The 249,307-nt window shown below is 46.5% G+C and overlaps 4 protein-coding genes and 1 non-coding gene across 5 annotated transcripts; 3 read left to right on the top strand and 2 right to left on the bottom strand.

Annotated features, from left to right (window-relative positions):
• Positions 1–24,237: 24,237 nt before the first annotated feature.
• Positions 24,238–158,354, top strand: Dock5 (dedicator of cytokinesis 5). Its single transcript, XM_090353619.1, has 52 exons — positions 24,238–24,462; positions 61,277–61,360; positions 74,423–74,463; positions 80,809–80,864; positions 82,414–82,510; positions 89,994–90,142; positions 91,588–91,723; positions 92,449–92,606; positions 93,349–93,430; positions 95,649–95,778; positions 98,893–98,965; positions 100,816–100,958; positions 102,919–103,044; positions 104,974–105,098; positions 106,174–106,272; positions 107,543–107,615; positions 107,958–108,061; positions 108,793–108,952; positions 109,892–109,989; positions 110,469–110,558; positions 110,985–111,085; positions 112,857–112,991; positions 114,035–114,146; positions 114,856–114,926; positions 115,387–115,493; positions 118,338–118,474; positions 119,176–119,271; positions 120,414–120,512; positions 123,522–123,616; positions 125,214–125,292; positions 126,467–126,567; positions 129,246–129,304; positions 129,630–129,784; positions 131,011–131,096; positions 132,368–132,527; positions 133,262–133,302; positions 133,837–133,927; positions 135,011–135,130; positions 136,944–137,033; positions 137,965–138,069; positions 138,614–138,755; positions 139,986–140,067; positions 140,704–140,788; positions 141,157–141,243; positions 144,299–144,475; positions 145,359–145,442; positions 146,034–146,171; positions 147,363–147,517; positions 153,753–153,921; positions 154,564–154,705; positions 155,857–155,957; positions 156,671–158,354. Exons 1-52 carry the CDS (start codon positions 24,420–24,422, stop codon positions 156,773–156,775), a joined length of 5,574 nt encoding a protein of 1,857 aa, XP_090209745.1. The 5' UTR covers positions 24,238–24,419; the 3' UTR covers positions 156,776–158,354.
• A 5,171-nt stretch (positions 158,355–163,525) lies between these two features.
• Positions 163,526–166,598, bottom strand: Gnrh1 (gonadotropin releasing hormone 1). Its single transcript, XM_090353806.1, has 3 exons — positions 166,446–166,598; positions 165,471–165,566; positions 163,526–163,703 (listed from the first exon to the last, which is right to left on the bottom strand). The coding sequence occupies exons 1-3, from the start codon at positions 166,596–166,598 to the stop codon at positions 163,662–163,664; spliced, it is 291 nt and encodes a 96-aa protein (XP_090209932.1). The 3' UTR covers positions 163,526–163,661.
• A 4,687-nt stretch (positions 166,599–171,285) lies between these two features.
• Kctd9 (potassium channel tetramerization domain containing 9) lies at positions 171,286–189,771 on the bottom strand. The gene is made up of 12 exons (XM_090353620.1): positions 189,658–189,771; positions 183,879–184,000; positions 181,584–181,627; positions 179,990–180,086; positions 179,206–179,264; positions 178,912–179,040; positions 176,499–176,566; positions 176,308–176,403; positions 175,401–175,550; positions 174,954–175,059; positions 174,083–174,216; positions 171,286–173,105 (listed from the first exon to the last, which is right to left on the bottom strand). Exons 1-12 carry the CDS (start codon positions 189,703–189,705, stop codon positions 172,989–172,991), a joined length of 1,170 nt encoding a protein of 389 aa, XP_090209746.1. The 5' UTR covers positions 189,706–189,771; the 3' UTR covers positions 171,286–172,988.
• Positions 178,050–178,156, top strand: LOC150049437 (U6 spliceosomal RNA). The gene has a single exon (XR_016539056.1). It is a non-coding gene; the product is annotated as a U6 spliceosomal RNA (small nuclear RNA).
• A 900-nt stretch (positions 189,772–190,671) lies between the features above and the next one.
• Cdca2 (cell division cycle associated 2) lies at positions 190,672–229,124 on the top strand. The gene is made up of 15 exons (XM_090353730.1): positions 190,672–190,819; positions 191,046–191,109; positions 191,197–191,370; positions 193,830–193,990; positions 200,013–200,139; positions 201,508–201,701; positions 203,609–203,693; positions 204,521–204,708; positions 206,952–207,036; positions 207,960–208,201; positions 210,946–211,021; positions 218,432–218,520; positions 219,226–219,345; positions 227,020–227,191; positions 228,418–229,124. The coding sequence occupies exons 2-15, from the start codon at positions 191,046–191,048 to the stop codon at positions 229,122–229,124; spliced, it is 2,484 nt and encodes an 827-aa protein (XP_090209856.1). The 5' UTR covers positions 190,672–190,819.
• Positions 229,125–249,307: the final 20,183 nt, after the last annotated feature.

Here is a 249,307-nt window from a genome sequence, read left to right on the forward strand (position 1 = left end):
TCATGCCTTGAACTACAACTAAGCTGTGGAGGGCTACAGCTAGCAAGCCGATACCACTGCATACTGCCTTGCACGCTTGGCTAATTGTTACATGTGATCATTTTTTTCACTTAATCTTCAAGGACCCTATTTTCTGGATCTATAAAAGCCACGATAGCCAGATATGCACTAGGTCACAGGAGGTGTGGAGTCCTTGGTGAGGGGACAGGTCTGCCGATGACGTGGTGCATAGATGCAGAGTCAGAGTCGTGTATCTGGGCACATGGAGTGCGGCGGGGAATCCAGCCTGTCATCTACTTGCTAACCAACCCTTTGTGTTAGGTCTGCAGTAGAATTTCAGTGAACGGCTAGTAAATGGAGCTTCCATCCGCCATTGGTGATATGGAGACAGAATGATCATTTCACTTTGTTACATTTCTCAGATTTTCTTTATTTTGTCCTGAAAGTTGACTTCAGAAAGCAGACAATTCGTATGCTGTAACAGATGGTAGTTATGTTAGATTTCCTACCTCAAACTCAGAAGCTAATAATAGTAATAGTCATAATAATAATATTTTTTTATTTTTTTTCCAGTTAGCTTCCAGAGGAAAGTCAATCCGCACAGGCATGTAATTCCAGCTACTCAGGATTCAGAGACCCAGGGCACCATGGTTTGAGGGCAGCGGAAGCAGAAAACAAGTTTGCAAGACTCCATCCCAATCACTGGCTTGGTACATTGGCCCAGGGCACCTGTCATAAGATGAGGAAACAAGAAGGAGAACCACCCAGGTGGGCATAAAGCAAGATACTACTTCAAAAATAAGAAACACGAAAATAAGCTAGAGGTGTGATTCAAGTGGAAGAACACCTACTTAGAAGGGGAAAAAAAGCACAAGATCCGGAGTCAATCCACCATACCAGCAAAGGGGTGGGGGGAGGCGTACAGCTTTCATTCGTCTGTTATACCTCAGTAAAGCAAGAGGATGGAGGAGGAGAAAATGAAAAGTCATTTCTTCCTTATAACCAGAAACCCCATTGCTCTGTTTCTGACTGAGACAGAATTGCATCTCTGTGACCCTTTCCAAGCTGGCTGGAAGGAAACCCTGAAACAAGAGGGGCTGCCTCTGTATTTTTTACATGGTAGAAAGAAAACAGACCTGAAGCAGAGGGTTTGGTCCAGCAAGGAAGTACTATTGTGCTTCCTGCCACAGTAAGGTTGACTGAGCACACAACGGGTTTGCTTTGACCACATCCTCGCCACCCAGAGGTATGACCAGACAATTCCATCAGCAGTCCAGAGGTATGACCAGACAATTCCATCAGCAGTCATGTCTCCTGCCCACCTGACCTTTGTGTGTGATTCTCGCAGTGCTGGGAATCGAGCCTAGGTGTGCTGTGTGCATGTGCTCTAGCGCTGAGCTATATCCCCAGCCCTGGTCTACTTTCTGCCTGGTTGTTGTTCTTGTTGTAGGTTAGTTTCAATATTTCCCATTTGATTCCCTTTACTTACCTTTTTTGGGGGTAAACCTTTTAAACCTTGTTGATTATTTTGGAGGGCAGTGCTGAGTATGCAAAGAGAACAAGTACAATCAGCGGAGAAAATGCTGAGATAGTACGATAGCTGGGACAAGGTCAGAGAGCTACAGGACAGCGCATCATGTTTCCAGAGGGCAGTCAGCGGCCAGCAGCGCACGGGCCTTAGGAAAAGGAAGGGTGGGAGACACAAAGCTCAACGCAGTGCCCAGTGACAGCACAAAAGCTGAAGGAGCTGTGCAGAGGCCCAGAGGCACAGCTTCTTCTTCATCTACCCAGGAAGAGAGGCCCACAGGGAGCATCAGACTACATGGCCCAAAGGTAGGTGTCCAGCCTTGCCCTCGCCAGGGCTGGGTGACTTCCCTAAGATGGTTTAGTCTTCTATCGTGCAAACCACACTTGCTGCTACATTGGCTGCTTACGGACAGTAAGGCTGTGGCCAGGTTCCCATGGCTCACACCTGTAATCCTAGGTACTTAGGACACTGAGATCTGAGGGTGGCCATTCAAAGCCACCCCAGTCAGGAAAGTTCATGAGACTCCTATCCCCAATAAAGTACTCAGAAAAAGCCAGACGTGGCCCTGTGGCTCAACTGGTAGAGAGCAGCAGTGCTGGCAGAGAGAGAGAAAGAAGGGGGTGGCGCACGTCAGGTTGATATCTCATTGCTCTTGATAGGATTTTCTTCATTTTTCTGAATACTGAGAATAGCTCATAATAAGTGAAGCTTCCTATAGGGAAGTGAAGGTGAGCTAAGTCTCAAATCCTTTCACAAACTCTGCAGAAACCCTGAAGAAAGACAGAGCATTAAGAATCAATGCCAACAGCAGAAGTAAAACATGGAAAATAAGTTAACTATCTATGTAGAGGGGTAACAGTAACCGGACAGCTGCAGAGCCTGGGTGGGGAATGAAGAATCAGGTGAGGAGTTGGCAGAACAGGATGGACAGTCCTGGAGAGACAAAAAAAAAAAATCAGTGAGAGAGCCGCTGACGTCTTTTCTAGACAAGTTTATTCTGAAGCGCATATGAAAAAAAACGAACAAAGAGTCAAGAGAGCCAACCCTATGGACTAAATTGAGATTCCTGAACAGATGTGGAGCTTGTCAAACAGATGTGGAGATTTCTCAGGAGGTCAGTCATTCCTCGGAAAACCTGAAGGTGATGGGTATTTCTTGAGGAAACATCTGGATCATCAGACAAGTGCACCACAACCACAAGGAGAAAATCTAGAACTAGTGCTGTCCTTCCCTGTAGCCTCATCTTTGTGTTCTCCCTGGAAATCATCCTGCAGTCTCCGGCCTTCTTCAGCAAACCTTCCCTTTATGTGGCAAAGTCAAGTCTCCACTTTCCCCATTCTGTCCTTGCACTTAGAATGATGAGGAATTATTTTTCCTCTTTTCTCTTTCTTATATTCACTAAATGTCATTTAATGAAATGGACAAAATAAGCTCTAGAAAATAAAGTATTAATAAGAACATCATCTTCTGGAAAAGAAATTAAATGAATAGCAAGTAGTCCTATTACTAGGTTTTAAATGACCTTAATTTCTTAACACCAACAAGAAAGAAAATCATCTGCCTTATATTGTGTCATTCCTGATTATAGTAATCATTTTTTATTTGCAATCTTATTATTCAGTGAGAAAGTCACCAAGCAATTTTATAGGAGTGTGGGCTGAGGATTATGAAATTCCATTTGCACACAAATGATAAAATACATTGCCTTGGAGAAACAATGGTCAAAAGAGGACAATGTTCTGTCTCATTTGAATTGCATCAAAGCAATGACTTCTCCACATGAAGGAAGCAACTACATTCTCATAGTCCATGAACCTTCTGGAAAAAAAGTGCATAAAATAGTTGTAACCAAAGATTCAAAATCACTGTCTCTCAAACTTCTAGGCTGATACCACCTGGGAAGCTTACAAATATACTGAATTCTTGTTCTAGACATTTTAGTTTAATCTGTGTGAGGTACAGCTTAGGGATTGGGGTTCTTAAAGTTGCCCCAAAGTCATTCTTACAAGCAGCAGTGACTCATGATTAGAGACACCAGTAAAGGGAGCTTTTTAATTAGAGACTTCTGACTCACTTGTCGAGGGAGCTTTGTTTTAGAGGCCTAAAGGCAAAAGAAATAGAAATAAAAAGGAAGGAAGGAAGGAAGGAAGGAAGGAAGGAAGGAAGGAAGGAAGGAAGGAAGGAAGGAGGGAGGGAGGGAGGGAGGGAAGGAAGGAGGGAGGGGGGGAGGGAGAAAGGGAGGAACTAGAAATAGAGCATTCACTGGAATAACCAGTCAGGTGACAAATTATCTATTAATACAATAGCATCATGTTTGATATGTTCTCTAACATCTGCTAGGATAGTTCACTAATTAATAATAGAAATATAAGATAAATATAGAAAACGATTGCAAGAGTTTCACAATTCATCAAGAATCAAAAGCAAAGGCGGCAAGCTGTTCTGCTCTTTGGCTGCACACACAGGAAGGCCCTGTAAAGTGCTCAAAGCACAGAACGTGTCTGACCCAGTGTCAAGGAGCCGCTAGCCCTACCTGAGTGTCCTCAGCGCCAGATCAGCTACCATCAGAGCTCCCTGTACGTCCCACCCTCCAGGGACCAGCGCACAGCCTCTGATATGAAATGGCTGGTCCTACAGGACCCTGCGCCAGCAGTGCAGTTCTGTGGATTTCTATTTACAGGGACTCAGCGTTGGCAGGTGCTAGGATTTGGAGAGGTGAGCTGGAGCTGGTTCATAGGTATCCTCGAATGGCACACCATGAAGGTTGGATTTTATTCATTAAGAAGGAGGAGAATGTTCAACACAGATATTTTTTTTGAGTGGGCAAATGCTGCATAACCAGAACTCGGTTTAGAAAGATGATTCTGACAGTAGCTAATTTAGGATGATATGAAGAGAGAGAAGGAGCAAGGAGGTTAAATGAGTTTTGGAAGTGAATGACACCCCAGTGTTAAAACAGCAGGAGGCTACCTCTAATGAGTTGTTAGAGTTATTAAGATAACAATTTCTAACAAATGAAACCAGACCCAACCATGTTATTTGGTTCTAATTGTCAATGTTTATAACTGAAATGTGCTATTGCCATAGCTCTATGAGTAAAGGGATTAATTATTCCGACATTATGTCTAAGGGTTCTAGCACCAGAATTTGAAGAACAAATTGGATGACATTTCTGGACTCTCTCAGTGATCACTGTAAAGACAAACATTTATTTCTTCTGCCTGTTATATGAAGGAAGTATCTAGAACTTCCCACTCTATTTTCCAATGCTCTATATCTTCTATGTACACATACATGTGCAGGTACACAGATATCCACACACAGACATGTGTACACTCATGAAAAAGTACTCACACATATAAACAGGTGCCCAGCTACTCACTTAAACAAGGATACACGTGTGACTGGGCATGTACAAACACACACACACACATACACACACACACACACACACACACACACACACACACACACGCCAGGACAGCAGCATTTACCAGGGAACCCCAGCCAGGTGTCCAGGTATACTGCCAGGACGCTAAGATCTGAGGTTCATGTCTGGAAGCCTGCCTGAGCAAGAAATTCATGAGACTCTTTTTTTTTTTGCCAGTCCTGGGCTTGAGCTCAGGGCCTGAGCACTGGCCTTGGACTTTCTCAAGGCTAGAGCTCTACCACTTGAGCCTCAGCACCACTTCCAGCTTTTTTCTATGCATGTGGTACCGAGGAATCGAACCCAGGTCTTCATGCATGCGAGGCAAGCACTTTAACCACTAGGCCAAACTCCCGGCCCAAGAAATTCATGAGACTCTTATCTCCAATTAACTACTCCAAAACAGCTGGACTGGTGCTGTAGAGGACTAGCCTTGAGCACAAAGAGGCTCAGGGACAGAGGACAGGCCCTGAGTTCAAGCCCCAGGACCAGCAAAAAAAAAATACATATATACTTACCTAGGGGAATTTAAATCTTCCTTAGGGAATTACTGAGAATGACCAGCAAGCCGCCTGTGCCAGGTGACATCCCAGATGGCCTGGCTTCCTTTCTTTTCCTTTCTTTCTAGCTTTTAGATTGCCCTCGTCTTTGATTTAAAGATCAACACCAAATTTTTCTTGCTAGGTGAATACCCCGTACCTCCCAGTGAGGTTTCAGTCCTCTCTGCTTATCCCGGGCCGGACCTTCCTCCTCCACCCACTTCCAGGCTCTTAAATGCCCCTGCTTGGCCTTCTTCTCTTTCCATCCGTGCGGAATGTCAGGAGCTTCAGTCCCCATGGAGTGGAGGGGACGCCACCCACTCCACACACAGATGGGTTCCTCAACGTGGAACTTTCCACTTCCCGTAATGGAGGTGCTTCTCGGGGATCTGTGACACTGGTGCGGCTGATGGCTAGTGGTGATTCGTTCAATCTCCAGCTCTCTCTGCTCCCTGGAGGTCTGGGAATGGGACTGAAAGTTCCAACCCTCCAACCATGGATCCACCAAGGGCTTCATTAGACAAACAGATGATTCCGTCACCCCGGTTATTCCAGGGGACTTAGGAATAAATGTGCCAGGAGCTGGGGATGGAGGTAAAACACATATTTTTCTCACTTAGCTAACATCAATTAATGCAGGAAAAATTGCTCTCCTTCACTGTTTACCCATATGTACTACATTCATAACTGGGCTCAGTGTAACAAAACATACTCCTGGGTGGAGTAGTGCTGTACTGCAGTACTGTAGTCAGGGTCCAGCAAAAGAACTCAGAAGTCACATTGGGGTTTTCAGTTGCAGGGGATTTAATGCAGGGGGACTGGTTGAAGACTTACTGGGAGGTTGAAGCAAGTTGGATTAATAAAGGCAAACGCAGCTCCATTCCTAGGTTGAAGGAAACAAAATGAAGAAGAATATCAAGCTTGAGAGCATGGAAAGAGGTTAGTTAAACTTCTGTTTAGACAAGCTGGTGCGTGGATCTCCAAGGGGGAATGCCACACGGACACGGAGAGACCTCAGAACAGTGGATTCCATGTAACAGATTCCAGAAGTCAGAGCTGGGGAGCTGGCAAGTGAAATGGGAAGTCTCCCATGGAAATAGGAAGTCTGCTTTCAGAGCTCCAATTAGAAGCCTGAAGCAGGACACCAGGACATAAGAGTGTTCAAGACATTTGGTTCTCAAAGCCCAAGCCCAAACTGTTCATCACATGAATACTCAATGCAGTAGTCCGTATATTGAGGTTCAATTGCTGGTGATTGGATTGGGTGGTCTTCTAACTACAGCAGGGAGGGAGAAACCTACAGAAGGAACTAATGGCCATGCTATCTTTTAACATTCACCCTGAGCCATCTGAGACCCTTCCCATAAATTCTTTCTTTGCTTAACTCCATGTCCTTCTCGCTGTGGCTCGGGGAATTAGAACAGAAGTGAAATTCTAAACCCAAGAATAACTGAGGACCAAGCATCCTGGAAGCCACTGAGTAAGAATGCTGAATGTAAATTGGATTTAAAACAGCAGCCCAGTGGCTCACACCTGTAATCCTAGCTACTCAGGAGGCTGAGATATGAGGATTTCAGTTCAAAGCCAGCCCAGGCACTAAAGTCCAAGAGACTCTGACCTCCAATTAACCACCAGAAAACCAGAAGTGGTGCTGTGGCTCCAGGGGCAGGGCGCTAGCCTTGAGCTGAAGAGCTCAGGGACAGTGCCCAGGCTCAGAGTTCAAGCCCCACAACCAAGCAACAAAAAAAAAAAAAAGAAAAAAAAACCATCCAGTCTATAAAGATGAAACAATCCACAGTTATCCTTTGTCTTCTGTCCTTGAGGCCTCCTTAAAGGTCATGAGGATTCTTCAATAGTTTTTCACAGACATGTGTTCCCTAAATCTCAGTCTTTGTGGTTTAGAATGTATCTAGGCAGGCACAGTGGCTCACGTTTGTAAACCTAGCAATTCAGGAGGCTAAGATCTGAGGATCGTGGTTCAAAGCCAGGCACTAAAAAGTTGGTGAGGGGGCCGGGAGTTTGGCCTAGTGGTTAAAGTGCTTGCCTAGCATGCATGAAGACCCGGGTTCGATTCCTCGGTGCCACATACATAGAAAAAAGCTGGAAGTGGTGCTGAGGCTCAAGTGGTAGAGCTCTAGCCTTGAGAAAGTCCAAGGCCAGTGCTCAGGCCCTGAGCTCAAGCCCAGGACTGGCAAAAAAAAAAAAAGTTGGTGAGACCCTTATCTCCAATTCATCATCAGAAAACCAGAAGTGGCACTGTGACTCAAGGGTAGTCTTGAGCTGAAGAGCTCAGGGACAATGCCCAGGCCCCATGACCAACAAAAAAAAAAAAAAAAAGGAAAGAAAAGAACATATCTCCAATTTGCCTGGATAATTCTTTTTAAAATTTTTAAAAATTATTATAAAGGTGACATACAGAAGGGTGACAGTTTCATAACTCGGGTAGAAAAATATAATTATTTTTGGACACTATCACCCCTTCCCTTGCTTTCTCCCAGTTTTTCCTGACAACCTCACCCCCACATTGTACCATTCATTTCCAACACGGTGCCCAGTGAGTACTACTGCTGTATCTGTTCACCCTTTATCTCTGGCTTGGCTAATTCTTTAACTCTGCTCTCTGTAGCATCTCACAAAGGTACAAAGGTCAAGCAACTTTTTTTTTTTTTTTTTTTTTTGGTCATGGGGCTTGGACTCTGGGCCTGGGCACTGTCCCTGAACTCTTCATCTCAAGGCTAGCGCCCTACCCCTTTGAGCCTCAGCACCACTGCTGGTTTCCTGGTGCTTAACTGGAGACAACAGTCTCACAGTCGTTAGTGCCCATGCTGCCTTAGAACTATGATCCTCAGATCTCAGCCTCCTGAGTAGCAAGGATTACAGGCAAGAGCTACCGTACTTGGCTCCAAACGACTTTTAAGAATCATTACAGATTGCCTCTACAATAAGAAACATAGCCAAATTCAAAGAAGTAATTTGTTCACCTCTCAATGTGTTTCATCAAGCAGAAGCCCATGGGTCTCGTTCATATTCAGTGTGTTGAGCACAAATGGGCTTCAGTGGATGTCAGAAAACCAAGGCACCATAAGGAGAGCATGTGCTGTGAACATTCTACCACTACAGAGTCTTCTTTACTACTATATGGAGTGGGAGCGGTCCTCATTTTGAGAATTTTACAACACCTGCTGGTGGAGGCATCCGACTTCCTCTTACTGAACTGGTAAGTGAGAAAAGAGCTGAGAACTGACAATTGGGAAACTCAGGCGAGAAGAAAAAGTGCATTATTCTTTCCTTCAGCGATGAGCCCACACAAAACAGCATGAAACATCTACATTTTCACACAAACGAATTAGAACTGCTTAGGTCTTAACTCCTTAGACTGATTTCATACGAGCTAAACATATGCAGGCTCCTCCAGACAACACGATAAAAATAATACGGGATATAAAGGAAGGACAACTGCCAACTTAACAGAGTACCCTCTCTTGTTCTAGGAAAGCCTCACACACGTTGAGGTGAATATATCCATGTATTTCCTGCCCAACTTACCATTGCTTTAGATGGCACAGTCTGCTCAGTACAAAAGAGTTACATGGCAGGCAAGAGATGACCACATTGACTTCATGGATGCTGGCTCATTTGACTACACCCAGAATTCTCTTTCCCATGACCTAGACTTCCACCATTTCCCTTTAGTCAGTCTTCCTTTTCATCTGTGTTTGCAAAGCAACCATGAAAAACATGGAAGCTCTTTGGAGGAGGCAGATATCTGTATACCCAAAGGAGTTGCTTCATACTCAGTTTCTGATCTAGCTGATCGTGCCTTGGCATTCTGTAATCTCTCTATTTCTTCCTCCCTGCTGCCCGAGCAGTGCATTCCTATTGGGTCGCCTGAGGAAAATCACAGCACACAGACACAGCTCTCCATTTCCTCTTGGTTCCAGTTCCTGCCGTCAGGGTAGGCAGTTGTCACCACAACTGTGTAGAGATTATGACAAGATGCACTTCAGAACCTTGGTCACCTTGGTGCCAGATGGGATTCTCCCCTGCTCGTGGGCAAGGGGATGCTGCCGGGAGCAGCACTGCTGGGCCTATAGTAAGGGAAAGGTTATCTCCAGCAAGGGTGTTGAGCCAATGACAATCCAGGCACATCTGCCGCAGGGTCATCCCTGGTTTCCAGTCAGAGCCTAAGGAGAGCTGACCAGTCACGGGCTGCAGAACAAAGGACAAGCCACTAAGAGAATTCTGTCTCCTAGTCAAGAGGGCAAAGAACCAAGTGATGCTGGGAGACCCTGAGAAGAACCCCATGTCTCTGCTCATGGGTATGACACAAGTCTGGACTCCATACTCACGGTAACCCAGCCCTGTCACCCCAGACCTATCCACGTCCAACCTCACTAGGGATTATGCCGGGAGGAAAAGGAGGTTCTGAAGCATCACCTTTTTCTAGAGGCTGAGCCTCGTAGCTCAGCACGGCAGAAGGTAAAAGAGCTACTGTGATGTGCTGACCTTCCCAGCACTGATGCTTTCTGATGGATTCGGGAGGGAGCCCCATGCCACTGACCCTATGGAAGTGCAAGACACATGTACCATACCTCCCCTGACAAACTCACCACAGACACCACAGCCTAGCCAGGTGCAATCCCAGCTTCTCAGGAGGCTGAGATCTGAGGACTGAGGATCAAAGCCAGCCCGGGCACTAACGTCCGTGAGGCTCTTACCTCCAATTAACCACTAGACCAGAAAAAACAAAAACAAAACACAACAACAACAACCGCAACAAAAACACCATAGCTTAGCGGCAAAGCAAACTCTGACGTTGCTAGTTTGCTCTGGTGATTTTGTAGTTGACTGCAACTGACTGCCTTTACTGGCCAGAAATGTAAATGAGGATTGTGTTTCACATCACCTGTCCCAGTAAACTATGCGAATTCAAACTCTGAAATGAGCATCTTTCCTATGGTCCTAGATATGAAAATGTCAAGTCATCCAGCATCAGATAAGGACCATCTGTAAGGAGCTTTTGCCTTTGCTTGTTTATTTTATCTTCTAGAACATAATACATTCAGTAGTAATCTAGATACTAAGTGACAAATGAAATTCAGCAGGCTTAAGCATAGTGATTGGTTTAAAAGGTAGGCAATATGTAGCCATACTCTGGTGGCTCATGTGAGGCTGAGATTTGAGGATTGTGGTTCAAAGCCAGAGCAGGCAGAAAGGTTGTGAGACTCTTATCCCTAATTAACCACCAACACAAAACAAAACAACAACAACAAAAACAAAATCCTGGATCTGGCTCAAGTGGTAGAGTGCCAACTTTGAGCTGTCCAGAACAGTGCTCAAGCCCTGAGTTCAAGCCCATATCCAGCACAAACAAAAATGATATGGAGTGTCTCATCAAATCACAAATATTAAGTATATAGACACTACAACCACTGGTTTTTCTAGATTTTTAGCTTGCTAAGTATAAATATTAGGACTTATTAGCTTGCCTAATTCTGTAATCAAATTCCATATAATAAATTATACAGGGGCCAGGATTGTGGCCTCCTGGTACAGTGCTTGCCTAGCATACACAAAACCCTGTGTTTGATTCCTCCGTGCCACATACACACAAAAAAGCCAGAAGTGGTGCTGTGGCTCAAATGGTGGAGTGCTAGCCTCAAGAAAGCTCAAGGACAGTGCCCAGGCCCTGAGTTCAAGCCCCAGGACTGGCGAAAAATACCATACAAAAATGTATGTAAATAAATATGTATGTATGTGCATATATCTATCTCCGATTGATTCTGGGAATGCTGATTAGTACATATGTGTACATGTGTGTACACATGTATTCCTACCACCACACACACAAATAAAAATCATTTCAAGTTAGTACAATGACTTTAAATCCTATGCCTCTGGATCCACCCAATTTAAACGTTGCTTTTCTAACAATTTATTGACTTGGTAGGCTTTAATCATAGCACTATTAAAATGACTCTTCATTTGTTGTATAGATGTATTAATCAACCTCATAAAACACAGTTATAACATTAGACCTAGCACAAGCTTGTTTTCTCAAGAAAATAAATGTAAAAAACAAAACAAGGCTTGGAAGAATGTATGGTTGTCTTTATTAACCTCCCTTTGCTGAACATGTTTCCTCCGGGCTCTGCATGCTGGAAGGTCCTGACGCCCGGCCCTTGGACAAGAGGCTGTCATGGCTACTTCTGCTCTCTGTGACGTTGCACAGTCTCCCAGGTGTAGTTACCACCTTTCTGCTATTCAAATTTACTTCCCCTGGGCAGAGATTCACATAGATTTTACACACACACACACACACACACACACACACACACACACTTGCTCCCCCTTCTCAGTGACTAAATAGTCCAATCTCTAGGTACCACAGGGACTTTCCTGGCTACTTTCAAACTACAATCCTCAGATCTCACCCTCCTGAGTAGCTAAGATTACACAGCCACTGACACCTGCCCCAAAGCAGAGAGAAAGAGAGGAAGGGGGGGGAGGGAGAGAGAGAGGGAGAGAGGGGAGAGAGAGGGGGGGGAGAGAGAGAGAGAGAGAGAGAGAGAGAGAGAGAGAGAGAGAGAGAGAGAGAGAGAGAGAGAGAGAGAGAGAGAGAGAGAGAGAGAGAGAGAGAGAGAGAGAGAGAGAAAGCACATGTGCACATATTCCAGGGGTTGAACTCAGAGTTTTGCTCTCTCATCTGGCCTTGCTCATGTCTGACAATTCTACTTGAGCCAAAAAGCCTTCTGGCTTTTTGCTGGTCAACCAGAGATAAGAGTCCCTCAGATTTGTCTGTCTGAACTGACTGCAAACGGCAATTTTCAGATCACATCTCAGCCTCTTGAATAGCTGGGATTACAGAAATGAGTAACTGGTGCCTGGATTTTAGGATTTTAGCACACTTGGTAACAGGCAACAAAGAGAGACCCACAAAGATGGAAAACAGACAAGATGGGCCAGGGCCTGACTGGTTCATGGCCTAAAAGGAACTTCCAGGCTGTAACACAGGGTTTGACAATCCCTGTACATTTTAGAGAGTCACAGAATTTGAAGGCAGGGCTGAGTCCAGAGAGACAACGGTGGCCGGAGTTTATGGGCAGGGCACCAAGAGGAAGGTCCAGGGATGTAGAGCCTAGACTATGTGGAAAGCTACCTCAGACTCAGGAGAAAAAAATGGCCAGAGAGAAATCAAGAAAACAAAGCATGCAGAGCTCATCCAGGGCTGGGAAAAGTACCAATCCGTCAGGAAGACTCATAACTCATGGAGTCATAGGCAGAACGCTCAGACAGCCTTGCTTCCATGGGGAAAATAATTTGCTCCACTTTAGACCTGGCTCTGGTCCCACCTAATAAATCTTAAAAGCCTAAAGAACTAAACTGTTTCCATGGAGCCTAATTGCATACTAGAATAAAGCTTAGGATTCCTTACTGGAAGGCAGGGGTATCCAGGCAGGAAAAGGCCACAATTCACAATGCTTGGTATAGAGTCAATCAAAAGCAACCAAAAAGTCCCCTATCTACTGTTTTGGTTTTGTTTTGTTTTTCTCGCTCGATTGTAGACTTTCTTTATATACTCTGTGTACTAATCCCTTATCAATAGATCATGAGTGCAAGTTTCTGCTCACTCCATGGCATCTTCTGACATAGCAGAAATCCAAGCACTCTATCACCACGCCACATACCCAGCCCAAGTTTTTAATTTTAATGAAGTCCCATGGCAGACTGCCACCGTTTTTGGTGTCATATCTAAAAAACCACTGCCTAACCCCATAAGTATTTGTACTTGCTCTTGGCATTTTCTTCTGACAGTTTTATGTTAGAGTTTACAATTAAGTTTATGATCCATCTTGAGTTAGTCTTTTTATGTAGGGAGAGACCCAATTTCTTTTCTCTTACGTGTGGGTATTCAGTTGTCTTAGCAACCCTGGTTATAATCTCCACTGCAGTATTTTGACACTCCTGAGAAAAATCACTTGGCCATGAACATAAGGACTTGTTTCCAGAACTCTCACCCATTGGTGTGTTTAGCTACCTGTGTTCTAGAATCACACTGTCTTATTTACTCTGCTATGGAGCTGTTTTTTTTTCTTTTTTTTTCTTTTTTTTGCCAGTCCTGGGCTTGAGCTCAGGGCCTGAGCACTGTCCTTGGACTTTCTCAAGGCTAGAGCTCTACCACTTGAGCCTCAACACCACTTCCAGCTTTTTTGGTATGTATGTGGTACCAAGGAATCAAACCGGGTCTTTGCGCATGCTAGGCAAGCACTTTAACCACTAGGCCAAACTCCCGGCCCTTCTTTTTCTTTTCTTTCTTTCTTTTTTCTTTTCTTTTTTCTGAGACAGAGTCTCACTAGGTAGTCTAGGCTAACTTTGACACCGTCACCCTCCTGCCTCACCTAGGAAGTGCCGGGGTTATAGGCCACCACCCTTGGCTGCAATGAATCAGAAAGTTCAAGTCTTTCCAACTCTGTTCCCTTTTCAAGATAGGTTTGGGCTACTCCTGGCTTTCTTTTAGGATGGGCCCATCAGCTTCTACAAAACGAGGGCTTCAACCTACTAAGGTAAATATTTAACCTTACTAAGTACTGGAACTTAATAAAGTCTTCCTGTCTTGAGCGTAATTTATAAGTTGACATTCGGGTCTATTGACTTGGTCAGATTCAGGTTTGAATTTATTTTTTTAACACATTACTTCCTGGTAGGAAATACTCCCCAGAGAAATATCCAGATCATCAACCAATACAAACAAAATGTAACAGTAGATGGGGTATTTTTCAATCGAGATATATTTTAAGCAAAACAGAAAAAAAATCTCTGAAGTTTAGTGTTTAGAAGTTACAAAACTAGGTGGGAAAAAAATCAATAAAGCAATGAGGAAAGGGATTTTTCTCTAAGCTTGATACTATTTACCACTAGAAGAATGGAGGAGGCTGGTGTTTAGATGGACAGGTGGAGTTCTAGAAAGCTCCATTAGTCTTCTGGATCTGTTAGGGCAAAATGTCACAGACTGGGTGGTTCTGAGTCATTTACCTTCCCACAGTTCTGATCTACTCGCTTGTAAATGTTTTAATTCAGTAAGTTTTTTTTTTAAGCTATCCTAAGAATAGAAGAAAGTACAGAAGAGACTTTCCTAGCCTGCTTTCATTCACCCGGCATCTTTTATTTTAGGACATGTTGCTTTCTGGCATTCTCTGTGTCAGGGGAGAAATACATAATTCCATCCTCAATTTAGAAAGAGTCCAGATGCTGTTCCATTATTTTGTTGGCTCGGGGTGGAAGCATTGCTTAGAGAGAGACTTCGGTGCCAGAATTTTCTTTGCAATATATCATGTTAGACACCGGTGATTTGTGTTTCTACTGTGACCCTAATGCTTTCTTCAAACTCTTTTAGTAAACTGCAGACGCATTCTGCAGGGGATCGAGACTCTGCCATTTCCCACGGCCTTCATTTTGGAGATAACATGGCAGTTGAGAAAATGAACCTGGTGATTTCCACCTCTGCAGATTCCTTGGTACTAGGCAATATCAAATCAGCACCTGGATAAATAAAACACGAGCCCATTCATGCCGACTGTGTCTGCCTCCTCAGGCCCCCTGTGCGCTGGGGGCCAGCTGCAATCCCCATTTATAATTCTGGTGTCTCTCCGGAGAGCCCAGCAAACCCAGGCTCTGCTTTCTGAGTAAGCATTCTGGTGTTGACTCTCTAGGCAAGGGTCTCACTTCATGTTCCCGTTACTATAATCCAAACCCTGCAGGCCCAGCATCCATCCCTCCCTCCCTCCTTCCTTCCCTCTCTCCCTCCTGTGGGTTCCATGAGACACTCAGTGGGAACACAGCTCCCAGCCTACTTCACAACAGAAGCCACCAGGCCACCCATCCCTGTGCCAGGATGCTCACCTGACAGGACAAATGGATCAACCTTATAATTCAGGCTCCTGCCATGCACCTTCACTGCCTCAACACACTCAAGGCAAGTGCTCCTCCACTCAGCTGCCTGCCCGGCAAAGACCACAGGACTCTATCCAAAACAGTAAACTTAAAAAAAAAAAAAAGAAAAGAAAAGTAAAGTAAAAGAAAAAGAAAAACTAAAGTAAAAAGGGCTGGGTGAGTGACTCTATTCATGTATGGCCTGCCTAGCAAGCTCGACTCTGAATTCATGATAGGGCCAGGGTTTGGCCTAGTGGTAGAGTGCTTGCCTAGCATGCATGAAGACCCGGGTTCGACTCCTCGGTACCATATTCATAGAAAAAGCTAGAAGTGGTGCTGTGGCTCAAGTGGTAGAGCTCTCGCCTTGAGGAAAGCTCAAGGACAGTGCTCAGGCCCTGAGTTCAAGCCCCAGGACTGGCAAAAAATAAATAAAATAAAAACTATGACACAGGTGTTGGTGCCTCACATGTGTAATCCTAGCTAGCCAAGATGCAGAGATCTGAGGATCACAGTTCAAAGCCAATCTCATCTCCAATTAGCCACAAAAAAAAAGCTAGAGGAGGTTCAAGTGGTAAAGCACAAAAGCTCAGCACCCGGGCCTGAGTTCATGTCCCAGGACACACACACACACACACACACACACACACACACACACACAATTAATTTGTTAGATTATTTTTTTCTAAATCAAAAGAAAATACCACTGGCCTGGTAGAGTGCTCTTTAGCACTGTAATTCTTTGCACAAAGTAAGACCTGGATAACAAATAGTAATATTCAAAACTAATCAACTATTGGATAGCTGTAATTCACATTTTGAACAGCAGGTGGCAGTAGCATGCTATCTGGTTCAATATTGTACCAGTTTTGTGCATGTTTTCACTTAAGATTTTTTTCAATTTTCTTTTCCAAAGCTATACGCCTTTCTTGATCTGTTAAATTATTATTCCTTTATAGTTTCATAAGATACTTTTAGTATTGTTTCGTAAATTATTGCTATCAGAAAAAAGCAGACACAAACCATCATGGACTGAATTCACAAAGTTTATAACTCTGTTCTGAGGTTTGGCCTTCTCTCTAACTTATACTTGATAACAGCGATGCGGTACTACAAGTCCATGGAACGAGAATATTCTTCCTGTCTGGTTGTTTTTCATCCTAAGACCTAGCTATGGAGCCATGTTCTCTAGATTAATACAAGGAAAGTAAATAGGGCGGGAGGGAAGGAGGGAGGGAGGGAGGGAGGGAAGAAGAGGGAGAGGGAGAGGGAAGGAGAGGGAGAAGGAGAGGAGAAAGGGAGAAATAGCAGGAAGGAAGAAGGCAGATAGAAGAAAGACCCCTCAAGGGAAAGGAAAAGGTCTGCCAGAGGCATAGACCAATAGAGCGGATGTCATTCCTAAACTGTCTGATGAGTCCACTCCTGGTTAACAGCGATGAGGTTTCTATTTTCCTCATTTGCACAAGTATCTTTGCATATTTAATTTCCCATTTGGCTGCCTCCACAGCTGCCCAGAATCCTTCCATGATCCCTCATGTGTTTCATCAGGCGTGGGGCTTGCTCTTACTTCAGCGTGGGGGCTATGAAACAGGGAATGCCACCACTGAGGGCCAGGTGTCCGCGGAGCACCCACACAGGAGAATGGGGGCCTCTACACCAGATCTTGTCACCATCCCACGTGCTCGCTGGCAGCCAGACCTGTGTGGTTTGTGCAGAACGGAGGAGAAGGCTGGGGTCCTGCCTGATGGCCTTATATAGGGCTGGCCTTGCTGGGAGGATTCAAAATGACAGCTTCTAGTCCACTGCAAATCTCCCTCCACCCAGCACCCGCTGGCAGGCAAACATCAAAGAAGCAGCTCCACGGATTTTGGTTTTGTTTTGGTTTTGGTCATTTGTGGGGCTTGATCTCGACCTGGATGCTGGCTCTGAGCTCTTCAGCTCAAGGCTACCGCTCTACCACTTGAGCTACAATACCACTGCTGGAACTCTTTCATAACAAATTTGGTAAGATATTTATGGATGGATTATTTGACAGAAGAGGGCAGAAGGAAGAATTTAAAAGATTGCCTTCAGTCTATACTCCACGGCTATCACACAATACCTAGGCTGAGTTCTTTATAAAGGAAAGAAATGTATCCTTCATCATTCAGGAGGCAGGACATCCAAGCAGATGATGCCCAGCCTCTGGCAAGGGAATTCAGGGCAGAAGGAAAAGAGCCCAGAATGAGTGGAGCAGAACCTGCCTCTCCCATCAGAAGCCCCTCCCTTCCCCAGGTCATCAAGGCACACTAGAGGGCAGAGACCTGAGACTGAATCACCCCTTACTACAGCTACAGTGCACACAAAACGTCTAGCTGAGTCACAGGGGGCCATGCAAGCTGCCACGTGGAGGAAGCAATACAATCCCGATTTATTCAAAAATATTTGAGTTATGTTATCAGCAAGTAAGGGCAATCTGGTCTTAGATCACAAAAGAACAGAACAGAATGAATGTTCATTTTCCTCAGACTTGTGCTTGTCAGTGCTCCTTTACTGTCACGAATATACCAGATCACCAGCTTATAAAGAAGAAAGGTTTGCTTCAGCCCATGTGTGGTCTGTTGGTGTTTTGAGGCCCTCGGAGAGGTGGAACTTCATGGAGGAGCGTGTGTACATTGTGAAGCAGTCGCTCTCCACATGGCAGTCAGGAAGCAAGACCTGTGACCGTCACACACAGAAGGCACAACCTCCAAGCCACTCCGTCCCTGGGCTTCAGGCAAATGCCTTTTGCAAACAAATCAGACCAGCCTTTGGTTCTTTTCTAATAACCTGCTGATACCATAATTTGTTTGTTTTTGAGAGGGGGGAGGAGGCATAATACTAGAGCTTGAACTCAAGGCCTTCAACTTGCTAGGCAAGCACTTGACCTCTGAGATAGGCCTCCAGCCCTTTCTTGCTCTGTTTATTTTGAAATAAGGCCTCACTTCCTGCCCCGGCCCAGTTCCTCCTAATCTCAGCCTGTCATGGAGCTCCTTCCATTGAGATGGTGTCTCATCCACTTTTCTGCTGCGGCTGGCCTTGGAACTACCATCCTCCTTATCTCACAGCCTCCTACATATTCAGAAGATATATTCTGGCCATGAATTAGCTATTATTCAACTATTACAGAATTTCCTGTTACTGTCCTTAGGGTAAGATTCCAGTAGTCATCCTGTTTTGCTCATTCCTCACATGCTTGCCAGTATTGGGGCTTGAACTCAGGGCCTGAGCACTGTCCCTGGACTTTTCTCAAGGCTAGAGCTCTACCACTTGAGCCACAGCACCACTTCCAGCTTTTTCTCTATGTATGTGGTACCGAGGAATTGAACCTGGGTCTTCATGCATGCTAGACAAGCACTCTACACTAGGCCAAACTCCTGGCCCCATGGTGTTTCATTTTATACTATATATTTATTTTAGACTCACTGTATTTTACTTTGCATCTCTGCTCATAGTTGCATTGATATAAATGTTTTTATTTAATTTCTAGATCTTCACAAGTTTCATTGCTAATTTCATAAATGTGAAAGCATTTCTTCTTTTTCTGTATGATTGTTTTTATTTGACTAGCCTATTCCTTGAATAGACAAAAGTATTTGTTTTATAAATAAGCCTGACACATTCTTCAGTTGTAATTGTTTTGTTTAGGGGATGGGGTGGGGGTAGAGGCCAAAACGTCATGAAATTGGGATTTTCCTGCCTCTGTCTCCCAAGTACTGGAATTACAAGTGTGTGTCACCACATCTAGCATATAAAATATAAAAAATTTTAACTTTCATGTCTTCTGTGCTTTGATTTCTGGGGCTTGACTCAATCTCACTCATTTACATTTTCCTAGTGAGAATATTCTTCACTGTGATCTTAATTTATTTTGGAGAACTGTTATGTCAGGTCTTATATAAATATGCCTCTTGCTCTGTCTCCTTTCCAACTGTGTGCATTTACCATGTTCTTTTATTTATTCTTGAGTAGATGCAGGCAACGTCTATTTTGCTCATGCGTGTGTCTCTGGAAGGGAGGGTTTATGGGAGGGTAAGTCAACTATGTGACCATCTGAACTTCTCTTGTACAGACTTCAGAGAGGTCGGTAGTTTCCTGTGTTCAGTTCATTCACTGAAGCACTCTAATACTGGTACCCAAACAGTGAGTCATAATGACTTTACAAGGGTGAAGAATGAGATCCAGGGATGTATTTCTGCAGGGCACAGGAGAAATCCGAGCACAACGACCAAGGCCAGTGCTGGCTGCGCTCTGGTGTGAGCCAGACCTAGAGGTAATAGGAACAGACAGTAATAACTAGTCAGATGGCTCCTAACTGAAGTTTGAATCCGAGAACTGAAGAAGAGACTTTTGGCATCAGAGGCATGCCTGGTTCTGGGAACAAGCTGGGAGGCATGCATTATGGGAGGCAGGCATTGTAAGAGGGCAGGGCTTGTCCAAAGAACATTCTGCCACAGCCACATGACTAAGACACAGAGTGACTAATAAATCCCAGGACTGCCAGTAATGACTCAGCTGAGCCAGGTAACTGCTGCCTGGTATTTACAGCTAACTGGTTATACTGAAGGAAACGGGCTCAGGAATATTATCCACCTGGGCTGCCAGACAGCCCTGGGAGACATTATACATGAAAAAGCTAGTGCGGGGCACTGGAGGAGGCTCTAGCTCCTTGGGAGCTGAGATCTGAAGACCAATGTTCAAAGCCAGACTTGACAGAAAAGTCTGTGGAACTCCCATCTCCAGTTAACCAGCTGAAGCTCAAGTGGTAGTAGCCTTGAGTAAAAAAGCTAAACAAGAGCCCAAAGGTCTGAGTTCGAGTCCTAGTACCTACTAAAAAAAAGACACACAGAGAAAATAAAGAATGACTGTAAAAGGGCATATTTGGGGAGAGCATATAGGTGGAAAAAGGGAGAGAAACAAGAGGATTAGGTAAAATGTTCAAATAAACTCATCCAAATAGTATAATAAAACCCACCCAAAAATCAACCACAAGGAATTGTGCAGAAGGAAAGGGGAAGCATAGAGCTGTGGTGAATGGCATCACAGAAAGGGAGTATCACAGTGAACTCCAACAACTGTTAAGGTGTGCTAATAATCCAACTTTAAGAAAAGAGTCCCCCCTTCCCCCTACCTCCAAGCCCTGCCAGATGTTTCTGGATGAGGACAAGAAAGGCCAGCATTTCTCAAGGGCTGATCACCTGACCCTGCACAAAGAACTGGGTTAGAACCAATTTCAGCATGTGTGTTTTTATTTTTCCTTCATAGTTCACTCATCTACAGATTCAAGGCAAGATGCTTTTCATTGGAAAACAAAACAAATCAATGAAAACAAACAACCCCCCCCCCAAACCTCCATTTTCTCATGCTAGAGCAGAACCCAGGACCCCACAAACAGTAGGCCTGTGACTTAGGACTAAGCCACACCCCAAACCTTGGTTTTAGAGACAGGGTCTCAGGCTGACCTTGAACTCCAAACCATTTTAACCTCCAGCGTTGCTGGAATTACAGGTCAATGCTGCCACCCCTGGCTCACCAAACCCTCTTAACAGAATCCACAGATTCTTACAGACAGGTTTCCAAGCCAGCCAGATTTGGCAAAGTAAACCTGATGATCACTGAGCAAGCAAACTGTCAGCAGGTTGTCTTCTCAGCCAGCCATGTTTTGTTCTTTTAGGCATCAACAGGGAGTGATGGAGTGACTGCATCCTTATCAATCCAGCCTGCAAGCTCATTTACCTTTGCATCTTTCTCCAAGGCTTCTTGGATCAGAAAGAGAGGGAGGGGGGGAGGTGCACATATAGTGTGGGTTTGTAGCTGTGGGGTCTTCCGATTCTGATTTTAAGTTAGGCTCCATGTTGCATCTGCAAAATATCTGAGGAAAAAAGACTGCATTCCTAGAAGTGCCCTGTCACTCCAGCTACCCATCTAGGCCACATGCTAATTTTAAGCTTCATTTTCATAATAATTTAAAAACACTTTGAATAGCGTTGCTTCTAAGATTTAAATAGACCCTCAACCTGGGATTTAACCATCTGATATAACAAAGTGGGTGGACTCCAGTCCTCTGAGGGAAAAAAAATAAACAGACTGAACGCTGTAATTAAAATTTTCCGTTTTCCTCCCAGTCTCTTAAGGCACTTATTGTGAGACTCGGTATCTCCAGAGCCCAAATCTGAACCTTTCGTTTGGGGGAGAAAAAAGCCTACAATGAAGGGTGGGGCAAGGCAGCTGAAGTTGCTTGGATAATAACCCTAGGAGCCCAGGATAAAGACTCTCCACTGAGAATCCCATTTACAATTCTGTGGGTGGAGCCAGGCCACCAATGGCAGATCCATTCTAGCTGCCCCAGCCACAGGCCTGGGTGTAGCCCAACCATTCATTGTTCTTTATAGGGCTAACAGCCCAGGCTTGAGGGTCCTGGGGTATAAACAAAACAAAAGACAACAAATCCAGAACCAAGGCTGGGAAGGTGGCTTAGTGGTAGTGCTCTTGCCTCGCATGCATGCAGCCCTGAGTTTGATTCCTCTGTACTACATAAACAGAAATTGCTGTCGGTGACAGTGTGGCTCAGGTGACAAGCAGTAGAGTGCTGTCCTTGAGCACAGAGAGCTCAGGGACAGAGCCTGGGACCTGGAGAGAAGCTGGAGCCTCACAGGGGAAAAGCGCTCCAGGCACACACGTCTCTTGCCTGGCCCCTTCCTCCTACCTGGAGAACCCAGCCTCTTTCCCCGCCCTGCCAGGCCCTACTGCCTTCAGGTCTGGCCGGAACTGTGCACCCTCACTCCTGCCTCTGCAGACAGCAGGCAAGCTGGGTCGTGTTCAGAACCCTGAGCTCGTCAGTCCTCTGCCTCGCCCCCCCCCCGACAGCCCCTCACCTGCAGCCCCCGGGACCAAGGGTCCCCTGGAGCCCCACTGGGCTCCCTCCCGGCCGCAGAGCCCGTCCGACCCGCTCGGCGGCCTGCACGTTTCCTGCGCCCCCCCCCCCGAGGACTCCGCCCCCGGCTCCCTTCCCCGGCGCCGTCCGGATCGTCCGGGTTAGCCCGGGGCGGGCCGAAGCCAGCTCACCGGCCCCGCAGGCCGCCCCGGCCCCGGGGCAGCTCCGGGAGGGCAGGCCCCGCCCCGCCTCCATTCCTGGAAGAAGCGCCCAGCCTGGGGGTGCGTCCTACCCAGGGCAGCCGGAAGACCTCGCCGGCCGGCCGGGCCGGGGATGGAGGATGACTGCGCGGGTCGCCCGGGGGGCTGAGGACCCGCAGAGGGCGGGGCGATGCTGGGGACTCCACAGGGGGCGGGGCCGAGCACCCCGCAGAGGGCGGGGCGATACTGGGGACTCCACAGGGGGCGGGGCGGGCGATACTGGGTACTCCACAGGGGGCGGGGCGGGGGGGCGGGGCGATGCTGGGTACTCCACAGGGGGCGGGGCGATGCTGGGTACTCCACAGGGGGTGGGGCGGGGGGGCGGGACGATGCTGGGTACTCCACAGGGGGCGGGGCGATGCTGGGTACTCCACAGGGGGCGGGGCGGGGGGCGGGGAGATGCTGGATACTCCACAGGGGGCGGGGCGAGGACGGGGCTGAGGAACCCACAGGGGGGCGGGGCGATGCTGGGGACTCCACAGGGGGCGGGGCGATGCTGGGTACTCCACCGGGGGCGGGGCCGAGCACCCCGCAGAGGGCGGGGTGATGCTGAGTACTCCACAGGGGGCGGGGCGATGCTGGGTACTCCGCCGGGGGGCGGGGCGGGGGCGGGGCTGAGGACCCCACAGAGGGCGGGGCGATGCTGGGGACTCCACCGGGGGCGGGGCTGAGCACCCCGCAGAGGGCGGGGTGATGCTGGGTACTCCACAGGGGGCGGGGCGATGCTGGGTACTCCACCGGGGGGCGGGGGGCGGGGCCGAGCACCAAGCAGAGGGCGGGGCGATGCTGGGGACTCCACAGGGGGCGGGGCGGGGCTGAGTACCCCTTGGGAGGGGCGATGGGCGGGGCGGGGCGATGCTAAGTACCCCAAAGAGGGCGCCACCAGCCGGCCATGGCCGTTGCGACGGGCAGTCTCCCTTTGGTCCCTCCTGGGGGAGGGCGGGGACCCGGGCGCGTGCGGGTCCGCCTCACGGCAGGGACGACTTCTGGACTACTGGCCAGTTGGCAAAGAGCGGTTCTAGACGGACTTTCTTCCCCACGCGTGCACGTCTGCTCGCTTCATTTGGGGAGGGGGTCTCAGGACTTGGGGGTACAGCCCTGCACATCAGGGCTAAGTACGTTGCATGCGGAGGGATCCCCGAAAACACGGTCGCACACTTCCAGCCCGTCCGCCTGGAGCGAGCCCCCCCTCGTGCGGGAAGAAAACGGGTCAGCTTCCCAGGATGCAGGCGGGGGGCCTGCAGTGGCCACCCCCACCCCGGTGGGCTTCCGATCGCCGGGCGTCTAGCAAAGTTCTCCGCTCATTCATTCCGCAAACATTGCTTAGGCGCGCTGAGAGCCTAGCCCTGGCGGGGCCGCAGAGGCGGGAAGCGAACTCCCACCGGGTCCCTCGCCTTCCCCGTGGTCCCGGCACGCGGCGGGAGCGCTGCTCGTACTCCGGACGCCCACCCCGCGGGCCCCGGCGATCGCGGGACGGAAGCGGCTCTGCCCAGCGCGGAGGCGAGCGGGAGAGGCCGGGCGTCCGCGGATCGGGGGCGGCCGGGGCGCGCAGAGGGCGCGGCCAGCGGGAGGGGCCGGGGCGGCGCCGAGCCCGGCGCGCACGGCCCAGCAGGTGACCGCGGGCTGCGCGGCGCGGCGAGGGGCGGGGCGGGGCGGGCCCGGGCCGGGGCGGGAGCGAGTCCCGGCGGGGCGGCGCGGCCGGGCGCGGAGTCGGCCCGCGCGGTCTCGGCGAACTTTGGCGAAACATGGCGGCAGAGGCCGGGGCGCGCCGGAGCGCGCGGGGGTGGCCGGAGCCTGGGGAGCTGTAGCATCGCCGCAGTCGTCGCCGCGGGGCGAGGTGGCCGCCATGGCCCGCTGGATCCCGACCAAGAGGCAGAAGTACGGGGTTGGTGAGTGCTCGCCCCGCCCCACCGACCCGAGAGCACCCGAACGCCGCCAAGTTCGGGCAGCGGCCGGGACGAGCTCGCGCAAAGTCGGCCGCCTGGGGTCCGCGCTGCCGGGACTCTGGCTTCGCTCGGGTTGCAGCCGCCCTGGGGAACCCCGGGGGCGGAGCTCCTCCCTGGGGCGCCGCGGGGGACGTGCTCCGCGCTGGGGATCGCGGCTGGCTGAAAGTGCCGCGGACTTCGGAGCGGCAGCCGGGGCGGGAACCCCAGGCTCCTGCGCCGCTCCGACGGGACGCGGAGGCGAGGGGCGTACGCCGAGGCGAGGGGCGCGCCCGCAGCCCCACCGCCCGCCCGCGCGCGCCCGCCGGGGTCCACTGTGCCCGCGGTGGGCGGCCGGCGGCGGCACGGCGACCCCGCGGACCCCGCGTCTTGAAGCCGGGTCTTCTGCCATTCTTAGGTTCTTCTGTGACGCCCTCAAAGGAGAAGGTGGGGGGGTGGAGAGCGGCCCCCCCTCTTCTCCAGGGGCCGGAGCCGCCGCAGGGAAAGGGTGCTGGACGGAAGGCGGGGTCCCCCGGCGGTGCGTGCGGACCCCCGGGGCCAGGCCGCCTCCGAGCCCCGAGTTTCCGCGTGGGGCGCCACGGGGCAGTTCACCGAAGACGGCGACAGAGCCGGTGCTAGCGCGGGGACGTTTGCGACCGCGGTGGCCAGGGGCAGCTTGTGCTGGGGTTGGCATCCAGAAAGGAGGTGTTGGGGGGCTTCGACCCAGGTGGGAAGCCTGCGCCTCGCGCGCTTCTCCGGGGGCCAGGTCGGCCTCGGGTGAAGGACCGTGCCACTTAGGCCTCGGAGGGTAAACTTTGCGCTGAGGATGGTGTCACTCGCTCGGGTTCGTTCTCTGGGCCTGCTTCAGCTTTTACTGCACTTTATTCCCCCCGCCCCACCTCCTGGTTATGGGGGAGCAAGCCGGCCCCCCACCCCCAGTCATCATTCTTACTCTTGACAGCCAAGCCAGTTGCAGACACAGCACCTCTGGGTGTCTCTGTAGCATTAAAATAATACGCTTACAACTTACGTGGATCTAGATCGTGAACCTGCATATTTTCCCTTTACATTTAAATTTTCTTTTCATTCACACATTGCTCTTAGGTAATGCAGGTCTTGATTTAGTCCTGAGGCTCCAGAGCTCTGGGGAGCTCACACCGGGGTACCCACACTGGGGTGCCAGCTGGGTGGGGTGCAAGGGAAATGTTCTAAGAAATGCAGTCTGTGTGTGTGTTCGATGTCAGTGACTAATTTCTAATTGCAACACAGTTATCGATTCTCTTTTAGGTTAGAAGCTGTTCCCCAAAATATTATGAGTTGGGTGTTATGAATACAAAACCAATTCCAAGAATGTTACATTTTATCTTCAGAGACATAGGAACAGTCTATTTTCTCTGTAATATCCATCCTCCCCCTCCCCAGTCAGTTTAATATTTATCTCTTATCATTAGTCAAGTGAAACTATTTAGATTGTGTCTGGAGGGCCACAGTGCTCCTGAAAGGGCCCTATGGCATAGTTTGAACTCAAAGCCTTCTGTTAGGAGAGGATCTGACCATGGATCCACTAGCAGAGAAAAATCTTCCAGTCTTTTCCCTTCCCCTTCGGGCTCAGAAACCTTTCCTGGCCTAAGCCAGAAGCCAAAAGGAAGCTCAGCTGTTTTTGGGTTCCTATCACAGGGCTTCCTTCTTCAGCAGCATTCTCTCTCAGGCCTTTGTTTTAAGTCTCCTGTGCACACAGTGCAGTATACTTACCAGGGTGGGTGTGTGCTTGTGCTTCTTCCCTGTTCAGAGGCTCCTCCAGAGTCCAGTTTATTCCCATGCTGCCTTTGACTTGCTTTTTTTTTGCCAGTCAGAGCCTCTGTGCTGTCCCGTAACGTTTTTACTCAAGGCTGGTGCTCTACCACTTGAATCACAGCTCCACTTCTGGCTTTTTTGGTGGTTAATTGGAATGTGTCATCCCCCGATTTTAATCTCCTGAGTAGCTAAAATGACCAGCATGATTTACCAATCAATGGGTGGCTCCAGTTTATTTTTTGGTGAGAGCTTCTTAAATCTTCCCGAGGCTTCCTGATTATCTACGCACTGTGCCATGCCTGGTTGTATGGCCTGGCTCAGCCTTATCAGTGACTCTGGCACGATGACTCAAGGCTGCAGATTGCAGCCCTGTCACGCAGTTGTGCTAGGTCAGCTCAGTGATCCCCTCACCTGCTCATTTTCCGTAGCCACAGTTACCTGCCCTGACACACACACTCTCCTATCTTTGTTGGGATATATTGTTACAGTTCTTCTATTTTATTGCTACCCATCGTTAATCCGTTCACGTGCCTAATGTATAAATAAAAAAGCCCACAGGACATAATATAGGAGATACAGAGTTTGCACTGAGGTGTCAAGCGTGCATGAAGAGTCTGGAATGTGGCCCTTGTGGTGAAGAGGGCATGTGCTTGCCCTTGGTCGTGGGCTGCTGTTCGAAAGTAGATAACCTGATACCTCTGGAGATCTCATGCAGTTTTTTTCCTGTTAGTATACAGTCTTTTCTTCCACGCTATGAGTCGTGTTTTGTTTGGATAGATGGAAGTGAGAGCACACACTTTATTCCTAGCTCTGCAAGTGAGCAGACATGAGACAGACATGGCATCAAGGCCTAGGTAATCTGGTGGGCAATTGGAGGGATGGCTTCGGGTGTTGCTACTGCTGGCTAGGGACAGGTCTGGCAGAGGAAGCCTCAGGGTAGCCACCTGGAGGGGTGGTGATAAGTGCCAGCTGCCCCAGCCTGGGGCAGGCGTGCCAGGGGTGGGATCAGACTGCCTCCCAAGGCCTCCTGTGGGCATGGCACTCGCTCCCCAGGCCAGCTGTGAGTCTGTGCCACCCCCTTTCCCTTTTTCTCTCAGTCATGGGGCTTGAACTCTGGATCTGGCGCTGTCCCTGAGCTCTTTGTCCTCAAGGCTAGGGCTTCACCTTGGACACTGGTGACTTGTATTTCTGTTTTCTTGGTGTCCCTCTTGGCTTTTTCTGACATAGCCTAGATTTTTCTGAGGGAAAGGAAATACAGTGTGCTTGGGAGGCCTCAGTCTTTGAGCACGGTATCATTTGCACCTACATGGATAGACTTGATTATAAGAGTCAGAGTGTTGGATGTCCCACTAGGCAATTTGCAGAACCGAGTGCTGGCAACAGGTGCTTTTCCTTGGTGCTAAGGGAACGCCTCTCCATTCTTCATCTTGTGTTTTCTTCTCTTCCCCTCCTACTTTTTCCTCTTTCCTCTCCTCTTTGAGGATATGAAGGTATAAAAACACTTGTATCTAATATTAATGATAAATGCGCAACTCACTGCAAATTTTTAATATGTTTTTTAATCTGCTTCTACAGGGCCTTGAGCTCCCACTAGGCTTTTTCTTTCTTTTTTTTCTTCCATATATTTTTTATTGTAATTAATAGAAGGGTTACATTATATTCACCAGAAAGAAGGTGCATTACTTCACAAACATTGATATTCTTTCTCATGCTCCCACTAGGCTTTTTCTACTACTTGAGCCACAGCTCCTCTTCCAGCTTTTGCTGGTTAATTGGAAACAAAGTCTCACAAACTTTTCTACCTGAGCTGGCTTCCAACCACAACCCTCAGATCTCAGCCTCCTGTGTAACTAGGATTACAGGCGTGAGCTATTTAGGTCGACAACAGCTGCAGGTTGTGCTGGCTATGGATTCTTTGCAGAGCAAGTAAGCATGGCATGGCATGTTGGGATTTCGAGGGTTGGTTTCTAGGAGGCAGATTGGGAAGTATTTGCTTTCACTGTTAGCTCTTTCTGTGGATTCGCTGTGCTTGGCCCCAGTGAGCGCAGTGTGTGGCTGTATGCAGATTTACATCCAACACGGACTCTGGGTCTTTGTGAATGCTGTCAGGTGTGACTGCAGGGGTAGGGGGTCGGGTGACAGGTCCAGTTTGCTTTTTAGAGAGAAGAACTTGGTGTCAGAGAAAGCTCATCGCTCCCAGCGGGGACTCTGGCCTTCCCGGTTGGCAGATCCCCTTTGCCAAGCAGGTCACAGACAAGGATGGCAAACGTGACTTGCTGTATTCAAAATCTCCTTGTTACTTTTGACATGCAATATGTGCACTACTTTATTAATGCATCAAACAACAAGATCTGATGACAGGTAGCAGCTACCAGAGTTCTGAATGAGTAGAAAGCACAAAGGATTTCCAATGATGGCTGGATTTCAGGAGCTACTAGTGCAACTGTGGCTTTTTGCCTGCCCTTGTAAATAGACACCCATGGCTAATTAGTTACAGACCATCTGAGCAGCAGCACAGATCTAACCCCTGTTCACCCCTTCCCACACCATTGTGTTCACCTGAAGGAACCCCCAAGGTTCTGGGAAGAAGAGGTACACGCCCCCCACCACGTTATCCTGAAATGTCACTGGCCCGAGTGCACTTTGGTTGGGTGGGGGCTGTTTCCAGGTCAGATGTGGATAGCAGCAGGTGAGGGCAGGTGGAAGGAAAGAGGCTGGTGTGGGCAGACAGCTGTGGTGCAGAGGCAGGTCTGAGAATCCAGCTGCCTTCCCTCGAGCTTGGTGTTAAAGTGATGAATGAATACGCAGCACTGGGCCATACTCTAAAGTGTTTTTGAAAAACAGCTTTGCTCCAGGACCAGGAGTTTGGCCTAGTGATAAAATGCTTGCTTAGTATGCACGAAGACCCAGGTTCAATTCCTCAGTTCCACATACATAGAAAAAGCCAGAAGTGGTGCTGTGACTCAAGTGGTAGAGCTCTAGCCTTGAGAAAGCACAAGGATGATACTCAGACCCTGAGTTCAAGGCCCAGGACTGGCAAAAAAAAAAAAAAGTTTTGCTCCTAAGATTATGTTTTGTTCACACATCCATTTTGTTTTGTTTTATAGTGATTGGTTATTTTTGGTGCTATTCCTGGGTCTTGAACTCAGGATCTTGTATTTCCTGCTTGGCTTTTCTGGTCAAGGCCAGTATTCTGTCACTTAAGCCACAGCATTCCTTGCAGCGTTTTGGTGGTTCCATGGAGATAAGAGTCCCTTGGATGTGTCTGCCCAAGCTGGCTTTAAACTGAGCTCCTTAGATCTCAGCTTGTTGCGGAGCTAGGATCAGCGAGGAGCTGTAGAGATTTAAAACAGCCTTTTTCTTTTCTTTCTTTTTTTTTTTTCTCTCTTCTTGGCGAGTTGTGATGGACGTCAAGGATTCCCTGAGGGTTCTCAGTCACTTCAGTAGCATGGTGGATAGTGAGACTCAAGTCTGAGCATTGCCTTGCAGTCACTGCATATGCCTGACTATTGCCCACTTCCAGATAAAGTGGCCAGATTCTCCTCCAGGGCAGTGCCAAGTGCCTCTCCCTGGTGTTTGTCCAGGAACCCTTCACAAGTGTGCCAGACCATGGGCTGTGGGACTTCCTCTGTGTGATGTGGCCTTCCTCTTGCCTGTCCTCTCGATTTACTCTCCCTGGAAACCCTGTCTGCCTTTCCCCACTTGCCATAGAAAGAAGCAACTGTGAAGAACAAAGGGTACTCTGGGCACTGTAGACTCACCCTGAAACCCTAGCCATTCAGGAGGCTGAGATCTGAGGATCAAGATGCAAAGCCAGTCCGGGCACAAATGTCCACGAGACATATCCGCAATTAACCACCAGAAAACCAGAAGTGGAGCTGTGGCTTAAGGTGATAGCAAAAAAACTCAGGGACAATGCCTGGGCCCTGAGCTTGGTACCCTGGTCAGTGAAAAAGAAGAAAATAAAGGTCACAGAACTAGAAGAACAGGGGGTCACTGTTGCCAGCCAATGCTACAGCCCAGGACATGCTTTTTCTGGGAAGGAGGAAAGGGAGCTGCCAGTGCCCACTGAATCTGCCTCTGGCACCCACTGCACTCCTGACACCCAAGCAGTGAATATGGCCGTCCACCCCATCCATGGCTTTCTCTCCTTGTCCAGGTTCCGAATCATCCATCCCATTGGCTAGGGCGTCTGTGGCTGTGTATGCCACCCACCTCCGTCCCCATCTCAGCTGTGGTTCAACCATGTAGTGTTCAGGTGCCCTTTACGTTCTAGTGCCCCAAAGAGCAAGAGGAACCATGCTTGCCATTTTACTTCTTCTATTGTGTTACTCTCTTTCTAAACTTTATTTATGCCAGTACTAGGGCTTGAACTTAGGGCTTGGGTATTGTCCCTTTTCCCTGCAGGCTGCCACTCTACTTCAGGCTTTTGGCGGGGGGCTGGTTAGTAGGAAATAAGAGTCTCATAGACTTTCTGGCCCCAACTGATTTCTTCACCCTCAGATCAGTCTCCTGAGAAGTGCGGATTACAGACACAAGCCACTAGACTTCCACTTATCATCATCTCTGGTGTTCTCATTTCCCCCACCAGCCTGCACCCTCTTCCCAGAGCTCCTGATGCCGTGGCCCTCTCGCTGGCCTTACTGTCTCTGATCCTTCTGGAGTCAGAGGGACATCTGAAAGGTAACCACTCTGCTGTCATCTTCTCCCGTACTGAGGATTACACCAAAGTCCTGTGGGGTGATTGGCAGCTCTCCCCTTCGCCTCCCTCGCCCTCCTAGCATTCCAGACCCACTGGCTTGCTTTCTGTGATCTGAACTCCCCAGGCACAGTTTGACTCAGGGCCTTGGCACTCGCTCCTCCCTCTTGTGGAATGTTCTTCCTGGACGTTCAGACGTTCCCTCTCCATCCAGCTCTCCCTGCAGATAGCCACTCTCCTGACCCTCAGTGCTGGATGCTCTGCCCTGCACTCTGCCCCCCTGCCCCTTCCTTCTTGGTGAATGGGACAGGGACCTTTGCCATTTTCAAGTCTCTGCCCCAGCTGCGGGAACAGCACAGGGCTCTCAGTCCGCTCAGGATAGGGACCATGCTGAAGGCCAGGCCCAGTTATCTCTCCACTGGAGGGTTCTGTCCTCCCTCGGACAGTGCCTCCCTATGCATGCCTTCCAAGGCTGAAGGCAGTGATGAAAGGGATATTTGCATTATCGTGGAGGCTTCATGGAGAAGGGGGCCTTGTGAGACCAGCTGTGGAAAGAGCTGGATCATAGTAGAGAATAGGCAGGAGGCTTGGAGTCACTGGATAAGTCACACTGGTGCAGTATGAGTCAGAAGCAAAGAAGGCTCACATCTTTCACCAAAGCTGCTCAGGAAGATGGCTGAGATCTGAGAATTGTGGTTCCAGCCAGCCTGGACAGACAAATTCGAGAATTATCTCCAATGAACCAGTGAAAACCTGGAAGTAGAGTTGTGGCTTGAGTGGTAAAACACCACTAGCCTTGAGTGAAAAAGCTAAGGTAGATTGTAGATTGTGAGGCCTTGAGTTCAAGCTTTAATACTGCCATGTGCGCTCTCTCTCTCTCTCTCTCTCTCTCTCTCTCTCTCTCTCTCTCTCTCTCTCTCTCACACACACACACACACACACACACACACAATTAAAAAATAGGCTCTTAACACTGAGCAATTAAATAGAAAAATTCAGAGACCACACTTGAACTGGAGAAGAAGAACATGACGTTTAGCAGGACTTTGAAGCAGAGGCATTAGTTACTTAAAAATTATTTCATTGGGAGACTGAAGCTTGAGGTTAGCAAGTTCAAGGCCAACATGATACATAGCAAGACCCTGTCTCAAAATTTAAAAAGACTTGTCATAATTTTTGTGTTGTTCATAGGTACCTCATTATGACCCATGTTAACTGAAATGTAAGCAAATGTTTTTGGTTTCCTGGCTTTCAATTTTTTGAGGGGTTTGAAAAGATGAAAAAGAGGTGCCAGGAGTTTCATCTAGTGGTAGAGTGCTTGCCTAGCTAGCATGCACTAAGACTTGGGGTCCATTCCTCGGTACCACATACATAGAAAAAGCCGGAAGTGATACTGTGGTTCAGGTGATAGAGTTCTAACCTTGAGAAAGCCCAAGGCCCTGAGTTCAAGGCTCAGGAATGGAAAAAAAAAAAAAAAGAAAAAAGAAAAAAAGAAAAGAGAAAAAATCCAATCTTACTGCAGCAAATTTTCCCAGAAAGCAAACAAATTTTCCAATTGTTTCTTTCACAAAGTATTCAATAACATAAATCATCCCAGCAAGATATTCAGTACTTTCAAAAGAATAAAACAACCTGGTACTTTGAGTTGGAATGGAATTGTTATTTTCATGGAGATCAGTTAGAGGGTCAGCTAAGATGTCCCACTGTCTGTGAACAGTGAAGGATGTGGGTACTTCAGGAATCCTTTGAGCTTCCTTCATCCTCTGCATGAATGGGGTTTCATAGTGAGCTTTAAGGAGTCCTCTTGAGAAGTAAGTTTCAAGCCTGGGGTGTGTCAGAGGCAGGCCATGGCCCAGGACATTGTTTTTCTAAGGATGTTTGGACCGGGGCCTCTCTGTGCCTGGGTTCTCTCTGTGCCTGGGTTGGCGGTCAGGGCTCGCTCAAATCATTGTCTGAATTGCTGGCAGTCACTTCCCAAGCCAGGAAGAAACACAACGGGGTGTTGTCTCCCTGGAGTCTCTGGCCATGACAGAGCCCCTGTTGTTCACTGGCCCTGGAGTTGTTACCCACTTGTTCCGGGATTGGGCCATCTTCTCTCACATTTCCAGTCCAGCCTGATGAAGCCCTGATGGCCCACATCAGATGACAGCTGGATCCCCAAGTCACCTCCCTAAGGGTGCTGTTCTTAAAGACAGCCAAGGCAAGAAGAAAGCGATAGATTCCTTGATCCAGCCCAGGTGAGCCAGAGAGCATCCACATGGCCCTCTGGGTGGCTGCAGTGGCCAGGTTTCATGTCACCTGTGCTTTCTTTGAGGCCAGACCCAGGTGGCATACCGTGCCCAACATCTACCAGAGACCAGTAATGAGGCAACGTTGTAAGCCTGAGAAAAACCTGAGTTCTACCCTCTTGTGTAGCAAATCCTAGTCTGAAAAAAACTGAAGTGTAGAAATCCCCCCTCCCGGCCAACACCATCAAGCTGGAGATGAAAGAGGCCCAGAGGAGTAAATGGCATCTAGTGTCACACTACTTGGGGCAGATTTGTCTTCTTTATGATTATTTTTTGTTCTACTACTGGAGTTTGCACTCAGGACCTTGTGCTCTCACTTGGCGCTTTTGCTCAAGGCTAGTTCTCTACCACCCAAGCTACGCCTGGACTTTGGCTTTCTGCTGGCGTATTAGAGATTAAGAGTCTATCAGATTTGTCTGTGTAGGCTGGCTTCTAACCTTGATTTTCAGACTGCAGCCTCCTGAACAGTGAGGATTAGAGGCATGACCACTGGGGTCCAGCTCCTAGCAGATTTTTGTTTCTACTCAGCTGTTTTTCTCTCTGTGCCTTAGGAAGGGCAGTTGATTTGATCGGATCTTCCTTCCTAGAAGAGAATGCTTGCGTTTCTCTTCCAAGAGGAGAATGCTGCTTGACTTTTCAGGGAGAAGGTGTTTGTTTGTTTTATAGTAAATAGGGTTCTAGTGGGTGAACAGTGCCTTGTACAAGTTTCCAGCCCTGCAAGTAGTAAGTCCCAGTCCATTCATCCATCCATTCATCAATAACCTCCAGCTACTGAACACCTTCCTCTCTTGAAGAGTGTGGGGAGGAAGTGTGTTTCCGGAGCTTGGAGCCTACAAAGCTGGATGACACCCTGTGGCTTGCACAGTTTGGCCACTGACTTCTCACATGGTGTCATCTTGCCTGGGGTGGGGGTAACGTCTTTGGTTATACCCTTTGGTTATAGCACTTGCAGTATTAGTCAGCCAGGTGTGTTCGAGAACCAGTATCGCTGAGTTGGGCCTAGTGTTGAGGATGTCTGACTGTGTCCTATGAAGAAGAGCAGATTATCACACTGACCCGGATGTCAAACCTAACGGCCATGTCCTAAAGCAGGAAATGATGGCGCCACATTCTGTAGCATTCAAGGCTGAGCCAGGCACCTTGCTCTCCTGTGACTTCACTCCAGGGTTTCTGATGGGAGCAGATGGTTTTACCCTGGATGAGGCAATAGGACTGCATCTCATGCAGAAAATCCACTGCTGTTGTCCTGAAACAGAGGCTCTGTCTGTCTTGTCTGTCTCACCTGTCTCACTAGTACCAAGGTGTTCCTGCTTAGCTTTAGGTTTCCTTCACATCAGGAGTCAATAGCAACTTGTCCCTGCTCTTTATTGTGGCAATGCAAGAAGGCTTATCCAGTGACTCCTGACGGCCTGATTGTGTGTTCCTTGATTTCCTTCTTGAAAGAGACTTGAGCAACGCTGTGTGAACGTTAATCCTTAAATATATTTTCTGAGTCAGTGGGTACTCAAAGCACAGTTGCACACTGTCTTTAAAGAAAGGGTCCTGAGGATTAAAAATACTGGGAAGTCTGATATAATTGGAGTGATAAAGTACTGTATTTGGTGTGAGGACTTCAGTGATATCTTGTATAACCTATCAAGAAATGATTCATGCCTACAGCCAGCTGTGTGTGGTAGAACATGCTTATAATCCCAGTTCTTAGCAGGTAAGGCAGAAACTCACAGGCTGGAGGCCAGCAAGTATTATATAGCAAGTTCTAGGAGAGCCCTGAGGTATAGAGCTGGCTTGTTTAGACCATTTCTCAAGTCAAAGCCTCCCATCCATCACATTTGACTTAGCAAATCCATTTGGATGAGCTTATCCTCCCAACCAGCTTACCTACATGAGGAATAATGCGTGTGCTCTACATTATTCATAACAGCATGATTTGTAGCACCGTCATGTTAAAAAACATAACTGGTGCTCAGTTGATAATGCGCTTGGTGATTTATTCATAGGATGCATTCCATACAGCTTGCTAATGGACAGCGTCTGATCAGGATGACACAGCCTGCAGATTAAAAAGTGGAATGGAGTCAAGTGCACATCTCTATTGAAAGACCTTAGCAATGCCCAAATTGCCAGAATGGGTTTGCAATGTATGGGGGAGGGGTGGGCCAGTGGATGAGATTGCTGAAAGGGACACACACACACACACACACCACTTGCTCACACCTGTAATCCTAGTTATTTAGGAGGCTGAGATCTGAAAATTGCACTTTGAAGCCAGCCTACGCTCTTGCTAGTGAGACTCTTATCTCCGATTAACTATCAAAAGAAGCCAGAAGTGGAGCTGTGGTTCAGAGTAGTAGAGCACTAGCCTAAAGCAAAAAAAGCTCAGGGACAGTGTCCTGGCTTTTAGTTCAAACCCTACAATCAGCACGAGAAAGAGGAAAGAAATTATAACTATACTAAAACTAAGAACTGCTGACCAAAAGACTCCTTGGTGTGATCAGAAAAGCAACTGGAGTCAAAGATGTTTCCCTCGCGCACACAGTGGACGGCATCTTATGTTGAGACTATAAAGAACTTCATGGAAGGAAAAAGCTATCCACTAGGAAAATAAGTGCTAGAAGTAAACAATGCTTCATAGTGAGGACTTGGTAATGTCTAACAATCCTGTCAGCAGCTGCTACTTCCTCCTTACCATCACGGACATTCAAGCAATGTCAGACCAGCACAGCCCCATTGGGTGGACAGAAGCCTAAGCAAGCAAAGGCAGTTGTGACAGTACAACTAATCCATGTTTTTAGACGTCAGGGAAGTCTTGATGTCTTCTAGGCAGGAAGTTGAGAATGTGCTGGAAAAAGATGGGACCTTGAATTATTGGTTTTCTTCCTTCCATTGTTTTATCAGTCATGGGGCTTGAACTCAGGACCTGGGTGCTGTCCTTGAGCTTTTCTGCTCCACTCGTCCCCTACCACTAAATTGGAGATAAGAGTCTCATGGACTTTCATACCTGGGCCAGGTTTGAACCTTTGATCATCAGATCTCAGCTTCCTGAGTAACTAGGTTTGCAGGTGTGAGCCACCAATGCCCAGCTAATTTTTAAAATTATCCTTAATCCATTCTGTTTCTGGACCTGGTTACTGGATAGGTGAGTATATTCACTTTGTGAAAATTTAGTGCAATAAGCACATAGGGTATCTATCCTGTGTGAAAATTTTCAGCAAGATAGGGTTGGAGGTGTAGCCAGCACCAGCTAATGAAAGCATCAGATAATGAGTGTGAGTCCTGGTTTTGGAGAAAAGAAAAGAAGGAGCAGGCAGGACATCACTCTGGGTTATTTCAAGCATCCATTTGAGAATAAGATGCAAAAAAAAAATAAGTGGATGGTATTTTATTCATTAAGTATTTTTCTTATATACAATGCACCATAGTGTGTTGTCTGTAGACTCTAACTGCTAGACCGTTTCTGAAATTGCACACAAGAGTTACCCCTTGATTGTTTCTTGGAAGTAAATGGGTAGGGGTCAGAAAAAGAAAATGTGTATAATGTGAGTAGATGGTCAGTTTAAACAAATAGCCTAAACTTGACAATCCTGTTTCCCCTAATGTGATTTGTGACCAAAGGGAGCCCCTGTCTTCATCTCTGTCTTTGAGTTCTCTCAGGTGACAGACTCTGTTTTGGTGGCTTCCCTGGGTCACACAGGACATATCCAGTGGGTTTGACACATAGGTTTCTCATCACTGGCTCTCACACCTTCTAGAAAAACTTTAAACTCTCTGTTCCTGTAATTCTTGGTGGCTGCCTATAATTTAATGAGCTTTGCTTTCTACCAGTTCATTATGTAAGGCACACTCCATCTGTTTATAATAAAAAATCCAATCCAAGACTTCAGTCAAGGAAAAAATGGGAATTTTCCTGATTATGTGAAATGCATCTCTTTACAATCCTAAATTTGGAAACTTGTAGAGTCACCTCTCATGAATTTTAATTTTAATTTGTTGGTTGTCTTAAGGCTATTTCATGGTGGATAAAACCATTGGTCTCAGAGTTTGACTCCTCTAGTTAATGGCCATTCTGACTGGAGTGATGTGGAATCCCAGTGTAGTTTTGATCCACATTTCCTTTATGGCTAAGGATATTGAACATTACTTTCTAAGTATGATGCCATCATCTTATTCTGATAGGGTGACAAATGCAATGGCATTTGCTCCAACATGACTTAGAATGAATATGTATGTATGTCAATAATGTGACAGAATACTTATCTCCAATTCTATAGTCTAGCATCTACTCATATGTATATATCCATATCCATATACACATATATGTGCATGTCTGAGTTACTAGGGAAGATTTAGACACAGATGGTTTTCTCAGGTCTCATGTTATACCAACATTAGAATTGTGGTCTCTTCCACAGATTGTAGGGCCTTGTGGGCAGCTGTGCTCAGAATCACAAGTAGCAAGAGCCATTTGCTGTAAGAGAAGCTTAGGAGAAGAGTTGCTTGTGGCTGGTATTCCCAAAGCCCAAGTCTGCCCAGTTTTATTACTCTTTGCCTTTGTGAAGTCATAAAAGATTCTGGGGCCAAGTGGGAAGGTAGGGATAGGAGGAGTAATACACTTCCAGGGTGGGTGGGCTACGTGTGTTGTTGTCTGCAGTTCATTGGGCACAGCTGCCAGGGCCCCTGTGGGTGAAGCAGGGTAGATGACTGTGGAAGTACTTGATCCTGCATGGCTCTAAACCATCTCAGAAATCCAAGCCAAACACTAATCTAGTTCTAGTGTTAAAGCCATATGGTCAGAAATGGCCTGATCTTGCAAGAATCTGGGGAATATTTGAGCTGCACATCCAGTTTTTTTGCTGGTTAATTGGAGATGAGTCTCATAGGCTTTTCTCCCTGCGCTGGTTTTGAACCATAATCTCCAGATCTCAGCTAGGATTACAGGTGTGAGCCACGGGTGCCCATCTTCCACCATTTATATTTTAAGTCATGCCAACTTGAGCATGAATCCCCATTCCCTTGCTGTAACTCCACTCACTGCTCTGGGGTGGCCCACATTCTGGGTCAACATTCTGTGTTACAGTGGCTGATTGGGTAGGTGTGAGGATTATATGAAAGAGAACAGATAGCCCATCACTGGTGGCTAACACCTGTAAATCATAGCGGAGGACTGCAGTTTGAAGCCAGAGGGACAGGAAAATCTGTGGAATTCATCTCCAGTTCACCACCTAGAAGCCTGAAGTGGCTTTGTGGCTCAAATGGTAGAGCACTAGCCTTGAGCCAAAAAAGCTCAGGGGCAACACCCAGGCCCTGAGTTCAAACCCCAAGACAGCACAAGAGAGAGAAACAGACACACGGAGGCACGCACACACACACACACACGCCGAAGACAGACAGATAGGCAGAGAGACAGAAAGAACAAGTAAGCAAGCAAGCATATAGAAAGCCTGGAGAAGAGGCCGGACTACCTAAAGGCTAACTTCCTTCTCTTTGGCTTTGTAGAATGCCACAAAATACATTCCAACAGCATGACCTCATAAACCAGTAGCCTAAGACCTGCCATTCTGTTTTCCTAACACGTAGATTACCAGAGATACTGAAGATAGGAATCTGTGGAGGAGTGGCATCTGAATGTTCCTTTTGTGCATCTATAAACCTGTCTCCAGGAAGACCTATGCCTGCATGCAGAGCAGTCTGGAGCCACTTTCCAGAAAACTGTGACCTGCCTTGGCAGAGACTGGCAGCCAGTGCCAGTATGCCTTTGGCTGCAATTATAGTTGCTATTCAAAATATGGTTGCTTTTCAAATTGGTTGTTAGCTCCAGGGAGGTCTGCTCATTGGTTCAGCAATTCCAAAATGGTTGGAAGGATTCCAACCACTTGAGTTCTGATCTACACCAAAAGCCTTAGAAATTTTGAGTCTATGTATTTCTTTCTCAATTAGGTATGAATCTGCTAGCTCAGTTCAGATTATTACCAACATGACTTGCTCCAAAGGCAAATAGCTAGCAAACAAACAAAAAGAAAAATATAAACAACAAAAAAAGAGGGGTCTGGGAGTTTGGCCTAGTGGTAGAGTGCATGCCTGGTATGCACAAAGACCTGGGTTAGATTCCTCCGTACCACATACACAGAAAAAGCTGGAGATGGTGGTGTGGCTCAAGTGATAGAGCTCTAGCCTTGAAGAAGTCTAAGGACAGTATCCAGACCCTGAGTTCAAGCCCCAGGACTGATAGTTTATTCCGTGAAGCAACTCACAGCCCCATCCCTTTTCCCTTGGTAGGTTTTTGTGGGGTTTTTTTGTCAGTAGAGGGGCTTGAACTCGGCCTGGGTGCTGTCCCTGAGCTTTTCAGCTCAAAGTTAATGCTTTACTATTTGAGCCATAGCACCACTTCTGGTTTTCTGGTTGTTAATTGGAGATGAGTCTTTTGGACATTTGTACTGGGCTGGCTTTGAACCTCGATTCTCAGATGTCAGCCTCCTGGGTAGCTAGGATTACAGGCATGAGCCACCAGTACTTGGCCCTTGTTAGTATTTTGATTCTGACTTAAAATAATGGCATGAGGGGAGATTTTTAGAGGAAGAAAGAGAGGCTCTCATTTGCTGCATTTGTTGTTTTTCCTCTTGGTAATGGCCCTTCTCACTGGCATGAGATGGAACATGAGTGCGTTTCCATCTGTGTTTCCTTTATGGCTAAGAAAGTTGAACACGGGCTGGGATATAGCTCATTGGCAAGGCACTTGCCTAGAAAGTACAAAAACAAAAGAAAATTTTTAACCAAGCACTGGTGGCTCACACTTATAATCCTAGCTAATCAAGAGGCTTAGATCTGAGGATGATGGTTCAGAGCTACCCTAGGCAGGAAAATCCATGAGGCCCTTATCTCTAATTAACTACCAGAAAACTGGAAGTGGCCACACAGTAGCTTAAAATGGTGGTGCTAGCCTTAAGCAAAAGAGGTTAGGAACAGTACCCAGGCCCTGTGTTCAAGCCCTGCCACCAAAAAAAAAAAAAAAAAAGTGTTGAACATTTCTTCATGTTATTGATTGGCCATTTATAGATTAGAGAAGACATAGACCCATATATTTTGTGCTTTCCTTTGTTCTCTTTTCTTCCTTTACTTTGGTTTGGTTCCTTTTAGGACTCAGGGGCAAAGTTCCATGTTGGTGAAGCATTAACTAATAGTTATAAAACTTCAGGAAAAGTATAGTATTTCTATGTCTTCTCTTTCTCTTTTTCTCTCTTGGGGCTTGAACTTTAGGCCTAGGCCTGGGCCCTGTCCCTGAGAATTTTTGCTTAAGGCTATCACTCTACCCATTTGAGCCACAACTCCACTTCTAGCCTTTTAGTGGTTAATTGGAAATAAGAACCTCATTCCTGCTCCATTTGTTTTTGAGCTGCACCCCTCAGATCTCAGTCGCCTGGGTAGTTAGAATTATGGGTGTGAGCCACAGCGTCTGGGCTCTGTTGTATGTATGTGCATACAACATGCATATTCCTCTTTTAATGTCTTCACATAGTTGTAGCACTTAACATATCTGTTTATGTGTGCACTGAGCTGTCACCCCACCACCACCATTCTCTCCTTCCGCCTTCTCTACACCCAGCAGCCTCCTCCTTCACCAGCTCCATTTTCATTCGTGTCTGTTGAGCACGATACCCATATTGGCCCTCCTTCCCCTCTCCACTCATCTGTCCCCCACTCGAGACCATGTTCAGCTTCCTCATAGTCAGTTTAACTACAGCTTTGACTACACAGCTCCTGTGGTCTTAACACTGCTGCTCCCAAGAAATGACAGAAGGAGGAAATAGAAATATCTGATATGTGACATATGTTCTGCAGTTCATGGACGTATTTGTCTTCCAGCAGTTATCAGCAGGCTGGAGTGACAGGGCCTCATTCTTTTGGAAGATGGGAAGGCTTTTCTAATTTTTCCCTCCCTCTCTCCCTTCATCCAGTCTTGTTGTTGTTGTGGTTTGTTTTGTTTTTTTCTTTGCCAGTCCTGGTGCTTGAACTCAGGGGCTAGGTGCCACCCCGAGCCTCTTTGTGCCCAAGGCTAGCACTCTACCACTTGAGCCACAGCACCACTTTGGCTTTTTCTGTGTATGTGGTGCTTCATGTATGCTAGGCAAGCACTCTACCACTGAGCCACCTTCCAAGCCACATTCCCAGTTGTAAGAATTCCCTGCTAGTTATTTAACAACAATTTAGATTAAGTAAGCTTTTTGAATTATCCATCTCCCGACTATGACTTGGTGGGGTTTTTTGGTTTGTTTTTGTGCTGGTAATAGAACTTAAACTCAGGAGTCTCGTGCTCTTGCTTAACTTTTTTGCTCAAGGCTGGCACTCTACCACTTGAGCCACAGCACCATCTTGGGCTTGTCTCACTGACTGATTGGAAATAAGTCTCAGGAACTGGTGGAAGATAAGAATCTCAGGAACTTTCCTGTCTGGGGTGGCTTTGAACCTTACTTCTCAGAGTTCAACCTCTTGGCTAGTTGAGTTTACATATGTGAGCTGCCAGTGCCCCATGTTGCTTGGTTTGATTTGTTGGTTATATGTGGGGGCCTTCTGGCTCAGTTTCCATCACTATTACACACGCCATTACATCCGGTGCTCTGACTCTTGAGCTTCAATTTTGCATTTGTCAAACAGATATTTTTCTTGTTTTTTTTTTTTTTTTTTTTTTTTTTTGCCAGTCCTGGGCTTGAGCTCAGGGCCTGAGCCCTGTCCTTGGACTTTCTCAAGGCTAGAGCTCTACCACTTGAGCCTCAGCACCACTTCTGACTTTTTTCTACGTATGTGGTACCAAGGAATCAAACCCGGGTCTTCATGCATGCTAGGCAAGCACTTTAACCACTAGGCCAAACTCCCGGCCCCTCAAACAGATATTTTTCTAGGCCCCCCTAAGTATCTACTCAATGTGGGCAGAGTTTTCAATTCTTGACAACTGCTGATTAACCTGTGCCGTAAGTCCACATTCATTGCCAAAAAAATCAAGATGTGAAGTTGACACACCATGGAAGGTTCTGGTTTCTTTGGGAGGCTCAGTGCATTGATCTTCCTTCATGCCAAGCTTTCTTGGCATGCCACCTGGCCTGCAAGAGTTTTCCTTCTCTCTTCAGGTGGCTTTTGTGTCCTTGCTTCAGCCCAGCGAGGTAATAGACCTCTCTGATGTCACACACCTGAGGTGTGTTTATTCTTCCTAGTTGAGAGATCTCCCCAACCCAGAGCCACATCTAAGTTAGAGGGAAATGATGTGAACTGGGTGCTGCGAGTTCAGTCGCCCAGCTCCTACCCCAGTCACAGGTTGAAACCTTGGCCCCCAATACAGTGGAACAGGAAATGGGCACTTGAGAGATAGCAAGGTTCAAGTAAGGTCAGGAGGGGCTCTCATGAGTGCCCCTGTAAATGCCAGTGGCTCATGCCTGCAATCCCAACTGCTCAGGAGGCTGGGATCTGAGGATCACAGTTCAAAGCCAGCCAAACCAGGAAAGCCTTATCTCCCATCACGCACCAAAAAAAGCTAGAAGTGAAGCTGTGGCTCAAGTGGTAGAGAGCTAGCCTGGAGTAAAAAAGCTCAGGGAAAGTTCTGAGTTCAAGACCCACAACAGGCACCAAATAGGAAACAAAAGAAATGGCACCAGAGAGCTCACTGTCTCTGTCATGAGTGGATGCAGAGAGGGTAGCCAGCCACAATGCTGGAGAAGAGCCCACCCCAGAAACTGGCTACGCAGGACCTTGACTTCCTCTGGGGAGAGGATGAAGGGGGGTTGTGCTGTCAGGCTGCAGTGTGTCATTCTGGCAGGCCAAGCTGGCCCTAGCCATGGAGAGAGGCGGGTATGATAGAATTACAGACCTGCAACTACCAGATCAAAGTGCAGCCTCCATGGTTTAACCCCTGACTTTCCCCCTCTGGTAGGAATTTGGATGTGGTGAATGTAGTTCACACACTCACCTTCCTTGCTCAGACTCTGGCCTGGGGTCTTTTGGATTCAGTGCTCAGGGCCCAGGCCAGTTGGGGCCCTGTGGGTTAGCAGGTGTGGGGCTGGAGGCACAGGAAGGGCAGGGAGAGAAATAATTACAGAAGACGTGGGGAGATAAAATGTTTTCTCACTCTGTGGTTCCCATTTGCCCACCGTGAAGGCTCAGTTGCATTTCATGGGAAGTTTCTGAAGTCTGAAGCCATAACTCAGCAGTAGAGGAAGGAAAGAAGGTAGATGTGGAAAGGGTGGTGGAGAAACAGGTTTATTTCTGGGACTTGCAGGCACAGAGCTTTTTTTCTGATGGAGAGAACTGAGAGCCTTCAGGGAATGCTTGACTGGAGGAACTGTGGCTTGTGTGCCTGGAGGCTCATGAGTGAGGTCTAACTCCTGGCTGTAGCCAGACTAGGTGGGGGAGATTTGTTGGTTTAGCTTGATTGTTTTCATGGGGTATTCTTGTTTGTTTTGGTTTGGGGATTTCCTTCTTTATAAACCACTAGTACCATTTGCTGTGTTTGGTGAGTATGCTCTCCAGGGGATTAAAAAAAAAAAGCCTAAATTTGTATCCTTGCCAACATCTGTGGTGTGCATCCACTCTCCGTGGCCAGTGTCAACAGGCTGGGTTCTCACACAGCAGGGCGGGCCCAAGCCAGCAAATGGTGTATACTCATGGACAAGTAGTGCCTGGACCTGTCTGCCCAGGGCCTGTGAGGAGGTCCTGGCATTCTCCTCTTACACCCATCGCCACCACTTTCTGGTCTGTGATGGATGGGCACACTGCCCCAGGGAGGCCAAGTTGCATCTCCTGGGGTTCTAACACTGCTTGCACTACAGAGACAAAGTGTAAAAGGAGGCTGTGTGTGTGTGTGTGCACAAGTGGAAGACTGAAGTCACATGCAGCCCAAATTCCAAAAGAAAAACCGTACACAGGCATAATAGTGCACACCTGCAATCCCAGCACCCCTGAGGTCCAGGCAGGAGGATTCAGAGCTGGGGGTCTTCCTGGATATACAACCAAGTTCACGGCCATCCGCAGCTCTAAATAGAGACTGTCTCAGTCACAAATGAGTGGAAAGAAGGAAGGTGTGGGAGCCCGTCACAGAGCCCCTGTGCTTTGAATTCCGATTCCAGCGGGCCCTGAGGACACCCTTTCCTCACGCCGCGTGAATGGTGTCTTCTCTTGTGCTGTAATGGCCTAACTGGGCAGGTCAGTGCAGAGCTTGAACGCGGGGCCTCCTGCTCTTCCCTCAGGGCCTCCTGCTCTTCCCTCGCCTTTAATTTTGTTGTTGTTCAGACCAGTGTTCTACCACTTGAGGCGCATCTCCACTTCTGTTTTGTTTTAATGGTTAATTGGAGCTAAGTCCTGTGGATTTGTCTCTTCCGGGCTGGCTTTGAACTCCATTCCTCAGATCTCAGCCAGGATTAGCTTCTGGTGCTTATAATTCTTTTCTTAATAGTTTCAGAGCCTGGGTGACAGCAGGTGACTGGGATGTCGAGTAAGAGGGACCTCGCGCAGCAAATTCCTAGCCCTGGGCAAGCATGACCTCCTGTCTAATTGCCTTCCCTCCCTCCTCTCCCTCCTCTCCCTCCTCGTCCTCCCCGTCCTCCCCCTCTCCCCCCATGGCTGTGACTATTAATTCTTCATGCTTTTTCACCCCAGCTTAGTGGCACTTCACATCGTCAGAAATCATGAGAAAATTGGAGCTCTTGGCATCAGGGAAGGAAAATGAGTTCTTTCTTTGCTGAGGGGATCTGGGGACGTGCCCTGCCCATTCTGTATTGGGATGGAATGCCCTTTGAAAGCTTGGGGCAAACATGGGCTTCCCTTGCCCTGGCCTGCTCTCCTCACCACATGCCAATTCGTGACTAATTAGATTGCTGGGTTGTTTGGTCTCTTTACCCAGAATGCAGTGGTCTGGAATGGGAGCAGGTGGGTGGAGGGAAGGGCTTCTTTGGTGAGGACCATGGTGAGGGGCAAGATTAAGACTGATGACCCCCAGTGCAGGGGCCAGGAGTGTGGGTCCTCCTGGAACTGACCACACCTGCTGCTGGGCCCTCCCCCCCCCCACATGCACACACACACATACACACACACACATGCACACACATACACACACACACATGCACACACATACACACACATGCACACACATACACACACATGCACACACATACACACACATACACACACATGCACACACACATATACACACACATATACACACACATACACACACCCATTCCTCTTTGCTTTAATTCCTTTTCCCAATAGGGTAGGACTTTTTTTTCCCCCAGGCTGACCTTGAGCCAAGATTGGCCTACCTCTGCTCCTGTTTAGCTGGGATTATAGGTCTGCACTGCCAATCCCAGCATAGAGAATTTCTGAAATATAAAATGCTATTTTTATTTTTACTATATCCATGTCTACATAGATGAAGAAGAGCTTTTGTATAGAGACATTCAAATAGAAATACCCAGATATTAAAAAAAAATCCAACTGCTAAGTTTCATGAATAGTCTTAATTAACAAGATTTTCCAAATCTAAATCCGTCCTTGTAACCTTTTCCAGGAAATGTTTTGTTCTAGGTTCTAAGTGTGCTGGTGTTTAATCTGGTACATTCAAGCTCTTTCCTTTACTACCCAGTGTGAAGCCCTCAGTGTGGGCAGAGCCACCGGGCTTGATTTTTGCACTGAGGCCTGGGGAGAAACTTTGTTGCTGGCAGGGTGGGACGTCTGAGAATGAAGATGAAAACGTCAGGTTGGCTCGAGACTTCATAATGTAGGTACCACCTAGGACAGGGGCGGGCTGAACCCCTGCTTTCAACATCTGGATCCCATTGCAGTTTGAAAGTGTGTTGAAAGGAACTATCCAGACGCGTGAGGTGGCTGATGGGTATAGGAAGGTCCGAATCATTTCAAGTACACACTTGCTTGTAAGCGAATGCTGAAATCCCTTGTATTCAAAACTGTAAGGACATCCTGCAAGGCCAGCACCGTCCTCTTTCTAGAAACTGTCTGGAATGCTCTAGAGATCGAATCACCCAGTGGGGCTTGGCTTTGTGAAACGGACCAGATGTTGACTGCCAGAAGTCAAGTATGACTGCTGTTGGAGAGAATGTTCCCTGGTGAGCTCAAGGATCATTTGTTCAGGCCCAGAAAAAAAGGCAGGTTGATTGCAAGCCTGCTTTGGAACCCAGCCCTCTGGCTGTGGGTGGGCCAGCTTTTGCTAGGCCCCTTGCCTGGGCTCTCTGGAGACCAGGCTGAGTGTGGGTGGGAATAAGAGATGGAAACCGACACCCTGGGCTCTGTGGGAGCCCAGGCATGGGAGGAGATTGCTGCCCAGGAGGGGGCGGGGGGAGGCTTTTGTGTTTCCGGCCTGAAATGAACTAGCTGTGTAGACAGGAAAGCTGGCCAGGCCAGGCCTGGGTCCAGTCCCCTCCCTGGGGTCTCTCTGGTGTCTAAATTCCTCTTTACCTTTGTTTCACACAAAAGCTGGGGACTGCTGGGAGAAAAAGAGGGGAGTGTGAAGTAAGCAAAACAAAAGTCATCAGTGGGTTTCAAGCCCTGCTGGCTGATCAGGTGATACAAAACCTTTCCATGGTGCGTGTATTTGTTAGTGCCTCTGTCTGATCTGATTTTCTTCTTTCTTTCCCCTCCCTCCAATCTTGGGGGTTTTGCATCAGTGTCTTTCCTCCAGCTACATCAGGGTCCAATTAGCAGTATCCTTCAAGTGTAGCTCCTGAAAGGATAAACTTTCCCTGAATTCCCCCCCTCCCCTAAGGAGAAGCAGTGACACAGTTAAAGGCACAGCGGGCCTGACTGCATCAACATTGGTCTGCTGTGGAGCCTGCCAAGTTTTGTGCTTCCTATGGAGCAATCCCTGCTCTGTGAGGTTCTGTTATTGTTGTGTGGAGGGGGGAGCGGGTGGGGCCATGACATGACCAGCATGCACTGTTGCACTGAGCTGCCTGGGCTCTAGACCCTCTGAGAAGGGGTAAAGGAGGGGGACCCTTTGACTAGCAGGCCAGTCAGATTCCTGAAACTCCTTTCTCTATGTCTTGGCCTTGAATTCCTTCTTTACCATGCCGGGTGCCATTCTGGGTGTTCTGTGCCTTTGCTCCGTGTGTTGGGAATACCCAGGGTGGAGAAAGATGGACCAGGACACCATAGCTGATGTGGGAGTGAGCAGGGGCTGCAAGTCATGCAGTCCAGGGCCTGTGAGTGAGGGGCTCTACTTCGAATGAACTCGGCTAAGAGGGCAATGACATTGTCTCACCCTGGTGTGTCCAATCCAGTCAGTGGTCCTCTCCACCCTGACCATTCCCCGGGACCATTCCTGTACTTCAGTGACCCACCGTCAACTGAGACTTTGAATATTGCCTAGAACATTCCAGAAGTAGACAACTCGAAGCTTTCCCATCCTACTTTGTCCTGTCTGGGACCTCAGTATTCTCCATCTGGTGTGTCTACACGGTGGACAGTGCCCTCTCCTTAGTTACCCCCACACCTCAAGGGGTTCCTCAAGATGCCTTTATTTGTCTCATTAATGGAGCGAAAGTCCAGGAATAGTGACACTAGGCTAAAAGAAGCTGTGACGTGCTTTCTTTGGGGGAAGAGGTGTGTACCCTTTGCTTGTCTCTAGGCTTCCATGCTGTCTGCAGCTTAGGGAATCCTTTGGGGGTACTAGACATATGCAAACCCTGGGATTAGGGGAGCTATATCTTACAGCGATGATGCAGCTTTACTCTCTCTAGTTGTGCAGACAGGAGTACGAACCTTCCTCCAGAGCTCCCACCCCTGAGGATCCCCTCCCTCCCTTCAGGGCCCCTACACCTTTGGGGCTGGGACTCATGACACAAGCCATGCCTGTCACCGGCCTGTGGTAAGGTCCAGGCACAGCAGAGCCCCGGGATGCCTGGGACCCCTGTCCTGTCCCGTCCCTCTTCGTGCTTCCCTCTTACAGGACAGCTGCACATGTCCTTCTGCCCAGATCAGGCTGAGGATGGGAACAGACAACTTCTTGAAGCCTGGATGGACCGCTGGCTCCCCTATCTTGTGTTGTCCATGTCTGTGGATTGGGCCAAGCATGGATAGCTGGTGGAGTCAGGCCTGGGACCAGCTGGGTGTGCCCTTAGCATGTGCACACTTAGGCTTTTTGGGGATCTTGATTCCCCAAATAATGTAGTAGGGAATTAACTGTTCACACAGTATGTGGAGGACTGGGGGGAGAAGGGGCTCTGTGCAAGCACTCTTGTTTTTATGACATTTAAGCATCCATGTACCTTGGGGCCGGCAGGGATCCTGCACCCCATCTTTAGCAGATGCAGACCTCCTGGCACTGGGGCGTGGGGCGTGGGATGGGGCCCTGGACTTGGGTTTCCTGGAGGGTGTAGTTCAGGCTCCCTCTGGTCCATGTGCACAGAACAGAAACGGGAGCCTCCTGTCTCTGTGTTCATGTGAGAAGTCTCTGATTCCAGCTTTCCAGCATGGATGATACGGGTGCCCAGGGCACCGAGGGACAAGACAGTGACACTGAGTGGGCACAGGGCTGCAGAGTGTCTCTTGTCCCGTGTTGTCAGGGTCCAGGAGAGAGGCTCAGAACTGTTTGGGCTTCCAGCCGGTGTGGCATGCAGAGCCTTCTCCATGGAGACCGTGTGGAGTGACACTGTCACTCACTGTGCCGGAGGAGCGGGGTGGATTTCCTGAGAACTGAGCACCCCACTCCCGCCTGATCCTTCCTAATGCTATTTCTGGCCCCAACAGTTGTGACCACAATATGTGTTACCAAAGCACAGCAGTTTTCCCTTGCATCCTGAAAAAACCCAAGTGGTCAGAGCCATGTCGTTCTGTTCTAACAGAATAAGTAGTCGTTGAAAAGGGACGCCTCGTGTCTTTAATAGGACTCTTCTCTGTTTATATAGAAAGAAGGTGATTAAGACTGCTCAGTCAGGTGGATAGAAATAACCCAGGACACATGGATGGTTTTCTCAGTCTTCTCAGACCCTGGATGTAGAGATGGGTTCAGATAATGCGGAGACATGGTTTGGTACTGCTGATTTCTGCAGACCCCTCGTGGGCATCTGAAAGAGGAGGACGGCGTGTCAGGGTCTCAGTCCCTTCCATCCACTCCCTGTGCTACTCCCCAGGCTGGCCTTCATCTGAGGGATTATTAGCTTGTTGGAGAGTTGAGTGCCTACCCGCTCCTCATCCTCCCCCTTTCCCTCTTCTTCCTCCTCCTCTTCCCCTCCTTCCCATCTCTTACCTCCTCTTCCCCCTTCTTCCTCATCTTCCCCTCCTCCTCATCTACTCCCCTCTCATCTTCCTATCCCTACTCACCTCCTCTTTTTCCTTCTCCCTTTCCTTCTTCCTCCTTTCTCTGCTCCTACTCTTTTTCTTCTTCCTCCTCTTAGGGGAATGATGGCGCTCTAGAGTCTCTCTGACACTTGAATCACACCCCTAACCCTTTTGTTTCACTTATTTTTCAGACAGGGTCTCTGGCATTTTGCCCCGAACTGACCTGGGACCTTGATCTTCGTGTCCCTATGCCTCCTGTACAACTGGATTACAGGCCTGCCCCGCCACACCCGGTGGTTTATACTGCCAGTTAATAACAGCACAGTCCGCCCCACATCAAGCCAGCGGTACCCTCCCGGTGCCCTTGGCTCCTTGACTCAGAGCACAGCCATGGAGGTCAGGTTTCCCGAGTGGGATGTGTTCCTGCAGAACAAGGCTGGTGGTGCATGGACGCTGTGGTCCAGGGTAGAAAGGGAAGAAGGCGGCCGTGCCTGACGTTCAGAAAGCCACAGGTGATTTTAGAAGGTGTAGAATCCAGCCTTGAGCTCAGTATTTGAACCAGGTAATAAGACCATGCTTGCACCATCCTCGGAATACTTCCGGCTGGCCTGTTTCCCTGGAGCTCTGCTAGCAAGTGGCTAGTGCCAGAAGGCACCAACTGCAGGTTGATGGTCCTTGTATCAGCAGTGCTCAGGACCGAGCATTTCTGATTTTTGTTATTATTTGTTTTGAAATATTTGCCTAGACCTGGCTCATTTGAAACCCCAAATGCTGTGAAATCCCAAACTCGTAAGCTCCCAAAGATTCAGATTTTGAAGTTTGGCCTTTGGGGTTGGTGGCCAACCCTGTGTTGTTCTGTGAATGCAGGGTGGGGTGCAGAACTGGAATCTGGGGTCCGGGGACCCCAGCTTTGAATGGCATGTGACCTTTTTTGAGACAATGTTCTGCTGTGCAGCCAGCCAAGCTGCCCTTGAGACTCCAAACCTCCTCTCCCACCTCCCCTGCCCCACGTGCAGGGATGGCAGCGCTGGGCCTGCATGGCTCTTGTTTTACAATGGGCGTGGTGCAGCTCCCTCCGTTGGTGAAAGTGACACTCGTGTAGATGTTTCTGGCATGTCCGGGACCTGATTGGACAACTTTTCATGCTTTGGCTGGCAGGAATGAAGAGAAGCCGCCTTCGAGTGTTTGGAGGCCACTACTGGGTCTGCTACGGCGTGGTGTGAATGAATGAAACACAGGCCCATGTTGCCCAGGGTCTCTTGTCTTTCGTTCGTTCTTTTTTTTTTGGCAGTTCCGGGGCTTGAATTCAGAGTCTGGACTCTGTCCCTCAGCCAATCTGTGTTCAAGGCTACTTAGTGCTTTACCACTTGAGTCACAGATCCACGGCTGGCTTTTTCTGACTAGTCTCTTGGAGGTAAGTGTCTCGTGGACTTTCCTCTGGTGAGTGCCAGGAAAAAAGGAAGACTAGTGAGGAAGCCGGTGATTCCTCCTGGGTTCTCCCAGTGAGTCCACGTGACAGTCATCATCATCATGCCTGCCCCCATCCAATCTGATGAGAAAGTGAATTTACAGATTGTCGTCTTCTTGTGGAATGCTGGTGAAATTGGAAAGATAGGGTATCATGTTTTTATTTAGATCCAAGAAAATCAAGTAGTGTCTGAGTCAGGAGAAGATTGTCTCTGAGGAAAACTATGGACGTGACATGACTGTTGATTCTGTCTCCATTTACTGCGTAGCCAGGTATTGGTGGCGGCTCACACCTGTAATCCTAGCTACTCAAGAGGCTGAGATCTGAGGATCATAATTCAAAGACAGCCTGGGAAGGAAAGTCCATAAGACTCTTATCTCTAATCACCAAAAAGCCAGAAGTGGAGCTGCGACTCAAGTAATAGAATGCTACCTAAGGGACATCAATCAGGTTCTGAGTTCAAGCCTTAATGCCACCACCAGAAAAAAAAAAAAAAAAAAAGGAGGGGGACATAGCTTTGGGAGCTATTCCTAAGTAATGGGGTCTGTTGTCTGCCTGTCTTCTTCCACTTACTTCAGTTTATATTAGCTGTTCATTCATGTTGTATCCATTTTGGCATCCTTTTCGTTCCAAGTAGGAATCCAGTGTATGGAATCTGGACTTCTTCCCAACTTTTGCTGGATATAAGAAAGGCTCTCTGAACAGAAAGTGACCTTCTTTTATTACCAGAGGAGGAAAAAGAAAAATAAAGATAAAAGATAAGAAGGCCTAAAGTGGGATAACAAAAATGACAGTCAGGCTTTTGTAGGACTGTCTCAACTGATAGAATTTCCACCCTCCTCTCCTTTCATCAAGAGCACGGGGAATCAGCCGTCCCCTTCATTTCTCCTGCGGATGTATAGGCGGACAGGATGCTCCTGGAAGTCTTCTGAGCCCCCTCTCAGGAAGTTTCCTTAAAGGGGAGAAGAGACTAATAGTTGAGGCGAGGAGAGGCTGATGGACAGAGGTCAGCTCGTGATTCCTGAGCATTCTGCTCCAGGAGGCTTTGGGCCAGGAAGCCCAGGTGCAGATGAGCCTGTCCAGATGTGAGCGTTCGGGTGGGGGCCCCAGGCGGGTCGCGACACACAGCCGGATGGGATGTGTGGATAAAGCTGGGAGAGGCAGTGTCATCACCCATGGAAGGCTGAGACAGCAGGGCCAGCTTGTGTTCCGGATTTAGCCTTTTGTACATTTGACTCATGGATAGGATTTGGTTGGAAGCGAGTACCAGGACCATTCGCACCCCCGGGATTTGCCGAGCAGACTCAGGAATGCGCTGTGGAAGTTCCTCTGTCATACACAAAGATGGCACTATTGGGGGATTTTAGAGCTGGGGATTAAGACTTCATAGGATGTGCAGAGTCTGCAGGCTCGTGTTTCATCACTCCCTATGATAAGCGCTCCAGAAATACAACGCAGTCTCCTCCATAGCCCTGTGAGAGGTTGCTTATGTGTGAGTAGAAACGGAAGGCAGGATGGCTGATCAAAAGCTAAGGGCAGTTATCATGAAGAAGGGCTGTCAAGCTTGCTATGATGAAGAAAGGAAGTCCGAGGTGGGAGCAACGGAGATGGACAGCAGCCAGTGTCAAATAACTGAATTTGGAGCTGTTGTGTTTGACATAGCCTACCACCCACTCGTTACAGCAAGTTACAGTGAGCAGCAGTCTTAAATGCTGTGAAAGACCAGTAACTATATCCTTCCTGTGCTACTTTTAGAGTGGTTTTTATTTTTAAGTTTAAAATTTTTTTTTGTCAGTCCTAGAGCTTGAACTCGGGGCCTGGGCACTGTCCTTTGGCTTTTTCAAGGCTAGAGCTCTATCACTTGGGCCACAGCAGCACCACTTCAGACTTTTTCTATGTATGTGGCACCGAGGAATTGAACCTGGGTCTTCGTGTATGCTAGGCCAAACTCCCAGCCCTAATTTTTAAAATGTCAACAAACGAGTCAGCCAGCCTTGCTTTCTGGAAATAATGTAGTTTTCCTTATTAACATTTAGATTGTGTTGTAAACTAGCTAGTCTCTTTTATGGACTCTTAGTTGCTTTTTTGTGAGCCCTCATGCCTAAAATACTATATTGCGAATTTGAGAGGCATAGCAAAACAGTTAAACTTTTTGATTTCTACTTGTGATTATTTGTAAATGTATTTGAAGATGGCTTTCAGGTGAATGTCCTAAAAATGTAAAGTGAAGAATGTACAGTGAAATGCCATCAGTGAAATGTTAGAGTTTCATTTCCTCTGAATCAATAGAAATAAATGTGAGGGAGTGCTGGTGGCTCACATCTGTAAATCTTAGCTACTGAGGAGGCTGAGATCTGAGGGTCTCAGTTCAAAGCCAGCCCTAGCAAGAAAGTTTATGAGATCTTATCTCCAAGAGCTTTGTCTCAAGTGGTAAAGTGCTAACCTTGAGCAAAAAAGCTCAGGGCCAGTGCCCAGGCCCTGAGTTCAAGGCCCATCATGGACGCATACACTTACCGTTGACTAATGAGAATGAAGAGGACTGTGGAAAGAATGGAGGCTGACAGATTGAATGAAATGCAGTGTATCCACAGATTGGGGGTGCTACCCATAAGGGGGCGCTGTCCGTACCCCAAGCCACGCCCTGCTTCCTCGGTGGAACCCCTGCAGCAGGGCTCAGAAGTGGCAGCTGGAAGTGGGTGCTTTGCAGGTGCAGGGAGATGGTGCCGCTGTCCCCGGGGACCCCCAGATGCCACTGCCAGCAGCCCTTCCCTCAGAGGCCATGAGCCTCCCTTGTCTTCTGGCCTCCGCCGTCCTTCCACCCAGCCTTCCCCTGGGGTTGCCACTGGCGGCGGTGCCTCTTTGAGGATGTGGCTTGCATCACCGGCAGAGCAGGAAGCTGGGCAGTAGAGAAAGGGGGAAGGCTGAGACAGGTCTGCAGCTGCTCACCACTCAGTGGTCACCAGGTGTGACCCAGAGGCCCCAGGCCCAGTCCAGATTCTTGTTTTTGGCCTCCACACACCATAAGGATCATGGGATGTGCCCTCAGGCTTTTGCATGAGGAAGCACTGGGGAGAAAAGAGTGTGTAGACCATAGATTTTTTTGGTGCTGTGATATTTTTTTTTCCTGTTGCTTTGTTGCCACTTTTCCTCCTTTAAATGCTTCATACAAATCTAATCACATGTTAATTTGAGTGTCACGGTGTAGGTAGTCTTGTGGGACCAGTGATCCAATCAGTAGAACATGTTCGAGTTTATATCTGAGAATAACATATTCAGATCATGGGCTGGGAGTTTGGCCTAGTGGTTAAAGTGCTTGCCTAGCATGCACAAAGACCCGGGTTCAATTCCTTGGTACCACATACATAGAAAAAAGCCGGAAGTGGTGCTGAGGCTCAAGTGGTAGAGCTCTAGCCTTGAGAAAGTCCAAGGACAGTGCTCAGGCCCTGAGCCAAAGCCCAGGACTGGCAAAAACAAACAAACATATTCAGATCATGATGTTCAATTTACAAATGCATACATATCTACATGTACATTGTATATAACTATATATATGAGATAATCCTGTATTCTACATGATTATATTGTATGCATGCATACAATATAATATGATATAGTATGATATATTCCTTATGGTGCATATACCTACATATATGTATATATCCCTTGTATGCATACACACATATATTCATATGTGCATACATGTATACATGCATATAAGGAATATGTATGTTGTGTGTACATATATATGGAATGTGTATGAATGGGTAGCCCTTAGGGTTCAAATCTCTAAGTTAAAAGTAACAAACTGATCATAAGATTCACTCCTGTGTAAGTGAGTAGAGAGGAAATGGTCTCGTGAGCAAGCAGCCTGGGGCAGAGCCACTGGTGGGAGTGGACTGGTATCCTGGTTGAAGCCCTGGCCTCCACAGGTCTTGGCAGTGAGTACCACGCGCTTCTCGTTGCAGAACACTGTTTCAGAACCTAATTGTCATGCTCCGTCTGCAGCTACAGATTTTGTGCTTTTCGTGGTTGTCAGAGTTCATCATTATCCTTGAAGTATTTATTTATAATGGAAGACCAAAGAACTAGAAATCTATTTAGCCTTCTACAGTGTCACTAAATAAAAGCCTGAGTGGCTGGGCCGGGAGTTCAGTCCCCAGGACTGGCAAAAAAAAAAAGCCTGAGTGGCTCACACTCAGTGATCCTAGCTACTCAGGAGGCTGAGGTTCAAAGCCAGCCATACAAATCCTTGATACTCTTATCTTCCTTTAGCCAGCAAGAAGCAGGAAGTGATGTGGCTCAAGTGCTAGAGTACCAAGTTAAAAGCACACGACCTTGAGTTTAAGCACCAGTACCAGTACACAGAAAAATAAAATGAAACGAACAGTCAATTATGCCTCCTCGTTAGTTCTGTAGAACTTTGTGATCAAAACTGGTCAGATCAACCTGGTCATGAAAAAGTCCAAGTCATCTTAATATTCTGAATTGTACAAGACTGAAATTAGAAACTTCTGCATTTGCTGGATCTTTTTCATTTGTAGATTCCATCTGATGACTAATAAAAGATGAAGTGTTTTGGTACTTCTTCAGAGAGTCATAATCTGGGGCTTTGTGAAAGAACCTAATTCATTAGCAAGATTTATTACTAGCAATCCAGACGTTCCAACATCCAAACCATCCTATTTCTAGCTGGGAAGTCTGTCTGTTGTGTTGGCTTCTTATTGCGTAATCCCAAGACTTCAACTTGCTTTTCTTTCTCCTTCCCTCCCCCACTCTCATATAATAATAAATATATAGTAAGAAAGTGAAAGCCAAGTAATGGGTTTGGTAAAATATAGACTGTGTTGCATTTTAGACACACTGGTTTGTCTGTTTAGCTCTATAAAATTACACTGCCCTGACACAAACACAAAGCCACTTAGGGAAGAATTTCAACCTTGTACCAAGAAGCTGGGGAGGAGATTTATATACAGCAACCCCCCTTTTCTTGTTTAATTTCCACAGACAAAACAAGAGATTGTGATGGTGCCTGCCAATTCTAAGCAGCACAGCTCCCCCCCCCCATGTCTGTGTGTGTGTGTCTCTTTCTCTCTCCTCTCTCTCTCGCTCTCGCTCTCGCTCTCTCTCTCTGGGCTGGATTGTCACCTCATGAATCACAGCATTAAGGTCAGAGGTTCTTCAGAGTCATCTAGTCCAGGTCTGGACCAAGTCACTGAAAATTATCCAGTGTGAAAATGGCCTGTGGAGTCTTGAATTCAGTTTTATGTAAAACCTCAAGTTTTTCCTCCGTTTTCCCTTTCTCTGGCTTTCTCTCTAGTTGTGCATGTCCTAGGGTGAAAACAACCCAAAAGAAGTTCTGTTAGTAGACAGCAAGAATGTGGTGGTCAGGGGCAGAGGTGGGGGTATGGCTGGATGGGAGAGGGATGGATGAATGTTTCCAGTTTATTTACATCAAGTTCATGCACTGTATTCCCGTCCTCAAAATAGCACCAGTCTCGCAGGCTGCTGTGTGCTCCAGCCTGAGCTGGGGTCTGCAGCTCACATTCTCAGTTAATGAGGGCAGTCTGGGCTTCTCGACTATTGGAAGGCTTGGGCATCCTAGCTCATCCCAGTCCAGTGCAAAGAATGGAACAACCTAACGGCTTGGCTGCCTGCAGGCTGCGTCTCAGCTTTCTTTCTTGATGGTGAACCTCCACCTGTAGATGGTGGAAGCAGGCTCTCCACGCAGAGAAAACCCACGGGGCAGCCAGGACAGAGATGGGGAGGGGGCAGCTCTAAGACAAGGGCTGGCTCCGGTGGATGCTGACTTGGGGATTGCCAGAGTCTGTCTGAAATGTCTGTGCAGTGACACGAGGCAGATTGCAGACTTGTTGAGCATTGAACTGCTCTCTCGGGAAAGCCACTGTTGAAGCAATGGGCTCGCTGGGTGCTTCTCCTGGACATATTCTGTTGGTTGGCATATCAGATATTCTTTCTTGAAAACCGAGCAGTAGAGCAGCAGGAGAGGTAACATTTCCTTGTTTGGTTGGGTGCCAGTCCTGGAGCTTGAATTCGTGGCACTGTCTCTGAGCTTTTATGCTTAAGACTAGCATGCCGCCTACCACTTGAGCCACATAAGTGATTAGGCTTCTTGGTTGTTCATTGGAGATAAGCATTTCACAGACTCTCCTTCCCAGGCTGTGAGACACAGGAGAGGTGATTCTGGTGTCCCTTTTCTGAGCGCTGAGACCATGCCTGCCTCATAGTAGGAAAGCAGAAGTGTGTTTGAGGAAGATGTGGTAAATAACACGACTATTCAGTGGATTTGAGACAAGAAACCAGAATGGCCATGCTTATAGTCCTAGCTACTCAGGAGGCTGAGATCTGAGCCCAGGCAGAAAAGTCTATGAGAGGCGTGTCTCCAATTAACCAAGAAAAAAAAAAAGCCAGAAATGAAGCTGTGGTTCAAGTAGTATGGTGTTAGCCTTGAGTGAAAAAGCTGAGAGAGCATCCAAGCCCTGAGTTCAAGCCCTGTCTCTGGCCCCCAAAATAAAGAAAACAAAATGAATGAAATATTCGTTGAACATTTTGCATCTTTGGGTCGAGCTGGCATGGTTGTCATGCGCAGACAAGTGACATGTAGCCAGGTCCCATCCACGAGGGCTTCCTCCCGTTCTCATTGGTGACAGCCAAATCCAGCAGATTGTTGGCTAGTTCAGAGACAAACTACCCCTGGAGGATCCTTGCTGTGGAGTTCAGAGAGGAAAGAGCCCTGCAGGTCCCAGGAAGCCCTCTGTTGAGATGAATTGTGAATGGGAGATTTGGATTGTTATTAAAAAAAAAAGAAAGAACAGTTGCACATTGCTGTAGTTAACCACAAATGCACAAATGCAGTAGAGAAAGTAGGGATGGTCACTGGAGCCCTGACTAGAGTACAGGGTGAATTTGGCTAACGACAGAGGCAAAGGTGGATAACAAAAGGCAGGAGGGTGCATGGTCTTTGGAACACTAATGAACAGGCTTAGAAATGAAGGATCTCAGGAAAATCCTCAGTGTGGCACACCGGTGTGCTTGTGTGCATATGCACACGCTCCTATGTGTTTTCCTACAGTGTTGGGAGGTGTTTGTGCCTGTGGCAGGTTTTGCCTTTAAGAGTCTCTGATTATTTCCCAGTGACTAAGAGGCAGGAAGAGATGAGGCTGGCACCCACAGACCTTGTGACGGTGACCTCCCTGCTTCTGGTTTCCATCTGCAAGTGGGTGTGGAAGGAGCCGTGTGTGGGGAAGGCAGTGGATGGATGGATGGAGGATGGGGGATGACACAAATGACATGGGAAACACACCCCAGTGAATCAGTAGTCAGATGAAGAAGGGGTTGAACTTATTCCTCCTTCTGCATTCCAGACAATCCCTGCCATGCCCCCCCCCATCCTTATTCTGAATTCATTGTCTACAGATGAAGCTCGAAGGTGGCTTTCCATCTGAGAAGAATATAGATCGTTCAGCAGTAGAGAGAAGAAATATCTCCTTTTAAAAAAAAATCGCCTTTTCATAGATGCACAGACCATACCATCCATGTACATTTCACTGTTCAGAGGTTTTCAGGAAACTGGGTCACCACAATCTATTCAGGGACATTTCTGCCTCCTGTAAAAGCTCCGGAGAAGCTACGTTGCTCACTATCCAATTCCAACTGCAAGCAGTTGATCGTCTTCTGTGCTCCTGACAGAGTCACCTGTAAAGGAATCAGAAGACATGTGATCTCTAGTGACCTCCATTTAGCATCCATGCTGTAGCGAGGGTCTGTTTACCCTCCTTTTTACTGCTCAGTCATACTCCATTAACAACACATAGAATGAGAAGAAAAGTTTCAAAGCTGGGTGTGTTGGTACATTCCTGTCATCCTGCCACTCAGGTATCTAAGGCAAACAGCCTGTGTGATTGTGATTGACGCTGGCCTGGGCTCTGTAGCAAAACACAACAAAATAATAGAAAACCAATTGTTCCTGTCTTGAATGTGTGTAGATATTTTTTCCCTGACCATTATTTCCTAAACAATGACAATATACGTAGTATTTGCATTGCACTAGATGCTGTACGTAATCTAGAGAGGATTTAGGAGACATGAGAGACCCAGAGGCATGTGACTCCCACTTGTAATCCTAGCCACTCAAGAGGGCAGAAAAAGACTGAGACTCTTATCTCCAATTAACTAGCAAAATGCTCGACTGGAGCCATGGTTCAAGTGATAGGGCTTCCACCATGATTTCAAGCCCTCATACCAGCATAAACAAGTGAATACACGCACAAATCATATGAGGGAATGCTTTGGGGTTCTGTGCAAGGGATCTGAGCAGCTCCTGGCTATGCTATATGGCTGTGGGGTTACATAACAAAGATAGCAAGTGGTGACTGAACCCTATTTTTCCCCTTCTCTCAGGGCTCATGTGCTGTTCTTGCTCAGGGCTGGTGTGTTGGTTTCCTGTGAGTGTTGTTACAAATGACCACGAACTCATTGGCTTGAAGCAGCAGGAATTTATTATCACCCAATCTGGAGTTGGGAGGTTTGAAAAGAGGGTGTGGGCAGACCTGTGCTCCTCTGTTCCAGGATCTCCCAGCTTCTGGTAGCTTCTGGCAGTCCTTGACCCCAGGTCACCTTTCCAGTGTCTGCTTCCATCTTCCAGTGACTGCTTCTCTGTGTCTCCAGACTCCGCCCTTTTCTCTCTTCCCAGTGTTGCATTTAGGCCTCGCCCTAAAGGAGAACTGTTCCTTTTTGGCCATTTAAGGTAACACATACACATCAAATCTGGGGATGAGGTATGGATGTCTTTTGATGTGGGGAGCCATTCTGTACCCCTCCTCCCCAGAACTGTTAGGAACTTCTAGATAAAGTTTTTGGGTAAATATGGTTTCATTGAGCCTCCTCAATCAACTGGCAAAGAGCTGGAAGTGGAGCTGTGGCTTCAGTGGTAAAGCTCTGTCCACCCTTGAGTGGAAGAACCTAAGGGATAGAACCCTGACCCTGAGTTCAAGTTATGGTATGGGCACCGGAAGGGCTAGTGGGCAGGCTGGCAAGTGAAGAAGCTGCCAGTTGGTTTCCAGAGGGGGGGTCTTAATAACTTTTTGGATGTGGCATTTAGTACATTCACTTTAATTCCCCCCCCCCCACCACACACACACTTTTTTAATCCCTCCTGGCCATGTACAAGTATTCGGGTTACCCCACATTCTTACTCTGTGCCTCTAAGTGTTCTTTTTATTATAGTCATTCTGGTTGGTGTGGAGTGGTATCTGATTGTGGTTTTAATTTGCATTTCCCTATGACTAACAATGTTGAATATATATTTGTGTGCTTATTAGTCATCTACAATTTGAGGTTAAATAATAGATGCAAAGCTCTCGTCTTCTTTTCCCATTGTGAGCTAGTCTGCTGTTCTCCACAACTGCCCATCATTTCTAATCTCATTGCGGTGCCTGAAGTTGTCTTGATCTGAAAGTGGGGGACCAGCCCTGCTCCTCGGGGTGTCTAGTACCAGACCAGGTGCCCGCTTTGCATTGGGCTTTCTGTCCTTTCTGCTACAACAGGGAATAGGGCACCCGTTTGTGGCCTTCAGCCCTTAAATACTTGGTCAGGAAAGCTAAGGGACTGTGCCCCTTCTCCTTCCCCAGAATCTAGGCTTACTGACATTTCAGAGCCCCACAATGGAGTCTCCTTTTAGTGTGGTTTATTCTTTCATAACACTTACCTTATTTTAACAGGTATTTCTGTGATTCCATTTTTTCTTTCTTTCTTCCTCCCCCCCCCCCCCCAGTCCTGGGCTTGAGCTCAGGGCCTGGCACTGTCCTTGGACTTTCTCAAGGCTAGAGCTCTACCACTTGAGCCTCAGCACCACTTCTGGCTTTTTTCTATGTATGTGGTACCGAGGAATGGAACCTGGGTCATCGTGCATGCTAGGCAAGCACTCTACCACTAGGCCAAACTCCCAGCCCCTGTGATCCCATTGCAATGTTTCTTCTTCCCACAAGATTGTGAGAGTCCCTGGGAATAAGGACTCTATACATTTTCTCACTCTGTCACCAGCTCTTAAGACAGAATGTATGTAGTAAGCAACCGATCAATGTGTACTGGGTGGTGGAAATGGGGGTCTAGAGTCCATTTGGAAAGGGGTTCACTCAAAGGTATCTAACAGAGGGTTGTGCATTGAATACAAGGGTTCCTACTTTGGCTGTGCTGTTGGCTGGCATGCATTTTCATTTCTCCCTTTTTTCTTTCTCTCATGTCTAGCGATCTACAACTACAACGCTTCTCAAGATGTGGAGCTGTCCTTGCAGATCGGTGACACGGTCCACATTCTGGAGATGTATGAAGGTGAGTGTGGCAGGCATCCTGCTAGACAAGGCAAAGTGAAAATAGCAGAATTTCTTGCTACTAATGATGAGAAGACACCCCATAGCCTCCCTTAAGCAATCTGGGAAGTTCTCCAGGGACACACCTTGTGTTATAGGTGTTTTCAGCACAGCCAGCTGATCCAGGAGTGAACACTTGCAGTCAGGGTCTCTGCCACTGTGTGTGGAGCTGGCCAGGGGCGTTGCACAGGGCCTTTGGCTTGTAGTAGCCACAAGGATATGTGGCTGATGAAGAGTGTCTTTGTAGACCAGATACCAGTGGCTTCCCCCTGCAATCCTAGCTTCTCAGGAGTCTGAAGGAAAGTCCATGAGATTCTTATTTCCAGTCAACTGGCCAAAAGCTGGAGGTGGAGCTTACGTGGTAGAGCCCCAGCCTTGAGTGGGAAAAAGCTAAGGAATAGCAGAGCCCTGAGTTCAAATTCAAAACAAAGAAGAAGATTCTTTCTTCAGAGAATTAGGTCAGGACTGTGACATAGTTCCTCCAAGTAGGTCAGGCTGTTAGCACAGTGCTTCTGGTTAACGTAAAGGGAACCTGCGTGGCCAGGCCCGGGGACCCACCCAGCCCACCCCAGGCTGTAGTCAACCCCAAGAGTGCATCCGGGCCACTGGAGCTGAGGATGGAAGCAGAGAGCCTTCAGTAGGGTCAAGGTCTCCTGTGAGAGCTGGGGCAGGAGTGAGATGGGCTCCCTTCCTCCATACACAGGTCAGGGACAGAAAGTCTGGAGGAAAGGAAGCCAGCTTTGGCCATAAAAATTTGAGCTAAATCATCCACCTACTTGCACAAGAGTCTCTGGCCACAGACTCTCCGGTACCTTTGGCAGAGAGCCTGGTTCTGTATTATCTCTCCCTGCACACACAGTTCAGTGCAATCCAGTAACTCCCTCGGGTGGAGAGAAGACAGAGAGGGCTGTGTGGATTCTGCCTATCCCATTCTCCCACTTTCCTTTCATCCTGACCACCACAGTGTCAATTCCAAACAATTCCAATTCCAAATCGCTGAGATATTTGGGACAATGGGTAGATCATTCTAGGACTTTGGCTTGTGAAATCACTGTCCCTCAAATTCCACCAGGCCCTCATTCACTGTCAGGGGAGCAGGGAGCTTCACAGGGCCCCTGTGGGAGCATGTTTCACTGCACAGGTACAATGTGTGTGATGAGTTGTATAACTCACCCACACAGGCTTGCAAAGAATGTATATTTAGGGATTATTGGGATATAAATTTCTTACTTGCTACTTCTGTCTTCCTCCTCCTCCTCCTTCTCTTCCTCCTCCTACTCTTCCTCTTCTTCTTCCTTCTTTCTTCTTCCTTCCTCTTCTCCTTCTCCTCCTCCTCCTCCTCCTTCTCCTCTTCCTCCTCTTCCTCCTCCTCTTCTTTCTCCTCCTTCTCCTCTTCCTCCTCTTCGTCCTCCTCTTCTTTCTCCTCCTTCTCCTCTTCATCGTCTTCCTCCTCCTCCTCCTCTTCCTCTTCCTCCTCTTCCTCTTTCTCCTTCTTGTCACATTGAATGGTGTTAAATCTGCCATGACTGTGTCTCTACAGTAAGACTGGTTGTTCGCTTCATATATTCTGAGACTTCTTGTAATATGCTTACTGTTTTTGAATTGGGTTGAACAATTCCAACTCCTATTTTGTGTTTTTTGAGTCTTTGTTGTTGTGGTCGTCGTCGTCCTCTTCTGTAGGGATGTTTTATGGCATACTATTTTGTCTGAAGTTATCCACAACTCATTGATAATAGTCCAAGTTCTTAATTCCAGCCCTCCTCCCATTCCTGATCTCTCTTTCCCTTCTCCCTCTCCTTCCCTCTTCTCCATCGACCTTCTCCCAGGCCTTCTTCTTTGATAGTCTAGGTCTCACCATGTAGCACAGGCTAGCCAGGAACTCACTGTATATTCCCGAGTGGAATACACAGTCCTCCCACCTCCACCCCCCACATGCTGGGATTTCAGATGTGAGCTGCCATACTCAGGTAGAAATCTTCTCTCAAATCCACAGACACTTCACAGGAAAGCAGCCATGATATTGCGCTGGCCTTTGGTGGGTCTGGCCTTGTGTAGATCTCATCTAACTTGTAGTCAGTTCTTCACTGACATGTTATTGTGTGTATGTCATGTGTGTATGCATGCATTTGTCATGTGTGTGCATACATATGTCATATGTGTGTGTTATCTTTCTATCTGTCCTGTGTTGATCATAAATCAGGAAGGATAGAATATTAATGTTGATCCAAAATAAAGTTGATAATACCTTCATATATATGTATGTTTTTGTTTTTGTTTTGTCGTGGGGCTTTGACCTCTGGGCCTGGGCATTGAGCTCTTCAGCTCAAGGCTAGTGCTCTACCACTTGAACTGCAGTGCCATTTTTGGTTTTCTGGTGGTTTAGAGATAAGAGCCTCATGGACATTCATGCCCAGGCTGGCTTTGAACCTTGATCATCAGATCTCAGCCTCCTGAGCTGCTAGGTTTACAGGCGTGAGCCACTGGCACCCAGCTAATACCTTTATATTCTGAGGATTCTTTTCTCATTTTCTGTGTCCCTAGCATACAGAATGTAAAGAATGAGATATATGGGTGACAGGCCGTAGGTGTCCACACAGCTTCATTATTGTTTAAAGGTATCTCAGGTACATAGCCTGAGGTAATGTGTGTGTGTGTGTGTGTGTGTGTGTGTGTGTGTGTGTGTGTGTGTGTGTGTGTGTATTTGTGCTGGTACTTGAATTCAGGGTGCTGTCTCTTCACTTTTACTGGCACTTTACCACTTGAGCCACACTTCTACTTCTGGGATTTTTGGCTGGTTAACTGGAGAGAAGAGTCTCATGGACTTTCCTGCTGGGATTGGCTTACCACCCACCGCCTTCAGATCTCAGCCTTCTGAGCAGCTAGAATTATAGGCATGAGTCAATGGTAACATGAGGATTTGTACACTATTTTTTAATGATTTTGTGATGGTATATAACTTTCCACTTGGGCCACATGTCTGTACTCATCATGTTTCAGATTTGGGAACATTTCATATAAACACAGCTCTACTTGAGTCTGATTCTGTACCCACAATGCAGGGCTCCTAGTATATTGTGCTTATGGGAAGTGTTGGCCTCATCAGACAAACACGGTCAGCAGCACCAAATTTTATCTTGAGTGTGGTGGACAGGGGATTGGATTCTGCCAACAAGAAGCCAGTCTACATGCTGACTGGCACCACAGAACGTCTGCTGTGCCCCCTCGCCTGCCCCAATACTTCCTTTAGTGTGGCCCCACACCAGGGTTGGGGGGAAGGCTGGAACTGAGGCCACATGGCGAGCTTCTTTTGTTCAGTGACCACCAAGTGGCATGTCAGCTTCATAGACAGAGAATGAAATTGGATTCCATTTTACAGGATTAATTTTTCAAAAGTGTCCACCTTGCCAGATGCTCAGAGGCAGGTTTTTGTATCTGCTAAGTACTTAGAGTTCTTGGCTGGAATCTCGAAATTCCTTTCTTTCTTTCTTTCTTTCTTTCTTTCTTTCTCTTTTTTTCTCTTCAAGCACTTCGGGACTGAGGGCAGGACTTCTCTGCCAATGGTAGAGTCAAAGGAAATGCTGAGTAATAATAGCTCATGTTCAGTTCCGCCTCCCCCATCCTGTCTTCCTTTAAAACAAATAAACAAAATGGGAACACCCATGATACTGCCAGACTGGTGGTACTGCCAGTCCCACTGTCAAAGTAATCTGGCATGGGGGTTTTTTGTAGGGTTTTTTTGGCCCTGGGGTTTGATTCTCACAACTTCCTGTCCTGGTGTCCTGCCTCTCCCCGTGCACAATCTGCCCTGGACCCGCCCTGCCTCTGAGATATGCACACCAGAGCTGTCTAAGCTGTTCTAGGAAGGTGAGGAAGCCAGGCCAGCCCTATGTAAAGAAATAGTTATCTGCCACAATCCACAACATCACAGCCCCGGGGGACTCTCCTTGGCTGTTTCCTGCCCTGTGGTTGAATGAGTGACTCCTCAAGAAGGTAGCTGCCTAAAGGCCCAGCCAGTGCCTGCCTCGGCCAACCTGACACAGTGGAGGAAGAGCTTGGCAAAAGTCTGCTATGAATGAAGTGGAAGGCCTTGGCAACTCAGAACCCCAGGTGATAAGGGTCACAAGGCAGAGCCAATGTTTCTTTCCCCAGAAGTGTAGGAGGGGCCTCAGTTTCTCTCTTCCCTGGACCCTGGACTCTGGACCTTGCCAGCCACATACAACACAATAAGGCCCTATGGAAACAAGAAAATGAGATACCGTGTAAAGGGTGACTTAGTTCTCATAGAGGACACAGTTGAAGACACAGAGGACAGCACAAACGTCAGAACTAGAGAAACCGGGCGAGCAGGGAAAGCTGGAAGAAATGCAAAAAAATATAACGGACAGAAGGCCCTCAGTTTACCAGGGTGGTTGTGTATAGAGCAAGGCTAGCAAAAAAGTTTCTGAGGCAAGAAATACACTCTTATAAAACAAAAGTGGAGGATCGTATTATCTGAAATACCGGAAGTATTTTGGGTTCCACAAGAAGTACATGCCGGGGCTGAGGCTAAGCTTGAAATTCATTGATGTTTTCTGTGCACCTCCACCACAGAGCCGCCAAGTCATTTTAGAGTTCAACATCTTTTCCGTGCATCTGAATGGTACTGCTGTCATCTGTTCAGTGAAGCCAGTGTGGAATTTTCTACTGTGTGAACTTCATTTCAGAGCTACACAAGTTTTAGGTTTTGTCCGAGTGTAGGCTTTTGGATCAGGCGCTCACCCTGTCATGTGAAAAGTTAGGAGTCAGATAGGAGCTCAGTTGAGTCCTGTACATGTTGAATCTCCTTATGGAGGCCTTGGTGTGCAGGGGAATGTAAGTGAGGGGGTCACGAACTTTGTCCCAGGAAGTTGGATTTTTTTAGGTGAGGTGTAACCATTATCTTTCTGAGGCACTGTGATAGCATCCTGTGTTGACTCACATGATGTGCCAAAGGTAGCTAACTTTCTGAAGAATGTCTGATTGAAAAAGATAAGTTTTAGAATACATCGGGAGCTCATGCTTGTAATTCTGGCTCTACTCAGGAGGCTGAGATCTGAAGGATCTCAGTTTGAAGCCAGCCTGGACAGAAAAGTATGTAGAATTTCCACCTTCGATTAAACAACAAAATGTTAGACTGGAAGCATGGCAGCCGTGAGTGAAAAAGCCAAAAAAGAGCACAAGGCCCTGATGTCAAACCCTAGTACCTATACAAAACCAAAACCAGAAAATCAAAATACCCAAAACATGAATTTTCACATCCTGTTGTTTTGGGAATCTTAAAGTTGGTTTTGTTCCTTTTTCTCCTTAGTTTTGATTTTGTAATTTTAAAACTGTTCATCAACCATGACCAAGAGTCCTCCGTACAAGAGACCAACAATTCAAGGAACAAAACTGATTTGAAGAATTTGTTCTTAAAAGTCCATCCAGTCCCAAGTGCTGGTGACTCACACTTGTAATTCCAGCTACTTAGGAAGTTGAGATCATGGTTCAAAGCCAGGCAGGGCATGAAAGTCCATGAGATTCTTATCTCCAGTTAACCACCAGAAAACCAGAAGTGGTGCTGTGGCTCAAAGTGGTAAAGCCCTATCCTTGAGCAAAAAAGTTCAGGGACAACACCCAGGCCTGAGTTCAAGCCCCACAATCACACACAAAAGATTTGTTTTCAATCTAAAAGTTTACTTGGGGCCTGGAATTTGGCTTAGCAATAGCGTGCTTGCCTAGCATGCATGAAGCCCCAGGCTGGTGAAAAAAATAAATAAAAGTTTGCTAGAAATTAGCTGCCACTGGGGTCTAGATTTATCTATTTGGCCGGCTACTAGTGAGAATAATGGGAAGTTTATTGTGACTCTCAGTCCACCCCTGCTATGACCTGCTCTCTCAATATGAATGGCCATGGGCCCTACAGCTTGGGTTTTTGTTTTTGTTTTTCAGTCCTGGGCCTTGAGCTGGCTTTGCCTTGGGGTAGCCTCGCTCGGGTTACCAGCATACTACCACACCAGCTTCATAGACTTATAAGAAAGAGAATGTCTTCTCCTATTTCTGCTTTCTGAGATAAAGTGGAGTCTGTCTCCCGAATCGTCTTAAAATGTGCATTAATGGGTCCAGGCATCTACAGAACATTCTATGGAGAAGCTGGAACTCCCCTCTAGGTGGTAAGCCGCCTGTTAGGTCATCAAGAACTGGCACTGGAGTTGACCCATTTCGCCCACTGCCCACACAGCTGAGAAGGCCAGCTCGGCCCCAGAACAAAGGTGCCTGGGGAATGCCTTGCTGTTGGCTGATGGAGGATTTTGAGTTGGAATCAGCAGGTCAGGAAGGGCGAGGAGTGGGAAAGCAGCTCCTTCTACCCTGAGCTCCCCTCTGCCCCCCATGGCTGTCTTCAGACCTCTTGCTTGCTCAGCCAGCCACATGGATACACAATTTTTATGTACTGCCTAGGTATCCTGTCCCATTGCAAGGCCTCACAACACTCACAACAGGTGTGAGGTCAAAGTCTCCAAGGAAGGTTTGGAATGGAGGACAAATGGGTATGTATTTCTCTTCCTGCTTCTGCTTCTGTCTCTGCTCAAGGCTAGTGCTCTAGCACTCTGATCCACTGTGCCACGTACAGTTTTCTCGTGGTTAATTGAAGATAAGAGTCTCCAGGACTTTCCTTCCCAGGCTGGCTTTGATCCTCAGATCTCAGCCTCCTGAGTAGCTAGGATTTCAGGCGTGAGCCACCAGTGCTAGGTCTTCTTTTTCTTTTCTTTCAATGTATTGTCTACGCTGGATTCAAGCAGTCCTCCTATGGTGGGACCCTGAGTAACCGGGATTCTAGACATTCTCCCTATTACTTTTTAAATAGTTTTGGACAAGTTTGCCAGCGTCTGGAATGTGTCTACTTTGGGGTGGGTTCTCTGGACCCACCTCCCTTGCAGATCTTGCCCACAATGCACCCATCCCTCATAAGAGATTAGTCAGGGCCCTGGATTTGGTTGCCAGCCCCGAGATTGAGTCTTTACTCATCCCTCTCTAACTCTCTGCTTTGTCTTTGCAAACTACACTGACGGGAGGCCATAGAGAAGTGAGATGCTGCTGATTCATTGGTGAGGCTCATTTAAAAAAAAAAAAAAACAGGAAAAAAAACCTACCGTGTCCTGTCATTCTGGCTTTGCTGAATGAGAGAAATGCATCCTGGAAGAAGAAGGTTAAACTCAGCAAGCAGAGCTCACGGCTGCCAGTCAAGAGAGTCACCCAGAGAAAAAACATGAAGGGAATTGGTAAACCAGAGGCAGTGTTGACAGACCATAGAACACGTGACTGAGAGTGCAGGGGGTTCCTTTCCCAGGGGACCCTGGCTCTGTCTCCCTCCCCACCCCAACATAGGGGCCAGATGGTCCCCCACCTCCACCCCAGGCTGGTTCTGAGGAGGCTGTGCCAACTTCTCCCGTCTACCGTGGGCCACCAGAAGAAACTTTGCTGGCACTTGGCTGCTGTATTCAATTTTGGGCGGGAAGTTAACAAGATAAAATGAAAAGGGAGAGCACAGACCTGGAATCCTGGTTACTCAGAGGTTGAAATCTGAGGATCATGGTTCAAAGCCAGACCAGAGAGTCAAATCTGAGAGGCTTTTTATCTCCTAACTAATCAGCAAAAAGCCAGAAGTAAGCTGTGGCTGGTTCCAGGGCAAGAACATCAGTGTCAAGACTTAGGAACTGGACCTAAAACAAGGGGAGAGTTGGGAGACAGGGGGATTTGGTATGGCTTCGTTGGTAGAGAGCTAGGCAGTGAGCAAAAGCAACAGATACCAAAGTTGAAACCTGGTCCTGGGACCTTAAAAAAAAAAAAAAAATAGGAAGAGAGGCAGAGGTAGGAGTGTGGGGAGAAACAAGAAGTTTGGTATAATGAGGCATTAGAGACCAGCGCCTTCATTCTTTTAAACTAACAGTGTTCATAACCAGAGAGAAAAACCAGAGCTGCAGCTTCCAGCCTCCTGAGGAGCCAGTGTGACTCCTGTTTCTGTGGCCCTCTTGCCCTGTCAACTACAGCCTTGTAACCTGGTCCTCTCCTGAGGGTCACAAAGTTCACTGTGTACTTCCTAAAGCAGGCTGATGAGTGCATCACAGGGCCTCTGTAAAGAGACCTTCACTTCCACGTAAGTAAGCCATCAAATGTACGTGGAGCCCGGCACTGGTGACTCACGCCTGCAATCCCAGCTACTCTGGATCTGGAGCTGAGGGTCCTGGGTTGAAGCCAGCTTGGGCAGGAAAGTTTACCTCTAGCAAAAAGTCAGAAGTGGAGGTGTGGCTTACATGGTAGAGCTCCACTCTTGAATGAAAAAGCTAAGGGACACCACCTAGTCCTCGGACTGAAACCCCAAGACAGACCTTTTTTATTTTTTTCTGTAGTGTTTTGAGGGCTACACTTGGGTGTCTGCAAAAACTGAAAGTTGAAAACCACCTTCCTTTTTTATTTTTATTGTTTTATTGTTACTATAAAGATGATGTACAAAGGGCTTACTGTTACGTAAGTCATGTAAAGAGTACATTTCTTTTTAGACAATGTCACTCCTTCTTTTGCACTCTCAGTTTTTTCCTAGAATTTTGTGGTCATGCAGTGGCTGTGTGCTGAGGGAGTCCAGTGGCTACGGGGACCCTTCTCCCCCCCCAAGGCTCCCTTACAACCAAGGCTGCATCTCCAGCCTTGTCAGCCAATCTTTTTTCTTTTCTTCTTCTTCTTCTTCTTCTCCTTCTCCTTCTCCTTCTCCTCCTTCTCCTTCTTCTTCCTCTTCCTCCTCTTCTTCCTCCTCCTCCTCCTCCTCTTCCTCCTCTTTCTCCTCCTTCTTCTTTGTCGTCTTCTTCTTCTTTTTTTTTTTTTTTTTTTTTTTTTTTTTTTTTTGCCAGTCCTGGGCTTGAGCTCAGGGCCTGAGCACTGTCCTGGACTTTCTCAAGGCTAGAGCTCTACCACTTGAGCCTCAGCACCACTTCCGGCTTTTTTCTATGTATGTGGTACCGAGGAATTGAACCTGGGTCTTCATGCATGCTAGGCAAGCACTCTACCACTAGGCCAAACTCCCGGCCCCCCTTCTTCTTCTTCTTTGTCGTTGTCGTCGTCGTCATCGTCGTCGTCGTCGTCGTCGTCGTCTTCTTCTTCTTCTTCTTCTTCTTCTTCTTCTTCTTCTTCTTCTTCCTCCTCCTCCTCCTCCTCCTCCTCCTCCTCCTCCTCCTCCTCCTCCTCCTCCTCCTCTTCTTCTTCTTCTTCTTCTTCTTCTTCTTCTTCTTCTTCTTCTTCTTCTTCTTCTTTTCCAGTTCCTTTCCTGTTTCCTTCGGCAATACTGGGGATTGATGCCAGGCATCTGCTTGCTTAGGCCGGCGCTCCAGTCCTTGCCATGCCTTTGCCTTTTTGCTCTGTTTACTTTTCTGGTAGGGTCTTTTGAGTTTTCCCAGATCTGGCCTCTGACCAATATCCTTCTATCTGTAGCCTCCTAGAGGGCTGAGAATGGACAGGTAGGATCCGCCATGCCTGGCTTATTGGTCGAGATGAAGGCTTGTTAAATTTTTGTGTGGGTTAGCCTCAAACCAAAATCCTTCCAAGTGACTGGAATGATGGGGGAGTGGCCACATTTGGGTATGGTTTTATTTTCATTTTTCTTTTCTGGTAATGGTGTTAGATTTCAGTGAGTTCCAAGGTCAAAAAAATTTTCCAGGAGGCCCACCTGCTTGCTGCTAAAGAGTACTATTTAAGGTCCTTAGCCTGCAGGACTGATTCATCTCACACAAGAGGGTGCAAAAAAAAATGCAATTATCTTTCATCACCATCTTTGCATCTTTGCACTTCCTGTCTATTTTCCTGTTTATTTTCGACATCCCAGGGTGGGAGCTGCTGACTCCAAGCTACCTGGGGAGGGGAGGAGGGACCAACGGGGCCAACAGAGGAGGAGCAGGTGTGAAATCCTTTTTTTTTTTTCCCTTTAAGTGTCTGGGTCTGGTAGCTTAATTAGGCCAAGGTTAAAGGTTATATCCCCTGGGGCTGGGTAAAGCCCTCAGGTTCCCTTGGGCAGAGACGGTGGGCCAGCTGAACCTCAGGATCTCTCCTAGGACAGACTAGATCTGTAATCCTCCAAAGGAAAAAAAAGTAACACCCTCAGCCTCTCCTAAACACAGCAGCTATCATTAAAGACTCTTGTTTATGGACTTGTTTATGGACTGTTTCCTTCCTCCGTGAAGACAATGTCTGGCGTTGGAGTTCAATAGTGTTTTTATATTTCATGAATGAACTGCCACGTTAGTCATGTAAATCTCCCCCTCCCCATGGGTCCCCCCTCCCCAGGATCTTCTAGCCTTCTCTGGCCCAGCTCTGTCCCCACAGGCCAGGCCTTCTCTTGTACTCTTTCATTCCTGCTAACTTTGAGCCCTGTGTGAAATTTCATTTGTTTATGTGTTCTGTGCCTGGGTTGTTTTCCTTCCCAGGATTGAGTCAGGTTTAAGACTTGAACCATTGTGTGTGGCTTGCTTTCCTGGCTTCTGTTCGAATGTATTCACCAAGCTTGGTGTGTGGAACCTTTAGACATGGCAGCAACTCATTTAGAGTGAGTGGGTAACTGAGGTGAATAATGTGTCTGGGGAGATGGCAGGGAGAGGAGAGTGATGAGAAAGGCTGTGATGTTTCACACGTGGCTCTAGCTTGTCTCAGAGGCATCTTCAATGAGGCAGATTAGAAGGATGTTGCTGTGTAGCTCTGAGGCTGTTCCTTTATAGGATTAATGTTCATTCCATAGGAATTCTCCTTTCTCTTCCTGTTCTTTTTTTATTATCTTTCTTACTTTCAATTTCTTTTCTTTTATTTTCTTTTCCTGTGGGTCATGGGGCTTGAACTCTAGGCCTGGGGGTTGTCCCTGAGCTCTTATCTCCAAGCTACTGCCCTACCCCTGGAGGCACAGCCCTGATTCCGATTCCCATTTTCTAGTGATTAATTGGAGATAAGTCTCACCATCTGTATATCTTTATTGCCCAGGCTGACTTTGAACCATCATCCTCAGATCTCAGTCTCCTGAGTAGCTAGAATTACAGCTATGAGCCACCACATCCAGCTTCTTTTTTTTCTCTTTTGCCAGTCCTGGGGCTTGAACTCAGGGCCTGGACACTGTCCTTGAGCTTTCTCAAAGCTACTGCTCTACCACTTAAGCCACAGCACCATTTCCAGCTTTTTCTTTGTATGTGGTACCAAGGAATCGAACCCAGGGCTTTGTGCATGAAGTAAGCACTCTACCAAGGATACATTCCCAGCCCCTCTTTCCCTTTCTTATAAAGTTGAAATACACAAATCCTGACCTAGCAGTATTCCCACTCCTCCATATTTATCCAGGATAAATGAAAACCTGCATCCAAAGTGCTTTACTAGAATGTTTCTTTGCTCTGTTCCTCTTGGGGGTATATAGTATAGTACTGGGGTTTGAGCTCAAGACCTCGTACTTTCTAGGCAATGCACTACTACTAAAGGCACACTCCCAGCTCTTTTCTGCCTTATTTTTTTGGGGTAGAATCTCATGCTTTTACCCTGGGCTTTCTTCCCATTCTATCCCCTGATCTGTTACCCTTCCCCAGCAGCCAAGCTGGTGTCATTGGCCCAGGCCAACCTTTCCAGTTATTGGTTGAGATGATATCTTCACTCACTTGTTTCCTTGGGCTGGCTTCCAACCACAATCCTTATCATCTCTGCCCCTTGAGAAGCTAGAATTCTAGGCATGAGCCACCATGCCCATCCTTCTGTCTTCTTAACAGTCCAAAGTGGAACCTCCAGAAACGTATGTCAGTGGAAGGGCGAGTGAGCCAGTTGTGGCATAGTCGCATAATGAAACCCTCCTCAGCAATTACTCATGTACAGCGTCGTGGATGAATCTAAAAGCCATTTGAGTGAAAAAAACAAAAACAAAAAAACAGATCCCTGTGGACGTATTTAATTGTGCTGTCTCCATAAAGGACAATTTGGGCGCATCCAGATGGGCACAGGTCCCTGAACTGGGGAGACATGTCCAGCCTTTAGTCCTCCTTTCTGGATCTCCTGGACAATAGCATCCTAAATCAGGGGAGTATTTCCAGCCCAGCCATCTTTTCCTCTGCCTTGAAGAAGGTCACAATCTTACAAACAAGTTCTCCCACTCCTCCCTGAGTCACCCAGCAACACTTTTTACATTTTGGATGCCACTGATGGCTTATGATACTTACAGATTTATGACATGTACAGCATAGGTCAAGTGACTATTTTCTGATTGTTGTTGCCAGTCCTGGGGCTTGAATTCAGGCCCTTGGCACTATCCCTAAGGGGTAGAGTGTGTGTGTGTGTGTGTGTGTGTGTGTGTGTGTGTGTGTGTGCGTGTGCTCACTGGTGCTCAGCTTTGGTGGTTGATTCTTTTTTATATACAACAAATCACAATAGAGTTGTTAAACTATATTGGAAGACGAATTAAGGTTCAAGCTGTACTACTAATAAGAAAGAAGAAAGAAAGGAAGAAAAAGAAAGAAAGAAAGAGAAGAAAGAAAGAAAGAAAGAAAGAAAGAAAGAAAGAAAGAAAGAAAGAAAGAAAGAAAGAAAGAGAGAAAGAGAGAAAGAGAGAAAGCAAGCTGGATGCTGGTGGCTCACACATGTAATCCTAACTAACTCAGGAGGCTGAAACCTGAGGATCCTGTTTCAAAGCTAACCCGGGGCAGAAAAGTCCATGGGACTCTTTTCTACAGTTAACCACAAAAAAAACCTAAAGTAGCTCTGTGCTCAAAGTGGTAGAATGCTAGCCTTGAGTGAGAAAAACTCAGAAACAGTACCCAGGCCCTGAGTTCAAACCCCACAGCCAACAACAGAGTAAAGCAGTTATAAAATAGATCATGGTGTACAGTGAGCCAGATTGTCCATCTTCTAGTACGTTTTATGCTAATTGTCTCACAATTGCTAGTGCAGAGAACAATATACTGGCGATGTGTTTATGTTGTACCAGAAAACATATAATGTTTTATATCCTCTTATTCTATTACAGGTTGGTACAGAGGATATACTCTCCAGAATAAATCCAAAAAGGTATGGCTTATTTCAGTTTTCAAGTCTTGTCTGAGCTCTACTAATTTTATGTAAAAGCGGTCAGGTCCTGTTGTCTGCACTGTCTAGATCTGGCATGTTTTCTCTTTGGCTGGCTTTTCCTTTGCTTTGAAAGTTAATTCTCCGACCTCAGTGCTTCAAGAGCAATGATGGAATAAATCTCTGCATCTTCCCAATTCGAGGAGGAAGTTCTGGGCGCGCGCGCGTGCGCGTGTGTGTGTGTGTGTGTGTGTGTGTGTGTGTGTGTGTGTGTGTGTGTGCGTGTGTGTGCGTGTGTGTGTGTGTGTGTATTGGTTCTAGGGCTTGAAGTCAGGCCTGAACACTGTCCCTGAGCTTTTTTGCTCAAGTCTGGTAAGCAAAAGCTTGAGCCAAGGCTCTGCTTCCAAAGCTTTTCTTCCCTTTTGTTCTTGTTTGCTTCCTCTCTCTCTCTCTCTCTCTCTCTCTCTCTCTCTCTCTCTCTCTCTCTCTCTCTCTCTCTCTCTCTCTTTCTCTCTGTGTGTATAATTAATTGGAGATGAGAGTTTTAGACTTTGCTGCCTGGGCTGGCTTTGAACCTGGGTCTTCAGATCTCAGCTTCTTGCATAGCTAGGATTACAGGTAAGAGCCCCCAGTGCCTGGCTTCCCGCAAGGTGGCAGTTAATATGTGGGGCCCCATTCTGGGAGAAGGATCCATGTCTCCCAGTTTCCTTCTCTTCACCTGCAGAGTCCCCTCATGAGTGCTGTTCTTGTGGCCACTGATTGGCTCCTTCTGTACCAAATGGACAAACCAGAGCAGTGGTTTTCAAATTGAGCTCCACCTCCTCCAGCCCCCTCCCCCAAAATACATTCAGAAGTCAATATGTAGCAGCTTAGAACCAATACGTACGTGACCAAAAATGAGCCTGAAAGTAGAAAATGCAGTGCAACATGTGTAAATTTACATGATGACCTCATTTTTATTATGTTTGTTGCATTTGATTCTAGTACGTTTCACAGGTTTGATGTGTTTGGACTGTCTAGAACAATAAACTTCTTTTTGTTCACCCTGGGCAGAGTTTAAAAACTATTGAGGCAGACAATTCGTCTTTCCTGTGTCAAAGCCGCTCACCATCAAGCCAGAGCAAATCTCGGCTGCAGTGATAGTGATGCTCTGCTTTTTCCCCCCCGTCAGCGCTTTTCCTTTGATGGCACTCGGCTCTCCAGAGCAGCTTCTTCTGTCAGCACTTTCTTCTGAAAGAACCAAATTGATTAGGACTTATTATTTCACAATTAGCTCAAAACACCAACTAGAGAGGAGAGAAACGTGTTTTTAAAAGTTTATCAGGAAGGGAGAAAGGATAAAAGACTCTGAGTTAGAGTACCACAGAAATAGGCTGAGGTTGGATACTTGACCCTCAAACGAGCACAAGGCCCCTGAGCCACCTTCCTATCTGAGAGGCTCCAGAAAATCAGGCCTTCTACTCAGGAGGCTGAGAACTGAGGATTGCAGTTTACAGCCAGCACGAGCAAGAAAATCCATGAGACTCTTAGCTCCAGTTAATCACCAAAAAGCTGGAAGTGGGGCTGTGGCTCAAGTGGTAGGGTGATAACTTAGAGGAGGGGGAAAAACGACTAAGACTGGGGGCAGGGGTCCAGAGCATGCATAGTTAAGCAGTTCCAGTCCTAAGCCTGCCTGGCGGTGGTATCGGAGGTGGTGCGGATCCTTGATCTCAAGTTTGCTCAGGTGGGGCCTTGGTACAGTGAGACACGACTGCCGGCAGGTAACTCCCACCTCTCAGGTCCTTTCCTGGATTCCCTTTTTGGTCATGGGGCTTGAACTCTGGGCCTGGGCACTATCCCTGAGCTTTATCAAACTCAAGGCTAGTGCTCTAACACTTTGAGCCACAGTGTCACTTCTGGTTTTCTGGTGGTTAATTGGAGATAAGAGTCTCACGGAGGCAGGGAGTTTGGCCTAGTGGTTAAAGTGCTTGCCTAGCATGCACGAAGACCCGGGTTCGATTCCTCGGTACCACATACATAGAAAAAAGCCGGAAGTGGTGCTGAGGCTCAAGTGGTAGAGCTCTAGCCTTGAGAAAGTCCAAGGACAGTGCTCAGGCCCTGAGTTCAAGCCCAGGACTGGCAAAAAAAAAAAAAAAAAAGAGTCTCACGGACTTTCATGCCTGGGCTGGCTTTGAACCGCGACCCCAGATCTGAGCGTGAGTAGCTAAGAGGCCAGATGCTAGCCACGGGTGCCTGGCTTCCTTCCTGTATTCCCAGATGCTGCAAAGTGACTGCCATAGAGAATGGCTCTGCACAAGGGACACAGGTACGCAGTGACCGAGGCCAGGGCGCCTGGCTGTTACCCTGCTCATAGTTAATTTATGGGTTCAAGCAAGGACTTGGGTTCCCGGCCTTTTTGTGGTGGTGGTGGTGGTTGTGATTGATAATGATCCTGGGACTTGAATTCAGGGTCTGAGCACTGCCCCTGAGTGTTTTTGCTCAAGATTTGCAATCTACCGCTTGAGGAAAAGCGCCACTTCCCATTTTTTGGTGATTAATTGGAGATAAGAGTCTCATAGACTTTTCCTGCCCAGGCTGGCTTTGAACCATGATCCTCAGATCTCAACCGCTTGAGTAGCTAGGGTGACAGACGTGAGCCTGATGCAAATGACGCTTCCGGGTACCTGTTAGGTATAGGATTTAGCCTAGTGAGCATTTCTTGTACTCTGAATTACAGGAGTGACAATTATTTCTGAGTACAATAAGAGTTGGCCATTTTGATGTTTAGTATTTGTTGGAGAGGAAGAATATTCAGGCCACTTAGATTCCAATCTACTTTTAAAGTTAAAGAAAAACATTCTTAAAACAAAACCAAATGATTCATAATGAAGAAATCTCCTATGTGTTGAAACCAGGTCTCTGACCTTACGTCTTCTTCTCTGTGAGTCTGTACTTGGTCTGTTAAAATTTTTCCAGTATGGATGGTTTTGGGTTCCAAAGCATTATGTCACTTCCTCCTGCATCCCCAAATCCCAGCTCCAATAGACGCACAGGTAGATGCCCCCAAGATGCCGATGAGCTCTGTGTGTGACCGAAATGTTTTTCTATGCAAGTAAGTCTTCTTAAAAATGTTTTCAATAGGAGCCCGGAGTTTGGCCTAGTGGTAAAGTGCTTGCCTAGCATGCACGAAGACCCGGGTTCGATTCCTCGGTACCACATACATAGAAAAAAAAAGCCAGAAGTGGTGCTGAGGCTTAAGTGGTAGAGCTCTAGCCTTGAGAAAGTCCAAGAACGGTGCTCAGGCCCTGAGCTCAAGCCCAGGACTGGCAAAAAAAAAAAAAATGCTTTCAATAATTAAAGAAAATCCCATAATACAACGAGAGGATAACACAAAGATCTGGACACTGATGCATTGTTTTTGCTGTTGTTATTGTTTTTAAGTCGAAATGTCTTCCTTGCAGCCATAAGAAAAGTGGATAGAATTCAAGGTCAGTTGTGGTGAATGACGCTCAGCTCTTGAAACCCTTGGTTAAGAAACCCCGGGTCAGCACTGCCTCAGCCTCTGTCCCTTCCTTTCTGGTCCTAGGGGAAGAGCAACTTGAAAGGCCTGTTGTCTTAATGGAAGTTCTTGGTGTCATTTATAAGCCAACCTAGCTATTTAGATGATGATAAAAGGGCCTCGTGGCTTTCCAGATTCAATAAGCCAAGAGCTTTGAAGAAACTAGTTATTGATCCTGGCAGAATGATGAAAGTGTGGATAAGGTCAGCGGCTAGAAATTCATTGTTAGTTTGGTTTTTATTTTTTAATTCATGTGAGTAGATTCCACTGAGGAAGGAAAAGCAGAATTGAGATGTCCTATCAATCACAACACTGAACCCAGGCTTGCTGGGAAGCATTCTACCAGCACCATATTTATCTAAGTGATTAAATGCCTTACAAATGACCAAGTGCGCAGGCCTGGTGACACTTGCAAATGACACGATGATCATACTAAAAATGAATATTCTCAATATGAATTTCCTCAGTGTCCATTATATGCCTATGATTAGCTTAGCCATCGTACAAATCATCACTGGCAGTTTGTAATTTGAATACTCCTGTCTTCTAGTGGGGTATCTCCTAACAGGAGCAACCTTTTTTCTGGGTTGGGGGTAAGGAGGAAGTACTGGGATTGAACTCAGGGCCTTGCACTTGCTAGGCAAGTGCTCTACCCCTTGGATTATACCTCCAGCCCAGTTCTTTGCCTTCTTGATTTGAAAACTTGATGCAAATGTAAGCTTTTGGAATATCAATATCAGGTCTTTTTGTTTTGGCTGTCAGTTTGCTTTTGTTTGCATGTCTTTGGGTGCTGGGGATGGAACCTAAGGCCTCATGCCTGGTAGGTATGTGCTCTACCACTGAGCTATACCTTCAGGCCTATGTTACAACTTACCTTAAGCTTATGATTACTACTTCAAGTTCATTTCTACCCAGATCCTTCCTTCCTTCCTTTTTATAAATTCTGGATTTTTTTTCAAAGTGTGATTTCAGAGCATGTGTTGTAAAATTTGCTGCCTATGTGCTAAGTTCTGTGACATTAAGCCTGTTTGCATGGTGACACCACTATCATCACCATCTTAGCCCAGAACCTGTCCATTCTCCCAGCCAAACCACACATTAAACCCTGAGTCCTCACTCCCCTCCCCCAGGCCCTGGCAACCTAGTCATTGAAGTGCTTTTGTCACTGGAGTATTGTACCCAGCCGCATGCCCCTGCAAGCACCCTGGACAGCCAAGTCCAGGTTTCCATAGAAACAACTGTCAACAAACATGGGCCTTAGCACAGCCACAGGAGGAGCTCTCACCATACCTCCAATGTCCTGTTGGCAAAGGGACTACAGAAGTCAAGCTCAAAACATGGGCTGCATCTGCTGAGTTTCCGCTGTGGTTAATGTTGATAAGTAGCCTTCCTGAATCAGTGCATGCTGGGTCTGTAAGGAAAGAGCTCAGGGTCACCTCATCTGTGCATATGCTCATGATCATATCAGCCGTGAGGCAGAGGAATTCTTCTCACTCCTGCATCCCGCCCACCCCCCAGGCTTATCTTTGTGCACAGAGGAGGTGAAGGCCTATTTAATTGAGGTCCATCTGCAGTGGCAAGACCTCCTCTGTCACCCTCATGCCATCAGCAGCTTCATCCTGTTCTTGCTGTTTCCTGTGTTGTTGGCAGTGGGTAGAAAGGAATTAAAGACAGTATTGTCCAGACAAATACAGGGCACCAAGCTAGACACGAGCAACCGCTCACCCCATTAAGGATAGTGGGGTGTGCACACATCTTGAGTGGTGGTGCACTGGGCAGGGGGCTGTCACCCTGTCTTTGTCGTGGGTCACTTGGGTCTTCACTGTGGTTGATCCAGGGACCGCTGAGCTGGTTGTCTGCTAAGCAGGGCCCTCTGTCTGCTGTGTGAGCTCGGCCCAAGTGAAGGTCAGCCCTGCCCTCTGCCAAGGTCATCTTCTGCCTTGGGCTTGTTACATAGTAAAGCAGTCCTGGGAATAAGCAAGTTGCTGGTTTAATTGATTTGGGGGCACCGGGTTAAGGGAAGGGGCTGGGGTGAATTCTTTTTATTTTATTTTTAAAATTACTTTTATGTAGTTGTACAGAAGGATTTCAATATACCAGATTTATAAATACAATGTGTCCTGATCAATATCACCTCTTTCTATTGTTCTCCCCCATCTCTCAACTGTTATCTAGTTCCATCGATGCACATAGAGATGCAGTGTTGGGACTGGAATCTGATTTTAGGGGCTACTGCGGGCTCCATGGCCGGCTGTCCTCTCATGGTGTGAGATGCTTTAATGTATACCCCCGTGACATGCATGGGTAGGGAGGGGATTTAAGAGCTCACTCTTTTTTTATGTTTTTTTTCTATCGGTCATGGGGTTTGAACTCTGGGTCTGGGCACTGTCCCTGAGCTTTTCAGCTCAAGGCTGGCGCTCTACCGCTTGAGCTACATTGCCACTTCCAGTTTTCTGGTGGTTAATTGGAGATAAGAATCTCATGGACGCTGGCTTTGAAGCTCGATCCTCAGATCCTCGATCTGCCTTTGAACCACGGCACCCAGCCTGGGAGCTTGCTCTTAAATTCCTGTTGTAGCTCTGTGATGGAGGCATCTCCACCTCATTTCCAAACATCCTACATACTCGCAACTGAAATCTTCATTTCTACCATCTCAGTGTTGCTGTTAGGCATGGTTGAGGAGCTCAGTCAATGGAACTTGACATCCTGCAAACCCAGTGGGAAAACGTTCTGTCAGTACATCCCCGGTCTTCATGCTGCATGATGTTCTTGACTTCAAGGCTGTCTAAGCAAAGTTCTTTTGTCTCCAGGGCATTTTTCCTGAAACGTACATCCATTTGAAGGAGGCCACTGTAGAAGACCGAGGGTAAGTGGTTGAAGCGAATTGGTGGCATGGCTCAGTTGGTGGAGTACAGCCACCGAGTTCAAGTCCTGAGCAGACCAAAAGAAGAAGTGATTGAAGAACCCTTTACCCCCGTGAGTGTTTCTCTCACCTGATTGGCCATTTCTCTGTGAGAAAGAAATGACTTAAAGCATTCCCTCGTGGGATGGCGTCCTCTGGCTTCTCCGTCCTCTTCCTCCCTGGCATCCTTTCTCAGAATATGAAGGTAGCCCTTTCCCCGCGTGCTGTGATTTTTCCATTCTGTCTCGAGGAACATTAACCCAGCTTACCTACACTGTTCATGAGCTTGATGGGAGGTTCCAGGAAATGGCAAATGTGCTTTGTGGAGAAAAATCTATTGAGCGTCTGTTGGTGTCATTTCTGGCCCATGTCATTTCTCTGGGGAAATACTGCCTTTGTGGCTGTTAAGAAGGGTGGACACCCCGGTAATATACAAGAGAGAAAGAGAGACAGCAGAATTCAGAAGCCTCAAGGCAAGAGAGCTAAAGAGAGTGCAAAGGAGGAGGGCTGGAACTCTGGGGCTCCAATGGACAGCTGGCTCACCCAGCTGTGCAATCACAAAAGCTAGCCAGAGCATTTTCGGTGCTAAGCGCCAAGCTGTCATGGTAAGATCGGGGATGGAGACATGTTCCAGTTCATGTAGCCCTTCCATGGCAGAATTAAGACGTAAGAGCCCATCTCCTCCCCTGAGAGATGTGAAGTCTGCCTCCCGCTGTCAGTGGTCAGGATGCTGGAAAGCAGCAGCAGGAGGCAGCTTTCAACTAGAGGAGACTGGGGCCGCCCACAAGAAGACACACACTCCTCAGCCTCTCTTGGGGTTACAGCCTTTTCGATTCCTCCATCCCCTAAGTCAAGGTCTGTCTCCTTTTTCATAGTAAAAGCCCCTAGTACATTATGGATCATATTCATTCTAACACATTCCCTCACTCTACCTGAAATTCACACTTCTCTGGGCATCCCGTCTGTCAGTCCTTCCGTCCTCCGGCTCTTCCATTTGTCTACTCGCTCTTTCTTGCTCGATCCCTCTTCTCTTGCTAATCATCGACACAGCAGAGATGATTTATGTTCAACATACCAAGTGAACGGCGTGAAGAGTCTGCTATGTCCGTCTATGTTTCCTCGGCTGGGAAGTCTCAGAGAAGAAAACCCAGACCATTCTAGAAAATAGGATGGACAGGGGTGCCAGGGCATACCTCTCCACCTCTCCCTCAGCTCAAGTACCACATGGTTCTCCTTTCGTTTCTGAGCCAGCAGAAGCTGGCTTGGTCACACCAAGGCAGAATCCAGGTTGAGCAGTCCTCGGCCTGTGTTGTCTTAAACCCCTTTTCCCGGATGCGTAGCTGTGATGGAGACCTCTCCACTAGACACGACGCACCTTACCAGGTGCACGTTTGTTTGCTTTGTCTCACACCAGAGAGTCTTCCAAGTCTTTGCGGTTAGGGGGGGGGGGGCCCAGTGGAGAAAAGCATTTGTCACTCATGGTAAAGCAAAGCATCTGATTGGTTCTCTCTAGGCAGCACGAGACCGTGATTCCAGGGGAGCTGCCACTGGTGCAGGAGCTCACGAGCACTCTGCGAGAATGGGCCGTCATCTGGCGCAAGCTGTATGTGGTGAGTTCCCTCCTGGCTGCATTCCGGGGTGTGGGGGGGAGACCCTCTGCTGGGTGTTGGCCCCTTGTTAGCTCTCTGTCCTGAGTGGGCAGCATCCTCCTGGGCCACAGAATGGCTGGTGAGCAGCTGACTGCCAGGAGATGGTGGAGGGAATGAGTGTCATCATTCTTCAGATTTCTCCATGGACAAGCGTGCCGCTTGTGAAAGTACCAGTGGGAGCCGTTAGCTCCTTCCTGGCCCTCCCTGAGCACCCTAGTGTGAATCCTCTCCATTCTTATTAAGTACCTATAATTTCGAGTATTAATGTGTCACTAAGGAACCCGGGAGACTTCTGTATATCCGTGCATAGAACTACAGAAAAGCCCCATGGCTCAGCCAGCCGAGGATGGCACTCTTTAATGTGTTTATTTATCCGGAGTCTAGGTGCTTTCCCTGAGCTTTTTCCCTCAAGGCTGGCACTCTGCCCCTTGAACCACACAGTACCAGTTCCTTCTCTCTGCTAGGTAATTGGAGATAAGTGTGTCGTAGACTTGCCTGCCCGGGCTGGCTTTGAACTGGGATCCTTAGATCTCAGCCTCCTGAGCAGCGAGTGATTTCCACTTGTTCCTCCTGCGATGAATCACAGAAGTGGAATCACCAGCCCTTTCCAATCAGAAGCCCGTGCTGCTCCTCCACCTGCCCCAGCCTTGCAGCCTCTGCGTCCTTTCTTCATACTATGTCTTCTGAACACACCAACCCATAATGTTTCCTTCCGGGCTGTCACTCATGGCTCTGCCCATGGCCTGACCATGAGCTCTTAGGTGCAGGTGATGAGAGATCTGACTCTTGACTCCCTAAATCCTAAGCTCTGGCAGGGCAGAGGCGCAGCTGTCAGAGCCCTGAGGCCTGCATTGATCCCTTGATGAATTGAAAGCACCCTTCGGTTCTGTTTAATTGATTGGGTAGTGAGAGATGTACAGGGTTGATGGATGTGGTTTTCTTCCCGACTGCGCTCTTTCTGGAGATCATTGAGTGATGAACTTTGTTCCACAGTCACAGGCTTGGCACCCCTGCAGTGTCTGTTTCCTGCCATAATGACACACCTGAAGCTGGGGAGTTATAAAGAACAATGGTCTCTTTAAGCACAGGGTTTAAAGGCCTGATTGTAGAAACCGCTGAGCTCTGGGGATCTGTGGGGGATGGCATTCCCCTGGGCAAGAACTCAGGTGAGAGAAAGAAGGACTGGGAACCAGCCAGCAGGCAGGGGTCTCGTTCTTTGTACCTCAGCTTCTCAGGGTGGATAGGCAGCATCTCCAGAGAGCTACTTCAGAGGGCATGTCCTCTATGACCCCTGCCAGCCCCCGCTCTTCAGGGCCCCATTACCTCTTCACAGCAGCTGGCTGCGGCCAGGCTTCCAGCACCACACAGCCCTGCAGGAGATAAACTTAAGCCACATCATACCCACACCATGCCATCCATCCCTCATCCAAAAGCCCCAATCCAAGGTGCTCCAACATCTGAAACTGAGACTTACGAGATGCCCTCCCCCCCAGTAAATGCCACCCCTGATCCAAGACCGTGGAGTTTATTTCACATGCATGATTATTTAAAACCTTGCCTAAACTTACCCTCAGGCAATGAAGAGGGCAGATAGGAAACATACACGAATCTCTCAATGCCCTAGAATGCCTTTTCAATGTCTTCTCTAGAAAAGGAAACAGAAGCCTTTGTTCGGTTCTTTCCTGTCTTGAGTAGCTTGGGTCATGGATCCAGAATGCAGTTTGTTGATCAGATTAAACCCAGTCCTGTAGACTCAGGGGGTTACTCTAGGTAGGAAAGTGAATTTGTCCATCTGGTTTGAGTAGTTCTTAAGGTGCAGTAGCTATAAATGTATTGTTATAGGGCTGGGAGTGTGGCCTTGTGGTAGAATGCTTGTCTAGCATGCATGAAGACCAGGTTTCGATTCCTTGGTACCACATACATAGAAAAAAGCCAGAAGTGGTGCTGAGGCTCAAGTGCTAGAGCGCTAGCCTTGAGAAAGCCCAAGGACATTGCTCACACCCTGAGTTCAAGTCCCAGGAGTGGCAAAAAAATGTATCATTATAAGAGGAAGGATATGCCCACCCCAAAGAAAGGGGGATCAGCTTCCCAAAGGAGGGAAAGGACCATGGCGCCCCCACATCCAGCTTACTGTTGTTTACAGTGGTCAACATCATGACCTTGCCCAGTGGCTGTTGGCCTTGTGGTTTGGGATGCAGGTGCAGGCTGCAGGAACAAGACCCTGGCCTAGAAATTAGGATGCTGGGTTGCTTGAGCAGACTCTGTCCTACCTTGCTCTGGAGTCTTAAGTAAGTCATTTGAAGACAGCTAGTGCTGGATTCCGGCCACTGTTTGAGATGCAGCAGTGCCCTTGTGGACTGCACAGAGCTGCGAGAACAGGAGAACGGTGACTTTGAAAGTCCTGCAGGCAGACTGTCAAGGTCTCTGCAGAAGCGAGCTGGAAATTCTGGCTGTGGTCTCTCTCCTTGGACGTCCTCCCTCTGGGCATTCTTGGCTCGTGGCTTTCCTCTCACTTCTGCCTGTTGCTGCTCTGAAGTTTCCTGCCTGTGCCACGCTTGTCCAAGGCCACTTCCTTTGTCTCCCTCATCATCTTTGCAGAGTGGCCTTGAGCGGACAGTAGCAGACTGTTCTACCATCCTCAGTGAGCCTTCTTGGCTTAGGTTCCAGTCCAAGAGGCCAGGGCTCTTTTGAAGGCAGAGGGACCATTTCACGGCTTCTGGCGAGTGCTGCCCCCATTGCCGCTTCTCAGTGGGAGCCGGTGACTCTCAGGGGTGAGTCGGGAAGGACCCGTGGGTCCCCACTGACGTGCCAGGACAGTGGGGACCGGAACAAGCCAGGGCAGCTTGTTCTCTAACTCTGGCTCCCTCCCTTACTGTGTATATATTTTTACGTTCAGACAGAATAACAAACCTAATAATAGTTATGGAAAATAAACAAACCCAAACAGAATGAGCTTGGGGATGCTAGTAGCAGAGTCTATAATCTAAGGAAAGTCCCGCAATGGACCAAGTTTTATTTATTTATTTTTTTCAGGAAAATCGATCCAGCCTGCCTCCCTGCAGGCCTGTAATTCAAGTTGCTCAGGATGATGGGTTTCATTTTTTTTCCCCCACTAAAAGTCATCTCTTTCTTGTATAAATAATGTTTAAAAATTGAGAACAAAACAGGTAACAGTGTAAAGTTCACAGGTAGACAGTTTACAGAAACAAAGGATCTTCGAAGAGCATGTGAAGAAATACTCAGTTTTAATTTCTATTAGCAAAGCAGTAGAGAACCAGAAATTTCATGTAATACAAAACAGGATAGGGCTGGTAGATGGATTAGACCAATGCAAAGACACATGTGGGAATCAAAGTTGATGACTGTTACTTTAGCAAATAAGTGGGTTATAGTACCATTTACAAAGATGCGAAAGATGACATGAATAACGTATAGGGAATTAATTGTTAAACATGGAATAAACTCTAACTCAGCCAATCTGGGCCCTATTTTAGATGGATTATGTGTGAGCTGCCTGTTACAGAGAGGTAAAGATGCTGATAGACAGCTGGCCATTGCAGGGATAGAGCGTAGGGTAGAGGAGTATTTACAGATCCGGCTTTGGTGTTAGAAATCATGACGTGAATTGGCTCCTGTGTGATTAATGTCTTCAACACCCCGTACAATGTACATGAAAGTATTATGATAGGTCTCAAACGGCTGGGTTCACACGAATCATTGGGGGAGGGTTTTGTTTTCAAATTTGATTCCTTTTTAAAATTTTTTGATTGTTACTATAAAGGTGATGTATGGGGGGGTCACAGTTACATAAGTCAGGTGAAGAGTACATTTCTTTTTAAACAGTGTCACCCCTTCCATCCCCATCCATAAATTGTGCAGTTCATTTTAACACGGTGTCCAGTGAGTTTCACTGCTTCACTTGTTCCTCCCTGCTCCCTCCGTTTCTGTGCCTCCCCTTACACTCCCAAAGACATGTAAGTGAACAAACAAGACACAAAGGAAACGAAAACAGCAACAAGACTAAAGCCATGGTTTCCATTTCTAGGTGTTCATGTCAATAAATATTACTTTGTCTTGGTCAGAAGCACATAGGCACTCTGCGTGCGTGTGTGTGTGATGGGCCTTGAACTTGGCCTGGGCACTGTCCCTGAACTCTTCAGCTCGAGGCTACCATCCTACCCTTGAGTCAAGCCCCACTTCCCATTTCCTAGAGGTAAACTGGAGATAAGAGTCTCAGGTCCTTTTGTGCCCAGGCTGGCTTTGAACCTTGATCCTCAGATCTCAGCCTCCTGAGTAGGTTACAGGCATGAGCCACTGTGCCCAGCTGGCATTGTGCCTTTGTGTTCCTTCCCTAAGAGTCTCATTCCTTCAGTCTCACTGTGTGTGAATACCTAGAGTCCTGTATAATTTATCATGTCCTAGTGTATTTTAGATCTAGTTTCCGCACATGTGCCGTTTGTCTCGCTGCACTTAGCTTACCTCACTTACCGTGATTTGTTAGGACAATAGGTTGGGAAGTATGGCCACATGTTTCATATAGTACCAGGTCCTCAGAGGTGGCAGCTTGGTGGGAATGACACACATCAGTGTAAAGCTTCCTATAGGGGAAGGGAGACACAAGTTCACCAGGAACAAGTCCCCCCACACACAGCTGACCAGGAGATTGCTGGGCAGGAATTAATTGCACGTCTCAGCCACAGGCTGAGGAATAGTAGACAGCAGAGTCACAGTGACTTTTCATAGGGGCTGTAGAGCCGCAGCGAAGGCACCCACAGTTCTGGGTGCATGTGGAAAGCTGTGTCACAGTGCTAGCTTGTGACCAGAGAGAGTGCAGGAGGAAGAAATCGCAGCGTGAGGCAGAGCCACAGGCTGCGTTATAACAGCTCTTCACAGCAGCACTCCTTTGGGGCAGGGCCCCCAATGACTTAACTTCTTCCTCAGGCTCATCTTTTAAAGCTTCCACCATGTCCCCACACCACCACCCTGGAACATGGCAGAGGGACCACACCTGACCCACAGCAGAAGGCCACCGGAGAGAAGGCTCCGAGGAACTTGGCCGTCATATGACTGGGGACTTGTAGATTTCTCACCTGACATGCTACCCTGCAAGGCCGCGGTGCAGCAGCAGTTAGCTATGAGGCAGAAAGACTTGCTCAGAACAATCTGGGGAAAGTGGAGCGCAGTCCCCTTCCTTGGAGTGAGTGGGAAAATTGCTTCCTTTGGTCTGTTCCAGCTTGCCTATTCATAATTACTTTGGCAGGGCAAGTCAAGAAAAGACTTGCTGTCTTCATTCTTCTTTGAGGGAAGCACTTGGCAAACAAGGCAGCCCACATGGGGCTGGCAATAATGAAATTGCCAGGGAGAATGTCTGATAGAGTTGACATTGAGAACTTATGAGCTTGGGCGCCAAACAAGGCAGCCCACATGGGGGCTCCAGCCCTCGAGTCCCCTCCTCTCCCAGAGTGAGAAAAGTCTTCAGAAAGACTAGAAAACATTGGGCCGGGAGTTTGGCCTAGTGGTAGAGTGCTTGCCTAGCATGCACAAAGACCCAGGTTCGATTCCTCAGTACCACATACATAGAAAAAAAGCCGGAAGTAGTGCTTAGGCTCATGTGGTAGAGCTCTAGCCTTGAGAAAGTCCAAGGACAGTGCTCAGGCCTTGAGCTCAAACCCACGACTGGCAGACAAACAAAAAAATACTAAAAAGTCCTAACTAGTAGACAAATGGAGAGTGGAAGGAGGGGAAGAGAAAGAGAAAATGGAGAAAATGGAGGGGGAGGGAAGAAAAAGAAGGGAGGAAGGGGCCTTCTTTTACTTGGCAGTGCTAGAGGACAAAATTCTGTGTGTGTGTGTGTGTGTGTGTGTGTGTGCGCGCGCGCGCGCATGTGTGCTTGTACACACACACCCACACCTATGTGCACATACTAGTACTGGGGCTTGAACTCAAGGTCCTGGGCACACTCTAGCCTGGCTGGCACTGTATCCCAACTCTACTTCCAGCCTTTATTGGAGATAAGAGTCTCAGATTTAGGGCTGGGAATGTGGCTATTGGTAGAGTGCTTTCCTAGCATGCATGAGGACCTGGGTTTGATTTCTTGATACCACATAACAAAAAGAAACATAACTAAAGACTCTTTGAGGCAGTTTTTATGTTAGTTTATTAATGATATTTCTCCCCCCCCCCCAGTCCTGAGGCTTGAACACAGGGCTTGCACGCTGTCCATGATTGGATTTTTTTTTGTTTGTTTGCTTGTTTTTTTTTTTTTTTCTCAAGACTAGCACTCTACCACTTGAGCCACAGTTCCACTTTTGACCTCTTGGAGATTCATTGAAGACAAGAGTTTCATGGACTTCTTGCCTGGGCTGGCTTCAAACCTCAATCCTTACAATTTAGCCTCCTGAGTAGCTAAGATTAAAGGTGTGAGCTTAATAATTAACTCTTTCTATGTCTCTTTACATGCTCTTCTAATGCCAAGAGCACATGTATGCAGGCAATTCTGCAATTAGAGCCAGGCTTGCTTTCCGCATTCTCAGCATCACAGTTTATTGACTACACTGCACAGAGATGGGCGATTCCGCCTGTTCCTCTGTGCGTCCAAGAACATTGAACTTCTGCTAGGATTTTTTTTTCCTCACTTTGCTGTTTCCCCCACCACTTCTCTTATAGATTGATGGCTGGATCGTTATTCACAAATACCTTGTGCTGGCTGGTTTTGGTCCTCTTTCCACTCCATTTTATCCCTGAATTCTTGTTCTTGAGATTACTGTAGAACACCACTAGGGGGCAAGCTACACGGCCATCAGTACTATTCATGTGTTTTTGCATCTGTGCCGTTTTTTTTTAACAGAAGATCTGCTGTGTCTTTCCTGTAGTTACAGTAGTGGGTTACGTTGCAGTGCCTTTCACTTCTCAATTAGGAAATGGTACTTTCGTCATATGTTGATGGAAGGAAAGTCCGTTGTTATTTAACATCTCTCGAAAGTGTTACATACAACGAGCCAGATGTCAGTGGCTCTTACCTGTAATCCAAGCTAATGAAGAGACTGAGGTCTGAAGACCTCAAGTCAAAGTACCAGCCTAGGAAGGAAAGTCCATGAGACTTTATCTCCAGTTAACCAACTAAAAGCCAGAGTGGAGGTAATCACTCAAGTGGTAGAGCACCATCTTTGAATAAAAAGGTGGAGCAACAATGCCTAGGTCCTGAGTTCAAGCCCAGGACCAGTACTTATGCGCACGCATGCATACACACACACACATAAAGTTGCAGTAGGAGTATAACAAGTGGCTTGGGACAAGGTCATTACTATGAACATGAGGACATTGAAGCGCCCAGCTTACTCATGGCGGAATGATTTGAAAGCACCCATGGGGAATGCAGTGAAAGACGCTCCCTTCGACCGTGATCTCACGCTCCTACATTCTTCCCTCTCTGTTCCCCCCATAGCACAACAAGGTGGCGCTGTTCCGCCAGCTGCAGCAGATGACATACAGCCTGATCGAGTGGCGCTCCCAGATCCTCTCCGGCACGCTGCCCAAGGACGAACTGGCCGAGCTGAAGAAGAAAGTCACGGCCAAGATCGATCATGGGAACAGGTAGACCTGGGCTGGCCCCGCCCTGGCAGTACGGAAAATGTCCCACACCTTCTTGGCTAAGAATACTGTTCACAATCAGCTTTAAAAGAAGAAAGATCTTGAAAAATTTTATGATCAGGTACCAGTGGCTCACACCTATAATCCCAGCTGCTCTGGATGCGAAGGAGCTTGGTTTCAGGCCAGCCCCAGGCAAGAAAGTCTGTGGTATCTGGTTATCTGCAATTAACCAGCAAAAAGCCCACATGTAAGCCGGGAGTGGTGGCTCACTGTAATCCTAGCTACTCAGGAGGTTGAGATCTGAGGATATCAGTTCAAAGCCAGCCTGGGCACTAAAGACCATGAGACTCTTATCTCCAATTAATCACTAGAAAAGGGGAGGTGGGGCTGTGGCTCAAGGGGTAGGGTGATAGCCTTCAGCTGAAGAGCTCAGGGACAGTGCCCCGGCCCAGAGTTCAAGCCCCATGACTCTCCCCACCCCCACCCCCCCAAACAAAGCCCACATGTAGAGCTATGGTAAAACACCAGCCTTGAGTGAAAAAACTAAGGGACAGTGCCTAGGGCTTACACAAAAAAGTTATAATAATTAAATAATTTAAAACTGTAAAAAGCCAGCCACAGTGGACCCCCTCCCCCATGTACTCTGTTTTCTGGGGTCTCACCACAGGCAGAGAGGTTCCTCTAATCCCTGTGCTCACAGCCCACACACTGCCGAGCCTGGGAAGCCATCCCAAAAGCAGCTCAGGGAATGCTGCTTGGTTAGTTCCCCCACGAAATGGCTGCGAGCAGTGGCACAGTCATCCATTGTGAGTCTGGATGGTCTGTGGGTCCGGTAGGCATGGACAAGAACTGCCAGGTCCAGTCTGTAGATGGAGGGGCTAGAAGACAGGGAGGGAGGGAAGAAAAACACGTTTGCTTTCTTCCCAAAGACCTGCCCTGTTTTTTTTTCCACCATTGCTTTGTGCTGTTGCTCTCTTCATCTCCCAGTTCCCAGTTATGGACACATAGCGGTGACTGAATCCGCTGGTATAGGGAAAACTTGTACCACTAATGATTATTGAGTGCTTGGTTTATTTGTGATATTATCTTGGGTGATTTGCATGCATTATCTCAGTGAGTTCTCACAGGTACCTTTAAAGGAAGGACATGTTTACACAGGAAGGCATCCCAAGGGCCGCAAGTATAGCCAAGGTTCAAATCCTACTCTAACCAGCTCTGGTCAGAACCAGTGGCTAGTTTTGTGTGTATGGACTCCGTTTCTTGGAATATTGTCACATAAATCTGGCTGACACTGCCACTGAGTGTGTGAAGATTTACTGTGGCTTGGGAAGGAGGGAAGAGAGAGAAGGGGAAATACCAGTGGGATCTTCTTCCTTGAATTTTCCAATGGTGACATTTCCGCTTGGAGTCACTGGGCGGGACACCCACCGGGCCCCTGCTCCCTGCAGAATGCTCGGGCTAGATCTGGTCGTACGAGACGACAATGGGAACATCTTGGATCCGGATGAAACCAGCACCATTGCTCTCTTCAAAGCCCATGAAGTGGCTTCCAAACGGATCGAGGAGAAGATCCAAGAAGAAAAGGTAGGCGTCCTTCAGTGTGCATGTTTTAGCACCCTGGGAGCCAGTGTTTGGCTGTGGCTTTTAATAAGAGAAGGGGAATTTTTGATGGCAGAAATCGAAACATTCAGAAGATCATTCATGTTCTCTTGCAAAAATGGAACGTGGCAGCCAGGCACATGGAGTGTTAGCTGTAATCCATCTTCCTGGATGGCCGGCCAGCTGGGCAAAATGGTAGCAAGACCCCAGCTTGATTAGTAAGCTGGGTGTGGTGGTTTTTGACACCTGGGATCCCAGTTACTTGGGAGGTATAGGGGGGAGATAATAGAGTTAAAGGACAAGCAGGAAAAATAGGCTAGAGGCAGACACAAGTTGTAGAGCACTTGCTTAGCAAGCACGAGGTTCAAACTTTGATGCCACTGTATTATATATATACATATATATGCATGTATAATACATATATGTGCATGTATATAGTTAGATAGATGGTATGTGCATGCCCATATCCATGCCAGTCCTAGGACTTGAACTTAGGGCCTGGGTGCTGTCCCTGAGTTAGTTGTTGTTTTTACTCAAAGCTGGTGCATTACCACTTGAGCCACAGCTCCACTTCTGGCGTTTTGGTGGGTTCATTGGAGATAAGAGTCTTTCCAGCCATAGCTGGCTTCGGTCCAGAGTCCTCAGATCCTAGGCCCCTGGGGAGCTGGGGTTACAGGAGTGGACCATCAGCGTCTGACTTCTCTCCCCAGTCCATCCTGCAGAACCTGGACTTGCGGGGCCAGGCCAACTTCAGTACGGTCCACACCTACGGACTCTACGTGAACTTCAAGAACTTCGTGTGCAACATCGGGGAGGATGCCGAGCTGCTCATGGCCCTCTATGACCCCGACCGGTCCACCTTCATCAGGTAGTGCAGAGCCCTGGAGAGGCCTGGCAGGGGAGGCAGACAAGACGGGATTTCTGGGCAGTCACAGGGCAAGTCCTCTGGGCTCTGTTGCTTTTTCTGTGACCAATGGAAACACGCAGTCAGCACTGGTATAACTCCCAGGAGTTAAGGATCATGTGAGCAGAGAGATGAGGATAAAGACTTCTAAGGGGCAGAGGCGTGGCTCACCTGGGACCCAGAATTCCTAGGCAGTGACAGCAGCTTGTGTGACACTGTACGGGTGTGTGTGAGCTCTGTGACACCTGCATCTAAACCCGAAGACCCCCCTCCCCCAGAGTGAGACTGAGAGTTGTCCCCTGTGACCTTGGATGTGTTCCAAGGATGAGTGCAGGTCACTCATCCTGGGAGCTGATGTCCCATGCCAGTAGGGAGGTGTGCAGAGTCCTCCCCCACATACCGTGTGCTCCTCCAGGGGATCTGAGTGACGCTTAGATGTTCTCTGTTCAGCAGAGCTGAGGCCCCTGTGCAGAGCTTGTGAGCCGGAAAGAAGGCACACAGTCCACTCTCATGACACTCACCATGCTGGTAGCACAACTGGGACAAAGCTGGAGACCCAGCCTCTGTGTCTGTGGCCTGGGGCCTGGCCCAGCCACTTTCACGCCTGCCCGTGGGCTCTCCCCGAGCCTCCTTTTTCTGAACGTAGCTGTGAGGAGCAGCTGCAGCCTCTTTTGTTCATGGAGGATCTTTGTCTTTTCTCCACCAGTGAGAACTATCTGATTCGCTGGGGCAGTAACGGGATGCCCAAAGAGATCGAGAAGCTCAACAACCTGCAGGCGGTGTTCACTGTAAGTCCCTCTTGTGGTCCCTCTTGCAATTTCTGTTAGTGTGGTAAGGGCGTAGAAGGCATCTTGGCGGTCATTTGTGTACCAGGCAATTGCAGAGCACTTATTAGATGCTGGGCACTAATTAATGGACAGCCCTGAACACATCAGGAAATCACAGAACCAAAATCTGCCCTTATGGACCATGAGGAGATGAGTGGAGGGTTTTTAGTGGAAGTCCTGCGGCTGGGGGATGGGAGGGCACTCTGGATTTGTGGGTTGGCTAGGGCTGAGGGTGGGCGGGTCTCAGTGTTGCTCTGCCCGAGCCCTACCTGGGGCATAAAGCCATGGGTTTCTGAGGACAAGCCTTCGGGAGGAGATTTCTGAGTAATACCTTGAGGTTGACCAAGTAAGTAATACCTTGAGGTTGACCAAGTAAGCAGTGCCGGTCCTCTAGATTGAGGACCAGGGTAGGATCCAGACCTTCTGAGTGTGATCTTGTTCCTCCTCCCTCCCCAGTGCTCCTCCCTCCAGAGAGGGGAAGTTACTATAGTTACTATAGGTTACTGTAGTTGGGGAATGGAGACCAGCTTCCTCTTAGATGGGAGCTGTCCGGGCCTCTCTGCGTGGGGAGGATTCGGGCTCAAGGCTTGATGGCTGAGCAGAACAGTTAGCAAGATGCCACCACAGCACCCAGGCTAGGTGTTGTACTGCAAGCCTGTCATCCCAGCCATATGGGGAGGAGGCAAGGAGGAGGAGCTTGGTCCAGGCCAGCAACAGGCAAAAATCACAGGACCTTTTCTCAAAAATAACAAGAGCAAGAAAGGCTGGGGATGTGGCTCAAGGGGTAGTGTGCCTACCTAAGGCCCTGAGTTCACACCCTACTGCAGTCATTGAGAAATCCCCAAAGTTTAGTTTGTAAATGCCTGCATATTGCTTAGTGAGGGTGGTATGCTACTGTTTACACCCCAGGCCGCTTGAAGTCTTATTTCTCTGTTACCAGAAACTGCAGGGTAGAGTAGAAGGGCAGCGTGGAAGGTATTATTATTATTATCATCATCATCATCATTGTCAGTATTATTTTAACCCGGAAAGACAAGTTTATTTCTTTTCTTGCTTTTGAATTTTTTTACTATGATTATAAGTCAGGTAAAGAGTAATTTCTCTCTGGACAGTGTCCCCCTTCCAATGTACTCTCCCAGTTTTTCCCCCGTCTCCACCCACAGGTTGTGTAGTTTGTTTCTTACACAGTGTCCAGCGAGGACCCCCGGCCGCCTTTGTTCACCTTCTGTCCCCAGCATGGCGGTTATTATTGGTGGCACTTTCTGTCTGAGCGACTTGACTGGATTAGAGAGAGGAGACTAGGCGTGCGGATGTGAAGAGTAACGTTTGATGCAGGAAAGGGGACATGGGCTGCTGCCTGGCGAGGGGATTGGGAGGTGTCTTGAAATGACTTCTGATGGTCAGTGGAGCAGCAGGTGCTGCCCTGGCCATCCTCGCTTGCCGTGTCACTGCCTGCCCACATGAAAGGCTCTCGGTGGACCCTGCTGGAAAAGCAGGGAATGGCCACACAGAGCCACGCCTGGACACCCCTGGCCACCCCTGGCCTCCAGGATGCTTTCAGAGAGGGCATGTAGTGTCAGAGGCCTGTGCCAATTCCCAGAGTCGGTGTCATGTAAGTCCTTACATCATGTGATGCTGAGATGCGTCTGTACCTTGAATGGACATGAAGCAGTAACAGTGAATGTCTCGACCGTGGTTGTTGTTGTTGGCATATTGGAGCTTAAACTCTGGGCCTGATACTTGCTAGGCAGGCTCGCCTGCTGCTGAGCCCGGACTCCAGCCATGATTTTTGCTGCTTGATTTTGCGAATGGGAGATTCACTCCCCTCCTTCCTGCGGTCCTCCCTTAGGCTTCCCTTATTAGCTGAGATCATGGAGAATGAGTTCTGAAAACATTTCTGGCCCAGCTGCCCTCAAATTGTGATCCTCTCAATCTAGCTTCCAAAGTGGCTGAACTTGACATTGATCTAGTGTAGAAACTTGAGGTGGGAGCAGGGGATGGCACGATCTTGGACACACCCTGTTGGCCCTTGGCCAGGACTGGGGATGGGGACCAGGAACCAGGGACCAGCAGGGTGGTGTGGGATTACAGCTGTCACAGGGTGCTCCAGGCAGGATTCCTTATAGGGGAGACAGACACAGGGGACCAGGTGACGCGGGCTCCCTCTCCTCCACCCCAGGACCTCAGCAGCACAGACCTCATCCGGCCTCGCATCAGCCTCGTCTGCCAGATCGTGCGTGTGGGCCGCATGGAGCTGAAGGAGGGCAAGAAGCACACGTGTGGCCTGCGGAGGCCTTTCGGAGTAGCAGGTACAGGAATGGCGGGGCCGCCCTGGCCCGTCCTCGGGGAACACCCCCAGAGTTTAAACACAGGGCTGCCCTGCGTTCTAGCTATCCAGATGGGGAGGTAGATCCAGGAGAGCTCGAGGCGGGTGTGAGGCCAGCTCATTCTTCATGTGGTCAGGGGGCACAAGCAGTGAATAAATGCACCGAGATCTAGCCAGAGAACGGACTCTTTACACAGCCTTAAAACAGAAGAAAGGGCTTGAGAGCCTTACATGAGGTAGAATGCTTCAGACAATACAAGAACTGTACAATCCAGCTGCGTGAAGACTGGAGGTCAGAGTCTAGCGTACCACAGAAAGAGGGTCCTTGGCTTAAAGCAGACTGTGGAACCTTCCACAAGGCCCTGTGTCTTCCTCCTTGGTTAAACCAAGAGAGTAGATGTTTGTTGTTGATCTCTTCGTCACCAATACTTCAGAAGCAATTGGTGAAATGTCAGTGGAGTTCGGGTGATGGTGAGGATTACAAGGATTCTGAGATGTCCTCTGTCTCCCATGGGGGCCCTGCACCTCCCTGCCCTGCGCCTGCTGCTCAAGGGTTATCAATTGCTAGCAGCAATTTCTTCTTTTTCGTATGTGCTGGTACCGAGGCTTGGACTCAGGATCTCACTCTTGCTCAGCTTGCTTGCTCACACTTGGTGCTTTCCCTCATGAGCCATGCCACCAACCAGATTTCTGCTGGTTATTTTGGAGATAATGTCTTCACAAGCTTTTCTGTCCAGGCTGACTTCAGACTGAAGTTGCAGTCATTTAGGTCTCAGCCTCCTGAGTAGATAGGATTAAGGTATGAGCCACTGGCCCTGGCATTGCTCCTTTTTGGAGAAATAAAATGGACTCAAAGCAGAGGCAAGTAGCCCAGAACCATTCAGCCAGTTACATGGCAGTCAGTTTGTTATTCTGGAAAGGGCCATGTTCAAGGTCATCACCTTTCCTTTCCTTTCCTTTCCTTTCCTCTCCCTCTCCCTCTCCTTCTCCCTCTCCCTCTCCCTCTTCCTCTCCCTCTCCCTCTCTCTCCTTCTCCCTCTCTCTCTTTCCTCATTTTTGCCAATACTAGAGGTTGTACTCAGAACCTGGGTGCTATCCCTGGGCTTTTTCCCTCCAGGCTGGTGTTGTACTACTTGAGCCACACCTCTTCTTCTGGCTTTTTCGCTGAATAATTGGAGATGAGAATCTGACCAGGGCGGCTTTGAACCTAGATCCTCAGATCTCATCTTCTGAATAGCTAGGAGTATAGGAGTGAGCCACCAAAATGAGCCACCGAGACTCAAGCATTAAATTTCAGGCTCTTGCCTGCTTTTCTCTTTTCTGTGTGTGTGTGTGTGTGTGTGTGTGTGTGTGTGTGTGTGTGTGTGTGTGTATGAGAGAGAGAGAGAAAGAGAGAGAGAGAATGAGAATGTGTATCGTGGTGGGTATGTGTTTTGTATGTATCGTGTGTGTCATGTGCTCATGTTGTCTGTTGTGTATCTCTGTGGGGTGTGTGTGTGTGGATGACAGAGAGGACTGGTTCACTCTGGGTCTTAATGCCAGGATTCCTGAGCTGCAGCATTGACAAAAGAGTTGTCCCCTTTCTGAGGTGCAGTTGAAATAGTCCCAGTATTTTGCTTTTTTCTCAGGGATCTCTCCTGGCTGCCTGCACATTGGCTGTGCCACAGCCCTCTGCCAGCCCTCTGCCCAAGGCCCAGCCATTCCTCTGGACTCTGTATTGTGCTGTCTGAGTTCTGTGTGGGAAGGAGCATTCTTCCTTCCCCTTCCTTTTCCTTTCCTCTCTGAGCAGGCTTCCAGGTAGTGGTCATTATTGTATGTTTTATGACTGGCATATAATTTATTAACTAATGTAGGACCTGCAGCGTCCCACTTACTAATTCTGATTTATTCTATAAAAGGAACATATTCAAGGTCATTACCATTCCAGACAGGCAAAGGAGATTCAAAGCATTGAGTTGGAGGCTTCTGATCTTCTGCTTTTGTGTGTATGCATCTGTGCACGTGTGCCTGCCTGTGCATACGTCCACAAGCGTGTGTGTGTGTAATCTGGGTCTGTGGTTACAGTTTGATTCTTTTCCCTGGCTTTACCATGTAAGATGTGTGACTCACAAGCCAAGTGCCAGTGGCTCATACCTGTAACCCTAGCCATTCAGGACTCTAAAATATGAGAATCTCAGTTCAGAGCCAGCCCAGGTAGAAAAGTCTGTGGGACTCTTATCTCCAGTTAATCACCAAACAGAAGTAGAACTGTAGCTTAAGAGAGGTATAGAGCTAGCTGTGTTCAGGCCTCAGGACCTGAACAAACAAGAAATTATGACTCAGAACGAGTAACAAGTTATTTAACTTTTGGTTCTCTAGGTTCCTCATGTCCAAGTAGGCCTTGCAGTGTTGGTATACAGATGATCCCTCCCGCGCATCACAGATGGGTTTGGGCAGCATCTAGAGGGTTGTGTGTAAAACAGTGAGAAAGTGGAGGATGAGGGAGCTGGGTGACCTGGATTCCTTTCTGGGTCTTTAGTTCTTCTGTAACTTTGTCTGGGTGCACAGGAGATGGGGCAGGGAGAGGGCATTGAGGGAGATCTTGTCTCAAACACATTCACACACAGGGAACAGAGATTGGTTTCTTATTTCTCAAGAATTTAACATTCTGTTTTTCAGACGTGTGTGTGTGTGTGTGTGTGTGTGTGTGTGTGTGTGTGTGTGTGTGTGGTACTGGGACTTGAACTCAGGACCTGTGCTTGCTAAGGAAGTGCCCTGCCACTTGAGCTGTGCAGTCTACCCTTTTGTTTCCAAGGCAGGATCTCCGTAGCTCTGCTGGGGCTGCCTGCCTGGTCATCCTGCCTCCTCCTCCTCCTCTCCTGAGTAGCTGGCATTGCAGGCCTGCACCCCCATGCCTGGCCCTTAGAGCCTGCGTAGAGAGCGGGCACTCAGCATTGGTGTGAGGCGGTCCATGCCCCCTCCCTCCCGCCAGTCACTCTGGGAAGCAGGCCTCCCCCACCCCGGTTCCTCGCTCACTCGCTGGCTCTGCCGCCCCACGGCCACCTCGCTGGTGGGGATGCAGCATGTGGTGTCGTCAGTGAACTTTTCTTCCTCGTAGTGATGGACGTGACAGATATCGTGCGTGGGAAGGTGGACGACGAGGAGAAGCAGCACTTCATCCCCTTCCAGCAGTGAGTCCTCCACATCCTTCCCCTGGGACGCTGAGACCTGATGATCTGTTGGCATGGGGGGTGGGGAGGGGTGAGCACTCAGTCAGGCACTCAGGGCCTGGAAACCTGTCAGCTGGGAGTTGCGCGGAGACTCCCTTCAAAGTGCTCAATCAGTACTAGATCCAGCTGAAGAGAGCAAGCCTGACTTCTGAGTCTCTAAGCAAGCCCTCTACCACTAAGCCACCTTCCCAGCCCTGCACTGTGTTCTCTGGTCAGGTCATGGGAGGAAAGCTGGCCTGGTTGGCAGAGAAGCCAATGTCCATCCCCCTGTATGGTGGGCACGCATACTGAGGGTGCCCACGGCCTGGGGCTGGGCTTGGTTCTTTGAGCGCTGCCCATTCTCCCAGCCTGGTGTGATCGGTGCCTGCAGTCCCCAGCCTGTACCTGTCCTCAGGCCCAGGTGTGTGCCTGGCCTGGGAATCTAAGGAAATCTTCCCATGTCAACTGGTGGTCCAAGGAGAGCCCCAGAGTCATGTGATCCCAGCCTGTCTGCACCCTAAGGGGAAACAGAGGCCCTGAGGCAGACTCCTGCAAAGCATGCTGGGAAGTCACCCAGGTCACTAGGTTTATCCTTCAGTCCCTTATTCACCTTGAGTAGGACTTTGAGCCTCACTACTGGCTTTAGTTAAACAGGAGACAGAGCCCATCAAGTTCCTTCGTTCTTTGGTTCTTAGGGTTTTTCCCTTCCTTCCTTCCTTCCTTCCTTCCTTCCTTCCTTCCTTCCTTCCTTCCTTCCTTCCTTCCTTCCTCCCTCCCTCCCTCCCTCCCTCCCTCCCTCCCTCCCTCCCTCCTCTCTCTCTCTCTCTCTCTCTCTCTCTCTCTCTCTCTCTCTCTCTCTCTCTCTCTCTCTCTCTATCTCTTTCCATCCATCCATCCATCTATCTGTGATACTCGAACTTAAAATCAGGGCCTCACCCTTGCTGGGCTCATTCTCTACCTCTTGAGCCACGCCTCCGGCTCCTGCTGCTAGATTTCCACAGTTTTTTCCTTGGGGCTAAGCACTAACCTATCTTTGCCTCCATCCTTGGTTAGAGGAAGGAGGAAGGAGAGCCAGCACTCCAGCTTGTTTGTAGCTACATGGTCTTGCCTCCCTGTTCGCTCAGGTTGACCTTCACCTACAGTGCTCCTGACCTCTACTTCCTCAGTAGCTAGGATTACAGGGGAGAGCCGTCATTCCCCATGCAGTTTATTTTAATGATGCTAATTAGCATGGTTTTCTCTTCTAATATTGGGCAATACCAAATTCTATGAAATAATGAGTGTTCCAATGAGTCAAGCAGAGAAGCCTGCTTTTATGGATAGAAAAAAGGCTGAAAAAGGTGGGGTGGACTGGGAGGGACACCAGTTCCAAGAAAGGGAGCAGGGATGTAGGGAGGAAAGAATGCAGGGAAGTAACTAAGCAGATTCATCATCTTCAAGTTGTTTTCTTTCCTCCTCAGGCCAAGACAGAACAATTGGAAAGTAACTGGATAATTTCTAGTTACTTTAGTAGGTTTGTTTGCACAAAAAGAGTTAAGGCCGAGTAAACTTCATTATCATGCCAACCAAAACTGACTGCTCTGGGAAATGCAGGTTTATCTCTGCTGACTGCTGGGAGGGTCAGATGTACGAGATAAGCTTGCTGCTGGGAACCGGAGCAGGAGTGACTCCATCTTGATGTGTAGTCTGGTGTCCCAGGGCCCAGAGATCTGTGACAGTGCTCAGACTTGGAGTCTGTCTTTGAAAGTTCTCTCTGGACCCACCAGCTGCAGGGTGGTGCTGCAGACCGGGTCCTGTGGCACCCCCTCCTTACCTTTCTCCCTCGTCCCCAGAATCGCCATGGAAACCTACATTCGGCAGAGGCAGCTCATCATGTCACCCCTGATGCCTTCCAGCGTCATCGGGGAGAACGAGCCACTCACCTCTGTCCTGAATAAAGTGATAGCAGCCAAGGAAGTGAATCATAAAGGACAAGGTACGTGAGTGACAGGAGTGGGCCTGGAGGGGACAGACACCATGGTTGAGCCAAGGGGTCTTTGGCTGGGGTAGGATGGAGCCTCTGCCCCCTCACCCCTTTCCCAAGTCCCCTCTCCCCCTATCTTCTCTCTGGATCACAGTCCACGGTGGATGGGCTGTGAAAGCATTTCTCATCCTATGAGTCATTTCTTCTTCACAACTGAGTAAATGCTCTAAGTCGAGGAGATTCAGAAACCTTTGTGTGCCTCCAGCTGAATCCGTGCAGCACCAATCTCGAAAGCTGAGCCATGAGTGGTCGCCTCACCAGGCTCTGCTCCTTGTTTTTCCGTCTCCCTGTATGATTGTGTTGACAGTTCCAGTGAAGAGAGAACTGCTCTGTAGAAATGCCTGTTAAATTCAAACAGCAAAGGAAAACAGCTGAAACTTTAGAATGCAGACATCGAGGCAATCACCAGATATTTTGAAGACTGAGTCACTTTTTCTTCCCTTGCCTGTGACTGTCTTTGGAATTAGAAACAATTGGAAAATACATTATTTTCTGCATTTTAGTTTCTTGTGTGTTCAGTTATTCTCAGAGGAAAGTTTTATAAGCAGTAAATTATCTGAAAACAAAGAACTAAACTTATTTGTTTCTTTGGCTTTTTAGCTCTTAACCTAAGAATGCAGTTTTAGCGTAGGAAACACCTATGCTAGATTGCTGTTTTATAGTTGTTATTTCTTCCCATGCTTTTGAACAAAACAAGCTCTTTTCAAATGCCTTTATGCTTTTCACATGTATATTTTTTATGACTGCATAGTAAGTATTGCCTAGACTTTTCTTAAAAATGCATTTATTTGGGAGGTCTGATTTAGCTGTACGTTCTCTGGTAGGGCTTTATTCCATTAAATAGAATAAACATTCTGGTCAGCAGAGCAGGAGAATTCAGTTTTTATAGACAGAAAAGCAAAAAAGGGGATCCATCAAACAAGGAAGGAGCTATTCTTCTTTTAAGGGTAGAGAGCAGAGGGCAGGACGATGGGAAGATAAGTGATTCCTTAATATCTCCTTACTTCTGGTTAATTTTTTGGTAAGTTTCAAACAGAGGGAACTTAATTATTTTGTGGATTAAACCACCTGTTTAGGAAATTTGTCTTTTTTTTTTTTCCTTTCTCCTGATTTCTTTGAAGTCCAGGTAAGCATTTGGTGTGGAGGAAGTTTTTCCTTCTGTGCCTATAGTTTGATCTTTAACCTGGATCGGTGGGGTATCATGCAGGCACATAGCCCAAACCAATGGCCCATGTCATTTTTCCTTAACAGGTTTAAGAAAATTAAATCCCCTGAATAAATATGTAAGTGGCTCTCTAACTTGTCATCATTGTTAGTGACAATAACTAGCTTTATGCAAAAGACTTGTTTCATTTGTACAATTCCTTCCCCAAGAAAAGACTCTGAAATTGGGTTTAGAGGTGCAGTGAAAAGAACAAGCTTAAATCAGAGACATACCTGTTGCCAGTTGTCTTGATGTGGTTTTCCCACTGCGGTCACCGTGTTGCAGGGTTTGAGGCACGTCTTTATTATCTGATTAATCTATTTGAATGAAAATAGGGCCTGAGGAATAAAAATGATTCCATTTTAAATAGCAAAGTAATTGTCCCAGCCTCTTTATGAAATGACTATGTCTTTTCCGCATGGTTTGTTAACACTTCTTTTGTCATAGAAGACAACATGTAGTCTTGCTGATTCCAATGAGATTGACTGCTATGGCTTTGAACAAAATTGTAGCTTTGCAATAGTTTGGTGTCTGCGAGAGCTCTAGCCTGTTTCTCCCCAGCTGTTAAGAATCTGGTACCTGCCTCTCAAATTCCTGGAAGAAAGCCCTGTCATGATTGATGGAGTGGCCTCGGTTTGACTGGGGGAATTTGGGGATCTCTCTGAGTCTTATGGGGAACTGAATGTTTTTTCTTTAATTTTTTTAAAGGACTTTGGGTGTCCTTGAAGCTGTTGCCTGGTGACTTGGCTCAGGTGCAGAAGAACTTTTCTCACTTGGTGGATAGATCGACAGCCATAGCACGGAAGATGGGCTTTCCAGAAATCATACTGCCAGGTAAACCCCTCGCTCCACGCATGCTTGCCGTTCCTTTCTCTGCCAAGAAGGGTCTCCTTCTCCCCCCCCCCCCAGGCACCATGGCACAACCCTGTGACCCCACCAAGAAAATGCTTTTAAATGTCACTCACCATTTCCAGCTCTACCTCCTGCTCTGCACTGTACAAACCCCCCCCACCTCCGGCTCCACACCTCTCCAGGCTGTTAGAGCAGAGCCTCGCATTCTCTGCCCGGGAGACTGCTGGTTGGCTTTGTTTTCGGGTACCCTCTCTCACCCTGCTGTCCCAGCACTGTGGTTCCTCTTCATGAATGAAGTACTTCTCCCTCTGATGGCTGCTTAGGTCCACCCTGATTCTACCTGGATGGCGACCTCTAGAACTGGTTTTATTGCCTGCCCCTTGGACAGCTCTGTGCCTTGTCCACTTGTAGTAACCGACTTGGCTCCATCTTGCCCTCGGCTCACCTGGTTTACCCCCTCTTCCCTTGTTGAATGCTTGGGACTTGCATTTACATTGAAGGCACTGGTTTTTGATTTTTTTATTGTTATTATGAGGATGACATGCAGAGAGATTACAGCGACGTAAGTCAGATGAAGAGTATATTTCTTCTTGGATAGTGTCATCCCTTCCCTTGCTGTCTCAGTTTTTTCCTCCCTTCCCTACTCGGACGTCGTAGAATTTATTTTCCGCATAATGTCCAGGAATTACACTGCTGTATATCCTCACCCATTGTCCTTCCATTTCTGTGCCTCTATTTCCCTCCCAATGACAGATAAGTGAACAAACACGACGAAAAGAAAAGAAACAAAAACAGCAACAAAGAGACTTCTTGTCTCCATTTCCTGGAGTTCATTTTGATAGATATTATTTTATATGATCAGCAATTACACCTTCATGTTTCCTCCTCTGGCAAGACCCAGATTCTTAGGTGACCTGTGGGCCTCAGGATTGGGCTTTTGTCTCTAAAGCCTCATTTCATACCAGACCCCTCTTCCCGTGAGGGCTTACGTCATACCATCTCCTACTGACGAGGTCAGAACCTGGCCTACCCCCCTCATTTGCAATGAGGAATGTCACTGTATGACTGTCTGACTGATCCCTCCCCCCCACCACACACACACTGGACCAGAAGCTGTGTGAGGGTAAGGATGGCTCTGGCCAGTCCAGGCTTACCAGGCTCACCTTCCAAACACACAGTCAGTGCTCAGTTGGCTTTCTGAGGGAGTATTTCTCCATCCTCTGGCGAGACTGTGTGTACTCAGCCCACACACAGCCCATGTTTCTAATAAACTCGGGTGTTGTTGGACCGTAGAGATGGGTGATGTATGCCTATAGCCCGGAGAATCAGATGATACGGCTGGGTGCTGGTGGCTCACATCTGCAATCCTCATCACTCAGAAAGCTGACATCTGAGGCTCATGCTTCAAAGCTAAGCCCAGGAAGGAAAAGTATGTGAGATTTCTTAATCTCTGGTGAATAGGCAAAAAGCTACAAGTGGAGCTGTGGTTCATTCAAGTGGTCAGCAAAAAGAAGGGTAGGGTCTGGAGAGCACCCAGACCCTGAGTTCAAGCCCCAGGACTCACAAACACGCATGTGTGCATATGTGTGCACACACGCACATACTCCTGAACATGCTCCATTAAGATAACATTGAAAAATGACTTGGCTTTACGTACTCTAGCACAGGTGCTTATTATTTATTCGGCAAGGAAGTGGAATTCTATCGGGAGGAGTGAAGCATCCCCAGACCCTCCCCGCACAGCTGCTTGTACCTGGGGAGCGTGGAGGAGTTACCCCAGGAGGAGCGGGAGCATGGGCTGCAGTTGATGGGCGGCCAGTGGTGCCTGACTGCCTCTCCCACCTCTGACATACTGACATGAGTCACCGAGTGTCAGCCACACCCCCGGCACGATTGTCCCGTTCATTGCAGGAGATGTCCGGAATGACATTTACATCACTCTGATCCATGGCGAGTTTGACAAAGGGAAGAAGAAGACACCCAAGAACGTGGAGGTGACCATGTCTGTGTTTGATGAAGAGGGCAACCTCCTGGAGGTACGTGGGTCCCAGGAGCCAGTGCCCCCACCATCACGGTTGCAGGGCCTGGCTGTATGTGTTCTCCACCATAGGGGGGCTCGGCCTTCTCCCAGATGCCCTGGCTTTGGGTCCAGAGTGCCTTGAATTCTGGCAGCTAGAGATGGAAGACTTGGTTCTCCCATGAATGAAAGAGGAGAGGGAGGGGTGGCCCGGGGGCCCGGGCAGACATCAGGCTTGTGGCTTCGATGGCTCGTGACTGAGCTGGCCTGCTGGTGCTGATGTGGTGATAGGAAGCACCAAGACGCATGCGCTGCCCCTCCTCCAGATCCCCAAAGGAAACAGATATTCAGAGTTCGCTAAGCCAGAGAATATTCTGCATCAGAGGGCTGTGTGGGGCAGGCTGTGTGTCCACATCAGTGGAGCACTTTCTCAGCTTTGCTCAACAGCCTGCAGCCTGGTGTACCGAACGTGGAGGGTGAGAGGAGTGTAAACGTGAGGGAAGATTTCGTATTCTCAAATAGCTGGCCATGACCGTGTGAGGCCTGGCCTTCCCTGGTCACTGGCCACTCTTCCCTGAGAGGGCAGAAAGAGAGAAGAGAGAACAAAGACCACAGGACTGGGAAAACTTCAGATGGTGTTTGAGAACGTAAAGGAAAAGGGTAGAACTGGAACTCGAGGCATGAGCCTGTAATCTCAGCTACTTGGCTTTGAAGCCAAATGGAACAAACAAAAAAAAGTTTGTGAGACTGTATCTCAACTACTGAAGCTGGATGTGAAGGTGGGTGCCTGTCACCCCAGCTACTGTGGGAGGCATCAATAGGAAGATCACGGTCTAGCCCTGTGGGATAAAGAATGAGAGCGAAAAGGACTGGGGGTGTGGTTCAAGCGGTAAAAATTCAGTTCCTCACACCTCAAACTCAATGAAACAGATGCCAGAGCCAGGCCTAGCCCAGATGTGTTGGAAGGGGGGGTGCTTGTGGGGCTGTGTGAGTGATGCGTGCGTGCTCTCCAGACAGTTCTATGTGTAGACACAACTTCTCCAGACAGTTGGGTGTATCTTCTCCTCATTGTTTTTTTTTTTCCATCCCAAAAGAAAGCGATCTACCCTGGCGCTGGGTACGAGGGCATCTCAGAGTACAAATCGGTTGTGTACTACCAGGTCAAGCAGCCCTGCTGGTATGAGACGGTCAAGGTGAGCACTCCCTGAACCCAGAGGGCCCTGGGGCCAGGTCTCCTTTCCTCCCCTGTCCTTATCACTGTCTCTTTCCTTCCTCTCTCTAACATTCTCCCCCTAAGTCCAAGCCATAGATAAGCAGCCTGTGGCTGGCCACGGGAGATGAATGGGGAGTCCTAAGCCATATCATTTTATCTTGAGTGAACTCTATACTTTGAACCTGCTTCTCATTCGTGAAAGTCTGCGGAACCGCATAGAGAAGCATATAGTGACTCAGGTGTTTACTTGTTGGTCCCTAGCTGAGTTTCCTCTTTTCACTCAGTCAGAGGTATCCTCTGCCACCCACCAGTGGCCCTGAGGTGAACACGTACCTGCTGGGATGCCCTCTTGCTAATCAGAGAATTAAGGGTCGGAACTTCCCAGTGTCTCCCCAACATGCTAGAACCTCTCAGCATCAGAGCCTCTGCCCCTGCCCTTCTTCAGCCCCAGGCTGTATGTCATGGGTTGTGCCAGGCATTGGCGCTTTCCAGAGAAAAGTCAGAAACCAAAACCTTGCAATCACATCTTCCCCAGAGACTCCATTTGTTACTGAAATCCGAAAACGAGACTCACCCTAGGAAACCAGGCTGCTAGCAAATACTCACATTGAGCCTCATTCTCTTCCGAGTAGCTGTAAGCAAGGGGCTTGAACTTAAAAAGAGGGGATAAGGAACCAGAGGTATGGCTCCAGGGATAGAACTGCAACCCTGATGGGAAAAATGGAAGAAAAACAAGAGGCCTTGAGTTCAAACCCTGGACCTGTATTAAAAAATAAAAAATAAAAGTAGATGAAAGTTCAACATGATATATTTTCTGATTTCTCTGATCTGAATGACATACTATATGAATCAAAATATCATAGTGTATCCTAAAACTATGTGCAATTATTAGATGTGAAATAAAAATAAGCCCATTAAAACTGAGCCTAGTCTAGTGCTGTTAACTCATACCCATAATCCTAGCTACTCAGGAGGCTTAGGTTTGAGGATCACAGTTTGAAGCCAGGAGACTCTCAACTCTAGTGAACCAGCAAAAAGTCAGAAGTAGAGGTATGGATCAAATGGTAGAATACCAGCCTTGAGCTTTAAAAAAGGTCAAGCAAACACAAGAGGCCCTGGGTTCCAGCCCCAGTCAGTACCTATGCAAAACTAGCAGCACTGAACATGAATCCCTGAAGTCGAGCCTTGAGTGTGAGGTGCTATGTCTTACAGAGTTCTGACACCCTCCCTCCCCCCCTCCCTCCGAGCAGGTATACATCCCCATCGACGATGTCACTCGATGCCACATCCGGTTTACCTTCCGACACCGATCATCTCAGGAATGTGAGTGTCACTGTGACAGATTTCCAGGAAAACAAATAAGCAAAAGGGCAGCTTTGCCTCGCATGCGTCGTGGATCTGGAGAGACACTTGAAAAGTGATTTCCGAATTCTGAATCGTGTGTCTCCAGGGTGGCGACCCTCTAGATGGGATGTTCCCGGTGTCCGCTGACCGTCTGGGAGAGGGCATGGAGGGAAAGATTCTGGGGAACATGAACCATCTCCAACTGGGGCCTGTGCCATGTGGCTGCACATCAGAACAAAGGGAGAATTCTCCATCCCCACCCTCGCCCCTTGGCCTCCTGGACTTCCGTGCTGCCCACACACGCGTTTCTGTCTTTTCCAGCCAGAGATAAGTCAGAGCGAGCTTTTGGGGTGTCCTTCGTGAAGCTGATGAACCCAGATGGCACCACCGTTCAGGACGGGCGGCATGACCTGGTGGTGTACAGGGTGAGATGGCAGAGTGAGCGCCCCAGCCATCGGGCTTAGGTGTAGGCATCGAAATCTGGATGGATTTGCCCCTGCAAACTCCAGAAACCCCAACGCCCAAGGAATGCCTCAGGGTAGAGTGCCTGCCCGGCAAGCAAAGGCCCTGAGCACAAATTCCAGTACTGCCACACAGGAGAGCGTGCTGTGGCCCTGGGTGGCAAGGGCCCGGTGGCCTCCTCTCCCGTTACTGTGTGGCACTGCAGTGCCCAGGGGGCATGGCTAGCGCGTGGTGGATGTGACGGGATGTTGTCTCCTATCACCATGACGTAGATGCTCTTTCTGTGCCACCGGGACCTGCGTTAGTTCTGGCAGTGACTCGAATCTATGTTTGTTGTTGTTGTTCTGATCCTGGGGTTTGAACTCGAGGCCAGGGCACTATCCCCGAGTTTGCTTTGCTTAACCCTGGAGCCAGAGTTCCACTTCTGGCTTATGGTGATGAATTGGAGATAGGAGTCTCGTGGACTTTCCTGTCCATGCTGGCTTTAAACCATGATCCTCAGATCTCGGTTTACTCCTTTTCCTACTCTGTGTTGAAATAGTGTCTGAGTGCTGAAGCACTGTGGAGTTGGAGGTTGTGACTTGATGAAGTCCCGTGTTAACCGTGGTCCTGCATGCCTGCTTGAACGTATTTCATATGCAGGTGGCACACAGGCTGCCCATTCTCTGCCATTCCTGGTGTGCTTTCGTTTCAGGGTGATAACAAGAAAATGGACGATGCTAAGTTCTATCTGACCCTGCCTGGGACCAAGGCAGAGATGGAAGAAAAGGAGCAGCAAGCGTCCAGCAAGGACAGCACGAAGGACAGCTTCCAGATTGCCACCCTCATCTGTTCCACAAAGCTCACCCAGAACGGTAGGGGGGCAGGGTGTCCTGGACACATGAGCTGACCACTGCCCCTTCCGGGCTGTCTGGTTACACTCACCGGCCTGGTCCACATGGTTCCTGAGGCAGGATGCTGGGTGCTTCCGTTCTGCCCTCTGCTCTTCCAGGATCTTCCAGGCAGGACTGTCTAATAAGTCTTAGGGTTGTTTTGTTGTTATTGTTTTTTAAATCCATCATTAAAACAGTGAAAATCATTTTCGTACTTCTTTGTGGGTATGTATGTGCCAGAATAAGGGCTTGATTGAACTCAGGGCCCTTAGCTTTTTCTCTCAGGGATTGCACTTGAGCCACACTTCCACTTTTGGCTTTTTTGCTTATTAATAGACATAAGAGTCTCATGGACTTTCCTGCCTGGGCTGGCTTTGAACCTCAGCGCTTACATCTCAAATTTCTGAGTAGCTAGGATTACAGATGTGAGCCACCAGTGCCCGGAAGTGGTCATGATTCTGAAGCAAATGAGTGCCTACGTATCAATTGCCCTTTTCCCTTCCAGTCTGCCCAGATGTAGATTGTGATAAGAGAGAGAATAAGCAAGACAGCAGACTGAAAGCTGGAAGGTTATCTACTTAAAATTATTTTTATTGTTATTATGAAGCTGATACATAGGGAGGTAACCGTTCCATAAGTCATGTAACAAGTACATTTTTCAGTTTTCATTTTTATGACTCTCAAGTCCTTGCTCAAGAACTGTAAGACCCAGGCAGGTGATGTGTTGGCTGTGCATTAGCAATTAACTTCTTTCTTCTTGAAGAATGGAAGGCATTCTCTTAGACTGCAAATTGAAATGTGAGCTATTCCTTGAATTCACAGCACAGATGCACAGTTGCCTTTTCTAGAGAATTCAGTAACTATGTCATAAAAGGGTCTGGATTGCTCCTTCCAATGCCTGTGCTTTGTCTGCCCCTGCAGTTGACCTATTAGGCCTGTTAAATTGGCGTTCCAACTCCCAGAACATCAAGCACAATCTCAAGAAGCTCATGGAGGTGGATGGAGGAGAGATTGTTAAAGTATGTGAATCTTCATAGCTACGTCTAGTGTGTGTGTGTGTGTGTGTGTGTGCTGGAACTTGAACTCAGAGCTTGATCACTATCCCTTAGCTTCTTCTACTCAAGGCTGGCACTCTGACCACATGAGCCACACCTCCACTTCTGCTTTTTCTAGTTTAATTGGAGATGAGTCTCAGAGACATTCCTTCCTGGAATGGCTTCATGCCACGGTCCTCAGATTTCATCTGGGATTACAGGCGTGAGCTTCGCAGACCCAGTAAAATGGAACCTGTGTCTTTAGTTCACCATTTTCAGCCAGTCATAGTTAATAAATGACTTCTTGTCAGCATGGCTCATGTGTTAGAAAATGGTATTGTAAAATGAGTTTTGGTGGGCGGGCATATTATTGTTCCCAAATTTCTAGCACACCAGCAGATACAATTTTATGTGAGCCAAATGAAGTCACGGAAGTAAACCAATCTGTTTTTCTCGCCCTTCAGTTCTTGCAAGATACACTGGATGCGCTTTTCAACATCATGATGGAAATGTCAGACAATGAAACGTACGACTTCCTTGTGTTTGATGCACTGGTAAGTGGCTCAGCTCTCACGCTCACACTCAGAGGAAAATGCCATGGGAGGTTCCACGCTGTGTTTGTGGTGAGAACTTACCATTATCGGCCCTCAGAAAACCCATCTGTGTCTCCCTTTCTCTTATGCTGTTTTCTTCCCCGGCCTGGGTCATCTGTTTACCAAATGCTCTGCTTTGGGCTGCCAGCTCCTTGCAGTCGGCGGGGTGGGCTTGTATCGGTCATTCACAGCAATCAGTCACAAGCCTCACCCCTAATGATCTCTCCGTGAGTGTGAAGTGAATTTCAACCTGAAGAGGTGGCCTGGGCTCTGAAAGAGTAGCATAGCAGTGATTCAGAATTGTTCCAGCAGGAGAAGGAGTCCAGCTGGTTGGCGGGATGCTTGGCCCACTGGCCGAGGCGGTTCACAGTCTTCCCCCTTTCACAGGTATTCATCATTTCACTGATAGGAGACATCAAGTTCCAGCATTTTAATCCTGTCCTGGAGACCTACATTTACAAGCACTTCAGTGCCACCTTGGCATACGTGTATGTCTCAGGGGAATGGTGTGGTGGTGGGCTATTGGGTTGGGGTTCCAGGAGCTGGGTGTTTAAGAAATGAGAGGAACCTGGACCTGGGTTGGGTAGAGGCGCTGTGAGCATGGAGCTTGGTTGTAAATGTCCAGACAGAGAGAAGGAGCCTGGGAAAGAGCTCGTGTTCCCAGCCTTTCTTCTGGACAAGGCTATATTTATATTTTACTTCATTCATTCACTTTTGTGCAAGTATTAGGGCTTGAAGTCAGGGACTCTCCTTCCTGCTTAGCTTTTTTTCTGCTCAAGGCTGGTGCTCTACCATTTGAGCCACACCTACACTTCCAGCATTTTGCTGGTTGCTTAGAGATAAGAGTCTTCCTGATGTGTCTCCCTGGACTGGTTTCGAACCAAGATCTTTAGACCTCAGCCCTCCTGGATTGCAAGTATGAGCCACCAGTGTCCAGACAGACACTGTTGTTGTTTGTTTTTTCTTTTAATAATCCAGAACATGTAGTTAAAAAAAATTGAAGTCATTTAGGAACAGAATCCAGGACAAACTTAGAATCTGGTTGTCAGCAAAATTTAACAATGAGTCTGGATGTCAGGGGATTAAGCAACGAAGCCAGGCCAGAAAATCAGGTGGAGACCTCCGCCCTGAGCCGCCCGCAGTGCTTCATGTTCCCGTTTGCTCTCAGGAAGATAGGATTTTTTTTTTCCTGACAAGGCCAACTTGCAACTCTTACACACAGCAGCCCTCTAGGGCCTCGTGTCCACTCTGATACTGGACTCTCACTGTCATTGAACATAGCCTGTCACCTCCCCCACCCCGCTTACCTGCAGTCACTGTGCCAAGCATCACCATCTGCATGCCACATCGCTGGCACTGGCAAACTCACTTTTGGGTGATGGCTTATGCCAGGTCATCTTATGTTCAGGGCTGCTGACTCCCACATCAGAAGACTACATCTTTTTCTTCTTAGTCCTGGGGCTTGAGCTCAGAACCTGGACCCTGTTCCTGAGTTTTTGTGCTCTAGACTAGCACTCTACCACTTGAGCCACAGCACCGTTTCTAGCTCTTTGGCCACTAATTGGAGATGAGGGTCTCATAGAATTTCCTGTCTGTCCTCAGACCTCAGCTCTCTGAGTAACTATGATTATAGGCATGAGCCTTACCATCTGAATGCAAGATTAACACCACCCATAATTCAAAGACACAAAAAGAAATCTAAAATCCCTGTGGAGTTTTGCCTGTTGAGGGGGTTGTAAAGTCAAAGTCCTCCCTGCACTCAGAGACGTTTCTCTCTGCAACCATGGAACTTAGATCCCAGTGGACAGGAGGGATTAGCTTTCTTAAGACTTTCTTGAGCAGGAGTCATCTGCCCTTCAACGGATATCTGAAGATACTAGCCATGAAAACATCCTAATTGAATTGATGACTTCATGGCAGGCAAGAGGCCCTGGGTTTGATTCCTGGGTACAACAACAACAACAAAAGACCAAGAAATAAAACAGAAACGGTCTTCTGATTGAATCTCTTCAGTGATTCCATTCCTTAAATCCTTCCTTTTAATCCCAGGATTTAATCGAGTATTTCTAAACAAAAGGGACAGGGGATGTTCCAAACTTAGACCACAGAGAAGCCAGCTAGAACAGCACAGAGTGAGCTTGTTCTGGCACGTTCCAAGGAGAATTGTGGTTCTACATCTTACCTTGCCATCTCCGACCCCAGTTCTCAGAGCACCCCTCCCTTGCCTGTGACTTCACCTTCCTTCCCTCCTTTCTTAAGGAAACTCTCCAAGGTACTGAACTTCTACGTGGCCAATGCCGACGACTCCAGCAAGACAGAGTTGCTCTTCGCTGCCCTGAAAGCCTTGAAATACTTGTTCAGGTTCATCATCCAGTCCCGCGTGCTGTACCTGAGGTGAGCGGGTTTGTCGCCACTTCCTTTACTCCTTGGGCCCGTGGCCGTCTACGAACCAAAGGCAGATTGTGACGGTGTTAGAGGAGATCTGGGAGCGGTTCAGGGTCAATTCCAATCAGCAGAATCCTGAAGCTGTCTTCATAGCAGGACTGAAGGGTGCAGGGTTATAGGTGGCACTTGGTGGGGGAAGGGTTTCATATGGGGTGACCATTCTAGGGAGAGAGCTTCCTGGGACTGAAAGGAGCTAGGTGGCATGAGGGGACTTCAGTGCAAGAAAGGATCCATGGTATCACATTGAAATCGTTGCATCTCCCGTATGGGAAATGGATTATGGAGGATAGAGTGAGAGCCAGGGCCTGCCTGATAGACTGAAGTAGCTCAGGTGTGAGACGCAGAGGCTGCGGCTGAGGGAGCAGAGTCCCAGGGACTTGCCGTCACGCTGTATGGACAATGAGAGAAAGGGCCATAGTAGCCCTCAGATTTGGGGTAGGGAATGCTGCTAAAGTTTTAGCTAGCTGCTAAAACTTAGACTGCTCAGAGCTGAACAGCAAAGCCCAGTACCTCTCCTTTCTTTAGATTTGTTAATTTTGAGAGACTTTGGGGACTAACTTGCAAGTAAAGTTCTTTTCTAGTTGTGCCAAGCAGGTGAGTTGAGAATAGCCCATCACTCCATTACTGTCTACTGTGTAATTTCCTCAGAGTGTTTTTGCCCTGTTAGGCCCATATAATGTACAAGTTCTGTATCTCTATCCACAGTGTTCGGGACCAGAAGCAACTTGGGTTTCGGAATTTTTTTTTTTAAATTTTGGAATATTTGCATGAGTACATAGCTCCTACCTACTCAGGAGGCTGAGATCTGAGGATTGTGGTTCAAAGCCAGCCTAGGAGGGAAAAACATGAAACTCCAGTGTCTAGTAATCACCAAAAAAGCTGGAATTAGCTTCCACACGGGCTCCAGCATTGTTTTTTGAGACCGCAAATCTTCCTTTACAATCTCTTTGAAACATGCACAATCCAACTTCTTCTCTCTCTTTCCTTTTAAGATTCTATGGTCAGAGCGAAGATGGAGATGAATTTAATGACTCAATCCGCCAGCTATTCCTTGCTTTTAATACACTGATGGACCGGCCCCTGGAGGAAGCCGTCAAGATCAAGGTCAGCCTGGGGTCCCCTGGGGGCTGTCAAGGCGCTGGGTAAAGGTGCTCTGGTCCCCAGGACCTGAGCCATGGGTTAACTGGTGGGTAGTTACAGGACTTGGAAAAGCCAAGGAGAAAGGGTCTGGGGAGGGAACGGGGTGTAAAACATTATCTCGCATATGCAGGCTCTGAGTTCCAACCTCAGGACCATAGGGGGCGAAAAATAGCAAAAACAGAATAGTAATAAAGAAAAACCCACATTCTGCCCTTAAAATACATTGGCCTGTTCACATGTCACTTAGCCATGTTAAGCTACCTGTTAGATGTCCCCAGGGGTCGCTGGCATGACCCTGTTGGCCCGCTCATTTCAGTAAACTGGTCCTCACGCTTTTGTTAAGGTGAATGTTTTCTTCTCTCCTCCCCTGGTTCCTCCAGAAGTGCCAAGCCACCCACGTCTTCTCAAACGAGAAATGACATAAAGCCTTAGGTTCTTTCTGGCAATGTTGTGCCGCAGACCCTAAGAATATAGACCGATAACTCCCAGGTAGCGGGAAATGGCTGGCGGGAACAGGCCACATGTCCTGGGGCTCCCGTGGGCTCGGAGCTGGTTTCGAAGGGTCAGTTGAGCATGTCCGGGCTGCCTCCCCTCTGCGAGGCTCCAGCCCTTTCCCCTGGAGTCTAGCAATAAGTCGTGGATTTGTGACAGGCCCCTGGTGGGTTTCTTGCAGGGGGCGGCTCTGAAGTACCTCCCTAGCATAATTAATGATGTCAAGTTGGTCTTCGATCCTGTGGAGCTCAGGTAATTACCAGATACCACTTGTACCTTGCTAGGGGTTTACGAGTGCTTTTGCTCTAGAAAGTACAGGAAACACCTTATTATGCTCAATGCAATGCTGTAGAACAAATGGAAGCACTTACAAAGCCTGCCCCGAGAGGCAGATGTGCACTTTCTCTGGGGACCTGTGGGCTGGAAAGTGTCTGCAGAAGCAAGTCACATTCCAGTGTACTTAACTGCAAAAGGCATTTGGTGGGGCTGAAGGCTAAGGCCCTACCCGGTGATGGTGGATGGGCATGGACAGCCAGTGGGTGTCCCCTGGCTCTTATTGGAATCCCAAGGGAGCCAGGTACAGGCTTCAGCAACACCCGAGGGCTCCAGTTACTGGGAGTTTTGTGGGCACAACTCTCAGGGTAGAAGGGAAAGTTGTGTGAGGACACTAGCTCAGCAGAACAAGCCCATACACCTGGGGTGTCTCTTCCAGCGTGCTCTTCTGCAAGTTCATTCAAAGCATTCCTGATAACCAGTTAGTCCGGCAGAAACTCAACTGCATGTCCAAAGTGGTGGAAAGCAGCCTCTTTCAGCAGTTAGGTAAGTCCCAGCCTAGAATGGCCACCTTCGGAGGCCCTTGGCACTGGCTTGCTTTCTTTTGTCTTGCTCATCTTGTTTTTGTGCCACTAATGTTCTGGCCACATCATTGATATTGAAAGACTTCCCGGGCAACGAGTTTTAAGAACCCAGGCCACACTGGGTGTGATGATGGATGACTATAATCCCTGCTAATCAGGAGATACAGATGGGCGAATCCTAGTCCAAAAGTGAAGGAGACCCCTCTCCACACACAGGCCACATGTTTGTTCCTGTAAGCCCTGCTGCACAGGAGAATCATGTAGGAAGATCTCACTCTACAGCTAGCCCCAAGCAGAAGTGTGAGACCCCGTCTGAAAAGTAGCCAGAATAAAAATGAGCTGAGGGTGTGTTTCAAGTAAGTGGTCGAGGACCCGCCTAGCAGGCACCAGTCCATCAGTTCAAACTCCAAGACCAGTGAAGAAAGAGAGTCACAAAAGCTGGTGTCAGTTGACTATTTCCAAGTTAGTTGAACAGCTAAAATGATGTGTGGAATGTTTCATCAGAATAATCAGCAAGATAACTTCATCCTCAAAAGAGGAACCGCAGGCAACCCAGGCAGATGGTTCTTCCCCCTTTACCAGTGTTCAGGGTATGGGGAAGGAGGGCTGTGTGCCAGGCCCCACTTGTACCATCCCAGGGGAGCTGACATGGCATATCTGTTCCCTGTACAATGACATCACCTTAGTAGCTGACCTCAGTGTTACACCTGGGATATCTGCATCTGTTGTTATTAGATTTCTTGATCCTGGCCATTCTAACTGGAGTGAGATGGAATCTTAGAGTTGTTTTGATTTGCATTTCTTTTATGGCTAGAGATGTCGAGCATTTCTTCATGTATCTATAGGCCATTCTTATTTCTTCTTCAGAGAAGACTCTCTTTAAGTCTTTGGCCCATCTTTTAATGCGATGGTTGATACTTTGGAGATTAGTTTTGGAGTGGTTCAATTTTTTGAGCTGTTGATATATTTTAGATATGAGGCCTTTGTCCGTTGTATGGTTAGTGAAGATCTTCTCCCATTCTGTAGGCTTCCTAATTAATTTACTATGTCCTTTGCCATACAGAAGCGCTGCAGTTTAATGCAGTCCCACTTACCCAGCCTTTCTCTGATTTGTTGTGTTTCTAGGTCCTTATTGAGAAAGTTTCGACCTGTGCCAAGGAGATCTAGTGTATCTCCTATTCCTTCTTGTAAAGTTTTCAGTGTGTCGGCTTTTACCTCGAGGTCTTTGATCCATTTGGAGTTAATCCTAGTGCAGGGTGACAAAGAAGGATCCAACTTTAGTTTTCTGCAGGTGCTTAACCAGTTCTGCCAGCACCACTTGTTGAAAAGGCTGTCTTTCTTCCATTGTATTTTTTTGGCTCCCTTATCAAAGATTAGGTGGCCTTGGGCCAGGAATTTGGCCTAGTGGTAGAATGCTTGCCTAGCATGTACGAAGACCCGGGTTCAATTCCTCGGTACCACATACATAGAAAAAAGCTGGAAGTGGTGCTGTGGCTCGGGTGGTACAGTGCTAGCCTTGAGAAAAGTCCAAGGACAGTGCTCAGGCCCTGAGCTTAAGACCAGGACTGGCAAAGGGGAAAAAAAAAAAAAAAAAGATTAGGTGGCCATAGGTCTGTGGTTTAATATCTGGGTCCTCAGTTCTATTCCATTGGTCTTCAGAGCTCTGGGACAGCACCCAGGCCGAGTTCAACCTCCTTGACCCACAAAAAAAAAAAAAAAAAGAACAAGAGGAAGTCCAATTTCTGGTTCTTTTTCTTTGATCCAAGACCTACTAGAGTAGGTCTTCTATTGCAATCGCCCTGGGTGAGGACATCTCTTCCAGTGACTTCCTAGCACATAGGAATATTTCCAGCAGAGGCCTCAGAAGTCAGGAAGGTTGGATAGAATGTTGGTGGGAGAACCCTCTTGGCTTTGCCCACGTCCAGTTATAGACTTAAGTTCAAATCGCAGCTCTCAGTCTCTCAGCTTCTGTTTCTGTGGAAGGAAGGACTAGAACTGGATGGTGTCCTGTGGCTTCTTTGGACTCTTGATATTTTCTGACCTCTGTTAATTAGTGATCTGAAATTCCAAATGTTTCTAACATGTGGTGGGAAGTAATATGAATGTCTTCAGGACGCTAGTGAATGCTCTTCAATAGAAACCATTTTACAAAGCATTCTGACATGTCACAATAAACTCTCTAAGATATAGAGAAGTGGGGCCAGGTATGAGTAGCTCATACCTATAATCCTAGCTGCTCAGGAGGCTGAGATCTGAGGAGTTGGAAGTTCAAAGCTAGCTCAGGTGGGAAAGACTCTTATCTCCAGTAAATGACTAGAAAACCAGAAGTGGCGTTGTGGCTCAAAGTGGCAGAGTGCTAGCCTTTAGACAAAGAGCTCAGGGACAGCGCCTAGGCCCTGAGTTCAAGCCCCATGACCACCAAAAAGAAAGGGAGAGAGGAAGGGAGGGAGGGAAGGAGGGAAAGAAAGAAAAGTGGGATTCAATGGTTCATGCCTATAATCCTGGCTACTTAAGAGGCTGAGATCTAGAGGGTCACAGTTCAAGACAGCCTAAGAAGAAAGGTCCGTGAGATTCCATCCCCATTTAACTAGCAAAAGGCTGGGCTAGAGGCATAGCTCAAGTAGTAGAGCACCAGCCATGAGTGACACGAGGCTGAAGTTCTGCACCTGAAGCCATGTGCTTCTAGTGCAAGGAGGCCTGCTCTGCGGGGCTGCCTGCTGGAGGCCTGCTCTGCGGGGCTGGCTGTGTGGAGCTGCAGGAGGGGGTGGCAGTCCCGAGGCTGTGAGCCTCCACGTGTCCTCCGTAGAGTGCCGCGAAGTGCTCCTGCCACTGCTGACGGACCAGCTCAGCGGCCAGCTGGATGACCACTCAAGCAAGCCAGACCCTGAGGCCAGCTGTCAGCTCCTCAGCAGCATCCTGGAGGTGCTGGACAGGAAGGACGTGGTGAGTGGCCGCCCATCTTGACGTCTCTGCGGGAAAGGCTGGTGAGCTGAGAACATGGGGCTCGGCGGCTGGACAGACCCGAGGCTCACGTGGAGATCTGGCCCCAGGAGCCCTGCAGACAGGTTTGCCCGGCACTGACCACGTGGCTAGCCATCGAGAGCCTACGAAGCCTCAGTGATCTTCCAAGGCCCACTGGGACTTCCTCTTCTCCATCTTCCCATCGACCCTCTCCTGTCCTCTCTGTTGATTTCTCTGGAGCCCAGGGGAAATAGTGTTATGGGTTTTGTTTTTGTGCCAGTACTAGGGCTTGAACTCAGGGTCAGAGTGCTGTCCCTTAGATCGTTTGCTCAAGGCTGATACTCTACCCCTTGAGCCTCAGCTCCACTTCTGGCTTTTCTGGTGGTTAATGGACATTTCTGTCCAGACTGGCTTTGAACCATGATCCTCAGGCTTCTGAGTAGCTAGAATGACAGGTGTGGGGTGAACAGGGCAGGTGGGGGGGGGTGTTCTGGTCACTCTCAGCTGGTTTCATTTGTAGAATCATGTCCTTCTATGCTACCATCCATCCATTGGGAGAAGGGATTGCCTCCCAGGGAAAAGCCAGGATGAGACCTAAGGAGAGAACTCTTCTGTGCGAGGTTCCCCTGGAAACAAGGGAAGCTGAGGGACTGGGGGCGTCACAGTCGGTGTCTCCCCTGCAGGGCCCCACGGCGGCACACATACAGATGATCATGGAGCGGCTGCTGCGGAGAATCAACCGGACGGTGATCGGGATGAACCGGCAGTCCCCCCACATCGTGAGTGCCTCTCTGTGGCTTCCCTGTGGTCCGCCGTGCAGGGGACCTGGCCCCTCACATGAATACATGATAATGACTCCATGGGTGAAAGGTGCAGATGCAATTATAAGTACAAGAATTATACGTACGGGGAATTATACACACGGGGGATTGTTCACACAGGGAATTATACACACGGGGAATTATGCATACAGGGAATTATACGTACAGGGAATTATAAGTACAAGGAATTATACATACGGGGAATTATACACACGGGGAATTATATGTACAGGGAATTATACACACGGGGAATTATATGTATAGGGAATTATACACACGGGGAATTATATGTACAGGGGATTATACACACGGGGAATTCTACATAGAGGAGGTAGTTAGAAAGTCTTCCCTCTCTCCTAAAGGGAAGCTGTGCCAGATTCACAGAAATCATGTTGTTCTCTGATCTGCAGGCCTGTCACAGGGTGGTACCGGGAAGGTGGGAGGCTGTTGACCTCACAAGTTGAAATGACATTAATCATGTCTTTATTCCCAGCTATCGGGGCGTTAGAGTCATGGCACCCACATGTTTGTCCACAGAGTTGCCTCTCCTGTCCTCACCCCTTGCCACGGGCAGTGTGCTCACAGTGTGATACCCCTTCCCCCCAACTCCATGTCCCTTATCAGAAATGCTCGGGACCAAACTCAGGGCTTGAGATTTGGGATTTGTTTGGATTTGAGACTATTCCAGTGTGCAGATATAAGGACAGAGTACCACCGCCCAAGCCTCTGAACTCCAGAATGCTCCATTCTCAAGCTCCTTGGAGCACTGCAGATCTCTGGTTTTTCCAGTTGGGAATATTCCACTGTCCCTTTCCTCTTCTTCCTGGCCTTCTTTCGCATTCATATTTGTTTGACCACTCGAAGTATTTCAGACATCTCTTTCCGTGGGCTTTCTCCATTGCAATCCTCTTCTCTGAGAAGCTCTGAGCCTGCAGTTGCATCTAGTTGAGATCTTCGGATTCATGTGGCTGGACCCACAGGTTTCCTTCTCAGTCGAAGACCTGGTCAGAGTTCTAGGGGCCCCTGCCAAGTTCATGGCATGTGGATTTCCCAAGGCGGGTGGTCTGGGAGTCTTGGAGCTGCATGTTCTTTCTCTCCAGGGTAGCTTCGTGGCCTGCATGATCACCATTCTGCAGCAGATGGATGACAGCCACTACAGCCACTACATCAGAACCTTCAAGACCTCCCACGACATCATTGTAAGTCGTCTGCATCTGTTTGTTCCTTCAGATAGGGTCTTGCTCAGAGCTCAGTCTGACCTCTAATCTAGGATCTTCTCACCTCAGCCTCCTGAGCATCACCAGGCTCACTCCTCAAGAGTTTGTATATTAACTGCAACTGCACAGCATGGTCACATGATCTCCCACGCGGGCCCCCTCCCCTGGGATGTGACTGTCCACAGGGACTGCAGAAGGGACAGGTCATTCCTGTCTTCCTTATTTCTCCCAGTGTCTTGCATATGTTGCCCAGGCTACCTTGGGCAGGTGATCTCCCTATTGATATCTTCCATTTAGCTGGAATTATAGGCATGTTTGAGCCCACCCAACTTTTTGTTAACATGGAGTATGGCTGACTTTGCACCTGAGCTGCCTTCAGACCACAATCCTCTCCCTCTCCTCCTGTGGCAGAGATCAGGGAGGTGGGGTCCAATCTTCTATGCCTCAGACTCCTGCCTTCTACATCTTACACTGAGAGAGTGTGTGTGCAGGGGACTGAAGGACTTGTAGCTTCCTCCTTGTCTGCCACCCACCTGCCAGGTGCTGGGGCCCATGTGGTTATACCAGAGCTGGGTCGGGGCAGTGAATACTAGACCATAGGGCCAGCCTGCAGGCCTGCAGATGGGAGAGAACTAGGGTGAGAGTCCAGGAGGAAAAGACAGATGGCTGCTTAGGTAATGACTTCCTCCACAGGTGGAGAATGCCGTGGATAAGAACAGCTTTGAATTCCGGCTCTTCCACTTCCTTGTAGGAAATGAGAGGCAGGCAGCTTCATCTCACTAAAATCATTTCCTGATCCCTAAGGAAATACTTGCCTCGAGGATTAATGTGATTATCCATCGATAGTCCCCTGGGGAATCTCGGGCTCTGTGCTTCAAAGGCATATATAGAGCTAATGCCTAGGAAAAATACCTAGCTCTAATATATAGATCATGTTATATGTAAAATATTACATATAATGTATATATATTACATATATAATGCATGCAGTGAGATTATATATTATAGCTAACTCCTATGTTTTATATATCATCTATATTACATTATTATATAGAATATTCTAGATGTTATATAGTATATATGTGCACTATACTTTATTAGTGTAGATATTACATAACAAAACATTATTGATATTGGGCTATAAGATAAAACTCACATAAAGTATTTTATCAATTTCTTAAAAGATTTTTCTTGAGAAAGCAGCTACAGTAGGGATACTTCAAGTCCACAGTGGAACAGGGGCTATTCGACTCCTTAGTTAGTTGGGAAGAAAGCAGGCTGAGCCCCTGATCTCCTGGCAGCTGGTGGCATCTAATTAGAGAGAGCCATTGCCCCCAAAGTGTGGGCTAAGGCCTGAAGAGGCCACATCCTCACCATGAGCCTCCAGTTTTCGGTGGCAAAGCTACCAGCAAGGCCTGTTTGTCTGGGATTTTCTCTGTATTCCTGTCACTGTCTTCTGAGTAAGTCCCACACGAGACTCGGCAGGGGTGAGTCACAGGACCTCTTGTGATTCTCTGCTTTGTGACAGCAACTGTTAACTCAGAAAGTCAATTGGTATAGAATGCAAAACCAAGCATCAGGTATGGTGTCGAGCACGCTGCTGTTAAACCTTGTTGTTCAAACGGTGAGCTTTGGTTGGTTTGAACAAACGCATGACCTAGGGCAGTGGATGAATGGGTGGAGATGAGTGATGACAAAGGTGGATGGCTGGAAAATGGTCTCAGAATGGAGAATGTGAAGGCTGACTTCCTGGGGAATCCCAAGAAGAAATGAAAAACAGCAAGACTTGCTAGGCAACGCCACGCCCACCCCCAGTCAGAGCCCACCCCCTCTAAGCCAGCGCCAGGCCCACTCCTGGGCCACTGGGTGTCTGAAGGACTAGTTAAATTGACCAAGGACCCAGAAACACATTTTTAGAAATAGGGTGCCAGGCTGCATGCCTGTAATCTTAGCTACTCAGGAGTCTGAGACCCAGAGAGTAGCGATGTGAAGCCAGCTGGGGCAAAAAAGTTCAAAGCACTTAGTATCCAATTCACTAATAAAAAGCCCAGCAGGACGCATGGCTGTACTGGTAGAGTGCCATCTTTGAGCTCGAGGCTGAGCAGTTAGCAGGCCTTTGAGTTGAAACCCCAGTACAGGAGAGAGCAAACGCATACCCAGGCCTCCCGCCTTAAAAGTGCCTTGCTCTTTACAACTACACCTGATGACCAGACAGAGGTGAGGATCAGAGCGACAGAAAGCAGGCTGGGTTTTCATCTCAGATCCCACAGGCGGTGGTCTAGATTTAGCCCCGCTCTCCCCGCCCGCCCCCTAAAAATGGCTCCCAAATTTCAGCTTTAAGCTTCGGCCCCGTCTAGTCTTGAATTGCTCACGCGTCTTCCGGAGGCCCAGGGCTGCTGTTGCTGCCTGTTCTCTGCGTTGCTCACATTCTAATGGCGATAGTCAGCAGAAGCCACTGCTCCAGCCTCCTTTTCGGCCCGTTACTACAGGCCATTCCTACAAATGGAAGAATGTGCATCTGCTAAGTGTGTCTGTGAAGCTGTCCTTCTAACCACGGCAAAAACCTGAGCTCAGCTCATGCAAAACGTGTCTTCTCCCCACTGCCCGAGTTTTATTTTAAAGTACAGGAGCCATGTTTAGATAGCTCAGGTAAAGGCTAAAGAGATTAGGGCTGTAAACTTGGGATACAGAACCCTTTCCCCACCCCAGTTCTCATCCTGGCTCTCCTGCTTCCTCTTTCCTATGGCCTTCGACGCTTACTCAGGACGATTTTTAGCCCGTGTTTTCATTCCTCAGATTCATACAAGTCAAGAGCAAATCATATGACAGCTAGCTGCAAAAATGTACCTCGTGGTGCCTCAAAGCTGCATGGGAAAGGCCATTTGTGGGAATGCATTGTACTGACAGTGGGATCTTTCTGTTGTGCTGGAAGGCAGGCTGGGGTGAACTCACACACACACACACACCCCTACCCCTTTGTGTCCTCCACAGGATTTCCTCATGGAGACCTTCATCATGTTTAAGGACCTGATTGGCAAAAATGTTTATGCTAAGGACTGGATGGTCATGAACATGACGCAGAGCAGGTGAGATGCCCAGGCCACCAGCCCGCTGGCAGTTCACAGGGCCACGCTGTTAAGTCTAGGTCTGTAGCCTGAGGACCCTCCCACGTCCCCATCCTCCTTGCACCCAGGGAAGCCTCCCCCTATCCATCCCTGCTCAGCATCAGTGCTTTCATCCTGGCACTCCCCTGTGCTCAGCCTTCCCACCCTCTCCAGCCCCTCTGCTGTCACCCATTCTCCCTCTGGGCCATTCCGTCTCAGGCCTCCCCTCCCCATGCCCTCCCTCCCAGCCTGTGTGACCAGCATCACGTCTGCTGGCCCTCCTAAGCGCCTGTTCATGTTCCTTGTTGGAATGTGGCTAGATTTATGAACGGTAAGTTTCCCCGTCCACGTTAAAACCAAGCACCAAGCCACACCTTACCGTGGCTGGCTGACCGCAACTGTTTGTCAAGTAGGCATGAATCAAGTATGTCTGAAGAGAGCTTTAGAATTTTCCTTTTTTCTCTCTTATTTTAAAAATTGTTATTATATGTACAGAGGGGTGACAGTCACGTAAGTCAGGTAGAGATTATATTTCTTTCTGGACAGTGTCGCCCCTTCCCTTGCTCTCTCCCAGCTTTTCTTCCCTATCCCCTCACACAAATTGTATAGTTCTTCTTCTTTCTTTTTTTGCTTTATTTTTTGTGGCGAGTAGGGGGACAGTTCTGGGGCTTGAGCTCGGGGCCTGGACACTATCCCTGAGCCTCTCTATGCTCAAGGCTAGCACTCTACCACTTGAACCACAGCACTATTTCTGGCTTTTTTGTTTATGTGATACTGAGGAATTCAACCCAGGGCTTCATGCACTCTACCCCTAAGCCACATTCCCAGCCCTATTTGTTGTTATTATAAAGGTGAGTACAGCGTCTTCCATTCCCTCCCTCTCTCTGTCCCTCCCTCCTGTCTCCACTCACATCCCCCCCACCGGAAGATATACCAGTGGGTATACCACACATAGTTCATTTTCAGCATGGTATCTAGTGAGTGACATTGCTGTGTTCGTTCACCTTTGTCCCTCCATTTGTTCCCTCACCCCACCCTTTCAAAGACAGATAAATGAACAAACTAGACAAAAAAAAACAAAAACAGCAACAAAGAGAAACACCTCCTTTCCATTTCCTAGAGTTCACTTTGATACATGTTATTTTATACGATCAGAGGCACATGGGCATTGCGCCTTTGTGTTCTTCTTCTTAGAATTTTCTTAGTGAGCTACATAAGGCGGGTAAGTCCATATGGTCCTGATACCCGATTAGAAAACCCTTCCCACCTAGGCACAGATGAAAGAAAACATTGCATCAGCAACCCTAGACTATAAGAGACCTGTGGGTGCAAATTGCTCAGTCACCCAGTCAGAGGTGTGTCCTCAGCTCCATCCCCAGCCAGAAAACTGCCGCAGCCTTGAGGCTCTTCCAGACCTTAGAGGACACTGAGTGTCCTGGTGCTGCAGACTGCCCAGCCGCTGGCCTCTAAACATTCTGGCACATCTTCCTGGCTTTTCCCGCCTGCTGCAGTTTCGATTCGTGGGAAATGCCCCCACAGGCACAGAGTTGCCTTCCCCAGCCTGTCCCTTCCTCCACAGGGTGTTTCTCCGGGCGATCAATCAGTTTGCTGACGTTCTCACGAGACGCTTCATGGATCAGGCGAGCTTTGAACTTCAGGTGAGCCAGTGACACTCCTGGCACTTCCTGGGAACGCTTGCCAGCCCTCAGAGGATGACTCTGAAAGGCAGGGCAGCAGCTCAGCTTTTACAGATGACAGGGGCTTTCACGATTGGTGTGGGGAACTCAAGCCTCAGAAAGCCACATCACTGCTCTGTTTGTAACCTTGGCTGGTATTGAGCGTGTGCGGCGCACGCACGCGCACACACACACACACACGCACACACACACACACACACACATATTGTACCAGATGGACACAGCCAACATGCCCTACCTTCACAGGGGTTCAGTAGTGAGGAACTGGGCTGTGCAGTTCTTTGACAGCTCGTCGGTCTATTTTTCCATGATGCATTATTTTTTCACTGTTTTTTTCAGTGGGTAAACAGCTTCATAACATGGCTGGTCCATGGCTGACTGACCCTTAATTCTTCTTCAGAACTTTCAGATTGTTTTTATTTTTCCCTTCTATTATATAACACTTGAAGAGCATCCCAGTTGTAAATATTTTTTAACTGTCCACAGTTATTTTATCAAAAAAAAAAAGAATCCTGAAAGTATTTTCTAGTTGAAAAGTTTGGCCAAATTTTAGGGCTTTGGATACAGAATGCCACACTACCTACTATAAATAGGTGCGGTTCTCAGAAGCTGTTGCCCTTTATCCCAGAAATAAAGAAAAATGTAAAGTTTGGATTGTCTACGTATGTGTGTGTATCTCCTAGGGCTTGAACTCAGGGCCCGGGCACTGTCCATGAGCTTCTTGCTCAAGGCCAGCGTTCTACCACTGGAGCCGTAACACTACTCCTTGACTTTTTTGAATGTTCACTGGAGATAAGAAGCTCATGGAATTTCCTACCATTCTGGCTTCAAATTGCAATCCTAAGGTCTCAGCATCCTGAGCAGCGAGGATTACAGGCATGAGCCACTGGGACCTGGCTAGATTGCCTTTTTTTTTTCTTTTAACTAAAAGAAAGAAAAACGTAAGACCTGAAACTCTCAGGATTAATAATTGAGACCCAAGAAAGAGCAAAGAGTTCTATGAAGTGTATTTATTTTTCTCCTTAAGTCCCTAATTGGTGACTTTCTGCCATGTGTGTGGCTTTTTTTTTTTTTCTTTACTCTTACTAATGGTATTTTCCACTTCTTTTCTGCCCACCCAATTAATCTTGAGCAGCTCTGGAACAATTACTTCCATTTGGCCGTAGCCTTTCTTACCCATGAGTCCTTGCAGCTTGAGACCTTCTCACAAGCCAAACGCAGCAAAATTGTAAAAAAGTAAGTGTGCCTTTAAATCTTGGTGACGATTGGCAAAGTGATTTGACTGTTGATTTTCAGCAATATTTTTGGTGTCATGGATACCAAATGGTACCAAATGGCATAGTAGATACTGCTATTCAGTGACATGGTGTTATGAGGTAAGTCTTAACATAGTCACCTGGGAGACTGCAGATTCAGTGTCCTACCCACCACCCCATCAATAATCACCTTTGTGAACTCTACCTGGAAAGGTGCTGGCTGCCACTCCTGTGCCAGGAGCTGCTGCCCTCTGCTGACCGATCCTGAAAATTGCAAACGTATCATCTCAATACCAAAGCCAAGTCCTCTGGCCCCACCCTAGTCACCCGGTCTTTCTGTTCAGCAGAAAGTAAGATTCTAACATAATCTAAAACTACGCCCAGGGCATTACATCCTGGGAACTGGCTTGGAATTCAGATGCAGTTACGCACAAAGTCGATGAGAAGTTTAAAGACCCTGTGCATTGTGTTCTTGGGTATATTTCAAAGCTAAGGGTCTGAAAACTCTTAAGACTACTTAAAAAACATTAATAACTTGGGGCCAGGTGTTAGCATGTAATCTTAGCTACTCAGAAGGCTAAGATTTGAGGATGCCAAGTCTGCCTGGCAGACAAATCTATAAGACTTATCTCTTGTTAACTAGCAAAAAGCTAGAAGTGGGGGACCAGGAGAGTAGACTAGTGGTAGAGTGCTTGCCTACCATGCACGAAGCCCTGGGTTCCATTCCTCACTACCACATACACAGAAAAGGCTGGAAGAGGCACTGTAGCTCAAATGGCAGAGCGCTTGAGCAAAATGTGTCCAAGGACTGTGCCCAGGCCCTGAGTTCAATCCCCAGCACTGGCAAAAAAAAAAAAAAAAAAAAAAAAGCTGGAAGTGGAGCTATGGATCAAGTGGTAGAGTGCCATCCGTAAGTGAAAAGGGAAAGCAAGAGTGTGAGACCTGAGTTGAGCCCCAGTGCTGGCACAAAGTAATAATAATCTCCTGAAGAGCCCTCTGTGGTAATGCATGATGACCCTGGTCCCGATCCTTCCAAAGCTGGGACGGTCAGATCATGAATTCAAGGGCAGCCTGAGCTGGCAAAGAGTTTGTTATTGGAAGTCTGCTAATTTTTAATTCATTTTCCCCTTTCTGAGATATCTGGAATTCTAGGAAACTGCATTTCTTTAACTGGCTCCTCCATAAAAAAATTTAAAAACTTAGGTTGGCAACTAAAATAGTAAGATTTCTACTTTAAAGGATAAAAATATCACCTATTTTGTAATTTCTCCAAGGGGCGGGTATTGAAAGGTACTGGTTTTCAAGATGGACCTTTTGATCTCCTGCCTTCAGATACCTTAAGTAGCAGTACAGCTTGTTTAAAGGATGGATTTGATATTGATTAACAATGTAAGTGACAGGTGACATTAGCTAATTGAAAGTCTGATGAGAAGAAAAAGGCTAGTTAGAAATGCTTCTGTCATGAGTCAAAAGAGCACAGGACTGACCAGGAGTTTGGCCTAGTGGTAGAGGGCTTGCCTAGCATGCACAAAGACTCAGGTTCGATTCCTCGATATCACATACACAGAAAAACCTGAAGTGGTGCTGTGGCTCAAGTGGTAGAGTGCTAAACCTGAAAAGGCCCAAGGACAGTGTTCAGACCCTGAGTTCAAGCCCTAGGACTAACAAAAACCAAAAACAACAACAACAACAAAAGAGCTCAGGACTCTGACCCACATAAACTGTTGTGCATATGGCACAGCTGAGCTACAATCTCAAAAACAAAAGGTAAGCTGTAGATACCATAGTGATGCGTTTTCACCCAGAAGGCCAAGTACAAGGGCTCTGAGGAAGGCAGTATGCCCTCCTCACCTGTTCACTGGCACAAATGTCATTTGGTTCTTTGCTTTGCAGCCACCCGTGTTTCTCTCTTCCCCACTTCAGCTAGCCAGGGGATGTCAGATTAGCTCCTTAGTTCTTGCTCGGCTTTGCCTTTGGTTTCTCCTGCTATTCAAGTCCCCTGACCTTCTGTGTGGCTGCATTCTCCCCTGAGGCTTAACGGTGACCCTGCCTTCCCTGGGACCCGAGAAGGGGACTGTTTGTGTGTTATTGATGTTTGTCTCAGGGCTTGGCTGCTGTCCCTTCGCTGTTGTGGCTGAAGACCGGCACTCTCCCTCTTGAGCCACAGCTCCAGGTCTAGATTTTTGTTTTCTGTCTGGTAGTTTATTGGAGATAAGAATCTCATGGACTTTCCTACCTTAGCTGGCCTTAAACTGCAATCCTCGGGTCTCAACTTTCTGAATAACAGGAATTCCAGGCATGAGCTGGTCTTACTCCCTTCATCTTGGATGCCCCTCATATCCTCCACCAATAGAAATAATTTGGGGACCAAAATGTACCCAGATTAGACATGAACAGGCTTTCTTTTGGTTTTGGCTATTATTTCTGGTCGGTTGAGGAATACGATGCCATTCACATTGTGTTAGGTGTGCGGTGTAATCAAGAGGATTTACAGGACAGGGCAGCCATGCTAGGTATGTGCAGATAGGAGTGGTTGCTCTGCCGGGAGCTCGGGCCCCGGCAAGGGTTCCTGGAGCCCGTCCTGTCCGGCCTCCAGGGATGACTGTTGAGTGGAACTGGTTCTCACTGTGGATGTTTTTCTCCATTCTGATCTTCTAGATACGGGGACATGAGAAAGGAGATTGGCTTCAGGATCCGGGACATGTGGTACAACCTGGGTGAGTGACCTTGGCCTGGCCCCATGCACCCCCGCGATTAGCATGCCACCATGCTGCAATTGCTTTCGTTCCGATGACCGTGGGATTTCCTTGCACCTGTGCCACTCTGAGAGGTGATTTCTAGTCTCGGCTGGGAGCCTCCATAATACACTATCTTTTATCCTGGCCTCACCTGACCAGAGTATAGCATTTCAGTAGCCACCTTAAATGGCGGTGGTTCATCCACAGAAACTCGCAGCGTTGGGCTCCTTATGGAGGAAGATTGGAATGTGTTCTTTATAGTGAAGGGATATTTTTTTAATAGCCTCATTTACTTTCGTTTCAGGTCCCCACAAAATCAAATTCATCCCATCTATGGTGGGTCCCATTCTGGAGGTCACTCTGACCCCCGAAGTGGAGCTCCGCAAAGCCACCATCCCCATTTTCTTTGATATGATGCAGTGTGAGTTCAATTTCAGTGGAAATGGCAATTTCCATATGGTAAGGAATGGCGGGGGCTGCGAGCCCGCCGATGTGTTAGCGCCGCCCTTGCTCCCCACTTCCCTGTCGACATGGTGGAGCAGCTGTGGACAGTACAGACCACTCCCTGGGCTAAACACTCCCTTCCACGCTTTTTGTTTTTTTTCTTTTGGTCAGTTGTGGGGCTTAAACTCTGGGCAGTTCAGCTCAACCTCTTGAACCACAGCACCACTTATGGTTTTCTAGTGGTTAACTGGAGAGAAGAGTCCCCCAGGCTGGCTTTGAACCTCAATCCTCAGATCTCAGCCCCTTGAGTAGCTAGAATTCGCCTGGCCACATTGGATTTTGTAATGTAGTTAAAGCCTCCCTCTAGAATTCTGTCCCTGAGACGATGTGGAAGGGTTCTTTCTGCTTTGTGTCTCTCATAAAGCAGCTGGTGCAAGTTAACTTCGTGTGTGTGTGTGTGTGTGTTTCTGTGTGTGTCTGTGTCTGTGTATGTCAGTTCTGGGGCTTGAACTCAGGGCCTGGATGGCTCTCTACCATATGAGCCACAGTTTCACTTCCCATTTTTTGGCAATTAATTGGAGATGAGAGTCTTATGTACTGTCCTGTCCCAGCTGGCTTTGAACTGTGATCTCTTGAGTAGCCGGGATGACAGGCATGAAGCCACCAGCGTCTTGGCTGACTTCATGCATTTAGTTGAATGCTGCACGCTACAAGACCACATTGCCTGTGTCCTTTCCCTGCCTGTTTCTTTATCACCAACGAATTAATATTGAAAAAGATTTTGGTCTGAGGTTCACCACAAACCAAGCAATCTCATTTCGAAGACTAAGATCAAAAAAAAAAAAATAAGATATAAAATGAGAATTCTGGGGTTGGGTGTGGCTCGAGTCATATAGCACCTGACTAGCAACATGAGACCCTGAGTTTGAACTCCATGCCAAGCCCTCCAAAAAGATGATTGCGCTGCTTTTACATGTATAACTACACTACAGGACAACCAAAGCGAATGTAACATTTTTGGTTAGTTAGTTGGCTGGGTTTTGTTTGATTGTTTAGTTGGTAGTCCAGGCTGACATTGAACTCACAGCCCTCCTACCTCTTCCTCTTAAATGCCGGGATTCCAGGCTGTAGTACAGGATCCATGAATGACAGAAGTGGGTTCCGCCCCCATGTAAAGGGGTTGGGTCACATCCGGGGATTGCATACTATCGGAGCGTGGGGAATGTTGCCTCTTCTTGCAGTTCGAGAACGAACTGATCACCAAGCTGGACCAAGAGGTGGAAGGGGGCCGGGGAGACGAGCAGTACAAGATTCTTCTGGAAAAGCTGTGAGTATCCCAGAAACAGACCTTGAGTGGGGCTTTGTGTCCTGGTAGAAGGAAGCGGGTTCTGTCACCCCTGTCGGCAGCCTCAGGGGTGCTGGCCCTGCCAGAGTGTCCTCAGCAAGGCTGTGGACTTTGTGGTACAGCGCTGGCGTTGTGTATCTGCCCTGGGTCTGGCCCGGTCTGACCTGGAGAATGGAGCAGGTGGCAGACAGATGCGCAGAGCTGCCCTGCCATTTTGCCCAGTGTTTGAACTTCTGACCTTGAGCCACAGTGCTAGTAACTCTCATGGTGTCCAAGGAGCCATTTAGAAGAATACAAAGCGCTCCAAGGTCCACTTCATATTTTACTTCTTTATTATCCCTAGGTAGTTGTACGAAGGAGTTGCCATTAAACAGCAGTTTATGAATGCAGTGCATGTTCATCCATGTCATCCTCTCCAGATTCCCCCCTCCCCTCCCAGCCCACCCTTTCTCTTGCATTTTTAATTCTGTAGGCTGTACTTTGAATTCTTGACCCTCCCCCTTCTCCTCTACACTGCCTGCCTTCTCCCCTTGACTCCTCTACCCTTTTTGAAGACCCACCTCCTGGTGTTTGTTTTATTGCACTTTGATTTTGCCTTTCTAAAGAATTGCAGTCAGTGTTTGCAGTCTCCCTTGAATCTATTCTTACTTCAGGATTGTTTACTTCAGGACTCCTCAGAGCTCTGCCCAAAGGGAGAGAATCAGATCAGAAGTTGGGGCTCTGCCGCCTGTTGACAAATCTGTGTCTCCATCTGAAAAGTCCCATTTTATCTGAAGGACAGCATAGCTCAGGGTCCCAGGTCTCTCTGGGTTGGACATTATTGGCCGGAAGTTTTGCAGAATGTCCATGAGATAAATGCCCGGCTTGGAGGAGAATGAAGACAGGAAGAGGATCTTTGATTAACATAGGCCTGATTCATGTAGGCAAAGATCCTCCTCTGGTAATCACAACTGGAAACCCAAAAGCCCACAAACGCAAGCTGACCTTCAGTCATGGACCTTGCGGGCCCCGTGTCTAAAGTGCATTGTGACGGGAGGGGGGTGAGGGAGGAGTGGGAGTCACGTCCCAGACCACAGGAAGGATTTGAGTACCAGGGATGCCCGTTACTGGGACAGTGTGTGGGGCTTACCTAGCGTCCTGTGTCATTGGGTGTAGCGCCACCTGCTGTTGGGACCTCGTCAGCGCACACCAGCCAAGTAGGCTTGTGATGTAGGGGTAGAACGCAGGCACCTTAGTCTCTGCCTCCCCTCCAGGCTCCTGGAGCACTGCCGGAAGCACAAGTATCTGTCCAGCTCCGGTGAAGTCTTTGCCCTCCTGGTCAGCAGCCTCTTGGAGAATCTGTTGGACTACAGAACCACCCTTACTCATGACGAGAGCAAGGAACACCGCATGAGCTGCACCGTCAACGTGCTGGTATGTGGATGGAAAGAGAGAGAAACAGACAGATGCATGCCTGTACCACCCCTCCTCCTCCAGAGCTGCCCCAAGCTCCCCTCTAGCTCCTCACAGATTCAGGGGCACCGGGGCCACTGTTATGGAGTCTGTGCTGCTGAGATGACTAGAAAGCTGACTCCGCTTTGGACTTAGATGCCAACAGCTGCGCTGTAGAGCTGGAGGATACATTTGGAAAATGGGGAAGGGAAACAGCACCCTAGGCATTCAGTCCACTTTTCCATAGACCATCCTGAGCCTGCTTTCCTGTCTTGCTTCTGTGTGGTTGCGTTAGTGTCAAAATTGGAGGACAAAGCGAGCCGCTTAAGAGATGAGTGAATGCAGTGCTCATGGCGATAGAACCCTTTGGTTTTACCTATGGGGCCATAGACCTCAGCAAAGCGGTGACCAGGGCGTCCCCTGCCACCTAGAAACCAAGACCCTCTCACCACTTGACTCCCCAGGAAAACAGGGCGAGCAGGCAATTTTAGGCCCCTTAGATGATCTCCAAGACTTATTAGAGGCACGATACCTCAGACAAAAGGTTCTTCAATTTACCTTGCTTATGACCCAGCACTTCCTTTTCTTTTGGGGGGAATTTCCTTTTGGAAAAAGTGACAGGGTTGAAAAGCAGTGATTGTGCTGTGGCCGTTTTTATGTCCGGCTTATCGACAGCCATTCATTTACATTGGAATTTTGTGGCCCTTTCTTGGCAGAATTTCTATAAAGAGAAGAAGCGAGAAGACATATATATAAGGTAAGCTGAAGGAAATGTCTCGCTTTAGGTATTTTTTATGTTGCGGTGATATATTGTTTGAACAAGCAAATCCTTACCTTCCCAGCCTCACATTTGGTTCATGGAGAAGGAGCCAAGTGGGTGGTGGACACACCATTGGTGTCATGGGATAGGAGGATTCCATCGGGGTTGAAAATTAATCCACTATGAAATCTTGACCTGGGATCCATGAGTCCCTAAACAGGAAATGAGATTGTACATCAGTGTGGGGGGAGAGAATCCCTGGCCTCCCAACAGGATTAAAATCTGAAAAGGAAAAGCACTTCTACCTTGAAGGGAGAGTAGATGGAACACTGGAGCCATGGAGTCACCGGGCAGATGATCCAGTGAGCTGAGGAACAGGAAGTAATGGAGGCCTTCGCCTCTGAGAAGTGTTCCTGTGAACTAGCACTCCCGGGGAGGGCAGGGAAGCAGGCCTGGAGCTGATTGTGGGATGGGCCCAGTGCAGGGTCTCTTCCGGCTCCCCATGGCCCCTCCATCCACCCTTCTTAACAGATACTTGTACAAGCTCCGAGACTTGCACCGAGACTGCGAGAACTACACAGAGGCCGCCTATACACTCCTCTTACATGCCGAGCTCCTGCAGGTGAGTTCTCAGCACAGCTGGCAGTCCTGGGCAGACCAGTGCCCTGTGTCACAGTTCCGTCCTGGGGGACTGAGCTCTGTGCTGATTCCCACAGCAAAGAACCTTCATCCAAGAATATTCTCCCGCCTTTGTGATAGCCACAACACTTTTGCCTTATCGCGTTATTTGAATAGCCACAGCACAACCCAGGGCCTCGTTCAATTGACATTGTAATTAAGGAATTAAAACACATATTGATTAATATGCAGACATCAATAAAACTGCCATAAAAATACTTTCCATAAGTATTTTTATATACTTATTTTTACTTACGGAAAGAGTATATACTCTCTCCGTAAGTAAAATTATGGTATGATGTAAAATTATGGTATGATGTATATATATATTCCTATGTTGCAAATAATTTATGACTTTTTTGGGGGATTACTAGTCTTGGGGCTTGACCTTAGGGCCTAGGCTCTGGCCCAGAGCTGTTTCACTCAAGACCAAGTCACCTACCACTTGTGCCATCGTTCCATTTCCAGCTTGCAATGAAAGTTCATTGGCAATATAAGTCTCACAGAGTTTCCTGCCTTGGCTGGCTTTGCACCAGGATCTTCAGATCTCAGCCTTCTGAGTAGCTAGGATTACAGGCGTGAGCCACTTGCACCCAGCTAATTATGACTTTCTATCCAGCGGTGTAGCTGTCCTGTGGTGTCAGGTAGTGTTTCAGTGGAATGCCTCGTGTCACGAGGAATATGAAGACAGTATGACAGGTGGTTTTACCTCCTGTCCATTTGGACACTCATGTCAGGATGGCACTACGGCAGTACAGGCTGGCTCAGCAGCCTAGCTTCAACCCCTGCTTTCCCGGGAGGCCTTCAAGTTGGTCTGTGTGGCGTGGACCCATACTTGCTTTAGAGGCATGTGGGTGTGTATGCGTATATAATCTTTGTGTCTTGTAAACAATATAAAACATGATACGAATGGGTCAAATTATAGGCATTTTTTTCCTGACTTTTTTTGGTCTTAATTTTGATCATGTTTGTCGTTGATAATTTAAAATGTGCTGTGACCCCTGTACTGTATTTGTGTTTTTTCCAGTGGTCGGACAAGCCCTGCATGCCTCATCTGCTCCAGAGGGACACTTACTATGTTTGTACCCAGCAAGAGCTTAAAGAGAAACTCTACCAAGAAATCATATCTTATTTTGACAAAGGCAAGGTGAGTTGTGGCTTCTTTGCTAAGGGGACCAAAATATCCCAGCCAAATGTCACCCACTTCTGCTGCCAGTTGTATTGTGATGTTTTTTGGATGATTTTCGGGTGCTTTTCTAACTTACATCTTCCAAATGACCCTAATTATAATGAGGTAGGTATTATCTCTGTCGCATAAGTAAAGACATTGAAGTGCAAGTAGAAGGTATATTTGTTGATACTTTTGGTTTTGGTTTCTTTACTTTGTATCCTTTTAAAAATAATGGAGAACTTCAAAGCACTATTCGTATTGATTTATCAGTTTGTGCTTTTACTTGCAGAAATAAAAGCAGAAAAATTGTCAGTTTTACCCATTAGTTTTTGTGTTTGAGTGCCTGGGGCCTGGTACTTGCTTGGCTTGCCTCCCCCCCACACCCTTCCAGTCCTGGGGCTTGAACTCAGGACCTGGGCACTGTGCTTGAGCTTTCTTAAGGCTAGTACTCTACCACTTGAAGCATAGCACCACTTCTGGCTTTTTCTGTGTATGTGGTACTGAGGAATCAGGCTTTGTGCATGCTAGGCAAGTAAATACCAGTAGGCCACACTCCCTGCCCTGCACTGACTTTCTCACAGCCGGCACCCTAACACTTGAGTCATGCCTCTAGCGCCACCGTTTGTCTGGTTAAGTGGAGACAAGAGTCTCAAGGACTTTGCTGTCTGGGCTGGCTTTGAGCCACGACTCTCCAGATCTCAGCCTCCTCAGTAGCTAGATCGCAAGAGGGTGCCACTGGTACCTGCTTCTGTTAGTTCTTTCTTGTAAATAACAGTGACAAACCTGTTACCTAGGAACATAAATCACACATAGATTCCAAAAACGACTGTATTTACCAAAGCACTGGTGGTACACATGGCCTTTGAAGTAGTGCTGAAGCCGAAGGCCGCCTCTGTATTCACACCACTGTAGTGCCGCAGGCCGTGTGGCCTTTGGAAAGTGCCACAGGATATTCGTGAGAGAATGGCATGGACTAAGATGAGTAAGGCGAGGAGGGTTGTAATGGCCACTGAAACTTCTTGGGCCCCTACGTGGGTCTCTGAGGCCCTCAGGGGGCCAGGAGCCACCTTGGGAGCGGCAGGGTGCCAGCCAGGCTCCTCTCTTAGGGAGGGGAAGAGGAAGGGGAAGAGGACCCCTGGCAGTTCCTGCACCAGGTCCTCGGCTGCCCACCTCACCCAGCTGGTCTGGCTGATCCCAGGTGGTACCTTGCGCGGCCTCCTCTGTGATCCTGGGTCACTGGCAAGTGGGGAATTTTAGACGATATTGGGTGAAGATGCCGTCTGATAGCTCTTGGGCTGCACCGCACTCCTGTGGCCTCCCAACCATTGCTCACGGGACTGCAGCATTGGAGAGGCCAAGGAGGCACCAGAGCGACCCAGAGGCCTGGTCACCACGAAGGTGGTGTGGGACAAGTGTGATACCACAGTGCCATTAAATAACACTTTCTCTTGGGTATCACTGGGATTTGAACTCAGCTCCTCAGGCTCACTTGCCAGGCAGGCACACCACCATGAGAGCCAAGTCTCCAGCTTCCTTTCCTTGAACTCCTGTTCAAATCGAATCTTGAGGTTTTTTCCATCATATACCTGTAGATAGCCAGGCTTATCTGTACGTGCCACCATACCCATCTATATTAGCTGAGATGATGTCTCCCCATTCTGGCTCCACACATACCAAGTAAGGGATTTGTCAGGCTCGGATCTGATCAAGGGGGGCAGCAGGTGACCCTGGGGCTCCCTGAGACCTGAGCTGCAGGTCCCTGCCTTACCCCGCTTCCCTTCTCCTGCAGATGTGGGAGAAAGCCATCAAGCTGAGCAAAGAACTGGCGGAGACGTACGAGAGCAAGGTGTTCGACTACGAGGGCCTGGGCAGCCTTCTGGTGAGTGAGGGCCAAGGGCTCCCAGCCGGTGCTCTTTCCAGCGCAGGTGCAAATGCTGCTGGAGACGAACATTCAAAACACAGAAAAGGTGCGATCCCAAAGCCCTGATTATGGATCTCCAGATTAGCTGGCCCCTGAAGGTTTGGGACTGAGCAAGGATGAGCCTTGACGGGGGAAAGCCAGAGGCAAAGCCTTGGAGAATGGAGGCCTGCCCTCTGCAGCCCACTCCTCACCAAGAGGCAGAGTCCCTGCTCACAGCACCTGCCTCCCACACTGTCTATCCATGTATGTATGTATGTATGTATGTATGTATGTATGTATGTATGTATGTATCTATCTATCTATCTATCTATCTATCTATCTATCTATCTATCTACCTAGGCCCTGATTCTCTGTTGCTGTCTTCTTCCTTGTCCTGATGACTCCAGCCCTCCTCCCCAATCCCCCCAGGGAGCAGTGCAGGGCTCTGACTGTAGGCACTGCTCCACCTGAAACTAATAATCCTCACTGCTCAGGAGGCTCAAATCCAGGGATCCCAGTTCAAAGCCAGCCCAGGCAGGAAAAAAAATCTGTGAGTCTGTCTCTAACCAGCAAAAAGCTGGAAGTAGAGCTCTGGCAAATGCTAGCCTTGAGTGAACAGAAGCTAAAAGAGAATTCCCAGGCCTTGAGAGGTCCAGTGCCCCAGGACTGGCACATACAAGAAAAAGGAAAAGAAACTTCCTTCTGGCACAATGCACTCACATCTACAGCATCTCACCCCAAATCTTTGGTCATGGGCTTTCCAAATACCTTTTCTCTTGGTTTCTGTGTTACTCGCTCAACAACAAAGCCAACAAGCTGGTGGTTTTCTCTCTACCCTCTCCTGCCTCTCCCCATGCCCCCAGCCGTGTCCTGGTAACCTCCCAGTGGAATGTCTCCTCTTCTTTGGCAGAAAAAACGAGCTTCATTTTATGAAAACATCATCAAGGCCATGAGGCCGCAGCCGGAGTACTTCGCCGTAGGCTACTACGGGCTTGGCTTCCCTGCCTTCCTGCGGGTGAGAAGCCCACGGGGCCAGGTCGGGCAGGCGTGGGGCGTCAGGGCCCCAAGGCTGTTCCAGATGGCTGGGGTGTTAGCAGTTGGTCTCCCATCCTCCACGTGGGAGGTCAGGGCAGATGGCTGCTTCCTGAATTCTGGCCTCTCACCCTATAACCCTGAACAACTCTAGGATTCTGGGAGTTTCTTTGTTACGAGACTCTCCAGGTGGCTGGAGAACAGGGATGTGGTGGTCAAGAGTTCTTCCTTCCTTCTCTAACATGACTGTGGTGTGACTTTGGCCGTGTGGATTGAAAACCAAAATTCCTTGCTCCTGTAAAAGGCCGAGTGATCAGAGAAAGTCACATCCTAAGAGGGGTTAGGCCATTATGTTGTTCCATTCGAAATTATCCCCTGAGGAATCTGATCTGTACCAGTCTCGTGGAAGGTGATGGAAATACCTTGCATAAGATGGCATCCACCAGCCAGGAGAAGGGGTAAACACCGCCTCATGCATGCACCTACTTGCTTTACTGAATGGCTTCCCTTGCTCCTTGGACCTGCAGAATAAAATCTTCATCTACCGGGGAAAGGAATATGAGAGGCGAGAAGACTTCAGCCTGAGGCTGCTCACCCAGTTCCCCAATGCTGAGAAGATGACCAGCACCACGCCCCCCGGAGAAGACATCAAGTCCTCCCCAAAGCAGTGTATCCTTGTCCCCAGAAGCTGGCTGGCTTCCCTCCTGGGCGGGCTCCCTGGGTCCTGTTCAGTGTGAAATCCTAGATCCCTCCCAGAAGTCCTGAGAGACCCATCCTAAGTGGATGTTGAAAGTAAAGGGCTGTGTTTTATAACCCGATAAGAAACTTGAGAGCAGAGGCCTCCTCTTCTTCCTTTGCCACTCTAGGATAGACTTTGAAACCCTGATGTCTTCAGGGGAATGGCTACAGGGTCTCTTCCCCCACCCATCCCACCATGCCACAGATTCCAAAATCCACAGATGCTCAAGTTCCTTACATAAAATAATATTGATTAGGGCCGGGAATTTGGCCTAGTGGTTAAAGTGCTTGCCTAGCATGCATGAAGACCCGGATTCGATTCCTTGGTACCACATACACAGAAAAAAGCCAGAAGTGGTACTGAGGCTCAAGTGGTAGAGCTCTAGCCTTGAGAAAATCCAAGGACAGTGCTCAGGCCCTGAGCTCAAGCCCAGGACTGGCAAAAAAAAAAAAAAAAATAGTATTGATTAGCTGGGCTCTGTGGCTCTCATCTGTAATCCCAGCCACTCAGGAGTCTGAGCTCTAAGGATGGCAGTTCAAAGGCAGCCTAGACAGAAAAGTTCATGAGATTCTTTTTTTTTTTAACATTGTGAAAGTTGCAGTTTATTGAAAAATACATGCATATATAAACACAGTTCATGAGACTCTTATTTCCAATTAACCACCAAAGCATTATAAGTAGAGCTGTGGCCCAAGTAGTCCAGTGCTAGCCTGAAGCAAAAAAGCTTAGGGGTAGCACCCCGGTCCTCAGTTCACACACACACACACACACACACACACACACACACACACACACACACACACACACACATTGCATAGAACCTACCATTTAGTGAATAATGCCAAGAAAAAAAAATCAATACATGTTTAATCAGATACCATTTTATATATGTATATATAATTATTGCATGATATGTATTTCATTTATATATTTCATAAAATACATTTTATTTCTTGCTATTGCATTGCACTGGTTTCCTGTGGCCAGGATTGGGTCTGACTACAGGTGTCCTGCAATAATCCCTCCTTCATCAGGCATTTGGGAAAGCATCAGGGAATGCCAGGGAGTGTGGTGTAGTCTGGGCACCCAAGGGGATGCCTGGCAGTGACATAGAAGAAGCACTGCAAGGCTAGTGTCTTCCTTCCTTAACGAGCCCTCAGACATGCAGTGTTTTACCGTGAAGCCCATCCTGAGCCTGCCGCCCAGCCTCAAGGACAAACCTGTTCCAGAGCAGATCCTGAAGTAAGTGGCTCTCACTTTATAAAGTACTACTGCTTACTCTATTTTGAGACTAATAGGAAAGCCTGGAAGTTCAAAGGGATATGACTTGACTTCTGAGTAGATGGAAATAAGAAGAGCCGTGTGCATGTGTGTGTGTGTGTGCGTGTGCGCGTGTGTGCGTGTCCGTGTGTGTGTGTGTGTGTGTGTGTGTGTGTGTGTGTGTGTGTGTGTGCATACTGAGGCTTAGTTTTGCTCAAGACCAGAGCTTTACCTCTTAAGCCACACCTTCACTTCTGGCTTGCTGGCTGATTAGAGATAAGAGGTTCACAAATGTGTCTGCCTGGGTTGGCTTTGAACTGAGATCCTCAGATGTAAGTCTCCCTGGTAGGATTACAGACGGGAGCCACCAGATCTCTCAGCTCTTCTTTCCACTTGGAGGAATAACTAGGGCTGGGAATCCCAGGTGCCGCCTCTTGAGCAGCTGGAAGGCTGTGGAGATGGGTTGATGGGACAAAGCCGTGCGAATGAGATCAGCAAGCTGAGGGCCCCCTGTGGGTATGGGTACTGGTGGCTGGGAGACGGATCTCCACGCAGAGGGTGGTGGTGTAGTGGGGTCAGGTGAGAGGATATATGCTGTGCTCGCTCCTCTCCTCGCAGCTACTACCGTGCCAACGAGGTGCAGCAGTTCAGCTACTCCCGCCCCTTCCGGAAAGGGGAAAAGGATCCTGACAATGAGTTCGCTGTGAGTGCACCCCGTCTCTCTTCTCACACGAGATGCAGTGGTGATCTCCCCCAGACCTCCACCACAGCAGAGATGAGGACCCTCCCCCGGAACAAGCTGGGTCACCTGCAGGCTATGCGACCTGCCTGGAACACCGAAGGATCCAGAAATGGCTCTGCTTCTGGCCTGCTTTTGACCTGATCTTCACCAACATTACTTCTACGCCCTATGGAGTGGGAGGGCCGGGCTGGGTGATGCTTCACTTCCTGTGTGGGACCAGGCCCTGTGGGGATGGAGCCTCGCTTTCCTCAGCCGGGGTGGGGGGGGAGTGGTTTGCCCTCTGACCTAAACAAATCCCACATCTCAATTCCTGTCTCCGGCCCACCCAGACCATGTGGATTGAGAGGACCACGTACACGACGGCCTACAGCTTTCCGGGGATTCTCAAGTGGTTCGAAGTCAAGCAGATCTCAACGGTGAGTCATCTGAATTGTTACTCAGAAAAGAAGGAACAACAACAGCAAAAAATATATATGATAAAACACTTTCTGTCTGCAGATATAATAGCAGCCTTTGTACACAGAGCTTGTCCAGATTTCTTAAGCCAACTGTGTTTTTCAAAGGACAAATAAAAGGCACGCTTGTATGCCAAGGCAGCTCTGCACCAGTGATGTTTCAACATCGACCGTGAAGGTCACTCACAGTGAATGAGTCTTTGATGGCCCCAGGGCCACAGCTCCCTCACAATCTGACAGCACCCAGCCACGTTGCTGGAACGCGTCTAGGGGTGCTGTGACCCTCACGTCTTCTCTCCCACAGCCTGCTTGTTCTCTTCTGGGATTCTCAGCTCTTCCCTTCCCAGTCGTCCTGGTTCCTCCTCGTTGGTCACTGCCTATCTTGCTTATTATCATTTGCTGAGTTTGTTACAAAGCCAGCTCATCCTGACTGCCCGTTTTCTCTCCCTCATTCACCCCTATCTGATGCTACCAAGAAAGCCTCCCCTTGCCCCATGCCTTCACCTTCTCAGCCCACATTCCTTGCTGCCTCTCCGTGTAAATCCCATCACGTAAACGTGACTATTGTGCATGCCCTGTCATGCTCACACCCCGTTGTGCCCCCTCCCGCCTGGTTCCCACAGCACAGGGCTGGGCCTGTGCACCCCCTCCCATCACCATCTCCACCTCCCTCCCTGCTCTGGCTCCCCTCCTAAGAAGAGGTGTACGGGAACCACACGAAGACCTCCATGCTATTTCAGCCCCCTGTGACTGATCGGAGTCTCATTCTCTGCTTTCTTGCTTTCCTAACTAGCTTCCATCAAGTGGCCTTCTTGGCAAAGCCATCTCTGGAACATGCAAGCTGGATTAGATGCCCTTGGTTCATGCCCTGTCACACCCTGGGCACGTTTTTGGACCTTTCCTGTTTGAATGTCTTCAGCTCCCAGTGAAGCCGTAGACACCCCACAGCCCGAGTAGCAGAGAACCATTGTGTCTGTGGCACCGCCCTGAAGGCGCAAGCAAGCACAGACTTAGTCAGTCTGACTGGCTAGTGAGGGCTAAGATGGCTGCAGATAGAGAGCATGAGCAGACTTGGTTACTGTTCCCTGAGCAATACAGTCTAACCACAGCTTCCATAGTAGTTAAATTGTACTGGATCCTATAATGATGAAAGTAATTGCAGGAGGTGGGGGGGGGGGTGGATAGATAGATAGATGTAGATATAGATTGCGTGCAAATTGTATGCTATATTGTGAGCACTCACAAATTTTGGTGTGCTCAGGGTCCTGTGGTCACCTCCCACAGATACTGAGGGATGGCGGCATATCTCCATCATTTCTATAACTGCAGTGCCTAATACAGTACTCCATAAACGAGTTATACAAAGCTGTTCACAACCAGTCACTAGCATCTCGTGCTTGTGATCCTAGCCATTCTAGAGGTAGAGACCTGAGGATCACGCTGCAAATTCAGCCCAGGCAGACAGAGCTCAGAGATGTATCTCCTATGAGCGGAAAAAGACAAGTGAAAGTACAAGGGCCTGAGTTAGAGCCCCAGTGCCAACACACACACACACACACACACACACACACACGTGTTCACAAAGATTTCTTCCTGGCCAGATGTTGGTGGCTTACACCTGTAATCCTAGCTACTCAGGAAGCTGAGATCTGAGGGTCACAGTACAAAATTAGCATGGGCAGGCAAGTTTGTGAGCCTCTTATCGCCAATTAACCACCTAAAAGTCAGAAGTAGAGCTGTGACTCAAAGTGGTAGAGTGCTAGCCCTGAGCAAAGAAACTCAGGAGCAGCTGAGTTCAAGCCCCACAACTGACCAAAAAAAAAAAATTCTTTCTGGGCTATGTGTGTAGTTAGAGGGTCACCAGAGCAGGCACAGGCCATGGGTTGGGTTCCAACCCCAGTACGCAAGGGGAGTGGGGGAGATTTCTTTAACATGAGCCAAAGTTTGATAGATTCCTTAGCACCATTGATAAATAGTTATTTTCCAGCACTATCGATAACTCATCATTTCTATGGGTATAGTTTCTGTTTTTTGTTGGGTGGTATTGGGGTTTGAACTCAGGTCCTTTTGCTTGCTAGGCAGGCACTCTTACCACTGAGCCATGCCTCCAGGCCTTAGGTAGTCTTCTGGATGGAGTCTTCAGGAATGAATTCTGGAATACCCCATGGGGCTAACAGTGGGCCAAACCAAGGAGGCGGTGTTCCTGGATGCCTGGATTTGGAGGCATTTGCATAGGAGGAAGCGACCTCTGGGTCTGTACTCCACAGGGATCAGTTTCATTTTCATCCCAACTCAGCCTGAAGATTCCAATCCATCCTGTCGTCTCTGACTCTGGTCAGCGCAGAATCTATGCTAAGGTTCCCTGTCCTTGGCTGCACACAAGCTGCGGAGATCACTCGCTTTTCCTTACCAAGGAGGCAGAGAACGTTTGTCAGCGGCCAGTGCTGGCCGTGCAAAAGTGTGTCTTCTCTTCACCTGTTACGGCATACCACAGAGATCTCGGAAGAAGGCAGCACTGATGTCTTCATTCTCACATTTTCTGTGGATACTTAGCCTGCAGGAGCCATCATTTTACCTGCTAAGTCATTTATTTTTCTGCCAGTACTTAAATTCAGGCCCTCTCACTCTTTCTTAGATTTTTTAGGGAAGGCTTGAACTTGGCCTGGGCGCTGTCCCTGAGCTCTTCAACTCAAGGCTACCACCCTACCCTTGAGCCAAGCTCCACTTCCCATTTTCTAGAGGTTAATTGGAGATAAGAGTCTCAGGTCCTTTTGTGCCTGGGCTGGCTTTGAACCTCGATCCTCAGATCTCAGCCTCCTGGGAACTAGAATTACAAGCATGCGCCTGCAAGGTTATTTTAAATAGCTTTCTCGGAATCGTTGCAACACTGTTTGTGAAAAGGTATGCTAGCAGAATGCCCCTTCAGTGGCTTGAGGGGAGTGCTTGCATTTGCCGTGGCCCTTGCTGTGGGCGGGGCTCACGTGTCCCGATTCCCGGTGCTCTGTCGGTCCTTCAGGAGGAAATGAGCCCCCTGGAGAATGCCATCGAAACCATGGAGCTGACCAACGAGCGGATCAGCAACTGTGTGCAGCAGCACGCGTGGGACCGGTCGCTCTCCGTGCACCCCCTGTCCATGCTGCTCAGCGGCATTGTGGACCCCGCCGTCATGGGGGGCTTCTCCAACTACGAGAAGGTGAGCAGCCCCGCCCCCCCGCCGCGCCACGCCCGGGCCTCCGAGGGCTCTCCTGCACAGTTCTCCATGGGTGTTTTGTGTCCGTGCTCCACCGTGGGAGTGAAATGATCGGTAATCCCTGCTTCTCTTCTCTAGCTGTCACATGGTCCCCTGCGGAAAGCTGATGTTGGGAATTAACATGGAGTTTTTATTCCCCCCGTGATAGGTCTTAGTGGCAGGACTGAGTGTGGACTGGCAGGCCTGGTATCGCCAGGAAATTGTAAATACAGCCAGCATTCACTCTCACAGAACGCCTTCATTTCTGCATGCCATTTTGTCTCCAACATAAACTTTTGGACAGATGATGAGTGACAAGATGCAGGTATCGATACAGGAAGAGACGAATGTGTGCCCATTCATGTCACGTGGAAGAGAGGAAAACCACCAGTCACGGCATCCTGTCCACGACATCTTTTGTTGCTATGCTGGGATGGCGCCCAGGGCCTTCCCCAGCAAGTGCTCAACCACTGAGCTCCACCACCTGCTCACGTGACATATCTATTGTCATTTGGTCTTCTTTCTCTGGAAAGTTTGTATCTCACCAGGCGACATGTTGCTTTGCGGATGATCTTTATTTTATTAGCACACACGTGCCCACTTGCTTACTGGCAGTGAACTCTAGCACGGAATGCTCTTGATTTCAGAAGCCCAGTGGATCGCAGTATTTTCAGTCATCCACTGCAGAGCAGAGCCCAGGGAAAGTGCATTTGCAGTGAGATGTGGCTGTTGTGGCAGAACGGAAGACCTGTTTCACCTTTCCAGACTTCTTGCTGTGAGGGTCAAGAGCAGGGAGTGGGGAAGAGGGCTGTGTTCCTAATTAATGCTCTGCCTCCTCTGCTCCTAGGCCTTTTTCACAGAAAAGTACCTGCAGGAGCACCCTGAAGACCAGGAGAAGGTGGAGCTGCTCAAGAGACTTATAGCGTTACAGGTGTGCAGAGCATTGCAGGTGTGCAGAGCATTGCAGGTGTGCACCCCGGGCCTTGCCTCTGTGGGTAGCCATGGTGCCTGGCCCCACCATACTTTCCAGGCAGGGCTGAGTCTACACAGCCAGGTGTAGTATATTTTCCTTTCACTTTTTTTAAGCCTTGAGCACCACACCCTACACACGTTCCTATTTGACAGAGACTGAGGGATGGCTGCTAATCCAGCTACCCAGTGTTAACCTGAGCCTCCCTGGAGCTGAGATGCAAGTCCATAAACTTGTTTCCAGGCCTCTGAAGCTGCCTGGGCGGTGTTGGCTGTGCTTGTCCCCTATTTTTATTTTTTTTGATAATAGTAGAAAATGCAGCCATCAAATCGAAGGCCCATCCATTTCCTATCCACAGAGACAGCCAGGGTTCAGTGGGATTAGTTCTCTCCAGTCCTTTCTGTGTTCTCATGTGGCCTCCCTTCAATCCCTGACCTCTCAGCTGAGAAGTGGTGTTGGCATCCTCTCGTCACCCCTGCCAGCTACCCTATCCTGCCCCTAACCCTGCCCCATCTCCCCCTTCATTCCTGTTCTGCCTGTCCGTCCTCACAGATGCCTCTGCTCACGGAAGGGATCCGCATCCATGGAGAGAAGCTAACAGAGCAGCTCAAGCCGCTGCACGAGCGCCTGTCCTCCTGCTTCCGGGAACTCAAGGAGAAAGTGGAGAAGCTCTATGGCGTCATCACGCTGGTAGGCTCATCCAAGTCCTGGGCTCTTCCCAGGCCCCTGTTTACCTTTCATGATGCTGATCAGCTTTCAGCCAAAGCAGAGTCGTAGCAGCATAGCAGCTTTCAGCCAAAGCAGAGTCAAGAGAATGAAACAGAGGCAGGAGAGAAGCAAGAGACAGAGAGATGGAGAGAAATGAGAATGTGACTATCCTCTGTCTTTGCTTTTTTTTGTATGTACGTATGTATGTATGTGTGTATGAGTTATTTTATCTTATTTATGCCCAACTGGGGCTTAAACTCAGGGCCTGGGCACTGCCCTTGGGCTTTTATGATCAAGGCTACTGCTCTGCCACTTGAGCTATAAACTCCATCTCTAGTAGAAAAGTTCATAAGACTCCATCTCCACTTCTCCAATCAACGGAAAGCCAGGCTAGAGTTGTAGTTCAAGTAGTCAAACACCAGCTGAGCCAGCAAGCTTACCCAACACAAAAGTGGCATTTGCCACTTCACTTGGTGGCTTTACAAGTCAGAGTCTCGTGGCCATTCCTGCCGAGGCTGGCTTTAAACTGCAATCCTCAGATCTCAGACTCCTGAGTAGCTAGGATTACAAGTGTGGGCCACCCCCACTGAGCTTGAGCTTTGTTTTTTTTTTTTATTTTATTTTTTCTGAGTTCCAGCACAGGGGCTTGAACTCAGAGCACTGTTCCTGAGTTTCTTTTGCTCCAGGCCAGTGTTCTACCATTTGCATCACAGCGTCACTTCCAGATTTTTCTATTCATGTAGTATTGAGGAATCAGACCCGGGGCTTCACACATGCTAAGCAAGCAAGCACTCTACCACTAAGACACATTCCCATCCATCCCCATCATTTATTTATTTATTTATTTATTTATTGTCAGTGACTGGGCTTGAACTCTTGGGTGCTCTCCCTGAGTTCTGCAGCTCAAGGCTAGCCCTCTACCACTTTGAGCCACAGTAGTACTTCTAGTTCTCTGGTGGCTAATTGGAGATAAGAGTCTCACAGATTTTCATGCCCAGCCTGGCTTTGAATCGAGATCCTCAGATCTCAGCCTCCTGAGTAGCTAGGATTACAGGCGTGAGCCACCAGCTCCTGACTTTTTATGTATTTCTAACAAACCAACTGGGCAGCTGCATCAACCCCTCCAGGCTGTACTCCAGGCCCCCTCACCCCGAGCGGCCCTGTGTTTTTCAGCCGTCCAACCTGAGGGAGAGGAAGCAAAGCCGCACAGGCTCCCTCCTGCTGCCCTACATCACGTCCTCCACTCTGCGGAGGCTGTCCGTCACCTCCGTGGCCTCCACATCCTCCAACTCCTCGGAAAATGTTTCCTCCAGGCCCGGATCAGATGGGTAAGGTTGCACCTGTCCTCTGGGGGTGGGAGGGGGGTGGAGCAGAGCAGAGAATAGAGACAGTTAATATCTGTTAGCCTGGGTCACCAAAATGGCACGTGGTCATTCCCAGGGGAACAAAAGACCAAAAGTTCCTTGCCTTGAGAATAGGTGTGTTATTAACCATGGCTTCTTCTCATGGCTTTCCTTGTGCGGAGTAGAATTATGGCAATCACAGTTAATACAAATGAATCGGGCTCACTGTGGTTACTGCTCTTGAGCAACCCGGGTATGAGAGGGACACCCAGGGCCAGCGAAGTCCCCAGAGCCGAGCGAGATGGCAAGTATCCAGGACCCAGCCCTCCCCCAAGTACCGGGGAGAAAACAACACTGAGCCAGGAGCTGTGTCAGCCATGAAAGCGCAGCAGATCTCTCTTTATTGTGTCCAGCACTTCGTTATATACTGTGGGGGAAAGAGGAGATGGGAAAGGGGAGAGCAGCCAATAGAGAAAAGGCCAAGGTGCTATCACTAAGGGTCAGGGCAGACTTTCAGACACTGGGCAGGACTGGTGCAGAGGACCTGCCCTACTGGGGTTCAGTTAAGTCATGTGCACAAATACCTCAAGAGAGGTACGCGAGGAATGCCTGGCCAAAGTCCTTTGATGGCCTCAGAGATGGAGACCAGGCCCCAACAACTCCCCCTTTTTGTTTGTTAAAACAGGGAGGCCAAGCATGCAAAGCCCCTGTCTTAGGTCGTCCCCTTCAGGGGACCTTACCCATCATTGAGTGCTCTGCAGCCTTCTGTCCCACGGTACAGATCACCCCCGGGTCTGTCTTAGGTTGTCCCCGCTCCAGAGATCTTTCCTGTCATTGGCACTCGGGGAGACGTCTAAGGGGAGTCGAGGGATCCCTCTTGGTCATAGGGCCCATTGGCATCGGCAGCAAGCCTCTGGTAATACACCTGTACGTTCATCAACTGAATGGATTCTATCCTGCTTTGACTTTTGGGGCTCTGTGTTATCAATAAGGCCATACAGGAGTATAGGACCCGGAAAAGGAAGGACATAGGGTAGCCATCCGTGCAGTCCGGTCCAGAGGAAGTTGGCTTGTAGCTCTTCTGCGTCTTTCAAGATCTTCTCGGACTGTTCCTGATCGATTCACATAAAAACAGCATTCCTCCTGTAAGAAAAGACATACCCCTCCCTTAGTGGTTAAGAGGTGGAGTCCTCCACGATTTTGCAGAACTACCGCAGCCAGGGAGTCCAGTTGTTCCTGGAGATGTAGAAGAGTACTAGGAGCAGCCTGCAAATCGTTCATCATCTGTTGAGATAAAGCTTTACAATAATGTAAGGAGGTCCCCAGCCCCGCCGCGCCCGTAGCGGCCCCAGCGGCCACTCCGAGGCCTGTAATCATAGGCATCATTGAATTGCTCTTTTAGCTCTCCCCCCAATATGCTCAAATGTGGGGAAAGGGAGGCTTTGATTATTTGGGACCACATCAATATCGGGGAGCACAATAGCAGGGGCACAGAGCCCAGTCCAGTTTCTGGGTAGGAAACTGAGTGCGTCCCCTCCACAAATAAAGACCATCCGTTAGGAGGACCGAGGAAGGTACCATTAATGCTAATATTGTTTTGACAAAACGAATGGTGAATATGCCCGACATCTATATTACTAGAACTGTCGGGGAATGGGTTGGATTTGAAACATGAGCTCTGGGGAGAAAAGGTGTACAAGGAAGCTCCAGACCTTGGTGGCAAAAGGGGGCATTGCGTATTACACTGAGAGGAATTAATAAGAATAGCATCGGCCTGTAACTGCCCAGGCTTCATGCAGAGCCAGCAGTACCCTGCTAGGTTTGGATTGTAATGTTAAGCAAATTAAAGGCAGCTTGCAGGAACAACTTGCCTCTTCAGGTGTAGCAAGAGGATGATAGACCTGTGGGGTCTGGTTCTCAATAATTTTATCTACTACCTTTTTAATTAAATGTTTTTGAGCTTGATCTTGTGCCCCGCCCCCATCGGATACATCAACTGGGTGGAGGGTGAATCATCGCCAAATTTATCGCAGGAGGGATTAACTCCTGGAGGCCTTTTAATGAGTGGAGCATACCAATAAGTTTTAGTACCAGACACGCATGACGTGACTTCCTCATAACAACGAGCATGTACAGTATCCCAAAAATCACGGCAAGGGCACTGGAGTGGAGATTCCCCGGGTGCCTGAGGCTTGACCTTTGAGTCTGGCCAGCAAAGATTAGTAAGGGCGGGCATAGGGCACCCAGTCTCCTTCCAGCCATAGAAGTGGCTGCCCTTTTTCCATCTGGGCAAAAGTTAAGGACGAAATAGCAATGTTGAAGGGGCGGGGGAGGGTGGTGTTATACGCACAATTGCTACCACTTGGGTTTGCAAGCTTCTCTGGACGATTGCTCTAGCTTTCCCGCGGTCGTCAAACCCCACACTGATGATGGGTATCTCGACTCCAAGAAAAAACATAATTAGCACTGTAGGGTCCATTATTTATTCTGAAAAAGAAGAGAGAGAGAGAAAGAGAGAGAGATCCTCAGGAGGCAAAGAGCCTTCTGGGTCCTCATCAATATTATTGGGGTCCCTTCCCATTTGGGGACAATATTTAAGATCCCTTGCAGGGACCCAAATTGGCTTTGTTTCATCAGTGGGGAAGACACAACCAAATCCTCTTCCAGCTGTAATGAGGGGATCTGGGCCCCTCCACTCCCCATTAAGGGGGTCCTTCCACCGGACATAGACAGTTCGATAGGGAACAGAGGTTGTCCAGTGTTTCTGGAAGGGTGAGAGATGCTCCCCTTTGGCAAAATTTAAAATATTGAGAGTAAACAAGGCCATCTTTAGCTGATCATGGGGGGGGAGTGTATTCCCCCTTTTTGTTTTATTAATTGAGATTTAAGGACATGGTTATATCTTTCTACTATTGCCTGTCCTCTGGGATTATGAGGGATGCCAGTAGTATGGGTAATTTGCCATTGTTTAAAGAAGTCATCAAGAGACTTGCTTACAAAACACAGACCGTTATCAGTTTTTACTTAGTCTGGCAATCCGAGAGTAGCAAAACATTGAAGAAAATGACTGATAGCATGTTTAGCTCTCTCCCCGGAATGGGCTGTAGCCCAACAGCCATGGGAAAAGGTGTCTATTGTTAAAAAAAATGTATTTAAGTTTTCCAAAAAAGGGAAAATGTGTAACATCCGTTTGCCACAGATTATTAGGCCTAAGGCCTTGAGGGTTAACACCGCCCATTTGGAGTGGTGGAACCTGTAAGAAAGGGTGGCATGGCTTACAGGTCCTAATAATCTTTTTTAGGTCTTTAATAGCAACTTGGGAAATCGGTGGTGTAGTCCCCTCCAGTTGGCATGCGTGAGCCGATGGAAAGAGATAGCCTCCTGTAAAGTGTAACATTCAGGAGCAGAGGCTAACCGGTCAGCAAGGGCATTGCTTTGGTCAAAATACTTGAAAGGCTTTGATGTCCCCTCAGATGTTGAAGAAACATAGGAGCAATCCTTTGAGCAAATTTCTAGCTTGAATCATCAAGGGTATGATGGGGTTACTATCAAGTTTAATATGAACTTCTATGAGGTTAGGTAACAAATTGACCACATAAAGGCTATCTGAGGTTAAGAGGACCAGTAACCTCAGGTAGAGCTAAGACCACAGCATAAAGTTCCTTAAATTGGGCTGAGCCCCGTATTTCGTGAGTCAGGGTCACTACAGGAGAATTGCCTTTATCTGGGGGGGAAATAACAATGGAAGTCCCCTTCTTGCCTCCATCTGTGAATACGGTGGGGAAGGAGGGATAGGCTTCACTTAGAAAAAGTTTTGGAGGTTGCCACTCCAGCTGACTAAAGGAGCTCATCCATTTATGGGGACCATAATGACAATCCACTTTACCTGGAAAGCCTTCCATGGCTATTGCTACTCTAACATTATTTCTTTGTAGCCAAGAGAAATCATTAATCCTAAAGGGAACAATAAGAGAGTGAGGTTCACTCCCAAAAAGACAGGTAGATAAATCTCGTCCTTTGACAATACAATCTGCCATCTGGTCAACCATGGAATAAACTCTAGGCACTTCTCCAACTGAGAGGTGAATCCAGTGAAGAGCTTCCCCTCCCTGGCCTAAAAGGGCAGTAAGAAGGGTCTCTCCTGATAGGATATAGAGCATTAGGGGCATAGCAGGATCATACCTCTTTAAGGCTGCTTCATTAATAGCCAATTGAATATTATTTAGAACCTCTTTATGATCAGCTGACAACGTTACTATGGAGGTCAGATCAAGACCTTTTAAAAGATCAAAAAGGGGTGTAAGGGTTGCAGTGGTTATGGGGATCCATGGTCTCATCCAATTAATTTCACCAAGAAGTTTCTGAAGTTGGGGCAAGGTGTAAGTGTCTTGGATAGATAATTGGGGTTTTAAAGGAGACACGACATCCAGTGTTAGGACAGCTCCCAGGATTTTAAAGGAGGGTATCTTTTGGATTTTTTTCTGGGGCAATTTGGAAGCCATTATCTTTTAATAATTGGAGGCATTTATTAAAGAGGCAATCTAAATGCTGAGTGTCTGGACTTCCTATAATGACATCATCCATATATACATAGAAAAGTGAGCCTGTCTCCTCGTTAAGAGGGGATAAGACTCTAGACATATAGTTCTGACGTATAGGAGGACTATTGGCCATACCTTGAGGTAGAACTGTCCATTCAAAACGCAAATCAGGGCCCTTATAATTTAATGAAGGAAGGGAGAAGGCAAACTTCTCAGTATCTTCCGGGTGGAGAGGAATAGAGAAAAAACAATCTTTGATGTCTGTGACTATGAGATATTGGTCGTTAGGAATGGCAGGTACCCAGGGCATCCCTCTTTGGGGGTCCCGAAAGTTTCCATCCTCTCATTTATTTTTCTCAAATCTTGTAGTCTCCACTTGCCATTAGGCTTTTTAATCACAAATACTGGGGAGTGCCAAGGGCTCAGAGAGCGTTGGAGATGTCCCAACTGGATTTGTTGGTCAACCAAATGATGAAGTTGCTCTAATTTTTGGTGAGGTAGTGGCCACTGCTCCACCTGACAGGGTGACCGGGGATCCAGCGTATTTTCGGTGTCCCCAGAGGAGCAGTGGCCCTTAGGATTGGGGGTGAGGCCGAGAGCAGGAGACCCTTTGATTATCTCAAACGTAGGATCGTCCCTATCATTTGGATGCCATCTTTGACCTTCACGAAAATGTTGCCGGTACTCCTCCTCATCCAAGGGATCACCACAAAAGGCTCTATGGTCATTGGTAATAAATGCCTCCGCCTCCCCTAATATATCTTGGCCCAGCAAATTGGCAGTTGAGCCTGAGGCCACTAGGGGGCGAACTTCTCCCCTGTTGCCATCGGGATCCCTCCCAAGTTACCCAATCAGCCTTCTGCTGTGATCCTGTCTGTCCTCCAACCCCCATTGAAGAGCTGTAGCTTGGAGGGCCAAGGAGGAAAACAGCTCTTTAGAGCTGCCAAAACACGGTAAACTCCTAGTGGAGGAATCTCGCCCCGATTAATCTGGGCTTTTCTGATCAGTTGGTCTACTCTATTCCAGGTGTTCCAATCAAACAAGTTGCTAGCTAGCAGACACGGGGCAACTAAAGTCCCCCAAGTTTTAACTGCCTGTGCTTCAGAAATCTCTAACCCTCGAATCTTTTTTTTTTTTTTTTTTTTTTGCCAGTCCTGGGCTTGAGCTCAGGGCCTGAGCACTGTCCTTGGACTTTCTCAAGGTAGAGCTCTACCACTTGAGCTTCAGCACCACTTCTGGCTTTTTTTTTTCTATGTATGTGGTACTGAGGAATCGAACCCAGGTCTTGGTGCATGCTAGGCAAGCACTCTACCACTAGGCCAAACTCCCAGCCCGCGGATGCTTTCTTTAGCTGCAGACATTAAATATCTTGTATCACGGCATTGGTACACCATGGTAGAGTCAACCATTGGACCTTGATGGGTCTTTGGTGACTTTCAGCTCCCTTTCTTCCTTCCTTCCTTCCTTCCTTCCTTCCTTCCTTCCTTCCATGGAATATATTCTCCATGTACTTGACATTCTTATTTCTGTACATTCTACCCCGAGTTTGTTCACTAGCAATTGATTCCTGGAAATTATGGTACAGCTACCTCCAGGAGATCTGGTACTGAGTCCTTTGCAATGTATTTCCCCCACCCTGGGATCACGTGGTGACTTTTCTTCTTCTTCCTGGCTGGTAGGTCAATCTTGGAGCCCCTTTTCGAGCGCAGAGCCTCATCGGGTGCCAGGGTTGAAGATGTCACCCTCAGAGAGGACAGTGAGAACCGGATCAGCAGGTTCAAGAGAAAAGACTGGAATCTGAGCAAGTCTCAGGTCATTGCAGAGAAAACTCCAGAGCCGGACCTGATGGTAAAAGAAGCTAGAGAGCAAAGTGATGAGCAACATAAGGGAAGAAGTAAAGGAAAGGGAGGGGGAGAAGAAGCAGGGCGAGCCATGGAGATACATCCCAGTCTGGCCGTGAGTGAGGCAGGCCTGGCTGTCACACCTGCATATGGTGGAGCTGAATCACAGGCAGTGGTTAGACTTTCACATCTCTAAATCACTATTGGCGATGAGACCTTGTGCCCATGGTGAAAACGCATGCCACCTCGTGAACTCCTGGTTCTCGTCACCCTGTTCATGAGTCAGCCCGACACAGGGTTGTTTTCCTTCTTTTTTAACTCACAAAAGAAAGATTCTTTTTCCTACCATGAGCCACATCAACATGGTAAGTGTGGCGAGGGCAGTGCTTTCCTAGACTATTGAGGTGGCTTATTTCCAACTTCACTGGTACCACAGCCAGCAAAAGGAGGACCTGTGAGTCAGAGTGACTTCAGTCCTGGTCTCTGCGAGGTGCCACCGTGGGGTAGCATGTTGACCTTTACCAGTGCCTCCTGGCACTCCTTTCCCTGTCCAGATTCTGCCGTAGCTGCCAGAGCTGTGCAGGTATTGTTGAGCTCACCCCTGCTCCCCGTCACAAAGGTTTACTCCAGTTTCCTCTTCTCTTACTAGAGTCCAGCCAAAAAAGTACAGAGGCCAAAGAGTCTCCAACTGGTAGACAGTCGGCTGACGCCATTTCCTAGCTGCTCTCCTGCTCCCCCCACCACGCCCTTGAGCCCGCCTCCACTCACGCCCAAAGCTACCAGAACCCTAAGTAAGTTCTCTTGTGCCTCTTAGGTTCTTTTGGCTCGAGAATGCAGTTTTTGTTGTTGTTTTATTTTGCTTTCGTGATATCCTGGCAAGTTTTTAACCAGACCAACCACGTAATATAGCAGACTGTTGTCAAGTTGATTAAATCCAGGGTATACTAGAAGTTAAATGTCTCATAGGGATGCAAACGGTACAGCTGTCCCTTCACAAAGGGACAGATGAGACACATGAAGGCTGACACAGGATGAAGTAACTTACCAACCAACTATTGTGCACTTAGACATGTAGAAGGACAGGAAAGAAAGGTTAATGCCATATATTACAAGGCAACGAGGCATAGTGAGCTAACATTACAAGTGCTTGAGCCCAGAGCCATCATGGAGGTTGACCTGCCAGTGCCAAATGGGACTGGAGTGGACTGAGAGCCAGGCATGCAAGGGTGATTTCCAGGTGGATGTGAGTGTTTCCCTGAGTGGCATGTCAGACAACAGGAAAATACCCTCAGTCCAGAAAACACTCATTCATGTTCAGCTTAATAGTTTAAAAACAAATAGAAAAAAAAAGTTTTTTTGGTCACTTCTGGGGTTTGAACTCAGGGCCTGGGTACTGTCTTTGAGCTTTCTCAAGGCTAGAGTGCTGCCATTTGAGCTACAGCACCACTTCCAGCTTTTTCTATGTGGTACCAAGAAATCGAACCCAGGGCTTTGTACATGCTAGGCAAGCATGTTACCAGTAGGCCAAACACCCTGCCCAGAAAAAAAAGGAAGTTTTAGGGGGCACAGAAATAGAGGAACAAAGGGAAAACCAGTGCACCATGGTGCTTACTAGATGCTGTGTGAAAAATGGGTTGCGCAGCTTTCTGGGTAGGGATGGGAGAGAGGGAGAAGAGATGACATTGTCTAAGAGGAAATGTGCTCATCACCTTATGTATATAATGTAACCCCTCTGTACATGACCCTTATAATAACAGTTTCATAAACGGAAGTTTCGGTTCAGAACTTCTTGGGAGGCATTTTGGTGAGTGACGCCTGGAGTCAGAGGCCCTCATTCCGTCCCGGACACCTTAGAAATGGACTCCAGCAATTTGATTGGCTAGCCTGGCTCACGTGCCATGCGGTCAGCGTGACTTCTGTCGGCTTTCTGTGTCATTTCCAGGCTCCCCATCTCTGCCATCAGAAAGGCTAGTGACTTCTGCACCCCCTCCGCCGCCCCCCAAGAGCAAGCCCTATGAGAACAGCCAGAGGAACTCTGCGGAGGTAGGAACCTGCCCTGGGGTGTGGCCGCCCTGGGTTGGGGTTCCCCTGGCTATGGAGGCTCCCTAGGTAGGCGTGCAGACAGATCCCCCCCCACCCCCAGCACAGCAGTTCCAGCACCTCCGCCCATGCATTATCATGGCTGAGCCTCAGCTCATCCTGAAAACCAGAGCTGGGTTAGGCATGCCATGTACGCTTGTTGTGCTGCCTAAGAAACAAGCATCCTCTGCCCTTCACACTGGGCTTTCCGCAGCCAGGTCCCGTGTCCAGATTCACACCCACTTCTGAGTGGAGTGCAAGGCAGTCATCTTTCTGACTCACTCCGTCCTTCCGACTCCTTCCTCCATTCCTTCCCCCTTCCTGCTTCCCTCCCTTCCTTTCTTCCTTCAACAAGGATGGACTGATGATTGCCTGGCATACGCCAGGTGTCCAGGGCTGTGTGTGTGTATGCGTGTACGTATGTATGTATACATATGTACTATGCAGGTGTATGTACATGTGTGCTGTTTCCGTGTGTGTGTTTCTGATCAGCTCAAGGGAAACATGGAGGACAAGTGCAAGTCTCCCCACCTCCCCATCCCCGCTTTTCTAACCTTACAAAGTCTAGCTACATAAGTACAGAGCAATTCAAAGCCAAAGCAGAGTTCAGAAACCAAGGGAGGGCAGAGCCTGAGGAGAAGACCCCTCCCTTCTAACCATGTGTGTCTGCTCCTCAGATCGCACCCCCACTGCCTGTCCGCAGAGAAGCCAGAGGCCCGCCCCCACCCCCTCCCAAAGCTCGGAAATCCTGCCCGGGGTCTTCAGAGCCTGGAGGGCAGTGAGGATTCGCATCTTCATGTACCTCCGCCTGCCTGGGACAGACACTGCCTGGGAGCAGGCCTCAGGAGAGGGGCTGCTTCGAGGGGGGCTCGTTGCTTCGAGGGGGCTCCTGTGGGCAGTGTCCTAGGCTAGGACACTGCTCACCAGGCCATAAGCACACTTGTTCTTTCAAAAGCTCCGCTGGAAGTTTGGGGCCACGGCTTCCAGTATACTCTGATTCCAGAGCTGCCTCGTGCATATGGGCAGGAAATTCTTCCTTCCCCTGCAGAAATGGGGGCCAGTGAGTGCAGTGCGGGGCACAGGTCAGGAGCCAGCTCCCGGTGGAGCCCGGGCTTGGCTGAGGAAGAGCTCTGTCAGATCTGCTTGCTCTTCTCCCACACACGTACCTGGACCTCGCTGCCTGTTGGAAGTGGCTGGCCCCAGGCACACGCTGGGAGCGGACAGCGGCTGTGTCTGCCACGTCCACGGCCTGCAGGTGTGATCCACACTCCTTGCGAATGCCCTCACCACGCAGTGTTGCTCTGGACGAGATTCCTTCGAAGCTCTTCTGCACACGGACTTTTGCTCCTCTTCCCTCCTGGGGGCTCACGTGTCCAGCTGGACAGGACCTTGGTGGCCGGTTCTCCAGCTTCTGTTCTATCTTCCATACAGTGACCGCAGCAGCCATGTACACTGCCTGATCTCACCCCGGAAAGTGTGTTGTTTCCTCTTGATTATTTATTCCTCTTGTTCGAGGAGTTGATCTGATGACTAATGTACAGAGTGAAAACTGGAATAATTTGGAGAACCAAACAACACGCCTACGAAAACCACACGGTGTTTCGGGGAGGTGTAAAGCCAAGTAGAAGAAGACTCCTTATAGATCAGGAGTCTTACTCATAACCCCGCTTGCTAACTGTCCCTGATGACACATCAATCTGGTAGAAAACTCTGATAAGGTCTTTAATACCTAACTCTATTGGACAGGATTTGAAATGTCCCAGCTATTTTTGTAGTGCTTCGGTGTCAGTGGCAAGCTCAGGCAGGGGGTAGAGGAGAAGATGCTAAAGGGTCTTCCCTTAAGACCAATCCCAGAGTCCTCCCCACCCCAAGTTCAAGAGAGCAGAGAGATTTCAGGTATTGAGGGCCCACCGTGACCTGCCGGCCTCTCTTCCTGTGTCATCAGCCACCATGTCCGTCGCCAGGACCAACAAAGCCAAAGCTGCTGAGACAAGCCCCGCACACCACTCCAGAATGCAACATACATGTTCTAGATGAGTGAGGGAAATGTTTATTCTCTGCCCTCAGTAGAAGCTGCAATATGATCATATAAAAAAAAATAACATGGGCTTTAACATTTCAAACTCATTTGCTCTCCAATTCCAGTGTTCTGCAGACTCCCGCAGAGGGCTTCAAGTCTTCTGAGCTTTTGCTCTGTCGCTTTGGAAACTGTGGGTGGTTGCTGTGTGGTTCACAGAACTTGGAGGGGGTACATGTGAGATGGGGCTCTCGTCTCTCTGAGAGGCCTCGGTGTGGTGTGACAACTCTAAGGACATTGTTGATGCTATTTCTTTTTATTCAACCTAATGAAGAGAGAGAGAGAGAGAGAGAGAGAGAGAGAGAGAGAGAGAGAGAGAGAGAGTGTATGTGTGTGTAGATTAGCTCTGTACATACAGCCCTTTTCCAGAAGATGGCATTTTGGGGGCACCTCTTACATGACAATTTATGAGGAGAGAAAATGTTAAGATTGGAAGCAGATCTTAAAGGGAAAGCACTGAGGCCTGCAGAGCAAAAGGCGGGCAACAGAGACATAAATGGGAGACCCCGGTGGTCTCTGAGTGCATTTGTCAGTGCCCAGATGAGTTCTTTTTTTTCTTTTATTAAATAGGGTACCTTCAGAGATGATTCCCTCTCCAAATTATTGGGAAAAAAATAGCTCTTCCAAAAACCAAGAAGGGCTTGTGGGTATAAGATCACAGAGAGACTGAATGATTCACTACTTTGGGAAGTTTGTGGAGTAAAAGAGTTACATGTCTGACAAAAAGTCATCGACGAGGCCAGTCCTGGAGTCAAAGGGGAAGACTACAAAGGTCACATTTAGAATAGATGAGGAGTGAGAAAAAGGAGGAACTGGTCTTTATTTTCCTTGCTGGGAGTGGTAGAGACTGAGCCCTTCAAAACTGTCTATAAGTATTGCTTTATAGTTGGTTTCTCTCCCTCTTCATCCTAATGACTGGTCTTGCCTTGATCACTTTTTTTTGTTTTTTGCCAGTCCTGGGCTTTTAGCTCGGGGCCTGAGCACTGTCCTTGGACTTTCTCAAGGCTAGAGCTCTACTACTTGAGCCACAGCACCACTTCTGGCTTTTCTGTGTATGTGGTACCGAGGAATCGAACCTGGGTCTTTATGCATGCTAGGCAAGCACTCTGCCACTAGGCCAAACTCCCGGCATTGCCTTGATCACTTTTTAAAAGGGTTTTTTATCCAGTACGTGCTAAGTTCTCACCGAGATCTGGGGATGGTATTAATTAAGCCTCAGTATGTAGCAAACCAGTGTGTTCAATGCAAGTAGTCTGTTCTGAGCCATGTGCTGTAGAATTGGAAATTCAAGGTATTTATCTAAAAATGTGGCCCTGACTTGGGGTGCTAGGCCACAGGTTCTCCCCACTCTTCTGGCTTTTCCCCTAGACTCCAGAGTTTCAGTCATGCTCTCTTGCCACGGAAGCCCATCACAGGCCGACTGCAGCACAGTGTGGAGCAGGATTTGTGAGAATAAGCTTCCTTTGTTAACGATTCCCAAGCTGAGAGTCTCATCTCCCCCACTGTGCCTCTGGATCAAGAAACGACTTCTTATGGTAAAACAGAGATGGCCTGTACCCACAGTTCAGGGCACAAATCTTAGAGGTACATTTGTAGATTGCTAGATATACCAGTGTCACTACTCAGACACAAACAGGACTCTTCCTGCCACCCCAAAAGGTACTCACGGTGCCTGGGACACTGTGTTGTGAAAGATATTTATTTAGAAGGATCCACAAGTTTGTGCCTTTTTCTTCACTCAGGTATCGTGCAAAGGGGAAAGAAACCCTTCACACCAATAATACAAAATAATGACTATAAAGTTACATAGCTTCCAGCAGGTCCATATTATTTCATATCCTGCCCACCCTAGCTCCTTTTCATTCTAAGTGAACCAAAATGAAGGCAACTCAGAAGGAAAATTCTATACTAAAACTTTCAGGTCTGCATACTGGAATCCCCATTTCTTGTATCCCATCTTGGTGCTTTGACCTTTGATGCTTAACCTTTGCTTTGATTTTTTTTTTTTGTAACACCAAATGATTCAGGCTAGAGATGTAGCTCAACACTACCCAAAAAACCAGATTTATGAATATTGAAATAATGGTTCTTGTGCACATTGTTGAAATGTTGACACAAACGACCATAATTCTCTGTAGAATCTTGGTAACGAAGTCATATGGCCATAACTGTCTTCAGGTTTTCTTAGCCTGGCCTACCAGGCTCAATGTAATAGTCATATTGTCTTTCCCTGTAACATTTGGGAAGTTGATAAGCATTGATTGCTGCCTTAGAAGTCTACAAAGTTAAGTTGGAAAAAGGCTTTCTGGCTGGATTCAGAGTTAAGCCACCAGTTCTACTGTGCGAATAGAAGAAGCGCTTGCCTTCTTGATGAATGATTGCAGGCTGATTTTCTAACTCAGCCAAAGCTAATGAATACGCTTCCCAAACTCATCTCTCAGTCATCTTTTGTGAGCTGTTCATCCATACTTGGTGGAAAATTCCTTTGCTATGATTTTGTAATGAGTTGGGGTTCATGCACAGACAATTAGGTGCTGGACATTGAAGTAGAAGAGTTTTGTTCAGATTTGCTCTTATTTATTTTTTAAATTAAAAATGGAAATGTATTTTGAAGTTTATATGTGTTTATTTTTGTTATTACTATTAATGAATTGAAATTGTGAATGTTGTACAATTTCCTTTATTGACACCCTCTTCAAAACCCATCACTTCCAGGCCCCCTCACTCCCCATCACACCCCTGTGCCTTGCATTTGGACTTGTGGGGTCCTGTCATCTCATTGGGGAACTAATAAAAATGCAAACTACTTGCTTCCTTTTGCCTTTCCCATCCATGCATTTGATATCTTTCTGATAAGAATTCATTTAATGCAAAGCAGGCCTGCCTTAGCCTGGTATCTGTGACTCACACCTGTAATCTTAAGCTACTCAGAAGGCTGAGATCTGAGGATTGCAACTCGAAGCCCATGAGACTCCTATTTTCAATGAACCACCAAAAAGCTGGAAATGGAGCTATGTAGCTCAAGTGTACCAGCCTTGGGCACAAAACCTCAGGGATAGCACCCAGGCCTTGAGTCCAAGCCCCAAGACTGCACAACCAGTAAATATAAATACTTAAAATCAAGTAAGCCTGCCTTATTTCTATAATTATTATATGAGGTTCTGGCCAACTGTGGTTAAGTAGATAACTTTCAAAAACAACTGCATGCGCAGCTCAGCACAAATGTGTTTTAGTCGTCCTGTGATCAGCTGCTTCTGTGTCCTTATTTCATTCTCTGAATGAACGCAGCAGCTTGTCATGTAGGATTCCCACTGAGAAATCCCACTGTCCTCCATGGTCAGGATCTCCACGTGTGGTGCTCAGGCAAGGATACTGTAAACTAGCATGAAAATGTTCTATTTTCATGCCATTCTTTTTGCTACTGGATCATGTAAAGCTGTAGACATTGGCAAACTCATCATTTCATAGGTTTTCCCACCTTTTTCTCCCTTTGAAAGGCTGTAAATGTTAAGTTACATGGATGAGGCCTTCGGATTGAGGAGTACAAAGGGGATCTCAAAATAGGGAGCGTTTTCCCTCTTTCCCTTTCCCTGGGTCCTTCGTGGATCCAGTGCTCCTGGGTGCACTCTCCTCTGTTGCACACTCCTAGATAGATGCCATCAGAAGTGTGTAACAGCAGTGCCAGGCAGCTGGGCAGATCTTCTATCCACTTGAGCTCCACAGCTACCTCCAAAGAGGAGAAACCTCATGCTCCATGTATGACATATACATTATGTGATCATCTTGTCCTTAAAAAAGTATTTGAGATTGTACATTAAATTTGTTTCATAAAAAAGAAATGGTTCCTGAATGACTGGCAAATAGAAGCTTAGATCCTTCCCCTATGCATTAATGAAATAAGGTGACTTTTCTTTTGTTCCATGAGTGGACTACACATCACTCCCTAACTTTCTGATCTCTGTTCACCTTTCTTGTTCCCTTCTTTGTGGGCGGGGGGCAGGCAGTAGGGGAGCAGAGGTTTCATTTATCTAATGAGAACAGAAAAGGGGGCCTAAATATTTCCCATGTCGGTTCATGGCGTAGACATTTACCTAAAATACATGAGTTGATTTTTGTTGTTGTTGCTTTGGCAGTAGTGGGGCTTGAACTCACAACCTCTCACTTGCGAGGCCCCACACTTGAGACATGCTACCACCTCTTTTTATTATTGGATAGGTCTTTTCAGTCTTTGCCTCAGGGCCAACCTCAAACTGGGATCCTTCTACCTCTGCCACCTGAGTAGCTGGGATTATAGGCAAGTGCCACCATACCTGGCCATTGAGGGGTTTCATAGGCCACTTGGTGATGTGAGAATAAATGGAAACACTAGGGCCACAGTGCCTGGAGCCTATATCTACCTGTGAGGCTCAGAATCCTGTTTGAGCTCCAATCCTCCAGCTTCCAGTACAGCAATACAGCAATGGTAAACGTGGGAGCAGGCAGAACCAAGTGGGTCCTCCCTGAACTTCACTTTTCTCAGGACGAGGATAATGACATTTGTTTTCCATCCATGAGTGACAATGTGTGTGTTACCTGGAGCCTGATTTTGGCCTTTGAGGAACGTGAAGGATGGCGATGCTAGTTGAAGGCTGGGGGGCTCTTGTCTTCAGTGGACTGTCTGGACAGACAGGTGGACATTTAGTTTGGGCCTGTGGTCCCCCAATAATGGTGATGTGTTTGCCCCTGAAGGTTCCTGTGCCAGAAGCTTAGTCCTCAAGGTGAAGGTAGGTGAGGGGGGCGTCTTTAACTCCTGGAGGTGGTTGGGTCATCATAGCTACACCCCCAGGGCGAAGGCCCTTCTCCATGTACTCCCACTGGGCTTTACCCACTGCATCGTTTCCAGCCAGCACACACAACCCCCTCTCCCCAGGTGTGGTCTTGAAGATGGAAGTTCTCAGCTTCTAAAACCAGGCACCAAGGTAAATAAGCCTCTTCCTTACACAGAGCCCAGATAAGCAGGCTTTGTGGTGTGTTGTTGAGATAGGACCTGGCCATGAATCTCAAGCTTGGCCTTGAAGTCTCAGTCCTGAGTGTGGGAGGCATAAGTGTGAATTACCTCATCTGGCCTCAGGCATGTTGTTAGAGCAGCACACGAGGATCACGGGACCAGCATCCCCCTGAGACCCATTCCTCCCCCATCCCTAGGCCTTATTGAGGTTTCACCTGACATTCCAAGGGGTAAGGATAGTGTAGGGAGAGAACTCCTTGTGGCGGGGTAAAGTCTGTGACAAATGGTCAGACATGAAGTTCTGGTCCCAGGGAAGCTAGCTGAATCAGTGTTTTCTGCATTGAAACTGGGTTCAGCACAGCTGGAAATGGGGAGAGGGTACAAGCCCACCATTGACACTTGGTGTGACCTCGTCTCCCTCCCTTCAGGGTAGTTAGGGAACTGCACATTTCTACCGTGGTATCCATACATTGCTTTATTGGGAAATAGGGCAGCTTGGAGTGGGGATGTCTGCAAGTCACCTGATAGAGCCATACATACACAAGGGGTCACACGTTACTTTGTCCTTGTGACACTGCAGGGCTGGAGATCCCTGCCCATGGACTTACATCTTCTTCTGCCCTGTTTCCTCTTCGATCAGACTTTGCTGAAAAACACACAAGTAAGAAATAGTAGCAGGTTTGATTTGGCCAGCTGAGTTTCCTTGCACGTGTAACGTTTCAATTTCTAAAATTGAGTCCGAGGAGGGGCAAGTCCATCTCTTGTCCTGAACTGGAAAGTGCTAGACAAGTTACTGTTTTTTCCCAGTCCTGGGGTTTGAAATCAGGGCCTAGGTGCTGTCCTTGGGCTTCTTTTGTTCAAGGCTAATTAATTCCCTATCACCTAAGCCACAGCACTTCTGGCTTTTTCTGAGTAGTTTATTGGACATAAGAGTCTCAGGGCCTTTCCTGCCCAGGCTGGGCTGGCTTTGAACCACGATCCTCAGATCTCAGCAGCCTGAGTAGCTAGGGTTACAGCTGAGGGCCACCAGCATATGGCTTTTGTTTTCTTTTGCTTGAGGTAAGTTCCCAGTAGACAGCCCAGCTGGTCTCAGGCTGGCTTTGTAAACTCTCAGTCCTCTGGCCTTAGTCTCCTGAGTGTGGGACTGCAGGTGTGTGCCAACATGACTTGTCCAGGTGTTTAGCAATAGTAATAAAAAGAAGAACATCTGCATAATAGCAGCTTCGGGATAGGATATGAGCAATTTCTGATCAATGTGAATTAAACCAGCCTTTCTTTTAATTCTTTTGTAATGCCATGTTTGGGAAAAATCCTCACTTGTTATTTGTATCATGTAATAAGACAGTTTCTGACAAGAAAGTCTGCCCTCTTTCTTCTTTGACCTGTGGGTCTGGTAGTTGAAGTTACTGAAGAAGATTTAAAATGTTATCCTCATGCATGACTTTCCCTCTTCTGAACATAATTGACAAGTGACCATAATGTTTTTTGAATGGTTGCAAATAAGTGAGCCATGGGGCTCAAAGTGACATTGAATGCTGGTAGCCTCTGTGTTATTTTTTTTTCCCCACTCAAAAACCTATGTCATAGCAGTTCCAGTGACTCACACCTATAATCACAAGGCTGAGATCTGAGGATCATGGTTGGAGACTTTTATCTCCAATTCACCAGCAAAAAGCCAGAAGTAGAACTACAGCTCAAGGGATAGCGTGCCAGCCTTGAACAAAAAGCTCAGGGATAGTGTTCAGGCTGACTTCAGGCCCCAGTACTAGTGTCTATATTTGGTTAGTAGATTCCCCTTTTTTAGTGGGAATTTAGGTCTGCCAAAAAAAAACTGGAAATCAACTCTAAGGCTTTCTAAATGTACCAGTTTGGAATTTTAAAATCTGAAGTGGGAAAAAAAACATCATCTAGAGATATTTCTGCTTTCAGCATTTCCCATAGTCCTTCAGAACAAGTGCTGAGCCAGCAGAGGGACTAGCTGAGTAGGTTTGATGGATGTACTTAGAGAATTAGAGTGTAATTAGACAACTGTACTCTAATTATACTTTAAGAATTAGCAGTGGGAAGAAATTGGTTGGCCAGAATCTGCAAAGACTGTTGTCAAGATTTCAAGACAACTTAAAAGGAGAAGACAAGAGTTTCCAGCAGGGAATGCTTATTACCCACACCATGGGGGTGCAGGGAGATAGAAGGGACCCCAGCAGTTAGGAAGGTAGCCCCCAACCCTGCAGAGCAAGGGGTATAAATAGTACCCAAGAGCCTTTCCATATCTACAGGGCTCAATCAAGATCACTTCCAAAGATCTGGGGCGTGGCTCAACCACTAGAGCCCATGCCTATACTAGTAGAAGGCTCTAAACTCAAACCCCAGCATGGCCAGAAAGAGGGGTGGGGCGGAAATCACTTCATCTCACCAGAACAGTGCGCAGGTCCCTCAGGGGAGAATGAGTCTGGTGAACATTGCAATCGAAGCGCTGGGGTTCTACCAGTTGATCAACCTCGTTGGCTATCTGAAGAAAAAGAACGTGGTTAGAGATGCAGATAATGAGATGAAATGGTAGTTCCATTGCCACCTCACATTGTCTTTGGGAGCGAGGTCCAGGAGTGGTAGAGCCCAAGAGGAGGAACAGAAAGTTGTGGAATCTGGACTGGGAAAAGACACAAAGGGCAGATCTGCCATTTTATTGTTGTTGTTGTTATTGCTAGTCCTGGGGCTTGAACTCAGGGCCCTGAGCTCTTTGTACTCAAGGCTAGCACTCTACCCCTTGAGCCACAGCGCCACTACGAGCTTTTTTTTAGTAGTGTATTGGAGATAAGAGTCTCCTGTAGACTTTTCTGCCTGGGCTGGCTTTGAACTGCAATCCTCAGATCTCAGCCTCTTGAGTAGCTAGGATTACAGGCATGAGCCACCAGTGCCTGACCCATTGGGCATTTTCACACAATGACTGGAGCCCTGGAGCTACTGTGGACAGAAAGAATGGAAAAAGGAAAGGCAAATATTTGGATCCTATGAAGAAATGCATACACAAAGAAACAAAAGCTTAAAGCTGTTAATAGAGTTGGCTTTTATTCTCTGGCTTTTACTGGGATATGCTTTCATATATTACCTCTTGAGAGGAGACTTTCAGATTCTCAGACTTTTTTATATTTACTGTTTCTCAAAAACGAACAAAAAACAGATCTGAGAGTATGACACGCCGTCTTGCCTGTGTTTTCATTGGCCCTGACCTGTTTCAGGGTTTGCCTGAATGGAAGGTAGGAAGTTGGCTTTAGTGGACTCTGTGTCCTGGATAGAGTGCATAAAGGACCATTAGAGCCTCCCACTGGATGTTTCATGGTGAACTTGTACAGACCAGTTAGGTCTTACTTTGAGGCTGAGGGCAACTCACCTCTTGGAAAGAATCCAGCAAATTTTCAGCATTCCTCTTCCCTCCGGGGCGCAGTCCATAAGACCAGTGTTGGCTGAAGCAGGGCTCCACACACAATGCCAGCACAACCAGTCCTACCAGCAGCTTTGGAATCTGCTCCATGCTGCAGGACATGCAAACACAGTCAGAATGCACCCAGATTTGTGGAGGGGGGGAGCAAGAATGAGAAACAGCTCAGGGAAAGCCTGGCATCTGCATCATGAACCCTGAGAAGATGGATGTAGGAGTCACAAAGTTTTTTACATACCAACATTGAAATGCAGTCATCTGCTTGCGTGTTTGAGTTTCCAAGCCATCAGGGATAAACAAAAACCAGTGTGTGTGTGTGTGTGTGTGTGTTTGTACACATGCACATATGTATACACACACATCACACACATAACTCCCGTACTTTAAACTCGAATCATCAGTGCTTTTTGTGCTCATTATATTTTTATTACTTGCTAATCAAAACCTATGATTCAACCATTATCAATCCCCTATTTTTGCCATTGCATTTGACTCACCAGAGGCTGGTTTTCAACTACTGCACCTGGACCACCCGCTTTGAAAAAGTTAGTCTCTTACTAGATATGTCTGGTTAAAGCCTGGATGGTGGTTGGTACTGATGACATTTTGTGGGAGTCTTTCGAGTATTACTGCTCACTTGTCTGTCTGTCTGTCACAATGAGAGGACTCCATATTCATCAAAGTGGTAAGTCCTAGCAGATTCCTCACTTGCCAAGAGAGCTTCTAATTGTCCGATGTCACCTGCCTCTAAATTAATTTTCACCTAATGGGGAAAAGGCTAAAATTAACTGGTCAATGAGCTTTTGGGTTCTTCAAAAGCTGCATCTCTGTGGCTAATGGTGATGAGGTCGCTGAAAGTCAAGATTTCCTTAGATAACCATCATACCTGGACTTGGGAGTATAAAAAGCCCTGTTGAGACACAATAGCATACAAATACACACACACACACACACACACACACACACACACACACACACACAATATTTTACCTGTTTGGAGGCTAGAACCAACAGGATCCCAAGCTTCCTCTGGGGTGTATTTTCTTTTGGGGTGTGTTGTATACTGTGACTTTTCTATTCTCCTAGCTTCCTTTTTATATGAGGCTTTTCTAGGATATTAAAACCTTTCCTGCTGGTAAATTATGTTGCATATGAACAATAGTCATTTTTTAAATCCTCACATAAAGCCCTTTAATGGGGTATGTAATTGGAACACCTGCTGATGTATCTGTTAAATTTACTTGTCAGGCTGTTTAAAACCTCAGCTAAAACTTTTATAGCTAAGACCACCATTCAGAGAGATTAAGATCTTAAACGAGGTTGAATTCCCTGAGGAAATTAGCAGCCCTACCAAGAATTCAAGGGAAAAGATGTCTGATATTAAGTGAGGTTAAATGTGTATACAAAAACTTCCTCCAGGGCTGGGAGTGCAACCTAGTAGTAGCATGCTTGCCTAACATGCACAAAGCCCTGGGTTTGATTCCCCAGAACCACATATCCAGAAAAAGCTGGAAGTGGCATGGTGGCTCAAGTGGCAGAGAGCAGTTCTTGAGCAAAAAGTGTTCAAGGACAGTGCCTAGGCTCTGAGTTCAAGCCCCCGACTAGCAAAAAACAACAACTTCCTCCAGAGGGATGGTGCAATCAATAAAGAAGTCAGGACACATGGAAGCTAGTCCTCGTTGTTAAGATTCCATTTGCATAAAGAAGGATTAAAACCAGATGATCATAGAGTTGGCTCCAGTTTTAAACTTGGTGCTTTATTAATGGGTGATTATTGTCATTTTACCAACCCATACAGGACAGTGAATGTGTGTACACCCCAGTGCCTTCCCCACAGGTCCCTCCTTCCCTCTGAAGGTGTTGGTACAGGAGAAAGCACTAAAACAGATGGAGAGGGAGAACATACCATACAGACCACACAGATGAAGACCGATGTTATCTGCTCCTGTAATAGATGCTTACAGGGTTAAAATATGCGAACCTATGTACCAAGAGCAATGAGCGCAAAGGGAGAAACAACAGGGGCTTAGAATAAGCACAACACAGTGAGTATTCATCTGAGTTTGGGTCTAATATATTGTCTAGGCTGGTCTAAGAACTCAGTTATCTTCCCACCTCAGCCACCTAAGTGCTGCGGTTACAGGAATGTGACATCAGTCTGGCTACTTTATCCAAATTTTGTAGATATATTACCCCCAGTTTCAAGGTATAACTTTGGACATGTTATTTACCCAAGCATAAAAGATAACTGGACCCTTTACTCTTGACTGATTCATTATCTTCTAATTTACTGATCTATATATCCCAAGACTGTAGAAGATTCTCTTCTATTTAATCACCTGTGGGTAAGGCCCTGGCAGTTAGTCAGCAATCATTAAGTACAGGCTTGAATAAATGAACAAGTCAATGAATGAAAGAATCAGGACTTTTAAACCAGATTAGTTTTCGTATTTCCTCTATTTTTGCTTCAAATGTTTGCTCTAATAATTAAACGTTGATAAATAATACTAGACTGTAAAGCTCGTTACCTTGGCTAAATGGTAAAATATTTAAAACAAAACAGAACAAAAACATACCCAACTTGTTCATTTTAGAGTTGTTTAGTAACTTCTCTGGTGATGCTAAACCCATCAGTCATGAAAATGGAAATAACGTCATTTTGAGGATTTTAAGCAAAGAGCAATGTAAATTTCGAGTACAGTCTAATTTTCCCTAATTTGCCCAGCCTTCTCCATGACAAGTTTTCCAGTTCTTGTGGGTGGAGATGGGGATGCAACTAGTGGGGAATTCCAAATAAAAACATCAATGATTGATTTTGAATCATTTTAAGTTTGTTTTTTTTTTTTTGGTCAGTCCTCGGACTTGAATTCAGGGATTGAGCACTGTCCTTGAGCTTTCTCAAGGTTACCACTCTACCACTTGAGCCATAGCACTACTTCTGGCTTTTTCTGTGTTATGTGGTAATCAAGAAATCGAACCAAGGGTTTTATGCATGCTAGGCAAGCACTTTACCACCCGGCCAAACTCTTGGCCCCTCGTTTTAAGTATTTCATTTAGATATCATGACTAAAGAGTGGAAACTCACTTGTTTATACACACAAGGGGTTATTTCTCAGTGGGAAGTTGTTAGGGTTGAACAGTATCAAATGGTCCAATTCCCTGTGTGTTGAAGGTTGTACCGATAAGTGTTGCTTAACAGAAGGAGTGGTTTTGTCATGACCACTGGGGATTGAGGTAAGCCTTGGGAGACCTGTTGTGTGGATCCTTTACCTCCGGACCAGAGTCACAGGGTTTCTTGTAGGCTTCAATCAGTTGGTATTCAACTTCAGAGAGAACTGCTTTGAAGTGTTTAACATGAACACAGCAAAATGTTCTGAGATCATTTAATATGCTTTATAATCTCTAGTATGCATTGGTCTGGCCTTTGGTATCTTAAAAGATAAAGGCAAAAGTTGTGTCTTACTTTCTGTACTATTAGAAAATCCAACCACCATGCAATGCGTTTTGATGTTTCTAATGATCTGCTTTTTTGAGCATTTCATGACTCCATTTACTAGAATTCAATTTGATAAATTGGATTTAAATAACTGGATTTTATTTTGTCCTATTTTTTTCTCCAAAATTACAAAGAATGGCTTTAGAGGGAAAATTGCTTCATTTCTAACACTAAAATACTTTCAAGTTGTAATGTTGATGATTTAATAAGCTTGCTGAAGGGCAGATGAAACACGTCTTTTCTGCCCTAATGCAAAATATCAGCAGGGAGATTTCAAGGTTAACCACAGCTGATATGTGTCATCAGGTGATGAAAGGATCTCAGAGAGCTAATCCTTACCTAAGGTGCTTCATGCTGAAATAATTAACCACTTTTCTTTGTAGTAGTGCACCTTTAGATTTTCAATATATTATTCCTTGGGGAGTTAATGCAATTCTAGGGTTTTTTCATATATTAAACATGAGTGAAAAGTTGATTTCAGGGTGGCATTCTAGTTAAAGATTTATAAAATGAACAATCAGTAAAAATATTACTATATCTTACTAAGAGTCCCTTGAAACTGTAGTAGTTGAAGAACTAGACTCAGTCACGTATGCATTGCTTTACCAGGGACGGAAATATCTGGCCCACATTACCCTTGCTATATGGTGCAACAGACATCGATGCTTCTTGTTGGTCACTGAGGCCATGTGGCTGTCTCGATACTTTCCTGTGTTCTGAGATAATGGCAGAACTGTGCAGTGGTTCTCCACTCTTGCTCATTTAGACATTACTCAAGTAGAGATCTGAATTTTTATCAGTGTGTAGGATCTACACAATTTAAGTTTAAAACTTCTCCCCAACCTTCCTTCCCAGCTCAACTATTTGAACCCTCAGGCAGAGACTGCACATTTAATCCCTGGGGCAAATGGAAGTTTCAGAATTTGGAAACTTTCTCTTTTCCAGTTCTTTCTCCTAATTGTCCAACAACAACAACAAAAAATGTGTTGGGAGTAGACTAGCTATTTGACTTCATAAAGCAAGTAGGTCATATTCAGCATCGGGTAGAGTAACCCAAGCAGATTAATTAAGTAAATCTGGGGGCACCGTTCTCGTTTGTTCAGAACTGAGATTGTTTGCATGGTGTGTTTTGAAATGATCATAAAATAATCATGTCCAAAGGAATGAATCTACTATATGGTACTTTCAAACAGATTAGTCCCTAACAAATGCTGCATCGTATTTCCTTTTCCCCAGACTCCTGGGATGGTTGTCAGCCCATATCAGAGGAATGTAAAGGAAATAACAGAGGAGGAGTGTCTTTTCAACATTTCATATCGTTTATTAATGCAGTTTCTAAGCACACTGTGTTTTAATCTTCCAGCTCCTTCTGCAGCTTTAGCTTTGTCTACAGAGGTACCCTTAAGTGAACAAACATACTCTATAATTATTGAAAATATAGTACAGAGTGAGATGATTTAAATATAATTTAGGCACATATTGATTATGAAAATAGATATCTTTCAATACAATACTTCTCTGTCTTGGTAAAAATAATAAAGCAAAGAAAATAATTTATTTCTACAGTTGCTTTCCTTCCCCTGTAAAGGAGCGCCTCAGGCGGAGCTGGGTAGCCCTTCTCTGCGGAGGAAAGCTTTGCATATGTCGAGAGAGAAGCTACAGAAACTGAAGCCATGCTGCTCTCCCCCAGGAGACACAGGAGGTTCTCCATGGTTCACTGCCCAAGGTGATGATGAGGCTAGAGGACTCAGAACCCATTTGGACACAGCTTACATCCCTGCTCTTGGGGTACACATAAGGACACTGGAAGGGGAAGGAGTAAAAGCCTCATCTCTGCCGGTGTAGCAGAGACAATGACTCAAGAAAACTGGGATAAATGTTGATTAAACAAAACAAAGGCAAAACACATGCAACAGAAAACAGAAGGAAAAGAATCAAAGGTGCTGACAAATTGGCATTACATCTAAGATCAGCCAAATGCATTTTTAAGTTCATGTTTTTGGCGGCTACTATCAGACATCAGCTTGAAATTCCTCGCTCCCCACTGTGGGGTTTTGCTGACCCCTCTGGGCTGCTTTCCAACAGACGACTGCCGCCATATCAACTCGTCTTAGAACTTGAATTGCAGTGGACTTAAGACTAAAGGCCAGTGTCAAAGCTGGCCCGATGAATTGGCATTTGAATGCGTACTAAGGACGCACCTTTGGTTTTTTGGTTCTGAAGTACCTTCCCATGCCCATGCTAATCGGCCAGCAGTGCCAGTACATGGACCTGGCCAAGAATGACCCTGCGCCACACTCAAGCTGGGAACATGGAAGCTACAGGCACATGTGCCTTCATCTGGATTCAGTGACTTCCTCTCCACATCAGTAAGAACGAGATGTTCTTTTCATGTAGCTACTTGTTCTAAAAAGTAAACATCATAAAAATGAACCTGAAAACGAGAGCCGTAGGGAGTCTGAGCTCACCACATTCATAGGGTGTGCAGGTATTTAAAGAAAGGGGGCATTACTAAAGCTATTTATCAACCTGAACAACCTCTTCAATGTTCTCATAAAGTTTAGCAATTTAAATACCCACACTGCATCTAGGTATTCAATAAATATAATTGCATATGTTGTGCTTTTCATAAATTAAAATTCTCAAATGCATCTTCAACCAAGATGGTATTTCCATATCATGCCTAGTTAAAAGCAAATATAAGAACTACTATTCCTGACCACAAAACCAGGTACCCCCTACTCCATTCAAAAGGCAGCAATACAGTCTAGATTCCTTCCCTACATCTATTAAATGAGTGCTTTTCTTAAAATCAGAATGTGGGGGGGGAAATTCACTTTTTTTCCCTTATGCACCACTGAAAAAAGCATAATCCTCTAAATGATTTTTTTAAAATTCCCTTACAGTGTTATTTCTTCTAGACATCTGAGTGAATGGAGAAAGAAAACAATGAAGGGAACCATCTTTCATCTCGGCCGTCTTCCTCCAGTCCCTGAAGCTCATCTGACACTTTGCGACATGTGGAGTGGCGTCAGCATCTCTTCAAAGATGGCCCCCTTCACATTGGAACCTCGTAGGTTGGCTTCCTGGAGGTCACACCCAGACAGGTCACAGTTCTGCAAGACCAAGGGAGGCTCATGTATTGTGTGGGCGGAATTAAGGTCTCAGCTGACAGCCCTTGAAGTGACTGCGGCCATATTAGGACACGGCTTCCATATAACCAGCCTCTTTCTGGAGCACTTTTTTGGGCCTGGGCGTTGTCCCTGAGCTCTTCAGCTCAAGGCTACTGCCCTACCTCTTGAGCCACAGTGCCACTTCCACTTTTTCTCATGTTCAGCAAAATGGTGAAAAGGAGGTATAGCCCACAGTTTGTAATTTTAGGAGGTACCGCGGATCCAGGATGAGTTTCAATGTAGTAACTATTATCTAAACCAATTTACCTCAATCTCAAGCAATAATAGAAGGCATGAGACTGAGAAGTCTACTTTTAAACATATTTGAGACCTCTATGTATTTATTAAGAAATGAAGTGGACTTAACTATTGTGCAGCGTGAACATCTGTACAGCCACGAACAGCCTTTCATTTAAGCCACGACTGTAAGTGCTCAGTTTGGTGACTGAAGAGGTGTGTGCACCATGGCAGGATGGAGCTGTGTATTAGCTTTTCTGAGATCAACCAAGGTAAGATGACCTGGAGATTCTGCTTAAGTCCCCGGGATGGGAGCGGCTCAATTACAAAGTTAAATTATCTTCCTTGAAATTTTAAATTTATGAAAAATGTAGTACTTTAGACGAATAAAGCCTCTCTCAGTCAAATGCACCTTCATAGAAAAGATCCAAGGACAAGGAGAGAAAGGCAGCCGGGCACGCCGGATGTCACACGAGCTGTCGCTGGGGCAGTGGTCCCTGACTTTGGTAGCGATCGGCTCTGGATCGGCCGGTGTGACCAGCGGAAGGAACTCATCCCTCCAACTGCACTGGAGATACCTGGCACTTGCACCAGCCAAGGCTTTGCCTGCAATTCCAGAGAATTTTGCAAGACACCATGAGTAATTCTGGACTCCTGGAACTCATCAGATGCTGTGAACTCACCTCTAAATCAGTTCCTGCGAGCGTTGCCCCTCTCAGGTTACAGTTCTTCAACTTCGCATTTTTCAAAGTGGCAACCCTCAGGTTAATCCCTGTCATCTGACTTCCTTCCATATCCACACCTTTCAGATTAGCACCTGCAGGATACAGAGGAGTTCAACTTGAAACTCCTATTGGAAATGAACCTGAAATCTCAGTTTATTAACCATCTCACACATACAGAATTCTACACAATTTGCTTATCTATGGCAATAGTGTAAGAATGCCTCCTTAGTACTCTGAGGAGAGAAATCAATTCGGTCTTTTGATAACTAGCCTTTTTATAAAGTGCCTCCATAAGTTTATAACAAGGGAGGGGAGAACTATGCCTCCTGAACACACAAATCAACAACGTCCAGTTCACAAACACAACAGGACACTAGTGCTTTATGAAGACATGGCCCAAACCCCTTCTGGCTTTGTACATATAGCAATTCTTCCTTTTGGTCAGTATAAGAATATTTTATCCTATTGAGCTGGGCACAGGTGGCTCATGTTTATAACCCTAGATACTCAGGAGGCTAAAATCTAAGTATCTCCAATAGAAGCTAGCCTAGGAAAAAAGTTCACAAGATTCTATCTCCAATTAATAAGCAAAAGAGTCAGAATGGTTTATTTTATTTGAAAATTAAGATATTAGTTCTTAATTTTCAACAAAAGCCTATTGAATACTCAAGGCTTTATTTTCTCAGAGTCCTCCATTTTGCCCCACACGAGACCACCCTTGCCACTCCCTGAACCTGACCCGAAACCAATCCTCTAGGTATCCCTCTGGTTCTGCCCTTCGCAACCACTTCACTGGGCTCTTTCATTACATTTACCCAGAGGCTCTCACCTTCCAAGTTGGCTTTAAGACCTGAGGGATCCTCAAAGTTACACAGCTTCAGGGACGCGCCTTCTGCATTAGAACACAGCATCTTGACCCCCTGGAGATTTGCGCACTGCCAAGAGAACAGTCCTGGCTTTAAGGGTTATAGTTTGGCGCCACATAGCGCAAATAATAAAACCACACAGAAAAAGGAGGAAAAGGCCCAATTCAACATAATCAAATTTGCAAGACTGTTTTAATAGAAGCCAGTGGGGGTTTTTGTTTGTTTGTTTTCAGGGACTGAGGACATGGCTCAATGCTTGCCTACCAAATGCAAGGCACTGAGTTCAGTCCTCAAAACAAAATAACAATGAATTGTTTCAAAAGACAGAAACACCAAATTTACAACAACATGCGCATTTCTCATGAGATGGAATGGTGTTAATTTTCCCTATAACCCAAAAGGATTCTTACATCAAGCACTGATCCTGAGAGATCAGCTCGTTCAAGATTTGCACAGCACAGATTTGCGTGAGCAAGGTTGCAGCGGCTTAAATTGGCCATTTTGAAATTAATGTATCGGAGGTCCAAACGAGAAAGATCAGCACCACTGAAATTTAACCCCTGGAATTAAAAAGCACAAAGAGTCATCGTCTTTAAATCATCTGTCTCAATTAAATTTAATCACTACAGCTAACCAAGTTTTTCAGAAGCAATCCATAATTCAGTCACTTGGGAGTTTAATCACAAAACACAAACAAATGTAATTTAGATACATAAATATATGTCTTATTTCTCACTATGTTTCTCATAAGAAACTCTGCATATATTAGAATATGCCCAGCTGTGCTTCATTTATGCATAGAATTTTCTACAGAGAAATCTCTAACAGTGACATACCTGCTAATCAGTGTGATTTTAGTTACATTTTAAGTGATACTTTAAATCTCATTAATTCAAGAACTCGGAAGTTTTATTAAGAACCAAATGGATATTTGATCTGCTACTGACTAACCACATATAAGCAATTGGGCAAATACTAACTTTTTAAAGTAGCTGTAATCCCCACTAATTATTCAAAAGCTGGGACATTAGGCACAATCAGATAATAAAAATGGCAACTGTATCTCTCTTTGGATAACCGTTATGAAAGGAAATCAATGCTGTGTCCCATAATTAAGTTTTATTTTGCAGGAAAAAGGAAGCCAAGGGCAAAAACAAAAACCTCAAGAGGAGGTTGGGCGAACCGGGCCCCAGGATGAAACTGTCCTGTGAGTTTGTGTGCATGGAGAGAAAGTGAACAATGAAACTTGTTGGCGAACAAAACAAGACCTACTCACAGATGTGCTATACATACGCCAAGGGGACATGCTTTGGTTACCTGGCAACGCAATTCTGACTTAGTGGGTGTGGCCAGTAGAAATCGAACAAATTCCTTTCGGGATATTGGCGAATGGTCCTCTGGTGGCTGAGAGTTCTTGAAAAAAGTATTTTAAGAAATGAGTGGGGCTTTGGGGGAATAACCACAATAAATGTACTGCCGACCAAATTTAAAAAATTAAGAAGCCTCACCTTTATTGCTACTTCAAGGTGCTCGATCAATGAGTCAATGCCAAAAAATCTAGCCTCTTCTAACACACCTGTGGGAACAGAAGCACGGCACTGTTGCAACAGGCCATTCGTTTCCATGTGTGCTACATTCTCACAATGGAACTGAAATTCAACAAATGAGTGAAGAGCAGACAAGCGACTAATGTTTACAATGTACAAATAAAATACTGAAAAATATCTATAAACCAGGATTTTCTGCAAGAGGAAAAACAGAAAACTAATAAACACAAGAGCCTTCCATTTGCAAAATTACTTTGGATAATTACTTTAAATTGGCCATCAGCAACTGATTTGGTGATATTACTGAGAATCCAATAAAAATGATTAGTTCATTTAATCTTACCATTTCATCTACTTTTTTAATGGAGTGAATCTGATTAGGCTTGTCATAAATATGTTTTACCTACTGAATTGGAAAATGGTAGAAGTGATTAAAAGTTTACATCAGCTTCATAACAAAACTCCAAAGAACAATTTAGAAACTTTAAAAAAAAATGTACTGGTAATGAGGCTTGAACTCAGGGCCTGAGCATTTTGTTACTTATTCTGCTTCAATCTGGTGCGCTACCTCTCAGCTACACCCCTCACAGTTATTCAGGTGGGTGGGGAGGGGGGAAGGAAAAGGATCTTTGTTTTGCGTACTGGGGCTTGAACTCAGGGCTTCTACAATTGGAGCCACCCCTCTCCCCCCACTGCCTCTTTCTTTTTTAAGTAGAGTCTTAAACTTCTGCCATAAACTGCAATCCTTCTACCTTCACTTCCTACATAGCTGGGATTACAGATATGTACCATCAGACCTGGCTTCTTTTAAAGAGAAGGTCTCACTAAGTTTTGTTGTTTGGGCAGGTCTAAACTTTGGTCCTCCTGATTCTGCTTTACGCGTAGCTAGGATTACGGGCTTGTGCCAGCACTCCCTGCCCTAAACATGATCTTCTCGTGAACACCCAATTCAATTTCCAATTATCCAGTTATAAAATAACCCTCATGGAGGGGCAACACAGTGCCCATGATTTCCTGTTAACGCTGGGGCCCATCTCAGGACTTCCCCGGAAGGACAGTCACATGAGAGTGCCTGCCCCTGCAGAAATCCACTGTAAAGAGCTTCTACAGGTACCTGTCCAGGTTTGTCAAGATCTACTGAGATCTGAGGATCTCAATTTGAGCCAGCCCAGTCAGGAAACTCCATGAGACTCTTATCTCCAAGTAACCACTAGAAAACCAGAAGTGCTGCTGTGCTCAAAGTGGTAAAGGTACAAGTCCTAAGCACAAAGAGCCCAGAGACAGCGTCTAGGCTCTGAGTACAAGCCCCCAAACCAACAATGTACCCAACCCTAAGGCTGGGTACAATGGTTCAAGTTGTAGAGCACCCACCCAGTAAGCGTAAGGCTGAGTTCAAACTCTTGTACCAATATATGCGCGCGCACACGTGCACGCGCACACGCGCGCGCGCACACACACACACACACACACACACACTCACACACAGAATCCATCTTAAAAAAACTGACAAGGGTGCTCACCTGGCAGCACACATACTACAATTTGAACAATACAGAGAAGATTAGCATGGCCCCCTGTGCAAGGAGCACATGCAAATTTGTGAAGCATTCCATATTTCTAAGACCCAGGTACCACAAACACAGAAAAAGCCAGAAGTAGTTCTGTGGCTCAAGTGGTAGAGGGCTAGATTTGAGAAAGCCCAAGGACAGTACTCAGGCTCTGAGTTCAAGCCTCAGGACTGAAAAAAAAAAGCTGACATGGTGGCACAAGTGATGGATCATCCCAGAAACACAGGCATAAATAAAGCATGCCTTCAAAAGGGACCACAGGTCTCTTTCTCTCTTTGCTCAGGTTTGAGAAGGGATCATGCCACACTTCCCATCTTCACTAGGGGCTAAGCCTGCTTGATCCTGGATTTCAAGCCAAACAAAATTGTAAGTGAAACCCCTCTCCCTCCATAAGTTAGATGGCTTGGGTATTTCGTTGCAACATTACAAAGCTTACTATAAGCTTTCAAATGGTCAATCACTGCTTTGTAACAAGGCAATTTATTCACCCTGTGAGATAGGACAGGATAAGAAAATAAGAAAAGGCACTTGGAGGGACTTTTCCCAGGTTATTTTCTATTGAGTTGTAGAATTGAGGGTCTACTAAATTATATGATTCAAAGCATGGCTGCTTCTTAGCACCACTCTACTTTCCAATGTAACAAGATCTATCACTTAATACCAACTCAAAAATAAAGCAAGAAGGAATTTAAATCTTTGAACCTAAGATTAAAAGGTATGAGCTAGATACATACCAAAGACTATCTACCACTGTGCTGACCTCTCTTTACCTTTGCGTACTAAAAATACATGTGTGAAAAACTCACCTAATAAGTTAATGCCATCGTTCACAATGAGCTGTCCATGACGCAAGTAGTTCAAAATGGGTTCAAAGTACTCTGGACTTCGATCAATTAAGAAAGCTCCTCTGTGATCTTGCTTATTCCCCCAGACACCTGTGTTGTTATTACAAGAAAGCCCCCGGAACAAAAAGTTAGAACCTTTGCAGGAAAAACTGTATCCTATCCCAGCAGTGTTTACTCCTCTAAGAATTGTATTAGTAGAAAGTCAGCATAGATTCAAGTAGACCACACTGAACAAGAAAAGCACCCAGTACTCACCTCTGTCCTTGAACATGTGTGCCAGCATACTGTCCGGCTCTTTATTCACTAAGGTGCTCCTAAGAATTCAGGAGAAAAAAACCCCAAAACAAGATTTCTCTATGTGTCTTTAAATAAACATATTTAAGTCAAGACTACACTTGATTTTAGCTGTTCTCTCAAAAAGACATGCTACAACCTGGTAGGAGTGATGCTGGAAAATAAAAAGGTAAATTAATTTGCCTTTTACCACAGTTCACTGGATCGTCCTTTGATTTAAATATTAGCTTCCTTTAAGCAAGTATGACTGCAGGGTCTCCCTCTATGCCTGGGCTGTGATCCTCTTACTTCTGCTTTCTCATGCTCCTGGCAAGGACAGGCACTTACCAGTGTACCTAGCCAGTGGTGAGATGAAGGCTCCTTGCTTTTTTTTGGCTGGTGGACTCAAACCATACCTGCCTGATCTCTACCTCCTCAAGTAGCTAGGATTCTAGGCTTGAATCATTGTACCTAGTGGCATATGTTTTTGATCTAACATTTCTCTGATTCCCTTAACATGGTTTGTTGCTACCAAATTTCAATACTGTTTATGTATTTGGTTTTTTTTTCTTTTGGTTTTCTGAAACAAGGTCTGGTTATGTAGTCCAGGCTGACAGCAAACTCATGATTTCCCTGTCTCAGACTCCCAAGTGCTGGGATTTTAGGTGTGCATTGCCACACCTATCCAATGCTCTTCATTTTTACTGTGTGTATAGTCTCTTTTACTCTCTCTCTGTGTCACACACACACACACACCACAACTTACCGTGTAGTTGTAAAGTACCGCCCTCCAACATTTAAGGTTAACCAATCTGTGTTAGACCCAAACAGTCCTTCCGGTGATTTAGAATCTGTCTGAGGATCTAGATAGGGCACACAGAAAAGAACAAACAGTATTAAGACTGAGAATGCTGAGACGGCAGCATCCTACTAAGACAGCAGTAAGGCAAAATTTCAATTCAATCCACTATAAAAGCATCTGAGAACTATGCAGGACACCCCATGGCAGACCCTAGGACTGAACTAGGTGATAGGGCATCCCACCCCAACCACAGCTAAAGAGCAACTGCTGTCAGTATCTGTGAAGGAGAGCAGAGAGACCACAGCATCCATGATGAACTTCTATAGAATCTTCCAGATTGTTCTCTAGGTGGAGCCCCCACAGCTCACTGCATCTGGCAGGGCCACAGGCATACCGCTCGAGAGCAGGGGATACAAGTGGACTGCACCAAGATCTAAAGGGTTGGAAATTGTCCTGTCTGCAAAGCAACCAGGCAGAAACGCCCTCAAAGGAGAATGCCCCAGAAGATAAGAGGCTGGAGAAGAAACCAAGTTCAACAAAAAGGGCATAGAGAAAAAAAGAAAAAATGAGTTCAGGTAAGCATTATAAAGGCCTATCAAACCACACACAATGTATTTTTTTTAATGAATTGTCTATTAGTTAATACCCCAGAAACAACAGAAAAGGAAACTTGAGGCATGAAATTTAGAAAAAGTGACCTCTGTCACGCCTCCCTACTCAAACTAAGGAAAACTAATTTGATATAAAACAAGCAGCAAAGAAGTATTGAAATCAAATCCAAAAGAACATACCACACACTAAGAAAATCAACCTAGAACAGCTACCACAACAAGAAATGTGCTACTGGAATGCTGTCCTTTAGGGAAGAAAATCTTTTGGGTGATCTAGGAAAAATAGTTAAGAAAGATCAATTAAAAAAAAATTCCTGTTTTTGTGGTACTAGGTTGAACTCAGAGAGCTTGCTGCTTTCTAGACAAGCGCCCTACTGATAGATCCACACTTGCCAGCCCCAGGCCAGCTCGGGATCTCGGCCTCTGGAGTAGGTGTAATCTCTAGGATTACACGTGCAAGCCACCAGCACCAGGCTGCAAAACTTTCATTCTCTAAGGAAATTCAGTTATATATGTGTGTTCCGAGCATAAAGGTAATATTCAGGTGGGCCTTGGTATGTAGCTGATGCCAAGTATCTTTTGGCTCATATAATTTTCTGTAATTTGCTTATAAATAGGTAATAAAACATTCGGAGAAATTTTGACAATCTCTAACAAAGGAAAACTTAAAACAGCTGTAGTTTCTAAAATCAAAATCATCTTATTATATCATGAGTAAATAAATACTTAAAAATATAGAGCATAAAAAGGAATACAAAAGACTAAACATACTATAAAGCCATCATGAAATGGTCACATAATTCAAATAAAAATATACACAACTAATGATCCTGGAGACTGAAGTAGAACTGAACAACATTTAAAATGTTAAAATTTAAAATTCATTGAAAAATACTTACCATTTTTTTTTCATTTTGGCAAAAGAAAATGGCTTTTCAATTACTTACCAATAAATGGCTCTCCTTCACATACAAACAAAACGTCATCATCCCTGGGGGGGGAAAAACATTTAAAAGCCACCATCACATTATCTGTGAATTACAGGAACTGTTCCTTAAAATTATGTGCAAGGAAAGTGGCACTGTGGCTCAAAATTGTAGAGCACTAGCCTTGAGCTGAAGAGCTTAGGGAGAGCACTCAGGCCCAGAGTTCAAGCCCCACAACTGACAAAAAAATAATAATAATAATTTAAAAAAATAAAGAAGAATGGGTTAGAAATTGAAGCCAAGTGCTGGTGGCTCACGCCTGTAATCCTAGCTATTCAGAGGCTGAGATCTGAGGATCACAGTTCAAAGCCAGCCCAGGCTATGTCCTTCTATGCCACACATGTCCTGGAAGACGTCCTAGAAGCACATGTGAGGTTTTCTTTCTTTTTTTTCTTTTTGAGGTCAGAGGACTTGAACTCTGGGCCTGGGCGCTGTCCCTGAGCTCTTCAGCTCAAGGCTACCACCCTGCCCCTTGAGCCACAGCATCACTTCCATGAGGTTTTCTTAGAAGCAGAATTTGTTTGAAAATTAGGTTGATTCAGTTATCCACAGAAACTAAAGATGGGCTGGGAGACAGATGCTGAAAAACTATCAAATCTTATTAGTTTGTTCAGACTTTCTCTACTTGCTCACAATGCTGGTTATCTTTTTCACATTTCTTTTCATTAACAAAAATAAATGACCTGGATCGGTCCTATAATTTTTCAGGTGCTGTGTTTCCTTGTTTGTAAACTGAAAAGACTAAAACTGATGAATTTCAAAGGCAGTACAGGTCATCTGTCCTGGATTTACAGAGATTGCACTTGGTACACACTGTAATTTACTGCATCATTATCTTCACAACATCAATTTTAAAAACTCATGCTTTGTCAATTTAACAACCCACAAAAAAGCAATCACACCATCGCTGGCATTAAAAACTAATTTGTATTCTATTTATCATATTTTCTGTTTATGATCCCTTTTCCTGGTCCAAAATTCTGACCCTGTAAGGAAAGAGTGGGATGTTTGTTTTAAAAAACTCATCTGCTTAGGATAAAAACCAAAACAACTCTCCCAAAGCACAATTGTGGTACTGAGGTTTGAACCTGGATTCTTACAGTTCTATTTTATTAGGCACAAAATTAAGTCTCTGTGATGTTTACAGAATTTGAAGCACTCATGAAAAGGATTTAGCAATAAGCATAAGCATAGATAGATGGATCAATTAGTTTCTTCCTATTAAAAAGCTGTTAGGCACTGGTGGCTCAAACTTGAATCCTGCCTGTGGGGCTCGTCACACCAGGGAAATGGGCTCATTTCCTGGTTTTGGGACTCAACCTGCCTGTTCACCTGGTTGGAAGGCTTGGCTGTGGTTTGTGATGTAAAGTAAGGCTACCTCTGGGACTGGCCCCGCCGCCCTCTCGGACAGCACCTACCTCCCCTGCCCTTCCCACCTTTATGCTGATAGGCTCCTGCATCCTATACTAAACCATTTTATTTTCCCAATAAACGAGTCTTTGCCTTGACGAGTCTCCCTAGCACGTCTGATTGTCCTCCCTGTTCTCTGTCCCTCTTGTGGGTCAGGAGGCAAGAAGGACTAAAAACTCCGACACTGCTTATATAGGAGGCTGAGAACAAAAGCCAGCCCAGACGAGAAAGTGTGTGAGACTCTTGTCAATGAACTACTCAGATAAAGCTGGAAGAAGTATGGCGGCTTCTACCGAAGCATTACCGAAAAAAGACTCCACCCAAAACCCCAAACAAAACAACCATGAAGCTCACGGAGAGCATCTAGGCCCTAGGTTCAAGCCCCACAACACACACACACACACACACACACACACACGCACGCACACACACATACACACGTACACACACGCACACACACTCCATGCCAGGCTGGGCACAGCAGTCCATACTTTCAATCCTACCACTTGCAGGCTGAGGAGAAAGATCATGAGTTTGAGGGTGGTTGAAGCTATATAGTAAGAAACTGCCGGAGAAGGGGAAAAGGAGGAAAAGGGAAGAGGAAAAGGAAAGGATCTCATTAGATCTACATACAGTACCATAAAGAAGAAATTCCTTAGAGCCATTTATGAGCTTTGAGGAAAGACTATCAATATGCTGGAACATACTAAGAGTTTTCTATCTGATGGATACATCTCAAGTCCAAAGAGCTCATTCTAGACAATCACTTGCCATCTTAAGGGAAATAGCACAGCACTAGGGAGGCAAAGGCACACTGCTGGCAGCATAGAAAAAGGCAACAGTTACCTGATCAAAGCAATGTCATCAATCAGTCCGCCTTTCCCATTGTACACACTGGTGGCTTTTATGCCAAGTTTACTACTAGCGACAGAAAGCAAATCCGATAAAGTTCCATACACAGCAACCACCTGTAAAAACATCAAATTAATTGGATTAGTGAATTTCATTGCCCACAAATTACAAACCACCTCAGTCTAAACAGCACTAAGAAAATCTGATTAGGACGAGATTTCAAGAGCTTCTTAACAGGATCTCTCTATAGGACTCATTTATTTACTGATGTCCCATACTGAAGGAACCCAAAACTATAGACTAAGAAATTTCTAGAGGGGCAGGGAGTTTGGCCTAGTGGTAGAGTGCCTGCCTAGCATGCACAAAGACCCGGGTTCAATTCCTCAGTACAACATTCATAGAAAAAGCTAGAAAATGGTGCTGTGGCTCAAGTGGTAGGGTTCTAGCCTTGAGAAAAACCCAAGAACAGTGCTCAGGCCCTCAGCTCCAGCCCAGAACTGGCCCCCCCAAAAAAGCAGTGCTATGGCTGTGCAGATAGACCTTGTGTGAATCTAGACTCTGACAGCTGTCACATTCACTCAAGTCTTTGTGTATACGCTAAAGGGCTTGAACTTGGGGACCATCCCTTGCTCAGCTCTCTTCACTCAAACCAGATGCTCTACCTCTTGCAACATGGCCCTACTTCTGGCTTTTTGCTGTTTAGCTGGAAAGAGACATCTCTAGGCATTGTCTGTTTGGCTAGTTGTGAATCATGATCTTCAGATTTCAGATTCCAGAGTAGCTAAGATTAATAGCCATAAGCGACCAATGCCCAGCTGTTTTCATGTAAATGGACTTCAATGCAGCAGTAAAAAGAAATAAAGTTCTAAAAGACTGCATACAATATGATACCAACGAAATACAATGTCTAAAAACTACCAAAGCAAAAATCAGGAAGGACAGGTAGACATACATGTATGGTAAATGATTAAAAATGAAAAAAAGCAAAATATGAAATCCATGAATACAGCTATGTTTATAGGAAGGCAGAGGAACAGGAAAATAAGCACAATTAATTATTGCCAATATATTAGTGCTTAGAGTTTTATGGCAGGTTTATGGATATTTGTTGTATTGTTTTTCTTTTAATTTTTATGTGTTTACAGGGATTGAACTCAAGGCCTTGTTTGCTAGGTAAATGCTCTACCATTTGAGCCATGTGCAGCTATATTAATATTCTTTATTGTGTTCCTTTGTATGTATGAAATATAGCATGAAAGGTTTAAGCTTAAAGAGTGAGCTTTTACAGGGTTCTCACTGATGTTTAGATTTCAAGAGGCAAAGGTTCATGTAATTTTTTACTTTTCTTCAGTGTTAATAATGTAATGAGTTCAAATTTGAGGACTGTATAACAATCACATACATATATGTATATATACATATACACACATACGCTCATATGCATATATACTATATAACCTCAAATCAAAGCCAGAGGAAAGAGTTATTTCCTGGACCAGGATTAGAATGAAGGTGTTTTCTAACCTACTGTCTCTATTGTTTGGAATAGTAGCTCATTAACAGAGGGTTCTTGGTGAGTATTAACTAAATGAATGAGGTACACTGAAGGTTTATGATTTGCAAAACTCATTACTGAACATTCAAGTATGTTATTCTCAGTATGTACAGAAAATGGTTTCTTGAACAGGTTGCTTAATAGCCATACATATCTGGATGTCTGAATCTTAATGTCAATTTCCTTGGTGTCCAGGGTACAGGGAATAGTAACAAGAGAACAATGAGGGCTTTGACATATAAGAAAGGTATGAGAATTTGTAGAGCAATTTAAAACACCACCAGTTTTTTAAGATTAAGATCTCTAAATACTTTTAACTATCCACCCCTGACAGAAAACATTTTAGACTGTGTACTCATCATATGGTTATTTATAAATTATATACCATATCAGAACAAATGATAGAACGGACTTTTATTTACTTGGACTGTGAATTGGCCAGAAAGATCCCAGAAATATTTATCATTAATTTAGACTCTTAAATACCAGATTGATTTTAGACATTCAAGATTCTGAAAAAGTGGGAAAAAGAAAAATTCCAAGGCTATCTGTCTTCCTATGCTGGAGAATCTATTTCAATGTCTTCCTACTTAGGACAGCCTCACCCTATACATGGATAATATTACAAAGAACAACATACACTGAAGAGGAAGTTGGCTGTTAATAGCAGTTCCTAAATAGTACTTCGGTCTTTATTAAGAGCTGGCATTTCTGACTTGCCATCCAAAGGGATCCTTTTATTTGTTAAATCTTTTACCAGAAGCAGCAGCTCTGTCATTTTCTAGTTGTTTATTTTGCTTGCCTAATTACTATTATCTTCTTACTGCAGCAAGTGATTTTCGAATCACTTGGCACTGTGGCAAGGGTTGAGACCAGATGCTACATATACCTGAGCAATGGCCCTCTGCTTCTGTCATCACGTGTCAAGGGTACCACTCAATGAGGCTGCCACCTGCCATTCTTCCTTTGGGGGGAGCGTGACATGACCCAGAACTGCAGAGGGCTGGGTGTTGTGTTTTTCATGTTACTTTAAGTGTTGAGTAAGAACATGACTAACATGTACATTTTGGATCATCCCGTAGATCCTCTGTGGCAGTACATGTCACATGGGAAAATGACTCCGGAGACTCAGAGGTCTCCCTTCAACATCACTATTCATCCTGAAGTGCTAGGCAGAAAGAAAGAAATCTGGGCCTCCCCACTCCCGTCGCCCAGCTCCATGGCCCGGCGTGACAACCACTGAACAATCGAGGAGAAGAAAACACAACTGAAAAAAACAGGTTACTCTTATGAGCAGAGAAACAATAGAAACTAGGTAAAGAAGACATGTAAGTGATATAGAAATTCTAGCCGGTGGATGAGAAATCAAACTCAGCACTGTTTTAGCATGTTCTTTAAAAATCCTGCCAATCCTAATTACATCTATATACTTATGTATATATATATAAGTATTAAGTATATATACAAATTTTACACTTATGTATTATTCTGCCCTTTTGCCAAGTAAGTCATTTTAACATTTCTTAATGAGGTCAATAGGAAATACTGAGCTGGGGGATATGTTCTCAAGCTGAATAGAAAATGTTTAAACTTTTATGATCTTTGTAGCATACCATTTATTTATTTATTTATTTACAATTATTTGAAATGGACTGTTCTTAGTCTTCTGGGATTCTCTAGCAAAAAGTTAACTCCAAAAATCTGTCCTGGTAAAAATTAGGATAGCTTGTAAAAAAAAAAAAAAGCTTTGAAAAAATGCATTTAAAATAATATCAGATGAGGCATGGTGGCACATGTTTATAATTCCAGCAGAGGCAGACAGGGGAGGATCTGGTCTGAAACCTGTCAGAGCAAAGATAGTTGGAGACCTTCTCTGAAAAATCAAAAGCAAAAGGGTTGGGGGATAAGTGCTGAGTTCAGTCTCTAGAATGGTGGTGAAGCGATGAAGACAAAGACCAACTCAGCCAATCTTTAACAGAAACAAAACTGAGCAGATTCAGAAGAGATTTAGATGATAGCGAAATATTTATGATTGGGTCTAAGCATCATGTCTTCTACAAAGTAACAGAGCGGAGATGTTTGCTTCTGAGGTCATACCCGAGTCACAACACTACATCTCCAGTCACAACCTAAAACTTCAGGTGATGAACACAGGTGTAGAAACAGTTACTACAGATGATCAGAAATACTGTGACTTTGGTGAAGCACATTTTTGAGGTGAGAGCTCAATACTGGGAATGTAGGCAGATGATGTTCTGGATGAGCTTGTTAAACCTCTGAACCCAGAACACAAAATAATCATGCACGGAAAGTGGTTCAGTGACTCAAGTGGGAAAGCGCCAGCCTTGAGCTCAAGAGTTCAGGGACAGCGCCTAGGCCCGGGACACACACAGACACACACACACACAGACACACACACAGACACACACACAGACACAGACACACAGACACACAGACACAGACACACAGACACACACACAGACACACAGACACAGACACACATACACACACACAGATACACACAGACACATACACAGACACACACACAGATACACACAGACACACAGACACAGACACATACACAGACACACACACACAGAGACACATACACACACACAGATACACACAGACACATACACAGACACACACACAGATACACACAGACACATACACAGACACACACACAGATACACACAGACACATACACAGACACACACACAGATACACACACACACACATACACAGACACATACACAGACACACACAGACACATACACAGACACACACACACACAGACACAGACACACACCCCCGTAACGCACAAACTCCACTGCGGCTCAGCGTGGGGTTTGCTGAACGTGTGCATGGAAAACTTTCCCGCAGTTTGCATCTCCAGAGTGTGCAGAAGGCCCTGCTGGGCGACCGCAGAGCCGGCGCCATTCGGTTCGCCTGGGTCCGGGGCTGACCAGCACGGCCGGAATGCGCCCAAGCAGCACCACGACTTTCACGGGTGGGGCGGTGGAAGGCGCCCGGGGAGGCAGGGGCGGCCAGGGTCCCGGCACGACGGCCCAGGGGTCCCGGCACGACGGCCCGAGCGCGCGGGCCCAGGCCGGCGCCTCCGCGCCCAGCAGCCCGGGGCTCTGGACGGTCGTTCCCCGCCCGGGCGGAGAGCCCAGCGCGAGCTGGTCCACGGCACATGGCGGGAGGACCCCGCACCGGGAGGACGCGGGAGGACCCCGGGGGGACACGGGAGGACGCGGGATGGCCGGGGAGGACCCGGGAGGACCCCGGGGGGACACGGGAGGACGCGGGAGGACCGGGGAGGACCCGGGAGGACCCCGGGGGGACTGGAAGGACCGGGGAGGACGCGGGAGGACCGGGGAGGACGCGGGAGGACCGGGAGGACGCGGGAGGACCGGGGAGGACGCGGGAGGACCGGGAGGACGCGGGAGGACCCCGGGGGGACCGGGAGGACCGGGGAGGACCCGGGAGGAAGCGGGAGGACCGGGGAGGACGCGGGAGGACCCCGGGGGACCAGGGAGGACCCGGGAGGAAGCGGGAGGACCGGGGAGGACGCGGGAGGACCGGGGAGGACGCGGGAGGACCCAGGGGGGACCCGGGAGGACGCGGGAGGACGCGGGAGGACCCCGGGGGGACCGGGAGGACCGGGGAGGACGCGGGAGGACCCCGGGGGGACCCGGGAGGACCGGGGAGGACGCGGGAGGACCGGGAGGACCCCGGGGGGACCGGGAGGACCGGGGAGGACGCGGGAGGACCCCGGGGGGACCGGGAGGACCGGGGAGGACGCGGGAGGACCGGGAGGACCCCGGGGGGACCGGGGAGGACCCGGGAGGACCCGGGAGGACCGGGGAGGACGCGGGAGGACCCCGGGGGGACCGGGAGGACCGGGGAGGACGCGGGAGGACCCCGGGGGGACCGGGAGGACCGGGGAGGACGCGGGAGGACCGGGAGGACCCCGGGGGGACCGGGGAGGACCCGGGAGGACCGGGGAGGACCCGGGAGGACCCCGGGGGCCGCGGAGAGGAGGCGTCCCCGGCCCCGGCGCCCGGGTGACAGCGGCCTCCCTGGGGCCCCCGCGGCCCTGGGGCCCCCGCGGCTCTGGACTCGAGTCCGGGGACGGCGGCGGGCGGGTCCCGGGCGTCCCGAGGCCGCGGGGCGCGGCGCACTCCCCCGCCCCCCCCGCCGGCGCCCCCTTACCTTCCCGTTCTTGGGGCTGCCGTTCAGGAACAGGGTCACCCGCCTCATGGCGCGGCCCCCGCCGGGTCCGGAGAGAGCCGCCACCCTCCCCGCCGGCCCTCCGCCCACCTCCCTCTCCTCCCGCCCGACCCCTCCCTCCACCCACGCGGACTCCCCGCCCTTCGCCACCTTCCTGGCGGGGCTGACACACGCGCGCGCACACTCACACACTCACACACACACACGCCGCAGTCCCACACCCCACCGCGGGCCGGCCCTCCTTCCCACCCCGCCCCTCAGGCGCCGCAGCCAGCCTGGGGCCCTTCCCCCACCTTCCCCTGATTGACACGGAGCTGCGCCCAATCAACTCGCGGCACCCGCCACCACTCAGCCAATCACAACCCTGGATTGGGAGGAGCTCGGACTAAACCAGTCAGCTGGTAGACGGACAGGAGTACCAACCAATCACAACAGAGGCTAAAGCCAACCGGCGGCGTTCAGAGTTACTGAGCAGGCGCACACTCAATTCTAGGCAATACTCATTTGCATCTAATGGGCTGGGCTCGACGAGGGAGGCGTGGCTCCAAAAGGCCCACACACCCGTCAATCAGCGCCGGCAAGCGCTTTTAAGAAGAAACGGCTGCCGTCAGGATTGGCTGTTTGAGTCAACGAACCCGCCCATCCTCGTATCATGATTGGTCCAATGAGTCTTTTTTTCTTTTTTTCGAAGTTCACAGCATCCAATCAAAAGTGGGAGGCGGAACTACACGCACCCGAAGGGTTGTTCCGCGCGGGTCTAGCGGAGAAAGTAGTCCCTGGAGTCGGGGTCGCGGCGGGCCTCTCGAGTGGTGCGGGAGGTCGCCCGCCACGCCGGGCGGCTTTCCCCGCCCCCCGTCCCGAGCTCAGGGGACCCCGCCGGGCGCGCGGGAGCGAGGGGAGGCCGGGAGGGGCGGCGGCTGGCGGACACGTGCGGGCCGGCGCGTAGAGATTCGCTCAGTAACGCCTGTGCCGGGGGCGGCGCCGCGGTTTGAATCTGGCGGCGGGGACGCGGGGACGCGGGGATCCGCGGGGTCGAGACCCGCCGGGCCGGCAGCCGCCGAGGGGGCCCCCGGGCGCTCCGGGACGACGTCGCCGCAGCTTTCCTCGGCCGTCGGGGCCCGGGGAGGTGCCGAGGGCGTGAGAGGTAGGCGGGCCGTCGGCGGACCCCGGGGCTGCCCCGTGCGCTCGGCCCCGCCGGACCGGGGGGCTCTGGCGAGCAGGGGTCCTGGGGTCCACCCGGACGCGTGTCCTTCGCGCCCCCTCTGGGGTTCCGTGTCGGAATCGAGTCTGGAGGGAGAGGCTTTTCATCCAGTCACGCGAATCAGTATCGACGATGGATAATCGTTTTCTCCCCCCCCCTCCCCTTTCAGATGGATCCGAGTTCCAGGGATCAGGAGCCCCGCGAAAGCGGGGAGTCTGCTGTTCATAATTCCGGTATGTGGCGATCTGCGCCCCCCCCCCCCCGTGAAGTGGAAGAGGACGGGGTGTCGACTCCTCCTAACACTGCCCGTCTGTTTTCAGAAAACGCCTCCTTCATCCTGGGGACCGGGAGGCTCGTGACCCCTCGGAGGAACCTGACGGAAGGAACCCCGAAGTGCTGCACGCCGGATGCCTTTGCATCACCCCTGAACTTTTCCACGGTGACGGTGGAGCAGTTGGGGATCACACCCGAAAGTTTTGTTAAGACCTCTGCAGGTGAGAGCGGCTGTCCTGCAAAGTAAGGGAAGCACGGTCCAGTGTTGTGCGTGTGCCGCGAGCTTCTGAGCTTGCTCTTGTTGGTACTGGGGCTTGAATTGAGAGCATTCTACCCTCCTTTAGTTTGGTTGTGCTCTGCTTGAGCCACTTCTCCATTTCTGGCTTTCTGGTGGTAAACTTAAGGTAAGAGTCTTACAGACTTTTTTTTTTTGTGGGTCATGGTGCTTGAACACAGCCTGGGTGCTGTCCCCGAGCTCTTCAGCTCAAGGCTACCATCCTACCCTTGAGCCAAGCCTCACCTCCTGTTTTCTAGAGGTTAATTAGAGATAGGAGCCTCAGGTCCCATTGTGTCCGGGCTGGCTTTGTACCTTGATCCTCAGAACTCAGCCTCCTGAGTAGCCAGGATTACAGGTGTGAGCCACCGTGCCTGGCTTCTTACTGATTTTTCTGTCTAGGATGATTTCAAACTGCAGTCCTTACACCTCAGTCTCTAGTAGAGAGGAAGTTTTCAACCTGACACGTGGGATCCAAGAAGTGAAGTTCAAATGAATAGTTACATGTTTTATGAGAATGTATAAGAGAAAATGTGCAATTTAAAAATAAAAAAAAAAAAGACCGACCGCTGAGTGGGTTTTGCCTCTGTCTACCTTCATGCCTTAGAAATGAGACTCCTTTGTGAGGTCTGACTTAGGTGGCGAAGAAAGAAGTATGGAAATGAAACTAGATTCGGAAATAGCATTTAGAAATGGAGGATAATGCAGAACAGAAAGGCCAGTTGCATTGTGTTTTCAAGACCCGAAGGTGACAGGTCCAGGTGCCACCTGACCGGTTCTTGTTTTCTCAGGAACATCATTCTTTTATAAAAAGTTATGTTTGTCTTGTGTATTTATGCTTGTGGGCAGAATTCAGGATAGTGTGATAAAGGTGAGTTAGTGTCTCAAAAGAAAAAAAAGCCCCCCCCCCCCCCACCGAAAGAAAATGCCCAGAATGTTGGAGGATTAGAACGGAAGGAATCTCCACTCCCTCTCCCTCCACAGGGGATACATTCCAAGATTCCCAGTGAGTTTAGAACTAAGGATATGAGGTACTGCTTTTTCCTATACATACATCCCGGTGATTAGGCTTGGTTTATAGTACGTACAGTAAGAGGTCAGGTGGTTAGCATGGAGCAGTTATAACCATGTAACCAACACTATGTGATTGTATGTTAGGATTTTCATTGCTGTGACAAAATACGTGACACAAACCCTTTAGAGTAAGAAAAGGATGACTTTGGCTCATGGTTCCAGGGGCTTTGATCTGTGGTTTCTTGCTCTATTGCTGTGGACCTGATGTGAGACAGAAAATAGGGCCAGTGAGACTATACCACCCAGTAATGCCATTATATGAATCCATTGAGGGACACATCCATGGAGTCAGAGCCCTTGTGATCTATGAACTATCACAGTGTGTGCTCTTATTCCAGAATATTTTACTGCCCTCTTTTCACTTAAAGCACAGAGCAACTTCTTTTATCATGCCTACATTGCCAGCATCACTACTGTTGAGCATCGGGTCGTTATTAAGTACAACAAGGGTTACTCGTGGCCAGCTCTGCCAGACTCAGCAGTTGTATCTGATAGCCAGAATGCCCAGGAAATGACATAATAGACAGTGGTGTTTGCAGTGGGGATCTGCTGGACACAGGAATGACCCGTGTCCAGAGTAAGGTGGAGCTGGCCAGCCTAGAGTGACACAAAATTTGTAACTTGTGAATTGTTTATTTTCTGGCCTTTTCCACAGACAGTTTTCAGACTGTGAGTATCTGAAGCCATGCATGCAATGTGAAATGGATAGGGAGGACTTTACTGTACAGGGGTATTGAAGAATAATTTTTCTTCAGATTCTCAGGGATATAATTTATAAAAGGAGAAATTCTATGCCCAAAGCAATACATTACCAATTCTTTTTTTTTTTTTTAACCAGTCGTGGGGCTTGAACTCAGGGCCTGAGCACTGTCCTTGAGCTTTCTCAAGGCTAGTGCTCTACCACTTGAGCCACAGGACTACTTCTGGCCTTTTCTGTGTATATGGTCCAGAGAAATCAAACCCAGGGCTTCGTGCATGCTAGGCAAGTGCTCTACCACTAGGCCACGCTCCCAGGCCCTCATTATCTAATTCTTTGTGCAGAAAATATGGCACAAAAATAAAAGATAATGGGAATGTTTCTGTGTATTTAGTCAACAGCTTTATTAAGACCTATGAGCAGGTGCTGGCATTCTAGCAACACAGGTTAATTCAGGACAACACACACCATCCCTGTGCCCTGCTGATGTTCAAACTACCTTGCCACCCTCCTCAGTTGTCCATAGCATGTGTTGTTTATTTTGCTTTCTCTGGGGCTGCTGCATCACTGGCACTGGACGTGATTGCTCCAGATTGCTTTGTATCGTTCTAATTCATAAGCAAGCTTTGTTACAGGGAAGTCATCGCCCTATCTGAAGAAGTTCAGACGGCGTTCTGCCGTGGGAACCCGGGGCTCTCCTGAAACAAACCACCTGATCCGCTTCATTACTCAGCAGCGGAACTTGAAGAATGCAGAGAAGTCTCCACTGGAGAAATCCTGGTCCTCCCCTTTCCAGGTCAGTCCTCTCGTGAATTCTGCTGTGTCACCACTTTACTTCGTTAAGCTCTCCGGTAGGGTGCTGCCTCTGGGTACGTCTTTACCTGATTCGGATCTGGCGAGCCTGTTGTCGGTGTGTAGAGGGTGAGTTAATTGTGCTTGATGAGGTTGAGTATGCCTGTGGTAACGGGAGACCTCTTTTTATTTTGCCAACTTTCTAATGTTAATATTTATAGCACCAGGAGAGGCACTGTTTTACTTTAGTAGCTTATCTTTGGTGCATTTTTACCCTTTCCTCTCCCCCACCAGTCTGGAGGTTTGAACTCTGGGCCTAGCTTTTGTGTTCAAGGCTTAGCACTCTACCACTTGAACCACGGTTCCACTTTTAGCTTTTTGTAGTTAATTTTCGATAAGAGGCTCATGGACTTTTCCTGCCCAGGCTGGCTTCAAACCATAATATTCAGATCTCAGCCTCCTGAATAGGTAGGGTTTTAGGCATGAGCCATTGGCACCCTGCTAGGGTTTATAATATTTTATGACAACTGTCTGTTGGTGTGTAAGGGACAATGGTTCTCTAGGACCAGATGTCCTTGAATAGCTGTGTAGAAAGGAACAAATTGCTTATCTGCTGATAAAGATAAATTTTGATACTTTTTCCAAATTTTAAATCAAAATAATAAATGTACCTAACAAGAAATAAATAGTCCATAGTGTGCATATTGTGTTGTGAAAGACATATACCCCTAGGATACCTTTCTTATGTGAGGGACATAGTTTTATGTATTGGATTTCTTATTAAAAGTAATGTATACACATTGCCTCTTTCCTTTTTTTCTTTATCTAGTATGGAACAGTAGTTATTGAAAGTTTTTCAGGCAGTTCAAAAAAAGAAAGAAAGAAAACAAAACTGGGCATTCGTAACTCATACCTGTAACCCTAACCTGTAACACCTCAGGAGGCTGAGATGTGAAGATGTGCGATTTGATGTCAGCCTGGGCAGGAAAGTCCATGAGACTCTAAATTTCAGTTAACCACAAAAACCTGGAACTGGAGTTGTGGCTCCAGTGACAAGAGTACCAGCCTTGAGCAGAAAAAGCTCAGTGTCAGTGCCCAGGCCCCAAGTTCAGGACATACATGCACACACACACACACATTTTTCAGGCAATGAAAGGGACCCTTGGAGTTCCTGAAAGTCCATGAAGTCCAAATATTTTTAATATTACTAAATCAGCAGGTGCTTTTCTTTCATAATGTTGATATTTATGTCCAAGATGCAATACCTATGATTCCTAATGCTGAGTAAAGTTGCTGCTGGCCTTAGTTTGAGGCCAGGCTGTGGTATAAAACTAAGGCCTTCTCAGGAAATGTCAGCTTCACTGCGTGTCCCTAATACACCAAAAATGGTCAGTTTTGTAGACCCATCCTAGCCCTAGCCCTTGAGTATTCTGTGAAGTGAGGAAGACCTCATCCAGCACTTTAGAAGCACATGAAAAAGTGTGCTGGGAGTTCTAGAACCTTCTCAGGTAATGGAACTATGTGTTGAACTAGCTATTTCGTTCTCATGGAGAATCATTTTTATCCGAAAGAGCAACTGACAAATCATGGCTAGTAAGATAGAAATGTGACTGTTATTTTCTCTAAATGAAGAGTAAATCTATCACATCTACAAATATTTCTTGCCAACAAGAAAATTTGCATTTTCTAAAGGATTTTGAAACTTTAGAAATCATGTGAGTTTGACAACTCCCCGATAGACTTTGTGATTAATCAATGGTGTTATTACTGTAATACTTCGAGACTGCCTAATAAAAAGTGCCAAGATTTGGAAGAGCTGTATAACATAACGAACAGATATTTTCCCCTGTGTGTGCTGGACAATTACAAGCCTCACATTCAATGTAGCCTAATAGACTGTAACAGAGCAGTGTGAAAGGTGCACTGATGGTAGGATTTCTTGACATTGCAGCTAGCCTTTATGAAATCTTAGTTGAGCTGGGCACAGTGATGCACTCGTGTCATCCCGGCCATGAATAAGGCTAGGATTGGGAGACTTAAGATTCCAGAATTACCCTACCAAAAATTGAGACCCTCTTCCAAAGCAAATAGAGCTGGGGGTGTGGCTTAAGTGGCAAGCACCCGCTTTGCCAAGCACAACTCTTTGACTTCATACTCCAGTACTGAAACACACAGAATTTTGTTGGGCTAGTTTAGTTACAGAAGGATATTCATAATTCTGAAGAGACTTAGGAGACATAGCAACATACGTAGTCTTTGTTGTAGTCAATAATTTTTGTTTTGTTTTTGTTTTTTGTGAGAAGGAAGGTGACTAAAAAAATTCTCTTTACAGGGCCAGGAGAATAGTGGCCTTTGGTAGAGTGCTTGCCTAGCATGCATGAAGACGGGGATTCGATTCCTCAGTACCACATACATAGAAAAAGCCAAAAGTGGTGCTGTGTCTCAAGTGGTAGAGCGCTAGCCTTGAGGAATGTGTGACAGTGCCCGGCCCTGACTCCAAGCCCCAGGATTGGCCAGGGTTTGGCCTAGTGGTAGAGAGCTTGCCTAGCATGGTTGAAGACCCGGGTGCGCTTCCTCAGAACCACATATATAGGAAAAGCTGGAATGGTACCGTGGCTCCCGTGGTAGAGTTCCAGCCTTGAGAACGTCCAAGGACAGTGGTCAGACCTTGAGTTCAGGCCTCAAAGTTGTCGAATAAAAAATTCTCTTTAAGTAGTTGTACAAAGAGAAGTACAGTACGTCTTGATCGGTAGCATCCCTCTCATTTGTCCCATCCCTCTCAGTAATTTTTTTTTGTAATGTATAGAGGGATTACAGTTACATTCGCCAGATAGTAGGTGCATTACTTGTCACACATTGATACCCCTTCTTATGTTTTTGTTCCCATTTCTTTCCCTCACTTTTTTTTTTCTTTTTTTTTGAGATGGGGCTTGAACTCTGGGCCTGGACACTGTCCCTGAGCTCTTCAGCTCAGAGCTACCACTCTTATCACATTGAGCCATAGCTCCATTTCCAGTTTTCTGGAGGTAATTGGAGATAAGAGTTTCACAGTCTTTTTGTGCCCCGGCTAGATTTGAATTGAGATCCTCAAATCTCAGCCTCCCGAGTAGCTAGGATTATAGGCGTGAGCCACTGCATCCAGCTCCCTCAGTAATTGTTAACAGAAAATATTGCTAGTATCTGCTGTGTGGTAGCCCAGAGCAGAGAGGCTGGAGCTATTGCTTTGGTTTGATGCTTAGTCTTATTACTACTTGAGGGTTGAGGCTAGCTGCTGATATCCTCTGTCTCAGTTTCCTCACATGCAAAATAAAGGTGATGCTTTACCAGCAAGTCTTTACAGTTAAATCTAGCATAAGTGACAAGGTACAATGTGCTTATGCAGTTCCTAGGACATGATAGTGGGCTTTACACTTTAAAAATGAAAACAAACCAGGATTTTGCTATATCATATATCTGCCCATTTGCTAGCTTTCTGATAGAACCAATTGGTTTTTTGGGGGGTGGGGTGGGGGAAACCTTTATTTTCAAATTAGGACTTAGTGTACATTATTTAACTCTGTAAGTATTTCTCAAAGTCCTGTGTAGGTATGTTATGGTTAATTTTCCATTCTTCCATGAATGTTGTTTTTCTGGTAGTTACTAAGTAACTTTTTTTCCCCTCTTTGGTTTAGTCTTCTCATTTATTTGTTTATTGCCAGTCCTGGGCCTTGAACTGAGGGCCTGGGCACTGACCTTGGACACTTTCTGCTCATGGCTAGTGCTCTGCCACTAGACCACGCTCCTGGCTCCTAGACTTCTCATTTCTATCATCTTCAGACCAGAGTTGTTACCAGAGGTGATTTTAGATTTTTACAAGTTTACATCAATAAAAATAGAAGATCAGCTAGTCCTGTTGGGCTAGTTATTTTTATAGGATCAGTTTAGTGGTGACTTTCTCCATTTTTCCTTTGCCAAGGCTCTCATTTTAGTGTTTGTGGCTGATGGCGCTGATATTTGCTTCCTTGTGTCTTATTGGCAGTTGTGCTGCTGTTTCCTCCTCTTTCCATGTCAGGCATTCGCTACTGGCTTCCCGAAGTGAACTATGCAGAATGAGTCTTCCTTCCCAATTCGTCCATCTCATGCTTCTCATTCTCTCCAGATGGGCTTTCTTCTTACATGATGTATTATTGGTCCCTGTGTGTTATTCTGAACTGGGTTTTCCTTTGAAGTTGGCTTATCTTCTTTCCTCGGGTCCTTCTCGGAGCCCCTGGCTCCTGTCCTGGCCAGCGCCCGCCCCTCCATAAAACATGCAGAACCCCTGGCCTGTTCTGACTGGCTCTGGTTCCCTTCCCCGGAGTTTCTGCGGCGGCCTGTTTCCACAGTTGGGCTTTATTTCTGCTGCCCTGTGGAGAAAATAATCTTTTTTTTTTTTTTGATTTTTTTTTTATTGTAATTAGTAAAAGGGTTACATGATATTTGCCAGATAGAAGGTGCATTAATTCACATACATTGATACCCTTTCACATGTCTTGGTACCCATTACCCTGCCCCCAACACCCCCCACCTGTCTTGGTTGAGAAAATAATCTTGACTAGAGAATTTTAGTGTCCTGTACTAAACAGCATTTTAAAGTGCTCAAGTTCCAAGGACCTTAACCCGCCATTCCAAAATCTGATCAGAGAATAAGGAAACCCCCTCCAAGGTAGTTTGTGCCTCTGAGAGGGCTTTCCTCTGTCAGAGAGCCGTTTGTGAAGGCTGCATGCTGTTTATGTCATAAATGTTTACATCATCACGCGGGTCTGAATGTTAAGTGCACTGTTATGTCATAGAAAGTTTTTTTTCCTGAGCATATTTAACTGGGAATAGAGTGAAGTAGATGAACATATCATCAAGCATGTCTTCAAGACTTTAACTGCTTTTTCTCCATCTGATATCTGAAAAGAAGGTAAATGTAACTTTTATGGAGGTGAAAATTTAAACACGGCCCCTCCTTCTCTTTGTCAGTGGGAATATCAGTGTAGTAATGGAAGAGAAATCAGAAATTTGTTTTTGTATGAACTGAACTTTGTTTCTTGGAAGTATTGATACTTGAACTCAGGCTCTGCTAGTGCCTACTAAGCAGGTCCTCTACCCCCTGAGCCACACCCCAGTTCTTTTGGCTTAGAGTTTGGTTTTCAGATAGTCTTACACATATCACACTGGCCAGTCTTGGATCAGGAGCTCCTTCCCTGCCCTTCCCTTCCTAAGCAGCTGGGATTACAGCCATGTGCTACCATGCTGGGCTTGTTTTTGATATGAGACTTGCTAACTCTTTGCCTGGGCTGGCCTAGAACTATCTTTTCTTTTCTGAATGGATGAGATGAATGCACTGAACTCTAAAATGTTATATTATAATTTGTAATAACTTGCCATTATTTAATGCTTCTTTTCTGCTAGTATAGTAAGATTCATTTTAGTGAGTAATCTTTGCCTAGAATCTGGTTACCAGGGTTTCCAGAGAGGCCTTGGATTTACCCCACATGAATGACTGATTTCCTGCCCCCACAGAAGTGATTTCCCTGGCTCCTACGTGCAACAAAAGGTGTCACTCAGATGACTTTTAGTAGATGATTTGAACACATTCTGTGATAAAATTCACGAGTGGGCAGTTTCCTTCTATCGAACCTTCTTGTCCATCTCTGGGATTCGGTGTTGCCTGAAAGTTGTTCATCTGCAAATCACAGGGGAATAATGTCTTTCTTTTGCCTGCCAGTCCCAGGCTGCTTTGAACATGCGTGGTCCCTGGGCGCATTCCTCACAGTGATAGCCAGTGTAAGGCTACATGTGCACTGCTAAGCTCTCTTTCTCTGGTTTTGAAAACTAGGGAGGAGCAGAGGGGCCACGCCCACCCTTACAGCATAGGCAAATGTCCACACAAGAAGTGTGTTGCATGGCTTTATCACCACTTATCTTCAGAAAGCCTTTGTGTATTGAGTTTGGTGGTGTTAGGTCTAGAACACAGAAACTGTTGGATTTGTAAAAACCTTTATGTTTCTGTCCCTTCACAGGGTAGCCCTGGACCTTATCGAAATGTTAGTTCTTTAAGAGAGCGAATATCTGCTTTCCGGTCAGCTTTTCACCCCATAAAGGAAAACAAGAAAATGGCTCATTGTCCAGAATTCTCAGAGTCAGAAGGTGGGTGTGAGACAGCAGGTGTGAGTGAGTGAGTGGAAAGACTTCCTTTAGGCTGACATTTGTGTTTAGAAATTCAAGCTTCTGGAACATGAGAAAAGCTTAGTTTCATAATGTGCAAGATTCTTCTAGAAAACAGTTGTGTCTGTACATGGACCCTCACATTTAAAATTCAAGACATTGCATGTATAAATGTTCATTTCTCGTTTCTCTGATCTGAGGATAGAGCACAAGGCCTGGGCATGCTGAACAAGTATACCACCCAGATACCATCTGGTTTGTCTTGACCACTGTGAGATTGGCCTCCTAAGGTTTCATTGCAACATTGTCACAATTAAGTTTCAAATTTGAAGCACTTGGAGTTAACTAGATCACTTCAGCTTTTGCACAGGGCATTTGGCAAAATCTGCATGTTCAATCCTTGACTTTTATGGAATTATTGTTGTTTAGCAAATAGTTATGTGAGTACCAGATACCCAGTTCTGGACATTGTCCACAATATATTCAGCTTGATAGCAGAGTAGTCTGCTATATTCCCGACTGCATCTCTAAGATTATTATGTTACTTTTCAGTCGCTTTCTGAATTTTTCAGTCACAAAACACTTTTAGGTATCAAGACTTGACAATCTTTGTCTTAACTGAGATCATTATAACCATTCCTCTAGAACTTTAACCTTTGAGGTTCCCAAAAAATTCTGTATCACTTCTCAAACTGTCTTCCCAATTTGTTTTTATAGACTATAACTTGCTTATTTGAATTGTTGTCTGGGTTTTACATTTGTAACCTCTGTCTCTATAATTCTATAGATGCTAAATTCCCATTTTTGTCAGTAGGAAGAACTAAAGCATATTACAATTGTATTTTTTCCACAAAAATTCAAAACAGAACACTATTAGATCATAACCACTCCCTTTACAATGTTCAAAATGAAAGGCTTCACAGCAAGTTTATCTTTTTGGTAGTCATATTCTTTTTTCTTTCACTCCTATTTCCTTTTTGAGTGATAAACAGATCTTCAGACATACAGAATTGTCATAAAAGTATTATAATACACAAGATATTAAAATAATACACTAAGTGAAAATACTACCAGGTGCTGGTGGCTCATGCATATAATCCTAGCTACCCAGGAGTCTGAGATTTAAGGGTCATGTCCAAAGTCCACCTGGGCTGACTTAACCAACAGAAAACCAGAAGTGGAGCTGTGGCTCAAGTGGGAGAGCACCAGACTTAAATTAAGCAAAAATAGCCACATGAGAGCGTGAGGCCCTAAGTTCAAGTCCCAGTACCAGCATACATACAAAAAAAAGTATGGGGCAGGGGAGAAATTTACATTCCTATCTCATTTGTGTCTGTTTTCTATGAGTAGCTGGAAAGGAAGGCCTTGGTGAGTATCAGCAGTGTGGGTCCTCTACGAACTCATCCAAACGTCGGAGACTATCCTCACAGAGCAAGTCCACCCACCCTTTCAGCACTGTGGAGGGAAAAGTGATGGATGTGCAGGCGTTGACTGCTGGCGCCCCCGGGCCGCGTGCTCTGGGCACCGCTGCTGATGGTCCTGAGGTGAGCCACACCTTCCCCACTAGACACACACACCGGGCTCAGAGGCAGTTTGAAGACTGCCAGGCCAGGGCCTTTCCTCAGTCATAGTCCTTTGTTCAGTCCCACTCACTGGGGCTTTAAATCGCCAGTGTGTTTCCTATGTGCTAATTTGATTGTTACAAGGCTCAGTTTTAATAGGTGGGCTGCTTTTGGCCACTGTGGGAAGCCAGCCCTGGTGTCTTCTGCACGAAGGGATGATTTGGGTGTGTCTTCCAGCAAGTTCTTTTGTTGTTGTTGTTGTAGTTACTGTTTGTATAAGTACTGAGGCTTGCACTCAGGATCTCTTGCTCTCACTTGACTTTCTCATTCACAGCCAGTGCTCTACCATTAGAGCCATGTCTCCCACTTTGGCTTTTTGCCTCTTAATTAGAAATAAGAATCTTGAAGATTTGTCTTTCTGGGCTGGCTTTCAACTGAGCCCCTCAGGTCTCAGCCTCCTGAGTTGCTGGAATTACAAGTGTGAGCAGCCAATACTTGACTCCTCAGTCAAGCAGCTTTTTGTGTTTTGGGCATACAGACAGACAATTTAAGCATGGACTACAGCTTCCTGTGGTAGTAAGTGCATGGAGATTGTGTGTATCTGTCTGTCTGTCATCGTCTTGTACTTTTACTTGCGAACCCTGTCTTGCTTGAGACTGGTCAGGAAGCAAATTGCTATTCAGCCATTCCTTTTGTTCTGCTCACTTCTTTGAGGTAGACTTGTGGAGTTTTTTGGCCTATAACCACCGAGTCCTGCCAACATTCTTTTTTTTTTTTTTCCTGCCAACATTCTTAAAGGACAAAGGCTCATGTTTTCCTAGGGCAGGAGGAATTACCTCTACTGAAGTTCATTGGCCATCATGCAAGTATGAGTGCCTTCAGTTGTTTTGTGCTCTTGGTTTTAGTTTTTTCCAGGAGCTTCTCATTTTCTTTTTGGGAGGACGCAACTGCCACATCACAGCTAGAGCTTTTCTCTGCCTGCTCTGTCACTCCACCCAGCTCATCACTTGGCTTAGTGCATGCTTGTCAGTCAGTAGAGATTCCTAGATCTAGTAGGTTTCTTTTGTGTCTCCAAGTTGCTCCCCTTACTATGTTCAGCTTAATATAAAGTCAACATCTGACTGAAGCAATAGTAATTGTCATCAGAACTTGGATTGGCTAGAGGCACAGCATAATGCAGAAATAATTGCAGGGTTGATGTGAACAGGTTTTCTCTCCTAGCTATTCTCTTTTCATGTTTGCTTAGTCCTTATGTAATATTTGCCTTTACCTTGGGAATTTGTTGTTCAGTAGATAAGCAGATAACACAGCTTTCTCGGCTTCCAACAGGAAACAAAAGTGTGTCCTCTGAACTTTCTTGAGGGCTAAACTTTTGGTGGGGATATTTAGGGTACAATAAGGATGAATAGTCCATTGTTAAATCACTGTAGACTCTTGCTTACTGGAAGAGTTCCATATAATTCATAATGCTTACTTGATTCTGCATTCAGATACTAGTCATAATGTAAGTAATAAGATACAGTACTCGGTGTGTGTGTGTGTGTGTGTGTGTGTGTGTGTCTGTCTGTCTGTCTGTCTGTATGTGTATGCATGTGTGTACAATACTGGAATTTGAATTCAGGGCCTCACACCCGTTGAAAGTACTCTACTACTTGCACCTAGGCCCAGGCTCTTGGCTTTAGTCATTTCTCAGATAGGGTCTGAGCTTAGACAGAGATCTTCTTACCTGTTCTCCCAATAACTGGGACCACTAGGTATGCATACTGTGCTCAAATGGTTGGTTGAGGACCAAGCTGGCCATGAACCACCCTTCTCTTGATTTCTACCTCCTAAGTAGCTTGTGCTACCTCTCTGAGCCACTAATTTACTCTTAAATGTTTCTTCCCCAGAAGTCATCTGACCTTGGTTTTCCCCAGTCTGGCTTTGTGGTTGAAGAGTCCATTTCTGTTCCAGAGCTCACAGAGGCTTCAAATGGTAAGTGTATCCTCTCCCTTAGTGCAAGTGACATTTGAAGTTAGTGTGGCCATATACTAAAATTGGGGGACAGTAACGAGGTTTATTTTATTGTTGGGGTGATATTCAAAGGGGTTACAGTTACATTTATCATGTAGTACATTACTTCTTGAGCATTGTTACCCCTTCCCATTTTTTTCTCCCACTTTTCCTCTTCCCACCCCCTCCCACTCCTCTTGTTTTTCCCTTACCTTCCCATTTTCAAATACACAATTCTTTTATTTATATAAGTTTATTATATGCGATTGCATTACCATCTTCTTCCAGATTGTACTGTACAGTTTTACATAAAATACAGAAATGGACAGCTGTAGCTGAAGCCCACCACTCCACAGCTCCTACAGCATTTTGTAGTTGTTCATGTATTGTATTTGCTTCATTGTAATGCCATAGATGTACAGCTTTGCTTTAAACCATCAAATAGAATCCAAACAAGGAGTGAATTCAGGGCTTTGCCCTTGCTAAGCAGGTGTTCTACCACTCTAACCACACCTCCAGCCCCCTTCACATTACTTTTGAAGTAGTCTGGTACTCTTTTCCCAGGCAGGCCTCAGCCCCGGTCCTCCTCCTGAGGCTGCCCATGTAGCTGGTCTACAGGCATGCTGTCAGCTCCATACTGGGCGTGTTTATTATAATGAGGTGCTAAACTTTTGCCCAAGCTGGTCTCAAACCACAGTCTTCCAAATATCCACCCGCTGAATGTCTTAATAATCACATGATCACCTTTGCACACACCAAGCAGGCTTGGGTGTCTTCTGTGTCTCACCTTGATGGCTTTTATCTCGAAGGTCTTGCGGTTGCTGACTGCCAGGAGGCTGATGCCATCCCGCTAGATGTGCTTATTGGGGGAGTGCGTGCCCACTTGCACCCAAACATCACGTCACCCACGATGCCAGTGTCTCCACTGTCCGAGTCCTTTGTGCTTCGTTCTGTGTTGAAGAAACCTCCCTCGAATCAACTTCCAGAGAGCTGGCAGGTAGGAAGATCCCTTTTTCTAAAGGGTAGTGTAGAAGGGTCTGTTCCCTTCTTCTTTTCCTGCTTGTTCTTTTCCTGTTTGCTTCTTGTATTCTTCAGTTTTGCGGTGTGTGGTCTGAGGTCAGCCTCTGGCTTGCCAGGAGGGTTGCTCGGTCTCTGAGCTATGCCTCTGCCCCTGTCTTTACACTGGCCATTTTGAGGTTTTGCATTTTACCTGGGCGTGCACTGGGACTGTTGTCTTTTTGTCTTATTCTTCCTGCTGCCTCCAGGATGACAGGTGTAAGTCTCCACGCCCTGCATCTTCCATCAGGAGAAAGTCTTGCAAACTTTTTTTTGCCCAGGCTGGCCTGAAACCATATTGTGTAACCCATGAATGATGCCATAAATACCCAAAGGCTGCCCATCCCTGATATGTAGATAACCGATAGTTGCTATTTTGAATGTTTCTTTTATAACTTTATGTGGGTTGAAGAGCTTATTTGGATCCTTAATTCCTCCAGCACAGCTTATGAAGTCTTGTGTTTATTTTCTCTTACTTGACATCTTAATGACATAACAAACTGCAAGTTGTACCGCTAGAATCATAGGAAGACATTGACAACCGAGTCAATAAACTACTAAGGGATATTGATACTGGTTGTGTAACATTGGTTGGTTAACAAAGTTGGTGTTATTTATGGACTCCTTCAGTAGTTTTGATGAAAAATAAATCTGAATGTGATTGTTGTATGTTGTGTAAGTTTTTCTCATATCCTGGTCAGGAAGCTGACTGGCTCGGGACATAGCTGTTACTAAGGACGTGGCTGTGGGCAGGACTGTGCCTTGAGCAGGTTCTATTGTAGGGGAAGCTAGGTGATGAGGACAAGGACTGAGGTGGGAGGAGGAATGTGGGGATGAGAGTTACTTAGAGTGGACTGGAGTGTCTCGTGTTTGTAGCCCTAGCAACTCAGGACACAGATCTGCACGATTTTAGTTGAAAGCCTGCCTGGTTTTGTTTTTGTTATTTTAGAGTAATACTTACAACTCAGGCTATTCATATATGTATATATGTATATATGTATGTATGTATGTATTTATGTATGCATTTATTTATTTATTGTGGCTTAGGGGCTTGAACTCTGGGCCTGGGCACTGTCCTCCCTGAGCCTCCTCATACCCAAGGCTAATGCTCTACTATTTTGAGCCACAGTGCCTCTTCTGGTTTTCTGGTAGTTGATTGGAGGTAAGAGTCTCAGACTTCCCTGCCCAGTCTACCAGGATCCTCAGATCTCAGCCTCCTGAGTAGCTAGGATTACAGGAGTGAGCCACCAGCTTCTTGTCAGGCTATTTTTTTTTTAATTAAAGAATTTATTAACATTGATTTTTACATCATATTTCAAATGACGTATATAACAAACAAGTATTCAAGAAGGGAATCTATATACAATCACTGGCACTTAGATTTTTAGAACATAATTAAAATTAGGCTGAGGGTTTGTATGTTATAGATACATATTAATCTATGTAATAAAACATTATGTCTATAGAGGTCATAAATGTTTATGTCTATGTAGTTATGTTTATATTTCTAGTACCATGTCCATACCTCAGGCTATTTTTTAAAATGATAGCTCTTATTTATTTACATTATAGACCTACTCAGTTCCTTCTAGCTACTCTACTAAAATGAATGTCTTTTATCAAGTCATTTCATAGTATAATTTTTAAAATTATCTTCAGTAGATATACAGAGGGCTTTTAGTTCAACATGTCAGTTTGTGAATATAATACGTCTTGATCTATGTTGTTCCTTCTGTCACTACGCGCATGCACACACATCTGTCCCAGCCTTATCCAGCCCTTAAATCCTCTGGTTCATTTTCACTGTGAATGTTGAGTACTGACTGTATTTACCCACCCTTCCACTCTCCGTTCTTCCTTCCCTTTCCCCTTAACCCTCCATGTCCTCAGACAGGACATGTTTCAGCTTCCTGGCATTCATTTTGCTCACCTGTCTGCTAATTGTTCAAGGGGTTCCACCTTGGGAACGCACCCCTGACTGTAGCATTCTTTATGCAGTTGAGTCCTACACATGTGTGTCTGTTCCTGCATGTGTTTATAGTAGTATGTGGCGCAAGCCCCCTGTCCTGAGACTGTGGTCTTTACGTCGGGATGATGATGAGACTAAAGGTCATCTTGAGTGCTCCAGCACCTGTCTGCCTTGCAGGAAAACATCAGGCTCTCCATTCTTACTGTCTTATTTAGGAACACCACCACAGCCTCTGCAACCATGGACCGCATCCATGCTTTATCTCCAGTTCTTCAAACTGCTGCAAAGAACAAAAAGCAGGTAGAACATTTCTTAAATTGATTTTCAGATAGTAAAACTGGATGTGGGACCAGGAGCATGGCCTAGTGGTAGCATGCTCACCTAGCATGTACGAAGCCCTGGGTTCGATTCCCTAGTACCACATACACAGAGAAAGCCAGAAGTGGTACCGTGGCTCAAGTGGCAGAGTGTTAGCCTTGGGCAAAAAGTGTCCGAGGACAGTGCCCAGGCCCTGAGTTTAATAAAGCCCCAGGACTGGGGCTGGATGTGATGTGTCAGGTTTTAGTGATCCATTAGTGCAATGCTGCACCTTTTGTTCCATGGGAATGAAGAGCTGTTGGCGCAAGTAGAATGACTGGGGTCTCAGAACTGGTCTGGGATTTAGAATGTGTCTAAATGGTAGAGCACCCGCCTAGCATACCCGTGATCCTCCCCCCACCACCAAAAATAAAATCTTTCATCCTTAACCTCCTGGAAGAACTTGTAAACAACATTGCATTCCTATTTTGTAGACTTTGCAGATAGGCAAGTTTTTACTTTAAAATCTAGGCCATGTTTTCACTGGAAATACGCTTCTCTTTTTTCTTTTTTTTTGAATTTGTTCTATACATTCTTGTCATACCAGTAATAGCTGAATATATCATGTTCCAATATTCTAGTATATGCCTTTTACTTATTTTTGATGATGGGCTATTTTCACTCAAAGCTGAAGCTCTACCAGTGGGTCCAGAGCCCCACTTCCAGCTTTTTGGTGGTTAATTGGAAATAAGAATTTAATGGGCTTCCCTGCCTGGGCTGGCTTTGAACTGAGGTCCTCAGATCTCAGCCTCCTGAGTAGCTAAGATTACAGATGTGAAACACTGGCATCTGGTCAGTGTATTCCCTTTTAGATAAGAAATGCAGCTTCATGTTTTGGCATTTTTTACTTTTCCTACCTGTTGAAGGTGAAGACACTTGTAAGGTGCTGGCCCCAGTCACTGCGAGGAAGAGGAAAAGAGTGACCTTCGGAGAGGACCTCAGCCCTGAGGTGTTCGATGAGTCTTTGCCAGCAAATACTCCGCTGCGTAAAGGAGGCACACCTGTCCGTCAGAAGGACTTGAGCACTGTTGGCCCCCAGTACCCCGAGCAGTCACCACTTCCTGAGCAGTTACTTCAGCCCAATTTCAATGACAAGGAGGAGAATCTTGTGAGTGGGATACATTAGAGCTGCATCCCGCTGTACCTGTTGGGACATGAGCGTTGACTGTGACTGTGGTAGAACACCTGACTGAGCTGAGGAAGGAGACATTACTTTTGGCTCGTGGTTTCAGAGGTGTCATGACCCCTGTGTTAGGGCAGAGCAGCATCCTGGCGGCAAAGGGGCTTCTCCACCAGCTGTCAGCCAGGGGAGGAGAGAGGGAGGGCTTGAAAGAGGAGGGAGTAGGGGAAAGACAGCTTCTTCACACGTGGCTCAAGTGTATAATTCTAGCTGTTTGGAGGCAGGGATCAGGGGATTGTGCTTTGAGATTAGTCCAGGCAAAAAGAAGTTCAAGAGACTCCATTTCAAGCAGTAGGCTGTGTACAGTTAAAATGTGCATGTTATTCCAGATACAAGGGGTGCTCAGGGAAGCCAGGGCCTAACACAAGACCCTACCCAAAAATAACCAAAAGGGCTGGAGGCATGAATCAAGTGGTAGAATGCCTGCCTGTCAAGAACAAGGTCCTGAGTTCAATCATCACTTCTGCACACTCTCTCCCCTCCCCCCCAAAAAGGTCAGCAATTAAAAAATTACGCTTTGAACTTATGAGATAAACTATATGAATGCCATATTGTAAACAGCAATTTCTTTGTTTCCTGGTTTCCCTATTAATAATACTTGGATGTCACATTGCACATGGCGTATTTCATGGAACCTAAGTGTTATTGATGCCAAGACATACCATTACTTTCAGAGTCACTGAGGGAAAGTACTGAAACTAACCACACTGTAAATTATAAGAGGGATCAAAGTGTGAAAGAGCAATTTTCTTAGGCTGAAATCCTATATAAATTTCTGGGTTTGCTAAGATGAAAAAGATGAACATTCTTTTAACCAAACTAATCAGGGGAAGAAAGGGAGAACAGTTTCTAATATAAGGAAAGACGGCTGGCACAACTACATCCTCGGGTAGGATCCATTAAGTTCAGTAAGGGGACATGGTGGTGATCCATGTGCAGATGAGGTCAACAGCCGCGTTCCTCAGCAGACAGATCTGCCTTCAGGAGAGATGAATTGTCTCACTAGTTCCTCCAAGTAGAGCAGTTGAAGTCACTAAAATCTTCCCACAAAATGAGCTGCTGACAGTTTTCCTGACAGCTCCCTCCCAAACATGTAAGTAGGTTGCCAGTGGACTGATGTGTACACATTCTCTAAACGCTTGGGAGGGGTGTAGACATGCCTTGGAGGTGTTGATTCCAGCACTCACCTGAAGGACACCTGACAAACAGTACAAGAAAACCATAGTCCTTAAAATTGTGGCCTAAAAAGATTTAACCCAGGGGTGAAACTCAGTTCTGTGTGTGAAGAGTATAGTTTACCAGGTTAGCGCGCACCAAGGCAGGAGATCTCTTGAGATGCTGACACACATGTGACAAAATCCAGCATTCTTTTTGTTTTTCTTTTAATCTCTGGAAGACAGATTCGCTCCTGTTTCTGTGGCACTTGTTTGGGTGACATTTGTTCTGTTTATACTGCCATTTTGCCTTAATGTTCCTCAGTACTTACACAGTGTTACCAGGACGTGTTTTGTAATAGATTTTTACGTGGTTATAGTTAGACCACGGGATTTTTTTTCATATAATGAAAACATAATTTATAATTTTGTGGTGATGAAAGGGTCATAGTCCCAGGTAAATAAGAAACCCCCAAAACAACACAGCAGGGGTGGGGAGTATGACTGGTCGACATGTGCCTGCCTTACCGTTAAGCACAAAGTCCTGGGCTCAAGTCCCAGGGCCTCCAAAAAGCCCTCCTCCCCAGAAAAGCACCTTAGCAGTGGCTTATCATAGTTACTTCACTGTTTTGTTTTGTTTTTTTTTTTGCTTTTGTTAGTCCTGGGGCTTGAACTAAGGGCTTGAGTGTTATCCCAGAGCCTCTTTGTACTGAAGGCTAGTGCTCTAAAATAAGAGCCACAGCACCACTTCTGGCTGAGAGTCTCACAGACTTTCCTGCCCGGGCTGGGCTGGGCTGGGCTGGGCTGGGCACCGCACCACAATCCTCAGATCTGAGCTTCCTGAGTAGCTAGGATTACAGGTGTGAGCCACTGGCATCCGTCTCTTCACTGTTTTTGTTTTTTTTGTTTAGGGAGTATGGGCTTTGAACTCTAGGCTCAAGCTTTACCACCAAGTCTTGATTCCAGCCTGGTTTTTCACGTGTTACTTTTAGGATATAGTCTCACTTCCTGCCTGTGCATAGCTGAACTACAGTCAGCCTATGTAGACTTCCCATAGGGGCTGAGATGACAGGGGCACACCACCACAGCCAGCAACTGCAGCCTTCCAGCTAGCTTGGCAGTGTGAGTCTCTGCAACTCGGTATAAGTTGAGAAGGGGTCATCCTTTTCTTGGCTTGGGCAGGCCTCAAACTTGGATCCTCCCAGTGTCAGCCCCCCAAGTAGCTAGGACTCCCAGGATTGGTGCAGAACCATCTGGTTACTTTCATGTTCCAATAAATACTTGTTTTTCTTTTTAATGAATGACAATAAACATTTTATTAGCGAGATGAAGAGTCGGCATTATATAATTATGCTTGGACTTCTTTTTAATGTTTTGCTATTTCCTCTCTCCCTCCTTCCCTTCCCTCCTCCTCCTCTCTTTAGGTCCTTTTCATTTTTATTCTGAGTAAAAATTCATGTTATGTATCTACTGAATTTAAAGAGATGTAATTTCTGCTGTTTTTTTCCATTTCTTTAGGAAAACATAGAACCACTTCCGGCATCGTTCCCTATTCTGAGTCCTAATAAATCTTCACCGTCTGAGCCTGTCTCAGGTAAATATCATCTCAAATCCTACACATCTGCCTTCTGTCATTTTCATTATGTAAAACTTGATCCATAATCTTGTTTTCTTTTTCTTTTTTCTTTTTTTTTGTTTTGTCAGTCTTGGGCTTGAGCTCAGGGCCTGAGCACTGTCCTTGGACTTTCTCAAGGCTAGAGCTCTACCATTTGAGCCACAGCCACCACTTCTGGCTTTTTTCTATGTGGTACCGAGGAATTGAACCTGGGTCTTCATGCATGCTAGGCAAACACTCAACTACTAGGCCAAACTCCCAGCCCCTTGATCTATATTTTTTTATTTAAGAATTTGTTAACATTGATTTTTACATCATGTTTCAAATGACGTATTTAACAAACAAGTATTCAAGAAGGGAATCTCTATATACAGTCACTGGTACTGTTTGGATCTAATGGCCACATATTAAGGATACCATGCGCCTTCTGGTGTTGACTTGTTTCACTCAACATAATTCACTCTAGATTCATCCACTTCCCTGCAAATGCCATTATTTTATTTTGTCTATTGGCTATGTAGAATTCCATTGTGTATATATATACCACATTTTCTGTATCCATTCATCTGCAGTAGGGCATCTGCATTGTTTCCATCGCCTGGCTATTGTGAGTAGTGCAGAGATGAACATAGCTGATATCATATCTTGGGTTATGATGTTCAGGGTAGATGCCCAGAAATGGTATGGTGAGATCATAGGGAAGGTCAATTTTCAGTTCTTTAAGAAACCTCCACACTGCTTTCCAGAGTGGCTGAACTAGCTTACAATCCCACCAGCAGTATAGTAGGGTTCTTTTTTCTCCACAACCCCACCAGCATTTATCATTTCTGATTTCAAAATCTTGGCCATTCTTTTTGGAGTAAGGTGGTATCTTAGGGTTGTTTTTATTTGCATTTCCTTTATGACCATGGATGATGAGCATTTTTCTCATATGCTTTTCTGCCATTTTAATCTCTTCTTTTGACAAGTCTCTCTTTAGTTCCCTTGCCCATTTAGTGAATGGTTTGTTGGGTTTGGGGTAGGGGATTAGTTTCTTGAGTTCCCTGTAGATACTTGAATATTAAGCATTTGTCTGATGTATTATTGGTAAATATCTTTTCCCAATTAGTTGGCTGTTTTTCTACGTTAGTGGCTATGCTTTTATCTGTGGAGAAACTTTATATTTAGGTAGCCCCATTTATCAAGTCTCTCTCCAATCTGTTGTGACCCTGGGATTCTGTTCAGGAATTTTTTGCCTGTGTCTATTTGTTCCAATGTCTCTCCTACTCTGTCGTGTAGCAGTTTCACGGTTTCCGGTCTGACATTGAGGTCTTTGATCCATTTTGAGTTAATGGTTGTGCATGGTGAAAGGCTAGGATCAATTTTTAGTTTTCTGCATGTGGCTGCCCAGTTTTGCCAGCACTAATAATTGAATAGGCTGTGTTTGTTCCACTGTATATCTTTGGCTCCTTTGTCAAATACAAGTTGACTATAGGTATGTGATTCTATTTCTGGATCTTCTGTTCCACTGATCTTCTAGTCTATTTTTGTGCCAATATCAAACAGTTTTTGTTATTATGGCTCTGTAATAGAGTTTGAAGTCTGGTATTGTAATACCACCAGCATTGCTCTTTTTGCCTAGAATTGTTTTGGCTATTCTAGGACTTTTCTTGTTCTATATGAACGTTTGGATTGTGTCTTCTATTTCAATAAAGAATGTCTTTGGGATTTTGATGGGGATTGCATTGAATTTGTATATCAGTTTTGGCAGTATAGCCATTTTCACTATGTTGGTTCTCCCTATCCATGAACATAGGATGTTTTTCCATTTCCTAGTATCCTCTTTAATTTCTTTTGTTAGGCTTTTATAGTTTTCATTAAATAATTCCTTTACATCTTTGGTTAAGTTAATTCCTAAGTATTTTATTCTTTTGGGGGCTATTGCGAATGGGATCATTTTCTTGATTTGCCCTTCTGTTTGTGTATTGTTGGTGTACAAGAAGGATATTGACTATTTTTTTTTTTTTTTTTTTTTGCCAGTCCTGGGCTTGAGCTCAGGGCCTGAGCACTGTCCTTGGACTTTCTCAAGGTTAGAGCTCTACCACTTGAGCCTCAGCACCACTTCCAGCTTTTTGTATGTATGTGGTACCAAGGAATCGAACGTGGGTCTTCGCGCATGCTAGGCAAGCACTTTAACCACTAGGCCAAACTCCCGGCCCGGATATTGACTTTTGAAGGTTAATTTTGTATCCTAACACTTTGCTAAAGTGGTTTATTAATTCTAGGAGTTTGGGAGTGGAGTTTGTTGGGTCACTCATGTAGAGGATCATGTCATCTGTGAATAGGGATAGTTTAATTTCTTCTTTCCCTATGTGCATCCCTTTGATGTCCTTCTCTTACCTTATTGCTCTGGCTAAGGGTTCCAACACTATATTGAAGAGAAGTGGAGAGAGTGGGCATCCCTATCTAGTTCCTATTTTTAAGGTAAATGGTTCCAGTCTTTCATCATTTAGTATATTGGCTGTAGGTTTGTCATATATGGCTTTGATTATTTTAAGGAATGTACCTCTTAGTCCTATTTTTTCTAGTGCTTTCAACATGAATGGATGTTGTATTTTGTCAAATGCCTTCTCTGCATCCAGAGAAATTATCATATGATTCTTATCCTTAGCTCTATTGATGTAATGTATTACATTGATTGATTTACGTTAACCAGCCTTGCATCTGTGGGATGAAGCCTACTTTATAGCAATGTGTAATTTTATTTATTTATTTTTTTTGCCAGTCCTGGGCTTGAGCTCAGGGCCTGAGCACTGTCCTTGGACTTTCTCAAGGCTAGAGCTCTACCACTTGAGCCTCAGCACCAATTCTGGCTTTTTTCTATGTATGTGGTACCGAGGAATTGAACCCCGGTCTTCATGCATGCTAGGCAAGCACTGTACCACTAGGCCAAACTCCCAGCCGCAATGTGTAATTTTTTAAATTTGTTTTTGGATTCTGTTGCCTAGTATTTTATTGAGGAGTTTTGCATCTGTATTCATTAGTTCTCTTTTTTTGATGTGTCTTTCCCTGGTTTGGGGATGAGAGTAATATTAGCTTCATAAAATGAGTTTGGTATTGCTCCTTCTGCTTCTATTTCTTGGAAGAGTTTCAAGAGTATAGGTATTACTTCATCTTTAAATGTCTTGTAGAATTCTGCAGTGAAACCATCTGGACCTGGGCTGTTTCTGGTTGGCATTTCCCTGATTGCTTCCTCAATTTCATTGTATGAAATTGGTTTGTTCATTTTGTTTACCTCTTCATTATTCAATGTGGGTAGCCTATATTTAAGAAATCATCCATTTCTACTAGATTTTCTTGTTTCTTTAAATACAGGCCCTGATAGTACTTATTCATATTGGACTGAATTTCTTGGATATCGGTTGTGTTTGTTCCCGTGGGGTCTCTAATCTTGTTTATTTGAGTCTCCTCTCTCCTTTTTTTTGATTAATCTTGCCAGGGGTCTGTCAATTTTGTTGACTCAAAGAACCAACTTTTTGATGTATTAAGTTTGTGTATAGTGGATCTTATTTCAATCTCTGGTATTTCTGATTTTATTTTTGTTATTTCTGTCCTTCTAGTTGTTTTAGAATTAACTTTTTCTTGCTCCTCTCAGTGTTTCAATTTCTTTTTTAGGTTATTTACATGCTCTTCTTCTGTCTTTTTAGTATGCGCTCCTAGTGCGATAACTTTGTCCCTTAGAACTGCCTTTGCTGTGTCCCATAAATTCCTTTGTGATGTCTCTTGATTGTCATTACATTCAAGAAAATTTTGAATTTCTTCTTTGATCTGATCTGTAACCCAGGAGTTATTCAGAAGTGTATTGTTCAGCTTCCAAGTAATTGAATGTTTTTTGACTTTTACTGCATTGTTCAGAACTAGTCTGACTCCACTGTGATCAGAGAGAATGCATGAGATTGTATCAGTCCTATTGTATCTGCTTAAGTTCTATGTATGAACTATTTTGGAGTGTGTTCCATGTGCTGCTGAGAAAAATGTAAAAAGTTTCGCCAATGGAAGATTCCGTATATCTGTTAAGCCCAGCTGGGCTATGGTGTCGTTTAAGTTGATGGTGTTTTTGCTTAACTTTTGTTGAGTTGACCTGTCATTTGGTAAGAGTGGCGTGTTTAGTCTCCCACTATGATTGTGTTTGAGTCTACCTTGTTCTGTAATTCTAAGAGAGTTTGTTTGACATATTTGGGTGTTCCCGTGTTGGGGGAGTAGATGTTTATGACTATAATATTTAGGGTATGGATTTTACCCTTTATTAATATGTAGATGCTGTCTTTATCTTTATGTACTGATTTGCTGAGAAGTTAATTTTGTTGGAGATTAGATTGCTACTCCTGCTTTTTTGCATGGTGCATAGGAGTGGAAAATTCATTTCCATCCTTTCACTTGGAATTTGTTTGGCAGTGAGGTGAGTCTCTTGAAGGCAACATATGGATGGGTCTTGTTTCTTAGTCCAGTCTGCTGCTCTGTGTCTTTTGATTGGATTGTTCAGCCTGTTCACATTTAGGGAAATTATGGAGAAGTAGTCAGTGTCCATTGTCATTACTTATTGTTACTTTTAGGTTTCTTTCTCTCTCTTTTGTATTTAGTGATTTATAGGTAATTGCTTCTTGATGGGGGTTCTTGCTGTTCTGCAATTTGTTCTTGATTATTTAATACTTTTTGTAATGCTGGTTTAGTTCTTGTTTCTCCCTCAAATGTAAATGCTAGTTTTGCTGGATATATCAGTCTGGGTGGGAGTTTTTGGCCTTCAGGACATTGATGTTTTTCCAAGCTTTTCTTGCATTTAGGGTTTGCGTGGAGAGATTTGCAGTTATTCTAATTTTTTCCCATTTGTAGTATATAGCTCTTTCTTTGTTTTTGTAGCATTTACCATCAGCTCCTTGGTATTCGGGTCTAGTGTTTTTACTATGTGTCTAGATGAGTTCCTTCTAGGACCTTGCCTGTTTGGAGTTCTGAAATTTTCAATAATGTGAGTATTTTCCCTTTTGAGGTTGGGGAAGTTCTGTGCTATGATTTTGGTGAATAGGAGTTGCATTCCTTTTTCCTGAAACTCTGTCCCTTCATCGATCCCTATTATACGAAGATTAGATTTCTTGGCTGCATCTGCCAGGTCCTGGAGTTCTCTTTGATGAATGCTGACTACTTTCTCCAGATTGATGATTCTCTGTTCCAGCTCTTGTTTTATCTTCCGTTCCTGATGTCCTGTTCTCCATCTCAGTCTGTTGCTTAATGCATCCATTTTTGGTTGAATGTGGACACTGAGCTGCTTATGTCTGTTGAGAGTATTAATCTTTTCTTCCATTTCTCTTTTGAATTCGAAGAGCTCCTTGGTAATTTCCTGCTTATGTTCCTGGAATTGTCTTTATAACTCTGCTTTAATCTCTTTAGTCATGTTCACAATCATCTCCTTGAATAGAGTCATGTTTCGTGTCTCTTCAGGTGTCATTTCTTGGGATGGTGACATCTCTCTCGTCCCTTCACTCTTGTTTCCTTTTGGGCTTTGTGTGGGACTTAGATTATTTATATGTGTCGTAATTCGTCATTGCGCTTTCCGAGGCATAGAGGATTGTTGTTGTAGGTTCGCTCTGTGGTTGGTAGGTGGCGGTCTTTACTTGGTTTGGGACTGGTGGATCTTGGAATCTGTGTATATGTGTGGTTCTCGGCCAAACTGGATCCGCCGCTGACTAGGTCAGAGTTTACAGCTTTTACAGGTGTTTGGCTTGTTCCCAGAGGATGTGTGCCGCTGCATGGCTTGCTCTCAGCCCAACCAGGGGCCCCACAGTGGGCCGTAGGATGGAGATGTGCACTTCAGTCTCAGCTAGTCCGGCAGATGGCTAGTTTTCCTGCCCTGTTCCCAGGGGCGGGGCCCAGCCGAGGACATAGGATCCGAGGGCGGAGCCATGCCTTTCTGGTTCTCAGAGGGCAAGCTCAGCCCCTGCTGGTCTGCCCTTCAGTTCCCTGCTGTGTTTCAGCAGCTTTGGAAAAGAGTCTTTCTGTGACTCAGTGGGGGGCCCCTTGGTGCGGTCTTGCTGGAGGCTCCCAGCAGGTGGGTGCCCCCTTAGGTTTGGTTCACTGTGATGCTGTCTTGCAGACTCCCCCAGAAGCCCAGTGCCCTCTGCTGTGGCTTTCATGGCTTGGAGCCGGCAGTGAGGGGTTGGGGAGGGATCCTCACTTTTCGGATTCTTTGAGAACCTTGGATATAAGCTTTATCTGGATTTCTTTTCCAGTTTGTGTACTTCTCCGTTGTTTCTTGAATTTGTAGTTGTTGGTTTCTTAAGGTAGTTGGCTCGTGGGATTCCCCGATTCTCTCTTTTTGTGGTAGAGCACTAGGCTGGGTCCCTATTCTCTCGGTGCCATCTTCCATGATTCTGTCTCTTTCTTTAGTCCATGTATTGAGTTGTTTCTTTGATGCTTTATTTTTAGAGAATTTAATTTTTTGAGCTCTAAGTGTGTTTTAGATATAAAACCCTTGTCTGAAGCATAGTTAGTAAAAATCTTCCCCTGCTCTGTGAGCTTTCTATTTGCAAGTTCTTTGTTTAGAATTTTTGTATCTGTGTGCATCAGAGATTTGTAAAATGTAAAATTCTTTTTTGTTGTGTTTGGGGATAAGTATAATACTGACTTCATAGAGTTTGGTAAGCATTCTGTGCCTTCCCTTTCTATCTCATGGAAGTGTTTGAAGAGTATTGATGCCATTTCTTTTTTAAAGGTCATATGGAATTTGCCTATGGATTGGTTGAGTCCTAGGCATTTTGTGTTGGGAAACTATTACTGCTTCGATCTCATTGTTATAGATCAATGTTTGTTATAGATCCATTTAAAGGTTTATATCTTTTTGGTTTAGCTGGATAGGCCAAAGACATCTAGAAATTTATCCATGTGGTCTAGATTTTTCAATTACTTTGCATGTGTTTAGTGTGCTGTTAACATTGAGATATGTTATGCTGTCAACATGCAAAGTAAAGTTATTTAGTATAACTGAAGTTTCCCCCTGTTTTTCTTTTCTTAAATACTTTTGGGCCTCTGAATTTATTTTTCTTAATAATTTATGTTTAAAAAATAATTTGTTTAAATGTGATATTAGAAATAGTATAATAATATAGGCAAAAGTAATTTAGGTTAAGATGTAATATTACAAGCAAAGGGGACCTTGAATAATGGACTGAGTGACACTGATCAAGATGCATTATATTAAAAAATTGACATGTTGAAACCCCTTTGTAATAAAATAAAAACTCTTGATTAGGAAAAAAATCAAAAAAAGCAACGATGATAGCCCAAAATAGACCATCTAAAGTTTCCATACGATTGATGCATGTAGTATTTCTGCAACTTGGTTTTTTCTTGTCTTATCAGGTACTGAGACCTTTATTTCTTCAAATAACCCTGAAAAAATCTCCTCCCCTAAATCTGGTAGAGTAACACGGGCTTCAAACAGAAGAAAGGTGAGTGTTGTTGGTACAGATCGAGATCTCTTCATGGTAAACCACAACGGACAAATCCTTATTTGGACAATGTCATTATCCTATTTAGCATGTAATCCAGGGAAATAACTAATTTGAATTACTAACTTGATTTTAATTAACCCTGTGAAAAACATGATGCTTAGGTGTTTAATACTGGGTTTCATCTAGGAGTTTTAATAACTTGCATTGATTGTATATTTTTTGTTTTGTTAAATCCCATAAAAATTGGATTTTCCTATACTATCATTATGTGTTAAGATATTTTGTACGATTGGAAGTTAAGCAAGAATTCCAACCTAGATAATCCAGATAATGTAATCATTCCTGACTTTCTTATAACCCCACAGTGATGTACTAAATTACAGGTTCTCTATATATTTAATGAATTAATAGATCAACTAAAGTTTTTTCTATCTTTCTGATATAATTATGTTGTATCTGTATGCTTGTGGATCTGTGTTTGCTAGATGAGAAGATGGTTGGTTTTTCTCTGCTTTGCATTTTGGGGGTAGTGAGTTAGTTCATGGGATGTAAAATGGTGGGTGTAGGCCCAGGCTATAGTTCAGTGATAGACCACTTACCTAGCTTGCCCCGCAAGGCCCAAGTATCATAGGAAGGAAAACAAGTGAGACTTTTACATTAAAACGTAATTGCTTAGCTTTATCTAGTAACTTTCCTTCATAGCAATCGGATGTTTACAACTTGGAGAATACAGAGACTCTGCCTTGTAGAGAAAAGAAAACTAGTAAGAGGAAGTCTCAGGAAACCAAGTATACAAACAAAACAGTTCCTAAAAAGAATCAGGTAAGTGACCTAAATATACTGTGAACCAGGGTTGGGGATGCAGACCTATCATCTCAGCACTCGAGAGGCTGAAGTACCAGGACAGACAGCTCCATGCCAGCCTGGGCTACATAGTGAGAAAGAACAAAATTAAAATCTGTATAAGAAGTGCTGTTTATTGAACTATGGATACTTTTTTGTGGCTATAATTAGACTCTTGATTACTTGGGCCGTTTCTACCTAGAGTAGAACAACCATGGGCCATAGTCTAGTCAACCATGAAGTACCCGAGGGACAGTTTTAACCAGCACAATAAATAGTAAACACTCAGGAATGAAGGGGATTTTTGACTTTGAGCCTAATCCCTCATCATTCCTATTTGAAATCGTGTCTTTTATTTTTACTTTTTAATTTTTATTTTCAATGAGGCAACGTGTCCATAGAGATAGCTCAGAGTTGCCTCAGGTCCTCCTTTTTCAGTTTCCCATGAGCTGGGATAAAACGCATGTGCTCCTGTGCTCAGTTTCTAAACATTTCAGGTGTAATCGTAGCTGCTCAGGGAAGAAAAGTTCACAAGTCCATTTCCAAAATAACTAGCAAAAAAACAGATTTGGAGATGTGACTCACCTACCTCGCAGGCATCATGAGTATCTGAGTTCATATCCCAGTGCCAAAAAAAAGATGAGTTTTTCCTCCTGCCATCTAGTACTGGACCACAGTGGTATTCGCGATTTCAGGTACTATCTGAAATTTTGCCTCATTTTTCCTCATGTTGACCCTCTACTGGAATTATTTTTCCAGTTCAGTAACTTAGTTTTTGTATCGTGTTTTCACTAGCCATCTCAGCAGCACTGGGCATAAAAGTCTTAAGGGTTGTTTTTTAATTCCACCCATCTTTCCCCCCCCCGCCCTAAAATTCTACTCTTTGCCCTGATTGATTAAAAATTTTGGTGCCTTTGTATAATACATGGTTGATCATGATCAAGTTTGAAAACCAAATCTTGGTGATCCATAAATGTATGTTCAACTTTCTAAACTAGATTATTTTTATTAAGCTGTCAGTTTCACCCCAACACACACAATGCAGTCCATAAACCTTCTTCTCAAACTCCATAAAATGCTTTTCTTGGTTCAATGAACTTGATGCCGTTGACTCATCCAATTTAAATCCTTTATTTCCTTTTGTTAGGTCACATTTTAAATTAAATGATGGAAAAAATACCCAAGTTCAGAAATAAGCATATAACTTGTTACATTTCATAATTGTCCTTCATATCTATACTTTAAAGTCACTATTTGGAATAATGTGTATCTATTATATCAAGTCGATGACCACAGAATTCAAGAATTGAGCATTATCTTGTTCCAACTCCTTCCCATTCCCTGCTGTATTATTCTAATTTATGTAATAAAAGGAGTAGACTTATAATAACCTTAGAAGGGGATGGGAGTGAGGGAGGTGTTAAGCAACAGACAGCAGCCCTCAATGAATTTCTAGAAGATGCGGCAGATGGGAACATGTTGACAGATAGAAGAGGTGGAAAGATTTACAGCTCAGAATGTGATAGGAAGGAACTAGAGAGATCTGGGAACCAGCCTGCCTATGGAGTCCCAGGAGACTTGGCTCAGAATTGGCAGGTACTGTGGGTTGGGAGAGCAAGAAAGTGGTGCTGAAAAAACAGATTCATGGAAGTCCTCTATGTGGAGCACTGTGCACCCGTTGACATGTTGCCCGCTTCCCCTCTCGAGCCACACGGCAGATGTTGTCATCTAGTTACAGCCCTTGTTCTGCTGTTTCGGAAGTCTTACTGTCTCTGGCCTTCACCTAAAACCTGACTCCCATCCTGACCTGCCTGGCCCCGCCCCACACAGTTTTTAGGAAGAGCTTCCTTACAGGGGAGGAGACTGAGCTGGAACACAGAAGCCCACATCAGTAGGTGCAGTCATTTCTTAAGTAAGAATTAGAACACTGAGTGGGACCAACTATAGGAAAGAGACATGATCAATGTGCTTTGCTCTCTGTGGAGAAGTACAAACAGGAGCACTGAAGTACAGGATGGTCCTGTCATAAAGCAGGATCTTGGCTTGAAAATAACCAGCACAGAAGCTCGGATGGAGGGACTCAAATGGGAGACTACCTGCCTAGCAAGGAACACGCTGAGGAGACTGGAGACTTGTGAGCCTGTGCTGCTGGCAGCCACCGGCAGGATGGAGCTCTGCAAGACTCATTACTGGCAGAATGGGGCTCTCTGAGGTCCGGGCCCTTGCGCCTGTGGTAACAGTCACAGCACCCCTGCAGGCAGCATTTCCCAGTGCAGCAGTGGATGAAATTCTGAAACCCAGCCAAGTAGGGCAGACACACAGTGTCAGGATTGCATGGGATTGTAGGGACTCTTAACCAACCCAGGTACTGTCAGCAGGTAGGCTCTCAAGTCCAGGGGATGGTGCTCTTTCCTCAAAGAGTACTTTTTACCTCATTGGAGACACAGTCCTCGCAGGTTTTGTGGATCCTGGGCCTGCTTAGGTCATGGCCTGCAGTGTGACTCCAGCTGGTTCAGCAAGACAAGCCCTTTCCTGAATTCAGTCGCGATGGTGGCCTTCTCCTAGAGGTTCAGGTGAGGCTGCCCACTCTAGTTCTAGAGTCACCTGACTCCTTCATCACACGTGATCTCCACCTGAGGGTATTTAGTACTACACTGCCAGCGTCAGAGGGCTAGGCATGAAAAGCTCAGAACTTGGAGAAGAAAAAACTAGAGCTGAACAGCTAAGTAGCAGCGACTTTTTACGAGAGGTTCACAGAAAGAGAAGAATTTGTCACTTCTGCCTTGGTGATCCTGAGAACAGAATTGTCACATGAGTGTCATCTGATATGTGTGCTTATGACACTGAATCACCAGCATGACCAAGATACACACGCACGCTAGCCCTCACCATGGCACACCCCAGCCACTCATGGTACAGCTGCTCTGGCCCCTTCAGAGCGCAACACTGGAACAGTAATTGGAAGAATGGCTTTGTTGTTGAAACCTGGCCATCTGTGCATGCCATGTTGAGTGACAAGGTGACAGGAATCCTTGAATCTGTGCTCGTTAAGTAGATCACTCATCAGTAGTGAAGAAAAGTCACTCTAGAGTTGCTTAATGTTAATTCTGCTGTTTGTGTGTGTTACTTAGTAGCCAGCCTGGAGAAAAAAGATCAGAGAAAATAATAGTAAAAATGGAAAATGAAAGCCAGACACTGTGGCTCAGGTTTATAATCCTGCATAGCCACCTTGTTCTTAATCCTTTATCCTTTATTGAAAACAAATTGTGGCTACACTCTTTGGACTGTGCAAGCATTTTTCATTCCTCTGCCAAGTATCCAGCTCACATTTTTTTCTCTTCTCCTGTCCCCTTGTAGGAAGGTAGGATTGAGAACCTCAGAGGCGTGCCTGCAGAGCCTGTATTCTTACTCACTAGTTTGTGCTGTGGCTTGCCTTCTACTTTTTCCCTTCTCCGGCTTGGCTCTCCTGCTCCCTTGTGTGGAGAGTTGGGACAAGACTCTTCAGTTAGTTTTGAAATGGTAGTGTGGTAATGGCACTGTATTAGAAGCTTGTTATAAATATTCATGAGTGAATGCATATGTAACAGTGCCCAGTTATAGTGAACTCAGTGGCTGTTATAATTATCATCTTACAAATCTGAGATTCAGGAAATACTTTTTTTAAATTGGCAGGCAGAAACAAACAAGTCCAAGATGAGCCCAGGAGAGAACCAAAACTAACAGAGGAAAGGTTTGATTTAAGGGAGCCATGGCTGCATCTTCGATAACAAGCCAGAATCCTCTCCAGTAAATTCCTTTAGAACCTAGAAATGGAGAGCATTTCCAAAATGACTCAAAAATCAGACCTGTTGAGGGTACAGATTGGCAAGTTTGGCTTCTTTTGAGCCAAACAGCATGAACACTATGAAAGGATCCCGAGACACAAACATAATTCTCAAAGTGAAATGAAAATAAGCCTTAGACATAGGAAAAAAAAAACATATTCAGATTTGCTATCCTGAGCCTCGAGACCAATTTTCATCTTACAGTTTTGGCAGAAGTGTAGGAGTTGGCAGCATGTTGTATGTGAGGCTGTGGGTTGGCCCGGCACTCGGACCTCTCCTGGTAATGCAACATTCAAGACCTGGTATGGGCACTAGACTAAAAAGCAGGAGGTCAAATGGTAGTTGCCAAGGACTGGTGAGTTAAGGTGGCTTTGACCATGTATTAAAGAGTGCCAAATTTTAATTAGGATAAGTAACTTCTGAAAGTCTGTTGTACAACTGGTGACTGGAGTAAATAATACCTATTTGGAAATTGCTAAGGGTTTGCAACTGGTTTTACCATGAAAAAGTACGTGAATTTTTAACTCTGCAAAATGTATGCACATATCAAAATGTCAGTCCATAATATATGTAGATTTTGTCACTTGTTCAAATTCTCCAAGTTCGGTTTTCCAGAAGTGACTTACCAGGCTCATGTAGGGACATACAGGGGATACAGCCGAAATTCCACATATAGATGTCCTAGTGAGCTCCACAAGTAAAGGGCAAGGAGGAAACAAGCAAAGGAAACAGGAGAGGCGTGTCCAGCAGATGGGGGAGTGTGGAGACATTCCAGGATAGTGAGTGAACTGGCTGGCGACCGAAGGGTCTGGGGGCCGGCTGGGGAGGTAATCACCTCAGCTCTGTCACCGTAAGTTTTCCCAGACCATTCCGTTGCTTTCCGTGTACCTGACTTGTTTTTCTTTTTTGTCAGTTATGGGGTTTGAACCTCTGGGTCTAGTTATGGTCCCTGGTCTTCATTGTGCTCAAGGCTAAAGGCGAGTGCTCTACCACTTCAGCCATAGTGCCACTTCTGGTTTTTGAGTGGCTAATTGGAGATGAACCTCACAAGGACTTTCTTGCCCAGACTGGCAAACTGATCTTCAGATCTTAGACTTTAATAACTACGATTATAGGCATGAGCCCCTGGTGCTGGCTTTAATTTCTCTTTCTGAGCTCACCTTCTCAGGTGACCCTCCTGCCTTAGTCTCTATGACAACAGGCATAAACAACTTTTAACAACTTTTAAAGCTACTCAAAGCTATTCTGTTTCATGACCCCTTCACTGTGTGGAAGAAATTATCTAAGTTTGAGGAGCTAGTACTTTAAATTGACATTTGTCTGATCCAGATTAGTCAGTCACCAGTCTGGATCATGGGTTCCGAAAATTCTCCATTATTGCATGTGGCTTCTTTATTGCATCACACACAAGGCTTTAGTATACAATTTAATTAGTTTTCAATCTGCTGATTCTCATGGGAAATATCAAAACATTGTTAGATATCTTTCAGAACAGACCTAAGGTGTTAAAATTGTCATTGGCTCATGATCTTGGAAAAACAGCATTTTAGCATTTTGATAGTGTTTGGCAAATTGAGGTGAGCATGGCGATAACATGAATATCCTTTGATAATAATTTATTCCTATTTGCTGAGTAGCCTCTTCCATGCTGGGCAGTTAGCGGTGTTAAGACATCTGTATAAACAAAGTCATGCTAACAAAGGGATGTTCTTTCTTCTATAAACCTATTTGAAGATTTGAAAAAAAAATCATTATCACCTCCCAGATTCTCAAAGCATTGGGAAGGAACAGGAAAGCAAGAATAGCCAGCCCAGCACTTCTAGGCAGGGTCAGTCCTGGAGTTGCACCTCACATGACATCCTCTGCACTGGCCGGCCTGGTGTGTGTGCGCCTGTGGTACCTGCGTCCCAGAGCCGGACAGGTGCGCAGTGCAGTTACTTGACCATGGCTGTGGAGCAGTTGCGTGGGAGAAAAAATTTGAACCCTCAGCAGTATCTGGCACCAAGAGATGAATGTTTTTCTTGAAATTCATCTGTGAACCCCACCTTCAGATTTTTCTTTTCTCTTGGCTTCTGCATCCATTGACCAAGCCAGCTTTCCCCATCTGTTCCAAGGAATGTCAGCAGATGTTCCATGAAAAAAGAGTTTGATGGAAAAATATTTCACCCGGCATTTTCTTTCCGTGTAGAGAGATTATTTATACTGAGAACTTCGCAGAGTCTGATGGTAAATGTATGTTGTATATCACCAAGAGACACATTCATCTTGTATGGTTCTAAAATGGTGGTCTCGCGGAACGCTGTGTTTGGTTCTGTTTTTATAGCTATAGAAATCTCAAGGAACAGAGTTCTGTGCAACTTTCACGCTTGAATCTCATCCACACTTTTAAAAAGTACTTTCTTTAAGTAGTTGTTCAAGTGGGGCCTCCCTTCAGCATGTCCGTTTACGAATACAGCGTGTCTTGATCAGCGACACCTCTGCCACTCTTCCCCCTCTCTCCGTGTCACCCACGCTCCACGTCTCGGTTCCCTAAGTCTTCTGGGTTATTATCCCATGCCTTTTCTTCATTGGATGAGAGGAAGCTCAGGCTGTTCACACAGCACTGCTCCCTTGCTTTACCTTCATGCTTCGCACACAAGGGCTCGGTGCTGTGTTGGGGGCTGCTGTTCCTACATGCTCTCCTTTTGCTGCCTTATGGCTCCTTCTGTTTGAAAAACCCTAGCTGGGCAGGCCCGTTCTTGGGATATCTGGCTGGGTCCTGTGCTGTCCAGAGTACTCCATGACCATGTGATCCTGACCGTTTGCTTCCAAGGATGTTTGAATGAATCCCATTTTCTAGAAGAAGTATTAATTCTAACCAAAAACATGTTTCATCCTGAAAGACTTATGAGGATATTTCGTTCCTTTTGCTCTGTTTTGTTATTTTGTCAGTTTGTGGGGCTTGAACTCAGGGCATGGGTGCTGTCCTTGAGCTCTTCTCAAGAGTAGTACCCTGTCACTTAGAGCCACCGCTTCACTTCTGTTTTTGAACCGGGATCCTCGGGTCTCTGCCTCCTGAGTGCTAGGATTACAGGCGTGAGCCAGCATGTCCGGCCCTTCTAGTTATGTGTGTTTGTTTCCCTTCACTCTTCTTCATATGAAGTTTTTTTCTTTTTAACATAGAACATGATTCTCATTTGTGAACTTGTCATTCTAATTAAGTGTAATTCTGTATTCTACAAGTTTTTAAATGTTTTTAAGGTTTGTGGAAAATGGATGATTGCTGAGCCATCTTCTAATGATTGCTAAAACCCCATCTCAGGTTACTGTTTTCTCTCTTGTCTGAGGACCTCACTAAGCAAATCGCTCTTCTACTGAGCCAAACCCCAGCCCCTGTGGTTTCTCCGTTTTAATCACAGTTAACGTAATTGTCTGAATTAGTTGAGCTAGCTTTGTGTTGTCTTCAGTAGCTAGGCCTGTGAACACGAATCCGCTGTCAGTAAGTAATGTGCTTGGCAATCTATACCATCCTGACTACGTCCCGTTTACGACACAGGCCTCTTGTCCAGAGCTGCGGGATCCAATCTGGCTCTTATTTATCTAGCAGCTATTTTGGCGAGGGCTAGGTGGAAGCTGTTGTGCTATCATATATATGTTGGGTTCTGTTTCCTATTTTTCTGACTTCGCCTAAGTTTCCTTACTTCTTACCCAAACACCCCAAACTTTAAATAGAATAACAGCTTACATTTTTTTGGCAAAAAATAACCATATGGTAATAAAGAGGTCTTAAAGGGCAAAATGTATGTGTGTTGTTACTCATTTCTCACATATTTTTAACACATCTTCTCAGGTTGGAAAAGGCTGCAGAAGGAAGAAAAGAAAGGGGAAGAAAAGTATTCCGAAGTCTTTATACGGGGAAAGAGACATTGCTTCCAAGAAGCCCCTCCTGAGCCCTATTCCTGAGCTGCCTGAGGGCAACGAGATGACGCCTTCGGGCCCCGGCATCCAGAGGACATGTCCAGGTATCCTGCCCTTTCCCTCGCACTGTGGGCACTGTTGACGCTGAGCATGTGTGAAACTAGCAGGGTTTTCCTCCTCCTCCAGCAAGGCTGGAAGAAGGAGGCGGGTGAGGCTGTATGCCTAGGGCTCTCCTCAGTACCCCTGCAGACAGTTCCCCGAGGAAATTATTTCTGATCTTCTACCATGTGATTGCATGACTGAAGAAGGCAATGGCTCAATGTTAGATACATCTTATTAGATGTATATAAAGTTTTCAAAACTTAGTAACTTGTGAAAATCATTCATGTATATAAAAATTTTGAGAACAAGTTTAAAAACAAAATGTTGCCCTACAATATGTTTTTAGTGGGTATCTTCTAGTAATAATATTTATAAAATGGACTATTACCTTGAAAGTACTATTTCTAAGCAAACCAAAGTTGGTTAAGTAAGAAATGGCTTGGAGTTGCTGTTGGCTCTTAATGCCTGAGTTTTAAAGTGCCTAATGTGTCCATTTGACATGTTGATACTTGTGTGGGATCATTATAAGAAATAATGACCAGTTATTTTTGAGTCAGTCATCCAGTGTTGTTACCCTGCCTTGTCTTGGCCGTTTATTGTCTAGGAATCATAATTGGTAGGCCGGAGGGTCAAGCCTTGCCAGGGTGAGTGAAGAAGTGAAGGCTAGCCAGCCCTCGGCCTCTGCCCTCCAGCACCTGCCTGTCCTGGGGGCTGTGGGACTCCACCGCTTTTGAGGCTGCCCTAGAAGGGTGGATAGATTTCCAGGAAGTGTCCGTGCTAGAAACATTTTTGTCTGTACCCAAGGATGTCACTAAAGAGTTAAAGCCAGTTCCCCTATTTCCTTTGTGTCCCTCTTCTCTCTTTGTTGTTCTCCCTTGTCCTGTCGACCTTTTTCCTAATATGTTGTTGGATTTTATGAATAATTCAATTTTTCATAATATTGTCAAAGCTCGGAAAGAACCCAGTGGGGTGCCAGTGCAGTTGGGCTGGGCAGAGCCTCTCCTGAGCACGTGGACACGTTTGTGTGGATGCTGTGTGTCTGTGTGTCTGTGTTCCAGTGTTGCCTTATGGCATCCATTTGAAGGGCTGCTTGCATCCGGGTTACCTCTGGAGGGATGGCGCCCTGCCCCTCTAGAACCTCACCAGTGCTCGGGCGGAGGGCGTGCGGGGCGTTCTGCGGGGTTCATTTCCTGAGCAGGCTTTACCTGACTGACCCGCCCTCCCGCAGGTGATCTCAGCCCGCGGGGCGGCCAGGAGGAAGGGCGGGCCTCGGACGCCGGCGCCGCCCGGAGGAGGAACCTGTTCCCCGGCCTCGACGTCCCCGATGTCCTCGATGTCCCCCCCTCGCCCCGCCTGGGCGCGCCGGAGGAGGCCCCGGAGGGTGACGCTGAGTTCGCCGCCTGCGGCCCCGGAGAGGAGCTGAGCGCCAAGCCGGAGCCGGGAGGAGAGGACTCGGGCGGAGACCCCAGCTCCAGATCCAGGAAGCACCTTCCCCGGGGCCCTGGCGTCCACGCGGGGCCCGAGGAGGAGGCGGCGGCGGCGGAGAGCCGTGGCCCCGGCACCCAGGGAGAGACCCAGGAGAGCGGCAGCCCCCCGCACGGCGCGGACGCGACCCGGCTCTGCCACGACCTGGCCGAGGCCATCGAGCAAACCCTGCGTCCGGCCGGTGCCCAGCCCAGGGTGCGCCGGAGCTCCCGGCTGCAGAGGGACCCCGACGGCCAGGGCCTGGTGTGGGTGCCCGCACCCCCCGCGTGCAGGAGGAGGACCGTGGGCGCCCCGGGCGGAGCGGGCCGAGAGCTGCCGCCGGCCCTGCCCACCCCGGGGCCCCGGCGGCGGCGGCGGCGGAGCTGCGTGTCGGCCCCGGCCCCGGGCAGCACGCCCTGGGCCCCCGAGCCCGTGGAGGGCCCGGGCCCCGGGGAGCGCGCCCGCCTGTAGCCCGCGCCCCAGCCGCTCCCCAGCACTCCCGTCCTCTGTCCATCTCAGTGCCCTGCAGTTTCTAACAAATAAAAATCAATCGAGTTGAACGGACTTCGAAAGAGGAATAAGTGAATTTCTTCATCACGCAAAAAGAAAGGCACCAAATGTTCTCCTTCCCCAAATGGTAAACGCTCCTGGTGGTATTGGGCTAAAAGGATTGTTTGGAGTCCAACCATGACCCTGAAATTTTACCTCCACGTCCTAAGTACTCCACCACTGAGCCTTGAGGCGGTTGTCAAAGCATCCATTAGAAGTCACTTGGTTTACTGTTTCGTGTGTGTGTGTGTGTGTGTGTGTATGCGTGTGCTTTTTTTTTTTTAAGTAAAATGGATAGAAATAGTGGAACTGAAAATTAAGGTAATATAAACTTAAAAACTTACGAGGTGGTAAGTAGAGCCTGAATTGGTTAACAAAATGTTTTAGCGATTAGGAAAATGGCAATCACAAAACTTGACTTGGGTTGCATTTACGAGTAAGTTGGCTTACCTGTTTTTAGTTTAATAAGTTAAAGTCAAATCTTAAATAAAATTTCAGTGAGAATTTTGGTTGGAAGTTTATCATTGTAAAAGAATGTGTAATGTGTGTGGAACTAATGTAAAAGCGTGCTTCAGACAAGACTCTGTGCTTTGAACATGAAAACATAGCATTTTCATCCTTTAAAGGCTAGACCCAACTTATTTAATTTGTCTCAAGTATTTTGGGATTTAATTCATGATTTTCCATTTAAAAATGTGCAGAGCAAAAACTCTTGAAGAAGTTCTAGGAAATGAGTTCACTAACAAGAACTGGTGGCACTGCTTTCTCTGTTAATGTCATTTTCGTCAGCTTTCATTTTTCATCTCATCTGCTGCAATTACTTGCCTGTTTCTTTGATTAATCTTTTACAATATTTCCTATGGATGTTTTGGTGATTCAGATTGCAAATCTGAATTTCTATGTGGAATTGGTGAATGCACATAACTCAGTGCATCGTTAAACCATTGTCTCTGAAATCCTGTAAATTCTTAAGTTCTCCCTGTCCTTGATAGCAGAAACATGTTAACAAATAGAGCTCCCAATAAATAACACCACAGGGAAGAAAGCTCCCGCTGGGCGGCCATTTCCCCCTTGTAGATGGAGAGTATTTGTTACCGCCCTGGCACCAGCAGGTCTGGAGCTCCTGCTGCTCAGGGCTCATGTATTTTACATTAACACGCCAAGCCATAGCAGCTTCTGCTGCGCAAGGGGGGGGATTGTCCAATTCATTCTTTAATCTTTACATGTAAGTTATTTAGGGTTTGGTATGGTGGTCAAGTCCGTATCATCGAAAACAAACTTTTTTTTTTTTTTTTTTAAAGGCTAACGTGAAGCCTTTTGGTTTAGGTAATTTATAATGAAAATAAATACAAAAGTTTTTTCAGAAACCTGAGTTGGAGGTTTAAAAAATACATTTGCATTTCTCCATTGTTAAAGATGAAGGTTAAAAATGTACTGATTGGTACCAGCCGAACCCCTTCCTGAAAATCTACCAACTCCTTGTCTACCCACCTATGTAGTTTAGAATATAGATACAGTTTACTGGTTCTGTTTCACAGTGTTTCCTTAGAAACATTTGGCTAGTTTTTATATCAGAAATACTGGCAGTTTTTCTCAAATGACCAGGTCTGAAAAATCAAATAGTATCGTTCTTACTAAAAGATTTATAAAATGTTAATAATTTCTGTGTTTGGTCATGCATATTTCTTTTACTATTTCTTCCTGTAAATGTTTAAAGCAGACACATGGCTTCAAGATAGTTTTTTCCTGTTTTCCCTCCCCCTTTATTATCAACTGACTTCTGTCATCTGCCCCTGTCCCTGCGGGTTCCTGCTTCTTCCAGAAGGTGGCAGTGTGACACCTGAAGTTTCCCCTTCCCTTGTGTTAGCTGAAGACCAGGCCTACTCTCATTTCCTGTTCCCTGTGCTTTCCTATATTAACCCAAATCATAAGATTTCCACTGAGGGAGGCAGAGAAGAACAGTACAGAATTGAGAAAGACAAGTCCGCACAGACGTGGTGTGCCTTACCCAGCTCTCTGTGTGCTAATAACACCTACTATGGGTATAAGGCTAGGGTCATGGGGGCTTGAACTTGGCCTGGGCACTGCTGTCCCTGAGTTCTTCAGCTCAAGGCTACTGCCCTACCCTTGAGCCCAGCCCTACTTCCCATTTTCTAGAGGTTAATTGGAAATAAGAGTCTTGGGTCCTTTTGTGCTGGGGCTGGCTTTGACCTTGATCCTCAAATCTTGGTCTCCTGAGTAGTTTAGGATTACAGGCGTGAGCCACCGCACCTGGCTAGATTTTGATATTTCTAATGCTTATGTTTACACACTCAACTTTACCAAATGGTAATGTTATCTTACCTCCATAAATCCGGCACAACATAGTTTTTTCCATGTCAAGCATATAAACTCAGAAAATAGCTATCACACCGTAAGGCCTAAATCAGACATTGTCACTATGGGGTCGCTATGTATGTACTCTCTTGAAACCAAACTTTTCAGAAAAGTACAGTGAATATCTGTCATAAACAGCTTTGCTGTCATTCCAGTCTTAAATCTCCTGCTTGGAATTATACCATTTTGATTTCTATTATTTAGATAGCTGTCTCCTTAATAACAAACATGAGTTCCCTGTAGATTATTTTTTGTTTTGGGCAGGAATGGGCTTTGACCTCAGGGCCTCACACTGGCTGAGGAATCACTCTACCAGTGGAGCCATACCTCTAGCCTCTTTGTGCTGTATTTTGGTTTGGTGTAGGGTCTTGTACTTTTGCCTAGGCTAGCCATGATCTTCCTGCCTCTGGCTCCCAAATAGCTGGGATTATAGACAGGTTCTACCACACCTGATCCGTGTCTCCAGATTTTGCTATTGGAAATTATGCCACACAGGGCTTGTGTGAAAATGTCAGCAGGACAAAATGGTTTTAAAGTTCGGTGTAGATCTTAACTGGTGAGCCCCTATTGCAAACCTGGCACCCTTGCCTTTGTGTCTGTCATTTTTTTCCCCCTGTTGCTTTTGGCCACTTGGCCTGTGTTTCTCTGCTTTCAACAGAGCTCTGGAGTTGAGGGACACACTTAGAACCGGCTTACTTTGTCCTTGTGACAAAGTTGTTGACAATGTCTGATTTAGGCCTTATGGTGTGATAGCTATTTTCTGAGTTTACATGCTTAACATGGAAAAAACTATGTTGTGCCGGATTTATGGAGGTAAGATAACATTACCATTTGGTAAAGTTGAGTGTGTAAACATAAGCATAGACCTGTAAAGTACTAGAATATTTCCATCATTCTGGTCGCTCTCCCAAGCCCCACCTTTCACAGCTGCACATATCCTCCTGTGTCTGCTTTTGAGATTGATCTATGCAGTATATTATAAGTTTATTGCCAAGTAATATTCCATGTTATAAATATACCAACATTTTATTTACCCACTCAATGCTCTATGGATATTTGCTTTGTTGTTTTGTTGGCTATTGTAAATAAAACTACTCTCCATTTACATATTTTTTATAGACATAGATTCATTTCATGGGATGTGTAGATGGCATGTTTCCTTTTTTAAGAAAACAAGTTTCCTGCAGAGTCTGCACCGTTTGCCACTTGTCTGGACGGCACGTTGAGTTTACTTGGTCCACCTCAGCGGCAGCATGTGCATTATCCACCATTTCCATTAGCCGTGTTGCTACTACAGTGGTGCCCTGCTGTGCCGGCTGGTATTTCCCAGTCACTGGTGGTGCTGGACATGTTCTCGTCTTCATGAGCCGTGTGTTTAGTTCTTGAACTCAGTGTTGTAGTGTTCTTCTCTGCTTTGTCTTTCCTTGAAGAAGAGATTTTTGTTTGAGAACAGTTTATCAAATTTTTTTTGGGGGGGGTCAGTTGTGGGGCTTGAACTTTGGGCCTGGGCACTGTCCCTGAGCTCTTCAGCTCAAGGCGACCACCCTAACCCTTGAGCCACAGCCCCACTTGCGATTTTCTAGTGGTTCATTGGAGATAAGACTCTCACGGTCTTTAGTGTCCGGGCAGGCTTTGAACCACAGTCCTCAGATCTCAGCCTCCTGAGTAGCTAGGATTACAAGCATGAGCCACCACACCCAGCTAAAAATGGTTTTTACCTTTTATGTCTCTAGAAATTTTCCAAGGCCACAATGATTTTTCTCCTTCATTGTCTTGTGGAATTTTTTTTTTTTTTTTTTTTTTTTGCCAGTCCTGGGCTTGAGCTCAGAGCCTGAGCACTGTCTTTTGGACTTTCTCAAGGCTAGAGCTCTACCACTTGAGCCTCACCACCACTTCTGGCTTTTTTCTATGTATGTGGTACCGAGGAATCGAACCTGGATCTTCATGCATGCTAGGCAAGCACTCTACCACTAGGCCAAACTCCCGGCCCTCGTCTTGTGGAATTTTTATAGCTTTTCATGTGAGTCTGAAACCCATTTGGAGTCTGTTATATAAGGTGAGGGTAAGCTTTTTTTTTTTTTTTTTTTTTTTGCCCAGTCCTGGGCTTGGGCTAAGGGCCTGAGCACTGTCCTTGGACTTTCTCAAGGCTAGAGCTCTACCACTTGAGCCTCAGCACCACTTCCGGCTTTTTTCTATGTATGTGGTACCGAGGAATCAAACTGGGTCTTCATGCATGCTAGGCAAGCACTCTACCACTAGGCCAAACTCCCGGCCCCAGCTTTTGGTTTTTAAAGGAAGTTATCCAGCTTCATTTGTTGAAAGTGGATCTGTTCTTCTTGATCATACCGGCGCTTATGTTAAAGTTCTGTGGGTCTCTTCCTGGACTTTGTTCCATTGTTTTATAATGTCTAGTCCTATGCCAGTACTGGGGCATCATGAAATGTTTTTTATCTCTCCTTGTGAATTTTTATCCTAATATGTTTAAAGTTTTTGGGGGGCAGGGCAGGAGGGACAGAGGCCAATAGAAGAACTGTGAGGCGTTCCCCCCCCACCCCAGAGCTCACTGCCTTGTGCAGATAAGAGGCCAGGTTGGGAAGTCAGAGTCTCAGATGCAGCCAGCCGAGGTGCTGTGTACTTGTCCAGTACTCCGTGACCTGTCCCTGCAGCTCTGATGTTCTGCACCATCCCCCTGGGTCGCTGGAGCCTGGGTTCTCACCCATTCCCCCTTTTTGGACTTGGCAATCTACATAGCCATGAGAAAAATAAATTCAATTAAGTTCAAAACCAAGCTCGCTGAAAAAAAAAATATGTATTAGGAATAAGGTTTATCTTCACAAATCAAAATGCTAAAGTTTGGTTTAGTATAAAAATTGTTGCCCCATGCTTAGAAAGTAACCTTAACTTTGGGAATTGTTCCTTAACATGGGAATATTTCCCTTCCACAGGCCACCCAGGCAGACAGGTGATAGACTGACTGATAATGCATTTGCTAGGCATTTATTCAACTAGTACTATGTGCCACGGCTTCCATCCCTAAGTACATCATGGTCCAGATGAAGAAGCATCGCCCTTCATGGCACCCCCTTTTCAGGCAGGCAAAGAGGGAAGAGGGCAGAGCTTGAGACTTTTCAGGAGGCCTGGCCTGCTTCTGGCTTGGGTTTCCACACAGAGGCCTGGCTGTGCGTGTCAACTGGTTCAGTTATAACATCCATCTTATTTTAGCCTACAAATACTCCCAAACAAAACATGGATTTGAAACTGCACCATTTGCATATTGTACATAGAAGTTTATAGAAATGAAAATGCTATGCATTTCTGTCAAACTCCTAGGCATTAGTCCCCTGAAGGATTTGACTCGGTTTGAAATCCTTGATGATCAAGTGACCGGAATTAGCATTAAATAATGAGCAAGGTTTTGTCTTAAGTTTGGCTTGCTTCCTAGGTTGGAGCTCTGCCACTCGAGCTACACTACCAGCTCAGCATTTTGCTGGTTATTTTGAAGATGACAGGATTTTCAGCTCAGCTTGGCTTTGAACTGTGGTCCCCCAAATGTCAGTCTCCCAGGGCGGCAAGATTGTAGGTGTGAGCCTCCTGTGCCTGGCTTCTTAAACTTGTTTTGATGATGATTGCATAGTCTTTATAGTTTAAACAACTGTTCAATCCCTAAGGCCTAAACATTTCCGGTTTGTCTGATGTACTGCCATGCCACTGTACATTCCTTGATGAATTTCTGCTTCAATAAGAGGAGCGGAAGTTTGGCCTAGTGGTACAGTGCTTGCCAAGCATGCACGAAGACCTGGGTTCAATTCCTCAGCACTGCACACATAGAAGAAAGCTGGAAGTGGTGCTCTAGTCGTAAAGCTCTAGCCCTGAGAAAGCCCAGAGACAGTGCTCAGGCCCTGGGTGCAAGGCCCAGGACTGCCGGAAAAAACTAAATAAGACACAAATAACAAAGTGCTTTAAATGAGAAGAGTAATTCATACCAATTAGTAGATTCTGATTTCTCTTTCATTATCTTCAACCAAGATCATATTTTTTTTTGGTTATGGCCTTTAAGAAAAGTTTGGAAATTGAGAAAGTTGGAATCACAGTACTTTTTGAAACTGCTACTATTTTTGGTGCTGTCAGCATTATATCACATATGAAAGAGGAAAAAGTGAGCATGAGTATTGGAGAAAAAGGCAAGCTTGTGTTTTGTCAGGGTGGCTGGGATTTCACCCTGAGATTTCCATTGATTCAAGAGCTGACTTGTTTAGTGCAGTAGAAATGTCTTGGGGTACAAACAAGCTGGTGTTCTGAGTTTTTGATGTCACAGAAGGAAATTTAAATCACATCACATTTTGTGAAGTTCTTAATTTCTCATATGTGTGGCTGTGTGAATTTTTTAAGCTGTGAAATTTGAAGGTCACTATTAAATCTGTTTACAATGTCTATTTTATGACCTTCAACCCAGCTAGAATTTAGTTTACAAAAGTTCTTCCACTCTTGACCTTAAACATAGTGATTTGATAGTGATATTTCTGGTTTTATTGAATAAAACAAAATGGCATTTCTGGTGCTCTGATATCCAGGGTGCCTGTCGGTAAATAAGGAAATTATGTCAGGGTACTAAGGTTTGGGACTGTCAAATGTCTGCTAAATATTAGCAAAAGTCTTTTACCAACTGTTTCAAACTGGAGTCCTTTTTCCTCCCAGTATAAAATTGTTTTCAAGCATTTGAAAAGCAGAGAGAAAATGAGTGAAAGGATTTTTCTGTTTCAGGAAGTTAAATTCAATTTATACCAGTTGCTTGACTGTAAAATGTACCATTTCAAATACCTTCCATTTGAAAACATTCAGGTTGTCCAAATCCTATTTATTTGGCACAGAGCAAAGAATCACAGGCAACTAATCTTGTCTTTTCTTGTTTTAAGCATACATTGGGAACAAAGATTTCAAAAGTAATCCCTGACTCAGACCTGAAAACCCTGGTGTTGGTCTTGGGCAGTTTCCAGTGACCTGTGCCCCCTCTTCCTGTCCCCTGTGTGCATTTGGAACTGGGTAGCCATTTTTGTTTTTGGAAGGGAGAGGAGACAGATATAATGAATGACTTTTATTGTGCAATATTTCAAACTCTTGAATGCGTTGGAATGGGATGGAAACTGTTCTGCCCTGTGTCGTAGCCAAAGCAAACAAAACATATTCCCTAAACCTGGAGGTGCGTTTCTCTCAAAGTGCCAGCGGAGTTCAGCATTCAAGCAGGACCCTGGCTTGACAATTTTTAGCCCTCATTCGGCTGAATATTAGGATAGGTCATAGCCAAAGCAAATACCCTGGGAAAAATTAATGCACATATTTACAACTTGCAGGTGGCATTTTTTTTTTTTTTAGCTCTTAAAAGTTGGGAGATTTGTCTTAAGGAATTACATTTGTGGTAATACTTCTAACTAGACTGCTTTCTTGCTAATGTTTTTCAAATGAACTCTGATAATATAACTCCAAATGTAAATAAATTCTACTGGGGTTCCTGAAAGGTGATAAATACTTGCATTTAAGTATTTAAACATTTAGAGATGACTGAGTATTGGAATTTTAGGAAATCAAACGAGCAAATACTAAGGACCCTAGATAGAAGCCTTTTGTGCTCCCCTCCCCCCAGTCCACCTTAAAATGCTCAATGGCTCTTTGTGACCCCCCCCCACACTTAGGTTGTTAAGTACCCCCCACTGCATCCTCAGGGAGAAAGTATTGTGCACAATCAAGATAATTCATTTCATAATATACCATCCAGTTACATGACCCTGACAAAACACATTTATTATCCCCATAATATCTTGGAATTTACAGTACCTATGGCCAGTAGGTCCTTGGTTTGTGTCTTAACCAAGGAGACTGGGGGGGAGGGGAGAGATTGTAAGCCAGGCAATCTGTCTCATAGTGGCAGGCAAGGTTTCTGCCTACTTTTAAGGTCTTCCCTTTGAAATTAAGTATCCAGTGTTTGCTGATCAGTACTAAATCATGGATTAATTTAACAGAGATGCTCTCTGCATCCTACATCAAAATTAGGAATGCTGCATTCAGATGCAAGGATTCCTGCTTTGCAAGCACAACCAAGGCCAATACCCAGCCTGGGTTGGCATGCTTGGGACACACGAATTGCTCAAGGCGTAGAGTCTGGTTTTGTGTAGTTTGTCCTGAGCCAGTAAGTGGTGTTTGCTGAGGCCCATGGCTGAGGGTGCTAGGTCAGTGAAAAACTTGAAAGAAGGAAACTGGAACACTAGAAATTTCTTGGGATAAAAATGAAGCTCTAATTTTTTTTTTCTAGTCCTGGGGCTTGAACTCAGGGCTTGGGCAATGTCATTAGACACTTTTTGCTCTGCCACTTGCACCACAGTGCCACTTCCAGCTTTTTCTGGTTATGTGGTGTGGAGGAATCTTACCCAGCGCTTCGTGCATGCATTCTACCACTAGACCACGCTCCCCACCTAACATTTTTTGGTGTGTAAAATGCCGCTTTCAATTTTTAGCATTCAAACTTAATGTGTGATATACAGACAACATACTTCTTTGAGTAAACTTGGACTGACTAAACACTGATTTAACTAAAGTGTGTGTGTGTGTGTGTGTGTGTGTGTGTGTGTGAACATGGGTGCTTGTCCCTCAGCTGCTTTTCACTCAAGATTAGTATTCTGCCACTGGAGCCACAGCTCCAGCTTTTTTGTGCTTAATTGTAGACAAGAATCTCACTGACTTTTTGTCCTGGGCTGGCTTCTAACCACAGTTTTCAGATCTTGACCAGCTAGGGTCACAGGCACAAGCCACCAGTACCTGCTAAATTCTATACCTTTTTAACCCTGTGAGAGCGGAAAGGGACTTTTTCTTCCCAAAGCAACTTATTTTTGGATGTAAAAATCTCCTAAACAATTTCCATTGGGGCTCCTTTCCCCTCAGAGAAACAACCCATTCTCCCTTTAACTAATTAATTTAGGTCTATCTGGTTATATAATCCATTTATACCCCTTAATAGAGGCTTTGTCAAACCATGGATTTGAGGGGATTTGATTTTCTTGCACCCCTGCATTAGACTAAGACACGCAAAGCACGTAAGGCACTGTCATGAATCTTCACATGGAAAACTAGGACTCCACACAGTGTTCTACTCTTAGAAATAAGTTGCTGAGTGGGAAGGGATTGGACTGAGCTGTTGATGAATGTGAATCAGCTCACCCGTCTCCCCAGCACCTAGGATTAGGTGGCCGGAAGTCCTGCTGCTGGCACACTGGTGGAGCTGACATCAACAGCTGCAGTTTCAGTCATCCAGACCCTCAAGAATAATAATGAGAAGTGATCTGTTTTCTTCAAATGAATTCCATTACTTTCTCCAAGAGACATAGTTTGAGAGTCAAGGAGATTAGAAGCACAGAAGAATCCAGAAGGAAGTCTGAGTAAAGTAAAACTTCCTTCATTCATGTGCCAACATGTCAAATACACTACCTTGTTAATGTGCCCCTAACACTGCACTGAGGCCTGACCTAAACTATGTGCCCAGTTTCCCGTGGCCAGCCCATAAATACCCAAATGGACTTGTGCCCTGTATCTCAAGAAAATCATCCTGGGCATGTCACTATCACAGTGGTGGTGGGTGTCCTTCTGACATTTTCCTGTCCTCCCCTCTAAGAGCTGTTAGCATCAGGCCAAAAGCTGTAACAATATTAAGATGTTTTCTTCAACCTTGTCCCCAGAAAGATTCTCTGTTTCCAAAAGATTGTTCTCCTCTGAGCATTACATCATGAATTGATTCAGTTCTTGGAGGAAGACATTGGACACAATCTAATAGATGACCTCGTGGGGAGACATACTTACATGGTTAAGTAGTCCCACCAGAAAGCTGAGAAACTGCTTGTATATGGCTGCGCTGGCCACACTTGACCTTTCACCTTAGCCGAGTATGGAGCTTTGGTTCCGTAAAGGTTTATGTTTACATGGGGAATCAACTTTTCTCCTTTATTTCTTAAGGACTACAAGGCATCTTTGTGCTTGACGTGACTCAAAGTTGCTGTTTCGTGAGCTGGCTTCTGCCACCAGGCCCTGAGATGGGTTTAGAGGCACTCGCCACCACATGCTGTTCTTGCCATGGCTTCACCATGTGCAGAGGGAGAAGAAGGGGTCAGCTGGGGTGGCAAGGTTTGCTTGATATATTTAACTGTCCCCAAAAGATGTTTGGGCATCGTGCCCAACAGAAAAGAAGGCAACACTTGTCAAGCGTTTGGATGCAGATGGGGCCTTGTAAGCAATTGCCGTAGTGGAGAAGATCAAGTTTCCTCTTCCTTGGGAACTAGTGGTAGGATAAGGATGTTCATGATTAATGAAATAACTCCTATCCAATAAACAGTGCAATAGGAAATGTAGAAGCTCTTTTCCTTTCCAAGTTCACAAGTTGGAGTGGACAAGGGACATGTAGAATTGGCCGTGTCTCTCTGCTGGCCCCAGACCATAGTGATTTGGAATGCAGAATGGAAGGGAGAGAGAACGAACCAGAGGGACTGGAATAACAGAGAGCCTTTCATCACCAAATGCTCAGCTGGTGAGTGGAAGCTTGTTGATGTCCAACGCCTGCTTAACAGATCATAGGGCCATGAAGTGAGTTGGCTGACTGCATTGCAGGATGGATGAAAACTGGATGGGTGGGGTCATTTTTTTTTTCTGAGCATGTCAGCAAATCTCAATTATTGTCTTGTATCATAAATCTCCAGTGGGAAGATTAGCAGAGCCTTCTCAGTGCATGGCTCTGTATTCCTTTATCTTAATAAAATCGCTCAGTGGCTCCAGCCAGAGGACTCAGCCTAGAGGAGAGTTTCGCTCTGTTTCATTTTTTTCTTTTTTTTTGCCAGTCCTGGGGCTTGAACTCAGGATCTTGGTACTGTCCTTCAACACTTTTACACCTTTTGCTCATGGCTAGTGCTCTGCCACTTGAGCCACAGCACCACTTGTGATGTTTTCTGTGTTTGTGGTACTGAGGATCGAACCCAGGGCTTCATGCATGCTAAGCGAGCTCTCTACCACTCGGCTATACTCCTGGCCCTCAGCTCTGTTTCTGAGGTGAGTGCACCAGAGACCAGCTAAAACATCACTGTGGAGGACGCCGTGTGGCTGTGGGGCCCCTCTACTCCGCTGCAGCGTCCTGTGAAAGTCTAGTTGTTGTAAAATAAAATGTGTTAGCTGGTGCCCGTGGCTCACGCCTGAAATCCTAGCTACTCAGGAGGCAGAGATGGGAAGATTGAAGTTCAAAGCCACCCCGTGCAGGAAAGTGCTCGGGATTCCTATCTCCATTTAACCAGCAAAAAACTAGAAGTGGACCTGCGGCTCAAGTGAGAGAGCTGCACTTTGGAGGAAAACGTCAATGGAGAAGAAGAGGCCTCGAGTCACACCCCAGTGCTGGTACACACACACACACACGAGCTAAAGTGCTTAATACAGCTATAGCAAGCGTACCACACACAGCCACGTTCCTTGATGTGGCTGCCATGGAAATCAATTCCAGTAAGCACACCTTATCCACAGGTCCCCGGGCCCTCTTTTCCTGCCTAGAGACCAGGCCCGGTCTCCTGCCCACTGCGCTCTGCCCGCTGGATTCCACTTCTCTTGATGGAGTTGTTGGGGGTTATGGTGCCTTCTGGAATTAGGTTTAGCAGCTTTGGCTGGCCTCCCCCACAACACACACACATATCTCAGCGCCTGGCCTGGTCCACCTGCCGCCTGGCAGGGAGCTGAGATGGTCACTTGAGCCAAGGAGAGAGAAGGAGGGCCGGGGGCTCTGAGTCCAGAAGAGACCCGCCGAGCTGTGGCCAGCAGGGCCATTTCTGTCCGAGTGGTGACACTGGCGCAGATCCTGTCCCCAGAGCTTTGGGCAGCAGGTGCCAAAAGCAATGTTTGTTAAGGGACCGTTTATTAGCCGCGAGTGAGTGGAACATAATTTTCATTGGCATGCCTGCTTTGAGTGGAGAGGCTAAGGAGAGAGATGGGGTCCCCCCAGCTCCTGGCTCAGGCTCTGCTCCGGCTGCCAGCTCCTACAGGGATACCAGGAAGTATAAGGGAAGAAGGGGCTTTCCCTCCTAAAAGAGTGACCCACCGAATTTGGGGGAAACCACGCTTCTCCAAAAAGTTCTACAAAGCACACTTAGAAGTTCCTCACGCGCATGCCTGTGCGTGTGTGTGTGTGTGTGTGTGTGTGTGTGTGTGTGTGTGTGTACACATACTTTCATATGCCAGTATGTGGGCTGAAACCCAGGGCCTCATCATCCACTTGGAGATTTCACACAACCACTTTTTCACTCTACCACTTGAGCCATATCCCCCACTTCTGGCTTTTTTGGGGTGGTTAATTGGCGATAAGTGCCTCACAGACCTTTCTGCCCTAGGCTGGCTTTGAAGCCCAGTCCTCAGATCTCAGCCTCCTGAGTAACTAGGATTTCAGGTGGGAGCCACTGACATCTAACACTTTTTAAAATTTTTGTTCATTTATTTAAAAATGTTTTGGTCAGTCCTGGGGCTTGGACTCTGGGCCTAGGTGCTGTCCTTACCCTGAGCTTCTTTTGCTTAAGGCTAGTACTCTACCACTTGAGGCTCTGGCTTTTTCTTCATAGTTTATTAGAGATAAAAGTCTCACAGACTTTCCTGCCCAGGCTGGCTTTGAACCATGATCCTCAGACCTCAGCCTTCTGAGTAGCTAGGATTACAGGAATAAGCCACCAGTGCTGTGCTAGCTAACACTCATTATTTTGACACAGTTTTGTACTTAAGACTGTAGGGACAGTACAGAGAGCCTTTGTTATGATTCCTAAAAACATCAGCGTTTTATTATATTGATTTTTTCTAATTCATTGCATAAGTCTCTCTGTCTTTGCCTCTGACTTCCCCTTTTGCCCCCCCCCTTTCCCAGGGCTTTGCCAGTGCTCTGCCGCGTGAGCCACACCCCCAATTCCTTTTGCTTCTAGTTTATCATTCAGATGGGATCTCATCACTTTACCTAAGGCTTGTGTCAGACTTCTGTCTTCCTACTGCCACCTCACGAGGGACCAAGATTATAGATGTGGGACGCTGCACCAAGCCCCTAGCTCCTCTAATGCTTTTGCTTTTACTTTGTTTACAAGACTGAACTTTGCCTGGACCAGCCTCAAGCTCATGATCCTCCTTCTTCCACCTTCTGAGTCACCAGCTTAGACCTCCATCTCCATAGGTGTCTCTTTTTCCCCCATGAACCATTTAAATAAAGTTATAGGCAAAGAAGTTAACCCCTAAAATATTTCAGTGTATGCTTCCCCAAAATGTGGAATGACTTACTAAGGCTATTATTTGACTGGAGCCATGGATAGACATGATTTCCACAGATAATGCTATCACCAGCTTTTACAGGCAGGTACTTCATGCCAGGCCCAGTGCTATATGCTCTGGGAAAGCAGCTGTCAGCATTCTCTCAATAGCAGGCAAGTCTGTGAAGTAGATTCATCATAAACTCCATTTTGCAGACCAGGTCCATGAAGACTCAAATTTCCCCCAAAGACTTTCCTGGAGGGATTGAACTAGGATTTGAACCCATTTCTTAGGCATACGGTCCCCGTAGTCTTTCCAAAGGGATACCAGTACACGTGGTGCCTTTGCTGATGGTAAAGTGACCAGCATTTTCTGTTATGAAGAGGAGAAACTGCTAGGCACAGTGGCTCCTGCCTGTAATCCTAGCTACTCCGGAGGCTGGGGTCTGGAGGATTAAGATGCAAGGCCAGCGGGAGCAGAAAGCTCTTGAGTTCTTAACTAGTAAAATGTTGGGTGTGGTGGGAAGCATCACATTCCAGACCAGCCTGGGCAAAAAAAAGTGAGACAGAACCACAAAAGAAAGGGACATGGATCAAGTGGGACATGCTAGCAAGTGCAAGGCCCTGAGTTCACGCTCTAGTACCACTGAGGGAGAGGGAGAGTTCTTTCCTGATTCCAATGAATGCTTCCACATCACACTTCTCTAGCACAGGTTGGTAACTTGCTATAGACACACATTCTTCGATGTTCAGATGCCTCTAGTTGAATTTATTTGTGAATCGGAGGGTTCCTTTCCCACACACTGTTGAGGACAGTGTCTGGGGTTTAGGTTGTGAAACACCCCTTCCGAATCTGGAGCTGTCATCTCTTGGCAGGCCACAGGCCCTGCTCAGACAGTCCAGCAACCAGAGCTGTCAGTGCATCCTTTCACCTCCCAGTTACGCATAGCTGACAGAGCCCGTCCAGCCCTCTTCTGCCTAATACTCAGAGAAGAGCAAAAGGAACACGAGTTATGAGGATGATGCATCCTTTAGGGAGTTTCAGCACTGGAGAATCCTGGCAGGATTCTTTCAGAGTGAGGATCAGTCCTACCTCAGTAAAACCTTGTGCTTGGATCAGCAATCCTGGCTATCAGCCGCATTAAAATCCAAGGGGAGATGCACATGAGGGCAGGGCCGTGTACCGGAGTCCAGAACTTCAAGCAGCTTGGGCTCCTCCAGTTTGCCATTGACCGGCCAAGTTGAAGAAAAACACCCGAGCTTGTCTGGCTGCAGAATCTGGAATCGGGGAAGCAGTCTGATATGGAGGTTTAGAGCTCAGGATCTAGGTTTAGACTGACTTGATTTGGAACCTAGCTCTAACACTTACCTGAGCGATCCAGGGTGACTTAATCTTACATTCATTACCTCATTCAAGTTTGGTTTGTGAGACTTACATAATGCAAGTAAAACACCTAGACTAAACCCCGACCCTTAAAAAGTGCTCATAAAATGATAGCTAGCCAGGCTAGCTACTCAGGAGGCTGAGGTTTGATGATTGTAGTTTGAAGCTCCCCTCAGGAAAGTCTGTGAGACTCTTATCTCTAATTAACCACAATGGAAACCAGAAAGGTGATGGTGTGGCTGAAGTGGTAGAGTGCTCAGGGACAGACCCCATTCCCTTGAGTTCAAGCCCTAGGACCAGCACAAATAAAATAAAATAAAATGACGGATAGTCCGAGTAACGAGAAACTCTATTGGGTGGGAGGAAACTAAGATTCTGCCCCTCCCCCCTACTCTTTTCTTGGCTCTTTTCTTTTCCCTCCTCCCTGTCTGGTTGTTTTTGGTTGTTTTTTTTTTTCTCCAGTGCTTCTTCCCACACCCTCCTCATTCCATCTGCCCCAACTGTCCCATTCTGGCTGATAATTATTACAGAACATTCAGTTCTTGGCATTCTCTGTCGAAGAAATCAATGATGTTGAGGACCCTGAAGAGAATTCCTGATTTCATAAAGGCTTAATAAAAGTCAACAATCAAACGAAAGCTTTTCCGCCCTGCATCATTACATTCTCTTGTTCCTGAACATCTGGGGAGAAGGAGGACGGCTCTGGCCTCCCCTCATCAGAACATGGCTGCTTGAGATGTGGCTAGGTCCATGTTTATGCCTCATTAGGAACACAAGCCATTACTCCAGGATTTTCTTTCTGGAGCTGCCACTTAACCATGTGGGTGAATTATTTCCCAACTTTGAACTTCGGTTTTCCGATTGGAACAAGTCAGACGAGACTTGCTATAATTGATGAAGGTTGATGACAGTACCACTCCGGCTGAATGCTTCCTCATAAACTCTCATGTCGTTTCCTGGGAATCTGTCTCAGCTTCACGGTGACTCCTCAAGCGTGGAGATGGCGTGGCACTTTACAGGAGGAAGGGCTTAAGATTGGGGGGAGGGGCAGAGGCCTCGCCTCTGTTACCTGCAGGTACCACTGCTCTTCCATGTATCGCTGGCTCTTGAATCCTTCCAGAATAAATGGGTTAGGGGCCCATCAAGACACAGGAGGATTGTGAGGACTGTTTATGGTCTAGATAGCAGTGGGAAGCTGGCTTCCCTCCATGCCCTGTTCCACAAGTGTTTGTTGCCATCTGTTCTTATAAACAACTAAGTTAAGATTGGATTTTATGAGGAATTGCATCGAAACATCTTTGTATAAATACTTCATGCTAATACAAACATAAGTCAGCAGGTTAAGGAAATAAGAAAAATAATGACTGAAGGAACATAACATAGACACAGAATTAAATTTCAGTCCAGTGCACTCCTGGAATCCCAGCTATGCAGGAAGTGGAGGTAGGAGGCTCATGGTCCTCAGGCCAAGCCCCCAGAACGCAAGGGTAGTTGCCTGAATACAACTGAAGAGCAGGACGGCACCCATGACTCACACCTGTAATCCTAGCTAGCTACTCAGGAGGCTGAGATCTGAGAACCACAGTATGAAGACAGCCCAGGCAGGAAAGCCCATGCAACTCTTACTCTTATCTCTCGCAGTTAACCACCAGAAAACTGGAAGTGGTGCCATGGCTCCAAAGAATTCAGGGACATACCCTAGGCCTTGAGTTCAAGCCCCAGGGCCAACAAACCACCCCCGCCCCAAACCAAAAACCCAAATCCTGAAAAAGAAGTGTGTGTGCGTAACTCAACTGCAAGATATAAAACGGATTTCATTTCCAAAGCACTAATATTAAATACAAAAATATGCTGTCTGAGCTAGAAAAGGCTTTGAGTGACTTTATAGAATATATTTATGTTTAGACTCTTGAGTTGCCTTAGGAAAATTTATGTGATAAGAATAAATATTAAAATTAAGCCAGAAATGAAAATTAATGCTCTCAATGGGATTAATTTTGTCAGGTTTTCTTTACCTGATTCTTCCTAAATTTGCATAGATAATTTAACAATTACCTTCTAGTTATGGAAGCAAGAGGAGAGATAATGGTAAATACATAAATGCAAAATGAGTTGTGTTAGTCCAAATTCCCCGGAGAAACAAAGCCAACAGAAGGTGTGTGTGTGTGTGTGAGCGTGTGAGTGTGTGTGTGCATGTGTGTGTGTGTGCATGTGCATGTGCCCATGCTCACATGAAGATATTTCTAACAAGAAAGAGTTATGCAGTCACATTGGGTCAGAGACCCACAAGAAACCAGTAGGAGCCCAGCGACAGCAGGAGACTGAAGTCTCAGCTTGAAGATATCAGGAGACATATCCTCTTCCCTTTTTCTTTTTTAACTATTCAGGCCATCTTTTTTTCACTATTCAGATTCACCTAGAGGAGGATGGACAATCTGTTTTATTCCATCTACCTATTCTTATCCACAGAACATCTAGAACAACAGTTAATGGAGTATCTAGGCATTCAAGGCCCAAGGAAGTTGACACACAAAATGACTCCTCATTCTAGGGCTATCGAGTGTTTGAGAAATGCGAGGGGGAAAAAAAAGCTTCAAAATGTGCCACCCCAAGATAACCATGATTAGTTTCAGCTCTACTTTGTTTGTTAGTTTGTTTATTGCCACTTCTGCGCTTTATAACTCTGGCCCTCAATGCTGTCCCTGAGCTCCTTTTGCTCAAGGTTAGTTAGTACTCTACCACTTGCATCACAGCTCCACCTCTGGCTTTTTCTGAGTAGTTTATTGGAGAGAAGAGTATCACAGCCAGTATTTCAGATGTGAGCCACCAACTTCTGGCTGTTCTAGTTTCCCTCTTCCTCCTCCCCCTCCTCCTCCTCTTCTTCTTCTTCTTCTTCCTTCTTCTTCTGGACATAAGGCTTAAACTCGGCCTGGGCCCTGTCCTTGTGCTCTTCAGCTCAAGGTTACCACTCTACCCTTAGGCCTGGACGATGTCCCTGAGTTCTTCAGTACAAGGCTACTGCTCCACCCGTAAACCAAGCCCCACTTCCCATTTCCCAGGGTTAATTGGAGATAAGAGTCTCAGGTCCTTTTGTGCCGGGCTGGCTTTGAACCTTGATCCTCAGATCTCAGCCTCCTGAGTAGCTAGGATTACAGGTATGAGCCACTGTGCCTGCACCACCCTCATTTTTTTTTTTTTTTGCCAGTCCTGGGCTTGAGCTCAGGACTTGAGCACTGTCGTTGGGCTTTTTCCTCAAGGCTAGAGCTCTACCACTTGAGCCTCAGCACCACTTCCGGCTTTTTCTAAGTATGTGGTACCAAGGAATCGATCCCGGGTCTTTGTGCATGCTAGGCAAGCACTCTACCACTAGGCCAAACTCCTGGCCCTACCACCCTCATTTTTTTTTTCCAGTCCTGGGCCTTGAATTCAGGGCCTGAGCATTGTTCTTGCGCATTTTCCTCAAGGCTAGAGCTCTACCACTTGAGCCACAGCACCACTTCCAGTTTTTTTTTAATGTATGTGGTACCGAGGAATCGAACCCTGGTCTCCATGCATGCTAGTCAAGCACTCTACCACTAGGCCAGACTCCCAGCCCACCACCCTCCTTTTTTAATGTATTGAAGATCAATATTTTAATCACCCATTCCATTTGACTAGAGATTCTTGTTCCTTTCCTTATTAAGAAAGTCATGAGGATTTCTATTATTTCTCTTAGAAAACAATTAGTAGAATGCCTGCTCTGCATATAGGAAAAGGCTTTTTATTGCAGCCAAATAAAAGACAGGTGGCCCATGATTCTGTGTCTCTCCCCAAAGGAGACACAAATCTTTTTCCTTCCATTTTATGAACTGTGACAACAAAGGGTGTGGGAAGGGCGTGGTGGAGGTCTTAACCAATTTCCAGAAGGTAACAGGGGATTCCAAGAGATGGGAGCACTTACTTTCCTGACGTGATTGCTACGCTTTGTATATGGATTAAATTATCAGAACGTATGCCATCGAGGTACATAGGCATTTAATAAATTTAACCAAAAGCTGATGGGAGAAACAGGAACTCAGGGCCCAGCTTCTGGCTGCTCCCTGACCGGCACTGAAGGCGTTACTAGCCCATCCCAGCTTCCCAGGGCTGGAGGTGTGAACTGCTGAACCCCCAAAAGTGAAGGGCCAGCGAAGGGAGCGATGGCTGGTTCAGCATTTTAAACCCTTTAGCCAGTGTCCTTTATCACGGATGGATTTATTGGATAGTTACCTAGCGGGCAGGAGGACTTGAAACCTGCCATAAGCACTTCCTGTGATTTCAGTGCTCTAGTATTGGCGGTCAGAACAGGGGTGTAATTCATATCTGCAGGTGCTTATTACGCCACTATCAAGGACTACAATAACATCATGCCTGTGGAATCCACAGCTCCCCCGGGGCCCATTTGTATCCCGATATGCCCACGTCCTTCCTATGCGTGTTTTCCTTTCTGAGGAGCTCTCATTTCCTTCAATAGGCTATGTTTTATTTCATCCCTTTTCCTGCCTTTAGTCATATTAATGTCACTGCACTGCGTGGTTAGAGCTGGAAGTAACTCGCACAGCAGCCACGTACAAATGAGCTGGAAAGCAGCGCCTGGGATGCATGACCCAGGAAAATGGGCAGGGGCATTTCTTGCGTGGAGACCTGTCAGAAGGGAACAGAGTGAGGGCAGCATGGAGAGAGTAAACGTGCTGGCTGCTCACCAGTGCCAGTCGTGGGCAGCCAGGAAGAAGGCAGGGTTTGGGATGTGTCATTTCCAGCTAGGAAGTTGGTAAACAGACACAGGTTTGGGCAACCTTTGTCCTCCTTCCTGCTCCTTATTCCCTGCTCTGCTCCTCCTCCCTCTTCTTCTCCCTTTTCTCTCTCCCCTTCCTCCTTCTCCGTTTTCTCTCTTTTTTTCTCTCACTGGCTCATGCACTCATTTATCTCATAGAAGTATATGTTCTCCAGGCAGTGTTCTTTGGTAGAAGGAAAATCTGTGGTGGGCCTCAGGGAATATTATTTGGTTTTGTTTCCTGTGCTTTCTCTCTCCAATTCCC

Source organism: Megascapheus bottae, chromosome 20 (assembly GCF_031878675.1).
Source record: "Megascapheus bottae isolate mThoBot1 chromosome 20, mThoBot2.hap1, whole genome shotgun sequence".
In the NCBI taxonomy this organism is placed as follows: Eukaryota; Metazoa; Chordata; class Mammalia; order Rodentia; family Geomyidae; genus Megascapheus; species Megascapheus bottae.

Bases quoted from the DNA above. Each gene is read 5' to 3' on its own strand.
- Dock5 (XM_090353619.1), top strand. From the start codon at position 24,420: ATGGCCCGCTGGATCCCGACCAAGAGGCAGAAGTACGGGGTTG. The intron at 126,568-129,245 runs GTAAGTGTGCCT...CTGATCTTCTAG, and splicing joins CGCAGCAAAATTGTAAAAAA to ATACGGGGACATGAGAAAGG. The intron at 147,518-153,752 runs GTAAGGTTGCAC...CCTGGCTGGTAG, and splicing joins TCCAGGCCCGGATCAGATGG to GTCAATCTTGGAGCCCCTTT.
- Kctd9 (XM_090353620.1), bottom strand. From the start codon at position 189,705: ATGAGGCGGGTGACCCTGTTCCTGAACGGCAGCCCCAAGAACGGGAAG. The intron at 181,628-183,878 runs GTAACTGTTGCC...TTCCCCCCCCAG, and splicing joins GATGACATTGCTTTGATCAG to GGATGATGACGTTTTGTTTG. The intron at 176,567-178,911 runs GTGAGTTTTTCA...CTGTTCCCACAG, and splicing joins CGATGGCATTAACTTATTAG to GTGTGTTAGAAGAGGCTAGA.
- Cdca2 (XM_090353730.1), top strand. From the start codon at position 191,046: ATGGATCCGAGTTCCAGGGATCAGGAGCCCCGCGAAAGCGGGGAGTCT. The intron at 203,694-204,520 runs GTAAGTGTATCC...TTTATCTCGAAG, and splicing joins GCTCACAGAGGCTTCAAATG to GTCTTGCGGTTGCTGACTGC. The intron at 208,202-210,945 runs GTGAGTGGGATA...CCATTTCTTTAG, and splicing joins ATGACAAGGAGGAGAATCTT to GAAAACATAGAACCACTTCC.
- Gnrh1 (XM_090353806.1), bottom strand. From the start codon at position 166,598: ATGTCCTGCAGCATGGAGCAGATTCCAAAGCTGCTGGTAGGACTGGTT. The intron at 165,567-166,445 runs GTGAGTTGCCCT...CTTTTTCTTCAG, and splicing joins TGCTGGATTCTTTCCAAGAG to ATAGCCAACGAGGTTGATCA. The intron at 163,704-165,470 runs GTGAGATGAAGT...TGTGTTTTTCAG, and splicing joins GGGACCTGCGCACTGTTCTG to CAAAGTCTGATCGAAGAGGA.